The sequence below is a fragment of the Podarcis gaigeae genome (assembly GCF_964106915.1).
Source record: "Podarcis gaigeae genome assembly, chromosome: 12".
NCBI classification, from domain to species: domain Eukaryota; kingdom Metazoa; phylum Chordata; class Lepidosauria; order Squamata; family Lacertidae; genus Podarcis; species Podarcis gaigeae.
In genome coordinates, this window is record NC_139688.1 from 7,775,203 (window position 1) to 8,063,560 (window position 288,358).

Here is a 288,358-nt window from a genome sequence, read left to right on the forward strand (position 1 = left end):
GATGTATGATAACCATCTTCAAATATCTGAAGGGTTCTCTTGCTTGCTTGTTAAAATTTCCAGTTTCCCAGCACAGAGGGGGACATTTTTCATTTATTTTTTCCCAGCATCTCTAGAAATGAGGCTGAAATGCTATGTGTTGCCTCTGAAAAAATAAATAAAATCTCTCTCTCTCCAGGGCTTAAATGGAAATAATCCAAATCAATGTTGAGCTTGTTAACAAAACCAGTTTTGACCTTGCATAGTAGGTTCATATCTAGCTATAAGGCCTAGTGATTTGCTGCTGCTTGCGTCAAACCCATTTAGCTCAAGGTTACAATTGCAGTTCCAAATTTGAATGTACCTCTTCCCTGACTCTTGAAAAACAGCACAACCTTGCTCCGGCAAGCAATTACCAAAAATGTACTTTTCAGTCTGGACTAGGCACAGCAGCGCAATACGAACCCAATTAATTTCTGGAATTCAAGGGTCATTTTTAAAAAGTATGCAAAAACATCTGATTTCTTATTAGAATCAGGCAAACAGCCATACATTGTTATTTTCAATTATTGGAGACACAGGCAATTTTTGATATCTGGGTACTCAGGAAAGAAGGAGGCAAAAGAGGCCATCTGAGGTTACAATCTGAACATAGAAACTGCTGAAAGATGTAGCATTGAAAAGAAGCCTATTCAGAGCAGTTGCAAGAGAACCTGCCCTCACTCTGGGTACTCAGGAAATAAGGGTGCAGAAGAGGCCATCTGAGGTTATAATGTGTGACATTTTAATGTATTTTTAATCTTTGTTGGAAGCTGCCCAGAGTGGCTGGAGAAACCCAGCCAGATGGGCGGTGTACAAATAATAAATAGCAATAATAATAATAATAATAATAATAATAATCTGAACATGGAAACCAGTGGAAGATGTAGCATTGGAAGGAAGCCTATTCAGAGTAATTGCAAGAGAACCTGCCCTCAATCTGATTTGGCTTTACAACATAGACCACACACCCAACCCTGATTGTCTGTATGATGGTGTTGTTGTTGTTTAGTCGTTCAGTCATGTCTGACTCTTCCTGACTCCATGGACCAGAGCACGCCAGGCCCTCCTGTCTTCCACTGCCTCCTGCAGTTTGGTCAAACCCATGCTGGTAGCTTCGAGAACACTGTCCAACCATCTCGTCCTCTGTCGTCCCCTTCTCCTTGTGCCCTCCATCTTTCCCAGCATCAGGGTCTTTTCCCGGGAGTCTTCTCTTCTCATGAGGTAGCCAAAGTCTTGGAGCCTCAGCTTCATGATCTGTCCTTCCAGTGAGCACTCAGGGCTGATTTCCTTCAGAATGGATAGGTTTGATCTTCTTGCAGTCCATGGGACTGTCAAAAGTCTCCTCCAGCACCAGAATTCAAAAGCATCCATTCTTCAGCGATCAGCCTTCTTTATGGTCCAGCTCTCACTTCCATACATCACTACTGGGAAAACCATAGCTTTAACTATATGGACCTTTGTCGGCAAGGTGATGTCTCTGCTTTTTGAGATGCTGTCTAGGTTTGTCATTGCTTTTCTCCCAAGAAGCAGGCATCTTTTAATTTTGTGACTGCTGTCACCATCTGCCGTGATCATGGAGCCCAAGAAAGTAAAATCTCTCACTGCCACCATTTCTTCCCCTTCTATTTGCGAGGAGGTGATGGGCCCAGTGGCCATGATCTTAGTTTTTTTTTGATGTTGAGCTTCAGACCATATTTTGCGCTCTCCTCTTTCACCCTCATTAAAAGGTTATTTAATTCCTCCTCACTTTCTGCCATCAGGGTTGTGTCATCTGCATATCTGAGGTTGTTGATATTTCTTCTGACAATCTTTATTCCGGCTAGGGATTCGTCCAGCCCAGCCTTCCGCATGATGAATTCTGCATATAAGTTAAATAAGCAGGGAGACAATATACAGCCTTGTCGTACTACTATCCCAATTTTGAACCAATGGTGCATGGTGCCATCTCATCGCTTGCCATCCCTGACTTGGCTGTGATCATTACAGGAAGAAGCCCTTTGGAGGGATAGATGACAGAGAGTGATGCTCCCATTAACAGGTGGTGAACTGGGTGTAAAATGATGGGCAAAAGGAGTTGTGGAATGTTACACCCATCCTAAAGCTTTTCACCCTCACAATTTTCATGGACAATAATTCAGCTCAGTATTGATGAAAATTAGGCAGATTGAACTGGTGCAACACGGCAGCCTAATTATTTGCCCCTCTTGCTCTGTACTTTCCACTCAGACTGGCAGGAATTTTCCAGGGTCTCATCCTGAGACGTTCTCTCCCATCAACTCCTACCTGCTACCTTTAAAAAACAACCCTGTTTTGTTTTATTGAATCAGGTCATAGAATCATAGAATCATAGAGTTGGAAGAGACCACAAGGGCCATCGAGTCCAACCCCCTACCAAGCAGGAAAAAACCTTCAGAGCACTCCTGACATATGGTTGTCAAGCCTCTGCTTAAAGACCTCCAAAGAAGGAGACTCCACCACACTCCTTGGCAGCAAATTCCACTGTCGAACAGCTCTTACTGTCAGGAAGTTCTTCCTAATGTTTAGGTGGAATCTTCTAAATAGGTGGTTTTCTATTTTGCCTCTTGGTAATTGCTTATATTAATTACGCAGCATACTTCATAATACCAGCTCTGTGTTAATTTAGTCTGCATTATTTGCTAGTTGAGATCCCAATTGGTACTTAATCGTTTTTCTTGGTTTCTTGGGACTAGTCTCCTTTCTGCTTAAACAATACTTTACCTGCAATGTTCCCTCCAGGTTATGCATTCCATATATAGGCAGCATACAGAGAAGGTACTGAAAGTGAAGTGTTCCTTTGGCAGTTTTATTCTGCGCCAAACAGAGAAATCCAGCTTCCACTAATGGAGAGTGGTAGATCTATCTTGCTTGGGAAATGCAGCTTTCTGGAAAAGGCAGTTCACGAATCCCTTGGCCAATTTGCAAGTAGATAAATAGGTACTGCTCCAGCGGGAAGGTAAACGGTGTTTCCGTAAGCTGCTCTGGTTCGCCAGAAGTGGCTTAGTCATGCTGGCCACATGACCAGGAAGCTGTACACCAGCTCCTTCAGCCAGTAAAGTGAGATGAGCGCCGCAACCCCAGAGTCATCCACGACTGGACCTAACGGTCAGGGGTCCCTTTACCTTTACCTCTTCCCTTGCTAAGTGTCTACCAATTCTGCCGTTTCAAAAGCCAATGAACTCCCAGGCCACCTAGGTAGACTTCCTTATGAACCACCTGACCTCCGTTTGGGTTGTTGTTAACTTCCACATCCTCTGCCAGCAACTATGGGTGAAATGGAAACATTTCAAGTCAAGGGAAGTTATAGTCCCACTCTATTCTGCCTTGGTCGGACCACACTTAGAATACTGTGCTCAATTACGGGCACCGCAATTTAAGAAGGATGTCAACAAGCTGGAACGTTGACAGAGGAGGGCAACCAGGATGATCAGGGGTTCTGGAAACCAAGCCATATGAAGAACGGTTGAAGGAGCTGGGTACGTTTAGCCTGGAAAAGAGGAGACTGAGAGGAGATATGATAGCCATCTTCAAATATACCAACGGCTATCACATGGAAGAGGGAACAAGGTTATTTTCTCCTGCTCTGGAAGGTAGTACTTGGACCAATGGTTTCAAGTTACAAGAATGGAGATTCCAACTAAACATCAGGAAGAAGTTTCTGATGGCAAGAGCTGTTTGACAGTGGAACAGTCTCCCTCGGGAGGTTGTGGACCAGTGGTTCTCAACCTGTGGGTCCCCAGATGTTGTTGGACTACAACTCCCATCATCCCTGAGCTCTGGGCTTGCTAGCTAGGGGTGATGGGAGTTGTAGTTCAACAACATCTAGGGACCCACAGGTTGAGAAGGGCTGTTGTGGACCTTGGAGGTTTATAAGCAGAGACTGGATGGCCACCTGTCATGGGTGCTCTAGCTGAGATTTCTGAATTGCAAAGGGTTGGTCTAGATGCCCCTTGAGGTCCCTTATAATGCTACAGTTCTGTGATTCTATTTCCTGGGATACCATGGTGCAAGCTGGTGTTGAGGAGGCTGGTAAGAACATATGGAGAACCTGTTAGATTTCTGTTATGCCGCTGTGCAGTTTTTGTAGTCACAAGACTCTTTTTACATTCCAGACTGTTGGAAGTCTCAAAGGAGACAGGAAATGGATGTTGATGTTACTGGTTTCCTGCTTCTTTGTGCTAGTTGGTTGTTCACTGACTCTCACAGAGAACAGATGCATATTCTTTTCTGTCCTGAGTAGTTAGAAATAAACGTAGCGATGTAGCACATATTTCGTCTCCTTTTGCTGCTGTTTGGAAACTCTGCGTAATGAGGGAGCGTGGCTGAAGCCTTATTAAAGGCTTAGGTTGTTAATCACCATCGGAGGAGAGGTCGATGGATTCTGAAGATACGACGTGTCCAGAGGAGGGCAACCAAAATGGTCAAAGGCCTGGAAACGATGCCTTATGAGGAACGGCTAAGGGAGCTGGGCATGTTTAGCCTGGAGAAGAGGAGGTTAAGGGGTGATATGATAGCCATGTTCAAATATATAAAAGGATGTCACATAGAGGAGGGAGAAAGGTTGTTTTCTGCTGCTCCAGAGAAGCGGACACGGAGCAATGGATCCAAACTACAAGAAAGAAGATTCCACCTAAACATTAGGAAGAACTTCCTGACAGTAAGAGCTGTTTGACAGTGGAATTTGCTGCCAAGGAGTGTGGTGGAGTCTCCTTCTTTGGAGGTCTTTAAGCAGAGGCTTGACAACCATATGTCAGGAGTGCTCTGATGGTGTTTCCTGCTTGGCAGGGGGTTGGACTCGATGGCCCTTGTGGTCTCTTCCAACTCTATGATTCTATGATTCTATGACGGAAAAGGAGAGCCATTACAGCTCGGTCGTACGGAAACTCCAACAGAACCCTGCTGGATCTGGCCAAAGGGCCATCTAGTCTAGCATGCTGTTTTCACGGTGGTTGAACAGATGCCTATGGGAAACCCACGAGGCTGGACCTGAGTACAAGAGTTCTCTCCCAACTTGTGATTTCCACTTACTGGCATTCAGAGGCATATTGCCTCCAACAGTGGAGGTAGAACAGAGTCATCTTGACTAGTAGCCAGTGATAGCCTTATCTTCCACATGTTTTTAGAATTTTAATATATATATATATATATATATATATATATATATATATATATATGCAGGTTTTGGTGTCCTCGGGTGTCTTCCCGTGTAAAAGTTGGGGTGTCTAGGCGACGTTTCGACGAGGTCTCACTCGTCATCTTCATGACGACCTCGTCGAAACGTCGCCTAGACACCCCAACTTTTACACGGGAAGACACCCGAGGACACCAAAACCTGCATTCCTGTACCCGTGAAAATCTACGAAAGCAAATATATATATATATATATACATACACATTTATTAAAAAAAAAGGGAAAACATTATCAATGTTACAAATCATAGGAGTACAACAGATCTTCTATTTCACTAATAAACTGGGAGCAGATAATCTAGAGAAATAGAAGCAGAAATGGAAGGGAGCTCCAACCGAAGAAGAATGGATAAGTAAGATAATGGACTATGCAGAATTGGCAAAATTAAGAGAATCTAATGATGAGAATCCAATAGCCTTTTTCAGACTATTTAGAGAACTCACTAGCAGGATTTTGAGCTATGAGCAACAGAAGTAATTAGCTCATAATATTGTGGTGATGATTGGACAGGGTGCAGCAGAAAGGGAAGGAAAACAATTGCATGGAAAACGGGGCGGGGGAGTCGACAAAAATAAGAGAAAAGACAAAATTATGTTTTGGTTGTGTATCTTAAAAATGTTGGACATTAATTAAATATAATTGAGAAAGAAAAATGGAAGCAGCAAAACACATCATGAAAGCCAAATTTCACAATTTGCTGGGGATTTTTGTATAAATTAGTACCTTGGTTCTCAAACACCTTGGTACTCAAACCACTTGGAACCCAAACACTGCAAACTGGGAAGTAAGTGTTCCAGTTCACGACTTTTTTCGGAAACCGAATATGCTCCGTTTTGAGTGTTACACTTCCAATATGAGTGCCACACTTCCATTTCAAGTGTTATGTTTCTGTTTTGAGTGTTACGCTGAGGTCTGTCTGTTTTTGTTATTTATTTTGTGTTTTTGCGGCTCTTTTTTTGTGACTGTGTGGAACCCAGTTCAGCTACTGATTGATTGTGTGACTGCAGTACATTGTTGATTGCTTTCATTTTATGGATCAATGGTCTTGTTAAAGGTAAAGGTAAAGTTACCCCTGACCATTAGGTCCAGTCGTGGCCGACTCTGGGGTTGTGGCGCTCATCTCACTTTATTGGCTGAGGGAGCTTCCGGGTCATGTGGCCAGAATGACTAACCAGAGCAAACCAGAGCAGCGCACGAAAACGCCGTTTACCTTCCCGCCAGAGCGCTACCTATTTATCTACTTGCACTTTGACGTGCTTTTGAACTGCTAGGTTGGCAGGAGCAGGGACTGAGCAACAGAAGCTCACCCCGTCACGGGGATTTGAACTGCCAACCTTCTGATCGGCAAGTCCTAGGCTCTATGGTTTAACCCACAGTGCCATCCGTGTCCCAAAATTCACGTTAAATTGCTGTTTTAGGGATTGTTTTTAAAAGCCTGGAACAGATTAATCCATTTTGCATTATTTTCTATGGGAAAGTGCACCTTGGTTTGAGAACGCTTTGGTTTTAGAACGGACTTCCAGAACGGATTAAGTTTGAGAACCAAGGTACCACTGTATCCGAATCATTTAGGTGTCAAATTCTGAGATGTGTTAATTTCTAACGATGGGTGTGCTTCAATTTTCCTGTTGATTTGGAATGAACGAGTTTGGTAGGTCTGCCTTTAAAGGCGTAATTAATCAAATCCCTCTGAATCCGTATCTAACAACCATTCCAGCCACACAGATCTTGTGCATTTCTATTCTGATTGCTCACAGAGGTGGAAAAGAGACTGAAGAATGCATCCAAGAGCACACAACATTATTGTTTCTAAAACCTCTAGATTTAAAAACTAATCTCACCATGGCATTCTTGGAGGCTGAAATGTTCTTTCAACAGGGAGCCTGCTGGCATCTATTAACAAATTTGTTCAGCTGGTATTTGCTGGGATACAAACTCCTGCCCATTTATCAGAATTAGGTACCATTTCCAGCTGTGGCATTAATCAGGGATTTAAATTGCCTCTGTCCTCCTCCAAGTGCTCCCAATTGCAGGAGGACTCATCGAGATAAAGGAAGGGTGACATTCTCAAGCTTAGTTAGGTAAAGGTAAAGGAACCCTGACAGTTAAGTCCAGTCGCGGACGACTCTGGGGTTGTGAGCCTAGGGAGCCAGTGTTTATCCCCAGAAAACGTCCGAGTCATGTGGCCAGCATGACTAAGCTGCTTCTGGCAAACCAGAGCAGTGCACGGAAATGCCGTTTACCTTCCCGCTGGAGCGGTACCTATTTATCTACTTGCACTTGATGTGCTTTTGAACTGCTAGGTGGGCAGGAGCAGGGACCGAGCAATGGGAGCTCACCCTGTCACGGGGATTCGAACTGCTGACCTTCTGATCAGCAAGCCCTAGGCTCAGTGGTTTAGACCACAGCGCCACCTGCGCTTAGTTACCTTTGTTTAAATTTAGTTGTTTACTAAAGAAACCAAGAGCTACAGAAGTTCAGCAATAAGGTCCACAGAGTCCAGTACTTTGGAAAACTGCCTGATTCAGTCTGAACTGTTTCAGAGGCTTCCCAGATAGGTTCAGGTCCTAATCCTGATTTGGACAAAATGATGCTATTGGAGAAAAATGGCACCCAGCCACCGGTAACCACCAGGGATTTCCCAAAATCCCTTCTGAATGATGCTTGCATTATGTTGAGAGGGCATGCTGGTGCCAGAGACCAGGCTGAGGAGTACTACTCTGACGAGGAATGGTGGAAGCCTTCCCCCCACTCACACTCCTGACCAGGATCCTGAAGCTGGCTGGGAACAGTGGAGCAGTATAGATATGGAGCAGTGGTTTGCGGAGGGGCATAGTTCTGAAGGCAAAAGTTGGGATGAACAGCAAAATGAAGAAGAACTGGAAGAGAGAGGGCTAACAGACACTCTCTCTCGCTGGAAAGTGTCCAGCCTATCAGTCCAAGGTCATGTAGAGCAGATATGGTGGCTATACCAAAAGTACAGTGGTTGCGAGATCAGGTTGCAAGGCATGGAACTGACCAGGGGCGGGAGGAATGGGTGGAAACCTTAATTGGGAACACTTTCATTCTGAGAATGGCTGCTTTGTTCTTTTGCTGTGGTCATTGTGCTGGACCCGGGGGTATCCCATGAAACGTGGTCCAGGACTGGTCCAGAATCTGAGGGTTCCACAGGGAGTCAGTCTGACAGGGCCAAAGCAGGAAACCGGGCAAAGACAGGTACAGGATCTCAGACAGGATCTAGCATACAGCAATGTTGCTCCTGCAACCTGGGGCAGGGTCTGACAGCCTTTTATCGTTGTCGGGGTAGCAGCCGGTCCTGATCCCCCAGCGACTCACCTCCCTGTTTCACCCGAAGGCGAGCACTCCTCCTGCGAGTACTCAGGTCTCTCCTTCTCTCAGACCTTAGTCTCTGCAGCTCGGGAGATGTCGGTGGGTTACTAGACCCAGAGGCCACCTCAGCCTCCCCTGACCAAACCGGTAGTGGAGCAGCTGTAAGTGATGGCCCAGCTGGAGGCAACGAGGTCATCTCTGCATCTGGAGCCAGGGCAGGCTCAGGCCCCTGACTCGGCCCAGCTGGTGTTTGTTGCAGGGGAACCTGTGCAGACTGGGACTCTTCAGGATCAGGCCCCAGACTTGGTTCAGATGATGCCTGAGGCAAAGGATCTGGTGCAGACTGAGTCTTCAGTCCGAGCCCGAGTCCCAGACCATCACAGTCATTAAGGTCTCTTGAAATGGTAAGCGACTCTTTTCACTTTGTCCTGCTTATCAACGGCCAAAAGGGAGGAGGAAGCTGAGTCCCTGAAGCCTGACAGCTGGGAAATAAAAGAGCTACATGGACCAATTGCCTTCCTTGGCAGCTTCTTCTGTACCATCCCCTTTGCCCAAATTCTTCCCCTTCACCCCACCAGGCACTGTTATGGTTATGGAAAAGGCTGCAGCGTAGTTCATTCTGAGTGCCCAAGCAGAAAGTTAAGCCTGAAGGTAGCAACAGAAGACTGAATGGGTCACATACAAAGAGGGCATCAACTTTCCAGACGGAGTCTTCAGACTGATAAGCTGGCTGAATTTCAAGGGGTTCATTAGGTCCTGATGTGTCCCAATTGGCTTGGAGTCAGCTGATTCTCTTCAGGCTGAAGCTGAAGTTTGGAAGACACTCTTTCCATAAGGACTGGTCTTCCCTCAGAGGTGACAGCCTGCTGATGGGGCAAGAGAATAGCCACTGAAGACCTTGGTTTAATACCTCCATTTGGTATATTATAGCTCCACCCCACCTTGCCAACAAAGGTCCGTATAGTAAAAGCTATGGTTTTCCCAGTAGTGATGTATGGGAGTGAGAGCTGGACCATAAAGAAGGCTGATCGCCGAAGAATGGATGCTTTTGAATTATGGTGCCGGAGGAGACTCTTGAGAGTCCCATGGACTGCAAGAAGAACAAACCTATCCATTCTTAAGGAAATCAGCCCTGAGTGCTCATTGGAAGGACAGATCGTGAAGCTGAGGCTCCAATACTTTGGCCACCTCATGAGAAGAGAAGACTCCCTGGAAAAGACCCTGATGTTGGGAAAGATGGAGGGCACAAGGAGAAGGGGATGACAGAGGACGAGATGGTTGGACAGTGTTCTCGAAGCTACCAGCATGAGTTTGACCAAACTGCGGGAGGCAGTGGAAGACAGGAGTGCCTGGCGTGCTCTGGTCCATGGGGTCACAAAGAGTCGGACACGACTAAATGACAAACAACAACAGAATCCTTTGTGTGCACTTTTTCTCCGGAAGATGCAGGTACGTTACAAATTCAAGATGGCAACTTCCAGTTAGATGCTTCCAAACCTCTACACAGACTTTTATAAATATATAAAGTTCAGCTCCGTTCCTGAAGCCTTGGTGGATTTGTAACTAACAAACAAACAAATAACCCAACGGCTCCCAGAAGCACACATTTAATTAACTTTCTTTATTGCGTTCCCCACAAGGAGCTTGTATTTACTTATATACAGCAGCAGTGTCAAATGCGAGGTATCAGAACATATAGAGAACTCATATTTGTCGCTATCTGTTTGGGGTTAAAACTTTAGGCCCAGTATCCACTGAGGAGCCAAACCTTTATGCAGGCTGCACCCCTACAACCTGCAGGGCATCACAGCATACCCTCCAATGTTCCTCAGATGAAAACAGGGACATTTTTCATCTCCTCGCAACTGACCCTCCTCGACTCCCCATTTATTTATTTTTGTTCCACCACCACTGAGCATTTCCTATCAGAAGAATGGCAAGTGCTGCCACCACATCAGTGGGACACAGCACACATGCCCTCCACTGTCCTGAGAAAATCCCTTAATCCCTATTTTATTTTATTCTTTGGTAGATTTACAAAAAGGAAAACACACACCAAGAACCAGAAAGGGGTAAGATTAGACATGGACACACAAAGCATTTCTTTCTTTCTTTCTTTCTTTCTTTCTTTCTTTCTTTCTTTCTTTCTTTCTTTCTATCATCAAGACTCTTTGTGACCACTGGGATCCTGCCAGAGCCTCACACCTCCTTCCAAAAGCCCAATGCCTCGCTAAATTGGATTTGGGAAGACAGCTTTGGGCTATGCCCCCACCTCAAATTTTGGCCTCGCATAGGGTGCCATATTAGCAAGGTCCACCACTGTAGAATGATGATGGCGATATTTTATTATTTATATGCTGACCTTCTGACTGGGTTGCCCCAGCCACTCTGGGCAGCTTCAAATATTAAAAACATTAAACACCAAACATTAGAAACTTCCCTATACAGGGCTGCCTTCAGGTATGCAACAACTGCAGCAAGAATACTCATTGCAAAGTATTGGAAGACACAAGATTTGCCCACCCTGGAAGAATGGCAAATGCAAGTGATCGACTATATGGAACTGGCAGAAATGACTGGCAGAATCCGAGACCTGGGAGAAGAGTTGGTGGAAGAGGACTGGAAGAAGTTCAAAGAATATCTCCAAAAACACTGTAAAATGTTTGAATGTTAAAATGATGTTGGATATAAAGAGAATAGGGCATCAGTGACATGGTAAAAAGAAATATGTAAAAATGTTTGGAAGAAAAAAGGGGTAAGACCAGAGTATTATTATGTCGAGACTAAACAAATGATATAAAGGATTAAGTTATAAAGAACATGTGATAAATGGTTTTAAAAGGAAAGGAAACTAAAGGCATAATAGGTTGAAATGTATAATATTGAATAAGACTGGAAAGAGGGTAGGGAATTGCTGAATTGGATTGTGTAAAGGGGAACACAGAAAAGGGAGATGTGAGGAAGTCAGGAAAGAGGGTTATAAAGATAGTAAGTAAGAAATAATCCTTTCTTTGTTTTTTGTTTTTCCTTTTTTATTATCTTTCCTTTTTGACTTTATATTATTTTTAAACTGTGTTGTTTTTGACTGTCTTTCCTTTTTGTTTTTCCTGATTGTGATGTTTGTTTTGTTGTGCAAAACCAATATATATATATATATATATATATATATATATATATATATATATACACAGGGCTGCCTTCAGATGTCTTCTAAAAGCCAGAGAGTTGTTTATTTCCTTGACATCTGTATGCTTCCAACATATGCTGGAAACCACAGAAGGGGAGAGTGCTCATGTGATTGGGTCTCACTTGAGGGTTCTCCCAGGCACATAGCTGTCAACCTTTCCCTTTTCTTGTGAGGAATCCTATTTGGAATAAGGGAATTTCCCTTTAAAAAAGGGAAATGTTGACAGCTATGCCCAGGCATCTGGGTGGCCTCTGTGAGAACAGGACACTGGGCTAGGTGGCCTCATCCAATACACTGTTCTTATGTTCTTAAGCACCTTGTGTTTTCAATGTCCTTAAATGCTTAGCCTTGGAGCATACAGTGGCTAAAAAGCCCTTTTCCATGCTGATTGGATGGCTTTAGCACACTTGAGACAGGGACCCTGCTGTGGAAATAGCAATGGGTCTTCAACCCTCTGTGACCACTGTATGTGGCCCCAAGAAGTTTGCCTACCAGGGGCTGTGGCCCTCAAGCTGAAAAGGATTCCACATTCCATGGATAGACCCCTCACCAATTCCAAACAGGAAGTGAGTTGGGAGCCAGTGTGGTGTAGTGGTTAAGAGCAGTAGTCTCGTAATCTGGTAAACCGGGTTCGCGTCTCCGCTCCTCCACATGCAGCTGCTGCGTGACTTTGGGCTAGTAACACTTCTCTTGAGTCTCTCAGCCTCACTCACCTCACAGAGTGTGTGTTGTGGGGGAGGAAGGGAAAGGAGAATGTTAGCCACTTTGAGACTCCTTAAAGGTAAAGGTAAAGGTACCCCTGACGGTTAGGTGCAGTCGAGGAATGACTCTGGGGTTGCGGTGCTCATCTCGCTCTATAGGCCGAGGGAGTCAGCGTTTGTTTGCAGACAGCTTCCGGGTCATGTGGCCAGCATGAGTAAGCCACTTCTGACGAACCAGAGCAGCAGAAACACCATTTACCTTTCCGCCGGAGCGGTACCTATTTATCTACTTGCACTTGACGTGCATTCAAACTGCTAGGTGTGCAGGAGCTGGGACCGAACAACAGGCACTCACCCTGTTGTGATGATTCAAGCCACTGACCTTCTGATCGGCAAGCCAGTGTGGTGTAGTGGTTAAGAGTGGTAGACTCATAATCTGGTGAACCGGGTTCGCTTCCCCGCTCCTCCACATGCAGCTGCTGGGTGACCTTGGGCTAGTCACACTTCTCTGAAGTCTCTCAGCCTCACTCACCTCACATAGTGTTTGTTGTGGTGGAGGAAGGGAAAGGAGAATGTTAGCCGCTTTGAGACTCCTTCGCGTAGTGGTAAAGCAGGATATTAAATCCAAACACTTCTTCTTCTTCTTCTAGGCTCTGTGGTTTAGACCACAGTGCCACCCACATCCCTTAGGGTAGTGATAAAGTGTAGACTCCTTCGGGTAGTGATAAAGCGGGATATCAAATCCAAACTCTTCTTTTTCCCCCTGAGTTAAAAAAGAAGTGAGTGGGTAAGCTATCAAGCCCTCATTCCCCCCACTAAGGGGGTGGTTAGTTCATCCATCCTGAGACATTACGAGAGCGAGAAAACAAATCAAGTGTTAGCAATGATCTGGAAGGAGAATAGAAACAAACCAAGCATCGCTCTGTTTATAGAACACTCCAAATACATTATAATTCAATATCCCTTCTCATCCCTTTCCTTGGATACTGTTTACTTAATGGAGCCAAGCCGCACATTTTGAACAATTGCCCCACTCCTCGTGGGATGCTATTCTTAGGCTTTTCCTGATGTCACCAACGTGAGTCTTAGATGTCTGCTTACATCTGAGCAAACGGGAAGGAGCATCATGTTCCCCGATGACCTTTGCAAGCCCACGTAGGAAACATGTAATTTTGACAGTAACTGAAGCAATCCTTCAGAGAAATCCCCTCTGTTGTGAGAGCTACGGGGCTTACTAAGCAAGGCGATTTGTGAATTAGAGTAAATCAAGCCACAGGGGAGCAGAGGAGATTAGAGCTTTGCATACCTCTGAAGATGGCAGTTTCAACAGCAGGGGCTAAGTGTTTGTGCAAGAAAATGGTCACTAACGTAACAGGTGGGAGATATTACGTTTTACTGCTGTGTAATAAAAGTCTCTTTATGACTGATTTATAAAGAGGAAAACCTTCAAACCTCTCCTTTTGGAAAAGTCAAGGTTAGAGACTTGCTCATACATTTTCTTTTTTTGCTGTTCTGTATTTGTTCACAGCAAATACTGTGGTAAAGGTAAAGGACCCCTGACCATTAGGTCCAGTCGTGGCCGACTCTGGGGTTGCGGTGCTCATCTCGCTTTATTGGCAGAGGGAGGCGGCGTACAGCTTCTGGGTCATGTGGCCAGCATGACTAAGAGCAGCGAACCAGAGCAGCGCACGGAAACACTGTTTACCTTCCCGCTGGAGCGGTACCTATTTATCTACTTGCACTTTGGCGTGCTTTCGAACTGCTAGGTTGGCAGGAGCAGGGACTGAGCAACGGGGGCTCACCCCGCCGCGGGGGTTCAAACCGCCGACCTTCTCATCGGCAAGTCCTAGGCTCTGTGGTTTAACCCACAGCACCACCCACATCCCACCAATACTGTGGTAACTATTAGCAAAATAGTTCCCAAGACTGCTTGTTTTATCTTGGCACACCCCACGTGTCACTTTTTTCAGGATGACGAGGAACCATTAATGAGCACTTTGGGGGCTCAGTCGACCAGCTACAAATCCCCCTAACAGTTACCTTGCCCAACCCTCATTTTATCACCTTCTTTTGTCAGAAGGTGAAATCAAGATGCACAACTTCCATAGCAGTTCCCTGATCCACCAAGCTTATAACTCTATCAAATAAAGAAATGAGATTCATGTGGCATGACTTGTTTTCGAAAAGCCCATGCTTAGTGATCACAGCATCCTTTTCTATGGGCGCACAAACTGACCATTTAATTATCTTTTCTAGGACCTGATGTTTGCAAATTGGACTACCTGTTTAATTCCACGCAGGCCATGCTGAATGCCTGTGCTAATTGTGGAAAAGTTTGCTCTGAAAGGCAAGAACAGAAAGGACAATGGAATAAATTCCAGATAATGAAGATGCAAATTGGCTACGAAGCTCCACGGAACTGACCCTGCCGCCAATACACACACACACACACACACAGAGACACAACTGACCTTTTGGCTTGGAAATAAAAATCACCCCCCACCAATGGCCACCCACACCAAGGATATAATTAGATGGATAAAGAGCAAATATGGGTGAAGCCAAACATACTGTAATAGGTAGCAATTATATCTATTAATGGACCGTGGGCTGATCCAGCAAAGGCAGGTAAAAGTGGGTGCTTGCCAAGAACAAAAGTATTATCATGACTTACAGAGGAGAGAGGGATTTGATTGGACAGCTTTTTGCAACAGACCTGATCCAGTGCTCTTAATCTGCTCGCTGACCAGAACATAACTCCCAGATGGATTACACATTTCTTCAGATTTTGTGTATTTTAAGTAGAACAGAGCAGGGGAACCTGTAGCCTCCTAGATGTCACTGAACTCCAATTCCTATCATTCCCCACTCCCACTCTTTAGTCAGTATGGGCAGTGGGCAGGGATGATGATGATGATGATGATGATTTATTGAATTTATATGCCGCTCTATGGGACGCGGGTGGCACTGTGGGTTAAACCACAGAGCCTAGGACTTGCCGATCAGAAAGTCGGCAGTTCGAATCCCCACGACGGGATGAGCTCCCATTGCTCGGTCCCAGCTCCTGCCCACCTAGCAGTTCGAAAGCACCTCAAAGTGCAAGTAGATAAATAGGTACCACTCCGGCGGGGAGCAAGATGAGCACCGCAATCCCAGAGTCGGGGTCCTTTACCTTTACCTTTATGCCGCTCTATAACTGGAGGTCTCAGGGCAGTTCACAGAAATTTGCACCACCGGGCGGGGGAGGGGCAACCCCCACCCTGGGTGTCAAAGATGTGTAGAAAATGAATGCAATGTAAAGCCTAGCGAGCCCCCTCTTAAGTTTGAAAAGTGCGTTCAGCTGTTTGGCCACTTCCAAAGCTTTTGGTGCTAGAAGCTGCTTTGAATCAATAGCTATTTCATTCATTTCTCTCATTTCATTCATGTGTTCTGTCATTCACTTGGGCCACAGAAAACATGAATGGGAGCTGCATAAGAACTCTCTCCCCACTAGTTTTGGAAACTTAGCTGAGCACCCTCTGCAGCTTCTGCCTGGCATCTCAAGCCAGTCTTGACCTTAGCAGCTTGTGTCTTTAAAATGATCCTTGGAGTATAAGAAGATGTTTTGAGAAATGTGGACTGAACACACCCCACGCTGCTCCCTGAAAACTGTGGACATCATCCTGTTTTCTCACTCTATGTTTGCTTTTTTGATGAATAGTGGATGGCTTTTCCTCGGGCTGCCCACAGCTGTGTCCCATTCAGCAGTCAGCTCAGAACGACCAGAGGCTCAGAAGAGAGAGTGCATTGCATGATGCCTTAATGTATTTAAACTAGACGTTCGAAGAAGAGACACTAAGGACTAGCAACTTCTCTCATCTTTGCTCAAGTAGCATTCCATTGCCTGAGGTATAGGTGCCAGGAATCAGACCCAGAGTCAAGGAGCCAGGGACAAAGAAGAAGATACCCAAAACTACCACAACATTACTACTAACTACAGTATATGCGGGTGGTGCTGTGGGTTAAACCACAGAGCCTAGGACTTGCTAATCAGAAGGTTGGTGGTTCGAATCCCCGTGACGGGGTGAGCTCCCGTTGCTCGGTCCCTGCTCCTGCCAACCTAGCATTTGAAAAGCACCTCAAAGTGCAAGTAGATAAATAGGTACCGCTCTGGCGGGAAGGTAAACGGCGTTTCCATGCGCTACTCTGGTTCGCCAGAAGCGGCTTAGTCATGCTGGCCGCATGGGAAGCTGTACGCCGGCTCCCTCGGCCAGTAAAGCGAGATGAGTGCCGCAACCCCAGAGTCGGCCATGACTGGACCTAATGGTCAGGGGTCCCTTTACCTTTTACACTATACTAGTTTTCCAGAAGAGCTGGCAATAGATAACTGGGGTAAGTAGAGCCAGCCCTGAGCCTGCGAATTCTTCATCCCACCCCCCACCCCCAGAACAAGAATGGTGGAGACCGCCTTCCTATCCTGACCCCTCCAGGGAGGAGGAAGAAGTATAGATTTACAACAGGGGAGGTTGCAGCTCACAGGCAGATGAGGGGGAAAGCTGGGAAATAATGGGAGAGGAGGCAGTACTGGAATGGCAGCTGGCTGACACAGTGTCTTTAGAAAGCATTCCAGATGCCCCATCTCCCAGGACCTGGCAAGCCTTGAAAGCAGGAGAGCAAAGAGCTCAAAGACAGAGGGCAGGTAGCAGCACCTGTAGAAGTGATGAATGAAGAAGTGGGAGAGACAGGGTGTGTGTGTGGAGATTCACTCGGGACAATGCCATTATCTAAGAGGCTGGGTTTTATAGCCTCTCTCTGTAATATTGAAATAAAAAAGGACAGTAAGAAACTTTTACTTGTTTTTATACGTTCCTGGGCAACCAGCTGGGAGCCGCTGACAGTATCCTAGCAGATGGGGATGCTAATCAGGCTTGAGGGTTGCATTCTGTCATAGGAAACCCTTGGGGGAGGGCATGTGCTCATAGGGGGTGGGGCCAGAGGCAGGAGAGGCAGGGTGGAGTAATGGATGTAACTCATTCTGAAGCACGTGAACGTAAGCAGGTACTTGCTTGGTGTTAAATAAGGATCAGGCAGACTCAGCAATAGAGAATAAGAAGGTGAAGTTTATTGCCAGGCAATAAGGACCCAGTTTGGAATCTCTTCCAAAAGGAACTGGGACCCCGATTGACAGAAATCCAGAGGTCTTTATACCTGAGCAGATCACAGGAAATCATAGATCATGAGACAACCATGAGGCAGTCACGACATTGCCAGCAAAAATTAGCCAATTAGCAAGCTTCTTGCCATGCTACCAGCTCCTGGTCAAGCACTGGTCAAGCACGGAGTTCTAGTTCTGCTTTCTGATGCTTGCAGTGACGCTCTGTCTAACCTCTCCCCTAGTTATGACAGGACAGAGAGTTTGGAGATTTTGTGGTTTTGCTCTTCCTGTTCTGTGGATTAATTTAGCCTGTATCTGAGGGGATTTTGTACCAGAATCTCTGATTCACGTCTTCCCCTTGTCCAGGGTACACGGATGTTTGTAGGGGAAAGGTCGGCTCCTAATTTTGCTGTTTCAAGCAGTATGCAATTAGCTAAGGCACAGCTTCCCTTTGATTCAAAATGGATTATGAAATACTGTAAGCCCTGATTATGTGTGAGCATATATGAATATATTGATTACTGATAACTGATTATATGGATAGCATAGGGGTAGCCCTTCTTCTTTGCCTCAATTCTTCTGTATGACAGGTTACATTCAATGAGTCCTTTTTTGGGGTGGGAACGCAGGGGTACGTATACCCCTAGGCATTTTGTGAATCTATGTTTGGCCTCGTTGAGGGGCAGTATTTCAACATGAATAGGAAAATGAGAGTACCCCTAAACATTTTTTTTAAAGCATTGCATTCAACCATGCAAAATCCAGAGTTTTCTGCACACACCTCCATCTAGGCAAGCAAGAGACATAATCCCAGATCAAGGACACAATCTGGCCAGACAAAAGTGTTAGAATTCCTGCTCCATGATTGCAGTCATGGGGTTTTTGTCTTTCACATGGCGGTGTATGTTTTGACTCCACAGAGTGGGAAGTGAAGGAGACAGGATGTTTGTGTTCCTGTGTTCCGTGAAGTGGGACTATTGTCCTTTGTTATTTTTCTCTTTGCTGTCTGATGCTAGAGAGAGAGGGAGCCATGTTGCAGTGCTCCGTGTGTGTTAATATGTAAATAAAGTGGATTAGCCCCAATGCTGAGTTGCTGAGGTCTGTCACACAAGCTGCAAAGACTCTGCAGATCCCTAATTGTGCCGGTGTCTGTTGGTATCGGTCGCTGTGATGTTCGGGCTGAAGAAAGCTTATGAAGCTCCCAAACGATTGACCAGGAGGAAGAAAACATGCCAGTTGGTCATGTGTCTCTACCAGGGTCCTACTCGAGTGTAGGCTGAACTCCTGACAAAAAGAAGGGCATAAGATGGCGAGTGTGTGGTGTGTGGCCTATAAGAATCCTGATGGCTCGATAGAGAATGCAAGAAGGCTGCTTTCTGCTCACGGACCTGGGGTTCCTCACCCCTGTTCCGGAGATCTTCTGCCTTTCAGTAGAGGCAACACTGAACAAGATAAACCAATGGTCTGACGTGGTATGAGACAGGTTCCTGTGTTCCTCTAGCTCCTGGCACTCATGGTAGCTAAACACAGAGCAAAAGGCTCCCGGTTTTTCTCCAGGATGACCGTTTTTTCACCTGGCATCAAGTTTTGTGTTTGCATCTTCTACAACAGCAGCAAGAGTCTTGATAGCACAAGGATGGAAGAACGAGGAAATCCCAACGAAAAAACAGTGGCAAGAAAAATGGATGAGCTACGCAGAGCTGGCTAAATTGACATACAAATTGCGGGACAAGGACAACTGTGACTTTAAGGAAGAATAGGAGATTTTTTACAAATTATCTAAAAAGACAACAAAATGAACTGGATTGCTTGGCAGGTTTTGAAGAAACATACACAAATTTATTGGTTGATAACATGGTAGATAGATAATGTAAGGATATGTATAATTTTATAACATGCAGAGAATAATATGTGCTGAGAAATTAGAGACAGATGCTGAGGGAAGGTATCGGGAGGGGAGGGTTTGATGTGGGTGGGAAAAAAGGGGGAAATAATGAATGTGATATGTTTTGATATTTTGTTATGTTGAAATTGCTAATAAAAACACTTTAAAAAAGTTTTGTGTTTGCATCTTGCATTTACAGAATTGCAGACCGCCCTGACTCTAGCTACCCTTGTCTTTTAATCTCAGCCAAAGCATCTGTTGTGGTCAGTTGATTGTGCTCTATTAGAGCCCTGGTTCCTTTTATAGGAATGGAGCTGCCGAAAAAGATGCAGCCAGTGGCCAGCTTGTGCCATGATCACCGTGTGAATAATGCCACCCTCATGGTAAATCAGCCTTCTAACCTGAAAAAAACAAACAAACAAACAAACAAACAAGAAACAATTACAGGCCCAGCTGGCATCCTTTCTGCATGATGTCTACATAATTGGTCTACTGAAGATGTGAATTTTTCTCCTTCACTCATCTTCCCAGCTTCAATTCCTTTCACTCACACAAAATACAGAAATCTGCTTCCTGCCCAGGAGGGCTCTATTAAATAGTGGGTGGACATAGCAGATGACACAGAGATTTCTCCAAGTAGTTCTTTATAAGTAAGCTGGAACTGAACTGAACAGCAAACAGCTCAGCCGGCCTGTTTTTATAGGCAGCCGACTGTCAACTTTGTAACAATAACTACCCAGGGTTTCCCACCTAAATTAACTGACGTAGACCTGAGTGAAAACTATATACATGATACTCCTGGTGGCCAGGGTGAGAACTTCAATACATAACAGGCTCCATGTTCAGATCCCAGAGACCACAGGCGTGGCAAATATTCATTACAGCACCGCGAACTTTGTTTTCAACACATTTCTTATCCTCGAAGAAGGGGAATCATGAATTAAGTACTAAAGCAAACGAACTTTTCCTTCCCACTGGCTGTCAAATGAAAGAGCAGTGAAAAAGTTGTGACTCACGGTAATCTCCTCTGTGGGCAGAGGGCAATTTTGTTTTGGGGAGGAAACATACATTATGCTGCATGCTTCGCAGGGGAGGCAGCCAATGCTTCTGCTGTCAGATTTTAACAGGATTATGATCCCCCCCACTGCATCACATCCATTGGTCAGCGGGTTCACAGACCTCTGAGTTTTGTACATGTATATGTGAGTTTTGTGCAATAAACTATGTTGTTGTTTCAATTAATTTGCACAAGGGTGTACAATTCCATGATTCTATTTTATGATGGGGGTCTTTTCTAGCCCTGGGAATAGAACCAGGGAACATGCTGCCACTAAGCAGGGGCTCTTCTCTAACATAGAATCATAGAGTTGGAAGAGACCACAAGGGCCATCGAGTCCAACCCCCTGCCAAGCAGGAAACATAGGAAGCTGCCTCATAGCGAGTTTGACCATTGGTCCTTAAAGCTCAGTATTGTCTACACAAACTGGCAGCAGCTCTCCAGGATTCTTTTCCTGACCTATCTGGAGAGGCCGAGGATTGGACCTGGGACTTTCTGCATGAAAATTACCATTTTTTTTTTGCTCTATAAGACACACTTTCCCCCTCCTAAAAAGTAAGGGGAAATGTGTGTGTGTCTCATGGAGCGAATGCAGGCGGGAGGCTCTGTCAGCGCTCCCTTTAAAGAGCTGTGTGGAGTGTGTGTGCGGTTCTTTGGGGCTTTCCCCCAAGGGAAAAGCCCCCAAGAGCTGCACACACACACTGCGTGCTCTTTAAAGGGAGCACGGCTCTTGGGGGAGCCTTAGCTGCGTGCAGCCTCTCCCGGGCAGGGGATGAAGGCTCCACTTGCCCGGGAGAGGCTACGCGTGGCTAAAGAAGAAGCTAGGACAGTGAGCAGGATCCTGCTGGCTGTTCTAGCTTCTGGCTTAGCCACACGAAGCCTCCGCAGGGGAGTGGGGAGCCTTCATCCCGCTCCCCTGTGGAGGCTTTGTGCGGCTATCCCTGGCTTTTGCGGGAGGTGGGGGAAGGGACAGAGCGCGCAGCTCTGTCCCTTCCCCCACCTCTCAGAAAAGCCCCCAAGAGCTGCGCTCCCTTTAAAGAGCGTGCAGCTCTTGCGGGAGGAAAGCCAATAGGCTTGCTTTCGCTGAAGCCAGGAGGGCAAGAGGGATCGGTGCACACTAAGCCTCCTGAGCGAAGATGGTCTTAGCTAAGGATGCTTTGTGTTCCTTTCTTATTTCTTGTTTTCCTCCCCTAAAAACTAGGTGTGTCCAATCGTCCGGTGTGTCTAATAGAGCAAAAAATACGGTAAGTGCTCTCCCCCTGAGCTATGGCTCTCCCTCAGGCTTACAAATAGATAGACACTACATCAGTCATCAGTCCCATTTAACATGAAGATTGAAATTGTGAGTGTGTGTGTGCAAGTTATGTTCTTCTATTTCCTCTCCAAAATATGAAACGGTGTTTTTTTCCACAGCCCAGTGCATTCAGTCAAATTGCGGAGAGGTGGCAATTTATTCTGAATGGCACCTCGCACAGGTTGTTAAAACAAACGCACACAAACCACATCATTTCCGAAATCAATTTCAGTTGATGGGTGACCATTATTTATCCCCCACCTTCTGAAATACTTTATACAGGGAATGCTCTCTTGGGTGCTTGGGGAACGCAAGCAATTTGTACCAGACTCTACAATTTCAACTTGAAAGCAATCATTTGTGAAGGGTTGCAAAATCATTTCTTTCTTTCTTTCTAAATCCAGGAGATATGTTTTCTGATGCTTGTCAGGTGGGAAGCATGCTTGAACTTAGCCGATCTGTTGTCTCACAATAACACCTCGGGGAGCATAGTGCTTGAGTGGGCTATGAAGCTTGGCTCTCAGAAATGAACTCTCCCAGTGGCCTCTTTAAGCCACAACATCTCAGCATCTTAATTTCACACCTGCATCTGTTTTATGATTGGTTGGTTGGTTGGTTTATGCCACTTACTACTCGAATTAGCTTCTAAGCAGTTTACAAAATAAAAGACTCAAAACCAATTTAAATCCATGAACAAAGTTCGCAATAAAACAGCAACCACAAAAACACAACAAAACAAAACAGGAGATCCATGTCCAGGTCAAGGGATCAGGAGAGTGCTTGTGTAAAGAGGTGTGTTTTCAAAAGCCGGCAGTACAGTGGTACCTCTGCTTAAGAACTTAATTCATTCTGGAGGTCCGTTCTTAACCTGAAACTGTTCTTAACATGAGGTACCACTTTAGCTTATAGGGCCTCCCCTGCACGATTTCTGTCCTCATCCTGAAGCAACTTTCTTAACCCAAGGTACTATTTCTGGGTTAGCGGAGTCTGTAACTTGAAGCGCCTGTAACCCGAGGTACCACTGTATGCCAATATAGATGGCGGTCTCTTGAATTTCAGCAGGGAGAGCATTCCATAGACCTGGTGCACTCTGTGAAAAGCTCTCCCATTGCGTTACTGTTAATCATCAGGTGACAGCAAGGCTAAATGGGTTTTCTTTGCTGAACTTAATGCCATTACAGGCATTAAGTGACACTGGGAGTCTTTTCGACTAAAGATAGTGTAAGAATATCTGAAATGAATTCATGAACGAATAAAGTGCAGAGTTAGAATTCTTAATAACACATATGCACACAAAAACATACCATATCCAATCTTTGATTTTATAATCAGTCAAGGCATAATTGAGAAATGAACACAGTTCTATGAGTAAGCATTTATTTTATTTTTTTTAAATAATATTTATTGAAAATTTCCAAATGTAACAAAAAAAAGAAAAAGAAAAAAAAGTAAAACATCCACTTTAAACCTTATTTTCATTAGCATCTTTCCAGGACTTCCCCACCCCACCCCCTTTTGTATTCCAGTTCCTTCAAATAGATTCAGCAAGTTCTTACCCCAAATTTTGGACTTATTATCATCAACCCAATGTTAAAGATATTTTCCCATCCCCTAAAATCGACCCCTGTTCCCTTCCACGGGTTCCCCTCTTTAATATGCAGAACAGAATAGGATAATAAGAATAAAAAATAAAGTATAGTTTTACACCCTTTGGATTCCAAATTTCCCTCCCCCCTTTCCCGGTTGCATTCCCCAATGTCCATCAATGTCTGCTGTCATCCTGGAGATCCCACATCTAGGCCGAAATCCTTCACAAATCCACTTTGCCGTCTTTTTAATAGTCTTTTGCCGTCTTTTGGTCGTCTTTAGTTTCGAACATCCAATCTTGGAAGGACTCTATCTCAAGAAGGTCCATTTTTTCCATCCAGATCTCTATATTTAAGAGTAAAAACTCCAATTTTATTTCTTTAGACCTTTCAAATCTGGATGTCCCAAATGTTCCCACTTCCAGCTTTGTCCAATTATTGTTGTTCTTGTTGTTCTTGTTGTTCTCTCTCCTCACTTTCCTCTGGTTTCTTTTCCTGCTCCACTGAAAAAATGTTCTAATTCCAAAAGCTTCTAATTCCTCTACAGAGGCTTTGTTATTCAGGAACAAAACCTTACGTCAAGTCCCTTCCATTCTTCAATAGATAAATCTATTGTCTCCTTTAGTGTAGAGACCTCTGTAGACAAAATAGTGTTCCATTTCTGCAGTTTTCCCAGGAGATAAAAAGTCCTATTCAAATTCCATGCCAACAATACTTGTAGTGTTCCACAGCCCCTCTAGAGGGATTATGGTAACTCAGTTTCCTTCCAGATCACACCCAACAGTCAAAGTAACTTGTTATCCCTTGTTTTCAACAATTTATATCAAATTGTAACAAATGTAACCGGCAAAGCGCTCGTAACAGAGTTCTCTTTTTATTCTTCAACTTTGACAGCTCCTTTGACAGCTGTCAAAGCTTCTATTTCTCCTCACCAGGCGCTCTCGCGGCTCGCTCCCGGTTCCCAGGGGGGGGGGTTGCATTTTTGCTCATACGTTCCACTTTTCTCCTCCAGCACAGTCTTATAATTTTCCATCGTGAAATTAATAACTTTATCAATATAAGGTGGCTCTCGATCTTAGTTGTCAAATCCTTTGCTTTAAATCCTCTACAACAGGGGGGAGACGGACTTCCTTTTTGCACCTCCCCCGCTCGCTTCGAATTTTTTCAAAAATTTTTTTCCCTTTTAAGTCCGATTTCCGATTACTCACGGGTTGTTCTTTTTAGTCCAGATTTTCAATGGAAGAAGTCAGCGCTCTCCGTCAAATGGCATGCGACTTCGCTTGGCAGGGGAAGCGGAGGACTCATAGCACCACACCACCCCCCGTCCCCCGCTCCGGAGCCTTTAGAAAGGCTCCTTTGCGGGTCGGGGGGGCGCAAACGGTGCCCGCCGCGTCACCATGTCCATGGGTTTCAGCGCCCATGGTTTTTGAGGGTCCCCGTGTCGCTGGCGCGGTAGGACCCAGCCCCTGCCGAGCAGGCTCCCTCCGGAGCTCGGAGGGAGTCCGCCATTCGGCGATGGCGCCAACCCGGAAGTCCCTATGAGTAAGCATTTATTTCCTGTTGATTGATCACACATTGGAGAGCAAAGTAAATAAATATGCAACAAAGAAACAGTAACATTGGGATTCTAACCATAAATACATGTATGAGAAAGTAACTTCCATTGCATCTGGGATAGGGAAGCGGACTTAGTTCTGAAGACTGAATGGTGACATTGTAATTCACAAAGACAAATTCTCAATGAGGGGAATATTCCTTTGTTAGTCATTTTGGACTCACAGCTGGCCATGATGGCGCAGGTCAGTTCTGTGTCCAGAGCAGCTGTCTATTTTGTCCAGGGCAGCTGTCTCTATTTTGGTTACGTTTTGGTTGCTGCTTTTGTGTACAGTAGAACCTTGGTTCCTGAATGGCTTAGTTGCTGAACAAATCAGCTCCTGAACGCTGCAAACCCGGAAGTAAGTGTTCCGGTTTGTGAACATTTTTCGCACCTGATGCAGTTTCTGCTTGAGAGCAGAATTGATTAAGTTTGAGAACCAAGGTACCACCGTACTTTCATGCTTCTTTCCCCCCCTTTTTTCCTTTTGTTTAGTCATTTAGTGGTGTCCGACTCTTCGTGACCCCATGGAGCATGCCAGGCACTCCTGTCTTCCACTGCCTCCCGCAGTTTGGTCAAACTCATGCTGGTAGCTTCGAGAACACTGTCCCACCATCTCGTCCTCTGTTGTCCCCTTCTCCTTGTGCCCTCAATCTTTCCCAACATTAGGGTCTTTTCCAGGGAGTCTTCTCTTCTCATGAGATGGCCAAAGGATTGGAGCCTCAGCTTCAGGATCTGTCCTTCCAGTGAGCTCTCAGGGCTGATTTCCCTCAGAATTGATAGGTTTGATCTTCTTGCAGTCCATGGGACTCTCAAGAGTCTCCTCCAGCACCAGAATTCAAAAGCATCAATTCTCTGGCGATCAGCCTTCTTTATAGTCCAGCTCTCACTTCCATACATCACTACTGGGAAAACCATAGCTTTAACTTTTGATTCAAATACATCTGTACAGTTTATTCCATTTTTGGTCTGGCTCCGGTTTCTTTCTCATTGCCACCGCTAACTCACTGGAGAAAGCTCACTAGAGTGAGATTTCAAACCTATTTTTGTATACGGACTCTTCAAGCTGCAGCCATCAGGGATTTTAAAATTGTAACAAAGTGTATTTCTAGGAACAAGTTTTCCCTTTGAGTATAATTCTCAGATCTAAGCAAAGAAATCAGCGATGCGTAAAACGTAGTAAGTGCACTGGGACGTGAAGGCTGCAGTCCTAAATGTACTTACCAGGAAGGTGAATTCTATTGAACACCAGGGGACTTAAAGTCAAAGGAAACCCATACCTGATTGTAAGTGTAATTTAAAAAAGAAGAAGTAAATGGGTAGTTAAGCAATGAGGTATAGCAGGACAATACAACGATGGAGCGATAAGCCAATCAGAGCAATAGGGTGTACAAATCTGTAAGGTTACAAAGTTCTCCTTTGGCATAATTGTCTGCTGTGCTATTTGGAAAGGTTTAATTTAGATTTCAGCTGGTTTTCATACAAAACAATCAATTTTTTTGGGGGGGGGATTCTAAGAGGGTATTCTAACCTCCAAAACAGTTCATTGAGGATGGAATAGGCCATTGAATGGGGAAAAGCGGGGGTCCAGGGATGGTTGTGTGTGTGTGAAGATTCTTGGAAAAGTGTACAGCTGGATGGCTGGCACTCTGAAAAGCAGCAGCTTATTTGTTGTTGTTTAGTCGTTTAGTCGTTTCCGACTCTTCGCGACCCCATGGACCAGAGCACACCAGGCACTCCTGTCTTCCACTGCCTCCCGTACTTTGGTCAAACTCATGTTGGTAGCTTCAAGAACTCTGTCCCACCATCTCGTCCTCTGTCATCCCCTTCTCCTTGTGCCCTCCATCTTTCCCAACATCAGGGTCTTTTCCAGGGAGTCATCTCTTTTCGTGGCCAAAGTATTGGAGCCTCAGCTTCATGATCTGTCCTTCCAGTGAGCACTCAGGCCTGATTTCCTTCAGAATTGATAGGTTTGATCTTCTTGCAGTCCATGGGACTCTCAAGAGTCTCCTCCAGCACCAGAATTCAAAAGCATCCATTCTTTGGCAATCAGCCTTCTTTATGGTCCAGCTCTCACTTCCATACATCACTACTGGGAAAAGCAGCTCATACTGCAGCATTTTATTGCAGATTCCATTTGCCTTCAGCACTGAGAGTACGAAAAAGGCAGTCACCCCTTCTTCTCTTTTGTTCCCAAGCCGAGTCCCTTTAAGATTTCTTTCAGGTGCTGGGAAGCAGCGTAGCACACCTGAGCGCGAAAGTCCAATTACACGTAGGACAATAGGACCCAGGGCTGTTCTTCCTCCTTGGACTCCTGTTTTATTCTGCTTCTCTGATACGTCTGTTGCAGAAGAGAGACGCTCCAATTAATTTATGCACGGCAAGGGAACAATCTCCGAGCCCAGAGTTATTTGTCAGCTTCACAATCAGGGCATGCGCTCAACAATGGGCGCCTGCCAAAGGAGAACTGTCTGCTTGCAAACAAATTGCAGGAACATGGGGTGTGCGTGGGGGGGGGGGGATTGCAGCAGTGGAATGCAGAGTTAAGAGACTGGGAAGCAAATTGGAGCAGTTCCTTGAGAGACAGCATCTCAAACACACAGAGACAACACTGGAGCTCTTCTCCTTTGATCAAGCAAAGCAGAGCATGCTGGGAAATGGCATTTTTGCTGGCTGGAGAGCACCAGCAAGAGCAGTACGGGCCCCTCTCATTCACTTTAATGATGTACTTCCATCTGCTCTACAGAGATAGCATCTCACCTGTAATTGGGATATTTAGAATGACTTTGGTGCACTTAACTGCAAATGTCAAGAAATAGTGGGGGGTCAGAAGCAGCCGATGAGGGGAACGGGCTTTGAACCGCCGTAACTTTTTTCAAATGATGACGTTCCAAAGTCCGCTCCTCAGATGAGGGGAGCAGGCTTTGAACCATCATAACTTGTTTATCGTTAAAATTTGTTTGCTATGTAAGCTTAGATAATAAAAACGCATCTGTTTTAAAACAGCTAATGAAAAGGAGTAATGAAAACAAATGTCAAGAAAGGAGGGTAAGAAGTCAAGAAGAAATTATGTATTTATTTAAAAAAACCTGTACAGTGGTACCTTGGGTTACAGATGCTTCAGGTTACAGACTCTGCTAACCCAGAAATAGTACCTTGGGTTAAGAACTTTGCTTCAGGATGAGAACAGAAATCGTGCGGCAGCAGTGGGAGGCCCTATTAGCTAAAGTGGTACCTCAGGTTAAGAACAGTTACAGGTTAAGAACGGACCTCCAGAATGAATTAAGTTCTTAACCCGACGTACCACTGTATATGATTACTGTCGTGGTCCAGTGCTGTTCAGCCATGGCAGAGCTCAGAGGCAGAAGCCAGTTAACCAGTCAAATCTGAGGGGCGTACTTGCCTGGAGGCAGAGTCTGTATACAAGGTCCAGTCCAGTCCTAAGGTCAGGGGTATCTCAGTTCACGTAGTCAAACTATCCAAGGGTGAAGAAAGCCGAGGGTTCAAGGTCACAAGAAGCAGCAAAGTCTTGTTTCCAGAAACTGACCGAGGCTGAAGACCTTCCTGAAGAAAGCTGGCCAGCTGGTTCTCCTCAGGAGCAAGAAGGCTGATCAGCAGCAGGTGGAGTTACTTCGTAGGAGAGCGAGAGCCATAGTTTAACCATATGCTGTCTAGATGCCGGGCGCCATTTTGAATCAATATGGTGGACCAAAATGTCATCATCATCATCATCATCATTTTATTGTATGCTGCCTTTCCATAGTTGAACCTGTGCCCAAGGTGGCTTACAACATGACAAGATTTACATAATTCCAAATATAACAGAAGTCAGAAGCAATAATGTTATGTACTGAGTTGAATAGGATCCAAAATGCAGCAGTCTGATTGGTCCTAGAACAATAGGACCCAGAATGCAGCAGTCTGATTGGTCCACAGGAGTCACCCAGTCCAGCTCCAGGTGGAAGATAATCCGCAACCTGATTGGCCTACAGGAGAATCCCAGAATTAGCCAATCATGTGGTGCCCATTGTGTAAATAATGTATATAAAGCAGACATTCTGGAGGAACTTCCATTCCTCCTCAACACTATGAGCTGAATAAAGAGCATGAAATCCATCCATATTTCAAATAAATAAAACAAATCAAAAGGTACACAACCAAATGGAAACAAATTCCACGTCAATCATAAGATCTAAAACTAAAGATATAACAATAAGATCAATAACAGCAACAGCTCTCTCAATCAACCTCCTTTAAACAATATTCCAGCCCAAGAATCTGTTCAACAGTCTCAGTTTTTGTAGCTGGAGTCAGTCCTCACTCCACTCTCCCAAGTCAGATGGGAAAGGGCCAGCAAGGCAGGGTGCAGGACTTCCAGGGCTCACAGCCAAGATAGTCTCATTTAAAACAACACCCCCCAAAATTAAAAACAAAACATGACTTTGGCGTGACCTCATCCCATTTTTAGGGATGCGAGTGGCGCTGTGGGTTAAACCACAGAGCCTAGGGCTTGCTGATCAGAAGGTTGGTGGTTTGAATCCCCGTGACGGGGTGAGCTCCTGTTGCTCGGTCCCTGCTCCTGCCAACCTAGCAGTTTGAAAGCACACTGGTGCAAGTAGATAAATAGGTACCACTCTGGCAGAAAGGTAAATGGCGTTACTGTGCTCTGCTCTGGTTCGCCAGAAGCGGCTTAGTCATGTTGGCCACATGACCCAGAAGCTGTATGCCAGCTCCCTCGGCCAATAAAGCTGAGTGCCACAACCCCAGAGTCGACCATGACTGGACCTAATGGTCAGGGGTCCCTTTATCTTTACCCATCCCCCCCTTTTTTTTTGCACAGCAAGCCCAAACTCACATATCACATGACCCTCTTTAAAAGCACCATCTTTATTGGTTTCTGCAAATACTTGGGCAGCGCTGCGCTGATTCCCTGAGGGTTTCTTTATGAAGCAGAGCAATGATCAATACAACCAGAAATGGAAGCCTTTCAACAGCAGGGACAGATAATACACCCAACCAGTTTTCTCTCTCCCCTGCCCTTTTTATGATCTTTGTTGCTATATAGCCTCAAGAACAGGGATGCAATAAACTCTGCATGTCACGAGAGTCCTGGAGAAAGAAGAATAATTAAAAGTTTCTGAGCGCCTCCAAGACTGTAAAGCAGCCGCGAGGGAGTGGGGACTTTGGTGCTTTATGAGGCTGATTTCCGAGGTCTCAACATGGACCAGGAAAGCAGAGGAGGGAATTTAACAGCTGTTGCAGATGCAGAGTGAGCTAATAAAGTTCTCCCTTAATGGCTGGAGTGGGTGGCTTAAAAATTCATAGTCCTCTGCACTAGGGGAAACTGCAAAAGCCGATAGCCTTAGTGTGCCATTGGGAACACAATGAAGCATCGTTTCTGACAATTGAGGATGAATCCTGACAAGACAGAAGTACTGTTTTGGGGGGACAGGGAGTGGGCAGGTGTGGGGGGATGCCCTGGTCCTGAATAGAGTAACTGTGCCCCTGAAGGACCAGGTGCACAGCCTGGCAGTCATTTTGGACTCATAGCTGTCCATGGAGGTGCAGGTCAATTCTGTGTCCAGGGCAGCTGTTTACCAGCTCTGTCTGGTACGCAGGCTGAGATCCTACATGCCCACAGATCGTTTCACCAGAGTGGTGCATGCTCTGGTTATCTCCTGCTTGGACTCCTGCAATGTGTTCTACGTGCGGCTACCTAGAAACTACAACTAATCCAGACTGGTGACTGGGAGCGGCCGCCGAGACCACATAACACTGGTCTTGAAATACCAAATTGGCTCCCAGTAAGTTTCCGAGCACTGACCTTTCAAGCCCTAAATGGCCTCGGCCCAGTATACCTGAAGGAGCGTCTCCACCCCCATCGTTCAGAGCCGAGGGCCTTCTGGCGGTTCCCTCACTATGAAAAGTGAAGTTACAGGGAGCCAGTCAGAGGGCTTTCTCAGTAGTGGTGTCTATCCTGTGGAACACCCTCCCAGCAGATGTCAAAGAAGTAATGTTTCGGTTTGTTTAGAAGACATCTGAAGGCAGCCTTGTATTGGGAAGTTTTTAATGACTGATGTTTTAATGTATTTTTAATCTTTTGTTCGAAGCAGCCCAGAGTGGCTGGGGAGGCCTGGCCAGAGGGGTGGGGTAGAAATGATAAATTTTTTATTATTGTTGTTGTTGTTGTTGTTGTTGTTGTTGTTGTTGTTGTTGTTATTATTATTATTATTATTATTATTATTATTATTATTATTATTATTATTATGTCTCTATGCTCATGAGCCCCAAACACAGTTGCTCTGCACAGAAATTGTCTAGCCCATCCCAATATACCTCCAGGGACATTGTCAGTGCCTGTGATTGTTTGTCCTGCTTTTGAAAACCATATATTCGAGATTCCAAAAGATCAGAAGATCTATGCTACAATGGCCGCCCGGATGCTCCTTGCCCAGAGATGGAAGGAAGAGACAGCCCCGGCCAAAGAAGAATGGCAGATCACATAGAGGAGGGAGAAAGGTTGTTTTCTGCTGCTCCAGAGAAGCGGACACGGAGCAATGGATCCAAACTACAAGAAAGAAGATTCCACCTAAACATTAGGAAGAACTTCCTGACAGTAAGAGCTGTTCGACAGTGGAATTTGCTGCCAAGGAGTGTGGTGGAGTCTCCTTCTTTGGAGGTCTTTAAGCAGAGGCTTGACAACCATATGTCAGGAGTGCTCTGATGGTGTTTCCTGCTTGGCAGGGGGTTGGACTCGATGGCCCTTGTGGTCTCTTCCAACTCTATGATTCTATGATTCTAAGTTGATGGACTATGACGAAATGGTGAAACTAACTGGGAAGCTCAGGAACCAAGAAGACAAGAAAATTAAGAATGAATGTTTATAACCTATAAGCAAAATCATTGCAAACAGGTTAAAACATTAACAGGATTTTAAATGCGCTTGTCTCTTTCTCTCCCCCTTTTCTTTATTTTTGAAAATCAAATTAAAAAATTATTTTAAAAAAGAGAAAACTGTACATATTCACTGTGGTGCAAATGGCCCTGTGAGGCAGCAGATCTGAGAAGAGGACTGCAGGAATGAATCCTGTGCCTCCCCCATATTCCCCCCCCCCCATTTTAAAAAATTATAATTTAATAATGACAAGTTACTGGGGGAAGGGAATAAAATGTTATTTACAGAGGGTAAGTTTTCACATTTTTTTTAAAAAATAATACATTTTATTAGTATTTTCCACACAACAACACCACAAAAAAATTTGAAAAAATACAATACACAAAACACAAAAACCAACATACAAAAAAAATAATCCATATCTTACAAGTTAATAATATAAACACTGAAAAGAAAAACAAACATTGACTTCCACCAATCCCACAACACCTCCTTTACCTCTCATTGTGTTTTCCTGTTTTCCTTATCATCTCTATCCTAGCATCTAGATATAAACCCCTCTTTCTTTACCTTTCACTTCACAAGGTTATTCCAGACTCAGCCAGATTTTGGTCCTTGAACCTTGGCTTTTAAGGTATTCATTTAGACACTCCCATTCCTTTTTCACTTCACTTTTTGGTTTTTGTCTTATTAGATCTGTCAATTTAGCTAATTCTAAGTTTTCACAATTGCCAGTAAAGAAATATAGGCTACAGCTATCCAATTTACTGGGTCAATAATAAAACAGAAGAAATTGTAGGTTATTCTGTTGCCCAAACCCATCATGGGAGAAACTTTGCATTCTCGCTTGTTTGGGGCTCATTTGGCTGCCGGCTCCGTCGCTGGAACCGTAGCGTGTGGAAATCTGAAAAATGTCCTGCATGGAAATAGTTCCATGAATAGAAATTGGGGATTATATCAGGAGTGGAATTTGACACCCTCTCCTCTATCAGTCACCAAGCAAACCAGGATGGTACCCCATGATCTATCAATGCCTGCTCTTGTCAGTAACATGAAAGTTCCATTAAAGCACAGTTTGAAAACACAACCTCTTGATAAGTCACTGTCGGCAGGACCGTTCATCGCCGTTCATATGGCAGGTTAAGAGTGGCTGGGGAAACTCAGCCAGATGGGCGGGGTATAAATAAGAAATTATTATATATTATTATTATTATTATTATTATTATTATTAAGAACTTAATTCGTTCCGGTGGTCCGTTCCTAACCTGAAACTGTTCTTAACCTGAGGTACCATTTTAGCTAATGAAGCCTCCCACTGCCGCTGCCGCACGATTTCTGTTCTCATCCTGAAGCAAAGTTCTTAACCTGAGGTGCTATTTATGGGTTAGCAGTGTCTGTAACCTGAAGTGTCTGTAACCTGAAGCATCTGTAACCCAAGGTACCACTGTATTGGCTATTTGCAAGAGATGAGATTTGAGGGGCAGGGGGTGTGAAACTCTTTCACGCCCCTCCATGGTATAAACCACCATTTAAAAACCATTCCGTGGTGTGAGGAGGGATTTTCAAATGTCATGATTCCCCCCCCCCCCCCAGCCCTTCTCTGAATTTTGTGATGTGGCCGTCCAACTTCTGTTCCCCAAAATGCAAATATTAGGGGAAAGTGTTCCTAAAGATGAATGTAATGCTGAAGATAACGTACAAAACTGCATTGTATTGTGGGGAAATGATTGCAGAAATGTACCCATTAATCAAAACTCCATGCAAAAGGAGGTGTTCATTTGGAGAAAATTTGCATAAAAATGCTGAAGAATTTCCATGAGGATAAAAATGGCAAATTGCTGCAGGAATGTGGGCAAAAATGAGAAATGGAGGGCACGGAAACTGATGGATCCTTCCTCTCTTATAATACTTGTCATTCGGCAACCATCTACCACAAGAAGCAATGGAGTGTGCCTCGGTGGGTGAAGTCAGACTGCTGTGTTAGCAGCACTGCAGTGAGATCTCCCCAGACAAGACCCTTCTCTCAGCCTGACTGATGTGGTCCAAATAAAGCAGAGCAAGATGTTGGGTACCAGCTTGGCTGCAGGAGTTGCTGGAAGGAGGCATGCCAGATGGACAGCCCCCCTGACTTGGCCCCAGACACACTGATCAGATGCTTGGAAGCTGTGGCTGGATGGCTGTGTGGGAGCCGGTTGAAGTTAAATCCTTCGAAGACAGAGGTCCTCTCGTTGGGTCAGGACGATATGGGGTTGGAGGGCCAACTCCCATCTCTTGCGGGGGCGCAATTAGTGCCAGCGCCTTCTGTCAAGATCTTGGGTGTAGCAGGTTGCAGCCACAGCAAAGGTGGCATTTTTCCATTTCTGCCATATTAAGCAGTTGGTCCCTTACCTTTCTCACCAGGATCTGGCCACAGTGATCCATGTGACGGTCACCTCCAGGCTTGATTATTGTAACTCGCTCTACGTGGGGCTGCCCTTGAAGCTGACCCAGAAACTCCAGCGGGTGCAGAATGCCGCAGCGAGGCTCCTTACGGGGTCCTTGTCATGGGATCACATTCATCCAGTGCTTTTCCAGCTGCACTGGCTCCCGGTGGAGTATAGGGTCAGGTTTAAGGTGCTGGTTTTGACCTTCAAAGCCCTATACGGCCTAGGACCCACGTACCTACGGGACCGCCTCTCCTGGTATGTCCCGCAGAGGACCTTAAGGTCCACAAATGACAACATTTGGGAGGTCTCAGGTCACAAGGTGGTTAGATTGGTCTCAACTAGGACCAGGGCCTTTTCAGTACTGGCCCCGACTTGGTGGAACGCTCCGTCACAAGAGACTAGGGCCCTGCCGGACTTGACATCTTTCCACAGGGCCTGCAAGACAGAGCTGTTCTGCCTGGCCTTTGGTTTGGACTTAGTTTGACCCTTATGCCCGCCCCCCATGGTTCTGATCTATGGGCTACTTTTAAAATGAGGCTGCATTTTAAATTGCATTTTAACCTGTATTTTAAATTAGTTTTCCCCCTATTATGTTTTTATTGTAATTTCACCAGTGTTAGGGCCGAGTATAAATAAAATTTATTATTATTAATAATAATATAAGGCGCCATTGAGCCATCTTAGGGTCTCCACTCCAGATTTGTGAAGAGTTTGCTCCTGAGACTTTTCTTCTCCCGAAGATGTACCCCAAAGGAGTGGAGGTTTAGGATCAGAGTTTTCCTTCTCCTAGATGGGCTGCCTGCATCTGAGGGGGGATGAGAGTTTAGGGGTTGGCCACACCCACTTCTGACCACGTCCACTATTGCCATGTGGTCCTCATAGGGCTGGCCAAGGGTGAACGTGGCCCTCAGAACAAAAGAAGAAGAAGCCAGACCCCCTGGAATTAGGCTGCCATAAGCCAGCGGTGGAGCAAGCTGATTGGGCGCCTGGGGCAGCGCACATGCCCTGCGCCCAGGGGCGGGGCCAGCCATCCAAGGGGGTGGGGCAAGCTGGGGCAGGATGCTCTGTGGGGCCTCAGAGGGGAAAAGGAGACAGAGAATTCCTCCTCCCATCAGGGATGGACTTGTTGGCATTTTGAGAGAAATGAGAGTGCCTCTTGCACCCGGGGCCCAAGGGCTGGGTCCTTTTGTCATGTCTGCTGTTGTGTGTGTCCCTGAATGTTACAGGGTGCCATGGCAGGAGGAAGCTGCCCCACCCCATGCCCCCCTCCCCCATGGGGCTTAGCAGTAAAGAATTTGTACATTTGCATTTTGACTTGTTACTAGAAGGAAATTGTAATTTGGAATTTTTACATGAGAGAAGAAACCCCCTCCTCCCGCTCAGCCTTCCTCTCTCCTGCTATATAAATACCTATATATACATATTCAAATATATCTATATAAAGTGGTACCTCAGGTTAAGTACTTAATTCGTTCCGGAGGTCTGTTCTTAACCTGAAATTGTTCTTAACCTGAAGCACCACTTTAGCTAATGGGGCCTCCCGCTGCTGCTGCTGCAAAGTTTTTAACCTGAAGCACTATTTCTGGGTTAGCGGAATCTGTAACCTGAAGTGTATGTAATCCGAGGTACCACTGTATATAGAAAAAAAGAGAGCCAGTGTGGCGTAGTGGTTAAGAGCGGTAGATTTGTAATCTGGTGAACCGGGTTCGCTTCCCTGCTCCTCCACATGCAGCTGCTGGGTGACCTTGGGCTAGTCACACTTCTCTGAAGTCTCTCAGCCCCACTCACCTCACAGAGTGTTTGTTGTGGGGGAGGAAGGGAAAGGAGAATGTTAGCCGCTTTGAGACTCCTTAGGGTATGGATAAAGCGGGATATCAAATCCAAACTCTTCTACCTGCCTCCTCCCACTCAGCCACCCTACAACTGAGGGGGAAGCGGTGTGCAGACCGTTTGGGGCAGCGCAGAGCCTGCGGGCACCCAAGCCACCGTGTCACTCCCAGGAGAGACTTGTGACCTGGGCACGCTGCAGGCCCCGCGGTGAGTGCCTCCCAGCATTTTGTCACCGCCTTACTGGTGACACCTGGGTTGGACCGCTCCCACCACACCCCCTTCCTCCGCCCCTGCCGAACGCTCAGCACCCAACTGCTGAGGTTTGTCGGCTCTAATGTGTTCACAGCGATCTCATCCTGATACCCAGAGTGTTATCAAGGCAATTATGTTCTCCCCCACCAATGTCATTCTTTAATTAGGCAGAGTGCTGCCGACAGCCTAGGGAAAGGCATACCCAGGAGGAAGGTGGCAGAAATATCTCTGCCGTGAATGAAAAAGCAGAAGGGTTAGTCACCTGCCTGCTTTGCTCTGCTTGTGTCTTTTGACAGGAACCTCATCATCTCCAAGGTGTGAGTTCACATGTTATTAAATCCTAGATGAGTTGCGTGGCGAGTTCCCTCCCCCCCAAAGGTGGAAATGATGACGCATGCCACAATTATTAAGGTTAATCGGCTAAAAAAGACCACAACTTTATTGGTTACAGGTGATGAGAGGTATTGGCTTAGGGGTTGGTTCTAACCGACTATATCTGGCTTCAGCCCGTCCGCTTGAAGTCCGGGAAGGGTTAACCACCAGTAGGGGGAGTCCTGCTGATGCGCATCAACTAGGAACTCCCCCGGGGTCACCGATAGGGGGCGTGCCTTAGGCCCTCACCTCCCTCGGCTTCGGACAGGGCCAGGCCCCCCAGAACGCTTTACCGGACTACCCTTCAATATGTGGGGCAGGTGATGATGCGACCTCCCCTCTTCCATCTACAGAACTATACCAATGCCTAACCGCCAATACCCAGATAGTTGTGACGATTTGCTACGAGGCAGGCGAAAACCAAGTGGCTGGTGCCAATTTGCCAAGTGGAAAAATCCCTACCAGGCCTCTTAACGGCGACCAACCGAGGTCCATAGCAAGGTCAAGGAAAGAAAACCTTAAAGGGTAGGAGGGTGGCAAAACAGAACAGCTGATGAGCAGCAAAGAGGGAGATCCCTGGCCACGTCCTGCCTTTATAGGGCAGGCCATGCCCCCCCCCCAGCCGGCCAATTGGCTGGCCAGGTGGTGACGCGGCCGGGAATCCCCCCAATTGCGTGGGGGCTGGCCTCCACCCACCGCACACGTGGAGGGGCCGTGAAGCCTGCAACCCCACTTCCTCCGAAGGGCGGAAGTGGCTTTCCTAAACCATGCTTGTGTGGTACAGGAGTGTTATGATTCCAGCCAGATATTATACAAACAAACAAACACAGATGCCATTCACACTGGTCAGATTTTTCAGAATAAAAAAGTTTATGTTATGTGAATTTCCCCCATAACCTCTGTTTGCAGCATGCAGCTAGTTCTGCAGAAGGGACAGACTACCCTCTGCTGGAAGGAAGCTAAAATTGCTTCCAGGTCTACACTGAGTAGTGATACAGCCCCATCTAGCGGAAAATCTAAGATGATGCTTCGCAGTGCCATAAAGGGCACAGAGTTAGGGCAGAAATTCAGAAATCACAAAGGTCCTCTTCAGGAGCTCCCTGCGAGTATGTCGAGAAGGTAGCAGGAGCGTGAGGGGGAACTTTCAGCATCTTATCTTTGCCAGAGAGACTCTCACGCAGTGCTGGGGTTGTTGGGTATATTTACCTTGGAAAGAGGAGACTGAGAGGTGAAGGGGACTGACGGCCATCTTCAAATATCTCAAGGGCTGCCACATGGAAGTGGGAACAAACTTCTTGCCTCCTGCTCTGGGAGGTAGGATTCGAAACCATGGCTCAAAGTTACAAGAAAGGAGGTTCTGACTAAACATCAGGAAGAACTTTCTGACAGTGAGAGCTCTTCAACAGTGGTTTAGTCTCCCCCAGGAAGTTGTGGATTCTCCTTCCTTGGAGGTTTTTAAGTAAAGGTTGGATGGCCATCTGTCATGGATGCTTTAGCTGAGATTCCTGCATTCCACTGTGGATAATAATAATAATAATAATAATAATAATAATAATAAATTATTTATACCCCACCAATCTGGCTGGGCTTCCCCAGCCACTCTGGGCGACTTCCAACAAAATATTAAAAGACCGTAATCCATCAAACATTAAAAGCTTCCCTAAACAGGGCTGCCTTCAGATGTCTTCTAAAAGTCTGGTAGTTGTTTTTCTCTTTGACATCGCTCACTGAAGGACAGATCGTGAAGCTGAGGCTCCGATATTTTGGCCACCTCATGAGAAGAGAAGACCCTGATGTTGGGAAAGAAGGAGGGCACAAGGAGAAGGGGATGACAGAGGACGAGATGGTGGGACAGTGTTCTCGAAGCTACCAGCATGAGTTTGACCATGTGGGAATGTTCTGGGGTGCAGGAGAGGATATATTGATTAATTATATCCTTATCCAACTTGTGCTAACAAGTTCCCAAAATATCAGCAGAGTTTATAAACATTCCCCTTTTAGTTCGCAACGGTAACGTGTGCACAGGTTTGCTAGAACCTCTATAATAATCACTCTGGTAATTTCCCCTTTGTTCCCTCTTAAAATACAAGACACAACACAGTCTTTATAAAAGTATAAAAGAGTTTACTCACGTTCTGTTCACAATATGATCCCAGAAGGCACACAGCTTAAAAAGGTAAAATACATTTAGAATCTATCTTGTAGCAAGATAGTCCTTATCTCCTCTCTTGGCTGGGAGCCAAGAGAGCATCCTTAGATGTTTCCTCATGGAAGGAAGATGGCAGAGAGAGATGGCAGAGAGAGAGAGAGAGATGGCTGCCTGCCCTGTGCTTTTATCATTTACCTGCACAGGTGAGGCCACACCCACCTATGGTCACATGCGGAGGAAGTCCGTCCCCAGGAAGTTTACCTGCTTGCTGGACAGACATCCCTCCCCATGTTCTAACATGTACACTCTAGGAATGTTGTCATTGACTGCTCCTGTGTTTACATCCCACAGACCAAACTGCAGGAGGGAGTGGAAGACAGGAGTGACTGGTGTGCTCTGGTCACTGGAGTCATGAAGAGTCGGACACGACTAAACAACTAAAGAACAACAACAAAGGAGGGCATTCCACAGGGTGCGTACCACTATCGAGAAGGCCCTCTGCCTGGTTCCCTGTAACTTGGCTTCTCGCAGTCACGGAACCGCCAGGAAGGTCCTCGGAGCTGGACCTCAGTGTCTGGGCAGAACGATGGGGGTGGAGACGCTCCTTCAGGTATACTGGGCTGAGGCCATTTAGGGCTTTCAAGGTCAGCACCAACACTTTGAATTGTGCTCGGAACGTACTGGGAGCCAGTGTAGGTCTTTCAAGACTGGTGCTATGTGGTCTATGCAGCTGCTCCCAGTCACCAGTCTAGCTGCTGCATTCTGAATTAGTTGCAGCTTCCGGGTCACCTTCAAAGGTAGCCCCACGTAGAGCACATTGCAGTAGTCCAAGCGAGAGATAACCAGAGCATGCACCACTCTGGTGAGGCAGTCTGCAGACAGGGAGGGTCTCAGCCTGAGTACCAGATGGAACTGATAAACAGCTCCCCTGGACACACAATTGACTCTGTGGAGGCAGAGAATAGCCGTCGTGGGCAATAACCATCCATAGCCCTCTTCCCCATGATTTGTCTAATCCTCTTTTAAAACCACCCAAACTGGTGGCTGTCCCTGCTTCTTGTGGCAGCGAGTTCCATAGTTTAACTTTGCACTGTGGAAAGAAGCATTTCCTCTGTCTTGCTTTCGTCTGTGTAAGCTGTCCAGGGAAAATAATAACTAAGTCTTTGCCTTCTACTTATTCACTTTCTCCAAAGTATGCACAATTTCGCACACTTCTATAATCCATACTTATAATCCATTACTAACAACTCTCTTAATCTCTCTCTCCTGTTTTACAATTTAGAATACTCATTTAAACATTCTTAAAAGATCAATGACTTCCCTTCTTCTCTTTCCATGGTTCATTTTTCATATCATAAATCCCTGCACATTTTCCATAAACTAAACCATTCAGTATTCCATTACTGCATCCATCAAAACTTATTTACACTGTTTTATCTTAATGCTGCCAATGTTTTCAAGTGTACACAATTTCCCCCCATATATTCAATAAATATTTTCCAATCTTTAAATGTATGTTCTTCTTGTTCTCTTATTCTATACATTAGGACCTCAAGTGACGCAAACTCCATCAGTTTAAGTTGTCATTCTTCTTTAGTTCAGAGTTTGCTCGTTTTCCATTTTTGGGCTAACAAAACATGGGCCGTTGTAGTGGCATACAATAAATAACCTTTTTTGACACCTGGGAATTTCCATCTGAATAATCCCCAATGAATTTTTTTGGGGGGGGATAGTACATTTAAACTTTTTTCAATTCATTATGAATAATTTCCCAATACTCTTTTACCCTTTTGCAGGTCCACCACATATGAAAGAACGTCCCCTCAACCTCACTGCACCTCCAGCACTTATCTGATTCAGTCTTATACATCTTAGCAAGCCTGCTCGGAGTTAAATACCATCTATAAATTATTTTCAAGTACTGTAGTTCTCCTGCAAAGAACAGCATGCTGCACACTTCAAATCGCTTTTCCAAAGTTTCCCCCAGAGATTAAAATCTATATTATCTCTTGCCCAGTGTGTCATAGATGCTTTGACAAGCACTTCTTATACATCTTAGCAAGCCTAAAGGTAAAGGGACCCCTGACCATTAGGTCCAGTCGTGGCCAACTCTGGGGTTGTGGCGCTCATCTCGCTTTACTGGCCAAGGGAGCCGGCGCACAGCTTCCAGGACATATGGCCAGCATGACTAAGGTGAACCAGAGCAGCGCACAGAAATGCCGTTTACCTTCCCGCCAGAGCGGTACCTATTTATCTACTTGCACTTTGACGTGCTTTCAAACTGCTAGATTGGCAGTAGCAGGGTCTGAGCAATGGGAGCTCACCCTGTTGCGGGGATTCAAACCGCCAACCTTCTGATTGGCAGGTCCTAGGCTCTGTGGTTTAACCCACAGTGCCACCTGCGTCCCTTAGCAAACCTACTTGGAGTTCAATACCACCTATAAATTATTTTCAAGTACTGTAGTTCTCCTGCAAAGAACATCATGCTGCACACTTCAAATCACTTTTCCAGTTTTCCCCAGAGATTAAAATCTATATTATGTCCTGCATCTCTTGCCGAGTGTGTCATAGATGCTTTGACAAGCTCGTCTTTTGTTTCCCAATCTAATAACAGATTGTGCATTTTAGATAAAAGTTTTTCTTTGTTTTGTAGACGTTCTTTTTCAAATTGTGAGCTTGGGTCCGAAAAACCATTTTTCCTGTCTTTTTTTTTTTACTTAAAAGAAGAAGAAGAAGAAAAGACAGAGAACCTTCTACATCTTATTTGCAGAAACAACAACAAAAATAGACTCACTGGCAGGATTTAAATAAACATTTACAATTTTATTTACAGAGAACAAGAAATTCACAGAGAACAAGAATATATAAACAGCAGAATGTAACATGGGGTGTAATAAACCAGAGACAGAAGTCGAAGGAGGTCAACAGGGAGGGGGGAAACTAGAAAATGAATGTTGAGAAACGATAATGTAAAATGCCCTCCCACCAGATGTCAAAGAGAAAAATAACTACCAACCTTTTAGAAGACATCTGAAGGCAGCTCTGTTTAAGGAAGCTTTTAATTTTTAAGAGGTTATTGTATTTTAATATTCTGTTGGAAGCAACCCAGAGTGGCTGGGGAAACCCAGCCAGATAGGCAGGGTATTAATAATAATAATAATAATAATAATAATAATAATAATAATAATGGATATTTGTTATGAGGAAGGAAAATCACTAAAAATTATTTTTTTAAAAAAAATAATTAATCATAGTAGTACAGTGGTACCTCTAGATGCAAATGGGATCTGTTCCAGAGCCCTGTTCACATCCTGAAGCGAACGCAACCCGTGTCTGTGAGTGGGTGGGTTGCGATTTGCCGCTTCCGTGCATGTGCGTGATGTCATTTTGAGCGTCTGCGCATGCACAAGTGATGAAACCCGGAAGTAAGGTGCCACTACCCAAAAGGCCCTCTGCCTGGTTCCCTGTAACTTCACTTCTCGCAGGGAGGAAACCACCAGAAGACCCTCAGAGCTGGATCTCACTGTCCGGGCTGAACGATGGGGGTGGAGATGCTCCTTCAGGTATACTGGACCGAGGCCATTTAGGACTTTAAAGGTCAGCACTAACACTAATCTTCCTTGAAATTCCCTTTGGAGAAGGACCACTGCCAATGAAAGTATGGAGGAAGAGTTTAACATAACATAAGTCAGCATCATGTCTCCAGAGGGTCATAATATTTAGTGCTTGCAGCGAAACAACATCACATTCAGCCTCTCGCCTTACTAACTGTGATGAGAGAGGGAGTGAGGAGAAAGGGAGGTTGATGCTTTCAATAGAGGTCCCATGGAGCTGGACCTCAGTGTCCACATAGAACGATGGGGGTGGAGATGCTCCTTCAGATATACTGGACCAAAGCCATTTAGGGCTTTAAAGGTCAGCACTAACACTTTGAATTGTGCTCAGAAACGTACTGGGAGCCAATGTAGCTGGTGACTTAAAGGTTATGGGCTAATTTTGTCTCTCTTCGCTTTCATCCTCCTGGTGCCCGTGACATGTGGGATGCCCTCCTTTGTTCATTCATCTGCCCAGCCGGTGCCGTTCCTAAAAGCCATAATTGAGACACCCTCCGCCGCCATCCGCAGACCCCTGGGGTGGCCTGCAATGGAAAAGGCACAAGCGGAAAAGGCTCCCATCCTGCGGCTGCTACAGACCTGCCGGAATGCCTTTTTTAATTATGGTAATTCTGTCTTGACACTGTAATAAACTCTCTGCTGTCGCAAGTCAAACAATGCAAAAGTGGCGGGGAGGGGGGGAATAGGGGTGAGTGTGGAATTAGGCCAGAATTAGAATCCTGATTTGAAAAGGGCCACTGAACTGAGCTGCTGCAGTCAGGTGCTCTGAGTGGGGCAAGGCTGAGAAGATGGATTGATAAGGAGAGGGTCGAAATTACAGGGCCAGATTAAGACCTTTGGAGGCCCCAAACTCTTAAAAGATTTGGGTGCCCCCCCATCTAGTTCAAATTCTAAGCAATCATAAGTCATAAAACCAGTGAGCTGCACTTATTTATTTATAATTTAATAACTTTTATACAATTTGCTTTTGTGACTATGTGGAACGCAGTTCAGCTACTGATTGATTGACTGATTGTGTGACTGCAGAAATCGTCAAAAGCCCCCCATCCAAACAATGACTATCATCAGTGCAGATAAGAAAATTTATTAATTTTAATTTTTATCATCTACAGTACTGTTTTATTTATTTTATAGTACAGTCCATTGATTATTGCTTTCGTTTTATGGATCAATGGTCTCGTTAGATAGTGAAATTCATGTTAAATTGCTGTTTTAGGGGTTGTTTATAAAAGTCTAGAATGGATTAATCCGTTTTGCATTACTTTTGATGGGAAAGCGTGCCTTGGTTTGGGAACGCTTCGGTTTTGGAACGGACTTCCAGAACGGATTAGGTTTGAGAACCAAGGGACCATTGTACTTGAAAAGTCAGAGTCACTCCAATTGCTCCACCCCTTTTGCCTCTGGCTCCACCCACTATTGATAGGCAGCTCCAATCAGGTTGCTGGTAGAAGAAGAAGAAGAAGAAGAAGAAGAAGAAGAAGAGGAGGAGGAGGAGGAGTTTGGATTTGATATCCCACCTTTCACTCCCTTTAAGGAGTCTCAAAGCAGCTAACAATCTCCTTTCCCTTCCTCCCCCACAACAAACACTCTGTGAGGTGAGTGGGGCTGAGAGACTTCAAAGAAGTGTGACTGGCCCAAGGTCACCCAGTAGCTGCATGTGGAGGAGCGGGGAAGCGAACCCGGTTCACCAGATTACGAGTCCTCCGCTCTTAACCACTACACCACACTGGCTCACTGGTGTAGCCTTTGGGCTGGAAAAGGTTCCCCAACCCCCCAAAGCTACTCCCTAGCTGCTCTTCAAGCACTGCCCCCTGGCCATTGCTGAGTGTGTCCAAACACACTTAGTGTTTGTCAGGGCAGAGTGGCCGGCAGCAGCCTGCAATGAGAGATGATTCAGGGGCTGGGAGCCACGGAGGAAACCAGTACACAGGGCCAAAGAATGAGCTCTGTTCTCACAAGAAGCTGTGGCAATCACACAGGGTCCCCGGACATTTCACCGTCTATTGATCCCTGTGCCACCACTTTATTTCTCGCTGCCACCACCCAGGCCCTACCTGGTACAATACTGAGTCCAGTCAGGGTCAAATTGGAAGATAAACTTCTGTTTATTTATTGCAATTTAACAAGCATGTGGTTTCATAAATGGTATTGGTCAATTACAATCATGGGGTCCCTATCCAGACCTAAAACTTTCGCTACCTGCTTTCTCTCACTAAACCACCTGTCAGATATTTACTTGTCTTCCTAGCTCCTGTTCCTGACTCAGCTTATTTCGCTACACTAACTCAACCTACCCACAGACCCAATCCCAATTCACTCCCACTCCAACCAACCACCCAACTCCCAATGAACTCCTCCCTTCACCCCTCCCAGAGCTGGTTCTATAGTCCCTGTGACTCCACCCCCTGAGTTCTGATTGGGTAACTTGTTTAACTATTTCACCTCCAGCACTCTCAGATGTTAATGTCACAGAAGCCTGCAAGCAAAACCTGAGTGTAACAACTCTTTCGCCAACAGCTGGTATTCTGGGGCATATAGCCTCTAATGGTGTAATGTTGGAAAATGTCAATCACTTCTCCTACCTGGGCAGCTATCTTTCCACAAGGGCCGACATTGATGCTGAAATCCAGCATCATCTCAGCTCTGCGAGTGCGGCTTTCTCCCAATTGAAGTGCAGTGTGTTTGAGGACCGGGACATTCACAGGGAAACCAAATTGTTTGCAAAGCTATTGTACTACCAACCTTTCTGTATGCTTGTGAAACATAGACCACTTATAAACGACATCTCCAACTCCTCGAAAGATTCCATCAATCGTGCCTCTGGAAATTTTTACACATCAGTTGGGAAGACAGGCAAACTGATACCACTGTACTGGAAGAAGCAAAGAACACCAGTGTGGAAGCAATGATTCTTCAACATCAACTTCGTTGGACTGGTCATCTTCCAAAGCAACTACTCTATTCCGAACTTAAAAATGGAAAGTGTAATGCTGATGGTCAACAAAAGAGGTTTAAAGACTGTCTCAAGGCAAATCTAAAAAAATGTAGTATAAACCCCAACAATTGGGAAACACAGGCCTGTCTGTGCTCCAGTTGGAGAACAGCCTTTACCAAAGGTGTCATGGGCTTTGAAGACAGTCGAACTCAGGACACAAGGGAGAAACGTGCTAAGAAGAGAAGAAGAAGAAGAGTTTGGATTTGATATCCCGCCTTTCACTCCCTTTAAGGAGTCTCAAAGCGGCTAACATTCTCCTTTCCCTTCCCCACAACAAACACTCTGTAAGGTGAGTGGGGCTGAGAGACTTCAAAGAAGTGTGACTAGCCCAAGGTCACCCAGCAGCTGCATGTGGAGGAGCGGGGAAGCGAACCCGGTTCACCAGATTACAAGACTACCGCTCTTAAGCACTACACCACACTGGCTCTCTTAGCCACACTGGCTAAGAGGAAGGCATGCTTGGCAAATCCACACCGTGATCAACTCCCACCCAGAAAGCAATGTCCCTACTGTGGAAGGATGTGTGGATCCAGAATTGGCCTCCACAGTCACTTCCAGACTCATTGTTAAAACCGTGTTTATGGGAGACAATCTTACTTGGCTACGAGGCATCACCAAAGAAGAAAGAAGAACGTCACCATTGCAGCTAGTAGCCTTCTCCTCCATGCAAAGCCCTCTTTGAAAGCCAACATAGCTGGGGGCCATCATTGCCTCCTGTGGGAGTGAGTGTCATTGCTGAATTCCATGGGCCAAGAATTCAACAGTTGAATTTAGGGGCAGGCGTCACACCATCAGAGGTCTATGCCTTCCAAGCTAGTTCCTCCTAGTTGGCCTCCTCTTGGGCTGATGTGGCAACCCATCAACCTGCCCTTGGAGAGTTTGGGCTTAGCCATTTCTCCATTTGGGGGGCTGGGTATGAATTTTTGCTGGAGCTCACTGAGTTTGGTTATTAACAAAGCTCTGACCCCTTAAGCCACGTCATTGTTTAGTATCTTCCTTCCTGGATGTGGGGCAATGCATTTTCCCCACCCCAAGCAGGCGGACTTATTTAGAAAACCTATCCCTCTGCTCTTCCAATGCATTTGCTATATATATATAGAGAGAGAGGGGGGGGGGGGATAGCTCAGGTTACATATGCTTCAGGTTACAGACTCCGCTAATCCAGAAATAGTGCTTCAGGATGAGAACAGAAATCATGCTCCGACGGCGTGGCGGCAGCAGGAGGCCACATTAGCTAAAGTGATGCTTCAGGTTAAGAACAGTTTCAGGTTAAGTACAGACCTCCGGAACGAATTAAGTACTTAACCTGAGGTACCACTGTATGTTTTTAACATAACATTTTCAACAGTAATTAAACATACTTTTACATCTTATTCAGTTTTTTTGACTTCCATCAGTCCTGTCTGAAAATTTTCCAGTCTAATCTCTTAGTATGCATTCCTTATTTTCCCTATTACATTTCAAACTCATAACCAATATATCTCTTTTTCTACTTTGTAACACTTTGTATATTTCTCCTTACAAAACCTCTTGTAGTCCTACTAGCATAATTTGTTGATTACAGTTGCTCTTCAAATAATTCATATACTTCTTCCAATCTTCTGTAAATCTCTGGTCCCGCAGGTTTTGAATCCTTCTGATTCATTTGCATTGTGCCAATTGCATTGCCAGGGGTATTTTTAGCCCATCGGACCGAGTTGCATAACCAGAGCATATGGGACCGCCTTTAAGTTTGATTACTCTTTAATAAAGCTATTCCGCGTTTAATTTTAGCTCTCGGAGAAGTGTGAGGTTGTTCTCCATCTGTCATGCTGGAAAGATTTCTTAAAACACACACACAAATGTTTTAATAACTAAGAAATGGAAAGGATTTGATTATCTGAAAGGTTGGAAGATGGTGCTCGATTTGTTGCTGCTGTTATTGCAGGGCTTGCTAGAAACTGCCTTAAAGGGGAATTGTGTCACACTGCCCCAATCAATGTGACGGAGAGTCGCTGCCACCGCAAAGTTGAATGCACCATCTGGTCCTGCTCTGCACTCTTCTTAAGTGAGCGAATATAGACTTCTTGTTGTGAGTGTGTTTTTAAACGGCTGGGTGATCATTATCTTTAACTCATCTTTCCTCGGGGAAACATTATTGAGTGAAACAGGTGGTGAGTGTCAGGCCTCAGGCCCAGGATGAAAATCAGTTGCTGGAAATCCATAGCCTTCAGCACTTCTCTGATGAAAATAAGGACGTCATATTCAATGATGCTGATGGTGCTGATGATGTGCCGGTATGGTGTAGTGGTTAAGAGCGGTGGACTTGTAATCTGGTGAACCGGGTTCGCATCCCCGCTCCTCCACATGCAGCTGCTGGGTGACCTTGGGCTAGTCACACTTCTTTGAAGATTCTCAGCCCTATTCACACCACAGAGTGTTTGCTGTGGGGGAAGAAGGGAAAGGAGATTGTTAGCCGCTTTGAGACTCCTTAGGGTAGTGATAAAGCAGGATATCAAATCCAAACTCTTCTCTTCTTATTTATACTCCACCCATCTCACTTGGTTACCCCAGTAACTCTGGGTAGATGATAGATGATAGATAGATAGATAGATAGATAGATGATAGATAGATGATTGATAGATAGATAGATAGATAGATAGATAGATAGATAGATAGAGATAGATAGATAGATAGATGATAGATAGATAGATGATAGATAGATATAGATAGATTAAGTCCAGTCGCAGATGACTCAGGGGTTGCAGTGCTCATCTCGTTTTACAGGCCGAGGGAGCCAGCATTTGTCCACAGACAGTTTTTCAGGGTCATGCGGCTAGAATGACTAAGCTGCTTCTGGCGCAACGGAACACTGAAACCAGAGCAACGCACAGAAACACTGTTTACCTTCCCGCTGGAGTGGTACCTATTTATCTACTTGAACCTCTTTTTTTGGCGTGCTTTCAAACTGCTAGGTTGGCAGGAAGTGGGACCGAGCAACGGGAGCTCACCTCGTCATGGGAATTTGAACCGCCGACCTTCTGATCGGCAAGCCCAAGAAGCTCAGTGGTTTAGACCATAGTGCCACCTGAGTCCCATATATATACACACAGCGGTACCTCGGGTTAGAAACTTAATTTGTTCCAGAGATCCGTTCTTAACCTGAAACCGTTCTTAACCTGAGGTACGCTTTCACTAATGGGGCATTCTGCTGCCGCCATGCCACTGGCGGGCGATTTCCGTTCTCACCCTGAGCCAAAGCTTGTAACCTGAGGTACTACTTCCTGTTTAGCAGAGTTTGAAACCTGAAGCGTTTGTAACCCAAGGTACCACACACACACAATCAGTGCTTTTTTCTGGGGGACGCATACCCCTAAACATTTTGTGAATGTAATGGGAGAAGAAACTATTTATTTATTTATTTATTTATTTATTTAGTTAGTTAGTTAGTTTCTGCTCTAGCATGGTGAATTGTCTTTTCCATTGCTACCACTGATGGCGACCTCAATTCCTGCCATGGTGTTTCCTGAGTCACAGATGGAATCGGGCGTTTAATGTGTGAAGCAGTGTGGAATGTGGATGTGTGATAAAATGAGGTAATGTGAGATAATGCATGTTCTTTGTACTTTCGTCCATTTACTGTATTTATTTTTCTGGATTTGAACTATAAAATGGTGATTTTCTTGAGTCAAAATGAGAGTACCCCTAAACATTTTTAAAGAAAAAAAAAGCACTGAACTTAATAAAACATTAAACATTAAAAAAACTACCCCACACAGAACTCCCTTCAGATGTTTTTTAAAGGTTGTCTAGTTACTTATCTCCTTGGCTCGGGGGTCACATAACTTCATACACTGTAACACTTCTCTGAAGAAAATAGGGATGTCCTAAGGAAAAGCGGGACATTCTGGGATCGAATCAGAAGCCCGAATGGCTTCTGTAAATCCAGGACTGTCTCTGGAAAATAGAGACATTTGGATGGTCTGGGAATGACAGCTGTGGAAAGGGGTTATTGAACTCAGGAGCTGGTTACAGGTTTTTCACAGCTGGCCACAGTGAGGATGAATTGCTCCAGGATAATGGAGTAGATGGTCCTTTGGCCTGATCCTGCAGGCGTCTTCTTAAGTGAGTTGCACTGCACTGAAACTCTGCTCTGGTCTTCCCAGGGCATCTGGTTGGCCACTCTGAGAACAGAATGTTGGACAAGATGGGCCTTTGGCCTGACCCAGCAACATCTTCAGATGTTCTTATGAGAGTCCTATTACATGATGTTCTTCTCTGAGTATCCTTTGGGGACCTGGTGTCACAGACTGCCTGAAGAGGAATGTTGGGAGGCACCAGCTGGTGGACCCCCAAGGGAACCCCCAGGGGAAGAAGGCCCAGGGCCAGGGAACTGATGGTGGAAAGATGACAAGTGGTTAGAGGGAGAAGACTGGGAGGAGGAGGTGTCAGAAGCTGTAGAGGCAACAGGGTTTAGTGAGCAGGAAGAGGCTGGGGCAGAGAGCAGTCCAGAATCAGACGTAGGAGAGGAGGGGGGCGTCAGGAAACAGAGATGGGGCAGGCTGCTGCAGAATCCAGGGAATCGCCCTCTCCTGCTGTGGTCGGCTCCCAGAACATGTAGCGGAATGAAGAGGGCGGAGCAACAAGAGACTAGACAAAGGAGCCAGAGATTTGGGAAGGACCCTGTGAAGAAGGAGTCTTAGGGAACAGTGGGAAGGCCCTCACAAGTGCCTTATTGGGGAAGACCTATTGGGAACAGTTGCTGTGATCACTAGTGAAATATACTCGGAGTCCTGTAGTGATTTCATGATCTTTATTGCAGCTTGTAAAACAGTGATTGAATTGCCCCCCCCAACCCTCAGGCTTTAATAATAATAATAATAATAATAATAATAATAATAATTTATTTATACCCCACCCATCTGGCTGGGTCCCCCCAGCCACCCTGGGCAGCTTCCAACAAAACACTAAAATATTATAACCTATTAAACATTAAAAGCTTCCCTAAACAGGGCTGCCTTTAGATGTCATCTGAAAGTTTGGTAGTGATTTTTCTCTTTGACATCTGGTGGGAGGGTGTTCCACAGGGTGGGTGCCACTACGGAAAAGGCCCTCTGCCTGGTTCCCTGTAATTTGGCTTGTCGCAGCGAGGGAACTGGCAGAAGGCCCTCGGCGCTGGACCTCAGTGTCTGGGCTGAACGATGGGGGTGGAGACGCTCCTTCAGGTATTTACACAATGAATCCCGTCTGATTGGCTGATTCTGCTTCCCTCCTGGAGCCTGATTGGTCTTTTCCTGCAGGCCCATCAGCATTCTAGGATCCTACCAGCCTAATAGGCTGATTAACGTCCTCCTGGAGCCTGAATGGTCTTTTCCTGCAAGCCAATCAGTTGTTGCATTCTAGGATCCTACTTGCCTATTGTTGTAGGATCCAAGCTTCGTACATAACAACCAGTTTTGGTTTCTTTGAATGAAGAATTAATTTCAACGACACGGGGTGTTTTATTGCTAACTTACTCCTGTCTCTGGCACCTGATATCTGCCTGGCCTCTATGAAAACAGGATGTTGGTCTACAGAGACCACGGGTTTGACGCAGCAGCCTCTTCTTATCTACATGGCACACTTCAAATATCCTCTACCTCTGCATCTCCTCTCTCCTGCCCTTCGTCAGGAGCCTCAGCAGGAGGTGATGTTTTTGTTCCTTTCCTCAATCTGCCAGTGACTTTTATAGAAAGAAACACGAGACCTTTTCCCTTTCTTTCTTTTTAATTGCAGCTGCAACATGTTGTGTGGTGGATTTCACATCCTGCCTGATGGAGATGCATTATGTACCTTCCAATCACCACACTTTCTAATTCCATCCTTTCAAATAACTTCTCTTAATTTCAATCCCATCAACGTGACAACAATTACGCCATTTGGTTCAGCTTTTCCTGGATTCGCTGGCTGTTTTAAGGCCTGGAAATAGTACAGCTTCGGCAGGCCTGATTGCATATAAATAGATTCATGTTGCTTATTTAAAGAGAAAAGGATGAATGAGAAAAGGGAGGGAGGGAGGAAGGAAGGAAGACAGACGGACTGAAAGAACTTGGCTCATGCTGGGATAGCTCAGTACAGAATGAGGCTCTGAATCTCAGTATAGTGGATTCAAGCCCTGCACAGAATCATAGAGTTGAAAGGGACCCTGAGAGTCATTTAGACCAACCCCCTACAATGTAGGAATCTCAGCTAAAGCATCCATGACAGATGGCCATCCAACATCTGCTTAAAAACCTCCGATGAAGGACAGTCAACTACCTTTCGAAGGAGTCTGTTCCACCATTGAAAAGCTCTTCCTGATAGAGTATCCTTTTTTGTAACTTGAATTCATTGGTTCGGGTCCTATCCACTGGAGCAGGACAGCATCTTCCATGTGACTGACAGTGCTTTAGATACTTGTAGATGACATATCTCCTCTTTCCCAGGCTCAACATACCCAACTTCCTCAACTGTTCCTCATAAGTCTTTTTTTATAATATTTTTTATTGATTTTCATCATGAAAAATACATATCACACCACATTACAACTTTAATAAATTTTCTCGTTTTTGGACTTCCTTCAGCCTCTCTGACAATCATCCAAATTAAACTTTTTGATTACACATTTCCTAAATTAGTTATTGCCTTCTAACAAACCCTTCCACACCTATTTTTCTTTTTTACAATATTTCTTAGGTTTTTACAGAGCTTCTTTAAATGCCACTAACGTTATTTCATTGTCACTTATGCATTCCCAATATTCCACTAACTTTCCCCAGTCCTCGATGAACTTTTGATCTCATAGATATCTGATCCTCCCTGTTAGTTTATCAAGTTCTGCATAGTCCATCAGCTTCATTCTCCACCCCTCCAATGTTGGTACTTGTTCTTGTTCCCAGTTCTGGGCCAGTAATATTCTTGCCGTTGTTACCGCATATTGGAAAAGTTTACAATCCTTTCTATTTATTTCATTTCCTATAATCCCTAAAAGAAAGGCCTCTGGTTTCTTAACAAATGTATATTTCAACATTTTTTTCAATTCATTATATATCAATTCCCAGAAGCTCTTCATTTTCTTACATTCCCACCACATATGGTAAAAAGTACCATCCTTTTCTTTGCATTTCCAACATGTTTTATACATTTTTGCAAGTTTTACCGGTGTAATATACCAACTGTAAATCATTTTCATAACATTTTTCTTTAATGCAGTACATGCGGTAAATTTGATATTTTCGTTCCATAATTTAATCCAATCATTAAATTGTATATTATATCCAAAATCTCTGGCCCAATGTATCATAATAGATTTAACTTCTTCAACCTTTGTATGCCATTCCAGCAATATCTTATACATATCTCCTCTTTCCCAAGCTCAACATACCCAACTCCCTCAAATGTTCCTCATCAGTCTTGGCTTCCAGACCCTCGATCATCTTGTTCGCCCTCGTCTGCACACATTCCAGCTTCTCAAGATCCTTTTTAAATTGCCATGCCCAGAACTGGACACAGGACTCCAGGTGTGGTCTGACCAAGGCAGAATAAATTGGTACTATTCCTTCCCTTGACCTGGACCTTCTATTGTTGCAGCCAATTAGCTTTTTTTTTTTTTTTTTTTTTTTTGCTACTGCATCACACTGTTGACTCATGTGAAGCTTGTAGTCTGCTAAGACCCCTAGATCCTTTTCACATGTACTACTGGCAAGCCAGGTGTCCCCCATCTTATACTGGTGCAGTTGGTGCAGCTCTTCTGGCCATGGAAGTCTGAATTCATTTAAAGTAGTTTGACATTGCTACCATGAGTTTGACCAAACTGCGGGAGGCAGTGGAAGACAGGTGTGCCTGGTGTGCTCTGGTCCATGGGGTCACAAAGAGTCGGACACGACTAAATGACTAAACAACAACAGACAGACATTGCCTTGCCACCTCCTTTTCTATATTGAGCTGAAATTCCCTCCTTACACCATTTATTCCATTATCACCAGGTTGGGCATCACTTTCCATTTGAGTGAAGACAGCAACAAGGTATATGTTCCAGTTACAGATAGGTAGCCGTGTTGGTCTGCCATAGTCAAAACAAAAAAAATTCCTTCCAGTAGCACCTTAAAGACCAGCTAAGTTAGTTCTTGGTATGAGCTTTCGTGTGCATGCACACTTCTTCAGATACACTGAAACAGAAGTTACCAGACCCTTCTATAAAGAAGTTACCAGACCCTTCTATATAGAAGGGTCTGGTAAAGTATATGTTGAGCAGTTCAACCTTCTCTCTGGGCAGTGAAGAGAGCTGATTGGCCAGAGAACAGAAGACTGGCAGAAAAGTCTCTCTGAGCCTCTGTAAATTCAAACGGATTAGGGAAGAATGTGGAGAGCAGGAAAGAGTGCAGATCTGAGATTTTGGGGAAAACCCTTTTTTAAAAAATCTCTTGACATTCCGTTTGGGAGCCAGCCAGAGGGACTGGGAAAACCCAATCAGATGGGCAGGGTATAAATAAATTATTATTATTATTATTATTATTATTATTATTATTATTATTATTAGTGCTGGTTGACTGAATGGACCAGCCTCCACTGATTTTAATTGGGGAAGAGGAAGCAATACAATGAGCACAAACACTAGAATCCCATGACAATTAATTGTCTATATTAATTAACTTGTGGAGCCCTCAACCCCACAGGATCCCAAATCTGTGCATACCACACATTCTTATAAGTCCCCCATTGAAAGGACGTGTTTGATGCTCCACCCAACTTTTCACCTCTGGCCATACCCACCCATCTGACCCCTGAAAGGTTGTCTATGAGGGAATGTGGCCCTTGAGCTACAGAAAGCTTCGCCATCCCAGCTGTACAGTGTGTTGTGCATTTTTTAATAGAAAATTGCTGGAGGTTCCAACAAAGGAAGGATGGCTTTTCAAAACGACGGAGTACGTGAACTGGTGAGATGAACAGCAAAGATTAGCGACCGAAATGACGGGGAATTCCTTGAGGACTGGAAATGTTTCATTGAGTATTATTGTGAGATGAAAACGTGAGCAGGATTTGAAATATGAGCAGCAGTGTTAATATACAGTGGTACCTCAGGTTACATACGCTTCAGGTTACATACGCTTCAGGTTACAGACTCCGCTAATCCAGAAATCGTGCTTCAGGATGAGAACAGAAATCGGGCTCCGGCAGCGGGAGGCCCCATTAGCTAAAGTGGTGCTTCAGGTTAAGAACAGTTTCAGGTTAAGAACGGACCTCTGGAACGAATTAAATACTTAACCCAAGGTACCACTGTATTAAGATAAATACATTAGAGAGGATGTATTGAATATTATATTATATGTAAAATGTGGAAGGGAAGTCAATGGAGAAAGCAATTTACTGTCTGTACAGTTTTTTCTTTCTTGAGAAATCAATAAAAAAGATTTCTTTTTATTTATTTATTTAAAAGAACATTACAGTGATAGCAATAGCAATAATAGTCATTATTCCTGTCTTTCTACTACTGCTGGTAAGATGCTAATGAAGATGGTGCTTTTGCTCACCTGTGAGGACTGGAGCCTGCAGGGAGAATTGCTCCTTGAAAGCTGAGCTGAGAAGGTGTATCTTAGAGGCGGGGCTTGATTGGTGTGGATTGTCAGCCGTGTGCCGGCAGGGACAGAATCTCCTGCCGCGACTGAAGATGCTTCTAACTTTCTGCTCGCTGTTCTTCCCCTTGGTAAGTGAATCCATTGTTTGCCTTTCCAGAGAATGAAATCCTTAGACAGCCTGCTCCTCTTTGGGAGAAACTGGTTTGTGCCTTTGCAAAGTGTCAGCTTATTCCTTCCTAAGGGTCCACGAGGAGCCCTTAAAAGCCTCTGGGCGTCCTGCAGTGCTCCATTGAGGTGGTTTAAGAAGAGTTAAATAGGCAGATTACTGTTCTTTCATTGCAGTTTTGAGAGGGGAACAGACAGAAGTAGGTTGAGGTCAGCGGTTAGTGAGGACCGCAGAGGTGTGATCTTAGGAATCGGGAGTGTGGCATGTTGTTGTTGTTTAGTCATTTAGTCGTGTCCGACTCTTTGTGACCCCATGGACCAGAGCACGCCAAGCACTCCTGTCTTCCGCTGCCTCCCGCAGTTTGGTCAAACTCATGCTGGTAGCTTTGAGAACACTGTCCAACCATCTCGTCCTCTGTCGCCCCCTTCTCCTTGCGCCCTCCATCTTTCCCAACATCAGGGTCTTTTCCAGGGAGTCTTCTCTTCTCATGAGGTGGCCAAAGTACTGGAGCCTCAGCTTCAGGATCTGTCCTTCCAGTGAGCACTCAGGGCTGATTTCCTTCAGAATGGAGAGGTTTGTTCTTCTTGCAGTCCATGGGACTCTCAAGAGTCTCCTCCAGCACCAGAATTCAAAAGTATCCATTCTTTGGCAATCAGCCTTCTTTATGGTCCAGCTCTCACTTCCATACATCGCTACTGGGAAAACCATAGCTTTAACTATACGGACCTTTGTTGGCAAGGTGATGTCTCTGCTTTTTTGATGTCTGATGTCTCTGGCATGAGAAGCTGGCAATTATTCTCAGGTGAATTCATACAGGGAGCAAGGACACAACAGGGCATGTCTATGTGTGTTGTGCCAGCAGCTGAGGTTATCGGATGCTTAGCCACTTCCACTCTCAATTATGGCTTAAATAATTGTTGCTGCTGCTGAACTTCTGCTGTGGAGACAGCGTTTGTCTTCGTCTGATGGCTCAAGGAGCACTAGGCAGGCCAAACCCCAATGATGGGGGTCACCACCACGGACGTTTCTTTTTACTGGGAATTTTAACAGAAGGAGAAATGGGGGAGAGAAGAGAATGGAGAAAGCAGAAGGGAGAGAAGAGAGAGGCAGAAATGCAGAGAAGACAAATATTGGTAATAGAGTCTCATCTTTCAGGATGGGTTTAAAAATGGATATTCAGAACTCTTATTATTATTATTTATACCCCGCCCATCTGGCTGGGTCTCCGTAGTCACCCTGGGCGGCTTCCAACAAAGTATTAAAATACAGTGGTCTGTTAAACATTAAAAGCTTCCCTAAACAGGGCTACCTTCATATGTCTTCTAAAAGTCTGGTAGTTGTTCTTCTCTTTGATATCTGGTGGGAGGGTGTTCCACAGGGTGGGCGCCACTACCGAGAAGGCCCTCTGCCTGGTTCCCTGTAATTTGGCTTCTCACAATGAGGGAACCGCCAGAAGGCCCTCGGCACTGGACCTCAGTGTCCGGGCTGAACAATGGGGGTTGACACACTCCTTCAGGTATACTGGACCGAGGCTGTTTAGGGCTTTAAAGGTCAGCATCAACACTTTGAATTGTGCTTGGAAACTATCTGAATATCTAATGTAAGAATAGCAGAATTGTAGAATTGGGCGGGACCCCGGGATTCATCTAGCCTAGTGTTTCTAAACCTGGGTCTCCAGCTGTTTTTGGACTACAATTCCCATTATCCCTGACCACTGGTCTTACTAGCTAGGGATGATGGGAGCTGTAGTCCAGAAACAATCGCAGACCCAAGTTTGTGAAACACTGGTCAAGTCCCAACCCCCGTCAATGAAGGAATCTCAACTAAAGCATCCATGATGGGTGGCCATCCAACCTCTGCTTAAAACCCTCCAAGGAAGGATGGTCCACAACCTCCTGAGGGCTCAGACCAATGGGATCAGACCAACACTCTGTTTCTCACAGTGGCCAGCCAAATGCCTGTGGGAAACCTGCGGTCAGGATTTGAATGCAAGAGCTGTCTCCCTTCCTGCTGTTTACAGCAACTGGGATTCAGGAGGAAAGCGTGGATGCAGAGCATAGTCATCATGGCTAGCAGCCATCGATAATTGCCCTTTCTTCCTTTGTGAATTTGTCCAATCCTCTTTCGAAGGCACCCAACTTGGTGGCCTTCGCTGCCTCCTTTAGGAGTGAGTTCCAGTGTTTAAAGTAAATTACTAAAGGCAGATCTGGTTCACTCACTGGAAACCCAGCCAGATGGGTGGGCTATGATTAATAAATTATTATTATTATTATTATTATTATTATTATTATTATTAGATGCGGGTGGCGCTGTGGGTTAAACCACAGAGCCTAGAACTTGCCGATCAGAAGGTTGGTGGTTCGAATCCCCGCGATGGGGTGAGTTCCCGTTGCTCAGTCACTGCTCCTGCCAACCTAGCAGTTCGAAAGGACGTCAAAGTGCAAGTAGATAAATAGGTACCACTCTGGCGGGAAGGGGAACGACGTTTCCGTGTGCTGCTCTGGTTCGCCAGAAGTGGCTTAGTCTTGCTGGCCACATTACCTGGAAGCTGTACGCCGTCTCCCTCGGCCAATAAAGCGAGATGAGTGCCGCAACCCTAGAGTCGGCCATGACTGGACCTAATGGTCAGGGGTCCCTTTACCCCTTTACCCTTTACCTATTATTATTATTATTATTATTATTATTATTATTATTAATTTATTTTTCTTGTTCCCTGAGATCCACAGGCTCTTTTGTACTTAGGGAACTTGCTTGAATGCAGGAAACTTCCACATCACAATTGCTTTCTGTACTCACATTCCTTTAGGGATCAATGGCGACCTCATTCCTATTTTTCTCTCTTCTGATAACAGTAGAGCCAAATTCATCCTTCTTCTTCTTTTAAGCTTTCTTGAGTCCAAGTAGTGGTTTCCTTGGATGCATGGCAAAAATGAGAGAGAGTTTTAAATCAAAATATTGTTTCAGTTATGGCTAGATAAGCAAGGGGAGTGGGGCGTTTGTACCCACGCTAGCAATGATGACAGGTTTTTGTTTTTTCACTTCGGCCTCCTTAAGAAGGAGTTTGAACAGATTTCTTGGGCTCACTTGGGTGTTTGTAAGCGGAACGTTGTGACATTTGCGTTTCGGGGAAAACAGGTTTTTGGCTCAAATTCAATTCCCGTCTTCTCAGAAAAGGGTGAGTCGTTTCTGAACACACACACACACACGATACCATAAATTAATACAAGGAAGGAGAGTTAAAGTAAGAAATCTAGACATGAAAATCTGGAAAAGGGCATTGATTGCCCAAGCCCTGACTGAGGTAAAAAATCGACAGCACTTGCATCTCAGTTTGGCAGCCAGTCAGAATCCATTTCTGAAGGCCCTGTATTTTTTAAGGCCTGGAAGTACATCTGGAAACCTAAAGTAAACTGTCAGGGAGACAAAGGCATACCCATTTCTCAACAGAAAAATGGGCGCTGCCCCCAATCTCCTCCCCAAAATAGGCAAAGCACATACACCCTCCCCAAAGCAAATAAAGTATAGGCAACGAAAGGGGAAGGGTAGTTCCCCAGAATAGGCAACCCTCCAATCTACCCCCATACAAATACTTACATATAGTGGTACCTTGGTTCTCAAACTTAACCCGTTCCAGAAGTCCGTTCCAAAACCAAAGCGTTCCCAAATCAAGAAGCGCTTTCCCATGGAAAGTCATGCAAAACGGATTAATCCATTCCAGACTTTTAAAAACAACCACTAAAACAGCAATTTAACATGAATTTTGCTATCTAACGAGACCATTGATCCATGAAATGAAAGCAATCAACAATGTGCTGCAGTCACACAATCAATCAATCAATCAATCAATCAGTAGCTGAACTGGGTTCCACACAGTCACACAAAAAAGAGCTGCAAAAACAAAAACTCAAAATAAATAGCAAAAACAGACGGACCTCTGCGTAATACTCAAAACAGAAGTGTTGTACTCAAATTGGAAGTGTAACACTCAAAATGGAGCATGTTCGGCTTCCGAAAAATGTTTGCAAACCAGAATACTTACTTCCGGGTTTGCAGTGTTTGGGTTCCCAGTTGTTTGAGTACCAAGGCGTTTGAGAACCAAGGTATCACCGTACATCAAAGCATGTGACTTTCGCCAAATCAACAATAATTCAGCCTAACCCACCTAACAGCAGGGCTGTTGTGGGAATAAATTAAAAGCCGACGCATGGACACTCCCATGTGGAACCAATCATTCAGCCTTCCCTACTTTGCAGGGTTGGTCTGAGCCTCAGTTTATAGGACTGTGCAAAGACACAGACATCCTGATCTGATTTGTGGGACTGATCCTTCAGCCTAGCCAATTTGTAGGTCCAGATTGATCCCTGCATGCTGCCAAACCCATGAAACCCACTCCTCTCGCTGGCACCCCCAGCCATTGCCTCTCTCTCTCTCTCTCTCTCTCTCTCTCTCTCTCTCAGTTTCCTTTGTCTGCCTGAGCAATTTCTGCCTGCATGGGTGGTTGCATCTGAATGCCTGACGAGCGCACCTAGTAATTATCATTAATCTTAATGCCTTTGAACACGTGAAGCACTTTTGACAGCTATTAACTTTTAATTGGGATGACAAAAAGAGTCACGGAACATGTCAGAAACCTGACGTGGAAGCGTTAGGTACAAAAGTGAAGTTTCCTCTCTTCTCCACCCAGCCAGGGGGCGGTTGGGGGTGGCGAGAGGAGATCGACAAAGCATCATGACTAGCGTGGGAGAAAATGAGAAGAGCATCTCAGGGTTACCTCCACAGCGTGAGAGGGCCAGGGGCCCATGTCCTCTTGGGAAGCAATAGAGATATTGATCAGAGTGAGGGGGCAGGGTGCAGATTTATTGATTGACTGCAATGTTGTCACAGGATGATGCGCATCAGAATAAATTAATTAACACCTCATCATAGAATTTAGGGACGTGGGTGGTGCTGTAGGTTAAACCACAGAGCCTAGGACTTGCCGATCAGAAGGTCGGCGGTTCGAATACCCACAATGGGGTGAGCTCCGGTTGCTCGGTCCCTGCTCCTGCCAACCTAGCAGTTCGAAAGCACGTCAACGTGCAAGTAGATAAACAGGTACCACTCTGGCGGGAAGGTGAATGACGTTTCCGTGCGCTGCTCTGGTTCGCCAGAAGCGGCTTAGTCATGCTGGCCACATGACCTGGAAGCTGTACGCCGGCTCCCTCGGCAAATAAAGCGAGATGAGCACCACAACCCCAGAGTTGGCCAAAACTGGACCTCATGGTCAGGGGTCCCTTTATCTTTACCATCATAGAACTGGGCCCAGGGGTAACCCGTGAAACGCGGTCCAGGATTGGTCCAGAATCCGAAGGTTCCGCTAGGAGTCAATCCGACAGTGCCAAGGCAGGACCCGAGGCAGGAAACCCGGCACGGACAGGTACAGGATCTCAGGCAGGATCTGGCATACAGCAATGTTGCTCCCACAACCTGGGACAGGGTCCAACAGCCTTTTATCTCTGATGGGGTAATGGCTGGTCCTGATCCCCCGGCGACTCACCTCCCTGTCTCGCCCGAAGGCAAGCACTCCTCCTGCGAGTACTCAGGTCTCTCCTTCTCTCAGACCTGAGTCTCTGCAGCTTGGGAGATGTCGGTGGGTTACTAGACCCAGAGGCCGCCTCAGCCTCCCCTGACCCAACTGGTAGTAGAGCAGCTGTAAGTGATGGCCCAGCTGGAGGCAACAAGGTCATACCAGCATCTGGAGCCAGGGAAGGCTCAGGCCCCTGACTCAGCCCAGCTGGTGTTTGTTGCAGGGGAACCTGTGCAGACTGGGACTCTTCAGGATCAGGCCCCAGACTTGGTTCAGGTAATGCCTGAGGCAAAGTATCTGGTGCAGACTGCGTCTCCTCTTGTTCCGAGTCTGAGCCTGAGTCCTAGGCCATTGCCTAGTCGCAGCAATGCAGGAATAACAAACACAGACATTGAAACAATTCTCATAATTAGCAGAGTTAAAACATGGAAAGGATTTCATCGCTGTCAACTTTTAAAAGTCTGATTTTTTTTTAAATGGTTTTTTTACTTGGCATCAGAAGGAACATAAAGCGAGGGGCAAGACTCAGAGGGAGAGTCCACAACCTCCCCGAGTGAGACCGTTCCACTGTTGAACAGCTCTTACTGTCAAAAAGTTATTCTGCATGTTTAGTTGGAATCTCCTTTCTTGCAACTTGGAGCAGTTGGTTTGGGTCCTTCCCTCTGGAACAGGAGAAAACAAGCTTGCTCCATCTTCCATTGGACAGATCTTTAGCTATTTGAAGACAGTTATCATATCTCCTCTTGGTTTCCTCTTTTTCAAACTAAACATATCCAACTCCTTCAACCGTTCCTCATCAAGCTTGGTTTCCATGTACACAAATAAAAAAATGCAGTTCGCCTTCAGAATCTGCACTCCTCTGACTTTTATGATGCAGTCCTCCAGCATGTTTGCACATATTCCTTCAGTGGAGATCTGCATTACAAAATTCAGGAAAGTGTGAATTTTGTAGGATGGCTGTGTCTCTCTGTAAAGTGCAAACTAGGTAGGATCGCTTTGAAATGAGAACTGCGTGAAATTTCTCCCCATCCCTAGCCACAGTTTACTGTCATGCCTGAACCCTAAACTTTGATTAATCTTAACCATGGTTTGTTAAAACAAGCTAGCTTCATAAACCTGGAGAAATTCACAAACATCTCTTTCAAAATTCCGCTGGTATTTATTGTAGTCTTGCTGGGCAATATACAATATGAGAGTATGTGGCATCTTCTTGCCATGTCCAACTAAATTTATCAAAATTCCTTTTGCTACCCTTGACATCGATCAGTTGTCTCACATGAGCACCAGACTTAAATCAACCACAGAATTCTACTTAAAATACCTAAGAACCTTCCTGGATCAAACCAAATGCCTATCTAGGTAATCGTCTGTGGCCCACAGTGGTGAGGTGAACCAGAAAAGCCCACAAAAGCCAACTCTTGGCTACTGTTTCTCCAAGGTTCGTGGACCTGTTGCCTGTTATCATCCTCCACGAATTTGCCTTACCTCCTTTTCAAGCTCTCCATGTTAGCGGCTATCACTTGTGTTAGTGAGTTCCATGGTTTATTTTTTACTTTTTTATTTATACTTTTCACATTTATACATTTCATTAGTTTCACAATCAATTCAACATTTCCAAATTTGACTTCCTTCCCCCTCTTTCTGTGGCTCCTTAACTTATTTTTAAAAATATCTTCTGCCTATCCAAATTCATTTAATTTGCTCATTTAATTATCTGCTGCAAATATATACTCTTCTGAAACTGCAGGTTATTACAATAATCCTGCTAATGTTTTTATCTGCTTATAATTTGTCTGTAAATATTCAATAAACCATTCCCATTCTTTTATTTAAAAAGTTTGTTATCTTGATTTCTTATTCTTCCGGTAGGTTTTGCCATTTCTGCATATTCCATAATTTTTTGTATCCATTCTTCCTTTTCTGGGACTTCTGCTCCTTTCCATTTTGGGGCAAGTAACATTCTTGCTGCTGTAGCAGCATACATAAATAAATTTCTATACAATTTAAGTAGTTCTGTCCCTATAATTCCCAAAAGAAAAGCTTCTGGGTTTTTTAAAAAATATATAAAAGTTATTTTGAACATCCTTTTCAATTCATTATATATCATTTCCCAGTAAGCTTTAAGCTGTGAGTTTATTTTTTTATTTTTTAAAAAATACTTTTTATTGATTTTAACATATAAATTATAAAATGTACCACAAAACTTATCACTTATACAATCTTTTTAGACTTCCATCAGCACCTCTGATGATCCACCGTTTTAACCACTTCTTATGCATTTCTTAACTTTATATTGCCTTTACATCTCTTAACAAATCATCCTCCCCCTTATCCATTTTTGCAATACTTCCAATAATACTCCTCACAAAACTTCTTGCAAACCTACAAACATCATCTGATCTTCACAAATACTTTTCAAATAGTCCGTAAATTTACTCCAGTAAATTTCTGGTCCCGTCAGTTTTGAATCCTTCCTGTTAGTTTATCTAGTTCTGCATAGTCCATTAACTTCATCCTCCATTCTTCAATCGTCGGTAATTCTTCTTGCTTCCATTTTTGGGCCAATAATATTCTTGCTGCTGTTATTGCATTAACCTGTGAGTTTCATGGTTTAGCGATGCGCTAGGTGAAGAAGCATCAAACATCAGTTGGAGGTGCAAGACATACCCAAACACCCACAAATTTCTTTTTCACCCCTTTTCTTATTTTGCTTGCCTTCCTAAACCATCTCAACATTTTGCTTTGGGTGAAATTCAGGGCCAATGCTCTTGTGCAGAACACATTTACATATTGATATGAGCCGTCGTCTATTATTAAAGCTCAGCTTTAAGAAGTGGGATATATTTAACAGTCAGGACTTTGATCTCCGACTCCAGTAATTCAGCCCTCATGGATCTCGGAGCAAGGTTGATATTTTCGGCATTGGTGTTAATTAGATGTTCTACTTTATTTTAATTCCTGGTTATTTAAAACTGATTTGCCAGGCGCAATTAACGTAATGATGAAAGATCAAGGCAATGAATACTGAATATGTATATTATAGTCCTGTAAGAAGAATCTCTCTCATCCAGCAGGGGAGACCCAGGTGAAGTAACCGTTTCAGTGTGAGATTTCCCTTGATGAATGCAGAACCACAGAATAGAACATGAATTTGGAACCAAATCAAATCTAGGCATAGCTAGGACCACAAATCGAGGAGTGACGGCAATAGAATAAGAGGTGAAATGAGATAGCAGTTTGGGCAAAAACTTGGTCCCCCAATTTCAAGATAAAAGTTCTTTAAAGCTAACATTCTGGTCAGCCTTAGAACAATCCCCAATAGTTATTTCTTACATTTATATTTCACCTTTTATTCCAAGGAACTCAAGGTTCTACTCTCTCCACTTTATTTTCACAACAACCCTGTGAGGTAGGTTAGGCTGAGAGACAGTGAGTGGCCCAAGCTCACTCAGTGAGCTTCATATCAGAGTGGGGATTTGAACCCTTCTTCTTATTGTAATTGGGGAGCTGAGAGGAATGAACCCAGTCAGTTACAGCATCTCCCTTTCTCAAACTCGGTTTAGCATTTCCCCGCATTAATTTGTGGGATTACCTAAGGGCAGGGCCAGATTTAGGTTTGATGAGACCCTAAGCTACTGAAGGTAATGGGGCCCTTTCTATGTCCAGCTGTCCTTTGTCAACAACAAATTGTCATTGTTTTGTGTTGAATATATGCTATATAAGAGGGACATGGGTGGCATTGTGGTCTAAGCCACAGAACCTAGGGCTTGCCGATTAGAAGGTTGGCAGTTTGAATCCATGTGACGGGGTGAGCTCCTGTTGCTCGGTCCTTGCTTCTGCCCACCTAGCAGTTCGAAAGCACGTCAAAGTGCAAGTAGATAAATAGGTACCGCTCCGGCGGGAAGGCAAATGGCGTTTCTGTGCTCTGCTCTGGTTCTCCAGAAGTGGTTCAGTCATGCTGGCCACATGACCCGGAAGCTGTCTGCGGACAAATGCCGGCTCCCTTGGCCTATAGAGCGAGATGAGCGCACAACCCCAGAGTCATCTGTGCCTGGACGTAACAGTCAGGGGTCCCTTTACCTATATGCTATATAGTAATTTATGGATCTAATAGGTATCTAAAGCCATTTGCACGTTGCCATGCAACCAGTCCATGCAGAATGTAGGCATCCTATATATAGAAATGAGCAAACCAGTGATATTTTAGGGAGCAGCCTAGCAGGCGGGGCCCATGACTTACATCATAGGAGCCTACACAACACAAAACACAGTTGCTGGATGTAGGTTTTATTTTATTGGTTTTTTATCTTATATTTTGGAAATGTACATCTAGGTTTTTTATCCTTTTAATTTTTTGGGACCCCCGAAGAGAGTGGGGCCCTAAACTATAGCTTGTTCAGTTTATATGTAAATCCGGCACTGCCTAGGGGGCAGCAGGGACCCTCCAAATATCCCAATTTCCCCAGAATTACAGAAGCAATCCTGGTTTCTGATTTGATCCCTGAATGTCCTGTTTTTCCTTTTTCCTCCCTGCCACACCTCAGAGAACAACTAAAAGCGGTGTGGATGGAAAAACCGACTCCTGTTTATACTGAAAATAAAACATACCAAATGAATGGCATGCGAAGCCCTTCTTACAATGTTGAAGAAAAAATATAAAGCAATCCACTTTATTTTCTTTAACTGCAGTGCTTCCGCAGCCAGCTATTTTATTTTTTTTAGGAAATGCGTGGAGTGTTTATTCCTTTATTGTAAATGGATCCTTACACTGAAAACCTTTTCATGTCTACTCAGAAGTAAGTCCCATTGTATTCAATAGAGCTTACTCTCAGGTAACTGGGCAAAAACTGGGCAGGCTTACACTGCAATCGTAAGCAATTTTACCCAGAACTAAGTTCCATTGAATTCAGTAGGATTTACTCTCAGGTATGTTCCTGATCATTCTCACTGTCTTTCGCTGACAGGGACTCAAGGCAGCTTGCAGCTCAAATTTTATATCCTTCCGTTTATCTGTTGAAGGTGTTCACGATCATTCCCTTGCGTTTTTTTTTATATTTACAACAACCTTGTGAGGTAGGTGAGGTGGAGAGGTTGCAGTTGGCTCAAGGTGACCGATGGAATTGTGTATATGGCATTTATGTGTGTGGGAGATCAAACAAGGAAAGAAACTTCCTGATGTAGAATAGAATATCCCTATATTCATCTGAGAAATATTGGACGGTATGCACTGGAGGTGTAAATGACGGCCAGATTTTGGGGAAAAAAATGTTATCACTGCATCACGTTCATCAGTTTGGTTGAATTAATCAAACTGAATAGTTTTAATTGAGTTCTGAATAAATGTGCCATTATTTGTGGCTGTTTTGAATTTCATTGTGGCATTATCTTCTGTTCTGCTATTCTGAATAGTGCTTTTAATAAGGTAGGGGGCACTGGGGCTGAGTTTCTGCAACCAAGTAGCCCCCCCCCAAAAAAAAATTGGGGACCCTTGATTAAGGTCAGGCCAAAGATACGACAACCTCATTTCCCATTCATTTCTCCTTTGAATTTAAGAAGTTGCTTGTGATCTCAGAAAGAGGATTCTATATTAAAAACCGGGGGGGGGGGGTGTGTGCAGGGGGAATGGAACTGTTGCATCTTAATTCTATCTCTGGCTCCTTCGAAACGCCAGCATAAAAGTATCCCAACAGCAAACAATTTCACATGATTACAGTTCTTGAAAAGCATCTGAAACAGTCAAAGGAGAAGGTGGGGGAGAATACAATTAGATTCCAGCCCAAGCTCTGAATAGGTTCTTTTGAAATGCAAATTGCATTGCCCTTCTAAGAGTCATAATTTTTTTGCTACCGTTGTTGGAAGTCGGTATTCATTTGGCCTGCCGCCGTGCGAAAACCCTGCGCTGTCTGGTTTTATTTTATTTATTTATTTTCAGGCGCTTCCATTGACAGCATGACGATGGCCATTTACAAGTGCTTCTTTTTTTTTTCCAATAAAGAGAGGTGCTATTTTCTGGGGGGGGGGGGGTGTAACATAATATCCCTCCCCCTCCACACACATACTAAGGGAAAGAAGAAAATTATCTGCTCCTGGTCTAAAATGGAATAAAAACAAATCTATTTTGGTCTGGGTAGCTCCTCACATTTTTCTTTTTTGTGTTAGGGTTAAGGTTAGATGCTCTGCAATTCTTCACTATCTCAAATTTGATGGTCCCAACCCCCATACAGAAGCCCTCCTCCCTGGGGGGTGGAATTTACTGATGTTATCCTAGAGAGTGAAGTCAAATGGGCATTAGAAAGCACTGCTAATAACAAGGCCATTGGAAGTGATGGTATTCCAGCTGAATTATTTAAAATTTTAAAAGATGATGTTGTTAAGGTGCTACATTCAATAGGCCAGCAAGTTTGGAAAACTCAGCAGTGGCCAAAGGACTGGAGAAGATCAGTCTACATCCCAATCCCAAAGAAGGGCAGTGCCAAAGAATGCTCCAACTACCGCACAATTGCACTCATTTCACACGCTAGCAAGGTTATGCTTAAAATTCTGAAAGGCAGGCTTAAGCAGTATGTGGACCAAGAACTCCCAGAAGTGCAAGCTGGATTTCGAAGGGGCGGAGGAACCACAGACCAAATCGCAAACATGAACTGGATTATGGAGAAAGCTAGAGAGTTCCAGAAAGACATCTACTTCTGCTTCATTGACTATGCAAAAGCCTTTGACTGTGTCGACCACAGCAAACTATGGCAAGTTCTTACAGAAATGGGAGTGCCTGATCACCTCATCTTTCTCCTGAGAAATCTCTATGTGGGAAAAGAAGCTACAGTTAGAACTGGATATGGAACAACTGATTGGTTCAAAATTGGGAAAGGAGTATGACAAGGCTGTATATTGTTGCCCTGCTTATTTAACTTATATGCAGAATTCATCATGCAAAAGGCTGGGCTGAATGAATCCCAATTAAAATTGCTGGAAGAAATATCAACAACCTCAGATATGCAGATGACACAACCTTGATGGCAGAAAGTGAGGAGGAATTAAAGAACCTTTTAATGAGGGTGAAAGAGGAGAGCGCAAAATATGGTCTGAAGCTCAACATAAAAAAACCCCAAGACCATGGCCACTGGTCCCATCACCTCCTGGCAAATAGAAGGGGAAGAAATGGAGGCAGTGAGAGATTTTACTTTCTTGGGCTACGTGATCACGACAGATGGTGACAGCAGTCACGAAATAAAAAGACGCCTGTTTCTTCAAAGAAAAGCGATGACAAACCTAGACAATATCTCAAAAAGCAGAGACATCACCTTGCCAACAAAGGTCCGTATAGTTAAAGCTATGTTTTCCCCAGTAGTGATATATGGAAGTGAGAGCTGGACCATAAAGAAGGCTGATAGCCGAAGAATTGATGCTTTTAAATTATGGTGCTGGAGGAGACTCTTGAGAGTCCCATGGACTGCCAGAAGATAAAACCTATCCATTCTTAAGGAAATCAGCCCTGAGTGCTCACTGGAAGGACCGAATGTAAAGCTGAGGCTCCAATACTTTGGCCACCTCATGAGAAGAGAAGACTCCCTGGAAAAGATGCTGGGAAAGATGGAGGGCACAAGGAGAAGGGGACGGCAGAGGATGAGATGGTTGGACAGTGTTGTCGAAGCTATCAGGATGAGTTTGACCAAACTGCGGGAGGCAGTGGAAGACAGGAGTGCCTGGCGTGTTCTGGTCCATGGGCTCACGAAGAGTCAGACATGACTAATCAACTAAACAACAACAACAGCAGCTCCTCCCACTTTTTTCTTTGGCCACACCCACCTTTGAGTCTGGACCTGCCCCTTGCCACCACATGACCCTTGGGAAGATTGTGCAAGAAGAAGCTTAGTCCTTTTGTTGGAAAGAGCCCTCAGCCACTGGTTTAGTAACACTAGCATACCCTTTGGAACTCCCTGCCTCTTGAGACCAGGTAGGAAACTTTGCTGTATTCTTTTCTGCACTGGCCTAAAACAGTTTTGCTAAGGCAGGTCTATCGAGACACACAGACATTGTGTGTGTTTTCTCTCTTTTCAGACGCTTTGATTTCAATCATTTTTTAAAAATAAATAAATAAATAAAGCGGTATATAAATTTTGTTCAATGAAAATAAGAAATAAAACAACAAAATTTATATACCGCTTGGTTTCCCCCCCAAGGAACTAAAAACTACTTAGCAGTTTATGATATAAAGCATTAACATTATCAATAAAAGCAGGTTGTTCAATGAAAATAAGAAATACATTCAGGCGACAAGGTAAATGAGATTGCTTTAAAAACTGCCTGGCAAAATATGGTTCCAAAAACAATACTTGGTTGTGTTTCAATTAATCTCACAGATATAATGAAAAAAACTGATTTTAATAAACGAATATAGAATATTTGTCACTTAAGAGAAATGTTGAAGCTGCAAAGAGATAGAGGGAAGTCAACTAATAAAGCAGGGATTCAAACTAGTTTTCTGGAACAGAAAGAAAGTGACTGCAAAGAAAGAAAGAAAAGAAGGATTACGAATGTATTTTTTTCTGAGAACCTGGCATATAGAATATTCAAATTACTGTTGGTATCCTTTGAACAAACTTGTGTACTTGACTAATTATTTTTCATTTTTTTATTATTCATCGTTTTTCTTTCTTTTCCCTTTCCTTTCCTTTTTATATTTTTCCTTTTTTGTCTTTTGTCTTTTTAAATACCGTATTTTTCGCTCTATAACACGCACCTGACCATAACACGCACATTGTTTTTAGAGGAGGAAAACAAGGGAAAAAACATTCTGAATGAAACAGTGGATGTATCATTTTTGGGCTTCATGCTGTGGCCACAGACATGTGATCTGATGGTGAATTTGGGATGACCCAATGCAAAGATCCTGAGAATCCCTGTGGATCCATGCTCTGTAACCACGTTTTTGCACCATTGCAGCCCCAGGCAACAGTGGGTGCGTGATTTTTTTGGTGCAGGCTGTAGCCATGGACATGCTATGTGATCTGATGTTGAATTTGGGGTGACCCAATGCAAAGATCCTGAGAATCCCTGTGGATCTATGCTTTTTAACCACGTTTTTGCACCATTGCAGCCCCATGCAACAGTGGGTGCGTGATTTTGGGGGGGCAGGCTGTAGCCATGGACATGCTATGTGATCTGATGGTGAATTTGGGGTGACCCAATGCAAGGATCCTGAGAATCCCTGTGGATCCATGCTTTTTAACCACATTTTTGCACCATTGCAGCCCCAGGCAACAGTGGGTGCGTGATTTTTTGGTGCAGGCTGTAGCCATGGACATGCTATGTGATCTGATGGTGAATTTGGGGTGACCCAATGCAAAGATCCTGAGAATCCCTGTGGATCTATGCTTTTTAACCACGTTTTTGCACCATTGCAGCCCCATGCAACAGTGGGTGCGTGATTTTGGGGGGGCAGGCTGTAGCCATGGACATGCTATGTGATCTGATGGTGAATTTGGGGTGACCCAATGCAAGGATCCTGAGAATCCCTGTGGATCCATGCTTTTTAACCACATTTTTGCACCATTGCAGCCCCAGGCAACAGTGGGTGCGTGATTTTTTGGTGCAGGCTGTAGCCATGGACATGCTATGTGATCTGATGGTGAATTTGGGGTGACCCAATGCAAAGATCCTGAGAATCCCTGTGGATCTATGCTTTTTAACCACGTTTTTGCACCATTGCAGCCCCATGCAACAGTGGGTGCGTGGTTTTGGGGGGGCAGGCTGTAGCCATGGACATGCTATGTGATCTGATGGTGAATTTGGGGTGACCCAATGCAAGGATCCTGAGAATCCCTGTGGATCCATGCTTTTTAACCACATTTTTGCACCATTGCAGCCCCAGGCAACAGTGGGTGCGTGATTTTTTGGTGCAGGCTGTAGCCATGGACATGCTATGTGATCTGATGGTGAATTTGGGGTGACCCAATGCAAAGATCCTGAGAATCCCTGTGGATCTATGCTTTTTAACCACGTTTTTGCACCATTGCAGCCCCATGCAACAGTGGGTGCGTGATTTTGGGGGGCAGGCTGTAGCCATGGACATGCTATGTGATCTGATGGTGAATTTGGGGTGACCCAATGCAAGGATCCTGAGAATCCCTGTGGATCCATGCTTTTTAACCACGTTTTTGCACCATTGCAGCCCCAGGCAACAGTGGGTGCGTGATTTTTTTGGTGCAGGCTGTAGCCATGGACATGCTATGTGATCTGATGGTGAATTTGGGGTGACCCAATGCAAAGATCCTGAGGATCCATGTGGATCCATGCTTTTTAACCACATTTTTGCACCATTGCAGCCCCAGGCAACAGTGGGTGCGTGATTTTGGGGGGGCAGGCTGTAGCCATGGACATGCTATGTGATCTGATGGTGAATTTGGGGTGACCCAATGCAAAGATCCTGAGGATCTATGCTTTGTAACCACATTTTAAGTGGGGAGGGAAGGAAAAACACAGAAGGGACAAGGAGCAGGAGAGGGGTGTGCAGAGAAGCAGCTGGCTAAGAATGCAGGAGAGGGGTAGGGAGGAAAGGAAGGCAAAAGTTTTCCCCCACCCAAGCCAGCCAGCCAGCCATCTCTCTCTCTCTCTCTCTCTCTCTCTCTCTCTCTCTCTCTCCCTCCCTCCCCCCTCTCTCTCTCCCTTCCCCCCCCTCTCTCCCTCTCCCCCAGCACCGGAGCTTGCCTGGAGGGGAGGGGCTTTCCCTGCTCTTTGTTCCGTTTCAGCAAACACAGCAAGGAAACAGAGAAGGGTGGGCAGTAAGACCCTGAGGCAGAATGCAGGAAAGCAGCCGCTTTCTCTTTTCAAGTTTCGCTTCTCTGTGCAGCGTGCAGCCCCGCGATTTGATTTTTGCTTGATTTTTCGGCTCCAGGGACCACACATTCGCTCTATAACACGCACAGACATTTCCCCTTCCTTTTTAGGAGAAAAAATCTGCGTGTTATAGAGCGAAATTTACGGTATTTGGATGTAATGTTTAACTTATGCTTCCTCTGTAATTTTTAAAAATGCAATAAAGATAATAAAAAGGGGAGGAGGCAAGAAAATAAGAAATATAATTTCTCTCTTTCTCTCTCCTACTCCTCCTTTTCATTGCAGGTGGCTTCCATCCATCCAGAATGCAGAATATTCCAACAGCTTATGAAAGATGAGAGTCGATGCCTGGGGGGAAACGAAACTCTCTTACCAGATTTTAAAGGTAACAGGCGTGAGCCCAATCCTATGTAAATATTCCCCAAGATGCAGCAGTAACTTGGGTGGCCCCTGCTGGAACAGATCAGCCGTTGACTTGGTCCAGCGGGCTTTCATTCTGCTGGACCTTTTAAAGCCATTATTCATCATTCTGGATAGTAGGAGTCTTCAATCTGACACTGAGTTTTCTCCTTAGGGTGTTCAGGCGTTTGGGACGGATTAAGTTGCTGGCCCAAAGCTGCTTTTGGAGAGACGGTGACGCTTGCCTGCCCCGGATTTTTTGAAGAAATCACCAGCATACATGGCAAGACCCTTAAAAAAAAAAAAAAAATCTCCCTCCTTTGTATCTCTCTGTCACAGCTCTTGTGGGTCAGAGAGGGAAATGGTGTGGTTTATTTTTTTTTAAAAAAACTCATTTTTATTTGGTTTTTCCAGTATAGATTTATAACAAAACCAAATACATTTCTGTACACAGAGATTTCCCAGAATCTTGAGACCTCCCCCCTAATGTCAATGTTTTCAACTGCATATTATATCATAATCTGTATTTTACATCTATCCATATTGTCCGTAGTATTTGTTACATTACAAGTGAGATTAGAATCCTGCTGATGCTTTCATCTGCTTACAGTGGTCTCCTAAATAAATTATAAATTTCCCCCGTTCTTCCTTAGAGTTTTTATCCAAGAGGGAAATGGTGTAGTTTAAATACAGTGGCGGTGAAGACTGGAGACAAATTCAGTTTGGTTCCCACCTTCAAGGGAACCTAGCTAATTTGCAAATCCCAATGTGATCTGAAATCCAGCTATCCTGTGACGTTTGCACTTCCTCAAATTTTATGATGTGTTTCTCCATATCTAGGTGGTGTTTTCAGGTTCCAGAGCAGATGGACAAGGATACTAGGAACTAGAGCAGGCATCCCCAACCTTCGGCCCTCCAGATGTTTTGGACTACAATTCCCATCATCCCTGACTACTGATCCTGTCAGCTAGGGATCATGGGAGTTGTAGGCCAAAACATCTGGAGGGCTGCAGGTTGGAGATGCCTGAACTAGAGGTTGAGGAGGTGGCCTCAGAAAAGATGGCTGTCAAGTTTCAAAACAGGCAGGTGAGGGGTGCTTGCTGAGCATCTTCTCTCACAGATGAGTAGCTCAGACTAGGGAGTCAAGCCTAGGGCTTATTATATAAGGCTAGGTAAAGGTAAAGGTACCCCTGCCCATACGGGCCAGTCGTGTCCGACTCTAGGGTTGTGCGCCCATCTCACTTAAGAGGCCGGGGGCCAGCGCTGTCCGAAGACACTTCCGGGTCACGTGGCCAGCGTGACAAGCTGCATCTGGCGAGCCAGCGCAGCACACGGAAACACCGTTTACCTTCCCGCTAGTAAGCGGTCCCTATTTATCTACTTGCACCCAGGGGTGCTTTCGAACTGCTAGGTTGGCAGGCGCTGGGACTGAACGACTGGAGCACACCCCGCCACAGGGATTCGAACCGCCGACCATGCAATCGGCAAGTCCTAGGCGCTGAGGTTTTACTCACAGCGCCACCCGTGTCCCTTTATATAAGGCTAACAAGCCCCCTATTGGCTGCCCAGGTCACCTGATACCTTATGGGCTGACCGTTTGCAGTTCCCGTTCCCACCATGCCAGGGGGTGCTGAGGAGCAGCAAGGCTCAGGCCAGCTAGTCTCTCCCCTAGTAAGCTGGTATCACCAAGAGTGTCCTTTGAGTTTTGCTTTGCTTTTTTACAATCAAGTAGTTGTATAAATTTTATGAAATAAAGTGCCTGCCTCTCTTTTCAGCTACCAGCTATCATGCCCATTAGTGTTTTAGGTTCTCCAGATACTACCACCTCAATTTACTGGTGACATTGTACTAGGATATGATGTGTTAACATTAGAGCTTCACTGTGATATTTTTTCGCAGGGTTCCTGCACAGAAATTGCACTCCAGGCCTTTACTGGTCAGAGCCATTCCCCCCATATCCAGTCGCCTGCGGGTTTGAAGAGAGTTTTACAAAGGGGCCAGAAGATCAGGTCAGTCAAGCTTCTAAAACTGCACCTAATATTCTCCCGTTTGGACACCTCAACCAAAACTAGACATGCTGGTGTCTTTCCTGCCAGCACATTTGCACCGCGCCTGCCCTCTCCATCACTTTGCCCTTGCCCTGTTCGCCTAGAAAGCAGAGCAACGTGGCTGGCAGGTGGCCAAGAGCGTGTGGCCATTGTTCCCCATTAAGTGCCCTGAATCTTCCCCCGTTCAGCTTCCTATGATGACTTTGGGAGAGTGAGGTGAAGTAAGTGACTGGTGGGGACAAGAAGAAGGAGCATCGCTAGGGTGCTGCAGTTCTGAAGGTGGCATCAGCTGGTGGTCCAAAGCATCATTGGGATCAGATTAGCAATGGGTCTTTTTGGCCCTTGGTCAAATGCCCACGCCGAAGCTAGCCTTGAACAGAAGAGAAACTACTGAATGCAGACGTTGGTCATCCTTAGCCTAGATACATGAAAACAAGCAAATGTGCATCAAACGTGGAAGGGAAAGTCTTCTGGTCATAGTCCTGTGCTGCTCAGTCACAACAGAGCTCAATGGTGGGAGAAGCCAGCTAAATCTCAAGGGGGCATTGCCTGGAGGCAGAGTCTGTATACAAGGTTCAGTCCAGTCCTAAGGTCAGGAGTATCTCAGTTCATGTAGTCAGATGATCTAGTGGTCAAGAAAGCTGAGGGTCTAAGGTCACAAGAAGCAGCAAGGTCTGGTTAGGAACGACAAATATTGTTTCCAGCAACAGGCTGAGGTTGGAAACCCTGCTTAAGAAAGCTGGAGCCAGCTGGTTCTCCTCAGGAGCAAGAAGGCTGATCACCAGCAGGTGGAGTCACTCTGCAGAAGGTTCCTTCTGCAGGTGAAGCCAACTCCTGGCCCATGTCACTTCTTCTTCTTCTGTCTTCTACACTATGTCCTCCTCCGTGGTTGCCAAGGGAAACGGGGTTTTAACTCTGAAAGACGTGTCCTCCTCATGTCCCTTCATTTCTTAATGTTCTCTTTCCCTCCACAGAAATCATACTATTCAACATTCTGGCACATCTACACGGCAGGCTATGCAACTTCCCTGGCTTCGCTCATTACAGCTCTACTCATCTTCACCTTCTTCCGGTAAATGCTGAACGTGCCTTTCAGAGGCAGCACCCAGCTCTACACTTATCTCATCCTCCCCTGGGATTTGAACTAAACTGCTTTGCCTCTTCTTCTTAACATATATATATCCCATGATACGTTTGAGTTTTCCTCAAGCCATGTGCTTCTAGGGCCTATAGCTTAGCTGCATCATGTAGGCTTTGCCAGACTTTGATGGGGAGCAGAACAGCTCCATTGGACTCCAGCACAACCCTCCAGACTGCCACAATTTTGCAGGTGGAATTCAAACGTGTACTGGAAAATTAGTATTTCACATTTAAAGTGGATTAAAGAGCTCAGTCACCCTTGTGCAACAAAACCACTTTAAAAATAGAAATTCCTTTGAGGTTAGGGAAGTGATGGTACGCAGGATGAGACCCTACCTGCCCGCAGACTGTCTTGCCAGAGTGGTGCATGCTCTAGTTATCTCCTGCTGCGACTACTGCAATGCGCTCTACGTGGGGCTACCTTTGAAGGTGACTCGGAAACTACAACTAATCTAGAATGCAGCAGCTAGACTGGTGACTGGTACTGGCTGCTGAGACCATATAACACCGGTCTTGAAAGACCTACACTGGCTCCCAGTACGTTTCCAAGCACAATTCAAAGTGTTGGTGCTGACCTTTAAAGCCCTAAACAGCCTCGGTCCTGTATACCTGAAGGAGCGTCTCCACCTCCATCATTCTGCCCAGACACTGAGGTCCAGTGCCAAGGGCCTTCTGGCGGTTCCCTCGCTACGAGAAACCAAGTTACAGGGAACCAGGCAGAGGGCCTTTTCGGTAGTGGCACCTGCCCTGTGGAACGCCCTCTCACCAGATGTCAAAGAGAAAAATAACTACCAAACGTTTAGAAGACACCTGAAGGCAGCCCTGTTTAGGGAAGCTTTTAATGTTTAATAGGTTATTGTATTTTAGTGTACTGTTGGAAGCTGCCCAGAGTGGCTGGGGAAACCCAGCCAGATGGGTGGAGGTTACAGACTCCACTAACCCAGAAATAGTGCTTCAGGTTAAGAACTTTGCTTCAGGATGAGAACAGAAATCGTGCTCCGGTGGGGCGGTGGCAGTGGGAGGCCCCATTAGCTAAAGTGGTGCTTCAGGTTAAGAACAGTTTCAGGTTAAGTATGGACCTCCGGAATGAATTAAGTACTTAACCTGAGGTACCACTGTACATTATTTATGAATTTCAATAAAGTTATGTTAAAAAAGAATAGAAAAGAAATTGACATAATCTCCCACCCCTAACTCTTTTAGAAATACCCAAGTTGGTGGCCCTTCCTATCATTCCTGCAGCCAAAGCCACCATTAGGTGCCCTGAAAGCAGAATTCAGCTCAATATAGTGAGGTTATGTCAGCCTGCAAAACTGACAATCTGCTTTCCTGCCCTCCTTCCAGGAAATTCCACTGCACACGGAATTATATCCACATGCATCTCTTTGTCTCCTTCGTCCTGAGGGCAGCTGCCGTTTTCACCAAAGACACCATTTTGTTCTCCGATGACAGCATGGACCACTGCCTGATGTCAACGGTATGCATCTGACCCACTTTTGAAAATAATATTTTACACTAAAGCTTTGTGTGTGTGTGTGTGTGTATGTCATGTTGTTGTTGTTTAGTCATGTCCGACTCTTCATGGCCCCCTGGACCAGAGCACGCCAGGCACTCCTGTCTTCCACTGCTTTCCACAGTTTGGTCAAACTCATGCTGGTAGCTTCGAGAACACTGTCCCACCATCTCGTCCTCTGTCGCCCCCTTCTCCTTGTGCCCTCCATCTTTCCCAACATCAGGGTCTTCTCCAGGGAGTCTTCTCTTCTCATGAGGTGACCAAAGTATTGGAGCCTCAGCTTCAGGATCTGTTTGTTCCTGGTGTAAGCTTTCATGTGCATGCACACTTCTTCAGATACCATAAGCACACGAAAGCTTATACCAAGAACAAACTTAGTTGGTCTCTAAGGTGCTCCTGGACAATTTTTTTAAAATATATTTCAACTGTGTCAGACCAACACAGTTACTTACTTACCTGAAACAAAAGCTTAGTGTTTGCAGAAGTACTGGGCTACGAGGTTTCTCAGACATGGCTTTTGTTTTGCTTTCGTGAGAGGGAAAGGATGGCTTTGACCTTATTCAACATGGCCATTTCATGCTTCCTGATTTCCCTAGTGGGTAAGAAGTCTTGGGGGCAAACTCAGTTTGCTTTGTGAGAGTACCATGGAGACTCCACTGCCCTTTCTGAAAAAAAGGAGGGGGGGAATGTATACTAGTCCCAAGCAAAACCAGTCCACCACTTTCTCAAGAGCGGAAAAGTTCTTTCCGTCAGCCAAAAGCTTCACTTATCAACCTTTCCCAGCTGTGGCTGAGATGCTCTCCCCAGGGAAGTCCACCTGGTGCCATCACCGACAGCCTGTGGCCATTTTTCAGCTGCTGAGGTTTTGCTGAGTCTATTTAAGACCCATTGCAATGGTTTGAATGCAATGTGTTTTTGCCCTGCCTTTGTGCTCTTAATTTTTTTGGTGAGTTGTTTAGAGACTCTTTTGTGAGTGATTAACTAGGAAAGTCCTCACCACCCCCAATCCATCATCAACTTTTGCCCGAGTATTAGGAAGAAATTTCCCATTGTATGAGCTGTTGGACAGTGGAAGGTGGTCGATTCTCCTTCCTTGAAGGTTTTCAAACAGAGATTGGATGGTCAACCACTGGGGATTCTTTAGCTGTGATTCAGTTGACGAGGGCCGGATTTAGGTTTGATGAGGCCCTAAGCTACTGAAGGTAATGGGGCCCTTTATATATCCAGCTGTCCTTTGTCAACAACAAATTGTCACTGTTTTTTTGTGTTGAATATATGCTATATGGTAATTTATGGACCTAACAGGTATCTCAAGCCATTTGCACTTGTTGCCATGCAACCAGTCCATGCAGAATGTAGGCACCCTATATATAGAAAGGAGCAAACCAGTGATATTTTAGGGAGCAGGCTAGCAGGCAGGGCCCATGACTTACATCATAGGAGCCTACACAACACAAAACACTGTTGCTGTATGTAGGTTTCATTTTATTTATTTTTTATCTCATATTTTGGAAATGTGCATCCAGGTTTTTTTCCTTTTAATTTTTTTGGGGCCCCCAAAAGAGTGGGGCGCTAAGCTATAGCTTGTTTAGCTTATACGTAAATCCAGCACTGCGGATGACCCTTGGGATCCCTTCCAACCCTCCAATTCTATTATTTTATAATGATCATCATCCCTGCCAGGAAAAGGAAAAGGTCACAGACCTCAGCTGAATGTTGTTCTGAGGAAAACCTTACCTGGTGAAAGAATGGTCAAAGGCCTGGAAACGATGCCTTATGAGGAACGGCTAAGGGAGCTGGGCATGTTTAGCCTGGAGAAGAGGAGGTTAAGGGGTGATATGATAGTCATGTTCAAATATATAAAAGGATGTCACATAGAGGAGGGAGAAAGGTTGTTTTCTGCTGCTCCAGAGAAGCGGACGCAGAGCAATGGTTCCAAACTACAAGAAAAAAGATTCTACCTAAACATTAGGAAGAACTTCCTGACAGTAAGAGCTGTTTGACAGTGGAATTTGCTGCCAAGGAGTGTGGTGGAGTCTCCTTCTTTGGAGGTCTTTAAGCAGAGGCTTGACAACCATATGTCAGGAGTGCTCTGATGGTGTTTCCTGCTTGGCAGGGGGTTGGACTCGATGGCCCTTGTGGTCTCTTCCAACTCTATGATTCTATGATTCTATGATTCTAACCTCCTTGTCTGAAATGAACCTTGTTTTGTCCTGTAGGTGGCATGCAAGTCTGCGGTGGCTTTCTTCCAGTTCAGCATCCTAGCCAACTTCTTCTGGTTGCTGGTCGAGGGCATGTATCTGCAAACCCTACTGATGCTGACCTTTGTGTCGGACAAACAGTACGCATGGAGTTTCATCCTGATTGGCTGGGGTTAGTAGACGGCTTGGCCTTCTGTGTCCAGGGCAGCTGTCTCCCAGCTTTGTCTGGTATGCAGGCTGAGACCCTACCTGCCCGCGGACTGTCTCACCAGAGTGGTGCCTGCTCTGGTTATCTCCCGCTTGGACTACTGCAATGCGCTCTACGTGGGGCTACCTTTGAAGGTGACCCAGAAACTACAACTAATCCAGAATGTGGCAGCTAGACTGGTCACTGGGAGTGGCCGCTGAAACCATGTAACACCATGTTGGCTCCCAGTATGTTTCCAAGCACAGTTCAAAGTGTTGGTGCTGACCTTTAAAGTCCTAAACAGCCTCGGCCCAGTATACCTGAAGGAACATCTCTACCCCCATGGTTCTGCCCAGACGCTGAGGTCCAGCCCTCCCATCAGATGTCAAGGAAATAAATAACTATCTGACTTTCAGATGACATCTGAAGGCTGCCCTGTTTAAGGAAGTTTTTAATGTTTGATGTTTTATCATGTTTTTAATATTCTGTTGGGAGCTGCCCAGAGTGGCTGGGGAAACCCAGCCGGATGGGCAGGATATAAATTATTATTATTATTATTATTATTATTATTATTATTATTATTATTATTGACATTCCCTCTCACCCAACCAAACTGGATTCCAAATTCTTCCTTCCACCCCCTGCTAAGATCTGCAAGCACACTTGGTGTTTTTGCATCAAGCCAAGGGTGATGAACTCCAGATTTTGTTGGACTATGATTTCCATCATCCTCCATTGGCCATGCAGGGAGAACTATATTGCATGCCACTGCGTTAAGCAAACAAACACCTTATCCTTGCCTACGGGTTTGGGACATTTGTTTGAATTGCTTGGAGATGTCTTCTCTGCATCCAGTTGCGTGGTGTGTCTCAGAATTTTCAGAAACAAATCAACTTCAGTAATTATTTCCCCTAGCAATTTGACTTCTCACCCTTACCTCTAGGTTGTTTTTATTCCAACCCTTTTTTTCTACCGCGTTAGATAGCATACTTTATTCTGATACATATTTCCTCTTTTACAATCATAATCCTTTCCCTTCTACAGCCCATATTTTGACTCCTGTCCGCGATTTCATTTACCAGGTGTGTATTAGGGCTGTCACCCACTTAATCAAAGCATAGTTGATTCATTGGATGAGTTTTAGTGGGTTTGCTGATCCAGCCCTGTGATTAAGGTGTGCATTCATTTCTTGACAAATCAAAATGGAATCAAACAGATCCTCTTTTCATTTTTTTGTGAAATAAATGGCAAGGGTATGATGGATTGATTACAGTGGTACCTCAGGTCTCATACGCTTCAGGTTACAGACTCCTCTAACCCAGAAATATTACCTTGGGTTAAGAACTTTGCTTCAGGATGAGAACAGAAATCGTGCAGCGGCGGCGCAGCAGCAGCAGGAGGCCCCATTAGCTAAAATGCTGCTTCAGGTTAAGAACAGTTTCAGGTTAAGAACGGACCTCCGGAACGAATTAAGTGCTTAACCTGAGGTGCCACTGTATAGTATGGTCCACCTTTTACTCCAGGGAGTTCAAGTTGGAGTGCAGGGAACTCCCTCTCCTCATTTAAATGGCTCAGGACCGCAGTACCTCAGGGACCACCTCTTTCCATATAAACCTACCTGGACCCTGAGTTCATCCTCTGAGGTCCGTCTTCATGTGCCTCCTCCACGAGAGATCCAGAGGGTGGCAACACGAGAAGGGGCCTTTTTTGCAGTGGCTCCCCATTTGTGGAATGCTGTCCCCAGGGAAATTTGCCTTGCGCCTTCATTATACACCTTTAGGCGCCAGGCAAAAACGTTCCTTTTCAACCAGCCCTTTGCCTGAATTGAGCTACATCCTATGCCCTTTTAAAATGTGTTTTTTGGGGGGAGGGTCTATTGGCTTGTTGTTTATCTTTTTATCATGGTTTTATATATTTTATGTGGTTTTATATCTTGATTTTATTCTATTTTATCTTATTTTAACCTATGACTGTTATTTAATCTGCTTTCCCCCCTTTGTTTCAGGAGCACCAGTGATCATAACAATGATATGGATCTTGAGCAGGATTTACAGACAGAATACTGGGTGATTTATTTATTTTTTTACTGCTAGATTTTCACAAAATGATTACAGGGAGACGTTTCAAGTTTTCATTCAGTCTCAGAAATTTAAATGCTGAAATTTTAAAATGGGGGGAACCAGGGTCCCCGGAGGCTAAATTAATGGAAGTGATAAGGGGAGGTGTTATTCAGGTTTGCTTGCAATTTAAAGATAAGTTCATCCAACCAAGACACAGCTATTCTTCAAAATCTGCACTTCTCTGAATTTTGCAATGCAGTTTTGTGCACAAACCAAGTATACAAAAATGGACATATTAGGGAAGGTGCATTTGACCACAAACTTGACATGAGCCAACAGTGTGACGTGGCAGCTAAAAAAGCCAATGCAATTCTGGGCTGCATCAATAGGAGTATAGCATCTAGATCAAGGGAAGTAATAGTGCGACTGTATTCTGCTCTGGTCAGACCTCACCTGGAGTACTGTGTCCAGTTCTGGGCATCACAGTTCAAGAAGGACACTGACAAACTGGAACGTGTCCAGAGGAGGGCAACCAAAATGGTCCAAGGCCTGGAAACGATGCCTTATGAGGAACGGCTAAGGGAGCTGGGCATGTTTAGCCTGGAGAAGAGGAGGTTGAGGGGTGATATGATAGCCATCTTCAAATATATAAAAGGATGTCCCATAGAGGAGGGAGAAAGGTTGTTTTCTGCTGCTCCAGAGAAGCGGACACGGAGCAATGGATCCAAACTACAAGAAAGAAGATTCCACCTAAACATTAGGAAGAACTTCCTGACAGTAAGAGCTGTTCGACAGTGGAATTTGCTGCCAAGGAGTGTGGTGGAGTCTCCTTCTTTGGAGGTCTTTAAGCAGAGGCTTGACAACCATATGTCAGGAGTGCTCTGATGGTGTTTCCTGCTTGGCAGGGGGTTGGACTCAATGGCCCTTGTGGTCCCTTCCAACTCTATGATTCTATGATTCATTTAATATGTGCATTAAAATACATATATTATAAAAATAACATAAAATGCATTTTCTTATGAAACATTGCCTGCAGGAATTGGTACATCAGCCAAAAACGCATACAAAAAATGTGATACTAAGGAGAAATTTGCACTATGAGTCTGACAAATTTTCACAAGAATTTTTTTTAGTGCAACAATTACCGGAGAAATGCAGAGGAATGAATTCAAGATTTATGTAAAAAGAGAAACGAAGACAAAGTGAAATGGGCCAATTTATCCATCCCTAATTTAGGGCACTACGACAACTGTGAATTGAAAATGAGGAATGGACATAGCTCAGCACTGAGCACCTCATTTGTGAGAAGGTTCCTGGCTTGATCTCCAACATTTTGACATAGGGAGGTCCCATTTCTGAAACTCTTGAGAGGTGCTAACAATGAGCTAGATGGATCAGCTTGTGGGGATGATTAGGGAGGCAGGAGAGGATATGTTATTTAATGATATCCTTCCTAACTTGTGCTAACAAGTTCCATATTCTAGCAGAGTTCCAAACATCCCCCTTTTTGAATTACGCAGCAATCAGCTTGTTGCTGACTCATCTGAGTCTTACTATTAAAGATTCCTTCCTTGTAAAATCCCTTCTAATCCCTCTTAAAAAGAATAAACACAAGAATCTGATTAATGTTAATACAGTCATACCTCGGGTTGAAGTAGCTTCCTTCGGGATAAGCATTTTCAGGTTGCGTGCAGCGGCGACCCAGAAGTAACAGAGCGTGTTACTTCCGGGTTTCGCCACTCACGCATGCGCAGACGTTCAAAATGACGTCACGCACATGTGCAGAAGCGGAGAATCGCGACCCGCACACATGCAGACGTGCGGGCATGGGTTGCGTTCACTTCTGGATGCGAACAGGGCTCCGGAACGGATCCCGTTCGCATCCAGAGGTACCACTGTATAAAAGTAGTTTACTCACAGATTCATTCAGGGTCACAGACATATCCCTGAATAACAGACATAACAACTAGAACTATTCCATAAAGAAGTTAGTCCCAAATGACTGCGACTAAGCAGTCACTTCTCCAAACACACAGCAACGCACAAAATGGAGAAGACACACTGATCCGAACATGGAGGTTGTGTGCTCCTCCATGCTAGTACAACAGACCACACCCTCTTCAAATCCCATGTAATGGAAGTCACATGTCCCAGCTCAGGAGGAAACAGGAAGTCTTCTCCTGAGTGGTAGAAAACATCCCTTAATATGTCCACTGTAGGAATGTTGTACTTGACTTCAGTTTTACATCTCACACACAGCCGGTCATCTAAACCTCTTACCTCTCTCTGGTACTGATTCTTGTGTTAAAGGAAGCAGAAATATTAAGAGGGACTGATAGCTGGGGCAAGAAGGAAGGGTTTTTACATTGGTATATATTGGTAACTTGGTTCTCAAACTAAATCCGTTCCGGGAGTCCGTTCCAAAACCAAAGCGTTCCCAAACCAAGGCATGCTTTCCCATAGAAAGTAATGCAAAAGGGATTAATCCGTTCCAGACTTTTAAAAACAACCCCTAAAACAGCAATTTAACCTGAATTTTACCATCTAACGAGACCTCTGATCCATAAAATGAAAGCAATAAACAATGTACTGCAGTCACACAATCAATCAATCAGTAGCTGAACTGGGTTCCGCACAGTCACAAAAACGATCAAAAAGAGCCACAAAAACAAAAACACAAAATAAATAGCAAAAACAGACAGGCCTCAGCGTAACACTCAAAAAGGAAGCCAACATGTTTGGCTTCCGAAAAAAGTTCACAAACAGGAACACCAAGGCGTTTGAGAACCAAAGTACCACTTTGTACCAAAGTACAAAGCACAACATAGTCATCAGATCGCCAAAGAGGTGGAGGAAGTCTCTTCTTTCAAGGTAATAGACATAATTTGTTTCTTTTTTGTTGGCTGTTTCAGATGCTGGGATGATGATGAGGAGAGCTCTGCAGTCCTCTGGATCATCAAAGGACCCATCCTATTAACTGTTATAGTGAGTTTTCCTTTTGATCAAATGAACGCTTTGAAAAACAGAAAGCCCAGCAATTGTCATCAGTCATTGGGGGGACACTGGGCTGTGTGCCACCCTTGTGCCCTTTGAGATGTTAAGAACCTAAGAAGACCCTGCTGGATCAGCCCCCCTCCTTCTCTATGAAGTGGGACATTGCTCAGTCAGGGTGAAGAATTCCCCCAATTTTTGTCTGTTTGATTTGGCTGAGGAAGTACACAGCTTCCTGATTACCGTGGATGGAGGTGTTTGTTTTTTTGGCTGAATGTACAGATTATGGTGCTGGGACGCGGGTGGCGCTGTGGGTTAAACTACAGAGCCTAGGACTTGCCGATCAGAAGGTCAGCGGTTCGAATCCCCGCAGCGGGGTGAGCTTCCGTTGCTCGGTCCCTGCTCCTGCCAACCTAGCAGTTCGAAAGCACGTCAAAGTGCAAGTAGATAAATAGGTACCGCTCCGGCGGGAAGTTAAACGGCGTTTCCGTGCACTGCTCTGGTTCGGCTTAGTCCTGCTGGCCACATGACCCGGAAGCTGTACACCGGCTCCCTCGGCCAATAAAGCGAGATGAGCGCCGCAACCCCAGAGTCGGTCACAACTGGACCTAATGGTTAGGGGTCTTTTTACCTTTACCTTTACAAATTATGGTTGCTTAGCCAGATGTTTGGGTACACAGCTTTGAAGCACAGAAAACCTAGATTCCACATTCATGCAGAATGTCCTTGACAACCCCTTGCAACAGAACCATTTGTGTTACTTAATCAAGGCCTTGCGGGTTTGCAGGGAACTTGTCCGTCATCTAAAGGGACACGGGTGGTGCTGTGGGTTAAACCACAGAGCCTAGGACTTGCCGATCAGAAGGTCAGAGGTTCAAATCCCTGCAACGGGGTGAGCTCTCATTGCTCGGTCCCTGCTTCTGCCAACCTAGCAGTTCGAAAGCACAGCAAAGTGCAAGTAGATAAATAGGTACCGCTCCGGCGGGAAGGTAAACGGCGTTTCCATGTGCTGCTCTGGTTCGCCAGAAGCGGCTTAGTCATGCTGGCCACGTGACCCAGAAGCTGTACACCGGCTCCCTCGGCCAATAAAGCGAGATGAGCGCTGCAACCCCAGAGTCAGTCGGTCACAACTGGACCTAATGGTCAGGGGTCCCTTTAGCTTTACCTGTCGGTCATCTATCCCACATGAACTGTTCAGTAAAGGAGATCTAGAGAAAAACCAACCCCAATTACTTGTTTTCCAGCTTCTGGCTGAAGACCTTGAGTGGAAGAAAGCTGATACCACCCCTCTAGGTACTTGGTTGTCTTCTTGCCATCAGAAATCTTCTCCAAATCTACCCTTTTGTTTTAGATTTCATAGAGAGGAAGGGCTGTATCTTACACTTGTTTCTCTCATTTGGATACAATCCGAGGTTATTTCTCAATAAAGTAGTGTGACCTGGAAATGTATTCACTAAGCTTTGGTGGATGCTGAGATTCCCTCTTGTCTCTCTAGATGAACTTTGCTATCTTTCTCAACGTCATCCGGATTTTGGTGCAGAAATTAAAATCTTCAAAGACTGGAGGACGGCACACAAGGCATTTTGTGTAAGTGGCAAAACCTTTCATCCTCACGAGCTGGAGAGGTTAGACCCCGACTGTCCAGCATACACCAAGGGTGAGCAATCTGTGGACCTCCAGATGTTGATGAGCTTCAGCTCCCATTAGCCAATACATGGCCAAAGATCAGGGATGGTGGACATTGCAATCTAACAGCATCTGGAGGGCCACAGGTTCTCTGTCCCTGCTGTACACAGATTTCTGTCAAAGTTGTGGCTTATGTGCTAGTTGGGCAGATTCATGAAGCAGGAGGAAGGCTGAATTGTCCCTGTACCACTCTGTGCATGGGTGGGACACCAAAGGCAGCTCACTACCACCACCAGTCCTGAACCTTGAATATCAACAGGGCTTGCTGCTGAGGAAACATGCCTAAGTGTCAGGGACCGTGCTGAGGAGGAATGCTGGGAGTCTCCCCCTGCTCCTGATTCGGATCCTGAATCTTCCCAGGAGCAGGAGGACAGTATAGATTGGGTATAGTGGTTTGCAGAGGGACATAGTTCAGAAGGCAGAAGCTAGGAATTATTGAATGGGGAACAGCTAGGACAGGGGTTGGCAAGGTTTACCGGCCATAGGCCGGATCACTCCCATGGAAATTGTCCGTGGGTCGGACTGGCACAGCGCAATGCCAGAAATTGCATCTGCGCATGTCCGCGGTGCTGGAAATCACTTCTGTGCATGCCAAAAATTGCGCCTGCGCAGAAGCGATTTTCAGCGTCTGGACATGCACAGACACGGTTTCTGGTATCTGCGCATTCTCAGCGAGTCCCCATGCCACGCTGCGCTGGTTTAGCGCACTGCATGGGGAGCTTGCCGAGCGTGTGGCTCGGTTTGCGGGTGGCTCATGGGCCGGTAAAACGGACCTCATGGGCCGCACGTTGCTGACCCCTGAGCTAGGAGAAGAAACACAGGAAAAGAGAGGGTTAACAGATTCACAGTCTCTGGACAGCATTCATCCCCCTTCTCCAAAGTCTCAGAGAGCTCAGAAAGTGGCAGAACAGAAAGCACAGAGGGTACAAACTCAGATTACAAGAGCGACAAAGGAGCGACAAAGTTTAATAGGGACAGAAGAGGGTGGAATCCTTAATTGGGAGCACCGCCATTCTAGGAGATGTGTTCTTTGTTCTCTCGCTGTGATTATTAAAGTTTATAAGAAAACTCCTTTTACTTTGTTCTGCTTATCTACTGCCACGGGGGAGGAAGCCAATTCTACACTAATTCTGACACTAAGATTGCAGTTTCAGTGTCAGGAGTCCAGGTTCCCAGCTTGGTAACCCAGTAAGCGTAGGTAATTAAAAAGGAGGATTTATTGCAAAAACAGATAGCACCGGACAGCTGTAATGCAGCCGCCAGCATTATCACTGAAATGACCCTTCTGAAGACTGCTTCCGGTATCTACAGAATATATTGAACTTTCACACCTTACGTCTCTTGTTTTGCTTCCTAACAGCCCTCCCATTCACTGACTCCTCAGATCATCTCTCTCCTCTTCCTTTTCAGAGAGACTCTCTGTGTGTCTATTCGTGCCTATTTGAGCTTCCGGAGAGCTTTGGCTGCGTTCTAGCCCGCTCTCCGCTACTGCCTTATCAGCCACCCCTTGGAGGTCAGGAAGAGTCAGAGTCTGCAGCTGCCGGCTCTCCCCTGCCTGACTAACATCAAAGCCTCCCTGTTCCTGGCTGTTCTCTGCAGTTGGCTGCAAACCTTCACTTGGAGCTGGCTCATTCCTGACACACAGGGGTTGTGCGGAAACCACATTCAGGAGCAGTGCACCAGAAGCAGAAAGACTCTTCTGGTGTATTTTCTGTTCTGCCACCTCAATGGAGGGCGACGCCCTGATCCACAAGCTACGCATACCTTCCCCGTGAATGAGAACCCCTGCCATCATTTTTTAATCCACCACTACCTCCCCAGTGTTCTGTAGAAGTCTTTTCCACATTGGAAGCACCTTCCCTGCCTGAGAAACCTTGTATGCCCCTGCAGAGCCCTGTCAGCAAACTGCCACCTGAGTCATCTCTGGCTGCCCCCCCCCCCCGGTCATTTCACAGGAAACACCTGCGTGGCCTTTTCTGAACTTATATCCCATCCACATTCTCTTTTTCAGGAGACTAGCAAAATCGACATTGCTGCTCATCCCTCTCTTTGGGGCTCACTACATCATCTTTGCCTTCTTTCCAGAGAGCATTGGGATGGTTGCCAGGCTGTACATTGAGCTAGGCTTGGGTTCCTTTCAGGTAAGAGTTGGGGAAGGGCTGTAGCTCAGTGGTAGAGCATCTGCCATTGCCTGCAGAAGGTCGCAGGTTCAATCCCCAATAGCATCTCCTGGCAGGGATGCAATAAGACTCTGTCCCTGGACCCCTGGAGAGATGCTGCCCATCGGTGTGGACAATACTAAGCAAGATTAGTCAATTATTTGATGGTATAAGACAGCTCCCAGTGTTCCTATAGTATACAGTAAGCACACCCCACTCCCAAGAGACTGTGATCTACGCCCAGTATAAATAAATCTGGCAGTGATCTACTCATTGTCAATGAAGGGAGGAGGAGCGTGTGTGGTGTGTGTGTGTGGAAGGGGAGGATTGCCCATAGTTGTTGAGCTTTCTCTGGGGAGGAATGACCAGGGTTGTGGATAAGGATCCCCCGGGGATGTCTGGTATACAGGAAGTCTGCAGCACAATGGGAGAGCATCTGCTGTCCATGCAGAAAGTTCAAGCTCCAAATTGTTAGAATTCCTGCTCCATGGTTGCAGTCATGGGATTTTTGTCTATCGCATGACGGTGTATGTTTTGACTCCATAGAATGCGAAGTGATGGAGACAGGATGTTTGTGTTACTGTGTTCCGTGAAGTGGGACTATTCTCCTTTGTTCTTTTTCCCTTTGCTGTCTGATGCTAGAGAGAGAGGGAGCCATGTTGCAGTGCTCTGTGTGTGTTTATATGTAAATAAAGTAGATTAGCCAAAATGCTGAGTTGCTGAGGTCTGTTACGCAAGTTGCGCAAACTCTGTGGATCCCTAAGTGTGCCAGTGTCTGTTGGCATTGGTCTCTGTGATGTTTGGTCTGAAGAAAGCCTTTTAAGCTCCCGAATGAATGACCAGGAGGGAGAGAGCATGCCAGTCGGGTATGTGTCTCTACCAGGGTCGTACTAGAGTGTAGGATGAGCTCCTAACACAACAACAACAACAACAACAACAACAACAACAACAACAACAACAATAATAATAATAATAATAATAATAATAATAATAATAATTTATTATTTGTACCCCGCCCATCTGGTTGGGTTTCCCCAGCCACTCTGGGCGGCTTCCAACAAAGATGAAAGATACACTAAAATGTCACATATTTAAAACTTCCCTGAACAGGGCTGCCTTCAGATGTCTTCTGAATGTCAGGTAGATGTTTATCGCTTTGACATCTGATGGGAGGGCATTCCACAGGGCGGGCGCCACTACCAAGAAGGCCCTCTGCCTGGTTCCCTGTAACTTGGCCTTTCGCAGTGAGAGAACCGCCAGAAGGCCCTCAGAGCTGGACCTCAGTGTCCGGGCAGAACGATGGGGGAGGAGACGCTCCTTCAGATATACTGGACTGAGGCCGTTTAGGGCTTTAAAGGTCAGCACCAACACTTTGAATTGTGCTCGGAAACGTACTGGGAGCCAATGTAGGTCTTTCAAGACCGGTGTTATATGGTCTCGGCGGCCGCTCCCAGTCACCAGTCTAGCTGCCGCATTCTGGATTAGTTGTAGTTTCCGGGTCACCTTCAAAGGTATCTCTAGGCAGGGCTGGGAATGTACCCTGCCTGCAATCCCAGGAAGACTATGCCAGACAGCTGGACCTACAATTGGCTGGACCAATGATCTGGCTCAGTATAAGACAAATTCCTACGCTCCTGAGAACTGGAAGCAGGAGAGGCTTGCTCCTGTTGGAAGCTATCAAAAAGGAAGCTCCTAGAGAAATAAGCATTTTCTGATGCTTTCCACTTTCTGGCTCAAAATGGGAGCATTTCCCTCTTTCAGTATGTGTTTGTGTGTAGCCAAGAAGAGCCCGGCTGGATCAGACCAAAGTTCACTTAGTCCAGCATCCTCTTTTCTGACATAGACCAACCAGATGTCTCTAGAAAGGTGACAAGCAGGGGCAAGAAAACAACAGTCCTTGTGCGCAGGTGCCTTGCCCATTTTCATATCAAGCCACATTTGTTTGGTAGGTGTGTGCTTATCCCACAATTCTCTACTCTCTCTTTCTCTTTCATAGGGCTTTGTTGTTGCTCTCCTGTACTGTTTCTTAAACGGAGAGGTAAGTGGAAATGAGAAAGTGCTGGTTTTTTGACCTATAAAGCCTTATGCAGCTCAGGACCCCAGTACCAGGGGCGTAGGAAGGGGTGTGTGGTCAGGGCGGTCAGCCCCGGGTGTCATCCCAGAGGGGGGTGACAAAATCCCGCTGGGCAGATCATGTCGCTGTGCCACGATCAGACACCTGCTGGGAGGATCACACCACTGTGCCGATTGCCCCACCCCTTTGGTGGATCATTGCCACCCCTGGGTGCATGGCATGTGCACCGCTCTGGGTACCCGAGCAGCTAGCTCCACCACTGCCCAGTACCTGAAGGACCATCTCCCCCCCCCCAGTGAATGTACCAGACCTGGCAATCATCACCTGATGCCCTTCTCCTTGTGCCCCCTGTTCAGAAGGTCCAGAAGGTGGCAACATGAGGAATGAGAACAGGGCCTCTTCAGTGGTGACTCCTCGCTTGCCACATGCTCTTTCTGGCGAGACTTACCTGGCACCGTCATTACCTAGCTTTAGGTGCCAGGCGCTTGCATGTTTCTCTCTCCCCCCCCCCCCCCGGCCTTTGGCTCTTAACTGCCTCCCTGAGTGGTTGGGATGGTTTAACTCAGGTTCTTAGAAGTAAAAATAGGTTTAGGTTTTTATTTATTCTCTTTAATGCTGGTTTTAATGCATGTGTTTGTTTGTGTATTGTAAGTCAGTTTAAGTTACCTTGGTCAGAAAGTGGCCAACACATGGAATAAGTAAACAAATAAATCAGATAGAACAGAACCCTCTTTATGTATGCAACCACAATGGCGAGGGTTTTAATAGCAAAAAAAAAAAAAAAAACAACTGGAAAGGTGATGTAATCCCCACAAAAACAGATTGGCAAGCAGAGATGATAGAATATTCAAAACTTGCAAGGATGACTGGGAGCATAAGAGGAGATTCTAACCAGAAATTTAGTAAAGATTGGACAATGTTCAAAGAATATCTTAAAAAGTACTGTAATAACACAAATCTCTCGGCAGCTTTGGATTGAATCTTGAAGTTTAAGGAAATTATAAGGTTAAAACGTTTTCCTGATAATAAACTGAAAAGAATAATTAAAATGAAGTGTGTATAGACTAGTAAGGTATAAAAAGCAGAATGAGGTGAATTGGAAGTTAAGGGGTAATGAGCGACACGGATGGTGCTGTGGTGAAAACCACTGAGCCTAGGGCTTGCCAATCAGAAGGTTGGCGGTTTGAATCCCTGCGACGGAGTGAGCTCCCGTTGCTCGGTCCCAGCTCCTGCCAACCTAGCAGTTTGAAAGCACATCAAAGTGCAAGTCGGATAACTCCATACTCTCCAACATTTCTCCAATGAAAATAATAATAATAATAATAATAATAATAATAATAATAATAATAATTTTTTTATTTATACCCCACCCTCCCCGGCCAAGACTGGGCTCAGGGTGGCTAACACCGAATATAAATATAGTAAAACAAAACAAAACAAAAAACCCCCAAAACAGTTGATTACAATATAAGTTAGAGTACAGTTTAAAATGCAGCTTAAGTAGGGACATCCTTAGGAAAAGTGGGACATTCCAATATCAAATCTGAAACCAAGATGGCTTCTCTTAATCAGGGGTGTCCCTGGAAAATAGGGACACTTCGAGGGTCTGAAGTTAGGAGCTGTGTTTTGACTCTGCCCCAGCTGTAAGCCTCCATTTCCTTTCCTGCTGTTGCTTCCTCCATCTTAGGTCCAGGCCGAGTTCAAGAAATGCCTCCGGAAGTGGCACTACCGACATTACCTCAGCTTTGCCCGGGTGCATCGGAGCCTCTCCAGAGATAACAGCCCTGTTAATTACGTCACACAGTTATCTATGCTGGACAGAATCAGTCCCAAGAGGAGCGCCTGTCAGAATGGCCTGTCCTCTGTCTGAAGAGGTTCCTCACTTTCATGACCTCCAGGGTTTGAGGGGAGGGACCCAGCCCTCTTGTTCCAGCAGAAGTGGCAGCTGTATCAGAAGACTTCCACCCTACAAGTACCCTATGGGACCTACAAGGCTTCAGACAGAAATTGCTAAGTCAGGGTCAGGTTGGTTGGCTGTTGTGATGTGGGTACCTCAGACCACCCATCTTTTGCAGGAGGGTTTGTGCAATTAAAGTATATTGAAGGGCTCTCTGCTGTTTGAGTACAACAAAGCCACTAAAATAAAAATAAAAATGGATGTTTTGCAGTTAGGAAAGTGACAGGGAATGTTGCAGTTAGGAAAGTGACAGGGAACTCCATGACTAATTCATGGGAATGTGGAGGGATTAGGGGGTTGTGGGAATGTGGGTGAAGACGAAAGCAGGGGCCTGCAAGTACCTGCAGAATAAGAGAAGATGTTTTCATAATTCTCCAGAAGGTGAAAAGGGTGCTTAGCAGCAATGTGTTAGAGGAGGAAGGGGCAGGAGATTCTCACAGGGGGTGGTCTGTGTGCAAGGAAGCTTTCACAAAAGGATGAGGGTGGATTTGAGGTTGGAGGTGAAGACAGGGGTGAAGTGGGGCTACAGAGTAGAAAAGAGAAGTGGCTTCAGAAATTCCGTTGGGGAGGTGAAAAGCAAGCTTCATTGTTTCCACGGGGTGGGAAGGGGAAGCTCTAGGTGAAGGGGAAAGTAGGAGAAATGGCAAGCAGGGGCACAACCCCCTAGTATCAAATAAATATGCTGATATCAGAAATGCAGTCTGGCCATGTGTTTGTGTGTGTGTGTTGCTTTAAATAAAAAACCCAGAAACATGGCAGATGAAGATGATGGATTTTTCAGAGCTAGCCGACCTGACTGGAAGAATCGGCGACCAGAAGGAGGAGGACTATCAGGAGGAATGAATGAAATTTAAAGACTATTTAGTTAAATATGTTTAGTTAATTTAATTGGAAAAGCTTGTAAATACCAGATAGGCTGAGGATTTTAATATGTAATGTGACGAATTAATATGCTGTAATGCTGAACTGAAAAGAAAGAAAGATGTTAAGTGAATAAGTTAACTTTATAAAAATATTGGTTTTGGAAAACCGTTAAAATGATATACATTGAAATACAACCAGGGGGATACGAGGAAGTCACTTAACAATGTTACTAACTTTGGTTTAAATATAGTGGAGATTTATGTCTGTTTGTTCATTTGTTTGTTTGAATTATTTTTGGAAAAACCAATAATTTTTTTGGGGAAACAACAACAACAACAACCCAGAAACAAGTCACAACAAATCTTTTATTGTTATTATTACATTTTGCTTTTAATAACATATATTCTCAAACTCCAAAATATATTTCACAGTGGGGGCAAGGGGCAGGGCATAGCACTGTTGAAATGCAAAAGAGATCTTGTTTATTTACATCGCCTTGAGAAGCAGTTCTGCCTACGGGTTTCTACTGCTCCGAAGGTTTACAAAGGGAAACGGTCACCTCAAACAGTGCCCTGCCCGCCCATTCGCCATGTTCATTTTTAAAATTATTGATATTATTATTATTTTTACATTCAGCATAAGGAGAACGCTTGAGCAGAGGCCCCATTAGAAACAATGACATTGCTGGCATAGCTCTTGGCTCTGGGTACACCTTCAGCATGCGCACCCCAAAAATGGTTCATGGGATTCCCAAAGGTATCAGAGGGCCCAATCCTGAGCACTTCAGAAGTAGCAGGTGAGGCTTAACCTCAAGCAAGTGTGCACAGGGTCACAAAACGAATCAGCTCTTCCATTGTAGGAAGTGGGGGATTGTAGCACAGGGGAGGAATTTAATATACACATAGAGAACCAGTTCTTGAAGAACTTTTGGCACTGGTGAAAGGCATTAAATGAATGGCACTAGAAACTGAAGTTTTAAGTTTGGTGATAAGTTGTAATTCAGCAGCTTCTCTTTCCAGTCTATTTCTGAAATTCCTTTGTAGTAAAAAAGCTACTTTGAGATCTTGTATAGAATGTCCTGGGAGATTGAAGTGTTCTCCTACTGGTTTCTCTGTCTTGTGATTCCTGATGTCCGATTTATGTCCGTTTAAATCGGACATAAACTTAAAACCATGGAGAAACCTGGCCTGAACAAAGACCTTGGATTCTTATCTCATTATACATGACAAAGCCATTTTTCACCTTTTCACCCCTTGCTTTTTCCTGTAAGACCTATTGCAGTCGTTAAGAGTCGTCAACAGGCTCATCATAGCTATCTGCCAATCACCCATTCCCACCACCCTTCTGAGTAATACCCCTCCCCACCTTCTCACTATAAAGAAGGGTCTGGAAACTTCTGTTTCAGTGTATCTGAAGAAGTGTGCATGCACACAAAAGCTCATACCAAGAACTGACTTAGTTGGTCTTTAAGGTGCTACTGGAAGGAATTTTTTTTGTTTTTTCCTTGGTGTAGTTCAGCTTGACAATCAAGAGCGTTTTCCACTAGGGCATCAAAGCAGCTTTGCCTGTTTGGTGCTGGTAAGGGTTTTGTTTTGGCAATTTGCTTCGGTGATGCCAAGGGAGTCTTTACAATGTCCTCCTGCCAGCCTGGCTACTAGTTACTGCTGCTGTTGACACAGATGTTTGGAATCCAGTAGAACTCCTTCCAACAACTGAGAAAGCTAGAGGATTTGAATTTGATACCCCGCTTTATCACTACCCTAAGGAGTCTCAAAGCGGCTAACATTCTCTTTTCCCTTCCTCCCCCACAACAAACACTCTGTGAGGTGAGTGGGGCTGAGAGACTTCAGAAAAGTGTGACTAGCCCAAGGTCACTCAGCAGCTGCATGTGGAGGAGCGGAGACACGAACCCGGTTCACCAGATTACGAGTCTGCCTCTCTTAACTACTACACCACACTGGATGGATGTGTAGGTCCCCCCATTAGCTCCTCCTATGAAGGAGACAGACCAAACTTGCCAAGCAGTAGCCCCTTGTCGCAGGCAGGGCTAAGGTCCACTGCAAGTATCCCTAGGCAGCTGCTGGGCCCCAGTAGCCAGAGATGGTGCTTCACGGATATGCCTCCCCTGTTTCTATAGTATTTTAAGAAGACAAGAAGAGCCTGCTAAAGGGTAAAGGTAAAGGGACCCCTGACCATTAGGTCCAGTCGTAGCCGACTTTAGGGTTGCGGCACTCATCTCGCTTTATTGGCCGAGGGAGCCGGCGTACAGCTTCCGGGTCATGTGGCCAGCATGACTAAGCTGCTTCTGGCGAACCAGAGCAGCGCACGGAAACGCCGTTTACCTTCCCGCCAGAGTGGTACCTATTTATCTACTTGCACTTTGACATGCTTTTGAACTGCTAGGTTGGCAGGAGCTGGGACCGAGCAATAGGAGCTCACCCCGTTGCGAGGATTCGAACCGCCGACCTTCTGATCGGCAAGTCCTAGGCTCTGTGGTTTAACCCACAACACCACCCGCGTCCCGAAGAGCCTGCTAGATCAGGCCAAAGGTCCATCTAGCCAAGCATCTTGTTCTCACAGTGGCTGGCTAGGTGCCTGTGGGAAACCCGCAAGCAGGATTCAAGCACAAGAGCGCTTTCTTGTCTCCTGTGGCTCCCAGCAAGCTGGGTTTAAATTTCCCACAATGCCACCAACATAGTGTCACACTCAGACATCGTGGGGAATTTCACTGGCGGCTAGATCCAGCCACCCAGTGCAGCTCAGAGCATCCAAATGGCTGTGACCCACTTCTGCCACCAAGTGCATCCACTCAGGCATGCCACTGATGGAAAAGGCCTAGTGGAGGGGATATTCTCTTGGGCACCTTCAATCATGGTGCCAGCTTGGGCTGGAGGGGAAATCAGATCATCACTACTGCTGCCTGGGACTGAATTTGTCTCCTGCTGTCAACTCTTCAGCTGCCCATCTTCTCTAGTTGCCCCTAGGGATGGATGGTAAATTTCATTTCCTACCAGTTCCTCATTTTTCTAATCTTAAATTCAGTTTGCTCCATTTCCATATCAGAATATGAAAATTCATAAACACTTTTTTTTGCACCCATTTCTCCTCAAGTACAGATAGTTATAGAAATTTCAGCCTATTACATGAACTGCAGTTTTCCATGAGCTGAATGTATTTTCGTGTGCTGTTGTCGCTATCATAGTTTTGCATGTTCTTTTGACTGATATGCACCCAATTGTGCACACTGGTCGCAACACAAAATTGAGAGAAGTGATCATTTTGAAAGTGTCTTTGTTCATGCCCTGGCGTGGGAAAAGCAAACTGGTAAGTTTGCATTCAAAGATATAGAAAAATGAGTCTCGGGTGTCAAAAGTCAGGGCAAAGAGATGTATCTGACATCTTAATTATACAGCTTTTGATGAATGCTGAAGGTGCACCTAACTTTTGACACCTGAGATGCATATTTTTAGGACCCCCTTTTTTGCGAATTTAAGTTTTTCACAAATGCAGTGTTGGTGACATGGTGTTTTCATTGTTGCAGCTTACCCTGGGACCTTAGAGTGAAGGGGTGGGCAATAAATTTAAATAGTATTCATATCCATAACATGCAGACAAAGACATTTCTCCCTAAACCTTCCCTTTCAGTTGATAAGAAAGATTGCCAGCTTAAGAGTCAACACCAGAAGATAACCAGCTTACATTCAGAACCAGCAGTGACCATGACATCACTCCTTCCTTTTGCCAAATTCCACCTGTGCTTTGAGTTTGACCAGGGGTGTGTGTGTGGTCTGGCCTGGAAATACAAGGGGTCTGAGCAAGCCAGCCACCTCTCGCCTCCCATTTAGAGGAGGGAGCCTTTCAAGATTCCAGACATGCAGAGTTACCTGCCTGTTGTCCTACGCAGCCACAAGGTCCTTGCAGTCTCTCTGAGATACAATCTGGGCCACGTTCTCCATGGGTGCCAATAGAACTCGAACTCTTTTCTCCGCTGGTGCCTATGCTACACAGACCACCATTCAACCCTGGCAACATTTTCTTTTGGCACTCAATGAGTGCCTATTGCTTCCATCGACGCCTTCAAAAGCTTGGCCATTCTTCTCAATGGACCCCTGGCAATTTGCTGCACCGGTCCCTGTGGAATCTCAGCAAAATAATCCCTTGATACCAGTGCAATTGACTGGTCATTGATGGGCAAACATCCAGTCCATTGAATCTTGGGAGATCCTATGGAACGGTTGAAATTTGCTCCGTTGCCAGTTCTGGAATCTTGGCAATTTCAGTTGTTTGGCACAGACCTCCTGCACACAAGGGCTTCTCGTTTTACCTCGATGGAAAGGACAGATCCATCTGTGCAAAACCAGGGGTGGACTCTCAGAACTACCCCCTCTATTGAAGCAAATGGGCAAGTCTCTATGCATGCATCATAGTGAGCAAGAAGCTCTGGATTATATAAATTGTGTTTTTTACTTATAGGGTGGTTTTGTTTTGTTTTTTGGTCCCATGCACCATCACAACTGGGAACAGATCTGAGATCCTCCTGAAAAAAATAACTGTTGTTTTCATTCACAGTTCAGAATGAACTGCCAATTTTGCAGTGATTTAAAACTTCTTTGTGGCTTGGTGGAACGTGAACCCAATCCAGATAGGAACATAGGAAGCCGCCTTTATTCCATTTCCATGAGGTTTCCCTAACTTAATTTTCACATTACGTTTGAGCTTCAAAAACCGCTTCCAGGAATAGAACACATGGCAGTCTATTCCATTTTCCTGATGTTTCCCTAACTGTTAATTTCTTCATTCCGCATTGAGCTGCCATACAGTATGAGATTTCAATTTCAGAAATATCGTGGAGTATAGTGTGACTTTGGTGCTCATTCCCTGTTACTTCCAGGGGGGAAAAAATCTATTTGCAAATAACATGGAGGTGAGCATTAAACTTATTCTATATTCCTGGAAGCGGCTTTCACATCATGTGAAAGCTCAAATATAATTAACAGTTAGGGAAACATAATGAAAGCAGAATAAACCGTCGTGTGAATACAGTCTTAATCAGGGGTAGGCAACCTAAGGCCCGGGGGCCGGATCTGGCCCAATCGCCTTCTCAATCTGGTCCACGGACAGTCCGGGAACCAGAGTGTTTTTAAATGAGTAGAATGTGTCTTTTTATTTAAAATGCATCTCTGGGTTATTTGTGGGGCATAGGAATTTGTTCATTTTTTTCTTCAAAATATAGTCCAGCCCCCCACATGGTCTGGGGGATGGTGGACCGGCCCATGGCTGCAAAAGGTTGCTGACCCCTGGTCTAAATGGACACATCCATTTGCTCATTTCTTTAAAAAACAAACAAACGATTTATAGATATATATTAAAAAAATACATTTCACACAACATCACGACGTGAGCGAACAAAATCCAGAAAGAAGGAAAAGGAGCTTTTGTACACAGTGGCCATGATCCAGTCATTGGAAGGGGAAGAGCCCCTGGTGCCTTTGCTTCTCTCACCCCCAGGGCTGGTCAAATGGATCCCAGTCAGTTTTGTTTCACCCCATGGTTGCTCTGCTAAGATGTGATGGCTACAATTACCATGAGGTAGTATCCAACCCACCTCCTAAGCCGGCAGCTGGAGGTATCTGGTAGGTGCTATGAAAGGATCTGCAAGCAGGTAACTTTCAGCCTGTGACAACCATCCCATTTGTAGTGGTGGGTTGGAGGTGGCAGCGAGGAGACTTTGCAGTCAAGGCTCCTAAGCGGTGACTACCCTTTCCAGAAACCCAGAGAGCTCAATGCTAATTGGGACCTCCCTTTTCCCTTTGATGCTATTAGAAGAATGCATGGGGGCATGGAGTGTTTATGCCCAGCTCTCTCTGATACCGAAGGGAACTCATGCATTGTTCTCAACACAACTGGTGACCCACTGAGCCAAATGGGACTTGATAAACCACCTGGCCAAACAAGGGAGGGACAAGGTTGTGGAGGACTTGATGGGCCACCATACGTGGCCTAGCCCAGAGGTAGCAGCTAACCTGGTGCCCTTCAAGGATGGTTGGACTACATTGCCCAGTGGGCACAGCCAGCATAGCCAATGACAAAGGATGTTGGTCAATGGAGTCCATTAACACCCAGAGGGCACCACTGCGGCTGTTCCTTGCTTAGCCAAAGGGCTGTGCTGGATATCCTGACGCACAAGGTGTGCAAAGCTGTTTCTTCTGGAGCTTCTTCTCCATGCACACTGGAGCCAAGATGGCAGCTAACGTACATGTTGAAGCTGACAAACTGGTCCATGCATGGCATGAGATTAGGAACACAGGAAAACAGGATGCTGCCTTGAACTGAGTCAGACCATTGCTCCATCTTGCCCAGTGCTGTCTACACTGGGTGGCAGCTACTCTCCAGGATTTGAGGCAAGGTGTCCCTGCCAGCCCTACCTGGAGACGCTGGGGATCGAACCCAGGACGTTCTGCTTTCAAGGCAGATGCTCTACCACTGAGCTATGGCCTTTCCCCGATGTATGATGAAGGAGCAGATTGTGCTGCTCAACATGTACGGACCAAGCTCTAGCTCAGGGATGGGGAGCCTATGGTCCTCTATATCTTCTAGATCAGGGATGTCCAACAGGTTGATCATGATCTACTGGTAGATCCCCGCGAGGTTTTGGTAGACCGTGGGTTGATCTCTGGCTCCCTTTCCTCAGTGTCGTTTAAACTGACTCCTGTCCCATCCCCTTTCCCCACCTTCCATTGCTGTCTGATCAGTGGAAGGGAAGATGGAGCTTTCTCTCTGTGGCTGTTTTCATTCAAAGAGATATTATTGTGAGTGACTTTTCCCCCTTTGACGCTTGCTTTTAACTCCCCCTCCCCCCAAAAACGGAACTTCCCTCCTAAGAAGGTATAAAAATGGGGCTTTCCTTCTCCCTAAAAGAAGCTCAACAACTTAGACCTGAACCCCCCAAAAGCAGGGGTAGACCATTGCCAGATTTTAATTCTGAAAGTAGATTGCTGTCTCTCGGGAGTTGGTCAACCCTGTTCTAGATGATCATCTGTATGTGGTTGGATTCCATCTCCCATCAACCTCAGGCAGGTTGGGAACGATGGGAATTGTAGTCCATCAACATCTGCAGAGTCAGATTCCCCATCCCTCCCTGCTCCTATGGTCCACTTCTTCTTCTCCCCCCCCCCCACTGAAACACTTTATTTATTTTATTATTTTAAAACCCCATTCATTTAAACAAAGGAGAAAGAACCAGCCCTTTCCTTGCAACTTTCTTGGCCTCAGCTTGCATTCATTAACAAAATAGCAACACTCCCCCCCCCCTCTAATGTACACACACAGGCAAGCTCACACACTCACATTAAAAGATTAGAGAGGATTTGGAACATCTAAGACAGGCTCATACAATCCATGGAGGAACGATAAAAAGTCCAGAGGCCTTCATGCAATGCACAAAGTCTCCTGAGAATTGACATCATTGTTTTAATTCGGCTGAAGTAGCTATGTTTCGGTTGTGGCTCTGATTAGAAGGCGGGAGTGAGGAAGAAATTCCCCACTTCACTCGAACCTATATTGAAGGCATTAATGATTTCCTAAACAAACTAAACTCTCCCCTGGGGGTTTGTGGGAAGTGCCTCAGTCTAAAGACAAGTTTCCCCACTTCCAAAGTCTATATTATTTCTTGGCCACAGCTTTGGGTCTTGGACCTTCTGTGACCCACCCAAATGGACCCCCCTGTTTTAGCTATGTAGAACCCACAAAAATTGCCTAGCCCTTTCGACGTGAACCCTGGTGCAGCAAAACCCCCACACTTTGTGGGGCACACAACCAACTTGTGCCGTCAGGGGTCACAACTACCAGTTACATCCTTATTTCTGTGGAAATGTATCAGTGGAGAAGGTTTTGCATGTAGTCCGGAGGAATTGACCTTCAAGGAATTCATGTAGACTTAATGTGGGGGGGTATATAGATAGATATTTTCCACTTTTTTTAAAAAAAGAAGAAGCCCCCCCCATCAACCTCAAAAATATAGTTCTATCTTAACTTGGACGACCCTTTTAGAAAATTCACAGCATAACAGAAGCTTTCTAATACATTCCTGGAGGACGGAATACACCGGTTGGCTCCATTTTCGCTGGGCATGGCTTTTCCATCCATCGAGTGGCTGCTGTCCACATGGCGCAGTTCTGCACAACCTCACTGGATGCCTCATATTTGGGCAGCCTCTGGTGGGATCCACCACGACCATCATCTCATCAAGACTGGTTGTGCATCCACTGAAGAATTTAGGCTACATTCTATGTCATGAAAGAGGATGCAGAGACTAGCCCAAGACAGAAGGAGATGCATTGGAGATGAATATACATGGTTCATTCACAGGCATCAGCTTGGCACTCAAAATTCACAATGGGACAGAGGACAATCACCAAAAATGGCAGGCCAACAATGGAATTATTTGCAGCGTGCTGAGATGGTGGATGAGTTGAATGCCTTCTTTTTTTTTTTTTTTTTTGGTCCGGATGATCTCAGTTGCATATTTACAATCCTCTCCAATGCCTTATCTTCCACCCCTCAGGGATGATGTCTCTTGCTTCCAGAACAACTTTGTTTCTCTGCCTCTCTGTTTTTTTTTTAATAAAAGGGAGGTGGGTTTTTTTTTCTTTTAAAACAAAACACAGAGACAGACACAACCACCCCACACCACCAAAATTAATTATGACCTTTTTGTTGTTGTTGTTGATGTTGTTTTGTTTCCAAAGGGAGCTTTTCTCTCTCCCCTCCCCCCCTTTGGGGCGGGGAAGGAAGATGGCTTATGGGCTCATGTCGCCAGGTTCTCCGCATTTATGCTCGACATTCGAATCTGTGAGCTGCTCTTGCTCAGAATGGACAACTGGGTCCCCCCGTTCACACCGCTGCTTGCTAGGGAGGGGTGGCGATGTTTGAAATCCACAGCAAAGTACCGGTTGACTTTCCAGCTCCTCCATTTCCTCTTTATTTCTGACTGCACCTTTAGGGAGAAACTTTAAAAGGTCATTTTTTAATGTACTTAGCCGCTTGGGTACATGCTGACAGAAGTTTCTATATTTTTAATTTTATTTCAACAAAACACAGAAGTGGTAAGAATGCAAGAAGAGCTCTGCGGCTGGATCAGGCCAAAGGTCCACCGATTCCATAATAATAATAATAATAATAATAATAATAATAATAATTTATTATTTGTACCCCACCCATCTGGTTGAGTTCCCCCAGCCACTCTTTGCGGCTTCCAACAAAGATTAAAAATACATTAAAATGTCACACATTAAAAACTTCCCTGAACTGGGCTGCCTTCAGAGGTCTTCTAAATGTCAGGTAGTTGTTTATCTCTTTGACATCTGATGGGAGGGCGTTCCACAGGGCGGGCGCCACTACCGATTCCAGCATCTTATGCTCACAGTGGGAAACCATATTTTCTTAAAATCAATTTTTATCATCATTGATCTATTACTTGCCTTCTAAACCACCATCTCAAGGCGATTTATGTGTAACATAATTTAACACAAAATCAGCATATATGTGAAAAGCAAGTCTTAAACTCTAACAAGTAGACACTTATGGTAAAGCCTCATTTAGTGTCTTGGAACGTGCATGTCTTCCATCATTTCTGGAAAGTGCAGATAGAGGGCACCAGTCTTATCTCAAAAGGAACATTATTCCACAGAACTGGGGCAGCCATATTAAAGGCCCTACTCAGAGTTACTGCGGAATGAGCTTCTGAGATCTTCAGACCTTACAAGAAAAGCTCTCCTGCAGGCTACAGTGATCTACTGAATGGATAAGGGATAAGACAGTCTCCCAGGTGCTTACTGTTAGGATTTTTATCTATCCGAGCTGCTCCAGTGAGTGGTACTATGATTGTATACATCATGTGAGTGTCGTGAGAAAGGAAGTCTGTATTATCGCTTCCTTCTGAGTACTATTGGAAGTTTAGTTTCACATCTGCGTGTGTCGCTGGTTTTCTGTACTGGTGTTCAGAGAGCACAGACGTACTGATGGAGTCTCTGTATATAAGACTGTAAATAAAGTAGTTTTAGAACTGTGATTGAGTCTTTCTTATGCTATGATATGCCAGAAGACTGGCGTGCTCTTTTCAGGAGAGAAGGGTCGCCTATTACCGGTCTCTCCGGACTGAGGAAGATTTATAGCCAGAGAGGACCACTGGAGAGATGCCCCCAAAACTTGGGAAGTTGGCAGCCATTCCCAGGCATTTTCCCAACACTTACAAGGAGCCCAAAATCAGGATCTGAGTGCAACTGTGCTCTCTCTACTTTGATTCCAAGAGACCTACAGCCTCCAAGAAAAGCATCAGAAGGTGCTAAACGATGGTCAGGTCCCAATGAGTCCCATGCAACTTGCTACACACACTGTGGGTTTTGGGTGATCTCTCGTTTATTATTATTGCTTCGTACATTGCAATGGATGATGCCTCTCCAGACGGCCACTCAAGCAGAGAGAAGAGAGGTCAGAGCCCACCGGGGGTAGATTAGGCAGTGAATGGTTGTAGAGACCCAGAATGGAAGGGGAAGATACAAGCTGGAACCAGGCTATGCATTTGGAGAAGGAAGGAGGAAAAAGTTTGTAGACATCTGTCATGGATGCTTCAGGCAAGATTATTGCATTTCCGGGGGGTAGGGTAGGGGTTGACTTAGATGACACTCAGTGTGATGGCCTGGGACTCGGAACCGGAGGAGTCTCAGTTCACACCAAATCCTCTGCCCAGGCGGCACCTGAACCAAGTCTGGGGCTTGATCCTGAAGAGTCCCAGTCTGCACAGGTTCCCCTGCAATAAGCACCAGCTGGGCCGAGTCAGGGGCCTGAGCCTGCCCTGGCTCCAGATGTGGGGATTACCTCATTGCTATCAGCTGGGCAATCACTTACAGCTGCTCCACTACCGGTTGGGTCAGGGGAGGCTGAGGTGGCCCCTGGGTCTAGTAACCCACCAACATCTCCCGAGCTGCAGAGACTCAGGTCTGAGAGAAGGAGAGACCTGAGTACTTGCAGGAAGAGTGCTCGCCTCCGGGTGAGACAGGGAGGTTAGTCACTGGGGGATCAGGACCGACCATTACCCTGACATGGATAAAAGGCTGTTGGACCCTGCCCCAGGTTGCAGGAGCAACATTGCTGTTTGCTAGAACCTGCCTGTTACCCTGTGCCTGACCTAGCTTGGTTTCCTGCCTTGGCCCTGTCGGGCTGACTCCTCACGAAACCCTTAGATTCGGGACCGGACCTGGACTGTGTTGCTCGTGTTTACCCCCAGGTCCAGCACACTCAGGATCCTTTCCAACTCTACAATTCTATGATTCTATGAAAAGTCTTACCTCCCCATTCAAGAAGCAGTAGAGTACAGCGACCACGAAGCCCTGTGGGGAAGAGTAGAGGAACAGGCAGCTGTTCAGATTGTGGGATGTGATACATAAGTAGCAGTCAAGTACAACATTCCTTGTTTTCCTAGAGTGGACATGCAAGGGGATGTTTGGACCAGCCAGTCTGTTTCCTCCTGGGCTGGGACATACTTCCTCTTGCATGCAACCAGAGGTGGGCATGACCTTACCTGTCCAGGTAACAAAAGCACAAGGCACGTAGCCCTCCTCCCTTCTTCTCCATTTTCCTTTCGTCGTGTGAACTGCAGTGACTGCCAGTCTGCAGTCACTGGGATTAACCCCCCATATGGGGTAGATCCACATGTATATACATCTCTAACTAAGTCTGCCTTCAGGGATCCAACTGTGAACTGATGTGAGTAAACTACTTTTATATATCTTAAATAAGATTGTGGCGTGTTTATTCTTTTAAGAGGGAAATAAGGGGTCTTTCCAGGAATCTATATTGAGAAGCTCAAACAAGATTGCTACCAGATATCCACTGTGCCTTTAAAGGGGAATGTTAAAACTCTGCTAAGTTAAAGAACTTGCTAGTGCAAGTTAGGAAGGATATTGATAAAAAATATATATTCTCTTGCTTCCCTGAACATTCCCACACAGATGCACTGAAAATTACCGGTTCTTGCTCTGCACAAACTACTGGGTTGTGGGGGGTTTTTGGGGAGGGGAGGGGCGTATTCTGCAATGTTCCATTGATGCAATAGTAGAACATCACTGATGGATTTGCACACCATTCCATTTCATTAGTTGTTCTGCGATGCTTCAATGTCACAACACTATTGCCACCCAGTGGGCCGTTCTTTATTTTATTTCGACAATTTATATGCCGCTTGGTTACTGGGACCTCCTAGGCAGTGTACCTTTAACTCAACACAATAAAGGTTAAAAAAAATCAGCTAAAACTATAACATCAGAATTCGGTTGAAATGTCTGCTGTGGAGCAGCAAAAGCAGGAATACACCCTGCCCTGCCATTCTGAGAACATTTGTGGTATAAAAAAGTTGCAGAGACCAATAATAATAATAATAATAATAATAATAATAATAATAATAATAATTTATTTCTACCCCGCCCATCTGGCTGGGTTTCCCCAGCCACTCTGGGCAGCTTTCAACAGAATATTAAAATACAATAGTCTATTAAACATTAAACATAATTATTCTCCCAGCGCTATGATTCTCAGAGCGGTTTAACAATCAACCCCTCTTCCAAGGGAACTCTGGGAATTGTAGCTCTGGGGGGGGGGGGATAGAGGTCTCCCCTAATGACCCTCTGCATCCTTAAGAAACTACAGCTCCCAGAATCCTTTGGGGCAGCCACAAGTGCTCAAAGTGGTATCATAGTGCTTTGAATGTGTGGTATGAACGTAGCCTAGGTGGAAGAGAACAGGGAGCCACAAGGTAGTGGAGTGGCTGTGCGCAGACCAATGGCTGCTGTGGTTTGCTTCTTGACGGAAGGAGCCAGCCACAGAAAAAGCAATTGAAGGTACACTCACAGGGGGAAAATTGCACACACAGCAGAAACCCCCTGTTGCCGCCCATTTTCTTCTTTGCGGGAGAATAAGAGCCAACTAAAGCAAACCTACTGAAACTCATAAGCCCAAGTTAGCCGTGTCCATTCATTTCAATGGGTCTACTCTTACATACCTGCTAACATTTCTCTAAGGAAAATAGGGACATCCTGTTCCATAATAATAATGATTTTATTATTTATACCCCACCCATTTGAATGGGTTACTCCAGCCACACTGGGCAACTTCCAACTTCCAACGAAACATAATAAAAAAATATTATTTTTTTAAAAAATACTTCCCTATACAGAGCTGCCTTCAGATGTCTTCTAAAGGTTGTATAGTTACTTATCTCCAACACTACGAATTGAATCTGGGGCCTTCTGCATTCAAAGCAGACACACTGTGGACTAAACCGCCGAGCCTCTTGGGCTTGCCAACTGTAAGGTTGGCAGTTCGAATCCACGCTATGGGGTTAGGTCTCGTTGCTTTGTCCCACCTACTGCCAACCTAGCAGTGCAAGTAGTGCAAAGCATATCAGTGCAAGTAGATAAATAGATACCGTTGCGTAGGGAAGGTAAATTGTGTTTCTGTGTGCTCTGGCTTCCACCACGGCGGTCTGTATGCCAGAAGCAGTTTAGTCATGCTGGCCACATGAACTGGAAAAGCTGCCTGTGGACAAACAATGGCTCTTTTGGCCTGAAAGTGGAGATGAGCGCTGCACCCCATAGTCAAATGTGACTGGGCTTAACCAACCAGGGGTCCTTTACATTTACCATAACCCTAACACTGAGATATGTCCTTCCCCTATGTCCTTATTTGGGGTGGTTGAGAGGGAGGCAGATGGACACAGGCTATTTTGATGCATAAAAGGTAAAGGTGAAGGGACTCCTGACTACTAGGTCCAGTCGTGGCCGACTCTGGGGTTGCAGTGCTCATCTCACTTTATTGGCCTAGAGAGCCGGCATACAGCTTCTGGGTCATATGGCCAGCATGACTAAGCCGCATCTGGCGAACGAGAGCAGTGCATGGAAATGCCGTTTATCTTCCCGCTGGAGCAGTACCTATTTATCTACTTGCACTTTGACGTGCTTTCGAACTGCTAGGTTGGCAGGAGCTGGGACCAAGCAACAGGAGCTCATCCCGTCACGGGGATTTGAACCGCCGACCTTCTGATCGGCAAGTCCTAGGCTCTGTGGTTTAACCCACAGCGCCACCCGTGTCCCCATTTTAATGCATACTCACCTGGAAAGATCCCAGTCCCAGTTCGAAGACCAGCCTCTCCCTCTTGCTGACATTCTCTGGATAGAAGGCAAACACCGTGTAATGAATCCCAAACAGTGGAATAAGTAGCAAGGTGGAGCGAGCCAGTCTCCTGTTGAGATAAAGAGAAAGTGCCCTTCGTGAAACAATGCGGGTGCCCCACTTGTTTGCGTCTGTTCCAGTTTGGCAAGGAAGCAAAAAGCCCAATGAGGACAGAGAGACCTAATATTTAGCATCCACATTTGATCCCACTGCTCTTTATTAAACAGGCACAAAGAAACCCAGAAAACACGGGTCACCGATCTTTTGGGACCCATTGGAACATCTGAAACTTTGAGCAACTTCCATGGGTGCCACCTGCTCTGGTTCACCCGCCTCTTCTGCCCCCACACCCCACAAGAGAGAGAAAGATGGAAGGCTAACACACACAAGCTTCACTTTTTCAACCTGGGGCTTGGACAGAGCCATAGAGCTGAAAGAGGAAGTGGGTAAGGGTCCGTTTTCCAACTTCCTGTTTCATCTTGATGTAGGGAGGAAAGGGTGACCTCAGCCCCTCATGGCCAAGGGGGCAGTGAGTGGAAAAGCTCAGGCACTTTGGGGATAATAATAATAATAATAATAATAATAATAATAATAATAATAATAATTTGTACCCCATCCATCTGGCTGGGTTTCCCCAGCCACTCTGGGCGGCTTCCAACAAAGATTAAAAATACATTAAAATGTCATACATTAAAAGCTTCCCTGAACAGGGCTGCCTTCAGATGTCTTCTAAATGTTAGGTAGTTGTTTATCTCTTTGACATCTGGTGGGAGGGCGTTCCACAGGGCGGGTGCCACTACCGAGAAGACCCTCTGCCTGGTTCCCTGTAACTTGGCTTCTCGCTGTGAGGGAACTGCCAGAAGGCCCTCAGTGCTGGACCTCAGTGTCCGGGCAGAATGATGGGGGTGGAGATGCTCCTTCAGGTATACTGGGCCGAGGCCGCTTAGGGCTTTAAAGGTCAGCACCAACACTTTGAATCTCAGCAGTGGAACCACATTCATTGGCGACCTCTGCTATAAAACATATGAAACTAGTTTCTGCGGAGTCCCTTTAGGGCAGCCCTCACCAAGTGCTCTCCAGATGTTCTGGACTACAACTCCTATCAGCCCCAGCCAGCATGGTTTCAACTTAGGGAAGGCTCTCTGAAGGTTGTAGGACTACAACTCCCATCATCCTTGAGCCTTGATCATACTGGATGGGGCTGGTAGAAGTTGTAGTCCAAGATACTAAGGCAGGGAATACTGTTCTATGCCAATATTGTTTCATCTGAATAGCAGGGTCTTCCTCAGCCCTGATCCTTTAGATTCTTTTAACAGGAGATGCCTGGGACAGGACCTACAACATTCTGCATCCATCGCTTAGGATCTACCAGTGAGTTATGGATTCTCCTCAAGGACTGTGTACTTCTGTGCGCAACCGCTAATGATTCTGTCCTGAAATTCTACCCATGTTGTTCTTGAGACAGAGTTGCAATAAATGCATGAAATGCTTTTCAAAACCCAGCTGTTCTCCTGGGGAATATTCATTCTCATCGACCTCCTTGTTGGTATTTTGTTTTCTCGGTAGCGTGGAGAAAGCGAAATGATTCAGCACAGGAAAACAAGCCACGGAACAATACAACCCAAACATAAGCAGTGCTCCTAACTGCACTTCAGAGCAGATTTCTCATGAGCCAGGAATGCAGGCAGATCCAGTAAACCATCAATGATGCCTTGGTGCAATTTACCAGGAGATCTCTCTTGTGCAATCTCCTCAAGTGACAGCAGAGCAGGGTTGGGGGAACCTTGGGGCCTGAGGGGTGAATGTGGCTCCCTGGCACTTGTATCTGGCCCTTGGGACTCTCACCAGGAACCCTGCTCCACACCCACCTCAAGTGCTTTGGACTGGCCGGAATGTGCCCTTGAGCTGTGATAATGTTTGGATCAAGACTGGTGGTGGTGGGGTGAGCAGAAAACTCTGGATTTTGCTCTGTTGGTTACAGTGTGGTGCTGACAATGGCAAGGTTGCAGGTTCGATCCCCGTAAAGGGGCAGCTGAATATCCCTGCATTGCAGGCAGTTGGACTAGATGATCCTCAAAGTCCCTTCCAACTGTGATTCTATGAGATTCTATGAGATATCTATGCAAAGGAAAGAATCGCATCTGTTGCTCTGTTTGCTGCAGCTCCTGGCCCCACCCACATTTGCTCTGGGCCCTGCCCCCCACTGGCAGGTGGCCCCTGGAGGAATGGGGTCCCTGAAGGCAAGGGACCTTCAGGTTGCAAATAACAGCTTGGCAAATCAAATTACAGGAATTTGTGGAGATGGCTCAATTGACTAGCAAACTCAGAGGAAACTCAAAGCAATTTTTTTTTTTTTTTTGAAAAATGGGATGGTTATAGAAGATACGTTCAAAAATACAATAATAGTTTTGACTCTGTGCTAGCATTCGAGTGACAAAGGAAGTAAAAGGAGGTGGATAACAATTAAGGATTTATTCTGTTTTCTGAATCTATTGGAAAATATATATAGAAAGGTTTATTGTTTTGGGTACATCCAACTGTAAGATAAAACATATGCAAAGTGACTTGACAGGAAGTCAAAACTGAAGAAAAGATTTTGTAAGATAAAAGGGAAAAAATAATTATTTTTCATTATTTTCACCATTCCCCCCCTTTTTGTGTGTGTCTCTTTGTGTGTGTGTGTGTGTGTTTTGTATGGAATGTTTGGGAGGAAATAAGACGGTAAATAACATAACAAACAAAATATTGATGTATGCAATTTTTATTTCTCAATTATATTTTGTGGTAGTATGGTTGTAATGTTTTTTTGTAAAATAAAATCATTCAATAAAAATTATTTTTGAAAAAAGAAAAAAAGTTTCTTAGCCTTGCAGCAGGACCTCCTGGCAGGGGTGGAGGAAGGGGGGGGCAGTGGGGGGAAGGCTGCCCTGGGTGTCACCACTGGGGGGTGACAAAATGCCAGGTGGACCTCACCGCGGGGCCTGCTGGGAGTGACTCAGTGGCTTGGTTGCCCTCAGGCTCCGCTCTGCCCCAAATGGTCCGCCTGCTGCCTCCCCCTCAGCTGTAGGGCGGCTGAGTGGGAGGAGGCAGGCAGACTCCTCGGAGGCCCCGCTGAGCGTCCCTGCCCCCATGCATGGCTGGCCCCGACCCCGGGTGCACAGCATGCGTGCGCCCTAGGCGCCTGATTGGCTTGCTCCGCCACTGCCTCCTGGACGAAGAAATTTGCATTTGTGTGTGTGTTCTTGGTTTTTAGGATGGGTTGGAAAGACACCCCTGTTTGCGAAAGAGTTCTTATTTGTAGGTTTGCATGACCACTGCCCTTTGAATTAATAATAATAATACTCTGGGAGCTCCCAACAAAAATACAGTGGTACCTCTAGTTGCAGACACGATCTGTTCGGAGGTGCCATTCACACCCTGAAAAGTGTGCAACTAGAGTGCCGCTTCTGTGGAAGCGCGGAGCACGATAGAGCACTTCTGTGCATGTGCAAAGCACGCAGAACGCTTCTGCGCATGCGTGGCAAAACCTGGAAGTATACACTTCTGGGTTTGCCGCGTTCGCAACCCGGAAAGCCGCAACATGAAGCAAATGCAACAAGAGGTATGACTGTACTAAAACAGTAAAAACACAATACGACATCACACACTGAAAACTTTGGAGATGAGCATCTGCAAGCTGTGGCAAATGAGCATTTTGGGAGAGTTGATGGAGAGAGGTGCTGATGAGCCACGAAATCCCAGTTCGAATCCAGCTTCAGACAGGACCTTAAGTAAGACCTTAAGTAAGCCACTCTGTCTTGCCCTCAGTGCTCCTGTCTGCAATATGGGGATCTGCCTTAAAGTGTTGTTCTTGATAAAAGGATAACTGAGGTTTGCACTGAGGTCTATGGAGGAGTTAGGAAACACGCTGTAGAAATATGTAGCATTACAAGAGAATTTTACCGCTGACCATTAAAGTCTTTTCAGTGACAGACAGCTGTGGCAGAAGCACAAAAATACTTCTGGAAAATTAGCAGAAAGCTCAAAACATGCTAGTATGAGTGACACGGCTTTATAAATAAATGAAAAGGAAGTTGCAAGCTGAAGTCAGGCAAACAGACACTATTCCTACAATGCACCCGTTTAAAAGCAAAACAGATCCATTTCAATTGCAATTCCTAAACCTCACGATGCTAGGAAATTTCTAGTGGATGTATCAAGAGAGCGAACCATAAGCAGATGGAGATTCCTGTGCTATCTTGTTCATATTAATTTCTCCTGCTGAAGAGGCAAGCCGCAGAGTGGCTTTTCTCTTCAGCAGCAAGATCAACCAGGGAGAAAAAAAGCAAGTGGCGGTGGATGGAGGGGTGGCATTGGTGCTTAGCAGACATCCTGGCACAGGTGGGTCGCTGCTGTGTACCAAGAGGTATGGTAGGAGAGGCAAGGTGAGGAGGTTGGTGCTGGGCAAAAGCTGTGGCTCTACTGGTGCCTTTGTACGGTGCTGACTTCCTTGTCTCCTTGTTTTCTTCCTCTGGTGCAGATCTACACTCATGGTTTATAACGTTATCATAACGTATTTGGACATATGATGTCTTGCCTGCAACGTTAAAGGTAAAGGTAAAGGGACCCCTGACCATTAGGTCCAGTCGTGGCCGACTCTGGGGTTGCGGCGCTCATCTCGCTTTATTGGCCGATGGAGCCGACGTACAGGTCATGTGGCCAGCATGACAAAGCCACTTCTGGCAAACCAGAGCAGCGCACAGAAATGCCGTTTACCTTCCTGCTGGAGCGCTACTTATTTATCTACTTGCACTTTTACGTGCTTTTGAACTGCTAGGTGGGCAGGAGCAAGGACCGAGCAATGGGAGCTCACCCCGTGGCGGGGATTCGAACCGCCAACCTTCTGATCGACAAGTCCTAGGCTCTGTAATGTTAGTAATGCGCTATTAAAAAGTAACACCTGAGGAGCTGCAGAGCAGGCAGGAACCAAGAATAGGGGAACTACTGCATTGTTATGGAGGAAACAGGTAAGGAACCTTTTTATTTTACCAGTATACCCTGTGGCTTTTTAGAACAATATATCTAATATCATTCTACTACCATTAAAAAGGTCAGTGTAGATCCAGCCTAGGAATGGGCAAATCTGTGAGAGTCAGTTTCCTTTATTTTTCTATGCGAGATTGGGATCTTTAATTTTAAGCCCTCCTGAAAACATATCAGTGAATTTCCCCTCCTAGGAACATGTTTGCAAGGGAAATTCCCTAACACAATGCATTTCTGTATCTTATACTCACTAACATGTTCATTTGTACGCACACTTTGTGTAGTTTTGTACCCTCTACTTGGCTGGAGAAGTGCAAAAGTTGGAGCAGCGCAAATTCTAAAGAATGGCAATGTTTTGGTATGTATGTAATTCCCCCAAAAGGTGAATTATACAGGATCAAATTCCCGTCTCCCACACTTGCAAGGTGTGCTTTTATATTCATAAACTGCTCTGAGCATCTCCTTTGTGGAGGAGATAAGGGCAGACTACATATTAAATAAAGAAATATCTATATCTATCTATCATCTATCTATCTATATCTATCTATCTATCTATCTGTCTGTCTGTCTGTCTATCTATCTATCTATCTATATCTATCTATCTATCTATCTATCTATCTATCTATCTATCTATATCTATCTATCTATCATCTATATCTATCTATCTATCTATCATCTATCATCTATCTATTATCTATCTATCTATCTATCTAATCTATCATCTATCATCTATCTATCATCTATATATCTATCTATATCTATATCTATCTATCTATCTATCTATCTAATCTATCATCTATCATCTATCATCTATCATCTATCAATCTCTATCTATCATCTATCTATCATCTATCTATCTATCTATCTATCTATCTATCTATCTATCTATCATCTATATCTATCATCTATCTATCTATATCTATCTATCTATCTATCTATCTATCTATCTATCTATCTATCTCTATCATCTATCTATCATCTATCATCTATCTATCATCTATCTATCTATCTATCTATATCTATCTATCTATCTATCTATCTATCTATCTATCATCTATCTATCTATCTATCTATCTATCATCTATCATCTATCTATCTATCTATCTATCTATCTATCTATCTATCTATCTATCCATCTATCATCTATCATCTATCTATCTATCTATCTATCTATCTATCTATCTATCTATCTATCTATCTCTATCTCTATCTATCTATCATCTATCTATCTATATCTATATCTATATCTATCTATCTATCTATCTATCATCTATCTATCTATCTATCTATCTATCTATCTAATCTATCATCTATCTATCTATCTATCTATCATCTATCTATCTATCTATCTATCTATCTATCATCTATCTATCTATATCTATCTATCTATCTATCTATCTATCTATCTATCTATCTATCTATCATCTATCTATCATCATCTATCTATCATCTATCTATCTATCTATCTATCTATCTATCTATCTATCTATCTATCTATCTATCATCTATCTATCATCATCTATCTATCTATCATTCATTCATCCATCATCTATCTATCTAGCAACTGGTTTTTTTTAATCTTTTACCTGAGGACTTATGATTCTTCTGTTTAATTTTTTTTAAAATGTAGTTTATTATTCTGACGTTAGGCACCTTGAACAGTACAGTGGAACCTCCACTCATGCACGGAATCCATTCCAGAGGTCCGTTCGTGAGTCGATCCGGGTTGCTGGGAGAAGCGCTGTTCTGCGCCTGCACATTCGGCAGCAGCGCCGTTCTGTGCATGTGCAGGTCGCAGCAGCCGCTTCTGCGCATGTGCAGTCGGCAGAAGCCGCTTCTGCGCGTGCGCATATCACGGCAAACCCGGTGTTTACTTCCGGGTTTGCCGTGGATGTGAGTCGAATTGTTCGTAAGTAGGGGCGGTGGTAAGTCGAGGTTCTACTGTATAAGGAAAGGAAGGGCAGTAATGTTCTAAATAATGAAATCAACTCCTATGTTAACCTAGGAAAATCTCCAAGCTTTCTGCTGAAACTGGAGTATAGGCATTTTTGTCATGCCACCCTTTTCTCTCCCCAACCTCTGTTCGTTTACATCCCCTCCTCCAGCTCTATATTAATGCTGCCATGCATGTAAAATACTGCAAAAGCAATCTGAATGTGCTTGATTGCACCCAAGTTCTTCTTTTGTGTAACGATTTAGCAAGACAAACATGTGCTCCTGAACAATAGTATGTATACCAATGACCCAAAACTTGCAGAACCATAAAATTATAGAGTTGGAAGGGGTCCCCCAAAGGCCATCTAGTTCAACCCCCTCCAATGTAGGAATGACAGCTAATAAAAAAAAACCCAACAGATGGTCATCCAACCTCTAATGATTTCATTTTACTTTTGGCAGTGTTCTATCAGCGCGCACAACCTCATACAGTGGTGCCCCGCAAGACGAATGCCTCGCAAGACGGAAAACTCGCTAGACGAAAGAGTTTTCCGTTTTGGAGGTGATTCGCAAAACGAATTTCCTATGGGCTTGCTTCGCAAGACGAAAATGTCTTGCGAGTTCCCGCGAGTTTTTTCCCCTCCCCCTCTTTTTCTAAGCCGCTAAGCTGCTTATCTGCTTATCCGCTTATCCGCTTATCCGCTTATCCGCTAAGCCGATAAGCCGCTAAACCGCTAATAGCGCTAATCCGCTTAGCCGTCAATGGGCTTGCTTCAGAAGACGAAAAAACCGCTAGACGAAGAGACTCGCGGAACGGATTCTTTTCGTCTTGTGAGGCACCACTGTATGTGTGTTGGCAAAACGCTACACCAAAAAACGTGTGATGCAATCATGTGCTATGATCACATCAATACAGTCGTACCTTGGAAGTCAAATGGAACCCATTCTGGAAGTCCTTCCAAAACGTTCGGAAACCAAAGCACGGCTTCTGTTTGGCTGCAGGAAGCTCCCAGTGCCAGATTTACGTATAAGCTAAACAAGCTATAGCTTAGGGTCCCGCTCTCTTGGGGGCCTCCAAAAATGTTAAAGGGAAAAAAAACCTGGATGTACATTTCCAAAATATAAGATAAAAAAGAAATAAAATAAAACCTGCATACAACAACAGTGTTTTGTGTTGTGTCGGCTCCTATGATGTAACCCACGGGCCCCGCCTGCTAGCCTGCTCCCTAAAATATCACTGGTTTGCTCCTTTCTATATATAGGGTGCGTAGATTCTGCATGGACTGGTTGCATGGCAACATGCGCAAATGGCTTTAGATACCCGTTAGGTCCATAAATTACCATATAGCATACAGTGGTACCTTGGGTTACATACGCTTCAGGTTACATACGCTTCAGGTTACAGACTCTGCTAACCCAGAAATAGTACCTCGGGTTAAGAACTTTGCTTCAGGATGAGAACAGAAATCGTGCTCTGGCGGTGCGGCAGCAGCAGGAGGCCCCATTAGCTAAAATGGTGCTTCAGGTTAAGAACAGTTTCAGGTTAAGAACGGACATCTGGAACGAATTAAGTACTTAACCCGAGGTACCACTGTATATTCAACATAAAAAAACAGTGACAATTTGTTGTTGACAAAGGACAGCTGGACAAATAAAGGGCTCCATTGTCTTCAGTAGCTTAAGGTAAAGGTAAAGGTACCCCTGCCCGTACGGGCCAGTCTTGACAGACTCTGGGGTTGTGCGCCCATCTCACTTAAGAGGCCAGGGGCCAGCGCTGTCCGGAGACACTTCCGGGTCACGTGGCCAGCGTGACATCGCTGCTCTGGCGAGCCAGAGCCGCACACGGAAACGCCGTTTACCTTCCCGCTGGTAAGCGGTCCCTATTTATCTACTTGCACCCGGAGGTGCTTTCGAACTGCTAGGTTGGCAGGCGCTGGGACCGAGCAGCGGGAGCGCACCCCGCCGCAGGGATTCGAACCGCCGACCTTTTGATCGGCAAGTCCTAGGCGCTGAGGCTTTAACCCACAGCGCCACCTGCGTCCCCCCCTTCAGTAGCTTAGGGCCTCATTAAACCTAAATCCAGCCCTGGAAACTCCTGCAGCGGATTGGAAGTCACAGAAGTCACGCAGGGACGATCGGGTTCCAAAGAAAGTTCGCAAACCGGAAAACTCACTTCTGGGTTTGCAGCGTTCACGAGCCAAAACGTCCGAGTACCAAAGCATTTGGGATCCAAGGTATGACTGTGAAGGTTTTTGTGCACACACTTTATTCCTGGATACATGGACACTGATGATGCACTGAAGGAACTGAAAGCTGTGATAAGCTGAGCAGGTGCTGACCTCTGTGCCGAATTTGGAAATTCAAGCAAAGGTGAGTTCCAAGGTTGCACCCATTGCTAGTCTGAACAGATGCCAACCCTCTGCAACAAATGCATGTTACTAACTTAAGTCTATTAATTTCATTGGACTTTCTCTGAGTAGAACTTGGTTGGAGCCAAACCATGGTGTTTACTATTTTGTAAGAAAAACACTTCTAAGAATGTGTGTTCTCACAGAAGCCAACCAAATGGCTGCAAGCAGGATTTGACCACAAGAATAACTACCGTATTTTTTGCTACATAAGACTCACCTGACCATAAGACGCACCTAGTTTTTAGCGGGGGGAAGCAAGAAAAGAAATATTCTGCACAGAGCATGTAAGTGGCTTCGCTGAGAAGCCAGCAGAGCAAGCTATGCAACTCTCGCTGAAGCCAGCAGAGCAAGATTGAGAGCTGCTCAGCGCCTCTTCTGCTGGCTTCCCAGCAAAGTGGGATGAGGGACAAAAGGGTGCCATTACAAGGGAGCGTTGAACAGAGCCTGGCAGTTGCTCTTGCTGGCTTTTCCGGGAGGTGTGGGAAGAGACAGAGGGCAGCCCGTCACCCCCTTCTCCCACCTCGCAGAAAAGCCCCCAAGAGCCGCACACACACTCCACGTGGCTCTTTAAAGGTAGCGCTGAGCAGAACCTCCCCCCTGCATGCGCTCCATAAGACGCACACACATTTCCCCTTAGTTTTTAGGAGGGGAAAAGTGCATCTTATGGAGCAAAAAATACGGTATTTCCTGCTGCCGTTTCCAGCAGCTGTGGAGGCAGATAATGTCTAGTAGCCATCAGTAGCTACTATCTCTTCTCCATGAATCGGTCTAATCCTCTTTTAAAGCCTTCCAGGTTGGTTCCATAGTTGCATGAAGAAATGCTTTCTTTTTATCCATCCTGAATCTTCCAACATTCAACTTCATTGATGTCCGCGAGTTCTATTCTTAAGCGAAGGGGAGGAAAATGTTTCCTCTGTCCACTTCCTCCATGCCGCACCATGGAGAAAGAGCATTGCTTGAAAGAAGAAGCAAGGGAGTAGAAACCAGAAGGGCAAAACCAGAAGCACACGTCGGTTCGACTTCAGGAAGAAGAGTAGATCATTTCGAAATCCAAAATCTGCAGAGAAATTTGTAGGGAAACACCAGGAGCCTCCCTAGGCGACCATTCACCCAAGCAAACTTGCCATATGAGTTATTCAGCCAAGCAGCGAGGGGGAATTTCTAAACTCTGCTTCTTGCCACATGGGAGCAGGATAGAAGCAAGCCCATTCAGACAACCAAGCTACAATGACCAGCTTGTTGAGTGGTTATAGGCAACAGAGGGTTAGTGGAGATAGCTGAATGCTCCCCGCCCCAAACACCTCTCTCATTTCCCATCCACCTTCACCACCCACCCTTTCAATGAATGGCAAGAAGGGCAGTAGCAATGGAGAGGAAGGTTATATACTTTTCCCTTCTGTCTCTCCTTCGTCCTGATGAGGGCTGTGCCTATGTCAGAATTTGCCCTCTGATTCTTTGAAAGTCCCCCCACCCCCCTACAAGAGGCCTCATTTTCTCTCTCTCTTATTTTCAGAGTACAGTGGTACCTCGGGTTAAGAACTTAATTTGTTCTGGAGGTCCGTTCTTAACCTGAAACTGTTCTTAACCTGAAGCACCACTTCAGCTAATGGGGCCTCCCACTGCCACCCCACCACCGCCACGCAATTTCTGTTCTCATCCTGAAGCAAAGTTCTTAACCCAAGGTACTATTTCTGGGTTAGTGGAGTCTGTAACCTGAAGCGTATCTAACCTGAAGCGTATGTAACCTGAGGTACCACTGTACTTCTGAGTGTCTGTGAATGTGGGGTTTTGCACCTACTGTATCACTGTGAGAGGGTGAAGGGTGGTGTGTATTTCTTCCTTCTTTCCCTGTCAACATTTCTCCAGGACCCTGCAGCCTCCCTGGGTGCCCACACATTTCTCGATCTGAGAAATGTCCCACTGAAGGAGCTGCTTTATGACGTCTTCCCCTGGGCTTTAAGCTGAAGTGTGGACACCCTGGAGGGCTGCAGAGAGTGGAAAGCTGGTGAGATGGTTTGTAGAATGAAAGAAAAGAAACTCACAAATACCCCTCGGCTGCGGAGGAGAGGACTACTGATGGCTACTAGCCATGCCCTGCCTCCACTGTGGAGGCAGCAACAGTTGTGGAGGAAGCTGCTGGGGCACCCGGAGTGGCAAACATGATGTGCACCCGGGGGCCAGGTGATCTGCCCATAGAGGCGGGGCAATCCACCCATGGGGGGGTGTCGATCCTCCTGGGGGTGCCATCGGCAGCACCTGATCCTCCCAGGAGTGCCATTGGCAAAGCGCCAATTGTCCTGGGGGTGTCAGCACCGCCCGCTGATTGCGCAAATATGCCTAGCATGTGGCGCTGGGGATGCGAGTGCCGCCTGCTGGGGGTGCGCCCGCCGCCTGCCAGGGGTTGCCAGCGGGTGGCGCTTGGATCCCTGGCACCCAGCGCCGCACGCCGGGCATATTTGCATGATCAGCAGGCAAATTTTCATGATGGCAATCCCGCCAATAGCAAATTTCCTCCTGCTGGGGGTGCAAGTGCCACCACGCTGATCCGCCCAGGGGGGATTTTGTCACCCCCCCTAGGCATGACACCCGGGGCAACCTGGACCTCCTGAACCCCCCTTGTGATGCCCCTGGGCAGCAATGCTTCTGAATAGCAATTGTGGGAAACCCCCCAGGAAGTGAGAGTGCTCCTGTGCTTGAATCCTGCTTATGAGTGTCCCACAGACACCTGGCTGGCCATGTGAACAGGGTAGTGTATGGGGGTGTTCCCCCCTTCTTTGTTAAACATTTACCTGGCACCCTGAAGCTTCATCAGCTGGCTGCACTTCCTGATAGGGAAACACAGCCATGAGAGGAATTATCTATTTTAGAGTAGGGTACAAAATCCATAAGAGACCCTAAGGAGTCTCAAAGCGGCTAATGTTCTCCTTTCCATTCCTCCCCCACAACAAACACTCTGAGAGGTGAGTGGGGCTGAGAGACTTCAAAGAAGTGTGACTGGCCCAAGGTCCCCCAGCAGCTGCACATGGAGGAGCGGGGAAGCGAACCTGGTTCACCAGATTACGAGTCCACCGCTGTTAACCACTACACCACGCTGGCTCTCTTAAGAACTTTAAGAAGAGCCTGCTGGGTCAAGCCAATGGCCCATCCAGTCCAGAATCCTTTCCTCACTGTTGCCAGCCAGATTCCTTTAGGGAACCCACCAGCAGGATCCAAGCTTGAGAGCAACTCTCCCCTACTGTGGCTTCTAGGAATCGGTATTCGGAAGCATCAGAAAGGTACAAGTCAAAGGTAAAGGACTCCTGGACAGTTAAGTCCAGTCAAAGGTGACTATGGGGTTGCGGTGCTCATCTTGCTTCAGGCCGAGGGAGCCGGCGTTCGTCCACAGACAGCTTTCCAGGTCATGTGGCCAGCAGCACTAAAGCTCTTCTGGTGCAAGGGAACACCGTGATGGAAACCTGAGCACACGGAAATGTCGTTTACCTTCCTTCAACAGTGGTACCTATTTATCTACTTGCACTGGTGTGCTTTCAGACTGCTAGCTTGGCAGGAACTGGGGCAGAGCAACGGGAGCTCGCTCTGTCGCAGGGATTCGAACCGCTGACCTTCTGATCAGCAAGCCCAAGAGGCTCAGTGGTTTAGACCACAGCGCCACCCGCGTCCCACAAGCATCATTGCCATCATGGCTAGTAGCCATTTATAGCCTTCTCCTCCATGAATTTCTCTAATCCTTTTACAAAGCCATCTAGATCGTTGGCCCTCACTGCCTCATGTCGGAGTGAGTTCCATAGTTTAACTACGTACTGTGTAAATGAATCTACAGCCTGCATATTTTGGGTTGTTGTTGTTGTTTTGCCCCAACGGAACAGCACCATTCAGACATGGACGTTCCTCTCATTGGGACGCTATCAGCAAAAAGCACACAGAAAGTAACAGACAAAGCCAGCATGCAGCGGACGAGAAACACAGACGCTACCCTCAGCGGCGGCTACAGCTATGACCACGTCTTAGCAAACATGCATCAAAAACACACACACACAGAGATATTGCCACAGGATCGCGTACAACTTACAAGGTAATGGTGGACAGTTCTGACATCCTGCAAGCGTGTTGATTAGCCCTGCTGGACTTACAGTAGCATTTCTGAACGCAGCTGCTGAATGTGACAAGATCAGCAAACAAAGAAAATAAATAATAAAAAAGGAAAATAGATCTCTCTCTCTTTTTTTTCTTTTCAGCTTATCACAACAAGGCCAAGAAGCATGTCAAACCCCAGAACACATTTTGGATAGGTTAAGATGTCAAAAAAAGGAAGAAGCGTCATGGCAGGCACATGGAAATGGAAGGTTTTGGGGGGTTTTTTTGCAAGGATACTGGATTGATGCAGGAGGACACACAGGAGAAGAGGCTTTTTTTTTGCATTCAGCCACAGAACCAGCAGAGGCTTGCAAAGGAGGAGATGGTGTATCCATTCGATAAATGGTGGCAAATTAACTGCACAAAACACATCTTAGATGCAGCTTGTGATTTTGATGGGTTCTGCTACAAAGCTAGCAAAAGGGGTCCCCTTGCAAATTGAGACTATACTATAAGGAGATCTGCTCAGCTGTTTAGATTTTCAGAATATTCACGTGGCAGATTCAAATGACAGAGGCACAGAGGAACAATGAGCACAAATGTTTAAAATACTTGTGGCAGAAAATCTGTTTGAGGTTTCGCCCAAGGGAGCCATTTTAGATTTTGTCGGACGTTCTCGTCACCATTTAAAGGCCTGCTGTTGATTATGTGGAACTAAGAAAATACATTAGATGAAAGAGATCCTTTGGAAGTCCGAGGATAGTTCCACAGAAGAGGCACGAACACATCAGCTGCTAACGATTTGATTGCTATTTTTTCCTGTCGTTCTCAGTGCAGAAGAGCCAAGCCTTTTTTAAACCAAACTCATCAACAGAGATAATAACTTTAGCAACGTTAAAGCCATCTAAATTGGTCGCAATCTCTGCCTCCTGTGGCAGGCGGTTCCACAGTCTGTGCGCTTCATGAACAAGTCCTTTCTTTAATTTGTCCCGAGTCTTCCAACGTTTCAGCTTCATAGGATTTCCATGAGTGTTAGGATAGAGGGCAAATCCTCCCACCCGATATAATTTTTCCATACCATGTCCTTGAAACTTTGAAATCTTTCAGACTGTTAGATCTTCAAAAGGTCAAAACCCCTCTTTTGTTCAGTGCAGTCCCAGGACTGTCAAAGATGTTGTGCAACCCTGGTGTGTGTGTGTGTGTGTGTGTGTGTGTGTGTGTGTGTATTCAGTGAGTCATAATGTTAAATACATACAGTACGTTTGGTTTATACAGTGGTACCTTGGTTCTCAAATGCCTTGCTACTCAAACGCCTTGGTTCCCAAACACTGAAAACCCGGAAGTAATTATTCCGGTTTCTGAATGTTTTTTGGAAGCCAAACATCCGACACGGCTGTCAGCTATTGTTTCCGGGGCTCCTGCACCAATCAGAAGCCATGCCTTGGTTTCCGAACATTTCGGATGTCAAACGGACTTCTGGAATGGTTTAAGTTCGAGAACCAAGGTACCACTGTATTTGGCACTTTTGTTTTTGCTATTTATTTTGTGTGAGGTTTTTTTCTTTTTAGGCTTTTTTGGTTAATTTGTTTTTGTGACTGTGTGGAACCCAGTTCAGCTGATTGATTGTGTGACTGCAGAAATGGATAAAAGCCCCCCATCCAAACAATGACTATCATCAGTGCAAGTAAGAAAAAAAAATATTAAATATTTATCATCTACAATATTGTCTTATTTATTTTATAGTACAGTACATTGTTTATTGCTTTCATTCTATGGATCAATGGTCTCGTTAGATAGCAAAATTCATGTTAAGTTGCTGTTTTAGGGGTGGTTTTTAAAAGTCTGGAACGGATTAATCCATTTTGCATTACTTTCTATGGGAAAGCATGCCTTGGTTTTGGAACGCTTTGGTTTTGGAATGGACTTCCGGAATGGATTAAGTTTGAGAACCAAGGTACTACTGTACATTATTTGTTGCATGTTTTCTTCATTGGGTTGGCTAACTAGGGCAAGCTATGGATGGGAGGTCCGCTGCCCAAATTAGATTGAACCTGTCTACTCTTGGAGAATGGAGTTCCCACACACAGCCATTGATAATGTATTATTCTTGGTATTTCTCTACATTTCTGCAACATACTCCCGTTACACCTGTGGGGGTCTGCGATATGCGACCACCAGAGAGATGCTCTCAGAGGTTCATTTTGCATGTTTCTGTATCCCACAATGGAACCTGGAAATGGAATGCGGGTTCTAGTTCTGAACACCTGAGACTACAAGTCTAAGCCCACTCTCCTGGAGCAAACAACACTGGACTCAATAGGACTTCCTTCTTTGAAGGCAGGTAAAGAATTGCACAACAGGGACTTTTGCTTTCACATTCCTCCTTTGTAATAATGGGGGGCAGGGAGGGGAGAAATGGGTTTCTAGCTGTCACTGTCAGCGGCAAAGTTGAGAGCAATTGCTGCCGCTGTTGCAATTTCTGTGGAAGCAACAGGTGAAGATTGGAAAGCAGATACTCTATCTTTCCCTTTTGCATAAAGCTACATCGGATAAATCAACGGGGAATTCGCAGGTCATTTTAATGGATTAAAAAAGCCCTGGTGGATATAAGTATCGCATTTCAACCGCTTTTCCCCCAAATGAATGTTGGCAAAAGATTCTGTTCCTAAGTGTTTGTTCTCCCAGCTCTCAAAATCACCCAATCCTCTGTTTCTCTGAATCCAAACATATAAATATGGAAGAGCAAAGCTAAACCTGAACCACAACCAAACAGTGACATGAGAACATCAGGCTTGGGAAGATCACAGGCTGTGATGGAGGTATTGGGTCTCACATCTGGAACTGGAGGTCTAGGGCCTGTGGAGGTAGAGGCTGTAGTCTTAGCTATGGTTGCTAAAAGCTATTAGCAGGTCCACCCTCTAGATCAGGGATGGGAACATCTGGCCTTCCAGATTTTGCTGGATTCCAGCTCCCATCAACATGAGTGGCAGTGGTCAGGGATAAAGGAGATGGAGTCCAGCAACATCTGGAGGCTCCCCAGCTCTGCTCTACATAAGGGATGACTACCTTGTAAGCCCACAACCTGGCCCTCCTAAGCAATTCTATTTGGTTCCTTGTAGCTCTACCAAGTGTTTAAGAAGGTATGGCAAACATTTGCACACAATTGCACTCATAAACAGGGCTGGATTAAACCTGCTGAAGCCCTGGCTAGGGGTGGGGAACCTCTGGTTTGTGGGCCAATCTTGGCTGAATGGGACACTGGTATAATTTGGCCCATGGGGTCATTTCCCCACCACCACTATGGGACTGACAAAATAGGAATTCCATTTTGTACATACAGTCATATCTCAGATTACAGAAACTTCAGGTTGCATTTTTTTGGGTTACGGACAGCCGAAACCCGGAAGTACCGGAACGGGTTACTTCCAGGTTTTGGTGGTCACACATGTGCAGAAGCGCTAAATCGCTGTAACCTTACTTCTCACAGGGAGGGAACCACCAGAAGGCCCACAGAGGTGGACCTCAGTGTCTGGGCTGAACAATGGGGGTGGAGATGCTCCTTCAGGTCTACTGTGCCGAGGCCGTTTAGGGCTTTAAAGGTCAACAACGACACTTTGAATTGTGCTCGGAAACATACTGGGAGCCAATGTAGGCCTTTCAGGACTGGTGTTATATGGTCTCGGTGGCCACTCCCAGTCACCAGTCTGGCTGCCGCATTCTGGATTACTTGTAGTTTCCAGGTCACCTTCAAAGGTAGCCCCATGCAATAGTCCAAGCGGGAGATAACCAGAGCATGCACCACTTTTAAGGCTTGCTGGGTTCTGGGTGATGGTGGGTCTGGAATGCTTTCTAATGACAATACATCAGCCAGCTCCTCCTCTTCCTCTCCCATTATTTCCCAACTTTCCCCTCATCTTCTCTGTGACCTCCCTCCCTTGTGACCTCCCTCAAACCCCTGTTGTAATTCTGAACTGTCTTTTTCTCCTTCTCTGGAAGGGTCAGGTTGGGGAGGTGGTCTCCATCATTTCTCCTCTGCCCAGTCTCTGACAGGAACCCTTATGGTCCCAAGTATAAACGGAGGACTTGAGAAGATGTGTGAGTGATTTTGGCAGGTTGGCAGCCTCACATGCCTGTCAAGTTTGGCCCAAAAGGCGAATCCTGATAAGCTTCTGGCCCATGCAGCCAAAAGGGTTCTTTATCTAAACATTGTCACGTTTAAGAGGCATTACAGGACAAAAAGAAGAAGTGCAGTATTCTTACAGAAAAAATACAGAACAGAAAATAGAAATAATAGTTGTTTATGTATCAATAAGTAGGTCATGGAGCAAATGAAAAGTAACAATTCATAGAATCATTGGCTTCTAAAGTTGGAATGGGACCCAACGGTCATGAAGTCTGTTATCTACTAAGCTTGGATCCTAGAACAATAGGCAGGTAGGATCCTAAAATGCAACAACCTGATTGGCTTGCAGGAGCAGCCCAATCAGACCCTAGGAGGAAGTTAATCAGCCTATTGGGCCTGTAGGATGCTAGGTTGCAACAACTGATTGGCCTGCAGCAGCAGCCCAATCAGGCTCCAGGAGGGAAACATAATCAACCAATCAGACGGTACTCATTGTGTAAATAATGTATACAAAAGCCTGAGGTTGGGGGGGGGGGATTCAATCACTGTTCCTATGAGCTGAAATAAAGAGCATGAAATTACTACTCGACTCTGAGTATATTTCAAAGTCCCTGCAATGCATTCAACTAAAGCATAGGTCTTGCAATAAGCCTAGCTGCGTACAAAATACCTTTGAATGAAAATGCCTTCTGACTTCTTATTAAGCATTCCTGAAAATGTTTTGATGTACAGCAACAGACAAACAGCTCTGTGGTTTAGCAATTTCTAAACGGAAGGGGTAAGGTAACCGTGTGCCCAGTGCGCTTTCTGCCCCTAACATAAAACGTAAAACACTTTCTTTCATGATTTTTTAAAGGGATCATGTTTGTTTGTTCTTAAAAGGCCTCTCATAAGCTGAGGCTCCATGTTGTAGCTTAAATTTGGTGCTACTCAGGAGGAAAAGGAAATGCACTCAAATACCTCAGGAGATATTCCACTCAATGTTTGTTGGAGTGTATTTAAATATTATCCTCGCACAGCAAGTCAGTTCCAAACACAAACTCAAGCACTTCTCTCTATCCTCTGCCCAGACAAACCTGAGACACTATCAGAATTGAAGGGCATATTCCAGCCAGGCAAAAGCACTCAGGGATGTGAAACAGGGCCAGTGTGTGTGTGTGTGTGTGTGGCTGGGAAGATGAAGACCAGCCAGAGAAAGCAGCCTAGAAAAATACACCCATTTCTCAGGTTCCTCACCCTGGTTTGGGCTTTAAATCCAAATTTAGATTTGGGCCCAAAGTAGGGTTGTCATACGTCTGGGAAATCCCAGACATGTCTTCTTTTGAGGGTCCCAGTGCCGGGTTTACGTATAAGCTAAACAGGCTGTAGCTTAGGGGCCCCACTCTCGTGGGGACCCCCCAAAAAATTAAAAGGAAAAAAACTGGATGTACATTTCCAAAATATAAGATAAAAAACTAATAAAATAAAACCTACATACAGCAACAATGTTTTGTGTTGTGTAGGCTCCTGTGATGTAAGTAATGGGCCCCTCCTGCTAGCCTGCTCCCTAAAATATCACTGCTTTACTCATTTCTATATCAATTACTTTGATAAAATACACATTTTGTTATGTGCAAATGGCTTTAGATACCTATGAGGTCCATAAATTACTGCATAGCATATATTCAACAAACACAAAACAAGTGACAATTTGTTGTTGACAAAGGACAACTGGACATATAAAGGGACCCATTGCCTTCAGTAGCTTAGGGCCTCATCAAATCTAAATCCTGCCCTAAGAGGGTCCTACACATGACCTTCTTCTGATGGGTAGGATTTTACATTATAAAGCAAATGTCCTTGATTTTGGATTTTATTTTATTTTTAAAAAAAGGAAGTGTGTTGCCAGCTCTGGTTCTGGCGCTCGGGCTTGACAGCAGCGGAGGGGGGCTATCAGGCGATCACCCTCAAAAAAAAGCTTGACAACTTTTTGTGTCCAGATTTCTACCTCTTGAAATATGGCAACTCTAGCCCAGAGGTGCACTGGCAATCAGAACAAGTACAGCAACAAAGGTGTTGCATCGTTTAACAGCCTGGCCTCTATTGAGATCTGGGGAGCTGTATGATGAAGCTACTGAAGTGTCTTCAAACAACACATCCAGAGCTTTTAGCTCCTGTTCCCTTTGTGGAGGAACAGCCATATACAGTGGTACCTCAGGTTGCATACGTTTCAGGTTACAGACTCCGCTAACGCAGAAATAGTGCTTCAGGTTAAGAACTTTGCTTCAGGATGAGAACAGAAATCGTGCTCCGGTGGCGTGGCAGCAGCAGGAGGCCCCATTAGCTAAAGTGGTGCTTCAGGTTAAGAACAGTTCCAGGTTAAGTATGGACCTCCGGAAAAAATTAAGTACTTAACCTGAGGTACCACTGAATAAGCAAAGTCTGGCGAATTGGGAACCTACTAGGCACTCCAAAAACAGGGACATGACATGGTTCAAAAAATAGCTGGAATATCAAAGCTTCATCTTCAAAGTGGGGCGTTTTTAATTGCCTATGTTTTGGGGCTATCGGCCACAGGTAGAACGGATCCTCTCCATGCAGAAGGTTTTGGGTTCAGCCTCCAGCATCTCCAGTTAAAAAGTAGCAGGTGATGGAAAAGACCTGGCTGAGCAGCTGGAGGGCCGCTGCCAGTCAGAGTTGACCAAACTTGGGTAGTAGCCTGATCTGGTGTAAGGCAGCTTTCTATACTCTTAAGAGAAGTGTGTGCACAGCTGGATCCTTGCTTGGCTATTTTCTTCAAGGCAGTTTTGGATGCTGAAGAGACAAGCCTCTTTTGAAACCGAACGATGGCTTGTCTTTTCAGCAGCGAAGAAAAGCAAAGGACCCTTCGTGTGAACTTCTGGGCTCTTTGGACATACGTCTCTTTGCCTGCTCTAAAGGTCTCTGTCCTTTCCCATGGCTTTGCAAAAGTGGAATAAATTATGCAAGGTAGACACTTTAAGGTGCTGGTTTTAACCTTTAAAGCCCTATACAGCCTAGGACCCTCGTACCTATGGGACCGCCTCTCCTGGTATGTCCCACAGAGAAATTTACGGTCTGCAAATAAAAACATCCTAAAGATCCCAGGCCACAGAGAGGTTAGGCTGGCCTCAACTAGAGCCAGGGCTTTCTCGGCCGCGGCTCCAATCTGGTGGAATGCTCTGTCACAAGAGACTAGGGCCCTGTGGGACCTGACATCTTTCTGCAGGGCCTGCAAGACAGAGCTGTTCCACCAGGCCTTTGGTCAGGGCGCAGCCTGACCCCCTCCTCTGGCAATCTGCACAGAATTTTGCTTGATGGTTGCCATTAATTTGATTTTAATTTGATTTTAATTAATTTTATAATGAATGTTTTTAGAATGTTGGACTATTTTGATTGTTGTTAGCCGCCCTGAGCCCAGCTTCGGCTGGGGAGGGCGGGATATAAATAAAATTTATTATTATTTATTATTGTGAAATGACTTTATCTGCATAATTTATACACATTTTGCCTTTTAAAGAAGAAGTGTTTCTCCACACACCCACACCCAGAAAACTTTAGAACATTGGGATCCTTTAATCTAAGTCTTATTCATTTTCCCCCTAGAGGTAAAATTATACCTACCGATGGGATATGCCATGTTTCTCCACTCTTTCCACCATGAAGCTAGTTGGAGGAATGATGTACACCTGCATTAGCTAAATATATATGCATGCTTTCAACATGCATGATGACAAAAGGTGCTATTAAGGTGACAAGGTAAAGAAAGAAATGGAGGGTGCAAGCCAGAATAAAACCAAGATGATAGTCAGGGACGTTGGCTTACTGCACAGCTGTCAAAATAATGACAGGTGGCAACGAGATTTTGTGCATTGAACCAAATCTAATTATAGTGATAATAAATGGACAGGTGGCCAACATGGTGCTCTCCACTTGGTCTTGGACTCCACCTCCCATCATCCCACGGTTAGGGATGATGATGGGAGTTGTAGTCCAACAATTCCTGGAAGGCACTTAACATGGTGCAGCCCCAGGACTCTAAGACAAAGGGCAGATCTGCCTCCTGGTGCCATAGACAGAAGACTGGAGCCTATCGGCTGGAGACTTTTGAATAAGGTTTGAAGCTGGATATGAGCAAGACCCAAATCGTTCCACTTGGGTGAGGTACTATGTGGCCATGGGCGCATCTGTAAACAGTGAAACATTGTCATTCTGGCTGCACGTGGTACTGACTGCATGGAATCCTGCCCACATGGAAGCAGTGACCATCAAATGCCACATCTGAATCAGACCTGACTGGCTACAAAAATCAGATGGTCTTTTTTTTTTACATCCTATCATACTGGACTTCAGGCTAAAGATATGTAGGACTTATGTGGGGTATTCTGAAGGGCTGTAAGCCTGCTATTTGAAAGTGACCTCTACCTGAGTCCAAGTCTGGTTTAAAGAGAAGGAAGCAGGAAATGAAGTCTTGAGGTTGCTCATACTTGTCACTTGGGGTCTTCTCCACTAAGGTGAGATGTGCTGCAATTCCTATTTAAATGATAGTCATTATTTCCAAATTTGCACCTATGCATATGGATTAGGTAAAGGTAAAGGGACCCCTGTCTGTTAGGTCCAGCCACGGACGACTCTGGGGTTGCGGTGCTCATCTCGCTTTATTGGCCGAGGGAGCCGGCGTACAGCTTCCGGGTCATGTGGCCAGCATGACTAAGCCGCTTCTGTCAAACCAGAGCAGCGCATGGAAATGCCGTTTATCTTCCCGCTGGAGCGGTACCTATTTATCTACTTGCACTTTGACGTGCTTTCGAACTGCTAGGTTGGCAGGAGCAGGGACCGAGCAATGGGAGCTCACCCCATCGCGGGGATTCGAACTGCCGACCTTCCGATCAGCAAGCCCTAGGCTCAGTGGTTTACACCACAGTGCCACCCGCGTCCATGCATATGGATTAGCATATACAAATCTGGTGATGTCATAAACTCTCTTCTTTCTTTCTGGTGATGTGTAAGTAAGTGCCCTACATGAAAGTGGTGAGAGGTTTTTGTTCAGCTTGATTTGTAGCATCTGCAGCTGATTAACAGAGTTGCTCTGATGTAGCAACTTTCCATTTGCAAATCCCTCTCTGGACTGAGAACTGAATGTGTAGTTGTTGTTGTTCTTATTATTTTTAATTATATTTATTAATCACATTTTTTTTAAAAAAAGAAAAGACCTCAAAGCGACTTACGGAATCAGAAGTTGACATATACCACGATACCCTGAATTTTTATACACCTGATCATATAGATGCACATCATCCCATTGGTGAGCAAGAAATATATTTAGGTAACAAAATGAATGTACCACACAATAAAGCCCAATAGCAGTGCATTGTGCAACCCTATTGCTACATACGATTGGAGCTGGTGTGTATCAATAAATGGAGATGAAATGAAAATTTTCACTTAAAAAAATGCAAACATTTCATAATTCTTTAAAAAAAAAAAAGTCGTATGAAGTCTTTGAAGGCTGCTTTTGGAAAATTAAGTCTTAAGATTGGCAGGCAATTGTGCTAAGGATCGATCGTTTCCATTGTTTCTAATACCTCTAAATACAACAGCATTTATGATCTGGAAATGTTGTCCAAACAGTCCATGCCATGGAGTCAAATATTGCCAAGATGAATTATAAGTTACAAGAATGCACGCAACCATCTTTAGCAAGTCCCAGTTTCAGGTCCAGTTTCAGTGCCTCAAACTAACAAGCCAAGCTCTGCCTGTCTTAAACTTCAAGCTTTTGCCTTGTGCTAACTGAACCATTGGGTGGGCTTGATTTGCAGTAAGCGAAAGTCCCCTTTTTGCATTCATGGGTTGGCAAGCAAATAAACATCCACATGGGCAATGCACAAGCGAAAAAAGGCTGGATGGAAAAACAATGGACTGCTGTTACTTCTCTTTATTATGCTTTGACTTGCAAACGACAGTATCTTAACATCCCCTGCTATTTAACCTGATGGACAGATTGGTCACGTACACTAGACATTTGCAGCACATGGCTTCCCCCCAAACAATCCTGGTAAATGTAGTTTCCTAAGAGTGCAGGGAACTGCACCTCTGTGAGTGGGTAAACTACAGTTCCCAGGATTCACCAGGGGGGAATTGCGTGCTTTAAATGTATGGTGGGTACGCAGCCATAGAACTCTCCAATTCCTGCTCACCTGCTGCTAATACCAACAGTTGTGGGTGGGCCAGAGTTCATATCTTAGCCCCAGAATATTTGCATTAGTACAGTGGTACCTCGGTTTATGAACTTAATCCATTCCGGAAGTCCGTTCTTAAACCGAAACCATTCTTAAACCGAGGCGTGCTTTCCCTAATGAGGCCTCCCACCACCACTGCCTTTCCACCATTCAGATTCTGTTCTTAGACCGAGGTAAAGTTCACAAACTGGGACACTACGTCCGGTTTTGCAGAGGTCATAAACCAAATAGTTCGTAAACAGGACTGTTCTGAAACTGAGGTACCACTGTATCTCCATAATCGAAAATTCTGTAGACCTGAGATGACTTAGCAGAATGCCGCAGAAAATCTGCTTCCAGGAATTGTTTTCAGAAGGAATGTCTTGTTTTTGTGGGATACCTGCAGGTGAAATGGAAAGTGATCCCCTTCTACATATGGGAACACTTTTAATCGCTCAGTTTTTGCTAATAATTCGCTATTGGTCAATATGTAGTCAATTGTACTAGTTTTTGACCCTGACAGGAATGTATATTCCCCAGGGATATCACCCCATTTAGAATGTGTAAATTTAGCTGCCTCAAAAATTTGAAAAGGCAGGCGCCGGAGTAGTTTGAATATTGGTCCTTAGATAGCCTTGGGGTCTGGCGGGCTTCTGGGCTAGACCTCTTGGGAAACCCGACTTTGCACCTGTGTTTGGTTGCTAAGCTGGAGTCATCTGGCCCTAGCCTTGCGTTGATATCACCCACCAGCAGGACCTTTGCCCCCGGATAATCCAAAATCAGCAACTTAACAAAGGTTTCTAATCTTTTCCACTTGCTATCGATGTCAATGCTTAAGCTAGTTGGAGGAATATAAACATTTATAAATAACACTTTACATCTTCCCCATGATACAGTATAAATAAGGCCATTGCTAGTTGGTTTAAGGAGGGCAGCTCTTTACAGGTGGCATTTAGACACTGAGAAATCAAGATGCAAAACCCCCCTTTTAGCCTCACCGGGCTTCTGCCCAGAACAGCCTTAATTGCATAAGCATAGAAACCTTCCAGAGCTGGAGTTTCCACCGCCCATGTCGAAACCATCGGTTAATTTGCTGAGTTGCGGCAAGCAGCCATGCTAACTGCGCTTAGCAGCTCTCTGTAATGGAGCCTTCTAAGAGAAGAAGAGGTTCGTGTCTGCTGCTAAGCAGAGAGGTAGAAAGGGATAGAAGTGTTGGTTGCACAATACAGCTGGGTTCAAATGACCCTGCCCAGGAGGCTCTCCGGGATCTCTGCTTTAAAAAAAGCATTTCCCAGCATCTGTTCCCCAAAGTCCTGTAACTGGTGATGCCAGAAGTTGAGCCGCAGGGTCTTCTGTGTGGTAGAATTCTGGTATCTTCCTTAGTGACGTATCGTTCCCACCCTCCTGTGGCAAATGTTGTCCCCATCTTCAAAAGGGGGAAAGGGAATATTACTGGCGATGGAATCCAGTTTCTGCAGTGCCAAATCAAGCAGCAAAATGTAAACTGAGATTCTAGTCCTTAGAAATGTGTTGCTAGAAAATGTGGAAAAGCTCTGTAAAATATTTTAGATTGGAATTGATAGTGGGTCTCTTATTCTTCTGATGTTGTGGCTTCTCTGACCCTTCAGGATTCTGTGTTCCTTCTCATATATTGAATAATATATAATATTCTTTCCCCCATTCCTCATTCCCATCCGCTCTCCACTTTCTTCAAAAGTCAACATTTATGGCAGAAATAAGCAACAATATACGATCTATCCAATATATTTTTTAGTCTTTGGATGTTCTCACAGCGCTGAAATAGCCTCAGTGTTTCCCCACCTCGCCTCCTTACCTCCAATGCAGAGAAGTTTGTGGGATGTGATATATAAGTAGCAGTCAAGTACAACATTCCTTGTTTGCCTAGAGTAGACATGCGGGGGAATGTTTGGTGCAGCCAGTTGAAAACTTCCTGTTTCCTCCTGGCTGGGACATACTTCCTCTTGCATGCAACCAGAGGTGGGCATGACCTTACCTGTCCAGGTAACAAAAGGACAAGGCACGCAGCACACTCTCTCTTTTTGATTTCCTCCATCGTTGGAGCAGCTTTTTAGCTAAAAATGCTTTTTGCCAACAGAGGACACTGGGATTATCCCCATATGGGACAGATCCACAGCTATATATCTGTAACTAAGTCTGCCTCCAGGGATCCAACTGTGAACTGATGATGTGAGTAAACTTCTTTTATTGACTTTAAATAGGATTCTTGTGTGTTTATTCTTTTTAAGAGGGATATAAGGGAACTTACCAGGAATCTAATACTGAGAGGCTTACACAAGCCTGCAACCAGCTACCTGCTGTGTGTTTAAAAGGGGAACGTAAAACTCTGTTAAGTAAAGGAACTTGCTAACACAAGTTAGGAAGGATATTAATAAAAAATATATCCTCTCCTGCCTCCCTGAACATTCCCACAAAGCTCTGATCCTATACCCCTTTGTGAACACAACCTTTCCTTGCTATACAGAAGGAAGCCCTTGTTCAGAGATGAGCTCTGTACATGCCCTGGATCTCACATGACCAAAAAGAACACCTTGATTGGAGCAGACAGCTGCAAACCAACACTTATGCATGTCCCTCGTTGTGTGCATGGGGTGTCCCTTTACCCTGATGTTAGAGGAATAGGGCAGTGTGTACCCCCCTGGAACTCTGCACATGCACTGGAGCTCTGGGTTCAAGACACGCACACATTATTATATTGTCAGTACAATCCGTATGCAGGATCTCTGCATGACCACAGGTTACATACATTGACAACCATGCACATTTTGAAGGCGCCGTGAATATTTTGCAAGAGTAGTCAGCTTAAGGTCACTAAGTAGCACCGAGATCGACAATTCTTTGCAACACAGACATCAACGTTGGACATTTCTGCGGGACTCCGGACAGGAAGCAGCAAACCAACATGAACAGAAATTAAAAAATGGCAGCAAATGAAAACGGGAAAATGACGTCGCCTGTCTCTGTTTTGCTGTTGCTAACCATACACATAGGAAAAAAATCAACAGCAGATGTGCTTGCCATGTGGGCTCTAGGCTGTGCAATCTTGGAAGCTGATGGGAGTATTAGAACATTTGATATGTGGTGCTTGGGGACAGAGGAAGTTTCCTTATACAGTCATACCTTGGATGTTGAACAGCTTAGTTCCCAAACATTTTGGTCTCGAACGCCACAAACCTGAAAGTGATTGTTCTGGTTTGCAAACTATTTTTGGAAGCCGAACATCCGACGGGGCTTCTGCGGCTTCCGATTGGCTGCAGAAGCTTTCTGCAGCCAATCAGAAGCCATGCTTTGGTTTTTGAACGTTTTGGAAGTTGAACCGGCTTCCGGAATGGATTCTGTTTGACTTCCAAGGTACAACTGTACTGAGATAGGCCTTTCCTCAATCTAGTACAGTATTCTGAACAAAGACTGGCAGCAGGTCTCCATGGTTTCAGGTCAGGAGAATTCCCAGCTCTATCTGGGCGTGTCGGGAATTGAACCTGAAACCTTATACATGCAAAGCAGACACACAAACCACTGAGCTATGGTCCCCCTTCCCCCGAATCACCCCCTGTGAGCTGTTTTAAAGACAAATCTCTTGACAGAAAATGCTCTCCTGTGAGCTCTATGGTGAACATGCAGCAAATGGTCATTTTTTGGGGGGAATGGCAGTTCTTTCATTTTCCATAGCAGCACAGCCTCAAGCAGAAATACGCCATGCCAGGTTGGAAGGAGCACCACAAAATGCTCTTGTGTATGAATGCTGCAACCCCAGGCTGGATAAAATTCCCAACAGGGGTTAGACAAGCATGTTCCTTGCATGGCAAAGACTGTCTCATTCTAGCGGGCTTTCTAAGGTAATAAAAAGCACTCAGTGGTGTGAGTTATGGCTGGTGAGAGCTGTGACCTTGGAAGAAGGCATGAGAGATAGTATAGCAAGGCCCATCCCGAATTACAGCACCAATAATTTTCCTACTGGAATGCTGACCTGATATTTGGGGTACCAGCCAGCAACACAGAAGCGGAGGTGTCAGATAAATTGATTCAATGCACAGAACACTGGGGAAACTCTCTGTCCAGAAGTCTTTTTAGATGAATGGTATCCAGACTGGAAAATGTATTTCCTCCTTTACAAGCCCACCCAGCGGAGGTGAAACTGTCACCCAATGAGTGCAATGCCACAAAACAGGGGTAGCCAATGGGATATTCTCCAAATTTGGGGGGCGGAGCTCTGAACCCCCAGTCCCAGCTTATGTGGCCAATGGTCAGGGGTGATAGGAGCTATAAAGGTAAAGGTAAAAGGTAAAGGAACCCTGGACGGTTAAGTCCAGTCAAAGGTGACTATGGGGTTGTGGTGCTCATCTCGCTTTCAGGCCGAGCGAGCTGGCGTTTGTCCACAGACAGCTTTCTGGGTCATGTGGCCAGCAGGACTAAATTGCTTCTGGCACAATGGAACACCATGAAGGAAACCAGAGTGCATGGAAACACTGTTTACCTTCCCGCCGCAGTGGTACCTATTTATCTACTTGCACTGGTGTGCTTTCGAACTGCTAGGTTGGCAGGAGCTGGGACAGAGCAACAGGAGCTCACCCCATTGCGGGGATTTGAACCGCCAACCTTTCGATCAGTGAGCCCAAGAGGCTCAGTGGTTTAGACCACAGCGCCACCTGCTATAGTCCTGTAACAATTACAGAGTTGGCTGAAGTTAGAGAAATCTGCATTCTCCTGCAATCGGTGATGATAGCCACGAATGACAAGAGGCTTCCCAAATGCTTATTTCCCCCTTGCTCCTGTTCCTTGTGCCTCCTGTTAAAATGGGTTTTCCTCCGGAAAAAAAGGGCATTCTAGCTTTGAAATAAATTTAGAAACATCACCTATATGAGCAGAAGATTTCCGCCATGGCTGTTTGCAAGAGGTGGTGCTTTGGATCAGCTTTTGTGTTTGTTAACAAAATAAAAACAGAAATTTAGGAACAATGGTGGCTATGTTGTCCTTAAATGGAATACGCACACACATTCCAAGAAAACCCCAAGGTTTCAAATACATATGTGGAAACTTTGCTTTCCTCCTTTCATCTTCATCTCAATTCTTCCTTAGCCTGATATTCCAAGCAAAGGAAAATGTACTGTTTAGAAAGCTGCCTTAAACTGAGTCAGTCCATTGACCTCTCTGGCTCAGTATTGTCTACACAAGTGTTCTTCAGCCTTCAATCCCTCAGATGAAGGTGGACTACAACAACCATAATCCATGACTATTGTGGATGATGGGTGTTGTAGTCCACCCAAATCGTGGGACCCAAAGGTTGAAGAAGACTGGTGTAAGCTGACCGGGGGTGGCTATCCAAGTTAGAGAGAGGCATTTCTTCCGGTCCGGCCTTCCCAAATTGAAACCTCCCCAAGCCACATTTTCACTTTTTCCTATGTGTATGTCAGAGCTGAAAACCTACTACGGCTCCTAGGACAGTTTTGCCCTGTACTTACAAGTAAATGCTGGATTCGTTGCCCCCGATATCAGGCGACTGGAGTTTCTGGACCAGGATGATGATGATGCCCACGAAAAGCAAGAAGTTGATCTGGGAGAGAGGAAAAGACGAAAAGGGATCCATGAATCACCAAAGAACACGAGCAGGAAGCTTCAGTTAACCAGATCTGTGGCTGACTCTCCTCCAGTTAAACCGCCCCCACCAAATATTTAATATAGTTATTTATTCAATTTATATACCATCCTTTTATCAAAAGATCCCAGCGCATTGTACAACATTAAGAACACATTTTATGGAGCATAATAATAATAATAGCACAATAACAGACAGCATAATAATAAAATAATGAGATATACAGGCGTTCTCCCACTTCCACCAGGCTTATGTTTCGGGTGCCTGTGCACATACGTGAAATCACATATAGTGGGGAGCCCCCTCTGAACATTTCCAAGCAAAGAGAGTCCTTTTATTTTTATAAACACTTTTTTTTTTAATAAATCTTTAGTTTTTGTAAAAGGAATATTTGTATGAGTTAATACAGGACTATCCCTTCGGCGCTGCAATGTATCTTTGTATTTTGTTCTTCTGTGCTGTGATACTTTGTGGTTAAAATTTCCAATTCTTTGTTTTTCTTTTATAAAAAAAATATTTATGAATACAGACGTACCTTGGAAGTCAAACGGAATCCCTTCTGGAAGTCTGTTCAACTTCCAAAGCATTCGCAAAGCAAAGCACAGCTTCTGATTGGCTGCAGGAGCTTTCCCCATCGGATGTTCAGCTTCCAAAAATAGTTTGCAAACCAGAACAGTCACTTCCGGGTTTGCGACGTTCGGGAGCCAAAACTAAGCTGTTCAAAAACCAAGGTACGACTGTATCTTGGAGGTTTTAAAGCAGAGGTCGAATGGCCATCTGTCATGGATGCTTTAGCTGAGATTCCTGCATTGCAGAGGGTTGGACTAGATGACTAGATAACCTTCGGGACTCCTTCCAATTCTACAATTCAGTGATTTTACTATTCTCCATCTTTAAGTTCCATTATTATTGAGAACAAAGGTTAGTTTCAACTGAGCCAGACATTTGCATACACTAATGGCACTGAGGACTCTTCTATAGTTCGGCTTGTGCCATGCCTAGAAAGCTAGGATCCAAGCAGTTTTCCCCTTGCCCTTCTCTTTTCCAAGCGAAAACCTGCTCTTTAGTGTTAGATTGGAACAAATGGCAATCTGGGGAAACCCCAAATTGCCCTTTGTTCCAACTCAGTGCTACAGAGCTGTTTTCCCCAGGGGAAAGTCCTGGGAGAAGAGAAAGTATGGATAAGCCCCGAGTGACCATGTGCCTCAATATCTGTATAAGAAATAAAATCATGGCATGCATTTTAAAAATGGTCATGAATGTGCTTCCCTTTAGATGCTTTTCAGCTACGATATAACTTTTCAAGAATAGCAATTCTCGAGGTCACTTTGCTAATTTCTTGTAGCCATTAATTGATAACATTTTGGGGTCCAAACATGTTTGGAAGCCTTTTATTGCATGCCCCCCCAATTTATCCGAGGAAAATAGGGCTGTCCTATTCAATAATAATAATAATAATAATAATAATAATTTTATTATTTATACCCCACCCATCCTACTGGATTGCCCCAGCCACTCGGGGGGGGGGGGGCTTCCAACATATAAAAACACAATAAAACATTAAACATTGAAAAAAAAACTTCCCTATATAGGACTGCCTTCAGCTGTCTTCTAAAGGTTGTCTAGTTACTTATCTCCTTGGCTGGGGGTGGGGGTGGGGGTCACATAGCTCCATACCCTCCAACATTTCTCCAATGAAAATAGGGACGTCCTAAGGAAAAGCGGGCATTCCGGAATCAAATCCGAAACCGGGACAACTTTCTTAATTCTGGGACTGTCCCTGGAAAATAGGGACATTACTGAAGACCCGCCCATTTACCAGTCTGGCTCATTCCTGAGCCATCCTTTGTCCTCTCCAACTTACCATTATTGATGCAATCACAGGGCCTTTGATCACCCACCACAAAGCTGTGTTGTCGTTCATGTCCCAGCAGCTGTGACCCAGACGGAAGGCGAGCGGAAATCATAGAGATAAAGGAGAAAGGTTAAGAGGCCAGATGAAACACTTCCGCTCCTGGTGTGACCTGGACCTAGGCCACAGACCCACTTGACATGAGTTCAGCCATGATGCACCCCCACTTAACCTCTGCTCAACCTTAGTAGCAGGCAACACCAACCAACCACTTTGACTTCCTTAGCTAGAAGCTGTCAATTCTTAGAAAAGCCAATTCTGCAACCGAGCAGAAGGCGGTTGTGACTTTCTTGTTGATGTCAAAATTAAGGTAAAGGACCCCTGGATGGTTAAGTCCAGTCAAAGGCGACTATGGGGTTGTAGCACTCATCTCGCTTCCAGGCCAAGGGAGCTGGTATTTCTCCATAGACAGCTTTCTGAGCCATGTGGCCAGCAGGACTAAACTGCTTCTGGTGCAACAGGACACCGTGATGGAAACCAGAAATGCCGTTTACCTTCCCGCCACAGTGGTACCTATTTATCTACTTGCACTGGCATGGTTTCGAACTGCTAGGTTGGCAGGAGCTGGGACAGAGCAACGGGAGCTCATTCCGTCATGGGGATTCGAACCGCCGACCTTCCGACCGGCAAGCCCAAGAAGCTCAGTAGTTTAGACCACAACAGTGACACCTACCCAACGTCATCAAAGTGAAGTCTAAGGACAGCCCAGATGGTGACGCAAATGGTAGGAGTTCCTGCAGAGAAGAAGAAGAAGAAGTTGTTGGGTACGTGACCGTTGCCCTTTACAAGCAGGGTGTGTGTAAGATGGAAGCGTTCCTAAAGGAAGTGACTGAAGGAGACACATACCCCAGCCAATGATGGTGTACCAGTAGAAGTATCTCCTCTCCGGAAAGAAAGTCTCCACCAGCAAGGTGAAAAGGTACAGCCCCTCGATGAAGAGCCAGAAATAGTTGGACATGACGCAGTAGTGGAAAAAGACCATCACGGCCTTGCATTCCACCTGTGGAAGAGAAAAGAACTTCAGTCTGTTGCTCCACCTCCCGGCTGAGCTCTCAGAACTCTGCCAAAGCTGCAGCTTTCCCTGCCCCGGCTTCACACATCCAAGTGGGGTTGCTACCTGTACTGTATAATACAGGATTGTCCCCTATTTCAATGTAAAATGCTACGTCCTATATTAATATAGTTTTGTCTTGTATTTTAGGTCCTCTCTCTCTCTCTCTCTCTCTCTCTCTCTCTCCCTCCCCACTCCCTCCGCCACTTAGAAAACCTCTCCAAATGCAGGCATTTGAAAAGGCATGTGAAAGATCATGTATTTAAGCTCTGGGTAGCAAAGCACAGACAGATATACAAATTCATGCCTATGTTTGTGTACGAGTGTGGCAGTTCCAGAGGGATCATCCTGTTATGCTGCAAATGGCCTCAGCCCAGTATACCTGAAGGAGCCTCTCCACCCCCATCATTCACTGTGGGCCTTCTGGCGGTTCCCTCACTGCGAAAAGTGAGATTACAGGGAACCAGGCAGAGGGCCTTCTCGGTAGTGGCGCCCACCCTGTGGAACACCCTCCCATCAGATGTCAAGGAAATAAACAACTATATGACTTTTAGAAGACATCTGAAGGCAACCCCGTATCAGGAAATTTTTAATGCCTAATAATGTTTTACAATTTTTCTGCTGTAAGCCACTCAGAGTGGTTGGGGAAACCCAGCCAGATGGGCAGAGTATAAATATTATTATTAGCAATGAATTGCTCTGAAGTCACTTCAGCACCAAAAAATTCACACCTGCCCCATTTTGTCCTGTCCTGTATGTTGCCAAAACAAAGGATGCAACCCTACTTCCAAATGTTTTCACCTGCCTGAAAAGCATCCTTAAACTCTGATCATGCATCTTCCCTGCCTGAAGGATAGAAGGTGTGTGTGTTAAAACTAGCCCAGCGTGCAGAAAATAAAATCTGTGTTTGTCTCTCTACCCAATTTTGCTTCTGGCTCCTCCCGCAGTGAGCTTGCGGCCCCCAGAAGGCTGCCCCGATTGAAAAGCGGCCCTCTGGAAAAGCTTTTACACTGCTGCTCTAGAAAGCTGGTCTTTAAAGTGTACTCAAAGTCTGCCATGGCATTTTTTAAGTTCTTAGGAAAAAACATGGATTATTATTATTATTTTTTAACCCAACGACCTGTACTTTAAAATATGACTAAAAGCATTTGCGGGGAGTGAGGGGGGAGGAATATAAACACTGCCACCTAGATGCTGCCACTCTCAAAGCAGAGAAAAAGCAATTCCAGGCGTCAGGAGGTGTTTGATGAAAGGTTGCAGGGAGCTTGTGGATTTCTGGTGCAGGCCGGGAGAGAGACAACAATGGCTGCTAATTGGCAGACTGAAGTCCTTCAGGCCGTTCCTGAATGCAAGAAAAGAACCCAACTGTGTGTATAATGCATGTGCGTGTGTGGAGTAATTCAAGGAAGACGTGGGGATAAGAATGGAGGAGAAAATGTGGACAAATTGCTAAGGAGCTTATAAAAGGATGCACCCCACTGGGTGACCCAGCGAAACGCCTGTCCTCGCAGCCTGCAGAACCTGCCACTCACAACAAAAGTGAGAAGTGGTGCCAGCTAGTTGGAGGATGGATGGTGGCTAACAGGTTGAATCCTGACAAGACAGAAGTACTGTTTTGGGGGGACAGGGGGTGGGCTGGGTTGGAGGACTCTCTGGTCCTGAATGGGGTAACTGTGCCCCTGAAGGACCAGGTATGCAGCCTGGGGGTCATTCTGGACTCACAGCTGTCCATAGAGGCGCAGGTCAATTCTGTGTCCAGGGCAGCTGTCTACCAACTCCATCTGGTACGCAGTCTGAGACCCTACCTGCCTGCGGACTGTCTCGCCAGAGTGGTGCATGCTCTGGTTATCTCCCGCTTGGACTACTGCAATGCACTCTACGTGGGGCTACCTTTGAAGGTAACCCGGAAACTACAACTAATCCAGAATGCGGCCACTAGACTGGTGACTGGGAGTGGCTGCTGAGACCACATAACACCGGTCCTGAAAGACCTACATTGGCTCCCAGTAAGTTTCCGAGCACAATTCAAAGTGTTGGTGCTGACCTTTAAAATCATAAATGGCCTGGGCCCAGTATACCTGAAGGAGTGTCTCCACTCCCATCGTGCATACCGGACACTTAGGTCCAGCTCTGACGGCTTTCTGGTGGTTCCTTCCCTGCGAGAAGCGAGGTTACAGGGAACCAGGCAGAGGGCCTTCTCGGTAGTGGTGCCCGCCCTGTGGAAATCTCCCCCATCAGATGTCAAGGAAATAAACAACTATCTGACCTTTACAAGACATCTGAAGGCAACCCTGTACAGGGAAGTTTTTAATGTTTGATGTTTTATTGTGTTTTAGATATTTTGGTGGGAGTTGTCCAGAATGGCCGGGGAAACCCAGCCAGATAGGCAGGGTATAAATAATAAATAATAACAATCATTATTATATTATAGCTAGTGGCACAGAGGTAGACATTCACTCAAAGACGAATACAGATCTGAATCTCTGGCTGCGTTTGGCTCCGAAGCCTGAGGTTCTCTGCCCCTGGTGTAAACATACGTACTACATCAATGATTTATATTTCTGTATCTATTCTTATTCCTCTTTTCTCTTCCTGGAAAATGCTAGACTTGGACTTCTAGCCCACTTTACCGTTGAGATGAAGCAATGGTTGCTGTCCTGTTCGGCGTACAGAACTCCATCCTTGATGAAGACCGAAATGGCTCGCAGGATGAAGGAGACAAAGAGATTCATGTGGATGAAGTTCCGTGTGCAGTGCAGTTTCCTGGGGGCGAGAGGGAAGGAAAGGTCACCAAGGAGGAAAGGCCATATCTAATCTGCAACCTATTTATTCTATATACAGTGGAACCTTGGTTCTCGAACGTCATCCGTTCCGGAAGTCTGCTTGACTCCCAAAACGTTCAAAAACCAAGGTGTGGCTTCCGATTGGTGCAGGAGCCCCGGAAAAAAGAGCCGACAACAGCATTGGATGTTTGGCTTCCAAAAAACATTCGAAAACCGGAACACACACTTCCGGGTTTTTGACATTCAGGAGCCGATTTGTTCGTCAACTAAGCCGTCCGAGAACCAAGGTTCCACTGTATATTGTAGGCGAATTCAATGTTGCACTTGTCAGGTAGAACAAATCCCCTCAATATTCTGGGTGTTCGCCAAATCCCTTCTCCCCACAGGAGCCAATTTCGGGGGTACAAAGGGCGGAGGCATCAGGGGAAGCCCCACTCAAGAAGAGGAAGTCCTTGCACAGGGCTTCCACTGAGAGGGTATGCAAGTGGATCACTCTCAGAAATTCTTTGGAGGGGTTTCTTGTCTACAGTGTTACCTTTGGTTGTGAGAGGGATCCATTCAGGAGGCCCGTTTGCAACATGAAAAGAGCACAACTCGCAGCGGTGCGTCTGCGCACACGTGGGTTGTGATTCACCGCTTCTGCGCATGCGTGTGACGTCATTTTGCGCTTCTGTGCATGCGCGAGAGGCGAAACACGGAAGTAACCCTTTCCGGTACTTCTGGGTCGCCGCGGGACATAACCTGAAAGAACATAACTTGAAGCGGACATAACATGAGGTGTTGTTGTTTAGTCGTTTAGCATGTCCGACTCTTTGTGACCCCATGGACCAGAGAACGTCAGGCACTCCTGTCTTTCACTGCCTCCCGCAATTTGGTCAAACTCATGCTGGTAGCTTTGAGAACACTGTCCAACCATCTCGTCCTCTGTCATCCCCTTCTCCTTGTGCCCTCCATCTTTCACAACATTAGGGTCTTTTCCAGGGAGTCTTCTCTTCTCATGAGGTGGCCTAAGTCTGTCCTTCCAGTGAGCACTCAGGGCTGATTTCCTTCAGAATGGAGAGGTTTGATCTTGCAGTCCATGGGACTCTCAAGAGTCTCCTCCAGCACCATAATTCAAAAGCATCAATTCTTCAGCGATCAGCCTTCTTTATGTTCCAGCTCTCACTTCCATTCATCACTACTGGGAAAACCATAGCTTTTACTATACGGACCTTTGTTGGCAAGGTGATGTCTCTACTTTTTAAGATGCTGTCTAGGTTTGTCATTGCTTTTCTCCCAAGAAGCAGGCGTCTTTTAATTTCATGCCTGCTGTCACCATCTGCAGTGATCATGGAGTCCAAGAAAGTAAAATCTCTCACTGCCTCCATTTCTTCCCCTTTGATTTGCCAGGAGGTGATGGGACCAGTGCCCATGATCTTCCTTTTTTTGATGTTGAGCTTCAGACCGTATTTGGCGCTCTCCTCTTTCACCCCCAATAAAAGGTTCTTTATTTCCTCATCACTTGCTGCCATCAAGGTTGTGTCATCTGCATATCTGAGGTTGCTGATATTTCTTCCGGTATGAGGTATGACTGTATTAAATATGGTCCGTTCTCTATGCATTTGGAGCCCTCTTCAGGCATCGTAACCAAATCTCGCCTGATGGTCCCTGGAATGAAGGAGCAGGCTTCTGTTGATGTTTAGATACAAAGCCTCAAATCATTTTGACGGAACCTTTCAAATCTGCATCTGGTTTGTTTGTTTTGTTTCTTAGCTGTCAGGGAACTGCCATCAGAGTCAGAGGCGGAGGGAAGGCTCCGGAGGGATGCCGGAGAGGGTCCCGGTAGGGAGAGAGGCAGCCCATCTGCTGGGGAAGGAAATCAGCGTAACACCAGTGGAGAAGGGGGGCAGATGGGGGAATCGGAGAGGAGGCTCCAGGAATCATCGCCGGAGACCAGCGGGGAGAGCACGGGTCCTCCGCTGCCCACACCCTCTCTGCGCAGAAGACTTCCGCGCAGGGAGAGTAGGAGGAGACTTGGCGTCAAAGAACTTCTTTGCTGGAAGAAGTTCAAGAAATGCCCACTGACGGATTCTGCCAGCGATTGAGACAGCCACGAAGTGAAGGGCTGTCCAGACAGAAAGGGTTCAACCAGGCAACCTAGCCAGGAGTGGCGGCAACTTACGCACAAGCAACCCCTAGAACCATTACATTAGCATTCCCAAGCACCGCTGCGTATGAGGCTCCTGGTATCTCAAGACTGCAGTGGCTGAGTTAAGGAGGGGTTTGCTTGCTCTGGTTCCCAACAACACAAGCCCCATTCCCCCCCCCCCAGTCTTCACAGACGCAAAACCTCTCTCGCTCTTGCCAAACTCACCTGAAACGGCACAGGATCACCATCGCAGTGGTGAGCGACACAAGGGAAGTGCTGTAGCCCACTGTGTACAGAGCCTTTACCGAGAGGTAGTAGTAATCCTGAGAAAGCAAACCACAATATGCTCATTACTACAAATCATGGGATGCAAAAACAATGGTCAGATTTTTTGCTTTGGGAAGAGTACCACAATTTTCTGTCTATAAGACGCCCCCATGTATAAGACTCCCCCTATTTTTGGGATGTGGGTGGCACTGTGAGTTAAACCACAGAGCCTAGGACTTGCCGATCAGAAGGCCGGCAGTTCGAATCCCCCTACAGGGTGAGCTCCCGTTGCTCAGTCCCTGCTCCTGCCAACCTGGCAGTTCGAAAGCACGTCAAAGTCCCTTTACCTTATTTTTGGGGACTCAAATTTAAGAAAATGGGGGGAGATGGCACAGGGCTGTTGAGTTTTTTTTTAGGGGGGATTGCCAAAAATCACTCACCCAAATGCATCGCAAAATCTGCTTTCTGTCTGTCCCAACTCTGGCAGAAGCTGCCAATTGCCTGCCCAACTGCTGGAGCGTCAGCCAATCAAAACGACCCATTGATGCAGCAACCGATAACACGCACAATGGCTGTTGACAGCCACGGCAGCAACCAATCAAATGTCCACACTATGCACTACCCATGTTATCAGACGACCCCCACTTTTTAGCATGATTTTTAAAGAAAAGAACACAGTCTTATACATGGAAAAGTACAATATTCATCTTCAACTGCTTCCACCAAGGTATAGATGGATCAGCCTATATCTGGTTCATATCAATTTTGCATGTGTTTATTAATAACTCTGCCCCATCCTGTTTACTAATATATATATTTTTTAAAAAAAACACCCATCAGATTCATATTTAAATATGCCTATTATCAAAAGCAGTATTTAATTTGACGTTTTATCAAGGTATGTGTTCCTAAGTGCACATTATCAATAAATACACATTTCCTTTTTGCAGGGTGCATTCTGAGATAATAAGTTAATCGCAAAATTTGGAGAACTACAAAACCAGAAGGATTCCAATCTACAGATTTTTCCAGAGGAGATGGATCAGGATAGCTCATGTCAGAATTCCCAGAAATCCTTAAGCATCTCTAAATTCCAACCTACCTGGTTATAATCTCCCATGGTGTCATTCTCATCGAACCCGCAGGCATCGTAGTAATGGGGGAAAGATTCTGACCAGCCGTCCTCAGTGCAGTTCCTACCAACAACCTTTAAATCTGCAGATCCACCTAATAATTAAAAGTAACGTGGTACATTTTTGGTAAACGTTCTGCCACTGGAGCACACTCTCTAATGCAAAGGAATCACTACTGCCTTCTCTTTTATTGTGAGCTAACATCTTAGTAGGGGTAGGAAAATCTCTCAATATCAGTTTCTCATTTTTCCCACTCTAACGCTTCTCCATATGGCCAGCTTGCTTCTTTTTATTTTAAATTCCTTCGGAAATTCTGCCAGCATTTTAATGTGAATTGCTCCTTTGCAATCGATTTCACAAAATGCATACATTTTTGCAAACACAATATTCCCTAATATGATGCATTTGCCTGCTTTTTTTTACTAACGCATGTTGTTCTATGCAAAATTTACAGGCTGCTAGGCTGGAGAACGGCACTGCAAAATACAGAGAAGTGCAAATTGCGAGGGATGGTTGGGGTTCGGTTCATAAATTATTTTGGAAATTACAAATTAGGTGGGTTTACCTTTAAATGAAAATTGTATTGAGTTTGGACCCTATTCCTACATCTATTATGGCAAGAGAGAAGGTATTGGTACTGTTGATACTATTGCTATGGTGAAACCTGTCCTTTAAGTTCTCTAAAGATTTAACTTCCTGTGAAAGAGGATTTATTTATTCTCAGAGTGCTTTAGAATTTATTTCAGATTTCTTTAGGATTTCGGTGACTGTGGGATTGAACTTGCTTTATTGTAGCTGGGGGTGGTGGGTATTTATGTATGCAACAACTGCTGCGCGAATGTTGATAGCTAGAAGGTGGAAGGGAGAGACTTTGCCAACAAAAGAAGAATGGAGGTGAAAATGTTTGAATATGTAGAATTGGCAAAGATGACAGGGAAAATTAGGAATCAGACAATCCAAAAGTTCAATAAAGAACAGGATAACTATAGATTATATTTAAAAGAACATTGTTCCCATATGAAACCTTTAGCACATTTTGACTAATCCGCGCAATATAATATGTTGTAAAGAGTGTAGAGTTAATTGTTATAATATAATGCAATTAATGAGGAAACAAAGGACCCATGCTGAAAGAGACGGAAGTCTTAAAGTATGGAAGAACTTTATTTTAGCAATTATAAAACTTATAGAGAAGAAAATTAAAAATGACTTCCAATTAATCTCACTGTACTTTATCTATTACTTTATACCGCAGTGTCACCTATTTCTTATATAATTTCTTTTTACCTCCCTACAAGCTTTATATTTATACAGCACAATAATTGTATATATGATGATAGTTATATTAATTTTGATTAATTTTTGATTTCCGCGCTTGGTATGTCTTTCCAGATATATGGAAATAATATACTGTAATCACAGCACGTGAGAGACCTGCAATTGTTTTGTTTTTTATTGTTGTTGTTCTTTATTGTAATGTGATTTCCAAATTCAGCAAACAAACCGTCCATCATTCTTAGTAGCCTTGGGTTTTGCCAGTAGAGAAAGGGCAATGAAATAATGGTAAAAAACAGAGGTGGGGAAGAACCGCAGCTCCAGTGGCTGAATTTGGCCCTTCAAGCCCTCTTTATGTGGCCCTTGGGACTCTCCCTAGGCAGCACACCATTCCCAGCCACACATCCTCCTCCTTGAGCATTGTAGCCTGGATGGAATGTGTCCTTGAACTATGATAATTCCTCTTGTTTCCCTGGGTGAAGGACAGAGAGGAGTTTGTGAATGTGTATAGAAACTAGCTTGCTGTACAAAGGTAGGGTCTACATTCATTGCTCTGACCACTATTGCCTCTTCCATTATTTGTAAGCAGCCCTGGAAGTTTGTTCTTGGGCTGAGAATGATCACTCCCCACTTAAAATGGGGGGCGCCCTTTGCGAGGACGCGTGCAGCCCCTAGATCTGGAGCAGCTCCAACAGCATAGGCTTGGCTTTGCCTTCCCTCAGGTGGGATACCTGGAGGTCTCCGCCTACCTCAGTCAGTTGTCCAATCCCACCTGGGGGAAGCGTTGCCAAGGACACCAGGCCAGGTAGGGGAGGGATTACCTGCCCACACAATAGAGGGAGGATCTGGGAATTCTCACTTGGCTCCAGAGCTTCTCCCACCCTACCCACCCTCAGTTAATGTCTTATTTTGCAGGTTAATTTTTCCTCACAGGTTTTGCAGGTTAATTTTTCCTTCACAGGTATGCGGGCGCTGCTACGTTAAGGTCGCTGTTAAAGGGCCGGAAAGGAATTTCCCTGCATTGGCAGGTTTCGCCTTTCCCGTAGCAAAACGTCACAACTTTGGCGGTATCAGGCCTTGGGTGGAATCCTTTAGTCCATCTTCCTCTTAGCGGTGGCGATACCAGGGTTCCCCGTTAAAGGGGTTTTCTGAAGGGAGGCTTTGACCGTACGCCGAAAGGTCGTCATTGCTCTCCCCTGCGGCGGCGGTGGCGTAACAGGGGCGGCTATCTCTGCTTGAACATATGTTCTCCAGAGCCGGCCCATCCCCCCCCCACACACTGGATAACCCTGATGCTCCCTAGGTCCCCGGCTGGGGACTGGGGAGGGAGAACGCCCAATGCCTGAGCCAAGGTCTGCCCACATTTGAAATTTAATAAAGTTGTGGCCAATTTAATCCCATAGCACGTTGTCTTGAGTCGTTATTCCACATGACGTGGGGACCGCGCGGGATCTGGGGACTCCGCCTGTCCACGCAATGTCTTTCCCTAAACTTTAATTGAAGGTCTGATGGAAGCCAGGGAGACTGTGTAAGGAGCACCTGAGACCTGTGTTTTTGCTGAATTTGCTGGTTAATTTTCATTTTTTTTAAAAAAAAAAAAAAGTTGGGGAAAAAATCATGACATGTAATTTGGCTTTGAATGCCCTTGCAAACAGGGATGCTAATTAATGTTGGGCAAGTTACCCCCTCTTCTGGCAGGATTGCGGTGTGGTCTGAATTCAATGAACTTTCAGTCCTCTGTTGCCATATGTGAGTAATGCTTCAGCATTTATTTTCATTATCTGAGAGACAGATGAGGAAACTCTGCAGGCAGGGCCGGATTTAGGATTGATGAGGCCCTAAGCTACTGAAGGTAACGGGGCCCTTTATATGTCCAGCTGTCCTTTGTCAACAACAAATTGACACTTTTTTTTTGGCGTTGAATATATGGTGTATGGTAATTTATGGACATCACCTTGCCGACAAAGGTCCGTATACTTAAAGCTATGATTTTCCCAGTAGTGATGTATGGAAGTGAGAGCTGGATCATAAAGAAGGAAGAATTGATGCTTTTGAATTATGGTGCTGGAGGAGACTCTTGAGAGTCCCATGGACTGCAAGAATATCAAACCTATCCATTCTGAAGGAAATCAGCCCTGAGTGCTCACTGGAAGGACAGATTCTGAAGCTGAGGCTCCAAGACTTTGGCCACCTCATGAGAAGAGAAGACTCTCTGGAAAAGACCCTGATGTTGGGAAAGATGGAGGGCACAAGGAGAAGGGGGCGACAGAGGACGAGATGGTTGGACAGTGTTCTCAAAGCTACCAGCTTGAGTTTGACCAAACTGTGGGAGGCAGTGGAAGACAGGAGTGCCTGGTGTGCTCTGGTCCAGGGGGTCACGAAGAGTCGAACCCGACTAAACAACAACAACAACAACAAATTTATGGACCTAATAGGTATCTAAAGCCATTTGCACATAACAAATAGGAACCTACACAACACAAAACACTGTTGCTGAATGTAGGTTTTATTTTATTTGTTTTTTATATTTTGGAAATGTACATCCAGTTTTTTCCCTTTAAGTTTTTTTGGGGGGCCCAAGAGAGTGGGGCCCTAAGCTATAGCTTGTTTAGCTTATACGTAAATCTGACACTGCTCTGCAGAACCCATTATTACATATTAGCATCAATTATTCGCTTTGTGTACACAAGGCCTGGCCACAAAACTGGCAAGAACCAGTTTAGGAGGAACCTAACTGGACGTCCGAGTGAAAAACAGCTCCAGATGAGGTTCAAAGAGGGTTCTGCAGGTACAGTGGTACCTCGGGTTACAGAAGCTTCAGATTACAGACGATTCAGGTTACAGACTCCGCTAACCCAGAAATATTACCTTGGGTTAAGAACTTTGCTTCAGGATGAGAACAGAAATCGAACAACGGCGGCAGCTGGAGGCCCCATTAGGTAAGTGGTATCTCAGGTGAAGAACAGTTTCAGGTTAAGAACAGACCTCCAGAATGAATTAAGTTCTTAACCCGAGGTACCACTGTATAGCAAAAAACTTTGGTTGAGTAAGTGCTTTCAAGGACTGGTGTTGGATGGGAGATGGTGAGGGAATGAGGTACCCCTTAAGGAGGAGCCCCTTAAAATTCTGCAGAGGCCATGCTTATGTTATGTGAGCCTGCCCCCTCAATCGTGGGGACAAGGTGGCCTGTTTGGGTGGGGGAGAAAAGGGGCAAAAGGGATTCTCTGAAATCACTTCCATGTCCTATTGCAATATGGCCTCGTGTGGAGCACATTGTGGTCTGAATGATGCAAGACGCAGAGTATTTGGACCGACACCACCCTTGCCTTTCCACAGCGATCTGGGTGCCACTGTTTCCTGAGCTCTCTGAGCGCCAGAGGAGTGTGCAGTGCTCAGGGTCCTTCCAGAAGCTTCGTTGGCGCAATGCGCAACTCCCTGCCATGCGCTGGCTTCCCACTCCAGACGTCGCTGCGAATGGCAGCGTTGCGGGCTGGAATGGGGGAGTCTGCGTCTGTTCTTTGACGTCGCTCAGTAATTGTTGTTACGGCAATAAGTATAATGTATAATTATGTCCCTGCTAGATGGTAGCACTTGAGAATACATTTTCATAATACCATGCACAGTAATAGGCTGCCACGCGTACCACTATAATTAGAATTGATTAGGAAATTAATATCCATTTAGCTTCAGCTTCAAATCCCTTTCTCTCCGTCTCCCAGTTCAGAGAGTGCCAAAGCACTGTCGCCCAGTCTCTTTTCCCTTACCTAGAATTTCGTCTGCATTGTCCAGGAGTTCGAGATCTCCTGCGAAAGAAGAGTGGCTACCATGAGAATGTCATCTTGAGAGAACAGAGAGAGCAACTTTGTTTGGGGAAAACCTTTAAGGAACGTCAAGAGGGTCTGTTCCTCCGTTGCAGCCAAAATGACAGAGTCTCATGGCATCTTCACAGACCGGCAAATTTATTACGGCATAAGCTCTTGGAAATATATTCTGCATATATTTAAGCTTTAATGCCATTGTCACAGGGCTGTTTTGCATTTCTTTGCCATGTGTATTCCCTACCAACACCCACATGTAGACCCAGTTGCCACGGTGAGGCTCGTGTATCTGATGAAGTGGGCTCCAGTTCAAGGGTGGGGGGCCTTTTTAAGCCTGGGGGCTGCATTACTCCATGGGCAACTATCCAAGGGCTGCATGCCAATATTGGACAGTGCCAGAGGGAAGAAGTGAACAAATCAACCTGTGGAACTCTTCTTATCGACGATAGACTACCGTATTTTTCGCTCTATAAGTAAGGGAAAATGTGTATGCATCTTATGGAGCAATTGCAGGCTACACAACTTTCCCTCTTGCTCTCCTGGCTTCAGGGATAGCCGCCCAAAGCCTCCTGAGAGCAGCGGGAGTGCTCCACCAACTGCGCTCCAGAGGCTTCGCGTTGCTTTTGCTTCGCTGGAGATCTGCTGCACAGCTTTTCCTCTCTGCGCAGCACCCCTTCAGTGAAGCAGGAGGAGAAATGGAGCCCCTTAGCTGGGCTAAGAGGGAGAGAACATTTTTTATCTTGTTCTCCTCTAGGTGCATCTTATGGTTGGGTGCGTCTTATGGGGCGAAAACTATGGTATATTTCAGCCACAGAAAGGTCAGAGGTGCCACTTAGGGAATGCCAATTTAGGGGGTGAAACTTAATGTTTACAAATTTCTTCAATGAAAGGTCTTCAAAATGTGGCTTTTCTGAGGTGTGAGGAATTCAAACCTGCCATTATTTTTGTACCAAGTTTAGGAGACCCTCCCTCCTCGTTGATGTCCCCATGGACCATTTATTTGCCCTCTCCCTCCGGGCCCCATTGCAGAGGGGCTGCCCAGGAGGTGACCCCAAGGCACGAGGGAGATATCTAGTCCCTCTCTCTTAGCATGCTCAGGGAGGGCATGCAAACATATCATGGCACCTAGGAGGCCCTGGAGGGGGTCGAGAGTGCCCCCCTTGCAGGGTTATAGACCCCGGAAGGTGCCTGAAGAGTCCAGCCACCAGCACCGGACCCCAAAGAGCAGATCCATGGAATTTGAAAAATCTGAGTAGGCCAATGACTCTTTCAGCCCCTGCAATACCAGAATATGGTCTTACCTGGTTGTGCGTAGGCCAAGCTATTCACATCCCAGCCTGTACGGGGGGGGGGGGGGGAGGGGGAGGGAGGGAGGGAGGGAGGGGGAGAGAGAGAGAGAGAGAGAGAGAGAGAGAGAGAGAGAGAAGAAATCCCACATGGTTAAATCGTAATGGCCAAGAATCCCCATGCCTTACTTTAAGAAATACTTCATTACTTCAATAAATAATAATACTGTGTGTGTGTGGCAGGCTCCCGGTAAACAGTTTGTGACTTTCCAATATTAGAATCAGAGAATTGCAGAGTTGGAAGGGACCCCGAGGGTCATCTAGCCCAACCCCCTGCAATGCAGGAATCTCAGCTAAAGCATCCATGACAGGTGGCCACCCAACCTCTGCTTAAAAACCTCCAAGGAAGGAGAGTCTACCACCTCTCGTGGGAGCCCGTTCCACTGCCGAACAGCTCTTACTGTAGGAAACTTCTTCCTGGTATTTAATTGAAATCTCCTTTCTTGAAGCCGTGGGTTCGAGTCCTGCCCTCCAGAGCAGTAGAAAACAAGCTTGCTCCATCCTCAGATACTTGAAGACTCCAACTGTGAGTGTTTGGAGACAGTTGTAGGATGGAAGGCAGCTAACGGATTGAGGTCGAATCCTGACAAGACAGAAGTACTGTTCTTGGGGGGCAGGGGACGGGCTGGTGTGGAGGACTCCCTGGTACTGAATGGGGTAACTGTGCCCCTGAAGGACCAGGTGCGCAGCCTAGGAGTCATTTTGGATTCACAGATGTCCATGGAGGCTCAAGTTAATTCTGTGTCCAGGGCAGCTGTCTATCTGCTCCATCTGGTACGCAGGCTGAGACCCTATCTGCCTGCAGACTGTCTCGCCAGAGTGGTGCACGCTCTAGTTATCTCCCGCTTGGACTACTGCAATGCGCTCTAAGTGGGGCTACCTTTGAAGGTGACCCAGAAACTGCAACTAATCCAGAATACGGCAGCTAGACTGGTGACTGGGAGCGGCCGCCGAGACCACATAACACCAGTCCCGAAAGACCTACATTGGCTTCCAGTACATTTCCAAGCACAATTCAAAGTGTTGGTGCTAACCTTTAAAGCCCTAAATGGCCTCAGCCCAATATACCTGAAGGAGCATTTCCACCTCCATCGTTCAGCCCGGACACTGAGGTCCAGCACCGAGGGCTTTCTGGCGGTTCCTTCCCTGCAAGAAGCGAGGTTACAGGGAACCAGGCAGAGGGCCTTCTTGGTAGTGGCACCCACCCTGTGGAACGCCCTCCTAGCAGATGTCAGGCAATAAACAACTATTTTACTTTTAAAAGATAACTGAAGGCTGTCCTGTTTAAGGAAGTTTTTAATGTCTGATGCTGGATTGTTTTTAATATTTGGTTGGAAGCCGCCCAGAGTGACTGGGGAAACCCAGCCAGATGGGCGGGGTATAAATAAAAAATTATTATATATTATTATAACTCCCACCAGCCCCAATGGTCAAGGATGATGGAGGGCGTAGTCTAATGATTTGTGCAAGGCTACAGACGATGGATGCAACCATTCCCTACCCCCCAAATTCACATCTGGATTTTGTTCTCAGGATGTGAGCATGTAATGGGAGACAGATGAGGTGGCGGTGGCATATGGAATAGGCCCAGCTTTCATCATGAGAGACTTTAAAGGGAGCGCAATCCCATTGAAACTGCATTGCACCGTACAAGATCCTAATGATGAACATATTTCTTTGTTGTGCTTAATTCGGCAGCTAGATGGCCCTGTGGACTTTTCAGATTTTCCGATGATATGTCTTGTGTTGCAGGGAGCTGGTAAATAGCCAGTGTTTGGTCTGGACTTCAAAGTGCCCTGAATTCCCAACCCCACACAGTACTCTTCCACTCGAAGTAGATTCAGATCCTCATTCATTTTCACCTCCAAATCATGATGAATTTTTAAAAAACTTTGTTGGCTCAGCCATAAGGTGGCGGTTCTTAAAATGCTGCTCCAAAAGCACTCAGTTTTATTTGCTTCACCTTAGTGAAAATATTAGCAATGGTGGGTCACCTTTCCTGCAGACAGCTCGCCCTCCATACTGCAACTTCTCCAGCAACATGCATCTAAAGCAGAGGATGTTTTTGGCCTTGTTTGCAAGTCTGCATAGGATACCGAACGACGGAGACCACCAGGCAATGAACAGCATTCCATTTCAATTCTCCACATTTTCCAGAACAGAGATAGGGAAAATTCACGCACAGAGGCCTAATGTATCCCCTTCAAGTTTCCCAATTTTCCAGAGACAGCCCCTGAATTACAGAAGTCATCATGGTTTCTGATTTGATCCTGGAATATCCGGCTTTTCCTTTTTCCTCCCCTCCACGTTTCGCTGAACAATTGAAAATGTGTGTGTGTGTGTGTAGGTGCAAAAATGGAGTCCTGTTTCTCCTTAAAAATAAATATCTGCACCAACTGGAAGAAAAAGTGAAGCTGCAATATGAAGCCCTTCCATAGCTGTCAACTTTCCCCTTTTCTTGCGAGGAATCCTATTAGGAAAAAGGGAATTTCCCTCAAAAAAAGGAAAATGTTGACAGCTATGAGCCCTTCCTATAATTTTGAAGGGAAATATTTATTCTTTTACAGTCGTACCTTGGTTGTCGAACGCCTTGGTACTCGCACGTTTTGGCTCCCGAACGCCGCAAACCCGGAAGTGAGTGTTCCGCTTTGCAAACGTACTTTGGAACCCGAACATCTGACGTGGCTTCCAATTGAGTGCAAGAAGGTCCTGCAGCCAATCAGAAGTCACACCTTGGTTTCCGAATGTTTCCGGAAGCTGAACAGACTTCCGGAACGGATTTCATTTGAGAACCAAGATACGACTGTATTGTAAATGGAGCCTTACACTGAAAGCCTTTATATATATACTCAGAATACAAAGTAAGCTGTATTCAATGGAGCTTACTCCCAGGTAACTGGGTAAAGACTCTACAGCTTTAGACTGCAATCCTAATTAATTTTACTCAGAAGTAAATCCCATTGAGTTCAATAGAATTTACTCTCTGGTATGTTCCTGATCATTGTCACAGTTTCCATTATTATTATTATTATTATTATTATTATTATTATTATTATTACCAGCCTTTTCCCCTGATGGAGACTCAAAGGGAGCTTACAGCTAAAATTCCATTTCATTCCATTTACCTGCTGAAGGTGTGATACACGATCCTTTCCCTCACACATTTTTATTTATTTATAACAGTTCTGTGAGGTAGGTTCAGCAGAGAGGTTCCAGCTGATGGGAGTTGTAGTTCAAAAACATTGGGGGGCACTAGGTTGGTGAAGGCTTGTCTAGAACATCACCCCAGAAAAACTGTAGCTTGACGGCAAGGGTTCAGTCCCCGGCACCCCCACATAGGAGATGGAATATGGCTTCCTTCCTAAAACCCTGGTGAGTGGAGAGCTAGGTGGACCAAATCTCTCGGTTTGAGGCTGCTGCCTATGTTCTCTTCAGTGTGTGGTAGGCAGGAGCAGAGCAAGGTGGGTGCAGACCACCCCGGTGTCATCTCTGAGGGGGGTGGCATTCGGCACACCGCATGCCCACAACTACCACCTACTGTGAGCCGTTGGGGGAAGGGGGGTTAGTTTCACCGCTTTTCGCCACTTCATTTTGACAGCCGCGCAATCCTGGGCTGCTGGAGGAGTCATGCAAAACAACGACAACAAACCTATGGTTACGTGAAACATACTCAATGAACACACAAGACATAACCGGCTGTACTTTTGAATAAATAAGGTATACTATTCATGGTATCGAATTGTAGATTACAACGGAAGTCTTATAAAGTTCAACGAAAAAAGCAGAAGACCCAGTGGATGAGTTCATTCTCTAGTCAGTTCATGCATAAGGTCCGTACATGTATAAGTATCTATTCCACCTGTCTGTTCGAAGAGTCCAATAATCCACATGAAGTCTTCAAGTGTAGAACAGGCTCTACTGTGCTATAAGCTCCACTATCCTGTAATATTACATATGAGCCTGTTCTACAGATGAAGCCTAGGATGGTGAAACAAGGCTAATATCCCGAAAATCCTTGCCTTAGACTCTGTGTAAGGATTCTGTGGAACTGTAACAACCCTTCATGCGGAATGAACTGATCCACTGGGTCTTCTGCATTTTTCGTTGAACTTTATGAAAATTCCGATGTAATCTACAATTTGATACAATGAATTGTTGTTGTTTAGTTGTTTGGCCATGTCCAACTCTTCGTGACCCCATGGACCAGAGCACGCCAGGCACTCCTGTCTTCCACTGCCTCCCGCAGTTTGGTCAAACACGTGCTGGTAACTTCGAGAACACTGTTCAGCCATCTCATCCTCTGTTGTCCCCTTCTCCTTGTGCCCTCCATCTTTCCCAACATCAGGGCCTTTTCCAGGGAGTCTTCTCTTCTCATGAGGTGGCCAAAGTATTGGAGCCTCAGCTTCAGGATCTGTCCTTCCAGTGAGCACTCAGGGCTGATTTCCTTCAGTATGGATAGGCTTGATCTTCTTGCAGTCCATGGGACTCTCAAGAGTCTCCTCCAGACTATAATTCAAAAGCATCCCTTCTTTGGCAATCAGCCTTCTTTACGGTCCAGCTCTCACTTCCATACATCACTACTGGGAAAACCAGAGCTTTAACTATATGGACCTTTGTCGGCAAGGTGATGTCTCTGCTTTGATACAATGAATAGTATACCTTATTTATTCAAAAGTACAGCCCGTTACGTCTTGTGTGTTTATGGAGGAGTCATGCAGGCAGGGAAGGGATGGGAAGGAGGCAGGAGAGCAAACAAGTAGAGGGTGGAGGAAAGGAGAGAAGCAGAAGCTCTCTCCACTCAGGACACAAACCCTACAACCCTAAAAAAAAAAGCCTTCCTCCTTGCAATGACAATGGGTAGATCACGGCCAATCTTTTTATGCTGTGAGTAGATCACAGTCTCTTGAGAGTCCAACTAGATTTCAATGTTTGTGGGGGGGGGGGACAAGAAATTTTCCGCACCGGGTACCACCTGACCTTGCTACACCACTGGTGGTAGGACTCCCTGGGAGACAGGTGACTGTGGAAAAAATACCCTGAAAGAAGGAAGTTCAAAAACCCCCAAGTGAATGAATCTCTATGTCTCAATCATGTTCATCCCCCTTCTACCGTATTGCCCCAAATATAAGCCGCACCCGCAAATAAGCTGCACCTTTAAAATTCAAAGGGGAGGGGAGAGACAATACCCGAATATAAGCTGCTTCCTTAAAATTCTGCAGGCACTCACACCTGTAAATGGCAAATGTAGAAGAAAATCTTATGGGTACTAGAGAGGACCCGCAAATGGGTTAAACACCTGTTCGTAGCACCGTAAATGCAAATAAAAAATCAACACTGCACTGTAAAATACAGGGAAAGTGATGAATGACATTAGAATTGATTGCACAACAGTCTCAAGCTCACAAATCGGCAATAAAACATTTTTTGGGTCCTTATGTCTGTTTCAGCAGTGTTATCGTAAAAGCCAATTTTTGTAAGTTCGCAAATTTAAGCCTCACTTTAACTTTTCACGGTTGTAATTTTTTTTTTTGGGGGGGGGGGAGTGCGGCTTATATTCGGGCCAATACGCTACTCAGGTAACAATGCATTGGTCTGTTCCTTCACGTCACTCAGATTTCAGTTCCCAGAGAAGGGAAGTGCTCCGAAAGATGCTGCTTATGTATCTGGAGCTTTTAGTATTTCTCCATCAGCCTGATTTGGGTTGATACATTAAGCCTCTGGACGTTTAATTGGATTCACCCTACTCTTCATTGACCATCAACGTCAATACCAATTGCCTGAAGTCTCTTGGTAGACGTAATTGTTGGGCAGTTGCTCACCGCATGCTGACTTCGCAGCTTCGAACAACAAACTCACGTCTCTCATGCGGCTTACAGAAGATCACACCCGGAGGCCATGTTATTCATCCACAATACCCCACACCATGCAAAGCAGTTACAGTCAAGGATCAGAACCTGCACTTTACCCAAGAAACCAGTGGATAAGAGAGAAAATCCTCAGTGGGGGTCAAGCACCATCAAGTGACAACTATCTGATACAGATGGGCAATGGAAGTGTAGGGGTTAAGAGTTTTGGGTCGGGTCCTGTGAGACAGGGTTCAAATCTCCCCATTTGGCCATGGAGCTTGGGCCAGTCACTGTCTCTTAGCTGAACCTACCTCGCAAGGTTGTTGAGAGGATAAAAAGGGAAGGAGGAGAACCATTGACACCAAGCTCCTGGGACAAAAGGTAAGTAAGTAAGTAAGTAATTTTATTTACGGCCATAGGCCCATACAGGTAAAAACGACACATAAATAACAACTTGTGCACGTGGGGAAAACAGCCGCTAAAACACCACTATAACAATAAAATACTATAAGATAGAATGGCATACTACGCCTTAGTTAGCTTGTAGTGCTCCTTGGCGTCGCTTTTGGGTAAGGACAGCGACCAGGAACCTTGCCACTTTCAGGGTCGTATGAGTATCCTTATTCTGCAAGATTTGGGCAAGGTGGGATTTTGGTGGGGTACCCTCTAGTTTCTGTATGATTGATCCCAACAAATTTGCCCATGGCACATTGAACAGGGGGCAAGTGAACATAATGTGCTGGAGCGACTCCGGTGTCTCCTTATCACATTCGCACATGGCGGGGGCTTGGCCCTTTGAGAATCTATGTCTCAGGACGTTGGAGGGAAAAACGTTGAACCTCGCTTTGGTGAAGGCTAGTCTATGGGCAACAGTCGAAAGGGAGGAGAGGTATGATGGAACGCAGTAGGTTAAAGTGATACCAATGTTCTGAGGCGAACAAACACCTCCCCCCAGCATATAATTTCGCTGTAGATCGATATCATCCAGTCTTTGGCGGATCAGTCTTTGAGCAGTAATTTGGTCTAGTTTTAGGGAATCTGAAGGAGAGATTCCATAACTCAGGAGTTTGGCATGAATTCTACTAGTCCAAAGGCTAGAGAATTCATCTCGCCATAAGCATTGGACAAGGTAGTGGTTTGGTAATCTATGCCACAATGATAGCCAATAATTGAAGACTTGCTTCCACAGGCAAGTTTCTAAGGGACAAAAGGTGGGATATAAATATAATAATCTTTCTTTAAAAACTCATAATTATCATATGACTTAGCCATGATTCCTGCATTTCAGGGGGCTGGACTAGATGACCCCTGGGTCCCTTCCAACGCTTGATTTTGTGAATCAGAGGTGCACAAAGGTGCCCACCATAATGACAATGTAATAATAATTTATATGCTGCCCATCTGACTGGGTGGTCCCAGCCACTCTGGGCACCTTTCAACAAATGAAAGCATCAAACACAGGAAGGAGGAGGAGAAGAAGAAGAGTTTGGATTTGATATTCCACTTTATTACTACCCGAAGGAGTCTCAAAGCGGCTAACATTTTCCTTTCCCTTCCTCCCCCACAACAAACACTCTGTGAGGTGAGTGGGGCTGAGAGACTTCAGAGAAGTGTGACTGGCCCAAGGTCACCCAGCAGCTACGTGTGGAGGAGCGGGGAAGCGAACCCGGTTCAATGGTTCAATGGTTACGAGTCCATTGCTCCTAACCACTACACCACACTGGCTACATCCATAGCAAGCATCCCTACCACCTCCACCAAGCGCGTTCACCCCTAGCTGTCCTCCTTAACTTGGAACTGGGCTGCATCAATAGGAGTATAGCATCTAGATCAAGGGAAGTAATAGTGCCACTGTATTCTGCTCTGGTCAGATCTCACCTGGAGTACTGTGTCCAGTTCTGGGCACCACAGTTCAAGAAGGACACTGACAAACTGGAACGTGTCCAGAGGAGGGCAACCAAAATGGTCAAAGGCCTGGAAACGATGCCTTATGAGGAACGGCTAAGGGAGCTGGGCATGTTTAGCCTGGAGAAGAGGAGGTTAAGGGGTGATATGATAGCCATGTTCAAATATATAAAAGGATGTCACATAGAGGAGGGAGAAAGGTTGTTTTCTGCTGCTCCAGAGAAGTGGACACGGAGCAATGGATCCAAACTACAAGAAAGAAGATTCCACCTAAACATTAGGAAGAACTTCCTGACAGTAAGAGCTGTTCGACAGTGGAATTTGCTGCCAAGGAGTGTGGTGGAGTCTCCTTCTTTGGAGGTCTTTAAGCAGAGGCTTGACAACCATATGCCAGGAGTGCTCTGATGGTGTTCCCTGCTTGGCAAGGGGTTGGACTCGATGGCCCTTGTGGTCTCTTCCAACTCTATGATTCTATGATTCTAGGAACTGGGGGAGAAAGCCAGGGGAACATCCTCTGGGTCGTCTTCTACTCTGGAGGTGATCTGAGTGCCTCGGAAGCCCAACGTGATAGTGGGGACAATTCTCCATCCCCTTCCCCAGCTCAGAGCTTGGGAGAGCTGTAGCCCTTTCATGTACTGCTGAACTTCAGAGGAACTCAGTGCACTCTGAATTCAGAGCAACCCGTCTTGAGAACCATCAGGGGGGAAGGCTGGGTATAAATAAAAATAAACCCAACCACTGGATTGGTTCCCAGGCTCCTCTCCAAGTTCCATCCTTGGAAGGAGGACTGGACCAGAGCAGATCCCTCTTATGCTGTGCTTCCGAGGTGACGCAAAGCACATTTGAAACCCAGCAGAGCATTCTGTGTTCTTACATGGCAAGGAACATAGCTCAGTCCTGAAGATTCAGCTTCGCCTGCCAAAGGTCTGAGGTTCGAAACCCAGCGTCGCCAACTCCTGCCTGAAACCTTGTAGAGTTTCTGCCAATCAGGCTAGACACTACTGAACCAGTTGGACCAGTGGTTCGACTCAATAGAAGATAACTTTCTGTGCCCTGTGCTATGACTACAAGAGTAATTTCCCCGCTTGCTCTGTCTTGCCCCAAATATCAGACTGAGGAGGTGTTGGTGTGAAGGAAAGCAATGGCCTGCGGTGGATTTTGGGCTCTCAAATTTCAGCAGTGTCCTGCGTGATGCTAAAATTCAGTGCCACCCACCTTTCGCGCTCCATTACAAAGCATTGTTGTGGCACCCCCTGCAGTACGATGCCCGGTGGCACCGCCCTGGTTGAGCGACCCTAAAACCGCCTCTGCAAAGGCGCTACACGTAAATGTTTGAAACCACTCAACTGTGAGGCCTTGGGGAGCAATTATGAGTGGAGAAGTGGAGAGCAAAGAAAGGGTTAAGCCTTCTCTCTCCCAAGATGTCTCATGCTCTGAAAGACCCCTCCCGAAGCAGTTTTAATGAGGATAAGGATGCCAGGGTACTGTCAGGCTTGCTCAAGACAGAGAGAGTGAGAGCCAGGGACTGCCATCTCCTGTTAAAAGGAACCAGTGACAGTGCGTTATTCTGGTGACAAGTCCTGTGTCATGAGCTACAGATGTGCCTTCATCCCTTTTTGACAAGAAGAACTTGTTTTCGCAAATCTTTCTTAACTCTCAAGGGGTGGGAGGGAGAGAAGAGCGACTTCCCTGAAAATAGATAGGCCTGAAGGTCACACGCAGCAATATTTCATTGGGTTTGGAACGTCTGAACCTCAAATGGAATGTTCTAGGAAGATGGCCAATATGGGTGGTTGCTGCTGCTGCTGTTTTCAACAGAGCTGGCCGACTTGTGGGCCCCAAGACATTCCTGGACTACAATGAGCAGCAGAAAATCACACAGAGTGAGTTTCTCTTTATTACCAAACAGGATCCACAAAGGAGCGTCAGCCCTAATGAGCACAGCAACTCATCTTTGTCAGGTCTTGCTCCCATGAAACAGTTGCAGAGACTAAAGGTCCCCACCTCCCCAGATTTACCTGTGTCTCCTCCTCTTCAGGGTTTCCCCCCAAGCAATCTGAGACTATGCCTATGTGAAGTTGACTTCTCCTCCGCCATCTTCATGCCTCTCCTGGTTCTGGGAGACCAGGGAGGAGGGGAGCTATCCTGTTTCTGTTTCTGATTTTGGACTTCTCTCTGTCACAGACTCTCCCTGCTCACTAAGCCCCATTACCTCATCAGTGTGATGGCCTGGGATTCGGACTCAGAGGCTGAACCTGAAGAATCCCAGCCTGCACAAGAGTTCCCGCCTCCAGAACCAGCTGAGCCGGGGCTGGGGCCTGAGCCTGAAGGGTCCTCACCTGTGCTGGATCCTTAGGTACAGGCATCAGCTGAGTCTGCTCTGGCTCCTGAGGTGATGGAGGACCCATTGCCTGCAGGTGCTCCACTCTCAGCCCCGTCAGGGAAGAGGAGGTTGCCTCTGGGTCCGGTAACCCTCCAGCCTCTCCTGAGCTGCAGAGGCTCAGGGCAAAGAGGCAGAGGGAACTAAGTTCCTGCAGGAGGAGTGCTTGCCTCCAGGCCAGGAGAGGCGAGTCACCTGTGGATCGGGGCCACCCTATGCCTTGGGGCAGATAAAACCCAGTCAGCCCTAGTCCCAGGTTGCGGAAGCAACATTGTTGGTAGCCTGTTCCTGCCTGCACCCTGTCCTGCTCTTCTGCCAGAGTTCCTGACCTTGCCCAACTCCCTGCCTTGGACCCCGCCTCACCTTTGACAGACAGCCCCCATACTGGACCCTTGACCTTGGACTGGACTCAGACCTCACCATACGGTTGACCGTCGGGACCAGCACAGTCAGCTTCTGCTGCCTTCTATTCCCAGTCTTCTCCCTCTGATCACTCACTGTTGTCCCACCCCCAGTCCCTGGACTCTGAGCCTTCTCCCCTTGGGGGTTCCCTGGCTAATTCTTCCCACCATTCCTCTGCGTCCAACCAGTCCATAACACACAACTCCCATCATCCCTCACCATGTGCCATGCTCTAGCTGGGACTTATGGGAATTGTAGTTCAGCCAAAGTGGGATGGCCACAGGTTAGCCACCCCTGGTTTTAAAAATAGACAAAGCCACCAAATAATGTAGTGCCTTAGTTCTGGACCAAATTCCTCTTCTGCGTCAAGTTCCTCTTGTTCCTTGGACTAGTTTCTATATATTTTGCTTCTTTTTCGTTCCAAGGCTTTGATTGATGTTAGCGGAGCCGCCGGCCTCATGGGTAACAAGCCTGCTCATCGCTTTCAAAAGATCCCAGCCGTTGCCATGGAGACTCCAGGCCTGCTGTTGGTTATCGGGGAGGAACTGATAAGAAAAAAAATGTAACACATGTTGGTGATTGTATCTGCGGATCAGTCCCACCTCACCAGCTGTCGGTCGGGATAGAAAATATTACTTTCTTTCATGATTTGCCCTCATCAAAGAAAAGGGGGAAAAAAGGCAATTGATTCTGGCCTTGTCCTTCCAAAACTGAATTTCGGCCTGATGTGAATGAACAGCCAAAGGGCAGGGACTGTCGTAATATTGATTTCTGCAAGCCACTCTGAGACCCATTTTTGGCTGAAGGGTGGGGTATAAATGCTGTACATAAGTACATCCATAAAGCAGCTGATGGGGTGGTTTCTTCTTCTTCGGCGATCCCTCGTAGCTGAGTAAGATTGTCTTCCATAAACACGGCTTTAACAATGAGTCCGTAAGTGACTGTGGAGGCCAATTCTGGATCCACATGTCCTTCCACAGTGGGAACATTGGTTCCCGGGCAGAGGTTGATCACGGTGTGGATTTGCCAAGCGTGCCTTCCTCTTAGCACGTTTCTCCCTTGCATCCTGAGTTCGAGCATCTTCAAAGCCCATGACACCTTTGGTGAAGGCTGTTCTACAATTTGAGCACTCTCAGGCCAGTGTTTCCCAGTTGTCAGTGTTTATACTACATTTTTTAAGATTTGCCTTGAGACAGTCTTTAAACCTCTTTTGTTGACCACCAGCATTACGCTTTCCATTTTTAAGTTTGGAATAGAGTAGTTGCTTTGGAAGACGACAGCCAGACATCCGCACAACATGACCAGTCCAACAAAGTGGATGTTGAAGAATCATTGCTGGTGATATTTGCTTCTTCCAGTACACTGGTATTAGTTTGCCTGTCTTCCCAAGTGATGTGTACTATTTTTTGGAGACACCGTTGATGGAATTTTTCGAGCAGTTGGAGATGGCGTTTATAAGTGGTCCACGTTTCACAAGCATACAGTCAGGTTAATAGTACCATAGCTTTGTAATCCCACCACCACCAGCAGCAAAAGTATCATAGAATTGTAGTTGGAAGGGACTTCAAGGGTCATCTAATCCAACCACCTGCAACACAGGAATCTCAACTAAAGCATCCATGACAGATGTATCACAGAAGTATCACAGTGGTCCATGTTTTGGTAAGCTCCTGATCAGGAACAAAGGAACCTGCTTTATACTGAGTCAGACCATTGCTCCATCTAGCTTAGTGTTGTCTACACAGACTGGAAGTGATTCTCCAGGGTTTCAGGAAGAGTCTTCCCCAGTTCTACCTGGAGATCCCGGCAATTGAATTCAAGACCTGTGGGCAAATCGAAAGCTCTACCCCTGAGCTATGGCCCTTTCCCAGGACACGTTCTGTGAATACTGGCCTTGGATTACTCCTAGGTCTTAGTGCAGTGTTTCTCAAACTTGGTTCCCCAGCTGTTGCTGGACTACAACTCCCATCATCCCTAGCTAGCAGGACCAGTGGTCAGGGATAATGGGAGTTGTAGTCCAACAACAACTGTTTGAGAACCATTGTCTTAGTGTTTCAGGTAATGTCAGGATGCTGTCAGCAGCTCCCGGCTGGTTGCTCAGGAAAGTATAAAGACAAGGACAAGTTTTTTTTTTATTATTTCCATCTTCGCAGAGAGAGGCTATAGAACTCAGCCTCTTGGATAATGGTGTTGTCCTAAGTGAATCTCCACCCCCGTTTCTCCCACTTCCTCAGTCGTCACTTCTACGGATGCTGCTACATGCCCTCTGTCTTTGAGCTCTTTGCTCTTCTACTTTCAAGGCTCACCGGGTTCTGGGAGATGGAGGGTCTGGAATGCTTTCTAATGACAATGTATCAGCCGGGTGATTTTCCAGCTCTCCTGTGATTTCCCAGCTTTCCCCCTCTTCTGCCTCTGAGCTGTGACCTCCCTCAAACCCCTGTTGTAAATCTATACTGTCATCCTCTTTCGCCTCCCTGGAAGAGTCAGGATAGGGAGGTGGTCTCCACCATTCCTCCTCTGCCCAGTCCCTGACAGGTGTGTTATTGCCTGTGCGCAGTTGCGTCTTGCTTGGTTTGAGCATTCCAGGCCACCATACAAGGAGCAAAGCTCTCATTTAATAATAATAATAATAATAATTTTTATTTATACACCGCCATCCCCAGCCAAGGCCGGGCTCAAGGTGGCTAACAAACAATAATAAAAACAAATTGAATGAATACAACTTAAAAACAAAATTAAAATACAACATTAAAATATTGAAACCTCATTGCAGGAGGAGAAAGGAAAAGAAAAAAGAAAGAGGGGAGGGAATCAAATTGGCTCCAAGCCAAAGGCCAGGCGGAACAACTCTGTCTTACAGGCCCTGCAGAAATAAATCAGATCCTGCAGGGCCCTGGTCTCATGAGGCAGACCGTTCCAACAGGCCGGAGCCGGAGTTGAAAAGGCCCTGGCTCTGCTTGAGGCTAATCTAACTTCCTTAGGGCCCAGGACCACTAGGGTGTTGCTATTTATGGACCTTGAGGCTCTCTGTGGGGCATACCGGGAGAGGGGGTCCTGTAGGTACGAGGGTCCTAGGCTGTGAAGGGCTTTAAAGGTAAAAAGCAGCACCTTAAATCTGACCCTGTACTCCACCGGGAGCCAGTGCAGCTTGAAAAGCACTGGGTGAATACGCTCCCATGGCAGAGACCCCGTGAGGAGCCTCGCTGCAGCATTCTGCACCCGCTGAAGTTTCTGGGACAGCTTCAAGGGCAGCCCCGTACAGAGCGAATTACAGTAGTCAAGCCTGGAGGTGACCGTCGCATGGATCACTGTGGCCAGGTCGGGGCGGGAAAGGTAAGGCAAATCTACGGCACAAGAACAACGAAGATTCAGGCAACGTTACCGTCATCGAAGTTGACCATTGTGAAGAGTGCCGGGCATTTGACGAAGACGACCTCACCCACAAAGGCAGGCTTCCAACAGGTAATGTTATCCCACATCCCTGGGCATCCTGTGAAAGGGGAAAAAAGGTCAAGTGATTAAAAGCATTGCAGGTTGAGTCAAGCCGCCCCATTTGCTCTCCATATATGTCAGAGGTGAAGAACCATTGCGTGGACAGGCGGAGTCCCCAGATCCCGCACGGTCCCCCCATCATGTGGAATAACGACTCAAGACAACGTGCTATGGGATTAAATTGGCCACAACTTTATTACATTTCAAATGTGGGTAGACCTTGGCTCAGGCATTGGGTGTTCTCCCTCCCCAGTCCCCAGCCGGGGACCTAGGGAGCATCAGGGTTATCCAGTGTGTGTGTGTGGGGGGGGGATGGGCCAGCTCTGGAGAACATATGTTCAAGCAGAGATAGCCGACCCGTAACGCCACCGCCGCAGGGGAGAGCAATGACGACCTTTCGGCGTACGGTCAAAGCCTCCCTTCAGAAAACCCCTTTAACGGGGAACCCTGGTATCGCCGCCGCAAAGAGTAAGATGGACAAAAGGATTCTGCCCAAGGCCTGATCCCGCCAAAGTTGTGACGTTTTGCTACGGGAAAGGCGAAACCTGCCAATGCAGGGAAATTCCTTTCCAGCCCTTTAACAGCGACCTTAACGTAGCAGCACCCGCATACCTGTGAAGAAAAGTTAACCTGCAAAACCTGTGAAGAAAAGTTAACCTGCAAAATAAGACATTAACTGAGGGTGGGTAGGGTGGGAGAAGCTCTGGAGCCAAGTGAGGATTCCCAGGTAAGATCCTCCCTCTATTGTGTGGGCAGGTAATCCCTCCCCTACCTGGCCTGGTCTCCTTGGCAACGCTTCCCCCAGGTGGGATTGGACAACTGACTGAGGTAGGAGGAGACCTCCACGTATCCCACCTGAGGGAAGGCAAAGCCAAGCCTATGCTGTTGGAGCCGCTCCAGATCTAGGGGCTGCACGCGTCCACGCAAAGGGCGCCCCCCGTTTTAAGTGGGGAGCGATCATTCTCAGCCCAAGAACAAACTTCCAGGGCTGCTTACAAATAATGGAAGAGGCAATAGTGGTCAGAGCAATGAATGTAGACCCCACCTTTGTACAGCAAGCTAGTTTCTATACACATTCACAAACTCCTCTCTGTCCTTCACCCAGGGAAACAAGAGGAATTATCATAGTTCAAGGACACATTCCATCCAGGCTACAATGCTCAAGGAGGAGGATGTGTGGCTGGGAATGGTGTGCTGCCTAGGGAGAGTCCCAAGGGCCACATAAAGAGGGCTTGAAGGGCCAAATTCAGCCACTGGAGCTGCGGTTCTTCCCCACCTCTGTTTTTTACCATTATTTCATTGCCCTTTCTCTACTGGCAAAACCCAAGGCTCCTAAGAATGATGGACGGTTTGTTTGCTGAATTTGGAAATCACATTACAATAAAGAACAACAACAATAAAAAAAAACAATTGCAGGTCTCTCACGTGCTGTGATTACAGTATATTATTTCCATATATCTGGAAAGACGTATCAAGCGCGGAAATCAGAGAAGCAATGAGTAAAACAGCTATATAGCTTCTCCAAAGCTCAGGATGGGTCATGGGAGGTCACAAACCCTCGGGAGAAGCATTTAGGAACGTCAGGAATGGAAACTGTACCATGTCAAATTGATTAGATGTTGTTTAGCCCCTCGCTTTCTGGGTATCGTGCATTAATCTTTCAATGAGAGTCAGCCACCCAATGCGCCCATACCAATTTGCAGTTGGAAAAAACAGGGGTTTTTCCCCAGCTTCCAGCTATTGTTGATATGGCTGCAACCAAGAGGTAGTGAATAAGGTATTTATGAAGGAGCCAGTGAAAACAGAAATAAGAGTTACACAGGCTGTGTTGGGACCATCTGGTTTGCCATCTCAGATTTACAATCGAATCCCAAATGCCACAACCGCTCCATGTGGAGGTGGGAAGTCTGTTCTGAGCATCCCCTCCAGCACTCAGATGATAGGGATGGATTAACATGATTTAATTTTACCAGAGTGAGCTACCGGCAAGTGAATTAGATGCAAGCAGGCAGCCTCGTGGGCAGCAGTACTGAGAAACCCGGGTTTCCTAGCAGCAAGACACTTGACCCTCAGGACACAGTCAGGTAGCTGTCAGTACACGTAGAAGAAAGTCCTTCACACAGCACATAATTAAAGCTTAGAACTATGGAAGAAGTGAGGGCCACCAACCTACAGGTAGGTGACTTTAAAAGAGGATTAGAGAAATTCATGGAGGAAAGGGCTATCAAAGGCGACTAGCCTTTATGGCTACGCTCTGCTTCCACAGACAGCAATGCTTCTGAATACCAGTTGATGTAAACCACAAGAGGCCACAAGTTGATGTTCCTAGCTGCAGCCAATCCTGGACCCCTGAGATCCAGTACGTTTCTGAGCACAATTCAAAGTGTGCCGCCTTGGTCCAGTATACCTGAAGGAGCTTCTTCACCCCCATCGTTCTGCCCGGACACTGAGGTCCTGCACCAAGGGCCTTCTGGTGGTTTCCTCCCTGCGAGAAGTCAAGCTACAGGGAACCAGGCAGAGGGCCTTCTCAATAGTGGCACCCGCCCTGTGGAACGCCCTCCCACCAGATGTCAAAGAGGAAAACAACTCCCAGATTTTTAGAAGACATCTGAAGGCTTCCCTGTTTAGGGAAGCTTTTAATGTTTAATAGGTTATTGTATTTTGATGTTGCATTGGAAGCCGCCTAGAGTGACTGGGGAATATTATTATTATTATTATTATTATTATTATTAGTGACAATATGCTGAAACTTTCCACTGGGGACTGTGAATGTCCATCTATCCCCTCCAGTCTGGTGCAACGGAATGGCCCTGATCTGACATGGATCCAGGCCCTGAACTGAATCATGGGCCTTGCACAGTTTTTACTTAGGTATTTGAAACCCAATTAAAAATGCAGAGAGGAGAAGCTGTCTGTCTGCAAAGGGTACTCTTGATGACTCTTCGTAAGCTCATGTATTGCCATGGGTTCTGTGAATAAGCTTCTCTATAGGTAAAGGGACTCCTGACCATTAGGTCCTGTCATGGCCGACTCTGGGGTTGCGGCGCTCATCTCGCTTTACTGTCCGAGGGAGCCGGCGTACAGCTTCCGGGTCATGTGGCCAGCATGACTAAGCCGCTTCTGGCAAACCAGAGAAGCACGGAAACACTGTTTACCTTCCCATCGGAGTGGTACCTATTTATCTACTTGCACTTTGATGTGCTTTCGAACTGCCAGGTTGGCAGGAGCAGGGACTGAGCAATGGGAGCTCACCCCGTCGCGGGGATTCAAACCGCCAACCTTCTGATCGGCAAGTCCTAGGCTCTGTGGTTTAACCCACAGCGCCACTCTTGTCCTTAAGCTTCTCTATACAGGAGTCTAATTTCATGCAGAAGAAACTGGTATGAAAGGAGGTTATCCTTATCATTACAGATGTTACACAAATGACAAATGCACAGATGGCGAAGAACCATAATGGAAAAGTGCATAATTGCAAACAAAAACTGTAAAAACAGGTTTCAAGATTGTTCTGGTCTGGGAGTTCTTTGAAGCGTGTAAGGCATTTAAAAAAACACATTGCTATAATATCCATTCCCTGGGCGCCTCTTATTCAGTGCATGAGTTTTCCATCAGGGCTATAACATAAAAGACAAGCTTTTGGTGCTACTATTAGAGGGGGGCAGGAATCCCCAGCCTTATTCCTTTAATTGGGATATGTGCACTACATGGGGCTACCTTTGAAGGTGACCAGGAAGCTACAACTAATCCAGAATGCGGCAGCTAGACATGTGACTAGGAGCGGCCACTGAGACCATATAACACCGGTCTTTAAAGACCTATATTGGCTCCCAGTACGTTTCCGAGCACAATTCAAAGTGTTGGTGCTGACCTTTAAAGCCCTAAATGGCCTCGGTCCAGTATACCTTCATCGTTCAGCCTGGACACTGAGGTCCAGCGCCGAGGGCTTTCTGGCGGTTCCCTCATTGCAAGAAGTGAGGTTACAGGGAACCAGGCAGAGGGCCTTCTCGGTGGTGGCGCCCGCCCTGTGGAATGCCCTCCCACCAGATGTCAAAGAGAAAAATAACTACCAAACTTTTAGAAGACATCTGAAGGCAGCCCTGTTTAGGGAAGCTTTTAATGTTTAATAGGTTATTGTATTTTAGTGTTTTGTTGGAAGCCGCCCAGAGTGGCTGGGGGGACCCAGCCAGATGGGCGGGGTATAAATAATAAATTATTATTATTATATTATTATTGCATTCTACCTGCCACCTTCATCAATAATGGGTCCTTGTGTATTGGTGAAACATGTCTGAATAGCAGGAGATTTTCCAGGAGATGCCGGGAATCAAACATGGGACCTTCTGCCTGGAAAGCAGACGTTCTACCACTGAGCTGTGGCCACTTTCCTTATGACCTAAATTTCCTTCTTGGCCCACTGGTAATGGGCATGCAATGGCTCGTCAATACATCCCCACTGACATCCCTGGAACTGACTTCCAGATCGTGCGCACAGAATCAGGTTGTGAGCATGCGTCCCTGTGAGTCAATGGTGCATTGAACACATGGGGAAAGCGAAGAGGTAGCCAGCGCATTGCGTTTGCACCACATTTCTCTGCCAGCTTTAGGAACAGCGCTTTCTTCTCCCAGGCTCTTATTCATAAAGCTAACCCTTCACAACAGAAGTGTGAAAAAAGGCTCCTCTTTCAAGTCCTCTCAATAGCGTCTCAAAAGGTAACGCCGGCGCCAAGTCATTTACATAGCAAAATATTTCACACATGGGAAAATGGGTTTTTGAAAGGATGGGATCTCTTATCTGCAACTGGGAAAGGAGAAACCTTTTATTCCGTCCAAGTTGCTCGCATTATTCCCGGCTGTTGGATAGTTTATTCTGAGCTCATGCTCTCGCTTTTAACAACAACCAAAATAGGTAAAGGTTTTAAAAGAACAACAACAACAAGACACAACCATGCAGAAGTTTTAATGGCTTCCAGTGCACCAGAGCTAGTTGATCAGGACAGAGCGCTTAAAAGGGAAGTCGCAGAACTGGATAAAATACTGGGGTGAGGTTCACTGAATACTAACCTGATTTCCATAATGTAGGCTCCTTGGCAAACGTAAGGCCATAAGAAGAGCCTTTCAGATCAGGCCATGATGAAGTAAGGGTAGCGAAAATGCAGCTAAGGAGCTCAAATCATATACAATATGACTGACACCCTTCTTTGGAAATTAAAGCAATGTCCAGACTTCAGCATTCAAAAACTTTACTTGCAGAAGCTTATAATTGTAGATGAATTAAAACATAATATTTACAGTCACATACTTATTCAAACACGGGCTTACAGTCTGTTCTTTTAACTTCCAAACAACTGTATTTTTCTCTTTCCAGAGCTCAGCACTCACCCTTCTGTATCTCAGTGATGCCATGCTTTGCAGCTTCTATGAGAGATTTCCACATTTAGAAATCTTCTTCAAGTCCTAGGCTCTGTGGTTTAACCCACAGTGCCGCCCACATCCCATGGAGTATTTAGCCACTTGCCAAATGTGGCCACTTGCCTTGGTTTCTCCAAGGCCTGACATGAAAAATCCTGGTTGAGTCATGGCTGAGGGAAAAAGTCAGAGATGATCAAGCTTCATGCCAACAGGTATGGCAGCTTTCCATGTGTGGTTCTGACACGGCCTGGGTCTCTCACGCAGGAAGGGGGCAGACAGAGAGCTGAGAAGATGCATGGAGAGAAGGTAACATTGAGAAAGGAAAGGTGTTGCTTTCAGGCAAGACCACAAACAGAGCCAGAAACACTGAAAACAAACGACACAGGATATATTGGAGACGGCTTTAACTGCAAAGCTTGGCTAATTAAATCGGGGGCTTGGGAAGGGTGGTGCAGAGAGGCAGGCAGGGCTCTTTTTGGCTCACACAAACTGTTCTCATCTCATCAAGAGTCTGCTCTTGGAACAACATTTACTATTCTCTTTGTGAGTCAGAGCGACTGCTCAGCTGAGTTTCCCAGAGCTGCGGCTTGTGTGCTGCCGTTATACAACACAGGCTTTCCAGAGGTGTTCGTCTGTGTATGAATGAATAAATAAAACGCATCCATGTTCTGGACTGGGGAAAGATATGTCATGCAAATAATTTTTCAAAGGCTGTCATATTTCATATCCAGCCAGAGGGTGGGAGGAAATGCAATTTAGGATTCCACTGGCTCAGCGCTGCCACTGATCAAGACCCTTCTGAAATTCCAAGATCAAAATAAGATACCGTTTAATGAATTCCTCTACAAATACAGGCATATTCTTTCTTGCTTTTTTAAAAAAGTTGGGTAAATCATTGCAGATTTATTTATTGCACTTATAGTCCACCTTTTCTCCAAGAGCTCATGGTGGTGTACTTGGACCCCCTCTTCTCATTTAATCGCCACAACAACCTTGTGAGGTAGGCCATTGTGGTGTAGTGGTTAAGAGCGGTAGTCTCGTAATCTGGGGAACCAGGTTCGCATCTCCGCTCCTCCACCTGCAGCTGCTGGCTGACCTTGGGCCAGTGACACTTCTCTGAAGTCTCTCAGCCCCACTCACCTCACAGAGTGTTTGTTGTGGGGGAGGAAGGGAAAGGAGAATGTTAGCCACTTTGAGACTCCTTAGGGTAGTGATAAAGCGGGATATCAAATCCAAGCTCTTCTTCTTCTTTAATATTTGGTTAATCATTGTATTTTAATATTCTGTTGGAAGCCGCCCTTAAGGGGAGTGAAAGGCGGGATATCAAATCCAAACTCTTCTTCTTCTTCTTCTTCAGAGCTGCATGGGGATTTGAACCCAGGTCCAAGTCTGACACTCTAACCACTACACCACACCACACTGGCTTGTATATGTTGAGGTGGTGCCCTTAGTATAGCAGTAGAGCACATGCTTTGTAGGAAGAATGTCCCAGGTTTACTCCCAGGCATTTCCAATTAAAAAAGTCTCAGGTAGCAGGACAGGGAATGTCTCCTGCCAAGCATAGCCAAGGCATAAAGGTAAAGGGTAAAGGGACCCCTGACCGTCAGGTCCAGTCGTGGCCGACTCTGGGGTTGTGGCACTCATCTCGCTTTATTGGCTGAGGGAGCCGGCGTACAACTTCCGGGTCATGTGGCCAGCATGACTAAGCCACTTCTGGCGAACCAGAGCAGCGCACGGAAACGCCGTTTAACTTCCCACCGGAGCGGTACCTATTTATCTACTTGCACTTTGATGTGCTTTTGAACTGCTAGGTTGGCAGGAGCAGGGACCTCGTCACAGGGATTTGAACCGCTGACCTTCTGATCGGCAAGTCCTAGGCTCTGTGGTTTAACCCACAGCGCCACCCGCGCCCCTACTCGTATGCATGGTAGGCACCATAAGAACCACCCCTAATTTCCTTCCCATATGGGAAGAAAGGTTTCTCCTAAGCTGGCGGCTGCTGCGATGCATTCATCCATCACCGAAAAGCACTGTGCTTTGTATTTTTTACCAGTATGCAGATTTAATTGACTGTGGAATCGATTCCAGCTCATACAATTAATTGGTTTAAGTGGTTGAGTTTTAAGCTCTTCAGAAGCCAAAGAGGGTAAGCGGCCGGATGGTGGTGGTTGGTGAGAATAATGGCATCTCCCCTGTGTGCTACGCATTTATATTTTTCGGCAACAACCAAAAAAGGAGCCCGAGGAGAAGGATAGCACCAGAGCAGTTTGCAACTGGGCACAGTCTCCATTGGACAGAAGGGCATTTCAGAAGCACATTCACTGAGCCAGTGTGGCATAGTGGTTAGAGTGTCAGACTAGGACCTGAGAGATCAGGGTTCAAATCCCCGCTTGGCCATGAATCTGACTGTGTGACCTTGGACCAGTCACTGCCTTTCAGCCTCACCTACCTCACAGGTAGGGTTGTGGGGGTGAAATGAGGAGGGGGAGAACCTTGTGAACCACCTCAAGCTCTTGAAAGGTGGGATATAAATGCAATAGGTAAATGAGCAGAGAGCAGTCCCCATGGCAATGTGATTACCGACTCCACCCCCTGACCTCCACATGTTCACTAGGAGCTGTGGATTGAGACCCTGAAAATGCAGATGTTCACATAAAACTCCTCAGCGCAGACAGGAACCCAAATTACACAGGGTTCCAGATTGTGTGTAGAAGCTGTTGTGCACAGAGAAGCTCTCCATCTTGGCCACATGGAGGGCAAATATGGTGGGGTTGGTGGGCACAAAACCCTGTCTGTTTAATGAGCAACTGGAGGTGACTTCTGAAAGTGGTCAGAGACTGTGCCTCTGGGTCCTTGTCTGCTTCTACGACTGCTTGAAATCCATAGGAGAAGCTGGTACCACCACATCACAATTCAAAGTCAAGCAGAGAACATTCAGGACCCTGGAGAGCTCCAGTGCCTCCTGCAGAAATGGCTTAGAGAGACATTCTCTCCGCTGGGAGCAAGTCCCACCTGATGTCTACATGGGGCTACCTTTGAAGGTGACCCAGAAACTACAACTAATCCAGAATGCGGCAGCCAGATTGGTGACTAGGGGCGGCTGCCAAGACCACATAACACCGGTCTTGAAAGCCCTACATTGGCTCCCAGTACGTTTCCGAGCACAATTCAAAGTGTTGGTGTTGACCTTTAAAGCCCTAAACAGCCTCGGCCCAGTATACCTGAAGGAGTGTCTCCACCCCCATCGTTCTGCCCGGACGCTGAGGTCCAGCTCCGAGCGCCTTCTGACGGTTTCCTCATTGCGAGAAGCAAAGCTACAGGGAATCAGGCAGAGGGCCTTCTCGGTAGTGGCACCCGCCCTGTGGAATGCCCTCCCATCAGATGTCAAAGAGATAAAAAACTACCTGAAATTCAGAAGACATCTGAAGGCAGCCCTGTTCAGGGAAGTTTTTAATGTGCGACATTTGAGTGTATTTTTGGTCTTTGTTGGAAGCCGCCAAGAGTGGCTAGGGAAACCCAGCCAGATGGGCGGGTTACAAATAAATAATAATAATAATAATAATAATAATAATAATAATAATAATTGGCATCAACTGTCTCAAAGTATGAGCTTGTTGGCTCTCATTGGCTTCTGCAATGCTGGGGAGACGAGAGGATAGTGACACAAGAATGTAAGAAGAGTCGGCTGGAGCAGCCCAATGGCTCATCTAGTCCAGTGTTTCCCAACCTTTTTTGGGCAAAGGCACACTTGTTTCATGAAAAAAATCTCGAGGCACACCACCATTAGAAAATGTTTAAAAAATTAACTCTGTGCCTATATTGACTATATGCCGCTTGGGGCGGCAGCCTGTTGCCCGAAGCACAGGGAGCCCTACGGAGGGCTCCCCGTGCTTCGGGCGAGTGTCTGCAACCCTGCGCGCCCGGCAGGAGCTCCCGCTGGGCGCGCGAGGCTTGGGGCGGCAGCCTGTTGCCCGAAGCACGCGGAGCCCTCCGGAGGGTGCCCCGTGCTTCGGGCGAGTGTCTACAAGCCTTGCGCACCCGGCAGGAGCTCCCGTCGGGCGCGCGAGGCTTGGGGCGGCAGCCTGTTGCTCTAAGCACATGGAGCCCGCCTCCCTCCCACGGCACACCAGGCAAAGTCTCGCGGCACACTAGTGTGCCGCGGAACACCGGTTGGGAAACACTGATTCTAGATTCTAGTCCAGCACCTTGCTCTCATAAGAAGAGTTTGGATTTGATATCCCACCTTTCACTCCCTTTAAGGAGTCTCAAAGCGGCTAACATTCTCCTTTCCCTTCCTCCCCCACAACAAACACTCTGTGAGGTGAGTGGGGCTGAGAGACTTCAAAGAAGTGTGACTGGCCCAAGGTCACCCAGCAGCTGCATGTGGAGGAGCGGAGACTCGAACCCGGTTCCCCAGATTACAAGACTACCACTCTTAACCACTACACCACACTGGCTCTCTAGGGGATGATCAGATGCTTCAATGGCAAAACAGCAAGGAGGACCCAGACACAAGAGCGGCTTCTCTTCCTGTGGTTTCCAAAAGCACGGAAGATGTCTCAGAAACGTCAGTTGGTCCAAGATGCAGCGGACGTATTTTGTTGGCTGGGGTTCCCTTCAGATCTTCCCAAACCCCTGTTTTAACATAGCTGCCTTGGTTTCCAGTCCATTTCCAGGCCCAGTTGAAGGTACTCGTGTTGGTCTAAGTGCCCCCAAATGCCTCTGGCCTCAGATCCCTGTTGGATCACCCTCTTTCCTGCAGACCTTCTTGGCTGCTAAGATCAGTCTAGAACAGGGGTAGGCAAACTAAGTCCCGGGGGTCGAATCCAGCCCAATCGCCTTCTCAATCCGGCCCGCAGACGGTCCAGGAATCAGCATGTTTTTACATGAGTAGAATGTGTCCTTTTATTTAAAATGCATCTCTGGGTTATTTGTGGGGCCTGCCTGGTGTTTTTACATGAGTAGAATGTGTGCTTTTATTTAAAATGCATCTCTGGGTTTTTTGTGGGGCATAGGAATTCGTTCTTCTTTTTCAAAATATAATCCAGCCCACCACATGGTCTGAGGGACGGTGGACCGGTCCCCTGCTGGAAAAGGTTGCTGACCGCTGGTGTAGAATGACCTCTTGTTCACCCTGGCTTTTGACACGTGAGGTGTGTATTTTAAAGACCCACGTAATTTTTGCAATTTAAGCTGTTTTAAATTGTTTTCTTTTTGTGTGAAATCATTTTTATTTGACTTTACAGATATAAACTTGTAACATTCCAAATGCATATCCATACATAGAGATTACTCTGGCTCTCAAGACGTCCCCGCATCCCTTCCGTGGGTCCTATTGTCAACATTTTACAACTGCGTATCAATCCAAATTATCCATAGTATTTATTACATTGCAAGTTGGTTTCAAATCCTGCTAATGTTCCCACCTGCCTGCAGTGGTTTCCTAGATAAATTATACCCCCCCATTCTTTTTTTAAAGTTTTTGTCCTCTTGGTTCCTGAGTTTTCCAGTCAGCTTTGCCATTTCAGAGTAGTCCATAAGCTTAGCTTGCCATTCCTCTCTGTTTTTTAATTGTTTTCAATATTGTGAGTTATAGCGTTGTAACCCATCCTGGGACCTTAGGGTGAAGGTGGGTAACAATAACAACAACAACATTCTTAGTCCAGGTACAAAACAAAGCAAACAAGCACTCCTTTAGCTGCCCCAGTTTGGAAGAAGGTGAGTTATGAGCTCTTCAGAACTCCATCATATCCTTCTTAGTCTCTGGCTGATTAATTGTCTGCCTTAAAGGTAAAGGGAACCCTGACCATTAGGTCCAGTTGTGACCGACTCTGGGGTTGCGGCGCTCATCTCGCTTTATTGGCCGAGGGAGCAGGCGTACAGCTTCCGGGTCATGTGGCCAGCATGACTAAGCCGCTTCTGGCGAACCAGAGCAGTGCACGGAAACACCGTTTACCTTCCCGCCAGAGCGGTACCTATTTATCTACTTGCACTTTGACATGCTTTCGAACTGCTAGGTTGGCAGGAGCAGGGACTGAGCAATGGGAGCTCACCTCCTTGCGGGGATTAGAACCACAGATCTTCCATTCAGCAAGTCCTAGGCTCTGTGGTTTAGCTCACAGCGCCACCTGCGTCCCAATTGTCTGCCTTATAACTGATCAAATAAAAGCAACTGTCGGCCCAAAACAACAACTTCCACAGTTTGTGGCTGCAAATCCCTTATGTTTGTTGTGTGGATCAATCTGCTGCTTGATTTCTCCTGAACTGATGCCTGCCCCCATCAATTTCACAGTTTCCCCTTGGATTCTAGCATGTTGGAGAAAAAGTTCTCTCCATCCCCCTTCCCCACACAAAGGATCGCATCAATTATCATGTGCAGACATGCGCATGCTAAACTGCCTCTGGAAGATGAGACGTCTGGCAACCTGCAAAGCAGAGGAGGTGGGGTGATGCCTCTTCTGATGACAATCAAGGCAAACGAGCTTTGTTGTTGTTCTAACATGAAGGTGAATAATAAACTCAGCAAAGGATGGGAGTATGCGTGTTTGGGGCAGTTGGTGAGAGAGATGGCTGGCGATTGGGTTTTGCATTGCCAGGCGCTGTGGGAGAGACAATTTCACAGATGCGCGCTTTGGAAGGGAAAAAAAAATAAAACTCTTTTGTGATCAGCAGCAAGATGGTGCCTCCCGGCTGCACCACAGTGGCGAGGGAATGCTCCTCGCTTGGCCCTTTCATTGCAATGCCTCATCAATCTCCTGCCTTTCCAAAGCTTTCTTCAGCAAGCTGTATTCATTCCCCCTGGCCCTGCTTGGAGTGTGGGGTGGAATGATTCACTCTGCGTCCACAACCCTGGCCCTTGCAGCTGGGTACAGACAGCAGCGGAGCAAGCTGATCGGGCGCTGGTAGGGGGAACCGAGGCAGAACGCTCCGTGGGGCCTTGGAGGAGTCTGCCTGCCTCCTCGCACTCAGCCACCCTACAGCTGAAGGGAGGCAATGGGCGGACTGTTTGGGGCAGAGCGGAGCCTGCGGGACCTAGGAGAGACGCCTGCCATAATCAGAAATGAGAGTCCTAGCTAGGCTTCTTCTATGGGCAGTTACCAGACCATAAGACGCACCTTCTGCCTGTTACCAGACCATAAGACGCACCTAGTTTTTGGAGGAGGAAAACAAGAAAAATATATATACTGAATCTCAGAAGCCAGAACACCAAGAGGGATCGCTGCGCAGTGAAAGCAGCAATCCCTCTTGCTGCTCTGGCTTCTGGGATAGCTGTACAGCCTGCATTCGCTCCATAAGATGCACATACATTTTCCCTTACTTTTTAGGAGGGAAAAAGTGAGTCTTATAGAGTGAAAAATGCGGTACTTTCTGCTTGGGAAAGAATGAGAGGAATGGGGCTTCTCCCTTTTGGGTTTTCAAGCATGCAGATGCTAAAAAAAAAACAACCCAAGATGCTTTCCTACTAATTTTAACTTTGGATCTCATGATAGGAGTAGGGAAGGGAGGGGGAGAGAAATGCAATTCATTTCGCTTTTATAAGTGAGCCTACCCATTTCTCCCTTTCCAGACCAGTAGGTAAAGCGAAACACAGCTGTCCACACTTCTCTGAATTTTGCAATGCAATTCCTCCAGCCAAGTAATGCACACAAGAACACAGACACCGGGGTAAAAGTGTGTGTGAAAATGCAAAGACGAGTGACGGCACCTTCCAAAACAATGCATTAGGCAAGGAGAAATTGCATTGCAATATTGTATGACTTCAATGTCTAAAATCCCTGGTAGAGGACAAGGATCCTGAGATCACGTTAAGGGTAGCCAAATTCTATGTGATTGCCATAAAACTCAGGGAACAAGCTCTGCTATCATAATGATTAAGGTTTTAAATGGTAATTTTAGGTTATATGTTAGTGACTAAGTTATATATATATATATACTGTTGCTATATCTGAATTGTTCCTGTTATACCTAATTGCAAATTCAAATGTATCCCTATCGTGTTTTATGACTTCCTTGATATTGTATGTGGGCTGGAATTGGTCTGTGACCGAAATAATAAAATCCATTCATTCAATGTTGTGCGTGTTGGCACAGAGACATTCAATGTGCGTATGAGTTGAAAGCCTTGTGAACAGCTCTTAAAAATAAATATGTAACCTGATGTGACAATGTGGAGACAGAAAGAATGGAAAAATGAGAATCTGGGAGGAATGCTCATCATTGTGAAGCAAGGAAGTCACACTATATATGGAGGGGAGGGCCAGACTCACAACTGACCACCTTCCTGCCAAACACCAGATCTCATAGGTCATCGGGGGGGGGGGGGGTTTGTCATGTCAATCGGTGCCTGTAAAGACGTCTGCTTCTTGGGAGAAAAGCAATGACAAACCTAGACAGCATCTTAAAAAGCAGAGACATCACCTTGCCAAGAATTGTTAAAGCTATGGTTTTCCCAGTAGTGATGTATGGAAGTGAGACCTGGACCATAAAGAAGGCTGATCGCCGAAGAATTGATGCTTTTGAATTCTGGTGCTGGAGGAGACTCTTGAGAGTCCCATGGTCTGCAAGAAGATCAATCCTATCCATTCTTAAGGAAATCAGCCCTGAGTGCTCACTGGAAGGACAGATCCTGAAGCTGAGGCTCCAATACTTTGGCCACCTCATGAGAAGAGAAGACTCCCTGGAAAAGACCCTGATGTTGGGAAAGATGGAGGGCACAAGGAGAAGGGGACGACAGAGGACGAGATGGTTGGACAGTGTTCTCGAAGCTACCAGCATGAGTTTGACCAAACTGCGGGAGGCAGTGGAATACAGGGGTGCCTGATGTGCTCTGGTCCATGGGGTCACGAAGAGTCGGTCATGACTATACGACTAAACAACAACAGCAAACTCTTAAGAAGAGTTTTGGATTGGATTTGATATCCCGCTTTATCACTACCCTAAGGAGTCTCAAAGCGGCTAACAATCTCCTTTCCCTTCCTCCCTCACAACAAACTGTGAGGTGAGTGAGGCTGAGAGACTTCAGAGAAATGTGACTAGCCCAAGGTCACCCAGCAGCTGCATGTGGAGGAGCGGGGAATCGAACCTGGTTCACCAGATTGCAAGACTACTGCTCTTAACCACTACACCACACTGGCCCTCTTACACTGCAGGGGCAATCCAATGGGTCTTTTCCTTGCTTTTTGTCACTCTGCAGCCTTCGTCCCCATGCAGGGGGACAAGGAAAGGTGCTGCTTTTAAAAGCGGCAGGATTTTTCCTACAAAAAAGCGCTTACATGTGTTCTTTCCCGCTGCGACTGGAATTTTGCTGCACCTGATGCCATATGTGATGTCAGGTGTCAGAAAGGTGTGTGTGGCGCCTAGGAAGTAGTTTGACAGGCCAATTTCCAAGACCTGGTGGGCCAGATTAAGCCCATGGTCCAGACATTCCCCGCCTCTGGTGTATGCTGTGTGAATAATACTTCGCTGTGAGATTATTATGCAAAAATATTTGATTGGCAGAGTTTGCACTGAGCAGAGAATTCAAGTATCTTGGAAATGGCTTCTCTTCCTTTAAATAATAATAATAATAATAATAATAATAATAATAATAATAATAATAATAATAATTTATTTATACCCCGCCCATCTGGCTGGGTATCCCCAGCCACTCTGGGAAGCTTCCAACAAAATATTAAAATACAATACTCTATTAAACATTAAAAGCTTCCCTAAACAGGGCTGCCTTCAGATGTCTTCTAAAAGTCTGGTAGTTATTTTTCTCTTTGACATCTGGTGGGAGGGTGTTCCACAGGGCAGGCGCCACTACCGAGAATGCCCTCTGCCAGGTTCCCTGTAACCTCACTTCTCGCAATGAGGGAACCGCCAGAAGGCTCTCAGAGCTGGACCTCGGTGTCTGGGCTGGACGATGGGGGTGGAGACGCTCCTTCAGGTATACTGGGCCGAGGCCATTTAGGGATTTAAAGGTCAGCACCAACGCTTTGAATTGTGCTCTGAAACGTACTGGGATCCAGTGTAGGTCTTTCAAGACCGGTGTTATATGGTCTCGGTGGCCGCTCCCAGTCACCAGTCTAGTTGCCGCAATCTCTTTCACTCTTTCCCTGGAGTAGGAAAAGGTCCTATTGAGAGGTTCCCCTGCAATGACAAGGGAGGGTAGCATTTGCATTCTGACAGTGTTTCTCCCTTCTCTGCCTTTGCCATTGACTCAAATGTTTTTTTTATGCTTCGTTTTCTGCCAAAGACAAAACAAGCGAGCATTACCTTTCCCTCCTCTACCAGCTGTCTCATTTAATCTGCCTTATTTCTTTGAGCTGCCAACAAGAAACCGATTACGAGGGTCCCAATCCAATAAGGACCTTCAGTCTGTATTGGATCTGAAACTGCTTTTACACATGAGATTGTGCTTTAATTCTTTCTTATATATAAACCAAAGGTTTTTAATTGCTTTTTAAAGTGTTTGCACCCATGAAATTGCAAAATTGTTTTCACCGCTCATGTCTTTTTCTTGTGAAATTGCTTCATGATATTTTGCGGAAAGTGATTCATAAATGGAACTAAAGAAAGGAAATATTTAAAGCGCGGGGGGGAGCCTCCCCAAGGTGATCTACAATTAAAATACAATATAGCATAGGTATGACAATAAGACCACGAGAAGCCAGTCAAAATGAACCACAAATGTCCAGCACAAAGAAAACCAAAGTACAGGACATAGTTGCAACAAAAGCCTTCTGCGGAACATAGTGAAAAGTGAAAGTGTGTACATTTAGGACGTCTGCTACGTCTTTGTATTGCCAGTTTCACTCTGAACTTTGTAAGTCAAACCCCAACTCTTGAAGAATAAATAAATAAATAAATAATAAATAAACAAACAAATTTAAAACACTTAACTGATGCAACAAAAAACCAGCATAAAATACAGTATAAAATGTGAATAACAAAAAAATCAGAATTAAAAAATCAATTAAGGGGGAAATATATCCAATAAACATTAGATGATCACCAGGGCTAGCTGGCTAAATGAGTCCTATTTGGGCCAGCGAGGAGACCAGGGGATCCCAGAAAGGGTAATCTTCATAAAAAGGGGAGGGAGGGGGAAGGAAGGGGAATAAAAGATCAGGCTAAGTTCAAATTGAAAGCCAGGTGGAATAGCTCTGTCTTACAGGCCCTGCGGAAGGAAGTTAAATCCTGCAGGGCCCTGGTCTCATGAGACAGAGCATTCCACCAGGTCGGAGCCATCACTGAGAAGGCCCTGGCCGTGGTGGAGGTTAATCTGACTTCCTTAGGGCCCGGGACCTCTAAACTATGATTATTCATGGACCTTAAGGTCCTCTCTGGGGCATACCAGGAGAGGCGGCCCTGTAAATACAAAGGCCCTAAGCCACAAAGGGCTTTAAAGGTCAAAACCAGCACCTTGAACTTGACCCGATACTCCACCAGGGGCCAGTGCAAGAAGAGATTTATAAAGGACAGGGGCATTAACCAACAAGTCCCCACCTACCTTCTGATGTTTCCCAGTGATTCCTTCCTTTCCCAGCTCTGGAAAAACTGCAAGGGTGCATGCTGAGTTGGGGTATGCCCTAAAAACGTACCTGGAGCCGATTCGTTTAGTGGCATTAAGGCATTCAGCTTCCGGATAGTCTCCAAGCAGGCCTCTTGCTCCTTCCTGATGAAACAGTCTGAATGCATCGGAGTAGCCTGAAAACAAAGAGGAAAAAGGCTCGTCTTAACAAATAGACGGATGGTCTATTTTCACTCTCCTGGAGGAAGCCTAAACTACAGTATTGGGGTGGGGGGGTGGGGAGGGGAGAGAGGCAAAGACACCTGTATTTAGAGAACAACATTATGCCAAGGGGAGTGGGTTGTAGCTCAGCTGGTGTCAGGGATTGTGCTGAGGAGGGCTGCACTGAGTAGGAATGGTGGGAGTCTTCCCCTCTCCCTCCCCTCCTCCTGCTCCAGATCCTGAATATTCCCAGGAGCCGGAGGGCAGTATAGATTTGGAATAGTGGTTTAAAGAGGGACGTAGTTCAGAAGGCAGAAGCTGGGAAATACTGGATGAGGAACAGCTAGGAGAAAAAGCACTGGGAGGGAGAGAGTTAACAGATTCACTGTCACTGGAAATCATTCATCGGCTTAGCCCTGAGAGCTGATAAGGTGGCAGCACAGAAAGCACAGTGGTTGTGAGATCAGGTTACAAGATGCAGTAGTGACATGGGTGACTAGGGAGGAAGTGGGTGGAACCCTTAATTGGGAGCACCTCCCAGAAATGGAAACAGGAGGAGCTACCTACGATAGAAGAATGGAGAACAAAAATGATGGACTATGCAGAACTGGATAGAATGACAGGAAGGATCCGAAATCGACGAGATCAAAGATTTACAGAAGATTGGGAAAAATTTATTGAATATTTGCAAAAACTAAGTGATAATCAGATAACGTTTGTAAGTTTTAATGAAGCTCTGTGATGGGAAAATGTCAAAATAAGTATTAAAAAACAGGATGGAATTTACAGTAATAATATAAACAATAAGGCAGAAATGTGCAAAAAGTAAAAATATGAAGGCTTTGCAGACAAATTGAGGGAAGTCAAAAAAGAGAAATAAGATGTAATTAAGATGTATGGAGTGTATAATTTTGTTTTGTATTTGAAAACTAATAAAAATATATATTTTTTAAAAATAATAATAATAATTGGGAGCACCTCCATTCCTTGGAATGGATTATTTGTTCTATCGCTGTGATCATTAAAGTTTCTAACTGGGAAGAAGACTCCTTTTCCTTTGTTCTGCTTATCTACTGCCAAAAGGAGTGAGGAAGCCGATTCGTTGAAGCCTGACAGTTGGTAGTGTTGGCTCAGGGAAAAATTGTACAGAAAGGAGAACTCAGGGCTGCCAAGATCCAAGTTTGGGGCTCTCTTTGGTGATAGAACCCCAGCGGAGATTTAAAATCACAAAAAATTGCAGCCAAGCAAAGCATGGCTCAGACCTGTAAAATATGCCCTTCCAAGTTCCTTCCAAAGTTTCCCTCTTCCCTTAGCATAGGAAAAGACCACACATTTGTTAAGTTTAAAATGGCTTACTTACAAACTCTCCAAAGGTCAGGTTCATGTGCTATTCGATACAGCATTCAGAAAAAGTTGCACCGGCAATGAAATTGGGCTTACTTACAAAGTAGTTGTGAAAGTTCCTAAATTATTGGTACAGGAACTAGAGTGGCTTGTGAGAGCCATGTGCTCTGAGCTGGAGCAACATCTCCACCTTTTGAGTTTCTCATGCAGACTGGGAATGAACAGTAGGCTTGATTACTTGTTTCCTCCCAAGTTAAGGGAAGTGACCTAGGCTAAGTCTGGCAGGACTTTATGGGATTAATGCCTTCTTGCATTAATTAAACCTAAGCACATTGGTTATATGAGGATGGCTATCCCAGGGGTGAAACATCTGTCTTGCATGCTGCTGCCTCCACTGCCTCTTTCTTCCTGCTCTTTCACGGTCAAGAGCTTTTGTTCATCCTGGTTGTGTTTTACAAGTTTCCCTTTCCTATACTGTATGCAGCTTTGAATGCTGTTCCATGGGGAAAGCGATTCTCTAAATTTATATACCGTATTTTTCGCTCCATAAGACGCACTTTTCCCCTCCTAAAAAGTAAGGGGAAATGTGTGTGTGTCTTATGGAGTGAATGCAGGTGGGAAGCAGGCAGGAAAAGCCCCCAAGAGCTGCACACATGTTCCGCGCGGCTCTTGCGGGAGGTGAGGGAAGGGGCAGAGGGCAGCACCTCAGTCCCTTACCCCACCTCCCAGAAAAGCCTGCAAGTGCCGCATACAGGCTCTGCTCAGCGCTCCCTTTTAAAAAAAAAAATTCCCTTGCATTCCCCCTCTAAAAACTAGGTGCGTCTTATGGTCAGGTGTGTCTTATGGAGCGAAAAATACGGTGATTACAATCATTGGAAAGCTGGCTCCAAGGTTCGTTCTTTGTTTCCCCAGCGCAATATGCCGGCTTGGGGTTCCTGAGTACAACCACTTAGCGCCGTGTGATATAAAATGATGCTACGAGCGTGAATTTCTTCAGGCCTGAGCCTCCCGGTCCGGCTCCTTTCGCCTTGAAGATGCTGTTTACAGCTTTCTGCATCCAATTGAGATGAATCGGTTTCAATTTCCCCGGGAGAAAACACCAGCGATCTGTGCAGAACATGGCGCGATGTGATGGATGAGGCAGGATGGTGCAATGAAGACAGAAGCTGAGCAAATGCCCACTCTCAAACTCCCCCCCTCCCAAATCTCCCAAGGAGGCTGAGAAAGGTTTGACTGGCAGCACGCTTGGCTACTGGTGGTGGGAGACACGAGGATCTGATAGGAGGAAGCGCAACGACCGAGCATGAATTAATCGAAGGGAGAAGAGGCCTGAGCATGCCAGCACATTCAGAGTTCTGTTGCACACAGAGCAATGGCTTGCTTGAAAAACAGCCCGGCAAATTCTATCAAGAAGGCAATAAAACCTGGGGAGGAAGGACAGATTCAAGCAGAGGCTGTGAAGATATATATGCAACATAACAGACCTTATGACAGGCCTGAGTTCGAGTGATGCGTGATCACGCATTTATGGGTGACGTTCAACCAAGTTTTAATCAGGATAGACCCTTGGAGATTAATGAGTAATTAAGTTGAATCCAGTAAGTTCAATGGTACTACTCTGAGGTTTTTAAACAGAGGTTGGGTGCCAGGGATTAATGAGCTGTGATTGCTGCAGTGCTGAGGGTTCGACTAGATGATCCTTAGAGGTTCTTCCAACTCAACTATTCTATGATGAATTACCGCTAATAATATTCTTTTTCCAACTAGCTGTTCTTCCAGCCCAATCTTTTGCACACTTCTTTGGAAATACAGTGGTACCTTGGTTAAAAATGCTTCAGGTTACAGACGCTTCGGGTTACAGACGCTTCAGATTACAGACTCCACTAACCCAGAAATAGAACTTTGCTTCAGGATGAGAACAGAAATCGCGCAGCGGCGGTAGCGGGAGGCCCCATTAGCTAAAGTGGTGCTTCAGGTTAAGAACAGTTTCAGGTTAAGAACAGACCTCCAGAGTATAACTGTGACTTTAAAGATGAATGGGAACCCTTTACAAAGTATTTGAAGATGCAACAAAGCGAACTGGACTCCTTGGCTGGCTTTGAATAAACATTCACAAACTTTTGTATTGATGATAATCAGCTAAATAGTTTGAGGATGTATACAACTGTGTAACATGCAGAAAACAGAATTCTTAGATAAATCAAAGACTGGAACAGAGGGAAGCCAGGAGGTGGGTTTTGTGGGGGAGGGTGGGGGGGAGAGAAAATGGGGAAAAAATAAGGATGATATGTTTTTGGATAATATGTTTTGTTTAAATTTTGAATAAACAAGCAAAACAAAAAAAAGAACAGACCTCTGGAATGAATTAAGTTCTTAACCTGAGGTACCACTGAGTCCCAATGACTAAATAAATAAATAAATAAATAAATAAGCAAGCCTAGGCCTTACCGCATAACCCTAAGCATTGCCTAGGATTGTAGTCCTAGTTTATCAACCGCCTGCGATTTTTCCATGCCGTTGCTTAGAGATTTTCATTTGTTTGTTTGTTTGTTTGTAGCCAGCCAGCTTCCTTTTATAGCATTTTTGGGAAACCATTCAATCAAACATCTCAAAAGAAATGCACAAGTGTAACATCTCTCGGCATCCGACAGGGTACTTGTTTTGAAATACCTTTGCTCTGTGACTGTAACCATCTCAGATGCCTTTTGAGAAAGGCAGAGCAGCGATAACACTTCAAAGGCCTTGGAGGAAACGAATAGCACAGCCCTCAAGGATTCTACAAGGGTGGCACCAAATCAAAACGCACCTGTGGTGGTCTTTGTCAATCAATCAGGGCTCCTTCTTCCTTCCTTTCCTTTTAAAGGGTTTTTCTTTGCTCGGTTGATTCTTCCAAAGAAAGGAGAAATCATGGAGTCCCATAACTGTGAGATTACCTTACACCATATATATGCCCCCTCAACCTCTTCAATCTGTGGAACTCCAAACAGAAATCTCTGTCGAAACATTTCCTGATCACCGTCTGGCTCGGAGCTGAACAAGGAACACTGCTGAAACCCACCCAAGGAGAAAGCTTTAATTGGATCGGTAATTAAATTAAAACTATCCTGCCCTCGGCTTTTAAAAGCGCTCCATCCTGGCACCGACAGTCCGTCCTATGAAGAGCTCTTCCTAATTGTGTCCCCAGAGGCCTTTTTGAAAGTGAGAAGATTTTGATCAAAATTAGCAGAATGACTGGGCAGTCTGAAAGCGGGTTTGGAGAGAGCGGGTGATCAAGATCTCCAAAAAAACAAAAAACAACGAACTTCTTATTCTTGCCATTAAAAGAAAGAAAAGCAAAATTAAAATGGAAGCCAAGATACTGCAGTCCTGGTGTTTTCTGTCAAAGAGGGAAATGGCAAAGCTGAAAAAAATCTCTTCATCCAGAGTAATTATTCTAAGGATAGAGCCCAGAATCCAATTGTAGACTGAACACTAGGGTCCTTCTCAATGAACTCTCTCAATACATGTGTTCCTAAGGCGGCTTGAGATCAGTTGAAAGCTAACCTTTGCAGAAAGGACTGGAATTTGAACCTATGAAAACAGAATGGGCTGAAAATTCCAACCCACGTGAATTAAACTCAGTACCAAAAAACACCCCCCAAAAAATGTGTCTCACACACTAATCTATGGGAGCAAACACGCTGGGTTCTAGAGTGATCCAATACCGTTGAGAAAGACAAAATTCAAATAGCTGTACAGAACTATTGTATGACTCTACATGTGTTTGCATGTTATAAATTGCCACTGCATTCAAATTTGGGAAACAATGGTTTGCAGAACAAACCAGAGCTGAGATACAAAACCAGAGCTGGAAGCCATAGCTTGTGCAAAACATAGCTTGCTCACCTATGGTAAACTATGGTTTGCTATGATCTTGGAAGTCAGCGCAGATATCAGAATGTTCAGTGGGAGGAAGAAGGAGCATCTGTGCAAAACCAGGCTATCATGAAAGATTCCCAAACCATAGTTCTTGCCATTGCTAGTGCATGGTTTAGGAGTTCCATGTGGATGTTGGATGTTCACCGGCCATTGAGTTTTGTTTGAAAATGTTGAGCTTGTTTCTTTCCAAACTACTACTGGGCTAACGGCTAGGGACGTGGGTGGCACTGTGGGTTAAACCACAAAGCCTAGGACTTACCGATCAGAAGGTCGGCGGTTCAAATCCCTGCTACAGGGTGAGCTCCCGTTGCTCAGTCCCTGCTCCTGCCAACCTAGCAGTTTGAAAGCACATCAAATTGCAAGAAGATAAATAGGTACCACTCCAGCGGGAAGGTAAAAGGCGTTTCCTGCTCTGGTTCGCCAGAAGCAGCTTAGCCATGCTGGCCACATGACCTGGAAGCTGTATGCCAGCTCCCTCGGCCAATAAAGCGAGATGAGCACCGCAACCCCAGAGTCGGCTACGACTGGACCTAATGGTCAGGGATCCCTTTACCTTTACTGGGCTAACAGAGTCAACCATTCTGGGTTGCTGACTGTGTTTCCTTGCAGGCGCTGATGTGCTCAAAGCTTCAGCGACTCCTAGCCAAAGTCCTGTGTCTCTATATTTAACCTTGGCAGTTGCTGCCACAGTGCTGGACAATGTATGGCACACAGCATCAGGAACGAGGGCGTCCTTTGCATGCCAACTAGGAATGAATGTGCAGTAATGCTTTTAGCCTCTGAAGCCAATTCCCATAATTCTCTGGATCAGATCCACTAAAGTGAGATGAGACTATTCCCACGCTCCTGGAAGGCCTCTTGAATAGCACCCTTGCTGCTCAACCCTTGGAGCAAAACAGGGTGGTAAAATCCTGAGGGAGTAAAGGAGACCGTACCACATTGAGCTGTGGGTGGGAGGTAGAGACCAGTTCTGAATGCTTCCTCTCCTCTGTACCACAAAAAATAATACTGTATTTACTCGCATCTAATGCTCACCCCTTTTTCGGCCAAATCACGTTGCGAAAATTAAGGTGCGCATTAGATTCAATGGCACATTTACATTCGCCAGCAAATACTTTTCTTGGTTTCAAGGTTCTGAAAAATTGAGGTGCGCTTTAATTGAAAACGGTAATTGAAAACGGAAAACCAATACACATGGGAGAGAGATTCGGCCTCGGTCCAGTATACCTGAAGGAGCGTCTCCACCCCCATCGTTCGGCCCAGACACTAAGGTCCAGAGCCGAGGGCCTTCTGGCGGTTCCTTCCCTGCAAGAAGTGAGGTTACAGGGAACCAGGCAGAGGGCCTTCTTGGTAGTGGCGCCTGCCCTGTGGAACGCCCTCCCTTCAGAAGTCAAGGAAATAAACAACTATCTGACTTTTAGAAGACATCCCTGTTTAGGGAAGTTTTTAACATTTGTTGTTTTATCATATTTTGTTGGAAGCTGCCCAGAGTTGCTGAGGAAAGCCAGCCAGATTGGTGGAGTATGAATAAATTATCATCATCATCATCATCATCATCATCCTAAATGCAGTGAATGTTTTATGCTGAGGAGCACCACCATTTTGAAGTGAAACAATCAGTTTGATCACTACCAATTCATTTTATCGGATGGATAAGTCTTAAGGTATTTCAATGATCATCAACTACAGTCATACCTCATGTTATGTCCGCTTCATGTTACGTTCTTTCAGGTTACATCCCACGGTGACCTGGAAGTACCAGAAAGGGTTACTTCCAGGTTTCGCCGCTCACGCATGCGCAGTAGCGCAAAATGACATCACACGCATGCGGAGTAGCGGCGAATTGCAACCCGCACGTGGACATGTTGCAAACAGGCCCCCGGAACAGATCCCGTTTGCAACCAGAGGTACCACTGTATTTTTAAGGCCTGTGGGCACATCTGTAATTCTGTTATCTCATCAGGGCACTTCTCTCCCCCTGAATCAGCCCATCCTATTCACAGAGAGCTGGGAAGAGAAAAAGCGCACACATACCTCCTCTTCAACATTTCTCTGATGCAAACAGGGATGTCCTATTCCTAATAATAATAATAATAAATTATAACCAGCCCATCTGACTGGGCTGCCCCAGCCAAGGAAAAAGACTTGCCAAATCAAGTGAGATTAAGACACAATCTGGGAATTCAAGATAAGAGGAGCCAAGAGTAGGTCAACAATACCAATGAAATCTCTTAGGATCTCACATGTCCCTGTGACATAACAGACATTGCATACACTGATGCAAGCGAGCATGGGGGCCCAGGAGATGAAGAAAGCTCGGAGAAAGCTCGGAGCCACACACACGCACATGATGAATGCGATCTCACAAAGCCGTTTCAACAAAATCAGCTCGTCGCGTAGCGGAGGCTGTATGCAAAAAATTGAAGTTGATTCTTAAATGGAAGAATGAGGCAGCCTCTATCAAAGCTGCCATTTACAACCTAATGAGCTCCGCACTTAAATTTTGATTTTATTCTTTAGAAGGGGTCCAGCCTTTTTTTTGGGCAGCCGGGCACTTCCCAGCTCAGTTTCTGATTTCGCTGCTCTGTTTTTGTAAGAGAAATGGAACACAGGAAGATGCGTTATGCTGAGATAGAGCATTGTCTGCCCTGGTTGGCAATGCCTCTTTAGTGTTTTGGATATGTCTAACTCTACCTGAAGATGCCAAGGGAGGCAGGTGGTGCTGTGGGTTAAACCACGGAACCTAGGACTTGCTGATCAGAAGGTCGGCGGTTCAAATCCCTGTGACGGGGTGAGCTCCCATTGCTCGGTCCCTGCTCCTGCCAACCTAGCTGTTCAAAAGCACATCAAAGTGCAAGTAGATAAATAGTTACCGCTCCGGCGGGAAGGTAAAGGCGTTTTCGTGCGCTGCTTTGGTTTGCCAGAAGCGGCTTAGTCATGCTGGCCACATCACAAGGAAGCTGTACGTCTGCTCCCTCGGCCAATAAAGCAAGATGAGCGCCACAACCCCAGAGTCGGCCACGACTGGACCTAATGGTCAGGGGTCCCTTTACCTTTTTTACCTGAAGATGCCAGGGACTGAACCTGTATAAAAGGGATGCAGGTGGCGCTGTGGTCTAAACCACCAAGCCTTTTGGACTTGCCATCAGAAGGTCAACGGTTCAAATCCCCGCAACGGAGTGAGCTCCCGTTGCTCTGTCCCAGCTCCTGCCAACCTAGCAGTTCGAAAGCAAACCAGTGCAAGTAGATAAATAGGTACCACTGTGGTGGGAAGGTAAGCGGCATTTCCGTGCACTCTGGCACTCATCACGGTGTCCTGTTGTGCCAGAAGTGGTTAAGTCATGCTGGCCACATGACCCGGAAAGCTGTCTGCAGACAAACGCCAGCTCCCTCGGCCTGAAAGCGAGATGAGCGCCGCAACCCCATAGTCACCTTTGACTGGACTTAACTGTCCAGGGGTCCTTTACCTTATTACCTTATTTGTACCCTACTCATCTGCCTAGGTTCCCCCAGTCACTCTGATCTGCTGCCAATCTCCATATGATGCATACCAACATTTCACTCTTGTGCCTTAAAGGAATGTTAGATGCAGGAAGTGGGCCTGATCAAAGCTGATCCATCTAGCTTGTTATTGCTAATTGATCTCCAGAGTCTCTGCAAAGCCTTTAGATGGGAATGCGAAGAACTGAAGAAGCACAGGCAATAAATGTGGTCTATTCACCACATTCCCCTCCCCAGAGCAACTGAAGGCACTTATTTATCCAAAACAATCACTTTATGGCTACGTCAAGACTAACGTGTTTAAAGGCATTATGCACTCATAGAAGGCAAGCAATCTGGGGCCAAATGCAGTTATTTCAGAGAAGGGGAATCACGACTCGCAGCAAATCCTCCCACACTTGTGAATCACACATCTGTGAATGCTGGCATCATGACGTCTGCAGGTGACATCACCAGCCCAAGCGAGATGCCCTCTTGCCTGTCGCATCCATATTGCTATGGAATCTGTGCCCTGCTAGGCAGTGTGCCCCATGGGGATATGACATCACTGCCCAAAGTTGTCCAAAGAGCCTTTCCTCAGATTCTGTTGTGTGGAAAATAATCCTATGTCTCCAGTGGCATGTCTCTTGCTGAAGTGTGCAACTTTGGTTGCAGGTGGACAATCGAATCCAGGGAATGCTCTCTCTCTCATCGAGATGCTCTCAGTGAGACAGGTACAGTGGTACCTCAGGTTAAGAACTTAATTCATTCTGGAGGTCCATTCTTAACCTGAAACTGTTCTTAACCTGAGGTATCACTTTAGCTAATGGGGCCTTCCACTGCTGCCACACCGCTAGAGCACGATTTCTGTTCTCATCCTGAAGCAAAGTTCTTAACCCAAGGTACTATTTCTGGGTTAGCGGAGTCTGGAACCTGAAGCGTCTGTAACCTGAAGCGTCTGTAACTCGAGGTACCACTGTATAGTCATGCTACGTGGTTATAATATTGGACCAAATTGCCACTTGGGGGGGGGGGGCAGAAGCATGGGAAGGAGAGTTCCATTCCTGATGGATTCTTAATCTATGTCTCTGTCTGCTCCCTCCGGGGTCTCTGACAGGGCACCCACAGGTACTAAGGTTCCCAACTCCTATGGCCCCTGAAAAGGATCTCAGTACTCAGTAAACATCCATGATCCATAACAGAATGTATCTATTTCCTGCTCAGTTTCTGTCTACAATAATTCAGCATCACCTACTTTGAAGAAGCATCTCCATCTCCATTGTTCAGCCCAGACACTGAGGTCCAGCTCCGAGGGCCTTCTGGCGGTTCCCTCATTGTGAGAAGTGAGGTTTCAGGGAACCAGGCAGAGGGCCTTCTCGGTGGTGGCGCCTGACCTGTGGAACGCCCTCCCATCAGATGTCAAAGAAATAAACAACTATCAGACTTTTAGAAGACCTCTGAAGGCAGCCCTGTTTAGGGAAGCCAGTGTGGTATTGTGGTTAAGAGTGGTGGACTCGTAATCTGCTGAACTGGGTTCGCTTCCCTGCTCCTCCACATGCAGCTGCTGGGTGACCTTGAGCTAGTCACACTTCTCTGAAGTCTCTCAGCCCCACTCACCTCACAGAGTGTTTGTTGTGGGGGAGGAAGGGAAAGGAGATTGCTAGCTGCTTTGAGACTCTTTAGGGTAGTTATAAAGCAGGATATCAAATCCAAGCTCTTCTTCTTCTTTAATATTTGATTAATCATTGTATTTTAATATTCTGCTGGAAGCCACCCAGAGTGGCTAGGGAAACCCAGCCAGATGGGCAGGATATAAATATTATTACAGTGGTACCTCGGGTTAAGAACTTAATTTGTTCTGGAAGTCCGTTCTTAACGTGAAACTGGTCTTAACATGAGGTACCACTTTAGCTAATGGGGCCTCCCACTGCCGCTATGCCACTGCCAAGCGATTTCTGTTCTCATCCTGAAGCAAAGTTCTTAACCTGATGTACTATTCCTGGGCTAGCAGAGTCTGTAACGTGAAGCGTCTGTAACCTGAAGTGTTGGTAACCCGAGGTACCACTGTATTATTACTACTACTACTACTACTACTACTACTACTACTACTACTACACTGAACAAACCCCCTTAGACAGACCTCAGTTTCAATGGATGCCAGGATCAGAAACCTACTCGCCCATCCATTCTAAACAGAGAAGACTCTTTTTCTACTCTTCTACTCTTTTCCCTACAGCTCTTCTGTGTTATGCCAGAGCTCAAAGCAGCCCCTTTGTGTGACACCATCCCCCATGGCAGCCATTTTCTGACTAGTACCCACAATGGTTTCTCGATGCCCCAAAGCGCCCACTGCCCCAAAACATTTGGTGACCCCCAGGCTTACACACTGACAACTTCTGTTGCATGCAAAAGTCTTGGGTTCAAGCCCCAGAATCTCCAGGGTGCCCTCTGACTGAAACCACTGCCAGTTAGTGTAGACGATATTAGTAAAGGTAAAGGGACCCCTGACCAGTTGTGGCCGACTCTGGGGTTGTGGCGCTCATCTCCCTTTATTGGCCGAGGGAACTGGCATACAGCTTCCAGGTCATGTGGCCAGCATGACGAAGCTGCTTCTGGCGAACCAGAGCAGTGCATGGAAATGCTGTTTACCTTCCCACCAGAGCAGTACCTATTTATCTACTTGCACTCTGTGCTTTCAAACTGCTAGGTTGGCAGGAGCAGGGACCAAGCAACGGGAGCTCACCCCATTGCGGGGATTCGAAGCGCCGACCTTCTGATTGGCAAGCCCTAGGTTCTGTGGTTTAACCCACAGCGCCACCTGTGTCCCCAAATCACACACCAGACAAAATCAACGGACCCTGGAAACAGAAGGGAGAGGCAGGTAATACAATAGTTTCTGCGTCCCGTTGACTTGGTCAGTGTTCTTCACACGAGAAGCAAATAGCATTTGGGGAGAGTTGTTGATATCGGCTTCCCCATCTTTGGCAGGTTTTTGTAAAAGCTCAGCTCATTGAGGGGCGGGGGGTGCGGGGAAGTAGAAAAAGGAAATGCTGGAAAGAAATTGCAAGGAAATAGACTTGCCTCGAGCCACTTCAGATTCGGCTATTAATAACCAGGATGAGGAAGGAGACTATTCAAGGCTTTAATAAGCGTGTTGCTGAATTTCTGCTGCTGAATCAGCAGCTGGCTTAACTGTGTTGTCAGCTTACTTAGGCCCTGGCAGGGAAGTCTACAGGGTGCATTAAAAGCTGGAGGGGAGCTGATGATATACAAATAGGAATATTGATAAAAATTGGACAGGCATCCCTTTTCTGCTGCACTCCTTGAACATACCTTCCCTCATGGACAGATCACACTGCTCTGCCATTTCTCTGCCAGCTGTTTTGGACAGTCTCGTGAGTCTACGACAGGGGTCAGCAAACTTTTTCAGCAGGGGGGCTGGTCCACTGTCCCTCAGACATTGTGGGGGGCCTGACTATATTTTTTGGGGGGGGGAATACAAATGAACGAATTCCTATGCCCCACAAATAACCCAGAGATGAAGTTTAAATAAAAGCACACATTCTACTCATGAAAATATACAATAATTCCCTCACCGTCCGCGGGCCAGATTTAGAAGGCGATAGGGCCGGATCTGGCCCCCGGGCCTTAGTTTGCCTACCCATGGTCTATGAGATTTTGGAGAGGGCACTCCATGTATTCCTGTGTCTGTGTCACTGTCTGAGCTGACAAGCTGCGTTCTTTCACTCTGGCTCTCTCTTTAGTTTCCCCTGTGTCCAGAGATCAGGTTATGGCTGCTCCCTGCTGTTTCTCCCTCCTCTCTGCATTCCCCTCTTATCTGCTCTCTCTGTGTGCCTGTGTTCTCATTCCCTGTCAGTGAAGGAACAGAACTGACAGCTTGTAAGCTTTTGCAGATGTAGATATCTACCAATACACACAAAGTACTGCCGTTGCTCCAAATAAAGGTAAAGGTAAAGGTACCCCTGCCCGTACGGGCCAGTCTTGCCAGACTCTGGGGTTGTGCGGCCATCTCACTCAAGAGGCCAGGGGCCAGCGCTCTCCGAAGACACTTCCGGGTCACGTGGCCAGCGTGACATCGCTGCTCTGGCGAGCCAGAGCTGCACACGGAAACACTGTTTACCTTCCCGCTAGAAAGCAGTCCCTATTTATCTACTTGCACCCGAGGGTGCTTTCGAACTGCTAGGTTGGCAGGCGCTGGGACCGAGCAGCTGGAGCGCACCCCGCCGCGGGGATTCGAACCGCCGACCTTTCGATCGGCAAGCCCTAGGCGCTGAGGCTTTTACCCACAGCGCCACCCGCGTCCCGATTTCTCCAAATAAACTCCAGCAATTCAAGACGTAACACTGGACAAGTAACACTGACTAACAGACAGGCTGACTTCAGACTCACAGAATGAGACTACCGAGTTGACTGCATTAACCACAGATATAGTTGGGGCACTGGGCCCTTACCAGAGCAACGGACCTGGCTGAACAATAAGAAAATAAGGAGAGCCTTGTGGATCAGGACAAAGGGGCTCCAGAATCCTGTTCCCACAGTGGCCAACCAGATGCCAATGGGAAACCAGCAAGAAGCATTTGAGCACAGGAACAACTTTCCTCTCTTGTGGTTTCCAGAAACTGATATTCAGAAGCAGCTGTTTCCAGCTGGGGAGGCAGACCATAGCCATCCTGGCTAGTAGCCATTGATAGCCTCATTCTACGGTGACTGTTAGAATTTCTGCTCCATGATTGCAGTCATGGGATTGTCTATCACATAACGGTGTATGTTTTGACAACACAGAGTGGGAAGTGACGGAGACAGGATATTTGTGTTACTGTGTTCTGTGAAGTGGGACTATTGTCCTTTGTTCTTTTTCCCTTTGCTGTCTGATGCTAGAGAGAGAGGGAGCCATGTTGCAGTGCTCCGTGTGTGTTTATATGTAAATAAAGTAGATTAGCCAAAATGCTGAGTTGCTGAGGTCTGTTACGCAAGTTGCGCAAACTCTGTGGATCCCTAAGTGTGCCAGTGTCTGTTGGCATTGGTCTCTGTGATGTTCGGGCTGAAGAAAGCTTTTGAAGCTCCCAAACTGTCAATCAGGAGGGAAGGAACATGCCAGTCGGGCATGTGTCTCTGCCAGGGTCTTACTCAAGTGTAGGACGAGCTCCTGACAGTGACTGGTATAGGTGCCATTTTTCCAGTTTGTTGTCCTATCTCTTCCACTTCCGCTTCCTCTTCCTTTTCTCCTTTATCTCTCTTATTTTTCTCTGTTAGATATGGCAGACATTTTGTGCTATTCCATGCCCAATGCAGCCACAGCCAGCCACCCTGGCAGTCATTTTGCGACTGGTGCCCACAGCACTTTTCTTAAAACTCAAAACTCTGGCCCCCCCAAAGTTGGCACTCCCATTACCTATCAAGTGTTGTGCCGGGGCTGAGCTCCTGACATCTTAGTGTACCTTCACGAGATATGCACTTGATTTAAAGGCCATTGGTTTAAACTCAAGAAAATTAAACCACTGGCAACTATCCCAAATGTCTGGCTTTTGCGTGCAGAAATTGGCTTGGAGACTTTAAAAAATGGACATTTTTTCTCTCTATTATTCTTTGCCATTCAACTGGCAAATTTACTCGAGTCTGAGGGACAATGTTTAGCCAAGGTCACCCTTGTCTCAGTGGTAAATTTAAACCTCTCCAGCCTTCTATCAGTCATGGCTCTCTGTCCCCTTCTGCCCTTTTTAATCAACTCACCTGACTTCTTATTTGGAAGAGCAGATGTCTCTCAGTCCTTCGGGCATCTCAGCGCCTGGGCTCTTTTGCCATCTGCTGAAAACTATAACCACCTCTTTTGCTTGCAGGGCATAACTTTCTCCTGCCCTTGGAAAGGCAAGGAACGTAGGCAGTTGCTGTATGCCAACTCAGTAGAGGCCCAAGCTGGTGTAGCTATAACTTAATGTCGTCTATGGGACACGGGTGGCACTGTGGGTTAAACCACAGAGCCTAGGACTGTTGTGGTCTAAACTACTGAGCCTCTTGGGCTTGACGATCAGAAAGTTGGTGTCTCGAATCCCCGTGACAGGGTGAGCTCCCGTTGCTCAGTCCCTGCTCCTGCCAACCTAGCATTTCGAAAGCACATGAAAGTGCAAGTAGATAAATAGATACTGCTCCGGTGGGAAGGTAAACAGCATTTCCGTGCACTGCTCTGGTTCACTAGAAGCGGCTTCGTCATGCTGGCCACATGACCCGGAAGCTGTACACCAGCTCCCTCGGCCAATAAAGGGAGATGAGCGCTGCAACTAATATTATCTACACTAACTGGCAGTGGTTTCAGTCAGAGGGCACCCTGGAGATTCTGAGACTTGAACCTGGGACTTTTGCATGCAACAGAAGTTGTCAGTGTGTAAGCCTGGGGGTCACCAACTCTTTTCGGACAGTGGGCGCTTTGGGAGTAAAGCGAGATGAGCGCTGCAACCCCAGAGTCAGCCACGACTGGACCTAATGGTCAGGGGTCCCTTTACCTTTACCTCCTTTGCATTTGGGAAGGGAGCGGCGATGGTATGATCTATGAAAACTTGGGCAGGTAGAAATACAGGACAAAACACCCTCAATTTCTGGGTCAACTGGGAAGCAATTGACATGGAAATGAGCACCAAACTCCTGCTAGATTCCGCTAGATTTTCAGAGGTGTCTTTTATATTGTGTGAAAGGTCACATCAAATGTGAAAGGGAAGGAAATGTCAGGAAGATGGAAGACAGTGCTGCCTAAATCTGCAAGGTCTCCGACGGACAGTCCTGCTATTCTTGAGATATTTCGTAACTGGAGATGTCTAGGATTGAACTCAGGACCTTGCAGATGCAATGACTGAGCTCCACTACTGAGCATTCCTCCCTCCTCTTCCCGATATTCTCCCGGGCTTGTATTTACCTCCCTGCCATTCACAGTGTTCCTTCACACCCTGTCATTAGCTCAGCAGAGTGCCGCTCGCGCCTTCCCTTAAAAACCAGCCTTATCATACTAATCGCAGCCTAAGGCAGGAACCATTTATTATCTGCGCACTCCAACCTTGAAGCGCTACAAAGGCATCTGGAGGAAGTGCCAGTCCTTAGCGCCAAAAATCCACCTGATTGAATCATTACTGGCAATTCAAACACCTGCATTGCAGTTGCCTTTAAAATTCAGCTCCAAACCCTCAAGGCAACGTTTGTGACTCACAAATCAAATTGTTTCCCGCGCATCTTTTGTAGCCAGCTTAAAGGGGACATGTGCGCTGTAGGTTTCACCCCTGCGTTTCCTCAGTGGCGGCTTCACTTGGTCTCCCTGGCAAAAACACTTTGACAACAGCCATAATCTAAGTGCTCGGCTGCTGGATCAGACCAAAGGCCCACGCAGTCCAGGATCCTGTTCTCATGTTGGCCAGCCAGATTTCCATGGGAAGCCCACAAACCAGGATCGGGTGCAACACACTAATAATAATAATAATAATTAATTTTATTTATACCCGCTCTCCCCGGCCAGAGCTGGGCTCAGGGTGGCTAACACCAATAAAATCATAGTAAAAACATAATAGGTGAAAAAGAGAGCGGGGAAAAGGGGGGAAAACCAATTTAAAATGCAGGTTAAAATGCAATTTAAAATGCAGCCTCATTTTAAAGTACAGTGGTACCTCGGGTTAAGTACATAATTCGTTCTGGAGGTCCGTTCTTAACCCAAAACTGTTCTTAACCTGAAGCACCACTTTAGCTAATGGGGCCTCCTGCTGCTGTGCCACTGGAGCATGATTTTGGTTCTCATCCTGAAGCAAAGTTCTTAACCTGAAGCACTATTTCTGGGTTAGTGGAGTCTGTAACCTGAAGCGTATGTAACCTGAGGTACCACTGTAACTGATAAATCAAGACCATAAGGGGAGGGAAACATAAGGGTCAGACTGAGTCAAAGGCCAGGTGAAACAGCTCTGTCTTGCAGGCCCTGTGGAAAGATGTCAAGTCCCGCAGGGCCCTAGTCTCTTGTGACAGAGCGTTCCACCATGTCGGGGCCAGTGCTGAAAAGGCCCTGGCCCTAGTTGAAACCAATCTAACCTCCTTGAGGCCCGGGACCTCCAAAGTGTTGTTATTTGTGGGCCTTAAGGTCCTCTGCGGGGCATACCAGGAGAGGCAGTCCCATAGGTACGTGGGTCCTAGGCCGCACTTTATGGTGGTTGGTTAGAGCATGGTGCTGAAAATACCAAATCTCCATATGGAACAGCTGCATATTCCTGCATTGCAAGGGGTTGTGCTAGATGATCCCCAAGGTCCCTTCCAACTCTATGATTCCATTAGATGAAGCTTCCATGAGAAGCCATTGAGATTCCATGAGATCCCCAGCAAATGATATTCAGGGGCAAACTGACTCTGACAGTGGAGGGAGAATGTAGCCATCATGACAAGAACCTGCAGGTGGACCTATCCTCCTTGAATCCATCCAATCATCTTTTAAAGAAAGGTATGTTAAACAGAGGGACGTGGGTGGCGCTGTGGGTTAAACCACAGAGCCTAGGACTTGCCTATCAGAAGGTCGGTGGTTCGAATCCCCACGACGGGGTGAGTCCTGTTTCTTGGTCCCAGCTCCTGCCCACCTAGCAGTTCGAAAGCACGTCAAAGTGCAAGTAGATAAATAGGTACTGCACCAGCGGGAAGGTAAACGGTATCTCCATGTGCTGCTCTGGTTTGCCAGAAGTGGCTTAGTCATGCTGGCCACATGACATGGAAGCTGTACGCCGGCTCCCTCGGCCAATAAAGCGAGATGACACCACAACCCCAGTGTCTTCCGCAACTGGACCTAATGGTCAGGGGTCCCTTTACCTTTACCTTTTTATGTTAAACAGGGATGCGGGTGGTGCTGTGGTCTAAACCAATGAGCCTAGGGCTTGCCGATCGGAAGGTCAGCAGTTCAAATCCCCACAACGGGGTGAGCTCCCATTGCTCGGTCCCAGCTCCTGCCAACCTAGCAGTTCAAAAGCACATCAAAGTGCAAGTAGATAAATAGGTACCGCTCCGGCGGGAAGGTAAATGGCATTTCTGTGCACTGCTTTGGTTTGCCAGAAGTGGCTTAGTCATGCTGGCCACATGACCCGGAAGCTGTACGCCTGCTCCCTCAGCCAATAAAGCGAGATGAGTGCCGCAACCCCAGAGTCGTTCGAGACTGAACTTAACTGTCAGGGGTCCATTACCTTTTTATCTTAAACTGAAGACTGAACAGCGCTACAGCTGTCAAGCGGCTTCCAGCGATCAGCTGTTAAGCGGCTTATCAGCGGAACAGCTGATAAGCGGCTTAGCGGCTTAAGAAAAGGGCAAAAAAAGCAAAAAAAAAAACCCGCGGGGGGGGGGGGATGCAAGATATTTTTCGTCTTGCGAAGCAACCCCATAGGGTAATTCGTTTTGCGAAGCGCCTCCAAAACGGAAAACCCTTTCGTCTAGCGGGTTTTTCGTCTTGTGAGGCGTTCGTCTTGCGGGGCACCACTGTAACCTACTACCACTAAGACTTTGCAGCAACAGTGCCCCAAGAATCAAAAGTTTAACTCCCTGTTTATCTGATTTTTATTTGTTTGTTTGTTGGCCAAGCCAAGGGAGTCCTCTGGTCCCCACCCCGCCCCCAAGGACAATATCTCACTTGAATATCTTTATACCAATTTGGTCAACGAGTTCAGGACACAATTCTACATGTCAAGAGACTTTCCACTCAAATCTCTTCACCATGGGGTCAAACAATGGAGGGATCTGGGCATAAAGATCTGCAGCGAGGAAGAAATACAGTAGGGACATGGGTGGCACTGTGGTCTAAACCACTGAACCTCTTGGGATTGCTTATCAGAAGGTTGGCGGTTCGAATCCCCAAGATGAAGTGAGCTCCTGTTGCTCTGTCCCAGCTCCTGCCAACCTAGCAGTTTGAAAGCACACCAGTGCAAGTAGATAAATAGGTACCACTGCAGTGAGAAGGTAAACAGCGTTTCCGTGCACTTCGGTTTCCATCACGGTGCCCTGTTGCACCAGAAGTGGTTTAGTCATGCTGGCAACCCAGAAAGCTATCTGTGGACAAATGCCGGCTCCCTGGGCCTGAAAGCGAGATGAGTGCCGCAACCCCATAATAATAATAATAATAATAATAATAATAATAATAATAATAATAATAATTTATTATTTATACCCCGCCCATCTGGCTGAGTTTTCCCCAGCCACTCTGGGCGGCTCCCAATCAGTGTTAAAAACCGTACAGCATTACATATTAAAAACTTCCCTGAACAGGGCTGCCTTAAGATGTCTTCTGAACGTCAGGTAATTCTTTATCTCTTTGACATCTGATGGGAGGGCGTTCCACAGGGCGGGCGCCGCTACCGAGAAGGCCCATAGTCCCCTTTGACTGGACTTGACCATCCAGAGGTCCTTTACCTTTTACCTTTTTTACAGTTGCACTCCTCAGCCCTGCCATGAAAAACAATCTCCACATTCCTTTTAAAAAAAGGCTTTTAGAATTTGTAAAACCTTATATATGAAAGAAAATGTGCAGGCATTATTCCATATTTTGGTGACACACTGGTCTGAACCCCTGCCTTTCAGTGTTTAAAGTTGCCCCCCATCCTGGAAAAATTTTTGTGGACACCCATGAGTCTGGCTAGATTCACATGAGGCTCCCTTCACCTAAGCACAGCTTCCTCACTCCTGAAAACTGAAAGGTTAAATGTCTCCCTCACAGCTGAAAATACCATGAATGTGTGCTCAGGAACTGGTCTTTTCTTTTCTCCTTTCCACACTTGAACAACCTCTGGGTTGTGGGAATGGAGAGTTGCATATGCAACCAGGGTATCTACCCTAAAAGAATGCAGGTTGTAGGAAGGTAACTTGATGTGATGGCAACACTCCTAGGGTTACTTACCACAGGTAGAAGTATGGCTGCCAAGACACAGGTTTTCCAGCAGGCGATCATCTTGACAATCAACCAAACTGCAGTCTTCATGAAACAGATTTAGATCTTTTCCTGTGACTGAAGTGTGAGGAGCTCAGAAGATTTTGCCTCAAGCTCTTCAAATCTCTGCAAAAGAAAAGAAAGAGAAAATGTTGTATAAAGGAGGCAAGAGAGAGGAAAGGTTCTGGTACAATGGAATCAAAGATGCGAGCGACGGAACATTGATAAACTGTCGAGTTTCCGTGAGAGAAACGAAAGGTCATTTTGGCCATATAAACAAATTGCATTCAGAGTCTAGAAACATATTGTTGGAAGGGCGGAGGTGTGGAAGCAAGGATGCCGGTGTCAAGATTTTGTCTCATAAGTGCAGTGATCAAAAGAAGAAGAGGAGATGTGGGGCTCATGGCTTCTTCCAGATCTTGCACCCACAACTTCCTTCCTTCAAGAAGCTCAAGATGTCATACATCAGGCATGTCCAACACGTCAATCACAATCAACTCGTAGATCATGGACTGATTTTTGTCGGTCGCAGGCTGCACGAAGTCAACTGTGACTTAAAGCAACAGTAGGGGAAAGACTGGGACACGGGTGGTGCTGGGGGTTAAACCAGAGCCTAGGACTTGCCGATCAGAAGGTCGGCGGTTCGAATCCCCGCGACGGGGCGAGCTACCGTGGCTCCGTCCCTGCTCCTGCCAACCTAGCAGTTTGAAAGCACATCAAAGTGCAAGTAGATAAATAGGTACCACTCCGGTGGGAAGGTAAACGGCGTTTCCGTGCGCTGCTCTGGTTCGCCAGAAGCGGTTTAGTCATGCTGGCCACATGATCCGGAAGCTGTACGCCAGCTCCCTCGGCCAATAAAGCGAGATGAGCGCTGCAACCCCAGAGTCGGCCACGACTGGACCTAATGGTCAGGGGTCCCTTTACCTTTTTAGGGGAAAGACTGAGGTGGAGAGAGGGAATGGAAATGCCGAGAGAGAGAGAGAGAGAGAGAGAGAGAGAGAGAGAGAGAGAGAGAGATATCCTGGTGTGCTCTGACTGGCTCCTCACAACTGTGTAAACTAATACAAATATACATAGTTTGACTTTTTTCCCTTGTTTAGTTACTTGTCCATCTAATATCTATTTGGATTTGTCATGAAGATATCCAAACATAACTACTGTATCTGTGAAATAAAGACTGATTGATTGAACTTCAATTACTTCGGAGGGTGGTAGATCACTGCCATTTTTTTTTATACTGGATAGTAGATCACAGCCCACTTGACGTTTGGCATGCCTGTCATACATGATTTCCTCCCCTCACCTCCACAAGAGACTGGTAAGCAGAAAGACAGCAGCAAAGCAAAAAGGCCATTAATGGTCCAAGATCATTCAATGACCTCCAATCACATTTCTTGGAAGACCAGCTTGAGGAGGGGTTAGAAGGTGGGGTGCTGGGGCAATGAAGCCTTGGAAGAACCCATCTGCCGGCTCTGAGCTTGAGTAAGAGGAGAAGGGGCACACAATCTTTCTCAACTCCTGTTTTATTGATCGAAGGAAACAATGAAGAAGCTCAAGTCCGTGGGCCTAATAAGGCACAAGAGGCCTCCTCATTTCACCTGTGACGCCATTTTGCTCAAGCTACACCCACCTGCCCTTACAACTGACAGCGGTTTATGTAGAAACCTCTGCCCTTTGTGTGGCTGGGCTGCGGCCTACTTTTCAGTGGAAAAACTCACAGCCAACGCTCTTCCCAATTTACCTCTGGTCCTGCCCACCACTGGTGTGTGGCCCTCTAGAAGGGCATGTGGCCCTTGGTTTCCCCACTTCTGTCCTGTTTTATGGATTTGGCCAAGGTTAAGTTCAAAGCAGGCTGGTTTTCACTGGATAAGTGTGAGCACATTTGACGTTACAGTGTGCCTCGGTCTCTGGAGACGAAGCAGGAACAGGAGCCGAGAGAGATAAAGAAATGAACGACTAAAAGAGAATGTTGAAGTAAAAAAAATGAGAGAGAAAATAAATAAATAAGTGGAAATAATAGTGGAAGCTGCTCTCAATTCAAGTGTTGTTCAGTATTCCCTCCTACTTCAACCTTGGCTGCAGCTTTCTGGCAAAACAGCAATGCTTGGGAACCAGAATGATTTGTATTAATGAAAAATAAAATCACTGCATTACTCATCTCCTCAATGAATGGAGGAAGGGAAGTGATTCAGAAAACCTCTGAGTGCACTCTCTTCTCCAGTCCTCTCTTGGAGAGGCTGTATTTAGGCATCACAATAAGCCACAGTTTATCGTGACCTGAATGAGACATCGGAAGGTTCGAGGAAGCATTTGGAAACTCTCTGCTTCCGATTAACCATTGCTGGTCCATTTGTCCAAATCCAACAAGCCATGCTTAATCTTAACAACCCAAACTGCGGGTTACGCAAGTTGGCCACTCTCCACAAACTGTAGCTAAGATCAACCACGGTTTAGGGCTTGAAGGGCACAGTAAACTGTGGTTTTAAAAAATGGAAACAATGCTTTGAAGTCACCTCCTCACAGCCATGCCAGAGGAAAAGGAGCGTGACAGCTCAAAGCCACCGACAGCACATTTCTATCACAATAAGCCACTGTGTATTGTGACATCCAAATGTAGCCAATATCCCACACTTTTCCCTGTCCCTTCCACCTCTGCCTTCTATGACACTGGACCCTCGTCTCTTGGCCCCACCATTTCTCTAAGCCTGGTTGACTGCAGGAAAGGACCCAAATAATGCATAGCAGCTCAAGCTCAAATTAACTCCTGGCCAACAGCAGAGGGTGCTAATACAATGCCCCTTTGACCTTTGCACTTTTATGGAATGCATGCAGGCACAACTCAGTTATATGAAGAGAGCCATCTTTGGGATTAATATAATTGTTTTAAAGCAGGCATAGGCAAACTCCAGCCCTCCAGATGTTTGGGACTACAATTCCCATCATCCCCGACCACTGGGCCTGTTAGCTAGGGATGATGGGAATTGTAGTCCCAAACATCTGGAGGGCCAGAGTTTGCCTATGCCTGTTTTCAAGGGATGCTGTTGAGATGCCCGCAATTTTACACAAGGGGACCCTGAATTCCAGCCCTAATGCAGATTCAACTCTCCCCCAAGCTTAATTTTTGCAAGATTCAAGTAGGTAGCCGTGTTGGTCTGCCGTAGTCAAAAGAAATTGAAACAATTCCTTAAAAAGATAGTTAAATAGACTCTTCTTAAAACCTAAAAATTCCCATAAAAGAGTCAAGTCTTCAAAAAAAGTTATATGATCTAAGAAAGTCTTTGAAAGAAACCTTCCAAAAGAATTTAAAAATTATAATGCAGCACCTTAGAGACCAGCTGAGTAGTTTTAGGTTTAAGCTTTCGTGTGCTTATACAAGTGTATCTGAAGAAGTGTGCATGCACATGAAAGCTTACACCTAAAACTGTTTTAATTAATTTTTGCAATATTTGTTACCATTAACTAGCAGGCAAAGAAGAGAAGCATTTTTTCATTCCTGGCATGTCTGATCTATTCTGACGTAAAGATAAACTGTCAGAGATGCTTGAGAAGAAAGCAAAAGCAAATTTGTATGTGGGTGGTGCCTTTGCTTATTCTGCTCAGGGGGTGTTTAGTTTTTAATGAGAGATTTTGATTTAAAAACCTGATTGCGTCACACCTGAAAATGCCTGCAGACAAAGTTTTCATTTTATATATTTACGAGCCCTGCCAACCTGAAACCAATGATCTCCATCAGACAGTTCTTAAGTTAAAATTCAGTGTCAGCTAGTGGTTTCTTCTTAGATTTGAACAGTCAGTCCGAGACAGGATGCATATATCCTGGCGCTTCCTAATTCTAGACAGCGCAAACATAAAAACACCCTCCCTCTGACCATTCTAATAGAAACCAGATTTCTGCATGCTTAAGGATTGGCATCATCAATCCCGCACAAAGATTAATTTACAGCTGGCTTCGGTTCTAAGCCGCACCAAATTTCTTGCGAAATATTTGTATTTACGCAATATCCTATTCAAGTTGCTGAATTGTGAAACATGTTTGATGGGAAGTTCCTGTTGCATGGTCAGTTGAAACTATTGCCCCAGCATCCCTGAAGGAGGAAGTCAGATAAAACAACACATAAACTATTGTTATAAATTGGGGGAGAGATCCCCCTAAACCCTAGGAATGAATAAATATTAGGATTGTGATTAATTGGGATATGTGCACTACATGGGGCTACCTTTGAAGGTGACCTGGAAACTACAACTAATCCAGAATGTGGCAGGCAGCTAGACTGGTGACTGGGAGCGGCCGCTGAGACCACATAACACCGGTTCTGAAAGACCTACATTGGCTCCCAGTACGTTTCCGAGCACAATTCAAAGTGTTGGTGCTCACTTTTAAAGCCCTAAACGACCTTGGTCCAGTATACCTGAAGGAGTGTGTCCACCACCATCATTCAGCCCAGACACTGAGGTCCAGCTCTGAGGGCCTTTTGGCGGTTCCCTCACTGCGAGAAGTGAAGCTACAGGGAACCAGGCAGAGGGCCTTCTTGGTGGTGGCGCCTGCCCCGTGGAACGCCCTCCCACCAGATGTTAAGGAAATAAAGAACTACACAACTTTTAGAAGACATCTGAAGGCTGCCCTGTATTGGGAAGTTTTTTATGTTTGACTTTTGTGTGTGTTTTTATATGCGCTGGAAGCCACCCCGTGTGGCTGAGGAAACCCAGCCCGATGGGTGGGGTATAAATAATAAAGTTGTTGTTGTTGTTGTTGTTGTTGTTGTTGTTGTCACTCTGTGATCAAATCCTCCTTGTGGGTTCCCCAAGGACATGTGGTTAACCACTCTGAGAACAGATGCTGGTCTGTAATTCATTGGCTTGATCCAGAAAGTTCTTCTTATGTTCTTAAAAGCAGGCACTCAAGATTACATCTGGAAATCATAAACACTTAGGAAAAAGGGATTTTCTTAAAAGCCGTTAAACAGGGCAGCTTTAAGCAAACAACCAGTTGACCGATTGCCAGAACGCAATTCTACAAATTCCCATCCCAACTGTATAACAAGGAGCAGCAAACCTGACCCGCTTTCTTGTACAATTTTCCAGACAAACTGCTCAGTCTTTTGGACACTAATTGCTGTACTTCAGTGGGATCTCTGACAGAGCGAGCCGACATGATCGGCGTCTCCAGAGGATGCCTGTCAATCTTTCCTGCAAAAGCACACAGCAAAACACGCCAGTTCCATCGAGCCAAAGGTCATGAGATGTGTGCTTTCCCCCAGTTTCTTTCAAAACCGGATGCTTCGAATTCTGGGGGAAGCCAGCCAGCGCTGGAATCAGATTAAGCGGTTGATGACTCCTAAAGATGGGATGCAGATGACCCAACCTTGATGGAAGAAGGTGAGGAGGAATTAAAGAACCTTTTAATGAGGGTGAAAGAGGAGAGTGCAAAATATGGTCTGAAGCTCAACATCAAAAAAATGAAAATCATGGCAACTGGTCCCATCACCTCCTGGCAAATAGAAGGGGAAGAAATGGAGGCAGTGAGAGATATTACTTTCTGGGGCTCCATGATCACTGCAGATGGTGACAGCAGCCACGAAATTAAAAGACGCCTGCCTCTTGGGAGAAAAGCAAAGACAAACCTAGACAGCATCTTAAAAAGTAGAGACATCACCTTGCCAACAAAGGTCCGTATAGTTAAAGCTATGGTTTTCCCAGTAGTGATGTATGGAAGTGAGAGCTGGACCATAAAGAAGGCTGATCACCGAAGAATGGATGCTTTTGAATTCTGGTGCTGGAGGAGACTCTTGAGGGTCCCATGGACTGAAAAAAGATCAAACCTCTCCATTCTGAAGGAAATCAGCCCTGAGTGCTCACTGGAAGGACAGATCCTGAAGCTGAGGCTCCAATACTTTGGCCACCTCATGAGAAGAGAAGACTCCCTGTAAAAGACCCTGATGTTGGGAAAGATGGAGGGCACAAGGAGAAGGGGACGACAGCGGATGAGATGGTTGGACAGTGTTATTGAAGCTACGAACATGAGTTTGACCAAACTGCGGGAGGCAGTGGAAGACAGAAGTGCCTGGCATGTTCTGGTCCATGGGGTCACGAAGAGTCGGACACGACTAAACAACAAAACAACAACAACAAAGATGGGAAGAACCGCACAGTAAAATTTTTTTTAAAAAAATCAAATCAAATTATCTAACTAATTGGCAGGGACCAGAAGACGGCGGATGAAGTCGAGGGCTCAGGATAAAAAGGGAAATGGAAATGTGTAGGGTCAAATTCAAGAAGGAATATTCCTCTGTGTGTTCAGTGTCCTGCTCTGGCCAGAAGCAGAATGCTGGAAGATTCATCACAGATCAAAGAGAGCACTTATTCTCATAGTTAAACTATGGAACTCACTGCCACTGGAGATATTGATGGCCGACTTGGGTGGCTTCCAAAGAAGATCAGGCAAATTCATGGTGGAGAAGGCTATCGATTGCCACTAACCATGACGGCTATGCTCTGGCCTCCACTATCTGGAGGCAGCGATGCTACTGAATGCCAGTTTTTGGAAGCCACAGGAGGTGAAAGGGCTCTTGTGCTCAGGTTATACTTTCCAGTTTCCCACAGGCATTGGGGTAACCAGACCTGAGGGTGATTTGCAGGTAATAAATATGTAAATAACTAAATAAATACCAGAAAGCCTGTGCGGTGTAGTGTGTTGGACTAGGACCTGGGACACCAGCGTTCAAATCTTCACTCGGTCATGAAACTCAATGGGTGCCCTTGGAGTCAGTTGCTGCCTCTCAGCCTGGCCTACCTCACAGGGTTGTTGTGGGGGATAAATAGAAGAACCACGTATGCCACATTGAGTTCTGTGGAATATAAATGCAAGACCTACATAGATACATAATTTGTTGTGTCTGTGACCATTCACTACTTCCGCTTTGGGTGGGGTGATGTGGATTTGTCCATAATAATGATCTGTAATTATCAGATGAGCATTTCAGGTTCTGGTTTTATTGTATCTTTATCTTAATACAGTGGTACCTCGGGTTACATATGCTTCAGGTTACAGACGCTTCAGGTTACGGACTCCGCTAACCCAGAAATAGTACCTCAGGTTAAGAATTTTGCTTCAGGATGAGAACAGAAATCGTGTTGCAGCAGCACGGCGGCAGCTGGAGGCCCCATTAGCTAAAGTGGTGCTTCAGGTTAAGAACAGTTTCAGGTTAAGAACGGGCCTCCGGAACGGATTAAGTTGTTAACCCAAGAATTGGAACCTTGGAAGCCAAATGCCTTTGAACTTGAACATTTTAGCTCCCAAACAATCGGAAATCCGGAAGGGAGGTGTTCCGGTTTCCAAACGTTCTTCGGAACCCAAACGTCTGACGTCACCTCCGTGGCTTCCGATTGGCTGCAGGAGCTTCCTGCAGCCAGTCGGAAGCCAAGGTTTGGTTTCCGAATGTTTTGGAAGTCGAACGGACCTCTGGAATGGATTCCTTTCAACTCCCGAGGTATGGCTGTATTTGGTATCAACGTTTCTTACCCTTTCTGCGCTCGCTTTGCAAGTCACTTTGAGGCGCTTCTGCATAAAAAACAACAAGTAAGCATAGTAAATAAATAAATAAATAACTCTTCAGGATTTATTTCAAATTCCCACAGACGTTCCGCTTCTCTGGAAGCCTGAAAAAGCCCCGCTCGGGTGCTTCTCCTCTGGAAAGCCTGATGTTCAGCGAGACAATTGGGGACGCATCCACTTAACACAGCAGAAATGAACAAGGAGCTGAGAGACGGAGTCAGAATGTGGGTGCATTTCGAAATGGGGATAAATGAAAAAGGGGGGCCCTTTCTCTTCTCTCCCTCTCTCCATGAGGGTGCTGTGGTTGACATAACAACGAGAATCTAGCGAGCCACCCCCTCCTCGGGGGAAGACAAGCATCGACAACGCTTCCCGCCCCATAACGCCCTCGCTCTCGACTGGAATGCTAAAAAATAGAAAAGGTTCTTTAATTACACCCCAAGGACACTGCGGCATGCAAGTGTGTTGCTCTATCAGCTCAGCACCAGCCGTCCAAAATCGTTACCAATTATTATCTCACTCACTCTTTCTCTCCCCCTCTCTCTCTCCAGAGCACCATCCAAGCTCATAATGCGTGAGGCAGATGTACACACTCCATCGCTTCGCGTCAACAGACATGCAAGACACCCCCGTACAAAATTCCACGAATCCCATCCACGGCCTCGTTCCGTTTCCTCAAAATTCCTCATCCTGACGCGAGCTTAATGGCGCACGCTGCTGGCCGTTTCAAAACATGGAGCACGTCTCAAAGTGGCGCAGGGGTTAGAGGCCTCTGCCCGGTAAAACAAAACAAACTAGATTCCGTCCATACGCAGATCAAATACCAGTCAATTAATGATCAAGTCATTTTAAAAGCATTAGCCTAATGAGAGCACCGTAGATGATAATAATCAGCACATTTATGCTACTTGCAAACAAAAAACAAAAAAAAACAAATTAGGTCGCTTTTGTGAAACAATGGCGTTAGCATTGAAAAAACGGTAAGGAATCCTTTACTTTAATATATTTTATTCAATGGTGGTGTTTTATCTGCCTTTCAACCTAAGGGAAGCAGTTTAAAACAACTTACAAACACAGAAATCAGGTCCTAAAAATATACATGAGAGTACAGAGATGTGTGGGACGCGGGTGGCGCTATGGGTTAAACCACAGAGTCTAGGGCTTGCCGATCAGAAGGTTGGTGGTTCGAATCCCCGCGACGGGGTGAGCTCCCATTGCTCAGTCCCTGCTTCTGCTAACCTAGCAGTTTGAAAGCACATCAAAGTGCAAGTAGATAAATAGGTACCACTCCAGCGGGAAGGTAAACAGCGTTTCCATCCACTGCTCTGGTTCGCCAGAAGCAGCTTAGTCATGCTGGCCACATGACCCGGAAGCTGTACGCTGGCTCCCTTGGCCAATAAAGTGGGATGAGCGCCGCAACCCCAGAGTCGGTCACGACTGGATCAAATGGTCAGGGGTCCTTTTACCTTTACCTTTACAGACATGTGTTAAGGAGATCCCACTAAATTTAATGTGAAGGTAGGATAGCCAGAAAGCATATGGCCAACTTAGATGGGTTTAAAATACAAATTTACAGAGGAGGGGACTATCTTTGGTTACCAGCCATCATGGCCATACTACGTGGTGGCATGTGGTCAGTGGACTATGGCAGGGGTCAGCAACCTTTTTCAGCCATGGGCCAGTCCACTGTCCCTCAGACCATGTGGTGGGCCGGTCTATATTTTGGGGAAAATAAATAAATGAATGAATTTCTATGCCTCAGAGATGCATTTTAAATAAAAGCACACATTCTACTCATGTAAAAACCCGCTGATTCCCAGACCGTCCGTGGGCCGGATTGAGAAGGCGATTGGGCTGGATCCGGCCCATGGGCCTTAGGTTGCCTACCCCTGGACTATGGGGACTAGGCTAGATGTTCCCAGAAATTGCTGGGTGACCTGAGTCCACTAACATCTGAAAAGTGCCCCAGTCGTAAGACGTAGAATTGCACCACAGCATACGACAAGACACAGTCTTAACCTTGGTCTACCCTCCTCATGGTCTTCCCTCCTCTCCAAGGGTGCCATCTTGAATAAAATATTGGGGGGCAGGTAAGCCACACCCTGCATAATCGATCACATGACATGGCGTACGCATACCATTTGAATGGCAACGTCCATCAACTTTGGTGGTGTCCCGGCCCCCTCAAATATTTTATTGGTGGGGGGCTAAAGACCAATTGGCCCCTAGGAGTTGGCTCCTATACTCCACGTGAGCCGAAGACACCCAGGGAGGGAGACCCACCAGGGGGGGTGGCAAAGCTGCCCTCCACCAAGTCAAATCATTGGTCCATTAGGCTCAGTATCATCTCCACCAAAGATGTAGTGGCTCTTAAGCATTTGGGACAGAAGCCTTTCCTGGTCCTACCTGCAGAAGGTAAAAGGTAAAGGACCCCTGGACAAGTCCAGTCAAAGGCAACTATAGGGTTGTGGCACTCAAGGGAGGGAGCCGGCGTTTGTCCACAGACGGCTTTCTGGGTCATGTGGCCAGTGGGACTAAACCTCTTCTGGCACAATGAAACACCATGACAGAAACCAGAGTGCATGGAAACGCCGTTTACCTTCCTGCCGCAGCGGTACCTATTTATCTACTTGCACTGGTGTGCTTTTGAACTGCTAGGTTGGCAGGAGCTGGGACTGAGCAACGGGAACTCACCACGTCACTGGGATTCGAACCGCCGACCTTGTGATCGGCAAGCCCAAGAGGCTCAGCAGTTTAGATCACAGCGCCACCTACCACGCACCTACCTGAAGAAGCCAGGAAACTTCTGCCTACGAAACAGACAATCTGTCACTGAGCTATGGCCCCTTCTTTATCTGGTCAAATGACAGGCGGTCACAGGCATTGAGTTGTGTGCCACGTGGGGGAGGGGGCTAATGTCATGCACATCATGTTGCGTGTGTGATGATTGTCACATCAGGAAGGGCTGAACAGGCCCCCATCCCAATGTGACATTTGCACACCAGGCCCTGCTGCTCCGCACAGCATCTCCCAACACTGTAGAGCCCGGGGCCACATCCCACTAGGCCTCCTCTGCCCCCCTCAGGATTGGAGGGGGGCTTAGCCCTGTGCCAGCAGAAATTGGTCCATCTGGATCAATAGTGCCCACACTGACTGGCAGCAGCTCTATAAGAGGCGAAAAAGCAGGGGAATGAGGCCTTTGCCAGCCTGCCCACAACCGCTGCTCACAAACCACACTCAAATTCGCAGCACACTTACTCGTTCATTTAGGAAAGGCAGAAGATTTGCATTCGGGTCTTTAAGCTGACAAAATGTATCCTGAAGACTGACAGAGAATCTGCTTACGCACCCGATCCCCCCCCCAAAAAAACCCCTGAGCGCTATCATTACGATGCTCAATAGCATGTATAGCGACGACGCTTCCTCGCACTCGGCTCTCTGACTCAGCTGGTGAACCGATGGGCGGCTCGCACAAGAGGCGCACTTGGCCGTATCCATTGCGGCAGGTCAAGCCCACCGAGATGACAGTGACAGCTCCCCCCCAACGCCTTCGTCTCAGCAGGAAGCCTTTTCACACAGCCTGGGGGTCTGGCTCCGTCTGGAGTGGCCAGATGGAACAAATGAGGCGTAAGGTTTGTTTTTACAAAATGTCACTCAAGGGAGGAAAGGCTTTTCCGAGGTTCCTAGCCCACTCCGAAGGAACCGTTAAGGCAAGGCTCTTCGCGAGGAAGATAGTGAAGAGGATGGGTTGTATTCGACATGGCATCCTGTCAGCGCAAGCAATTAAACTTGTCCATCATGACTTTCCTCTCCTCTGTGCTCCTTAAATATGTTCTAGGGTAGGGGCTACCAAACTTCAATATGATTATTAAAGTTTTTTGCTCCATGATCACTGCAGATGGTGACAGCAGCCACGAAATTAAAAGGTGCCTGCTTCTTGGTAGAAAAGCAATGGCAAACCTACACAGCATTTTAAACAGTAGAGACATCACCTTGCCAACAAAGGTCCATATAGTTCAAGCTATGGTTTTCCCAGTAGTGATGTATGGAAGTGAAAGCTGTACCATTAAGAAGGCTGATCACCGAAGAATGGATGCTTTTGAATTATGGTGCTGGAGGAGACTCTTGAGAGTCCCATGGACTGCAAGAAGATCAAACCTCTCCATTTTGAAGGAAATCAGCCCTGAGTGCTCACTGGAAGGACAGATCCTGAAGCTGAGGCTCCAGTACTTTGGCCACCTCAGGAGAAGAGAAGACTCAAGTCTACCACTCTTAACCACTACACCACACTGGCTCTCATCTATTCTGAAGGAAATCAGCCCTGAGTGCTCACTGGAAGGACAGATCCTGCAGCTGAGGCTCCAATATTTTGGCCACTTCATGAGAAGAGAAGACTCCCTGGAAAAGACCCTGATGCTGGGAAAGATGGAGGGCACAAGGAGAAGGGAACGACAGAGGACGAGATGGTTGAACAGTGTTCTCGAAGCTACCAGCATGAGTTTGACCAAACTGCGGGAGGCAGTGGAAGACAGGAGTGTCTGGCATGCTCTGATCCATGGGGTCACGAAGAGTCGGACACGACTAAACAACAACAACAAAATTATACGCATGGCTGCCTCTGAGGATGATTCAGAAACTTCAGCTGGTGCAGAATTTGGTAGTCAGGTTTCTCACTGGGGCAAGATGGTTTGAACATACACTGGTACCTCAGTTCTAGAACGTAATCCGTTCTGGAAGACTATTCAACTTCCAAGGCGCGTTCAAAAATGGAAGCATTTACTTCTGGGTTTTTGGCGTTCAAAAACCGAAACACTCGGCTTCCAAGATGCTCAAAAACCAAGGTACCGCTGTATAACACCAATCCTGGCCTGAGTGCACTGGCTGCCAATGAGTTTCTGGGTCCAATTCAAATTGCTGGGAGAACCCCAGTAGAGCCAAGGACATGGGGAAACCCTCAATAATCCCAAGGGAGCCCACCTCTCCAATAATAATAATAATAATAATAATAATAATTTATTTGTACCCCACCCATCTGGCTGAGTTTCCCCAGCCACTCTGGGCGGCTTCCAACAAAGATTAAAAATACATCAAAATGTCACACGTTAAAAACTTCCCTGAACAGGGCTGCCTTCAGAAGTTTTCTAAATGTCAGGTTGTTGTTTATCTCTTTGACATCTGATGGGAGGGCGTTCCACAGGACGGGCGCCACTACCGAGAAGGCACTGGCCCAGCCTCAAAATGCAATGCCTTATATGTAGGGCTGCCTCTGAAGATGGTTCGGAAACTTCAGCTGGTGAAGAATTCAGAGGCCAGGTTGTTTGTTTGTTTTTTTATTAATTTTTAAAAGAGATTTTTCTTTTACAAATTGTTTAAACACAATCATATTCAACAAATTACAATTTTTTGACTTCCACCAGCTCCCCCCACAATCCTCATGCTTTTATATTTGTTCCGCATTTCCTTTATAATATATTGCCAGTTTATAAATCCTTACAACTCCTTTTCCCTTTACAATACCCTTTCTCATCACAAAGCCTCTTTAAATCCAACTAGCGTTGTCTGTTCATCACAAATATTTTCCAGATAGGTCGTAAACTTTCTCCAGTCCTGAGTGAACTTGTGATCTTTCTGGTATCTAATTTTTCCAGTCATTTTATCTAGTTCTGCAAAGTCCATAAGTTTCTGCCTCCACTCTTCCAATGTCGGTAATTCCTCTTGTTTCCATTTTTGGGCCATTAAAATTCTTGCCGCAGTCACTGCATATTGAAAAAGTTTATAATCACTTCTCAGAGGCCAGGTTGTTCACTGGAGCAAGAAGGTTTGAGCATATTACACTGATTCTGTTCTGACTGCACTGGCTACCAATTAGTTTCCAGGCACAATTCAAAGTGCTGGTTTTGACCTATGAAGCCTTAAGCGGTTTAGGACTGCAATACCTCAAGGATCACCTCTTCCCATATGAACTGACCCGGACCCTGAAATCATCATCTGAGGCTCTTCTTTGCATGAATCCTCCACCAGAGTTCTGGAGGGTGGCAACACGAGAATGGGCCTTTTCTGTGGTGCAGACTGCTCTCTGCAGCAAGCCTCAGCTGGTGCCTTTCTTACGTATCTTCAAAGGTAAAGGGACCCCTGACCATTAGGTCCAGTCACGGACAACTCTGGGGTTGCGGCGCTCATCTCACTTTACTGGCCGAGGGAGCCGGCCTACAGCTTCCGGGTCATGTGGCCAGCATGACTAAGCCGCTTCTGGCGAACCAGAGCAGCGCACAGAAACACCTTCCCGCTGGAATGGTACCTATTTATCTACTTGCACTTTTGACATGCTTTTGAACTGCTAGGGTGGCAGGAGCAGGGACCGTGCAACGGGAATCCCCGTTGCGGGGATTCGAACCGCCAACCTTCTGATCGGCAAGCCCTAGGCTCTGTGGTTTAACCCACAGCGCCACCCGCGTCCCTACGTTTTTGGTGCCACCAAAAAGTAAGGGTTGCCATATGTCCTCTTTTTCCAAGACGCGTCCTCTTTTTCATAGGTACGTACTGTAAAATGAGCATCATCATAGTTAAAAGCAGAAGTTGGCAAATGTGTCCTCTTTTTTGCTCTTCAAAATATGGCCTTTTTTCTTTTTTTTTGTGCATAATTTTTATTGGTTTACAAAATCAAAATATAAACAAACATAACAATTCTCTACATATTCTATAAGAAGATGACTTCCTTCAGTCTTACCACGAATCGTCCATACTACTAATAAACATTATTTCTGCGTTTCTTTGTTTGTAATGCCATAAGTCATTTCCATTTGTACATTTCCTTTTGGACATTACCCTTTACCACTTACAGAGCATCTTTGAAACCCACCAGAGTTATCTGATCATCAATTAGATTTTCCAGATATTTTGTGAAACTTTCCCAGTCTTTGACAAACCTCTGATCCTTTATGTATCTGATTTTTCCTGTCAACCTGTCCATCTCCGCATATTCTAATAATTTCGATCTCCAATCCTCCAATGACGGTATACCCTCTAATTTCCAATTTTTGGCTATTAAGACCCTTGCTGCTGTTGTTGCATATTGGAATAGCTTATGATCTTTCTTCTTGATCTCCCTTCCCACCAGACCCAGCAGGAACGCCTCCGGTCTTTTAACAAAGGTATATTTTAACATTTTCTTCATTTCATTATATATACTCTCCCAAAACCCTTTAACCTTTTGGCATTCCCACCACATATGGTAGAAAGTTCCCTCCTTTTCCCTGCACTTCCAACATTTATTGCTAGATCTGTACATTCTTGCTAGTTTTGCAGGGGTCAGATACCAGCGATAGAACATTTTCATTAGGTTCTCTTTTAATAACACACAGGCCGTGAATTTAAGGTGTTGGTTCCAGAGTTTTTCCCACTCTTCGAAATAGATATTGCGACCCAGATCTCTAGCCCAATGTATCATTACATGATGATATGATGATGCCTTTTTTCTTTATTTATCTGTGACCTTTGAGAAGTAGGCAAGATATTTTTAAATTTTCTTTTTTCTTTTTCCTCTTAGTTTTAATGTATCCGTGTGGGTTTTTGCTTGGTTGGCTGGCTGAAAATGCTTTTGTTTGCTTTGAGCTAGATAACAAGCAATTAACAAATTTAATAAATAACAAACATATAAAATACTTCCTTATTAATTTAGGGTTGCCATATTTCAGGAAGCATGTATGGCGGCCCTCATTAATTTTTTTTTTAAAAAAGGTTATACAAAACTCTGAAAAATACAGCATTATCGAACAGCATTATCAAATATGTATGAAAGGTTTTTCAAAAATTTTATTCTCTTCTTTCTTTATGCTTCCATTGCCTCCCTTTTTAAATTCAATGGCCCTAATTGCACCCAAGACTACTACTGCCCCCCCCGAATCATTCCAGCAGCCCCCAGGGGGCAGTAGATGATGCATATTCTCTACCCTATATAGCAGGGACATCCAACTCCCAAGAGACTGCGATCTACTCCCGGGGGGGGGAGGCGGACTTCAATGATCTACCCATTTTGGGGGGAGGGATGAACCCAAAGTTTTTGAGCTTTTTAAAGGGGGGCAAGCCCAAAATGTTGAGCTTTTTTGGGGGGTGCCATAGTTTTGTTGATTTGGGGGAGGACACAGTAAACCACTAACAAGGTAGTGAGCCAGCCAGTGATTTCTCCATCTCCCATGGTTCCAATCGTGCACAGAGGAAAAAGAGCCCATGATCTGTTGCTAGCAGCTGGGGATCTACCTGTCGATCGCGGTCGACCGATTGGACATCCCTGCTATATAGCATGTATCTTAATGGGAAACTCTTTGGACTCTGTCCTGTAATTCATGTACTGAATAAAAGATCTGCCCAATTGGGCAGATACAGAGTTGTTGTGACCCTCTGTATTGAAACCCCTAAAGCAGCGGTTCTCAACTTGTGGGTCCCCAGATGTTGTTGGACTACAACACCCATCATTCCTAGCTAGCAAGGTCAGAGCTCAGGGATGGTGGGAGTTGTAGTCCAACAACATCTGGGGACCCACAGGTTGAGAACCACTGCCCTAAAGGGAATTTTCTCTGACACTCCACGTCGGACAGCAAGGCAAATAACCTAGTTTTGGGTGGAACACAAAGTGCAGCAAAATGGAAGCAGCGCTGCATGCAACAAACCCAGGGTGGGACTGAAAATGATGCTCTCTTACGTCCCTGGCTGTACTCTAGTTTCTCTGCTGAACTCTCTGAGATGGGTTTTTTTGCCAAGCTGGTGCCATTCAGCTGCTTTCGGTGACAACTCCTTTCAGCCCCAGATATCTGAAGAGGAGCAGGTTGGCAAATTGTGCCCTGGAAGAAGAGCCCCAGCCATTCATGCTCAAACGTTCAGCATTCCATGACTCTGATTTAGCACCACTAAGCTTTTAATTCCCAATTCGTTATTCAACCCTGGCATGTTTGTGGAGAGAGAAAAATGACTTTCATTTTCTCCCTGACACTGACAAGTGGCTTCACATGGAAATGTTGGCTGCCGAAAACCTGCGAGCTGGTTCCAGAGGTGAGTAAATTCAGAGGAGGCGGGGAATCGTCAAACAAACTGTCTTAATTAAAATTTGCATTGCAAAGAGGCAGTGGCGCATTGTCTCAGTTCAAACTTTCTTCGGCATTCTCGGCTATCGATACTGTTGATCAGGGGTCATCTGTTGTTGTGGGGGTTTTTTGTTTATAAGTACAGTGGTACCGCTGGTTATGAACTTAATTCATTCTGGAGGTCCGTTCTTAACCTAAAATCGTTCCTAACCTGAGGCACCACTTTAGCTAATGGGGCCTCCTGCTGCCACTGTGCCGCCACTGTGCGATTTCTGTTCTCACCCTGAAGCAAAGTTCTTAACCCAAGGTACTACTTCCAGGTTAGCAGAGTCTGTAACCCGAAGTGTTCGTAACCCGAGGTGTTTGTAAGCCGAGGTATCACTGTACAGGATTTGGGCCGGGTAGCATCCTTGAATTTTAGCTGATTTACAATATCTCCAAATTAAATCTGAAACTGCCAATGGAAAATCCAAAGAGAGAGAAGAGAGAGAGAGAGAGAGAGAGAGAGAGAGAGAGAGAGAGAGAGAGAGAAGTCATAGAATTGTAGAGCAGGATGGGACCTAAAGGGTCATTCATTTCCAGCAATATGGGAATAACAGCAAAAAAGTCCCTGGCAATGGCCATCCAACCTCTGCTTAAAAACTTCCAATGAAGGAGAGTCCACACCTTATACTGGAAGAAGCAAAGATCACCAGTGTTGAAGCAATGATTCTTCAACATCAACTTCGTTGGACTGGTCATGTTGTGCAGATGCCTGGTGATCATCTTCCAAAGCAACTACTCTATTCTGAACTTAAATATGGAAAGCGCAATGCTGGTGGTCAGCAAAAGAGGTTTAAGGACTCTTTCAAGGCAAATCTTTAAAAATGTAGTATAAACACCGCCAACTGGGAAACACTGGCCTGCGAGCGCTCCAGTTGGAGAACAGCCTTTACCAAAAGTGTCATGGGCTTTGAAGACACTCGAACTCAGGATGCAAGGGAGAAACGTGCTAAGAGGAAGGCATGCTTGGCAAATCCACACCATTATCAACTCCCACCCGGAAACCAATGTCACCACTGTGGAAGGACGTGTGGATCCAGAATTGGCCTCCGCAGTCACTTACGGACTCATTGTTAAAACCGTGCTTATGGAAGACAATCTTACTCGGCTGCGAGGGATCGCCAAAGAAGAAGGTAGTCTTTTCCACTTTTGGACAGCTTTTACATTCACCTCTGCTTTTGAAATCTTTTGATAAATTCCTGCAATTAAAATTCTTGTAATGCTGAATTTCAGTTGGCTCATCAGTGGGGAGATTATGTTGTCTTCTTGCTTTTTATGAAGATTATGGTTCAATCTTTAGGTGTTTTTCTTAGGAGTTCTTCCCTGGAGTCTGTGCATGCACCCATCCACTGTGGTGCGTAGAGTGCCAGACGAGGACATGGGAGACCAAGGTTAAAGTCTCCACTTCTCCACAGAGCTCACCGGGTGACCTTGGGCTAGTCTGCCTCTCAGGCTAGCCAACCTCACCAGGCTGTTGTGGGGATTAAATGTGGCGGGGAGGGGGGAACTATGTATGCCAACTCGAGATCCATAAAGGAAAAAAATGTGGGATATAAACATGATATTTAAGATGAAACATTGTGCCATCCTATGCTGGCTAAGGCCAATGGGACATCTGGAGGGCACCATGTTGGGGAAGGGTGCCTTAAAAAACAGTAGACCCTCCCCTCCACATGTCCCTATTTTTCAGGTACAGTCCTGGATTTTCAGAAGCCATCCCGGTCCCTATTTTCATTGGCAAAACGTTGGAGGATATGGAGTTATGTGACCCTCAAGCCAAGGAAAAGTACCTATCCCACCTTTAGACATCTGAAAGCAGGGCTGTATAGGGAAGTTTTTAAATGTTTAATTATTATTTTTTATATATGTCGGAAGCTGTCCAGATTGGCTGGGGCTGGGTATAAATATTATTATTATTATTATTATTATTATTATTATTATTATTATTATTGAATATGACGTCCCTGTTTTCATCGGGGAAATGTTAGAGGGTATGAAATAGGCTTTCTTCAGCTCTTCAGATATGGCCTCATTGCAGCGGGATACATTTTCACAGGAGAAAATCAAATGCCAAACTGAAACATATTCAGTCAATATGGAAAACTAGAAGCTAGATCAAGAGATACTAAAAAAAGGAAATTCCCTTTTTATTCATATTTGTGCATAAAATGTCATCTTAATTCTCCTTCTCTGTGGGCTACTCAAAAGTGCATTTAAGCAGGTAAAAGTCCAATCCTGAGGAGGAACAAAATGGAGAAAAGATGGCTCAGAGTAGCAGACGCCATCGAATTTTAAGCCATTATATGATAATTATATAATGAAAGAGTCACCAGAGAAGAGGCATAGATAATTACCCAACTCATTACAGAACGGAAACCGACAAGTCGTCAGAGGATAAACTTTTAAAACACTTAATACTTAGGCGGTTCCTCGACGTCGCAGAGTGTGGAACTAATAAATTATCTCACTGAAGAGATTTTTAAAAATAAAATGCTGTGATTTATGGGCTAAAAATGGCCTAGCTCCTTCGAGGTGGCATGAAGGTTTGTGAAGGCTGGTGCAAGGATAACAGCAGGTTTACAGGAGACCAGGGCAGCAATAGCTCAAGGCTAGCTCAACATGGCGCCCTCCAGACACTGTTGGACTACAACTCCCAGCATCCCTTGCCATTGGCCATGGTGGCAGGGGCTATTGGGAGTTGAAGTCTAGCAACATCGGAAAGGCACCATGTTGGCTGATTCTGCCACAGAATGCTTTTTCCCATGAAGTATGGTGACCTGCAAGGACCATGCCTTCTCGAGGGCCATTCCTGAATTATTATTTTTTAATAAATAAAAAAATTCTTGGTCTTTGAAGGGATTTACATTAGGAATCACTCAATCTGGCTGCATATGGAAGAGTTTCACACTACCTCAGCGAAACGGTGTTTGTCTTTAATACAGGGGGATTAGGCAAAGCTTGAACCAGGAGGGAAGCATTTGACCATCTTCCGACCCCTTTGTTTTTTCTCTACAAAATTTACTAGTGTTCATTGTTAGCCTGTATATTGTTATATCTTGAGTGGGATCAGCGTTATTTTTCTGGGAAAAGAGGTGCCAGAACACCACAGCAATTGCGCTCACCTGAGAAGTGCCAGAACTGAGTTCTGGTGAGTTGCAGCTGGACAAAAGTTCTGGAGGGACCCCCTCTAAAACACTATAAATTAATAAATGGTAGGATTTTGATTATTTGGAGTACTGAAGGGGAGGTTGGAGGCCAGTGGAAAAATAAAGGCTAAGCTTCTTTCCTATCCATTCTGAAGGAAATCCGTGCTCACAGATCGTTAAGCTGAGGCTCCAATACTCTGGCCACCTCATGAGAAGAGAAGACTCCCTGGGAAAGACCCTGATGTTGGGAAAGATGGAGGGCAGAAGGAGAAGGGGACGACAGAGGACAAGATGGTTGGACAGTGTTCTCGAAGCTACCAGCAAGACCAAATTCAGTGGGTGGGTGGGGGAAAAGTAACTGGATCCCTTGACTCTTTGAGGATTTGGTGTCGTGAAAATGTCTGTTGTCCATTCCCCAATTCTTAACCCGGCCTGTCCTTTATGTTGCCTGACGTGTCGCACATTTTGCCCGACCAAAGGTGGCAACCCTAGTCTGACAAGATGACTTTTCCAACCCTACAAGCCTATGATCCAGTTCCCCACCAACAATTCATACCAACAGCATAATCTGCATTTACAAAAACACATTCGAAGGAGCAGATTTTATTATACTTTTCAGCCTCTTTCCTTTTCAACAGGTAAGGTGCCACCCTAATGATCACCTGCAGCAGAAAGCTCCCAATTTCACCTGTGCTAAGACTCAGTGGAGGAGCTTGCATTCCTCCGATTTCCTTGTGGCCAAACTGGGCCGATTCCAACCACTCTTCACCCACCGTTGAGCTTTAGAGCAACTCGGGAGAATGAATACAAATTTACAGAGGACCGGAGCACTTCTGACAGCTGTGATGGAGCTCAAGGCCTTAGTCATTACCAGCCTGTCTCCCTAGCTCTCTGCAGTTTAGGCATCTACATTATTTTTGTACTTTCTCTCTCTCTTGCTCTGTCTCTTTCTGCCGATTGCCAGTTTGGGGGGAAATGAGAGGGTTTTTAAAAAACCGGGTTCTCCTCCCACCTGCAGCCTCCCTCCCCTCCTCCCACTGCAAGAGCAAATGAGTAACTTCCACCGATTTGAAAGCGAGCTACTCAAATCCAGCGATGGGGAAATTAAGCTTTGCAGAGAGTACAGTAAACCCGCAGCTTCTGTTCCCCAGGAGTGCGTCTAAAGCCAAAATCATGTATAGACAGTGCTTTTCTTCTGGGGGAATGCAGGGGTACGCATACACCCTAAACATTTTGTGAATCTAACAGGAGAAGAAACTAAAAAAAATAAAAAAAGTTTATTTTCTAGCACGGTGAATCGTCCGTTCTGTTGCTACCCCCGATGGCGGCTTCCTTTCCTTTCCTGGTGTTTCCTGAGTATCAGATGGAAGAGGGTTTTAATGTGTGAAGCAGTGTGGAATGTGGATGAAAGTTTGGCCACATTGAGGGGCAATATTTCAATATGAGTAGGAAAATTACTATTTTTCATCAGAGGAATCTGGAAGATGTTAGTGCATACAACCTCATGCCAATGTGCTGTGTAATATGAGGCAATGCATGCTCTTTGTACTTTTGCCCATTTACTGTATTTATTCCCCCCCCCCCCAATTTGAACTATAAAATGGTGGTTTTCTTGAGACAAAATACGAGTACCCCTAATCATTTTTTAAGACAAAAAAAAAAGTACTGCGTATAGACAAAACACATTGGGTGCAATGGCAGATGAGAGGATTGCCAAAGTCTTTCCCCCCAGATGTCCACATCCTATTTATTTATTTAGCCAAGTATGTAAAGCTGAATGCGCACAAGTTAAATGTGTGTAAGTTGTGGGCTTACTGTACTTCAAGGTGCATTTGGGTATTTGCTCATACCTGTGTGGGTCTCGGCTGCCACTCCCCACTCCAGGGTGGTAGAGAGAAACCAGTCTTCTCAGATAGCATACAAAAAAGGAGGGAACTCTGAAAAGAGGGTGTCATGGACTGGCTGGGTACAGAGGAATGGTGGGAGGCACCAGCTGGTGGGCCCCCAAGGGAACCCCCAGGGGAAGAAGGCCCAGGGCCAGGGAACTGATGGTGGGACAATGACAAGTGGTCAGAGGGAGAGGACTGGGAGGAGGAGGTGACAGAAGTTTAAGAGAAAACAGGGTTTAGTGCGCAGGAAGGGGCTGTGGCAGAGACCAGTCCAGGATCAGAGGAAGAAGCGGAGGTTGGTGAAGAAGAAGAAGAAGAAGAGGAAGAGGAAGAAGAGTTTAGATTTGATATCCCACTTTATCACTACCCTAAGGAGTCTCAAAGTGGCTTTCCCTTCCTCCCTCATAACAAACTGTGGGGTGAGTGAGGCTGAGAGACTTCAGAGAAGAGTGACTAGCTCAAGGTCACCCAGCAGCTGCATGCAGAGGAGCGGGGACGCGAACCTGGTTCACCAGATTACGAGTCCACCACTCTTAACCACTACACCACACTGGTGAGGGAAAGGGCCAAGAGGCAGAGTCGAGGCAGGCTGCTGAAGAAGCCAGGGAGGTCTTTCCCTCCTGTTGTGACCAGCTCCCCTCCTCCCTGGTCTCACAGAACATACAGAGGAATGAAGAGGGTGGAGCAAAGAGAGACTAGATGAAGGAGTATTAGGCTGCTGGGGAAGGAACTGGGAAGTGGGAAGGTGAGGACCTTTAGTCCTCACAACTGCATCCTTGGGGCAAGACCAAAATGGGAAGAGTTGTTTTGATCACTAGGCCTGTGTTCTTTGGTTTCTTTGAATAAGAAGTTAACTTCACTGACATCAGGCTATTTATTCCCGAACGATGCATGACTCTGACTTCTGACAGAGGGGGTTTCTTTCAACTTTCTCCCCAGGTGTCAGCACTCCTGGTCTTCCTTTTGAAGTGGAACTGACTCTCTTGGACTCTTCAAAGCTGTATTATACTATTTGAGAACAGGCAATACTTTCCCCCAGAGGATTCTGGGAAGCATCGTTTGTTAAGGGTGCAGAGAGCAGCTGTGATCCACACCACATGATTCTCTGGGGAGACTGGTGACCCACAAACACACACACACAGTGGTACCTCGGGTTAAGTACTTAATTCGTTCCGGAGGTCCGTTCTTAACCTGAAACTGTTCTTAACCTGAAGCACCACTTTAGCTAATGGGGCCGCACCGCCGGAGCACGATTTCTGTTCTCATCCTGAAGCAAAGTTCTTAACCTGAAGCACTATTTCTGGGTTAGTGGAGTCTGTAACCTGAAGCATATGTAACCCGAGGTACCACTGTATGTATTTATCACACACACACACATACACACACACACACACACACACACACACACACAGAGTATATATATATTTATACCCCACCCATCTGGCTGGGTTTCCCCAGCCACTCTGCGCAGCTCCTAACAGAATATTAAAAACTCGATAAAATATCAAACATTAAAAAACTTCCCTGAACAGGGCTGCCTTCAGGTGTCTTCTAAAAGTCAGATAGTTGTTTATTTCCTTGACATCTGATGGGAGGGCGTTCCACAGGGCGGGGGCCACTACCGAGAAGGCTCCCTTTGCATTATACTGGGGTAAAGTGCAGACAAAATACATTTCTTACTACAAATGACACACATTCTTTGCAAGGATGTGTATGTTAGGCAAAATGACATAAACCATGTGTGTCTTGGGAGAAATTTGCGCAAAAATGCTGATGAATTTTCATTAGCTTTCTCCCTCCCCCCCCCCACAAAAAAACCCACAACTGATGTGGAAATAGGAAGAATGAGAAAATAGGAACTAAGAGAGATCAGCCTTGACAGATCAGCCCATCCCTAACTCTGAGCAACTTCCTTTTTTTCCGCTTTAATGAAAAAGGAGCAATTGGGAGTTGTACACACTCCAAGCTCCACCATTCAAGCCCGATTCAGGGTGCTCTATTTTTAAATACGCTGATCATGTCAGCTGCTGCAAACAGATGTTCCTGGCTTCTGTAGAAACACGGGGTTGAAGAGGACGCACACCCAGTTATCAGCACACTTGTCTTATCTCATTTTGGATTCACAAGGTGCACCCTGAAAAAGAGACATTTGCAGGACAACAGCGGGTGGCAGGGAAGTGACTTCCTGACATCTACTGTAGAGAGCACCGAGGAATGACTGCTCCCCACATTAAATGGGGGATGCCCTTTCCGTGCTCGCACGCAGCCCCTTGAACCCTATACAGCACCATTAGCACAGGCTTGGCTTCACCTTCCCCAGGTGGGATACCTGGAGGTCTCTGCCTACCTCAGCCGGAAAGGAATTCTCCTGCATTGGCAGGTTTTGCCTTTCCTGTAGCAAAATGTCACAACTTTGGTGGAATCAGGCCTTGGGCGGAATCCTTTAGTCTATCTTCCCTAAATGGGGGAGGGTGTGCAGCAGTGACCCATGCCCCTCCTCTTTGCGGTGGCGATGCCAGGGTTCCCATTAAAAGGGTTGTTTAAGGGGAGGCTCTGGCCATCGTCATTGCTCTCCCCTGCGACGGCGGCATAATGGGGGAGGGCTCTCTCTGCTTGAACATATGTTCTCCAGAGCCAGCCAATCCCCCCCCCCCACTGGATAACCCTGATGTTTCCCCAGATTCCCGGTGGGGGACTGGGAGGGAGAACGCCCAATGCCTGAGCCAAGGTCTACCCACATCTGAAACATAATAAAGTTGTGGCCAATTTAATCCCATAGCACATTGTCTTGAGTCGTTATTCCACATGGGGGCTGACCAGGGTTTGGGGGACTCTGTCTGTCCATGCAAATGACCAGGACTGCTAAGTTGGTGTGCAAAGCATGAGAGCATCTGCTTGGCATACAGAAGGTCTCGGGTTCAAAACCCCAGCATTTCAAGGTAGGGCTGGGAAAGACTCCTGTCTGAAACCTCGAAGAGCCGCTGCCAAACTGTGTTGACAGCTCTGGGCTGGATGGATCAAAGATTGGGCTTGGTATAAGGCCGTTTCTTACAGTCCTATGAGCTAAAAAGAGATGGAAGATTTGCTCTAAAGGAGGGAACGGGAACCCGGTTTTCCTCCCATATCTTTTTGTTCTAATAGCCAACGTCAGCTGCAAGCGAATTTGACCTTGTCCACCTTGATAGGGATTTGGAGAACTGAAACATACACTCCAACATTTCTCCAGTGAAAATAGGGATGTCCTATTCAGCAACAACAATCCAAAGGCATAGAAGACATTTGAAGGCAGCCCTGTTTAGGGAAGTTTTAATGTTTGATGTTTTATCGTGTTTTAAATATTCTGTTGGGAGCCACCCAGAGTGAAAAGAGGGGGAAAGAGATGGGTGGGGTATAAATAATAAATTATTATTATACTATTATAATAACAATAATATCATCCCACCCAGCCACTCTGGGCAGCTTCCAACATATATAAAAACATATTAAATATTTTTTAAAAAAATTCCCTATACAGGCCTGCCTTCAGATGTCTTCTGAAGGTTGTATACTTACTTATCTCCTTGACGTAGGGGTCACAAAACTCCTTCCCCTCCAACATTTATCCGATGAAAACGTTGTTTAGCCTTTTAGTCATGTCCATTTAGTCTTCGTGACCCCAGGCACTCCTGTCTTCCACTGCCTCCCACAGTTTGGTTAAACACATTTTAGTAGCTTCGAGAACACTGTCCAACCATCTTGTCCTCTGTCGTCTCCTTCTCCTTGTGCCCTCCATCTTTCCCAACATCAGGGTCTTTTCCAGGGAGTCTTCGCTTCTCATGAGGTGGTCAAAGTATTGGAGCCTCAGCTTCAGGATCTGTCCTTCCAGTGAGCACTCAGGGCTGATTTCCTTAAGAATGGATAGGTGTGATCTTCTTGCAGTCCATGGGACTCTCAAGAGTCTCCTCCAGCACCATAATCCAAAAGCATCCATTCTTTGGCGATCAGCCTTCTTTATGGTCCAGCTCTCTTCCATACATCACTACTGGGAAAACCATAGCTGAGTAGAGTCCTCTTAGGTGTTGTGGAGGTGAGTGGGGAGAGGGAACATGCAGGATGCGTGTTTCAAGCATTGGAATACACATCCTGTATGTTCTGCTTATACCTCTTTTCATTATTGTTAGCATGTGGTGGGCAATGGGGGTTTGGAGAGAAGGCTTGTATACTGAGTGCCAGTCACAGGGAATTGCAAGTAGGGAGAGCGCTGTTGAGCTCAGGACCTGCTTACAGACTTCTTTATGGTCCAGCTCTCATTACCATACATCACTACTGGGGAAACCATAGCTTTAACTATATAGACCTTTGTTGGCAAGGTGATGTCTCTGCTTTTTAAGATGCTGTCTAGGTTTGTCATTGCTTTTCTCCCAAGAAGCAGGCCAATGAAAATAGGGACGTCCTAAGGAAAAGCTGGGCATTAGGGAATCAAATCAGAAAACAGGATGTCTTCTGTTAATCCAGGACTGTCCCTGGAACACAGAGACACTTGGAGGGTTTTTCTGTAATATTGGAGAGGATATCTGAAAATCAGTCATTTCATTTTACAGTGGAAGAGCCATAGCCCCTTAGAATAGAATCCACCAAACCAGTGGAAGGTTCAATCCCTGGCATTTCCATGTCTGAAACCCCAGAAAAGCGCTGCCAGTCAGTGTAGGCATCATTGAGCCAGATGGACCAATGAACTGACCTAGTAGTAGGCAGTGGTACCTTGGTTCTCAAACTTAAACCGTTCCGGAAGTCCGTTCCAAAACCAAAGCGTTCCAAAACCAAGGCACGCTTTCCCATTGAAAGTAATGCAAAATGGATTAATCCGTTCCAGACTTTTAAAAACAACCCCTTAAACAGCAATTTAACACGAATTTTACTATCTAATGAGACCATTGATCCATAAAATGAAAGCAATAATCAAAGGACTGTACTATGAAATAAATAAAATTCTTACCTGCACTGGTGATAGTCATTGTTTTGGGGGGGCTTTTATTCATTTTCGCAGTCACACAATCAATCAGTAGCTGAACTGGGTTCCACACAGTCACAAAAACAAATTAACTGAAAAAGCCTCAAAAACAAAAATGCAAAATAAATAGCAAAAACAAAAGCGCCAAACTTAATCCGTTCCAGAAGTCTGACTTCCAAAATGTTCGAAAACCAAAGTATGGCTTCTGATTGGTGCAGGTGCTCCGGAAACAATAGCCGACAGCCGCATCGAATGTTCAGCTTCCGAAAAACATTCGAAAACTGAAACACTTCATTCTGAGTTTTTGGCAATTGAGAACCAAGGCGTTTGAGAACCAAGGTACCACTGTATTCAACTCTGTTCTTCTCACTCCGTACATATCATTCACTATTATTTATTGCAATTGCATCCCACATTTTTCTCCAAGGGGCTGATGGTCCCCCCCCTCCTTAGCTAATCGCCACAACAACCCCCTGAGATGGGTCAGGCTGAGAGGCAGCGACTGGCCCAAGGTCACCCAATGACCTTGGATTTCAAACCAATGTGCCATGAATTGCTACTGAGGTTTTCTGTATTATTATTATCTTCCTCAGTGGGTCGTAGAAACTGTTCTGAATAATGCTTTTAATAGGGTAGGGGGCACTGGGTAGCAGCCCCCAATGTTTGGGAACCACAGCACTAATCCCCACTGACACTCAGAGAAGAAATAGGCTTATTCTACTAAAAGCTTTGGAGAGTCGCCGTATCTTTCATTTCCCCTGCCTTTGTGTTTCTGTTAGAAATGAGATCTTTGCATCTCATGGCTCCTGTTCTCAGACCCTCTACACTGGGAACTGTCTCATCGAGATCGAGAGGAGCTCTCCAAGACAGGCAGCAAACAAATCAGGCTCTGCGATTCCCCTTTACTCTGAAGCAACCCCACTTAAACCTGCGCAGAAAGGGTTCACGGACTCAGAGATGTCTGGCAGATGCTCTCTGTACGGTGACAGAGGAGGCAGGCAGACAAGCTGTGAAGGGTGTATCAAAATTCAAAAGAGGCCTCCAATAAATTGAAAGAATTTTGGAAGGGCTAGGGGTTTTTTAATCCAAGGATAACTAGCTGAGAGACAGACAGAGATAGACATTAAGCAGTTACTCTGAGGGTCATCAAAGGCTGCCTGATTGGACTCTGTCATCTGTCTTGAAAACACTTCACTGGGTGGCAGTGAGCTATCTAGTCCTATTCAGAATCTTACTATTAGCATATAATGCCTAAAATTGGTGGAGGTTTCCAGTCCTTAAAAGAACACCTTCATCAATATCAACTATCTGAGACTTTACGATTAGCAGGTCAGGCTTCCTGATGGTGCTATTACTAGGGGCTGACTTGATTGATTGATTGATTGATTGATTGATTGCCTTTTCCCTGGACTGGGACTGAAGGTGGCCTACACAAATTAAGACAAGACCAAAAAAATGCAAAAAGCTTAAAGCAAACAGAAGATTTTTTTTAAAAAAAAATACAGTGGTACCTCAGGTTACAAACACCTCAGATTACAAACACTTCGGGTTTCAGGTTCTGCTAACCCGGAAGTAGTACCTCAGGTTAAGAACTTTACCTCAGGGTGAGAACAGAAATTGCGCGCCAGCAGCAGCGGGAGGCCCCATTAGGTAAAATGGTACCTCAGGTTAAGAATGGTCTCAGATTAAGAACGGAGAAGAAAAAAGAAAGAATAAGAACGGACCTCTGGAACGAATTAAGTTTTTAACCAGAGGTCCCACTGTAATAATTAAAATGTAATAGAGTTTAAGAAAAATTTAAAAATACAGATAATAAAAACAATAAAATAGCACAGCACTATAAAAAGCCCTTTCCTTAAACAAACAAACAAACAAAATCAGTCCCAAAAGTCCTGTCAGAATAAAACAGTCTTCACCTGCCGCTGGAAGAACACAAGAAGGAAGCCAGTCTAGCTTCTCTGGGGAGAGAGTTCTATGGTGTGGGAACAGCCACAAATCAGGGTCCTTTCTCTGATCCCCACCAAGCATGTCTGTGAGGGTGGCAGGATTGAAAGAAGGCCCCCCTCACTGAAGATCCCAGATCCCAGGCAAATTCATATAGGAGGGTCTTCTTGACAGGGTCTTCTTGGTGGTGTTTCCCCTTTTGTGGAATGCCCTCCCCAGAGAGGTGCATTTGTCCCCTTCGTTCAGGAGGAAGGTAAAAGCATCCCTGTATACCCAGGCATTTGGCTCTAGCGCCACCTACTGCTGGTCTCCCCGCCTTCTACCCTACCAGTCCCAAGGGACACCACTCAGTTCAGCGCTGAATATTCTAAGTGAGAGATCCTTTAGGAAGGGGCCATCAGTCACGCTAACACCCTGCTCTCTAGTAACAATGGGGTTGGAGTCACATGAAAGACTTGTGATACAATCCCCATCGACGGAACAACCAAAATAAGGCAGGCTGAGGTCTCCAGCTGACCCACAAAGGTGGTCAAGTTGGTTTTGTGGCAGGAGTGAACCGTTGCTTATTATCTCTCTTTATATAAAAAAGTAAAGGAGCCCTGGGTGGTTAAGTCCAGTCAAAGGTGACTATGGGGTTGCAGCACTCATCTCACTTTCAGGCAAAGGGAGCTGGCGTTTGTCCAGAGACAACTTTCCGGGTCATGTGGCCAGAATCTTGTGAGGCTTTTCAGGGCTGCAGCAGAGAGGATGGAATGGGGAACTTTCCTTCTGTGAACTTTGGGGAGATCCACAGCACACAACTGAAGCTCATTCAGCACCACACGTGTAAATTGTGAAAAGTCTTGGGAACTGTAGTTCGCTATGGTTGCTAGGAGTTGTAGCTCTGTGAGGGCGAAGCCACAGTCCCCAGAATTCTTTGGGGGAACAAATGTGATAATATGGTATGGATCTGCCCTTACTTGAGTTAAGCCATGCTGGGGTCCATAATGCTTAGGATATAATACCCAGATAATTTAAATCAGGCTGGGGAACCTTAGACTGGGGGCTGGCTGTGGCCCTCTAGGTCTTTCTATGTGGCCCCTGAGACTGCCCAGTTCACACACCTCACCCTACTGGAACATGACCTTGATCAGTGATGATGCTTCTTGTTTTGAGGAGTATTGAAATTAAAGGGCACGGCCGACTTAGGTTCCTCCATTTCAATAGGTCTACTCTGAGTACAATTTAATCGGTGCTTGCTTATCCTCGATAACCCCCTTTTTATATTATAAATAAATAAATTTATTGCATTTCAATTTGCTACTTTGCACAATATGTTTTTGCCGACCTTGAATTTACAGAATGGCATAAATGTTTACGGCGATTATCTGAACCTGGTGCATAGACCTCGCATTTGCTTTGTGGGTGAGCATTCAGCAGGTTTAATAATATTATTGTTAGTTCCATTTTATAAAAAAAAAATGTTCTGGCTGGATGTTGCCCACTTAAACCAGTGTGTGGTTAAGACAAATGCAAATCTGTTCTGCAAAAAAACCACAATTGGGGTATTTGCTTTTTTAGAGCGCTTGCTCTTCAGTCAAAAAAGCAGTTTTGCATCCCAGCAATTAAAACAAGACAGCCTTTCAATCGAAAAGTCATGGCACAAAAGGAAAAAAGATTCAGGGAGGGAAGAGGTTGGGGAAAGCAAAACCCAGCATCAATCTTGAAAGTTATAGTAGTAGCTCTTATATTGGCAAAATGCGTTACGGCTAAAGGAGCGATGTCTGGACTTGGCAAATGAAGGCATTTTCAGATAATAGGATGACTTGGGTTTGCTGAAAACTGGGAGAAACACTCTCTCTCTCTCTCTCTCTCTCTCTCTCACACACACACACACACACACACACACACACACCATTCAGGTGGATGGGTGGAAGTTTTGTACTTAATGATACGAAATATCTGATCCGATAAGGACTGGAATGGGACCATCACATTTCATTTCTTGGTTTTGCCTCTCTGATATGTTTTATGCTTTATTTCATTAAAATAGCAACCCTGCGCCTTGTGGCTTTTCTCATTTTATCCTATCCTTGCTGTGTGAAAACCAGATATCTGTGTTTGAACACAAAAGCACCCTGGAACAGGGCGTCCTGTTCCCCAATTGGTCACCTTGGCTTCTAAAAGCCCCTTTTGCAAATGTCCATAGGTTTGGCATGTGCGTTTGTGTCTGTGGGGAACGGTGCCAGAACGATGGATGAAAACCGTGTGTTGTGTTCCAGACACACAGACAACACAGCTCCAATCAAACACACCACAAGGGAGCCTGCCCTCCAGGGGAACCACTGAAACCTATGATCCAGCCATGCCCTATAGCGGTCGCATTGTGGACAGAAGCCGTTGCCCGTGTTAACTTAGTCCTGGGAATAGCCCTTAAATTATTGGATGTTCGGTTATATTCCCACGCCATGGGCCTTGGCACAGGGGCAATGTCTGCATGGTAGCCAAAAGGCTGTTGTTGCTACTCTGGAAGGAACGAAAGCACATGCACGTGCAGGATCACTTAGCGATCAGGAGACTTATCTATTTTTGCAGCATTTGGAAAAAGCTACTTTTAGCAGGTATCACAAAGAGAATAAACACTTGGGTATTTCAGAATTGTTTGCATGAACTACATGCCCAGCAAGCTCTACCGGAGCCTATCTCCCCTCCATCCTTTAACCCCTTGCTCTGTTTTTACCTGACGGCCAAAGTGAGCAGGGATGTTTACATGGCAAAAGGTACCCTGATTTTGCCAATAAGCCCAAATGAAATTAGCAAATGCAAGCAACTCACACGCGATGCTTGTTCTACGAAAGGACAAACTGGTGATACAAATTCTAACATTCCATCCGTGGGTCTCACCTTCTGACCCAGAATCCCATTTCTCCCTTAACCCTTGCTGCGGTTAATTGATGAGGAGGGAAATGCACTCTTAGCATGCTCAGAAGCTATTCCACATGCTGCAGGGTTTAACAATGACCATGGGGGGGGGGGGGATAGCTTCAGAAGAACAGTCATAGTTGGGACTGAATCCTGGATTTACCGGTACATATTTAGAAAGTGGAAAGTAGAATGATGCAGAGAATCAAAACCTGAGAAATCTGGTGGAGGAAAACAAGTCGCATATTCCACAGAATAATCCCCTTTACTATAAGACAGTTACAGGGAACCCTTATTTCAGATATTTATTCTGAACGTATACTACTCCTCTAAATTTACAATGTTGATGATTTTCATACCCGAGACCCACCTATGACCCCCAAACTACAAAACGGGCAGGAGCACTTTTAATATTTTGTTTATTTAATTTGAAGTATGCACATGCCATATTTCCATATAAATATTCCCAGGGTGTCTTACATAGGAAGAATAAAACACAACCACAAAAGTGTTATGTTTGAGTTCCTCTGTCTGACAGTGAATACCCCCTTCTTCACCTTTCATAAATTCTTTTTATCCTAATAAACATAAACAGAGGGAAACAGCCATCACAACCCATGAGTGGTCCTCAGTAGAGTGGGGCATGATCCAGTTACTGGGTGCAGCCGGCTGGTTGAAAGTCAATGCTCTGAAGCTGCCCTGGTTTTCCCCTCAAAAAAAAAATATATATATACAACCTAAGACACAACACACCTCACAAACTGCTTAGCTAACATATTCCACAAATACCTAAAGCAATTGGGGAATATCTATATCCGAGTGGGGATGCTGACCATCTCAGGTAAATTCTGGGAATGTCAAAAACTCATAAATATGCATCTGGATCTCGCTCAGTTATATGTGACTGCAAATAACCAGAAGACATGCAATTCCCACTACGAGTGACAGGCTAGCATATAAATGCTAGGAAGATGTTGATTATCCCCTAGATAGTGCAAGTGGGTCGTATATTGTATACATATGGATTCCAGATAGAGGTATCACAGAGCCACTTTTAAAGAACAATTCCCCTGCAAAGGATTGTGGGGCTGTTATTTACCACCCTACGCACAGTTCAGCACCCTTAAAAATCACATATCCCAAGATGGAGCAAATGTATTTTAAATGTATGTATGCAGGGATGGAACAAATGTATTTTAAATGTATGCTGTACACACTGCCCAGCGACACCAGTTGTATTCCATGAGTTTTGGGTCCTTCTTCCTGCATATCCTATCCATACATGTGCACACAATGGACATATATACCTGATCGTAAACTCTAGTCCACAACCACGTTGGCCACCGCTGACCTGTTTGCCTTTCTGTCTCATTCAGATGTTTGGACATGAATATGAACACCGATCAAACTTGAGGCATTCGCCTTGACAAATGCATGTAAAACTTAAAACCCGCAAATTGTGCTTACTTCTACAACACACCCGCCAACGAGAAAGTCCAGTTGTAGCAATGGTTCCTCAGGACTAAGTCCCATCGGTCCCAATAGGACTTACTTCCAAGTAAGGATGCTTAGCCTTGTGGCCAAGAAGGATGACACAAATATGCTTCGCTTCAGTTTAACAGCCTTGTGCCCATTTTCATAGCCACCGTCAGATCAATCAAAGGACCAGAACATGGAAATCTGCCTTGTATTGAAAGCAGGGAAACATTTTTTTGCCCTATCTGGAGATGCCAGAAATTTAACCTGGGACCTTCTGAGCTCATATACTGATATCAGAACCGAGGAACAACTTTGATGGAGTGACTCCAGATTGCTTCACAGGAATGATAACATATTTTCAAAGCACACCTAATATTCTTCTCTCCCACTGTTTCTCATCACAAATATTCAGCAAGTATTGTTTAAATGAGCAGCGATATTTGTGTAACGTCGGGGACCAAATGGTAATCTTAGAAGCACATGTAGACTCTCTCCAAAGAGTAATATACGACTGGCACATCCACGATTGTCTAGCCAGTTGAGATGGCTTGTAAGGAGAATCTAGACCCACCAGGCATTTTTTTTTTCATACGCGATGAGCGCAGCCCCACTGAGGTCAACGAGTGGGGTTTACTCCAAGTAAGTGTGCATAAAACAGCAGTCTAAAATCAGCTGGTGCTTCAGTGAGATTGAAAGCAAGTGCAAAACACCGATTGCCCGACAATCTCAGCACCGGAGAAAGGGTCTAACGCGCGTGCAGCTATCTCACGTTAAGAATGTTTATTGAGTCCATCGGGATTCAAATGCCCAACCTGAACGTGGAAGCAAGCTGTTTTTGAGCTCAGCGGTTGCTAACCTGTGCTGCATTTTAGACTGGGGTTGCACAGATTATGTGGATCAGGGTTTCCATTGGCTTCACATCCCCAAAACCCTGGAGAGCAGCTGCCAAGGCAGTGCAGGTGATACTGAAACGCATGGACCATTAGTCTGACTCAGTAGAACACAGCTTGCTCCAGCACCCATATATGTGTGTGTGTGAATATGAATATAAATACTCACCCACACACACACAAACAAACAAACAAACAAACAAGTTATGTATATTTGACTATGTCCCTTCTTGGAAGATGGAAAGGTGCTCACAATATTATTACACAAACAATGACTACTGATCTGAAGAGCTAAATATTCCATTCAGTATCAGAGGCAGCGTGACATGGTGAATGCCCTTTGCTTTGGAGGAAAAGCAAAAAAGAGGGCTTCTTGCACTTATTTAAAAAATCATTAATTTTATTTGTATGCCACTTTTGCACACACACACACACACACACACACACACATGAGCAAACAAATCACACTCCAAGTGGCTTACAGAAAAGAAACAGGGATGCACTTCAAACGAGCACTACTATAACCATTTCATTATAACATAGGGAAACAATAGCAAATAGAATAGCATACCCCCCCCAAAAAAAAACACATTCCAATACTATAAATATAACAACAAGCAGCAACTAATAGCAAAATTAACAAGGGAGCTTCATAGTTTCACCTTAGTCCTAGAAACACTCACAGTTCTTCAGACCTGGTTTGTTTTCCGGATAAGTCTGGCTGGCCAGTGTGAGAATTGGGATTGTAAACTAGCTGGGCCTGAACCAGCAAGCCACTCCTTATACGGTGTACCTGGGGAAACCAGGGTTCAAATCCTGGCTCAGCCATGTAATGCACTGGGTGACCTTGGGCCAGTCACAGTCTTTTGGCCTAACCTACCTCACAGGGTTGGTGTGACTGGGGGGGGGGGGAAATGGGAAGAGACCTGCATGCACCTCCTTGAGCTCCTTAAAGGAAAGGAAATGTAATAAGGAAATAACCACACTTTTCAACGAGCTCACATTAAATCCCAGCATAAAAATAAAGCAAAACTTGTGTTTCCTACTGTTGGACTTAGGTGAGAGTTTTTGTGAGCTCCCATACCTAATTATATAGAGAGAGGCTTCCCAAAGCCATAGTCTGAGCATTTACTGGGGGATAATAATTTTGTTCTGTGTTCCTTACCATGCATGCTGTGGTCCTGCACACAGAGTTCCAGTTCAAGATGACAAAGAAAGAGATAAATATTAGAATCGTTCTACTAAGGAGAGCATTAGTCGCAAGTGGAGTTTCAGACCTAAGCACCACACATCCACCTTCTTAAGCAAAGAACTAGGACATCTTTGCAAAAGGGTTCCCTTACTCCCTTACTTATTTAAACTGCAGCTGCACAATATGGTTAGTTGCATTTATTCATTGCTTTTCCCCCAAGGAAAAATGCCTGGAAGCGCCTTACAAATCCACAAAAGGCCAAACCAGCCTTGACCATCATTTTCACACCAAAAGCGCTGGAAACATCGGAACCAGCTGCCCAAACAGCGATGTGGGGAAGCGCATGAAACACGCACACACGGATCCATTTCGGAGGAAGTTTTAACCCTTTCCTCCTCAGAGGGATTCCTTCTCCTCCTCCTCCAAATTATTTTTAGAAAATAAACCTACTCGCCTCAAGGAGAATCGCTGCGTTTAATTCCCAGCCCCCAGTAAATCTCGCTGGATCCACAACAAGCCCTTTCAGCAACGTCCATTTGTTTTCAAAAGCAATGGAATTACTTAATCGGAAGAGGTTTGAATGCAATCTTCATCTCATGCCGAAGTCAATGTCATAACTCCCATTTCCTTTGACTGGCTGTGCCTTCCCCGCAGCCCCTTCTAAACACCCAACCCTGGGGCGGTCTAAAATCCCTAGAAACCAACGGCTTAACCGGTTTGTGAATCGGGTTATTTGTTACCTATCAGTCTGGGGTGTTTGTTTTGTTTTATTTGCAAATTACCAGCCATGTTGCATCGAAAGGAGACGTGAGCTACATACCAACACGCTGTCCTGGGAGCCTGGCTCGGCTTGATCTCCTCCCCTCCCCCCCCCCACTAAAATCCATATATTTAGACACACTCCACTTTCATCACCCCAGTTATTATTTTTTTAAAAAGCCAAGCACATATCACCTCTCCATCCCGGCATGGTTCTTGCGGAGGTCGCCAAAGAGCGCGCCCGCGCGTTTGCGCATCTCCGTCTGCCCGTTGCATTCGTCCTCCAGCTGTGTGTTTGTGTCTCGTTGTGTGTGATCCCTATGCAAGAATTTAATTCCCAGGCTGAAGTGGAAGCCCGAGCACGCCGCCGTCCTGCAGTATCGCCGCCCGCGCCGGCTCGTCGCTCGCTCGTCTCCCTCCCCCGTTTTAATTCTTGCAAACCTTTCCAGATTTTTTTCCCCCTTCAAAGCATCGACTTTGCAAGAAAAGCGATTTGTGCAAGCAACTCTCTCTCATCTTCCCTGATTCCTTAGCCTCCAAAACACACACACATACACACGCTCCAATCTCCTGTAGCCCAACGGGAATGGGGTGAATTATCTATGGATGGGGTGACCCGTAGCTTCGAGGGCGCAGGGTTGTCTTACCATTGCAGTCCCGAGGTGGAGATCCCACGATCGGCAGCTGGACGCCCTTGGATCTCCAGCCGAAGAAGGCGAACTGCAGTCTTGTCTGGAGCAGTCCTCGGCGGCTGGGGCTCCTTTAGCGAAACGAGAGAGATTTCAAAGGGGTCTTTCTTCCCCACGGCTTGGCGAACAGCTGCTGCAATGGCATCAGTGCATTGCAGTGCAAAAAACAAAACAAAACAAAACAAAAAACCGTCCAGACAAGCAGAGAAAGAGATGTGTGTGTGTGCTCGCTATTATTATTTTTTAAATAAATAAATCAGAAATCAACTTGGCTACCAAGGAATTAACATTCACTCCCAGTCCTCAGCGCTGCCTAGCGCCTTGAAACGAGGGACCAGGAGTTGCCACGCCGTTGGGACGTGCCCGCGAAGGCATTTGCCTCGAGAAAAAAAAAAATATTTATACTGAGGGTGGTGCGCTTTGTGGGTTTTTAAAACTTATTTCCTTTGAAAAGGAGTGGTTTTTTGAAAATTATATCATTTGCTTGCTTCGCGCTATTTATTTATTATTATTTTTAAAGAGAGGGTTTGATCCCGATCAAGCAAGATGCGAAGCCGAATCCGGATCTAACAAGACATCGCTTGGAAGGTCTCTGTGCGCAAACCTGCCCAAGCAGGACTGCCCGGCTCTCGCGCGTCCTGCAGAAAAATTGCCAAGCTTTTCCTCGCCCTGCAAAGAGAGGGGAGGGGGAGAGAAGGGGGGCAGGCGATGGGAAGAGGCCTGAGCCAATGGCTTGAGAGGGGTAGAGAGGGGAAAGCCAATGGGCTGGAGGGAGAGGCGTGGCCTATTCAAACCAGCTGTTTAAGTCAAACTCTTGATATCCAAAACTGCGTCCAGATTCTTTCTCTCTGAGTTAAAGGCTGCGCGGAGCTGGAAAGTGGATGATAGCTTCATGAGGACTGCTGGCATGAAAGTCTTCTTAGACTTTGAGAAAGAGAGAGAGAATATCAATCCATCAGTTTACTGTACTAGCCAAGGTAAAGGTAAAGGGACCCCTAACCATTAGGTCCAGTCGTGACCAACTCTGGGGTTGCAGCGCTCATCTTGTTTTATTGGCTGACGGAGCCGGCGTACAGCTTCCGGGTCATGTGGCCAGCATGACTAAGCCGCTTCTGGCGAACCAGAGCAGTGCACGGAAACGCCGTTTACCTTCCCGCCGGAGCGGTACCTATTTATCTACTTGCACTTTGACGTGCTTTTGAACTGCTAGGTTTGCAGGAGCAGGGACTGAGCAACGGGAGCTCAGCCCATTGCGGGGATTTGAACCGCCGACCTTCTGATTGGCAAGCCCTAGGCTCTGTGGTTTAACCCACAGCGCCACCCGTGTCTCATGTACTAGCCAAAGGCCATGACAAATCAGTACCATGCCATCAGTTTAAAATTTAACTCAAACAGCTGCAAATAAAAACAGCAGCCAAGACAACTGATAACAGCAATACCAACACAGTTACACTAATTAAATTTCAGTTTAGACCTTGGAAAACCCCTTACAATTCACAGCAATTTTATTCGGTTCCTAATTTTTCTATTGTTGTTGTTGTTGTTGTTGTTGTTGTTGTTGTTGTTGTTGTTGTTGTTATTTTGCCACTGGAGAAAAAGAGCTACTTTAGGTGTCACTAGGGCATTGTTGTCACACAACAACCCCTGATCCCTTTCTATCAGGGAGAGCCTGTTTTAGAAAGTGCCTCTTTGGATCATTGCGTAAAGGACAAGTGGACATATAATGAGGAATATCTTCCACCTGAGGCTGAAAAAGAGATTGTATATAACTATATATAGATACAATGGGAAGAGGAGGAGTCACCCAGTGTGGTTTATTCTCAGTGAAAATCATCAGTGCCCTTTACTCTGACGGGTCATTAGGTTTTGACTTCAGATTTCCACTCAGTCTGTGGAATTCAAGTACTGCTCTTGAACATTCAAGAGATTACTGATCTCTATAGTTCCTTTTCTGTGCCCTAAGAGTATGACTCCAACCCAATCATCCTTTTATAGGACTATACTTGAAATTTATAGCATTCTAGAGGTTTGCTGTGTTTTCCAAATGATAATTAAGATCAGAAGAACCCCAGAGAGCTAGTGTGGTGCAGCGATTATAAGACCCAGGTTCAAATCTCCACTAGGCCCCGAATCTCACTGGGAAATCATAAGATACCTACTCTTCCTCTGTTTAACCTTCCCCAGGGACGCGGGTGGCGCTGTGGGTTAAACCACAGAGCTTAGGACTTGCTGATCAGAAGGTTGGCTGTTCTAATCCCTGCGACGGGGTGAGCTCCCGTTGCTCAGTCCCTGCTCCTGCCAACCTAGCAGTTTGAAAGCACGTCAAAGTGCAAGTAGATAAATAGGTACCGCTCCGGTGGGGAGGTAAATGGCGTTTGCTCTGGTTCGCCAGAAGCGGCTTAGTCATGCTGGCCACATGACCCGGAAGCTGAACACTGGTTCCCTCGGCCAATAAAGCGAGATGAGCGCCGCAACCCCAGAGTCGGCCATGACTGGACCTAATGGTCAGGGATCCCTTTACCTTTACGTTTTTACAGGGTTGTTGTGAGGATAAATTAAGGGGCAGGGAGAGAACCGTCCATGTACAGTGGTACCTCGGGTTACAGATGCTTCAGGTTACAGACTCTGCTAACCCAGAAATAGTACCTCAGGTTAAGAACTTTGCTTCAGGATAAGAACAGAAATCATGTGGCGGCAGCAGGAGGCCCCTTTAGCTAAAGTGGTGCTTCAGGTTAAGAACAGTTTCAGGTTAAGAACGGACCTCTGGAATGAATTAAGTACTTAACCCGAGGTACCACTATACTGTATGCCACTTTGAGCTCCTTGGAGGATACATATGAGTAAATATTTGACGTATAATTGTTTTTCTTTTCGGATGGCAGTAGTTCCGACCTTCACAGACTTGATATCGATAAGCAGCACAGAAAGCAGGAAATATATGTGAGCACCATCGTTTGTGTGGGGATCTCAAGGAAGACTTCTTATCTGCAGAGAAGCAGGGAGGTGATTTGTACAGGAGAAGGAAGGTTGTAGCTTAGAGCGTAAGAACATAAAAGAAGTCTGCAGAATCAGGCCAATGGCCCACCAGAGCAGCCACTTTGAAAAAAGGATGCTGGACTTAGATGGGCCATTGGTCGGATCCTGTGGGGCTCTCCTCATGTTCTTTTCTCCAAGAGTGTTAGCAGTGGTGGTGTCTCCCTTGCCTATATTTATGTTCTTAACCTGCTTCAGAGGTTAAGTTGTGGGTGAACATATCAGTTGCCACAGCTCTTGTTTATTCACAGGCCAGAACAGAACTGAACTGAAGGGTTCAGCCAGCCTGCTTATATAGAGCTCAGCTACAAAGCAACAGTAACAACTTTCTGTAAATATCCAATCACTGAACATCACTTTCAATTCCTTATTTGCATACGCGGATCTGAGTGAAAACTATCTACAGTATCCCCCTGCTGGCCCAGGGTGAGAACTTCAGTACATAACAACTTAAAAAAGACAACAAAATGATTTGGACTCCTTGGCAGGTTTTGAATAAACACCCACAAATATATTAGTAGAATATATGATAGATAAGGCAATGATATGTACAATTTTATAACATGTAGAGAATAATATGTTGAAATAAATCAGAGAGGGAGCTGAGGGAAGTCCTTAGTGGGTGGGAGCGGGTGGGATGGGGGAAGTAAAAAGGGGGGGATGTAATTAGATATATGGATTGATAATTTGTTCTGCTAAAATTGTTTAATAAAAATATTATTATTTTTTAAAAAGAAACTAAAACTATCTGGCTCTGCTTGCCATAGGCTCTGGGTCAATCTGCCTTTGGGTTCCCTGTCTCCCACCCCATTCGTTGCAATGGGCAACCAATGATTCTTCGCTATATTTGCAAGGAACAATGTTATTCAAAGGCACTATCTGGACCAGTACTGTAATTGCTGGGTAGCAATCTTAAATCTTGTCTTTGTCCATGGAATTTTCTTGGCAGGGATACTGGAGTGGCTTGCTGGTTCCTGCTCCAGGTGGATCACGTTTGGTCAAAACTCTCCACTATGACCTGTCCATCTTGGGTGGCCCTGCACGGCATAGCTCATAGCTTCTCTAAGTTATTCAAGCCCCTTTGCCACGGCAAGGCAGTGATCCATGAAGAGTCCAGGAGACTCTTGAGAGTCCCATGGACTGCAAGAAGATCAAACATCTCCATTCTGAAGGAAATCAGCCCTGAGTGCTCACTGGAAGGACAGATCGTGAAGCTGAGGCTGCAGTACTTTGGCCACCTCATGAGAAGAGAAGACTCCCTGGAAAAGACCCTGATGTTGGGAAAGATGGAGGGCCCAAGGAGAAGGGGACGACAGAGGATGAGATGGTTGGACAGTGTTCTCGAAGCAACCAGCATGAGTTTGACCAAACTGTGGGAGGCAGTGGAAGACAGGAGTGCCTGGCATTCTCTGGTCCATGGGGTCACGAAGAGTCGGACACGACTAAACGACAACAACAATCTTAAATCTGTCTAATCAAAATTGATATTGCTTCAGTGCATTACGGTAATGTGTAGCACTAGAAGCCTGTCTCCCCAGCCCTCCCCCCCCCCCAGGTTAAGCTGCCTTCAAATGAATAAAAGACAATGAGCAGCTCAACCTTCGGGTTTTCTGTCCATCTAGCCAGAAATCAATATTAGGAACATGATAAAAAAGGTGACAGCCAGAGGGGTTCATGGGGAATGATGTGAAAGGGGGGGGGGAGATGACCTTTCGGCAAAGACACAGGGGGATGCAGGGGAAATAGATCGTGCCGGGGGGGGGGAATGGTTTCTTTTTAGAAGATAGGTGGGTTGCAGCTTTTGCCAACCTGGTGCCCTCCAGATGTTAAAGGATGCCATCTCTGGTCAGCCCCAGCCAGTGAGGTTGTTGGTCAAGGATGAGAGGTAGCCAAGCAACTTCTGGAGGGTCGCTGGTTCCCATCTCTACTGCGTATCTTCCTATATGCATAAAAATGTATCCAGCAGCCTCCATTGGGGGATTTGTAGTGTAGCATCACAATTCTGGATCTGCACGAAGTCTATTGACTTCAATTGTTTAGGCCAGCAACATAGGTGTTAATGTGTTTTAATTTATTTTCCTGTTAACTATAATCATCTTCAAATGCCTTTAGCTGTTTGTAACCTTCTAAAAGAGATTATTTTCACGCCGAGGGCCTTCTGGAAGTTTTCTCCCTGTGAGAAGCTAAGCTACAGGGAACCAGGCAGAGGACCTTCTCGGTAGTGGCACCCACCCTGTGGAATGCCCTCCCACCAGATGTCAAGGAAATAAACAACTATCCGACTTTTAGAAGACATCTGAAGGTAACCCTGTTTAGGGCAGTTTTTAATGTTTGAAGTTTTATTCTGTTTTTAAGGTTCTGTTGAAAGCTGCCCAGAGTGGCTTTGGAAATCCAGCTAAGTGGGCAGGATAGAAATATATTATTATTATTATTATTATTATTATTATTATTATTATTATTATTATTAACATTCCTAGTAAACTGCTTAGCGGTTTACTGCAGTCAAGTGGCACCGTATTTTTCGCTCTATAAGACGCACCAGACCACAAGACGCACCTAGTTTTTGGAGGAGGAAAACAAAAAAAAAAAAATTCTGAATCTCAGAAGCCAAAATAGCAGTGAAAGCAGTGAAAGTGAAAGCAGCAATCCCTCTTGCTGTTCTGGCTTCTGGGATAGCTGTGCAGCCTGCATTCGCTCCATAAGACGCACACACATTTCCCCTTACTTTTTAGGAGGGAAAAAGTGAGTCTTATAGAGCAAAAATACGGTATATACATTTTGTTAGATAAAAAAATAAACTTGGGAGGAAATTATAGAAGAGCCTTCTGGGATTCCTAGCATGTCCATGCATAACAGGGGGGCTCAATGGTCTCTAGAAAGCAACCCATTTCCCCCCCCCCCATTTAACTATCTTTAAATTGATTTTGCCCATCCCAATATCTACCAACCTCTTATGATTTCAGATGGTATTCTTATGTAGACATTTGTCTGACAAGTACACGATTCTTTTACGGGCCCACACACTTTTCGTGTGTGTAGCTTTCATTTGCAGTTAGACTGCACTATGGGCTTTATAGTCTTAGGCAGGGCTCAGCAAAAGATTTCAGCAGGGGGCAGGTCCACTGTCCCTCAGACCTTGTGGGGAGAGGGCGGATTATATTTTTTTTGGGGAAATGAATTATTTTCGCCCACCTCTTTTGCAAAGAGGCCTGAAGATGCTTCACTTTAGCTGTCCCAGTTTTCATCCCAATAGCTGCAGCTGGGCTTCTCCAGCCAGCCAGGCACCATGGCGGAGTAGGAGACTGCATTGACCAGCAAAGACAGAAGCAGCAGCCCCGGCGGAGGAGAAGAACAGAGGCAGGGGAACTGGGGCGTCATCGAAGCTTTTACCCACTGCTTGCTGCTACTGCTTCCTGAGAGGCACCGCGGAGAAGAAGAAGAAGAAGAAGAAGAAGAAGAGGAGGAGGAGGAGGAGGAGGAGGAGGAGGAGGAGTTTGGATTTGATATCCTGCTTTATCACTACCCAAAGGAGTCTCAAAGCGGCTAACATTCTCCTTCCCTTCCTCCCCCACAACAAACACTCTGTGAGGTGAGTGGGGCTGAGAGACTTCAGAGAAGTGTGACTAGCCCAAGGTCACCCAGCAGCTGCATGTGGAGGAGCGGAGACCTGAACCCGGTTCACCAGATTACGAGTCTACCGCTCTGAACCACTACACCACACTGGCTCTCCAGTGACAACCCACAAGTGGTGGCTATGGCCACTGCACCATGGGAGGAATGAAGGAGGCAGGCAGGCAGGCAGTGATGAAGAAAGCGTGTCAGGAAGTGGCGCGGAAAAGGAGTGCGGAGAAGGAAGGAAGGCCGGACTTAGGGAGAGAGAAGAGGAGCAGAAGGAAAACACAGCAGCAGCCGACAGCTGGCGTTACATGCCCCCTTCACAGTGCCGCCCTGCTGAGGTGAGCAGATAGGCGAGCAGACTCCCGCCATCGACGGGGCCTGGCATGGGACAAGATTGCTCCATCCCTGAGGAGAAAAGCGCCACTGCGTGAGGGAGAGGAAGGGAGAGAGAAAGAAAGAACACCATCCACGGGCCAGATCTAGAAGGCAATTGGGCCTGATCCGGCCTGCGGGCCTTAGTTTGGCCAACCCATGGTCTTAGGGCTGCATAAATGGCTGCTCTCGCTGAAACATGGGTTCTGTGATCTCGAGGCTGCATCTGCAATGATGCATAAGCATACAGAGAACTTGTTGGCTTGGTGCTTAATTGATTCTATGAAAGCAAGACAGGCTCTGCAAAATGCCAGAACATCATTCCACAATAGCCGGACGTCAGATCGTGACCACCAATAATATTTGAAGCAGAATTGGCCCTTTTAGAACCAAAAAAACTCCCACCATTGATCAATTCATCCTTTGCTTCCAGCCATCTCTGACACCGAGGTTTCTTCGTCGCATCTTTGCCAGCGTGTTGTTTAATCTGCTGCCTGCATTATGCTCTGCCCAGACAGACCTTTCCAGATTTATTAATGACTGGCTTGTGGCTAAAAGCAGAGGTCTCTCTTCCACTCTGATCCTGGCTTCATGCCTCAGCAGGCATTTTCTACCACGGACCGCTCACCTTTCCTCATCGTTTTGACGGTGACAGATGTCTTTCTGATTAGGCTTTCCACCCAACAACGTCCATCCCTTTTCTCCGACACATCTGTCAATGGCGCCGGGTCAAAATCACTCTTAATCTCTTGACCTCTTCGTGTGATGACCTCTCTGCCTCAGGAAGCCAAGCCATTTTCAAATGGCTTTTCAGCATCTAGTAAAGACTTTTCGCTGTCACACCAAGCCTTGGTGTTACTTTAAGATTTATTATTAGTATTCAAACCCTTCATTCATTCCATCACTTCAGTCATGCTACATGTATCATTAGAATAATAGAGTTGCAGAGTTGTGAGGGACTCCAAGAGTCATCTAGACCAACCTCCTGCAATGCAGGTATCAACAGCTGAAGAATCCTTGACGGATGGCCATTCAACCTGTGTTGGAAAACGTCCAATGAAAGAGAGACAACCACTTTCCAAGGTGGCCTGTTCCACTTTCAAACAGCTCTAAAGTTAAATCTGTGGGATGTGAAACACAAGAGAAGTCAAGTACAACATTCCTAGAGTGAACATGTTTACACATGGGGAGGAATGTTTGTCCAGCCAGCAGGTAAACTTCCTGTTTCTTTCTGGGCTGGGACAGACTTCCTCTGCATGTGACTAGAGGTGGGCATGGCCTCACCTGTGCAGGTAACGACAAAAGCACAGGGCAGGGCAGCCATCTCTCTCTCTCTCTCTGACTACATGCATCAAAGAAGCAACATCTGCTTAGCCAAAGATGCTCTCTTGGCCTCCAACCAAGAGAGGACAAAGGGACTGTCTCCTTATGAGATAGTCTCCAGGTGTATGTTAATTTTCTAATCTAAGTCTGCCTTCTGGGATCCGATTGTGAACAGAATGTGAGTGAGTAAACTCTTTTTATATTTTAATAGAAGACGGTATCGTGTCTTATCTTTTATGAGGGAATAAGGGGAAAATACCAGAACAGTTATTATAGAGGCTTTAGCGAGCCTGAGCAAACGCATCCGCTGCAAGTTTTAAAAAAGGGCAATGTTACTCTGCTAAACTGTGAACTTGTTTACACAAGTTGGAAAGGCTATAATCAAACAATATATCCTCTCCTGCATCCCTGAACATTCCCACAAAATCATAACCTCCATAAAAACTCCTCTAAGCACCCCATTTGCACGTTTGTTTGTTTTTGTATACTTCCCTCCAATGCATATTTTTTCCATTGCTTTTTTTCTTGTTGAAAATGTGCACCTTACATGCATTTTAATTGTAAAGCACAAACCCGAATGCGCCTTTTTCGTTCTGGGGAAACTGCTTCGCTAAATCTGCCAATGAGTAGAATCCATGCAGCAGTTGTACTCTGACCGACAAGTGAGTTTGAGGCCATCAGACTGAGATTCAGATTGGACCTAATGTAAGGTTTCCGGAATTTTTCCAATGAATCCGGGGACACTTTTCAACTTCAGTAGGAATGATAGGATTTTGTGTGGGGACTGATTTGTAAATCCGGGGACTGTCCCCGGGAAACGGGGACATCTGGCTACCTTAACCTAATCCATCCACCCCTCATCTCAACAGGTTGATTACCCTCCCCTCCCCATGGATGAGATACTGCTGTGGAGCGATACCTGATGTGATGATGCAACTCTATGGAGACGGCCACGCAGGAAATATCAGGAGTTACAGGTGCCCCAAAGAATGACTGAAAATACAGGTAATTTTGCTACAAGGGAAAACAGTATCACAACATAATTTCACTCAGCCCAGCTTTAAAGAGGGATGGTGGAAAATAGCCTGCCAAAGAGCTGCATTTTAACCTCATTTTGTCTGTGGTAACCGTTATTTCCCTCTCTGACAGAAAATGGGGTAGAAGGTTTCTTCTAGCCTTTAACTCTGTCACGAAAGACAATCTTGTTGCTCAATTTTCCAGCAAGGAGCTCAAACCGTCAACAGTCGCTGCGGCGTTAACAGCGGGTTTCTGTGATCAACAATCTGTTTTCTGAGCCAGCAGGCTCCTATGGCTACGTCTGTGTTTTATTTTATTTTGCCCTGTAAAACAAGCCGTTCCATTAATAGCTCTGCCATTAAGAGCTATATGTGTGCGTGTGTGCAGTTGTGTGTCTAAATGGGCATAATGGTCTGGAAATCCCAAAAGAGAGATTCAAAAATGAGCTGGTGCAATAGGATGTCACTGATTGTCAAAGATATTCCCAGTTTGTGTGTGCCTGTGTGTGAATTTGCACAAGCCCCTGGTTAGATTCACAGAACTGGATGGGACCTCAGGGCTGCTCAGCCTCTCCAGTTAGCCTTCATAGCTAAATTCAATTTGCTTATCAAAAAGCTTGAGAGCAACATTTGTGTTGCTCCCAGGCATGTTCCTCTCCAAGCGTCAACCAGACTGAGACCTGCTCAGCTTTACCAATAAAAGAGTGCTCTGATGGGATCAATATCAGGCTACCTCAGGAAGTTGTCAGTGTACCAACAACTGCCCTGGAAAAAGCCAGCTTCAGACACCTGCTCTGCCCCCTTCCCCCAATTCCAGGCAGCAGGATCTGTAAGAGACTGCCATCTTGATTTCGCATTTGAGACCTGCAGCATAGGGCGTGTCATGAATGAGCCAGCCCCCAGAGACGGTTTGCAGCCAGCTCCCAGGGAAGGGTTGCTGCCAATTGAAGGAAGCAGTCAGGAACAGAGAGGGTTAACTGCCAGGCAGGATGAGTGTCAGCTAGTGCCAACTCCCCCGCCCCTGGGAATTCCAGCTGATAAGGGAACGGAGGAGAGGAGAGCGAGCTGGAACGCAGTCAAAGCTCGCTGGAAGCACAAATAGGCAGGGAAGAGTTAAGAGACAACCTCTCAGAGAATGGGGAAGAAGAGGTAGCTGATTCCTCCCAGTCCAAGGTATCGACGAATGGGAGGGCTGCAAGATAGGAAGCAAAACAAAAGACGTATGAAGCAAAAGTTCAGTTGCTTCTGGTCACGCCGGAAGCAGTCTTCAGAAGGGTCACCATGACTGATGATGGCGGAGGCTGTGTTAGAGCCGCCTCTTCTGATGTTCTTGCTCAGTGCTGGATTTATGTATAAGCTAAACAAGCTAGAGCTTAGGGCCCTACTCTCTTGGGGCCCCCAAAAAAATTTAGAGGAAAAAAAATCTGGATGTACATTTCCAAAATATAAGTTAAAAAACAAATAAAATAAAACCTACATACAGCAACAGTTGTTGTGTAGGCTTCTATGATGCAAGTAATGGGCCCCGCCTGCTAGCCTGCTCCCTAAAATATCACTGGTTTGTTCATTTCTATATATAGAGTGCCTACGTTCTGCTAATTATAATTATTAGTAGTTTGCATTATATATTTACACCTATTGTTGTTTTATGCTATAGCAAGTTTCTAGAGACTAGATTATGAGTCTTTGTAAACTGTGTTTCTAAAGGAACTTTTATTATTGCCAAATGCCAATGTGTTTGCATTATTAAGTTTGTTATGAATAAAAAAATCATTTTAAGTTAGAGCTTAATAATTATTTCACTATTATTGAGACTCCTGAAGGGGAGTGAAAGGCGGGATATCAAATCCAAACTCTTCTTCTTCTTATTAATATACTCCTTCTTAATTGTATTTCACTATTAATATACTTCTTCCTCATTGTATTTCAGTTCAACAATTACTTTGATAAAATACATATCTTCTTATGTGCAAATGGCTTTAGATACCTATTAGGTCCATAAATCAACATATAACATATATTCAACACAGAAAACAGTGACAATTTGTTGTTGACAAAGGACAGCTGGACATATAAAGGGCCCCATTACCTTCAGTCGCTTAGGGCCTCATCAAACCTAAATGCGGCCGTGTTCTTGCTCCTAATCTACAAGGTATTTTGGAAAGGCATCTTCTCATAACTTTTCCCCTCTAGCATAGGCTGTTCTCGGCCTGGTAATCTGAAAAAGGAAGCTTCATACAGTGACAGCCTATTCTTCAGATATATTCCAGAAGTTTATTCCTTTTGACTGTGAATTGCTGCCTCATCATTTATTGATAGCCACTGGAGCTCTGCTGCCGTCCAAACGCAGGTTTTTAATTATGGCATGAATTTTTCACAAGGGGGATGAAGCGGGGGGGGGGGGGTGAAGTTTGCAGAGCTCTGCGCAATGCTTAACTTAAGTTGTCAGAGAGATCGGCTTGTCAATGCTGATCCAGCTCACAGTTACATTTCATTTTCTATTATTATTATTATTATTATTATTATTATTATTATTATTATTATTATTACTACAAAGCAACCAGCCAACAGTGACCCCACAAAGAATTTGATACCTCTGGTATCCTTTGATGATGATGATGATAATTTATCTGTACCCTGCCCATCTGGTTTCCCCAGCCACTCTGGGCGGCTTCCAACAAAGATTAAAAATACATTAAAATATCACACATCAAAAACTTCCCTGAACAGGGCTGCCTTCAGATGTCTTCTAAATGTCAGGTAGTTGTTTATTTCTTTGACATCAGATGGGAGGGCGTTCCACAAGGCGGGTGCCGCTACCGAGAAGGCCCTCTGCCTGGTTCCCTGTAGCTTGGCTTCTCGCAATAAGGGAACTGCCAGAAGGCCCTCAGAGCTGGACCTCGGTGTCCGGGCTGGATGATGGGGGTGGAGATGTTCCTTCAGGTATACTGGGCCGAGGCCATTTAGGGCTTTAAATGTCAGCACCAACACTTTGAATTGTGCTCGGAAATGTACTGGGAACCAGTGTAGGTCTTTCAAGACCGGTGTTATGTCGCCTGTAGCTGCAACGGAGGGATCCCGACACTGGCGGCAAACAGCTATACAGCGCATGTGCAGCATCGCTATGTACAGTGCATGCGCCATACGTAGCGACGCCGCACATGTGCCCTACGTCATGACGCCAGCCCCGGGTGTCACAATGCCTTCCTTCGCCCCTGCATAGAGGAGGGTCAAAACTGGGCCCAGACCGAAGGACAGGCAGAACAGCTCCATCTTGCAGGCCCTGCAGAAGGATGTCAAGTCCCGCAGGGCCCTGGTCTCCTGTGATAGAGCATTCCACCAGGCTGGGGCCAACGCCAAAAAGGATCAGCTCCACATATACCTTGAATTATGGGACAAATTGAGGAGACAGATGAAAGGTTCTCATATTTCCAAGATGGATCACAGCATTAGCAAGTGTCTCAAGTCATTTCCAAGCCAGACCGCCTCTCCCAATATGCCCCATGGAGGACCTTAAGGTCCATAATTGCAACACTCTAGAGGTCCCGGGCCCTAAGGAAGTCAGATTAGCTTCAACCAGAGCCAAGGCCTTTTCAACACTGGCTCCGGCCTGGTGGAACGCTCTGGCTCATGAGACCAGCGCCCTGCAGGATCTGATTTCTTTCTGCAGGGCCTGTAAGACAGAGTTGTTCTGCCTGGCCTTTGGCTTGGAATCAGTTTGATTCCCTCCCCCTCTTTCTTTTTTCCTTTCTCCTTGTGTTGGAACTCCTATTTGGGGACTTCCCTGGCTTTTTTCTGGCCCATGTAGAACCAGTCTGGATAGTCAGCCTTGGTGAAGACTTGACGTTTTTATCCTCAAAAAAGTATTGATTGAGTTTCCACTGAAATGAGACTGCATTTTAATGTTTCAATGTTGTATTTTAATCTTGTTTTTAAAGCTGTATTTCAATCAATTGTTTTTATATTTGGTGTTAGCCGCCCTGAGCCCTATTTGGCTGGGCAAGGTGGGGTATAAATAAGATTTATTATTATTATTACTAGTTGTCCAAAAACTGTTGGGGATCAGCAACCTTGCATGCCTCCGGTCACCAGAGGGCAGGGTTGAGGCTATCGGTTAGTCAGGGAAAATACGCTTTGTGGTTTTCCACTGAGCTCTGCCCTTTTCTTCTGCGCTCTCTCTCTCTCTTCTCCCTCTTTCTTCTGTGAGAATGCCACAAAGGTGGCTCCAGTTGTGCAGTAAAAATCCGAAGCCATCCTTAAGACCATGAAGCAACTGTAAATAAAGACTCCAGTGTGTTCCCTCCCCCTTTAAGTAATGCTAGTGATGTCTGAATGAGACAGAATGGGTGGTAGGACTGAACAAATCCTGGCAGCTCCAGCTCCCAAGCTTCTCAAACTCTCATGTGCCAACCATTTTTATTTTTAGAACCTAACAAACACATCACTGTCGATATTTCCCCTCAGCAAATCCAGGTTGCCTGGAGAAACACGAGGAGCCCAACAAGCAACAAAAGGGAATATTTTAGTTTGATAGAGTTTAGCTTTTCACCCCAGCGAGTTTTCTCAGGAGGCTCCAATCACATTGATTGGGGGGAGGGATGAAAAAACGATTCTTTTTCATTGGATCTATGCCTTTGCCTGTGCAAATCCATGGTGAGGTCTCAAGTGGGTTGCAGAAAGATCAAGTGGGTTGCAGAAAGAAACCCACCACCTCAAAAACTCTTGGGGAAACAGAGTCCTTGCCGGAGGGATGACACTATCTTCTTTAATTTCTTTTATTTTCAATGCAAAATTACAACAAAAATTACAAACATTGAATCCAAAATAAAGCTGTACAAACAAGCAAAAAGAAAAAAAATACAAGAAAAAACAAACGCAACAAACACACAACAAACAAAAACACACATCTACAAACAAAACCATAGCATCATTCCAATCGTTGCATATGTATACACATAACTGACTTCCTTCCTTTGTTCTAAGACCTTGAAATTTTTAAAAAGGTAAAGGGACCCCTGACCATTAGGTCCAGTCATGGCCAACTCTGGGGTTGTGGCGCTCATCTCGCTTTATTGGCTGAGGGAGCCGGAGTACAGCTTTCGGGTCATGTGGCCAGCATGACTAAGCCGCTTCTGGTGAACCAGAGCAGCGCATGGAAATGCCGTTTACAATTTAATCTGCCATTCTTTCATTGATAGAATTTTTCTCCCCTTCCAGTTTTGTGCTATGAGCATCCTGGCAGCTGTTGTTGCATAGAGGAATACTTTCCTTTGATTGTCATAAATATCATTTGTGATTATACCTTCAAGGAATGCCTCTGGTTTTTTTACTAAAATATATTTTAAACATCTTTTTGATTTCTTCATACATTTCATTCCAAAATTGTTTAATAGGTCGGCATTCGCTGGGGGGATGACAGTATCATAACCTCTGACTTTCCATGGGATCGGTGCTGTTTTCCCATTGCTCCTTCCTCCATGCAAGTCAAAGGAGGTAACTCTCTCCCACAGGGAGAAGAGGTTGCATCCCCAAAAATTAGGGCCAGGGTGAGAAGTCTGCTAGGCATAAAGCAATTTCCTTCATTTCTCATCCTTCCTCTAATGAACTCAGGCTGACTTTCTCAAGATGATGTCATTTTATCCTCATGACAACTCTTAGAGGTCAATGAGGCTCATAGAGAGGTCCAACGTGCTATCTTACTCCCTCCTGTTCTCCCAGAGAGGAGACTCACTTTTTTATCTGTGTTTCTGGTAATTGACTGTCCCCATTTTGACATTGGGATCCGGGTGGCGCTGTGGGTTAAACCACAGAGCCTAGGACCTGCCGATCAGAAGGTTGGCGGTTCAAATCCCCGCAACGGGGTGAGCTCCCGTTGCTCAGTCCCTGCTCCTGCCAACCTAGCAGTTCAAAAGCACGTCCAAGTGCAGTAGATAAATAGGTACCACTCCGGCGGGAAGGTAAACGGCGTTTCTGTGCGCTGTTCTGGTTCGCCAGAACCGGCTTAGTCATGCTGGCCACATGACCTGGAAGCTGTACACCGGCTCCCTCAGCCAATAAAGTGAGATGAGCACCGCAACCCAAGAGTCGTTCATGACTGGACCTAATGGTCAGGGGTCCCTTTACCTTTATTTTGACATTGGGGGACATTGACCTTACTGCTTGGAGCGTTGGTTTGTTCCCACAGCTCCCTGATCACAGCAGAGATTTGCCCACATGTGAACGTGTGGCTGTGTGAGGAAGCCTATCACCCTAATGACTTAGGGCAACAGGATCCTTTGAAGGAAACCAAGCCTTATGTGGAACAGTTTGGAGGTCCTGAGCCTCAAAGAGGTTAGATTGGTCTCAACTAGGGCCAGGGCCTTTTCAGTACTGGCCCCAACTTGGTGGAACGCTCTGTCACAAGAGACTAGGGCCCTGTGGGACTTGACATCTTTCTGCAGGGCCTGCAGGATGGAGCTGTTCCGCCTGGCCGTTGGCATGGACTCATTCACATCCCTTACATGGGATTTAGTATATAAATTTTCCTCTGTTTTTTTTTTTTTTTGCTGGCCCATGTAGGACCAGCATGGATAGCTGGCTCGGGTGACTATCTGATGTTTTCTCCCTTTATGGTCTTGATTTATGGGCTACAACTAAAATGAGGCTGCATTTTAAGCTGTATTTTAATTAACTGTTTTTTTCCTATAACGTTTTATTGTAATTTATAGCTCAGGGCGGCTAACAATAATCAAATAATCAAACAATCAAATAGTCACACATTCAAAATATTTCATTATAAAAATTAGTTAAAATCAAATTAATGGCAACCGATTAAGCAAGATTCTGTACAGGTTGCCAGAGGAGGGAGTCAGGCTGCGCCCTGACCAAAGGCCTGGTGGAACAACTCTGTCTTGCAGGCCCTGCGGAAAGATGTCAGGTCCCGCAGGGCCCTAGTCTCTTGTGGCAGAGCGTTCCACCAGATTGGAGCCGCAGCCGAGAAGGCCCTGGCTCTAGTTGAGGCCAGCCTAACCTCTCTGAGGCCTGAGACCTTGAGGGTGTTATTATTTGCAGACCGTAGGTTTCTCTGTGGGGCATACCAGGAGAGGCGGTCCCGTAGGTACGAGGGTCCTAGGCCGTATAGGGCTTTAAAGGTTAAAACCAGCACCTTAAACCTGATCCTGTACTCCACCGGGAGCCAGTGCAGCTGGTATAGTACTGGATGAATGTGATCTCGCAGCGAAGACCCCATAAGGAGTCTCGCCGCGGCATTCTGCACCCGCTGGAGTTTCTGGGTCAGTCTCATGGGTAGCCCCACGTAGAGCGAGTTACAATAGTCCAGTCTGGAGGTGACCGTCGCATGGATCACAGTGGCTAGGTCAGGGTGAGAGAGATAAGGGGCCAACTGCTTAGCTTGGTGGAGATGAAAAAATGCCGCCTTTGTTATAGCTGTAATCTGCGCCTCCATGGAGAGGGAGGTATCGAAGATTACACCCAAACTCTTAACGGACGGTGCTGGCACTAATTGCACCCCCGCAAGAGATGGGAGTTGCCCCCTCAGTCCCATATCGTCCCGATATATTTGGTGTTTGCTGCCCTGAGCCTGGCACTGGCCAGGGAGGGCAGGATATAAATAAAAAAATATTATTAAATTATTATTATTATTATTATTATTATTATTATTATTAGTTGAGGGATCACTACAGCATAACAATTTGGAAGGGAGAATTGGTTGGAGGGCTTCCAGGAGAGAGAGTGGTACAGCTTATTCCAGATGGACTCCTCCCAAAACAACCTCACAGGGCTATCTACCACATTTTAAGGGAGATATTGACAAGTTGGAACATGTGCAGAGGAGGGGGACCAAGATGATCAAAGGTCTGGAAACCAAGCCTGATGAGGAACGGTTGAAGGAGCTGGGTATGTTTAGCCTGGAGAAGAGAAGATTGAGAGACACTAGGATAGCAGCCTTCAGATATCTGAAGGGCAGTCACATGAAAGATGGAGCAAGCTTGTTTTCTGCTGCTCCAGAGAGGAGGACTCAAACCAAGGCATTCAGATAATAAGGAATGAGATTCCTATAAAACAGTAGGAAGAACCTTCTGACACTAAGAGCTGTTTGGCAATGTAATGGGCTCCCTAGGAAAGTGGTGAACTCTCCACCATTGGGTTTTGTCTGGGAGCTGTGGAGTCTGAATGGGGGTGGAGGGTCGATTAAATGATCCTTGTGTCCCCTTGCAACTCCATGATGCCGTGTCTGAATTGCTGTTGTTTTCTAAAACAATGGCCAGCCGAAAGAACCGTGAAATCAGACAAAGATAACCCGAAGTTTTATTAGGGATCTTTGAACAATCTCTGTGCCAGAAACATTGAACATCAGTGTCTTGTAAACAATCTGTGAATTGCAGTCTCTGTTCTTGCTGCAAAATATTGGAATGAAACATATTTGCCTCGCTGTGAATGATTGGCCTCATGGTACTTGGCAGATCTTGGTGGCTATAAAAATTAGCTATTACAAAAGACCCTGGGAAGATGCACAATAAACACTCGTGGATAGTTGAAGACCCTTCTTGATGTACTGGAACAGAATTAAATCACTTGAAGGAGTTTGCCAAGAAATACTACATATTGTACAAGTGCGGCAGAGTTCCCAGCTGCAGTTTCAAGGATGACAACCTTCGTTCTGCAACCATGTTATCTGCATCTTCCCCCCATTTTATTCCGATGAATATAGACTTGTTTTTCTGAACCAGAAATTCAGTGTGAGATTATATTAAATACACTGGAGGAGTAAGCTGCTACAGTCAAATTGATGGTTATTATTATTGAAAGTTATTAGTTGCTTGATGCCTTACAGCTCTCCAAGCGACATGTGACATGACATGTTTGGGGAAGTTTTCAATGCTTAATGCTATATCATGATTTTAATATTCGGTTAGGAGCCGCCCAGAGCGGCTGGGGAACCCCAGCCAGAGGGGCGGAGGATAAATAATAAATTGTTGTTCTTGTTGTTGTTCATTTAAAAAGATAAACATAAATACATTACAGTGGTACCTCGGGTTAAGAACTTAATTCGATCTGGAGGTCCGTTCTTAACCGGAAACTGTTCTTAACCTGAGGTACTACTTTAGCTAATGGGGCCTCCTGCTGCTGCCGCACCGCCAGAGCACAATTTCTGTTCTCATCCTGAAGCAAAGTTCTTAACCCGAGGTACTATTTCTGGGTTAGTGGAGTCTGTAACCTGAAGTGTATGTAACCCAAGGTACCACTGTACATGATAGGATATATATATATATATATATATGCTTTCGTAGATTTTCACGGGTACAGGAATGCAGGTTTTGGTGTCCTCGGGTGTCTTCCCGTGTAAAAGTTGGGGTGTCTAGGCGACGTTTCGACGAGGTCTCACTCGTCATCTTCAGGCTGGTGCTTTCGGCTTCTTGTTACTGGAACAGAGCGGGATCTCAATGTTTGAGTTCCTATAAATACTGTAGAGGGGGTGTGGTGTCTAGCCTCCAATGTTCTGGGCAGAGAGGAAGTTCCCAGGCTAGTGTGCCTTTTCTTCTTTTGTTCCTTAATTACTTGAGAGATACCTTGAGTGATTTCTTGAGTGATATCCTGAGTACCACTTAGGTGGGTCATTAGGTGTGGATTAGTTGCTAAAGTCTTTGTGTCTTGACCTCTTGAACTTTGTGAAGAGTTTTCCTGAGAAGATGGCTGTATTGCACTTAGTTGTGCTTTGGCTTGGCTTCGTGTATAGGGGCGAGCTGTGGTTTTGTGGCTTGTGTCAGCCAGATCTGTGTAGGGATTGCAGGGGGGTGCAGCATCCGGAGGTGCCACCATGGATTGGCTACTGGATGGTGTCAGTAATTCATCTGTGGAGAGGGTCTGGGTTTGGGTCTGGTGTGGTTGATTGGTGTTGGCGTTCTGTGTGCCTCTGGATCTGGTGTCAAATCCTCCATAAACACAATATCAAAACAGCCTTTTGCACCAACCAAAAAATAGCCAATATCCTCAGAAACCCCAAGGATAAAATCCAGTTGGAAAACCAAGGGATCTATGAAATACCCTGCAAAGTCTGCCCAGCCACGTACATTGGACAAACAAACAGACGAATAAATGCACGTATCGCAGAACACAAGAATGCCGTCAAAACAGAAGAAAAAACTTCCTCTCTTTTCCAACACATGAAAGAAACAGGACACGAAATTAATTTTGCAGATTCCAAATTGCTCTTTAACACGGAACATCACCACAAGAGAATAATCATGGAAGCCATCGAGATAGAGAAACACCCTCACAACATGAACAAGCGTGACGACACATCCCGCTTGCCAGACATCTGGAAATTAGCCCTCCCCACAAAAACTGACACCAGATCCAGAGGCACACAGAACGCCAACACCAATCAACCACACCAGACCCAAACCCAGACCCTCTCCACAGATGAATTACTGACACCATCCAGTAGCCAATCCATGGTGGCACCTCCGGATGCTGCACCCCCCTGCAATCCCTACACAGATCTGGCTGACACAAGCCACAAAACCACAGCTCGCCCCTATACACGAAGCCAAGCCAAAGCACAACTAAGTGCAATACAGCCATCTTCTCAGGAAAACTCTTCACAAAGTTCAAGAGGTCAAGACACAAAGACTTTAGCAACTAATCCACACCTAATGACCCACCTAAGTGGTACTCAGGATATCACTCAAGAAATCACTCAAGGTATCTCTCAAGTAATTAAGGAACAAAAGAAGAAAAGGCACACTAGCCTGGGAACTTCCTCTCTGCCCAGAACATTGGAGGCTAGACACCACACCCCCTCTACAGTATTTATAGGAACTCAAACATTGAGATCCCGCTCTGTTCCAGTAACAAGAAGCCGAAAGCACCAGCCTGAAGATGACGAGTGAGACCTCGTCGAAACGTCGCCTAGACACCCCAACTTTTACACGGGAAGACACCCGAGGACACCAAAACCTGCATATATATATATATATATATATAATTTTCCTACAACTTACAAAAAACAGCCCCTGTCCCCCAACTACAGCTAAAGGAAGCTTGGGCAGCACTCTAAGTATAAAAGAGAATCAGCTCAGTTAATCGAAGGCCTGTGGGGGAAAGGTAGGCTTTTGCTTGCAACTAAAATAATATCAATGAAGGCACCAGGAGGACCTCACTGGGGAGAGCATTCCACAGATAGGGAGCCACCGCTGAAAAGACCCTCTCTCTGAGCACACATTTAGAATCAGAACTCAGAGTATGAAAGTAACAATAGCCATAAACTAGGGGTGGGCTTTGGCTCTGTTTGGGCATCTAAAAGCAAGACGAACTGAGGTGATTTGGATGCTTTTGCCCAGTTGAACCACGCCTTCACAACATCCAATGTCACTCCTGAGAATAGTTCAGCCATTCTGCACATTGTAGCTCTGTGAGCAGAACTGGGGTCTCGCGACAACTCCCAGCACCCTTCACAAACTACACGTTCCAGGATTTCTTATTTTTTATTGGCGGGGAAGCCATGACTGTTTAGAATGGCATGATATTGCTTTGAACAAGCAGAACAGATTGACCCCCCTTTGAGCTCTCCATGGTCCTGATCTTTGCTTAGTACCTGCTGAACTCTCCCGGCCCTGCCTGAGAATTCTGCTTGGAACCAGTGTTTAGGTTCTAGGGGTGGTGGGAGACCTCAGTCCTGGTGGCTGAATGTGGCCCTTCATGCTTGCCTTGCCCTTGGGCCTCATCTCAGGATGCGTCCCTTCCCCAGGCCGCAAACCACCCCAGCGCTGCTCCACACCTGATGTAAGTGTTTTTGCCTGGCTGGAATGTTTCCTTGAACCGTGACAATGCCTCTTGTTTCCTTGGATAAAGAGAGGCATGTGTAGAAACCTAAGACTTTTGCATAGCTGGAACATCCACTTCTTGTCATTTTAATGTTTTAATGCTTTAATGTTGTATTTTAATCTTGTTTTTAAGCTGTATTCATTCAACTTATTTTTATTATTACTTGTTAGCTGCCCTGAGCCCAGCCCTGGCTGGGGAGGGTGGGGTAAAAATAAAATTTATTATTATTTTTTATTATTATTATTGTCTCAGCTGGTAGAACATGAGGCCCTTAATCCCAGGGTCATGGGTTCAAGGCTCACAGCTGGGCAAAACATTCCTGCATTGCAGGGAGTTGGACTAGATCAGGGGGCAGTAAACTTCTTCAGCAGGGGACCGGTCCACTGTCCCTCAAACCTTGCGGGGGGCCAGACTATATTTTTTGGGGGGGGGGAATGAACGAATTCCTATGCCCCACAAATAACCCAGAGATGCATTTTAAATAAAAGGACACATTCTACTCATGTAAAAACACCAGGCAGGCCCCACAAATAACCCAGAGATGCATTTTAAATAAAAGGACACATTCTACTCATGTAAACACGCTGATTCCTGGACCGTCCGCAGGCTGGATTGAGAAGGTGATTGGGCCGGATCCAGCCCCTGGGCCTTAGTTTGCCTACCCATGGGTTAGTGCAGGCATGGGCAAACTCGACCCTCCAGATGTTTTGGGACTACAACTTCCACCATCCCTAGCTAACATGACCAGTGGTCAGGGAAGATGGGAATTGTATTCTCAAAACATCTGGAAGGCCAAGTTTGCCTATGCCTGGGATAGTGTCAGACTAGGATCTAGGAGACCAGGGTTCGAATCCCCAGCTGGCCATGAATCTCACTGGGTGACCTTGGGCTAGTCACTGACTCTCAGCCTAACTGGACTAGATGATCCCCGTGGTCCCCTTCAACTCTATGATTCTGCGATTCTGCGATCATATCCATTGCCCTGCCCCTTTTTGCTTCTGGCCCCACCCCCTGGTAGCATGCAGCCCCCAGAAGGACGTCCTTGTAAGGGGAAAGGGCTCCCCACCCCCAGTTTAGACAAAGTGGAAGGAGCTCAAGCGAGCAGCATAAAATGGCCCTGAGATTTTAATGGAGGCAGGGAGGGTCGAGGCGAGGCTGCTTGCTTGCAGGCAGAATGCTGCGCCACTTATTAAATCACACAAGATTCGACCAATTAGAAGTATATGAGCATATAATCATTTTAAAGCATCAGCTGCTTGCCAGCCTTTCCCAGCGCACATCGTCCGGCAGGAACGAAAACACAAAGCAGTCACAACATCATTAAAAAGCTCCATTACAGAAGCCAAAAGGAAACTTTGAAAACAGACGATGAATCGTACAACAACCCGCTGCCTGCCCCCCCAGTCAACCTCCCACTAGCCCATGTGCTGGCCATTTGTTTCAACATATGTTTTGAAGGCTCGGATGCCTCCCTGTGAGATTTCTCCCCCGAAAACACAACATGGCCCTAGCTTTGATTGCACAAAGCCCTCTCCGGCTGCCAAGACTCGCTTTGTTCTGTGCAGAATAAAGAGCAACAGTGGTCAGGCTGGGAATCAGAGTCAGGTGCGTTTGGAAGGGAGCTCTGCCCACAGACTCCCGTATGAGCCAAGGATAATCTCCATTTCCCCCATTCACAGAGGAAAGGGGGAAAGTGCTGTGTGCTTTCCAAGCTGGACCCTTGCAATCAGTGGTCAATAATACTGAGTTTTGCTGCAGCTTACTCCCAGGTAGGGATGTGGGTGGCGCTGTGGGTTAAGCCACCTAGGGCTTGCCGATCAGAAGGTTGGCGGTTCGAATCCTCGTGACGGGGTGAGCTCCCGTTGCTCGGTCCCTGCTCCTGCCAACCTAGCAGTTCCAAAGCACGTCAAAGTGCAAGTAGATAAATAGGTACCGCTCTGGCGGGAAGGTAAACGGCGTTTCCATGCGCTGCTCTGGTTCGCCAGAAGTGGCTTAGTCATGCTGGCCACATGACCCGGAAGCTGTATGCCGGCTCCCTTGGCCAATAAAGCGAGATGAGCGCCCTAGAGTCGGTCACGACTGAACCTAATGGTCAGGGGTCCCTTTACCTTTACCTTACTCCCAGGTAACTATGCAGAAGATGACAGTCAGACCACATGTCTGATCAGGGTTGATGACCCAGGTCAATGCAACCAAATTCCAACCACCTTTCACCAGCTCACGATTCTGGTTCTAATAAATGAGGCACGGTGCTATATACCATTGCTGCTTTGGTGCATATATTTAAAGCTCCATGTGTTCACAAGGTTATGAGCTTGCGAGAGATCTATGCCAAAACAGGGCCTGACATCATAATTCCCATCCGATTAAATTCTTGGAGCTCAGTTGTAGAGACTCTGCCATGCACCCAGAAGGTACTCAGCAAACACTGTAATCTTCACTGTTCCCCGTTCCCTCAAAGGGGTGTAAACGGGAGGGGAATCCTTTGCATAAACCTGGAGAGCAGCTGCCAGTCAGTGCAGACAATACTGAACTAAATGGGCCTATGGTCTGACTCAGTATAAGGCAACTTCCTATGTTCCTATTTAAACAACTCTTAATATTTAGGACGGTGAAGGCGAGAATTTTTCTTCCAGGGAATAGACCACAGCTCAGTGGTAGAACATCTGCATTTTATGAAGAAGTTCCCAGGTCCAATCCTGACATCTCCAGGTAGGGCTGCGAGAGAACTCTGCCTGCGATCCTGGAGATGCAACTGCCAGTCATCATAGACCATTCTAAGCTAGAGAGACTAAATGTAGAAGACCTCTTTGTATGTCCCCCAAACTGTGCCTTGCCCCAAGGCTTTTGACTGCCTCCTCCCCTCCAACCATGGCAGTACATGATAGGCAGCTTAAATGGTAAAAAAAAAGGTACTGTGGTACCTTGGGTTAAGTACTTAATTTGTTTCGGTGGTCCGTTCTTAACCTGAAACTGTTCTTAACTTGAAGCACCACTTTAACTAATGGGACCTCCTCCTGCCACCACGCTGCCGGAGCACGATTTCTGTTCTCATCCTGAAGCAAAGTTCTTAACCTGAAGCACTATTTCTGGGTTAGGGGAGTCTGTAACCTGAAGCGTATGTAACCCAAGGTACCACTGTATGGGTCATAAATAACTCTTCTCACACCCATACGAACAGAGTTACTTTTTTATTATGAAAGGTAGGAGAAATTATTTTGCCAGCATTCGTGATGGTTTTAAATAGCGTATTCATCTATATTTTAATACCTCCGCTTGGGTGTCAACAGAAATAAAAATGAAGAAGATAGACTAGCATAGCTTTGCTTCCAGTTGTATTTGTCCTTTTCTAATTCAGGGTTTGCCAGGGTCCTGACCAACTGTGCTCTGCCATAACTTTTGTGATCTAATATTGCCGATCTTGACTCTGCACCATTGGTTGTGACTCTGCCCTTCCAGTAAGGTAAAAGGTAAAGGACCCCTGGATGGTTAAGTCCAGTCAAAGGTGACTATGGGGTTGTGGCACTCATTTCATTTTCAGGCCAAGGGAGCCGGCGTTTGTCCATAGACAGCTCTCCAGGTCATGTGGCCAGCAGAACTAAACCGCTACTGGCACAATGGGACACCGTGACGGAAACCAGAGTGCACAGAAATGTTGTTTACCTTCCCGCTGCAGCGGTACCTATTTATCTACTTGCACTGGCGTGCTTTCAAACTGCTTGGTTGGCAGGAGCTGGGACAGAGCAATGGGAGCTCACCCCCATTGTGGGGATTTGAACCGCCAACCTTCTGATCAGCAAGCCCAAGAGGCTCAGTGGTTTAGACTACAGTGCCATCCGTGTCCTTTAAATGACAACTGGTGGGTGTGAAACCATTTGAATAGCCTGAGAACCTTTCATCCAAAAACACTACAAATGATGCTTGCCCCATAAGGGACGGCATTTATGTCCAAGGACATGGAGCACTGCTTTTCTCCCTCCCCCACGGAGTGGGCGTATTCCCCAGTCATGTCCTTTGTTGCTGTTTGCAAAACTTGCCTGATTTTTGGAGCAGGGTGGTCCTGCAAATTGCATACAAATGGAGCGAATTAAAATGCACGCCAAGTCATCCTTTTTAATCCCCTTGTTGGCAACGGGTCAGATGCGCAGAAGTGGGGGAAAGGAGCATTATGTTCCAGAATGGATGAAGATCCTTTTTTTCCTTTTCTTTTCTGGTTGGTTTGTTGTTTTTATCTCGCGACCGTGAGAAAGCACTTTGCTAGGACACTTGCCGCAGAAGGCGAGGGAGGGACGCACGTTTCTGATCAAAGGGAGGATAGCAGAATACAAGGAAATGGGAGGTTCAACGCAGACTTCCAAGTGTCAGCGGTGCTGAACCGGAATTGGCAGTCTCAACCCATCAGTGGTCAGCGACCATTGAACCAAGTGCAAAATACAGTGGAACCTTGACTTACGTACGGTTCTACTTATGTACAATTCCAGTTATAACCTTCAGTAGGTGCTTCGACTTATGAACTTTCCTCAAGGTATGAACAGAGGCCTTGCCAGCAGCCCAGCGCTCGCCTGGCTGTCTGTGGGGCAGCGCTGGGGCCTCCGCTGCTAGGAAGAGGCCTCCACTTTGCCAGAGCTCACCCCACCGGCTGCAGAGCAGCACTGAGGCCTCTGCTGCCAGGGAGAGGGCCCCCATCCCAGCCCCGAAGCTGTATCATAGAATCATAGAGTTGGAAGAGACCACAAGGGCCATCGAGTCCAACCCCCTGCCAAGCAGGAAACACCATCAGAGCACTCCTGACATATGGTTGTCAAGCCTCTGCTTAAAGACCTCCAAAGAAGGAGACTCCACCACACTCCTTGGCAGCAAATTCCAAGTACAACATTCAAGTACAACATTCCTAGAGTGAACATGTTTACACATGGGGAGGAATGTTTGTTCAGCCAGCAGGTAAACTTCCTGTTTCTTTCTGGGCTGGGACAGACTTCCTCTGCATGTGACTAGAGGTGGACGTGGCCTCACCTGTGCAGGTAACGACAAAAGCACAGGGCAGGGCAGCCATCTCTCTCTCTCTCTGACTACATTCATCAAAGAAGCAACATCTGCTTAGCCAAAGATGCTCTCTTGGCCTCCAGCCAAGAGAGGACAAAGGGACTGTCTCCTTATGATCTACTTTCCAGGTGTATGTTACTTTTCTAAGCTAAGTCAGCCTTCTGGGATCCGATTGTGAACAGAATGTGAGTGAGTAAACTCTTTATACTTTTATAGAAGACTGTGTCATGTCTTATCTTTTATGAGGGAATAAGGGGAAAATACCAGAACAGTTATTATAGAGGCTTTAGCGAGCCTGAGCAAACGTTTCCGCTGAGCTTAAAAAGGGGAATGTTACTCTGCTAAAATTGTGAACTTGTTGACACAAGTTGGAAAGGCTGTAATCAGACAATCAATCCTCTCCAGCATCCCTGAACATTCCCACATAGGGAATCCTCTTCCTCCCACGGTAGCAGCAAAGAAGCAGATTTTTTTAAAAAGACTTCTTACCAATTAGTTTATTCAATAATCAGAGCAAGAGACAAAGAAATGCGACCTCTCTCTAGATAATGGCGGTTGCTCCGAGTAAAGCCAAACCCCTTCCGTCTTCCTTATCCTGTGTCATCCCTCACTGGCTGATCTGAGCTTTCTGCTTCTGAACTTTTTGTTCTACACTGTGGGTTAAACCACAGAGCCTAGGACTTGCCAATCAGAAGGTTGGCGGTTCGAATCCCCGCAACGGGGTGAGCTCCTGTTGCTCGGTTCCTGCTCCTGTCAACCTAGCAGTTCGAAAGCGTGTCAAAGTGCAAGTAGATAAAAAGGTACCGCTCTGGCGGGAAGGTAAACGGCGTTTCTGTGCACTGCTCTGGTTCGCCAGAAGAGGCTTAGTCATGCTGGCCACATGACCTGGAAGCTGTACGCCGGCTCCCTTGGCCAATAAAGCAAGATGAGCACCGCAACCCCAGAGTCAGCCACAACTGGACCTAATGGTCAGGGGTCCCTTTACCTTTACCTCTCCTGGTATGTCCCGCAGAGGATCCTAAGGTCCATGAATAATAATAGTTTGAAGGTCCCGGGGCCTAAGGAAGCCAGACTATCCTCCACCAGGGCCAGGGCCTTCTCAGTGATGGCTCCGACCTGGTGGAATGCTCTGTCCCATGAGACCAGGGCCCTGCAGGACTTGATCTCCTTCCGCAGGGCCTGTAAGATAGAGCTATTCCGCCTGACCTTCAATTTGAATTAGCCTGATCCTGTATTGCCTTTTCCCTTTCCTCTTCTATGAAGAAACCCTTTCTGGGACTCCACATTTAAATTATTATTGACACACCTCCTTGCTGGCCCTAGTAGGACCAACTTGGCCAGTTAGCCAAGCTAAAAGTATATAAGCTAAAAGTATATAAGCTAAAAGTTGATATATAAATTGAATTAAAGATAACAACAAATTAAGGTTAAAAATTTAGGGATAAGAACTTGTTGAACAAACTTTTGGACATGGAATACAAGAAGGGGAGGCGAGGGGAAGTTGTGGAAAAAAGGTATTGAAAATATGGATTGCAAATGTTGAATTTTTCTTTTTTTCTTTTTTTTCTTGTTTTATGTACTATTTGAAATTCTAATAAATATCATTAAAAAAAAAAATAGAAGCAGACCAAGTCAGGCCTGGAGATCATGGTTTACATGGTCCATTAGCTACCATATGTAGTTCTTAGACATCTGTATCTTTTACTGTTCAACAATTGATTTGACTTGCACTCAGTCCAAAGGCGTTTTTGAAATTGGAACAGCACCATCTGCATATAATGAGATTTAAATTATAGTGGAGTTTCATTGGGGGTGGTGATATAATGAGGAGGATACCCCAAATTTGTGGGAAGATCGCCAAAGTATAAATTAAATAAGGTGGGAGTAAGGACATATCCTTGCCTTACTCCATAGGTGGGGGAAACTACTTAAGAGAGATTTAAATCCAATTTACGCTTTCCAAACCAATATATGTGAATAGATACACAGCCATCTTCAGAAATTTGCACTTTCTCTGAATTTTGCAATGCAGTTCTCTAGGCAGGTAATGTGTGCAAAGATGTATATACTCAAGTAAAGTCTGTGTAAAAATGCATATACAGTGGTAGCTTGGGTTAAGTACTTAATTCATTCCGGAGGTCCGTCCTTAACCTGAAACTGTTCTTAACCTGAAGCACCACTTTAGCTAATGGGGCCTCCTGCTGCTGCCGTGCCGCCAGAGCACGATTTCCGTTCTCATCCTGAAGCAAAGTTCTTAGCCTGAGGCACTATTTCTGGGTTAGTGGAGTCTGTAACCTGAAGCGTCTGTAACCTGAAGTGCATGCAACCCAAGGTACCATTGTATTAGTAAACATAATATAAATAATATTATAATATAAATAATATTTATAACTATATAAATAAAAGGACACATTCTACTCATGTAAAAATACGCTGATTCCTGGACTGTCTGCGGGCCACATTTGGAAGGCAATTGGGTTGGATCCGGCCCCTAGGTCTTAGTTTGCCTACCCATGATATAGATGATAGATAGATAGATGATAGATAGATAGATAGATGATAGATAGATGATAGATAGATGATAGATAGATAGATAGATAAGATAGATATAGATAGATGATAGATGATAGATAGATAGATAGATAGATAGACAGATAGATAGATAGATAGATAGATAGATAGATAGATAGATAGATGATAGATAGATGATAGATAGATGATACATAGATAGATAGATAGATATAGAAAAGGGCAACATTGCATTCAGAAATGTGTCGATTAGGAGAAATTCACTTGAAAAGACTGGTAAATTTTCACCAGGATTCAATATCACCAAATTAACTCCATGTGGACGGAAGATAAAAAGATTGGGATAAATGAGAAGAAATCTAGATTTCAGATTGAAATAATAGAAGGAAGAACAAAATTACTATCAAAAATGTATAACCAGTTACTTGAGTGGGACACCAAAGATGAGGAAGTGAAGGAGGTGATGGTGAAGTGGGCAGTGGACTTGGGTTATAATGGAAGGCTTTATGGTGTAAAGGTATGAACTTCACGGCATGTACAACACTCAAGGAGAACATGTATAAGATGATGTACAGATGGTACATGACGCCAGGAAAATTGGATAAAATTTATAAAACAGGTGATAAAATGTGTTGGAAATGCAAGAGTAAGGAGGGCGACTTTATACATATGTGGTGGTCATGTGAGACACTTAAAAATTTTTGGGAATCTATCTATAATGAATTAAAAAAAGTCCTCAAATACACCTTTAGCAAAAAACCTGAAGCTTTCCTCCTGGGGATAATTGGTGAAGAAATCAAAAAGGAAGATAAAACATTTTTTCAATACGCAACAGTGGCTGCCAGAACCCTCTTAGCACAGTATTGGAAAACGTCTAAAATCCCAACGATAATAGAGTGGCAATCTAAACTATTTGACTATTTAGAACTGGCAAAATTGACACAGAAAATAAGAAATCAAAAAAGTACAAAATTTAATAATGAATGGGATAAATTTAAGTTATATATGGAAACAGAAATAAAAGGAAAACAAAAATGTTGATAAAAAACAAATATATATTTGAAAAATCACAGTAGGTATGAGATAACGCTTACTACGTAAAAATTGCTTGAAAAATGAGACACTGCGGATAAAAAATATGATAACTTTATTCCGAAATCGAGATAAAGGGAAGTCGATGAGTGTTTGTCAATGTAAGTTGAGTTGTCTATGTTTTTATGTATTACATGTTTCGTTTTTCTTTTCTTTTTTCTTTTTTCCTTTTTTCTTGGCTGTGTAAGTATGTTTGTGAAATGTATGATATGTATGTATGTCAAAAAGCAATAAAAAATATTTTTAAAAAAAATTTCACCAGGAGCTTTTTTAAAAATGCAGATTGATGTGCAAATGTCGAGAACTGAATTTAAGATTAGAAAAACAGAGTAACCAACACTGACAGATTCACCCCTCCCTAACTGGTGATGAGCTTTGATATAAAACATTGGTTCAGGAGTAGCAGGCTCTTGCCCATAGCAGTCTGAGTCAGCCTGCTCTCACGAGAAATAAGATCAAAGGACGATTTTAAATCAATAAAGGCTGTGAACTTCTTGCCTTCCTTTTTGTTTTGTGCATTTCTCTGCCAAGTGTGGCTGTACTGAACTGTGATCTCATGTGGAGTGTCGAGATTTAAACTCATTTTGCTCTTCCCCATGCATATGAGGACCACTAATCCGGACTTTAGGTTTCTTGCATTGAAAGCTGGCACAGACTTTTCCTGTTGTTGCAGGAATTTATGTATAGGTTGTGGGGTGGGTAGCCCCTCCAGCAGATATCATTCACATGCAGCCCCCACAAAACACTTCATCACAGTTTTTTCCTGTCTATTCAAACGGCCTTTGCTGCACGATACCAAATGTAAGAATACACTGATAAATGTATCTATGTGCTGGCTCACTGGGAAAACCTCAGAAATTCATATAGACATGTGAGCTCAGCTAATCAGCAGCCCCTCTGCCTGAGTGATAATTCATGGCCTCCTGGTACCTGAGTGCAAGACAGGTAGCCATTCAAGAAATAACAAACCCAGATGAAGACAAAAGGGTGTGATTGACTTGGCTGGGAAACGGGAAATGTAAATATTTCTTTTGTTACGCTTGATGGGTGTTTGGTGGAGGGCAAGGAGAACCATGGGACAGGGTCCAGGGTGCTTAGATTACTGCCACCAGACCTCCCCTTTCATGATATAACCATGATGTATTAGTGATGTAGTTTAGGGGGGAATGTAACATGGGGATTAGCAGCTAATAAAAGTTTGGAGGCTCTTTTGTTTGGGGCTTCCATATTGTTCCACTTTGTGGCAGGTGGGAGTCCTGTCGTGATGGTCTTCAATAAAGACCAAGCCTACTGGCTGCTGTTTTGCTCTGGTATTCCAGGCTGGTGTCCTTGTTTTTTGTCTAAGGGAGCCCTCAGATTTCTCCGTTAACACTGTAAAAGAAAATAAGCCTGCAGAGGAGTTGTTGTTGTTGTTTAGTCATTTAGTCGTGTCTAACTCTTCGTGACCCCATGGACCAGAGCATGCCAGGCACACCTGTCTTCCACTGCCTCCCACAGTTTGGTCAAACTCATGCTGGTAGCTTTGAGAACACTGTCCACCCATCTTGTATTGGAGTATTGGTTTGTGATGTTGGAGCCTCAGCTTCAGGATCTGTCCTTCCAGTGAGCACTCAGGGCTGATTTCCTTCAGAATGGAGAGGTTTGATCTGCTTGCAGTCCATGGGACTCTCAAGAGTCTCCTCCAGCACCATAATTCAAAAGCATCCATTCTTTGGCGATCAGCCTTCTTTATGGTCCAGCTCTCACTTCCATACATCACTACAGGAAAAACCATAGCTGAGTAGAGTCCTCTTAGGTGTTGTGGAGGTGAGTGGGGAGAGGGAACATACAGGATGCAGGTTACAAGCATTGTAACATGCATCCTGTATGCTCTGCTTCTGCCTCTTTTCATTATTGTTAGCATGTGGTGGGCAATGGGGGTTTGGAGAGAAGGCTTGTATATTGAGTGCCAGTCACAGGGAATTGCAAGTACGGAGAGCGCTGTTGCGCTCAGGACCTGCTTATAGGCTTCTCAGAGGCATACGCATATGTGTTTTCATTTGATGGGATATAATCTTACCAAGTCAGCATAATCAGCCCTGCCCATTGCTCCCCAGCCTGAGGGTCCCAGAAACCCCATATCTTCTTATGATAAGCTGCATAAAAACATGCTCCTGCTGTACAACAGGGTTGTCAGACCCACAGGCCTGATCGGAAGTCTCCAGCTTCCCCTGGCAGTGGCGTAGCGTGGGTTGTCAGCACCCGGGGCAAGGCAAGTAATTTGCACCCCCTAACCCGTGGATTTGCGCCCCCTAACCCTAACCCCCAGATGTTGCGCCCGGTGCGGCCGGGCCCCCCCCTGCACCCCTACGCTACGCCACTGTCCCCTGGCCCTCTCCAGGTGGCACATGGAGGGCTTGAATCTCCAGGTGGGCGACAGTGTCTTTAATAAATAAAAAGGACAACTAGAAGAAGACGCCTTCACCCTGGTGTGGCTCCCCTTTATCACACACACAGCCCAACAAGACAACAACAGAAATCCACCAACAGCATACAAATCAATATGGCTAACCTGATCCAAAACACCAACCCACCCCACTCACACATGAAAGCAAAGACCACCACAGCCAACCACAAATGAACAACCACATCCTAGGCCAACCCCAACCTCTGTCACCACCAAAGGAACACAAGTGAACAGCAGAGAACCTGTACAAGCAGCGCTGACACCAACCCCTACATATAGTAAGTAAAATAGAAACATCGCCACCCGACCCCACCCTCGCCCCCACCCATCTCCCCCACCCCTCCATCTCTTTCCCCCATTTCTTCCTAATGTCTCAACAAATGAAACTGATATGTAAAAATGTTACATGGGGGGGGGGGGGAATAATACAAGTGAGAGACATTGCATAAAAAGGTAAAGGTAAAGGGATCCCTGACCATTAGGTCCAGTCACAGACGACTCTGGGGTTGCGGCTCTCATCTCGCTTTATTGGCCAAGGGAGCCAGCGTACAGCTTCCGGGTCATGTGGCCAGCAGGACTAAGCCACTTCTGGCGAACCAGAGCAGCGCACGGAAATGCCATTTACCTTCCCACCTATTTATCTACTTACACTTTGAGGTGTTTTTGAACTGCTAGGTTGGCAGGAGCAGGGAGTGAACAATGGGAGCTCACCCTGTCGTGGGGATTTGAACCGCCAACCTTATGATCGGTGTTACGGAAGGGGGGGGGCATGTCTTCTTCACCTTCTTCTTCACTACAATATATCAATTTATTTCCAATTGTCAATGTCAAAAGGGACTAAAATCTATAAAATTCATAGAAAATCAGCGTGCCAGTTTGCTCAATTACTCTAGGACTCCATCACACCTCCCCTGTCCAGCATAATCCCTCAAGCAAGGTGTCAAGACCCTAATCCTTTCAAATTGCTCTGATCAGCCTTTCCTCCAGACAATGTCAGGTGGCAGACTATGCATATTTGGGACCATTGTTTTCTCATCCCCAGGAAGTGTTTATCTGTGCATATCTCCAGCTCTGCATATTCCCCCTCCCTCCTCCATATGTTAATCTGTGTAACCCCACCTTCCTGAAGTGCTGATCTGTGTAACCCCCCCACCTTCCTGAAGTGCTGATCTGTGTAACCCCACCTTTCTGTGATGTATTCATGACGTGTTTTGCACTGTATTCTGGGACATGGAGGGAGTTTCAAAAACTCATGTCACCCCTTTCTCACTGTTCAATCTCGCCTTGAACCTGTTGCACAATAAACTTGGATCTTCTGCAGTTTGCTCCTGTCTCCGGCTGAGCTCATTTTCCTCCGCAGGGACCCACGGACTTAGTCCGATGAGCTGGGTGGCAGAGCAGCCTCGCACCCAGATTTTTGCCGTAACAATCGGCAAGTCCTAGGCTCTGTGGTTTAACCCACAGCGCCACATTGCACACACTTTTGTAAATCAAGAAAATCTGTAATAAAAAAGAAAAAAAGAAAAAGGAAAGAAAAATAATTGTTATGAAGACCGTGCATGCAGTTTGCAAGCTCCAGCACAGCAGAAGCTCCGATACTCTGGGGCCATCTGCCCTTCTCCCCCCTCTTCTCCCAATTAACCTCTGTCTCCAGGAGCTGCTCCTAGGTCTCAGGTTTGGACCCTGAAATTCTCAGGGTTCGGGATGCTCCTGACCTGGCAACTCTAGATACACAGCTGAGCCAATGACACAGGGTCACTGCATCCTGCACTCCTCGAGAGGGCAGTTCTCCACCGGAGGCCAGCCACCTCTCCACGAGATTTTATTTAATTACTAGATCTCACTGCCAAGCTAGGGATGTACCAGACAGCCAGCATCCAGGAATAGCTGTTCCTGGCAAATTAAGGCAATCCATATCTCTTTCACCGTCACCCCCCTCCTTGCCTCTTTCTTCTTTGTCCTCTGCTCTCATTTCTTCAGCATCTCCAAGGGAATCAGAGCAAACTCCTTGCTGCTTGCTCAGCTTTGTTGCATCAGCCTAAATTCTGTGGCCAGTGCAAGGATCACAGCTCTCCACAGGCAGGGCTGGTCTTCTAACTTGACAGGGGTGCAGCATTGATCAATGAGATGCATGGTTCACGCACCTATTATCAGCATGCTAAATATCAGAAGCGATACATGAAACATCTGCTCATTTCAGCAATCCATGCTGTTATTCCAGTCATAGGTGTTAGAGTTGCTGCAAGCAGAATCCCTGATTTGCACCTTGTGCAGGCTAGGAATGAATGCTGTCTACCGGAAGAAAGAGCTTCAAAACTTTGCCGGAAACAGTCTTAAAATAGTTATAATTAAATGTTGCAAAATACAAAAGGACACATTGCTCTTAAGCAAGCAAGCAAGCAGTGCGGCCCCATCTTCTTCAAGTCCTTAATACAGTTCAGCAACTTTCCTCTCGCTGCTCCCAAAGAGAGATCCTGTGCATGCATCTTCGCTGTGCAGGATCGCTGAGCTGAGCTTCTACAGTTGCTGATTCCAACAGCTAATTCAGAGGCTGTGTTCTCAGGTTTCATCTCCTGCTGTGAGAGATCTCTGCTCGGGTTTCCGGAATGAGTCACCCATTAGTCTCAAACAGTCTCCTTGTCATATTTGCTGTAGTGAAACCTCCTGCCTAATGCGAACTTCTCTTTGCAAAATGTTTTCAAACACAGCGCATACAGACATTACATTTTATGCATATTAAACTTACATCTTAAACCACAGGCAGGTAAGAAATTTCTCTCTTACTCACTCACTCTTTGCCCCTACCCAGTGGCGTAGCATGGGTTGTCAGCACCCGGGGCAACGCAAGTAATTTGCGCCCCTTAACCCGTGGATTTGCGTCCCCTAACCCTAACCCCCAGATGTTGCGCCCGGTGCGGCCGGCCCCCCCTGCACCCCCCATGCTACGCCACTGCCCCTACCCCTGGATTATGCTCTACCTGGTTTCTGGGGCGTGTCCTGTTCACCACCACCACGAATCTGGGTCCATACTATCGTGATCTTCCTCCTCTTGGGGGTGCCTCTTGGGGTCTCCACGGCTCCTCCCCATCTGCCAGTCCTAGAAAGATGGGAACAGGTTGAGATTGGTTGGGCAGCACCCCATTCACCACAATGGACTGCAAAGTGCTTAGCGCTGATGGAGTGACATTGCTGAGTTAGCAAAAGCATCTCTGTTTTGAAGAATGTGACTTTCTCTCATCTGGTTGAGGAGGATTAATGGGCCGGAAGCTGCTCAGATCCTTTGACAAGCTGATACAAGCACAGGGGAACAGGTGCAATTGCTTATTGAGATGTGTCTGGAATCGTCTGTGAGTCCCTCGGGTGCTCGTGCCTCGATGCGTGAATGCTGACATCTGTTACATATTAAACCTACCACAAATATGCCAGGCTAAATATTGTCACCACAAAGCGTGACTTTTCCCAGTGCAGGAATGCATCGAGGGAGCTGAGCGGTGGAGATTTAGGCCTCCGCTGGACTGATATTGATGGGCGCTCTTGAAATCCTTCTTGGGAGAAATACATGCATATTTTAAAGATTTTATTGAAGTAAGTCAAACCGATACAATAAAAAACAGTGGAAGTACAAGAAAGGCAGTGCAGTATATTCAAAAGTGACTTAATATTAGGTTGGTAGAGAACTTATGAGAATTATGAGAATTAGGACAGTTAGGACAATTTCCATGTTTTGTGGCAGATTGGAAGTCCTGTGTGTCTATTTGTTGTATCTAAGTAAAAAGCCCATCATGAAGGGTGGCATGGAAATAATTTGCTATATACATGTTGACACAAATACTAATAATATTGCTACTACTAATAGGAGAAGGAGGAGGAGTCTGGATTTGATATCCCGCTTTATCACTACCCAAAGGAGTCTCAAAGCGGGTCACATTCTCCTTTCCCTTCCTCCCCACAACAAACACTCTGTGAGGTGAGTGTGGCTGAGAGACTTCAAAGAAGTGTGACTAGCCCAAGGTCACCCAGCAGCTGCATGTGGAGGAGCAGAGACGCGAACCCGGTTCACCAGATTACGAGTCTACCGCTCTTAACCACTACACCACACTGGCTCTCTAATAATTGTACCCTAGCCATCTGACTGGGTTGCCCAAGCAACTCTGGGCAGCTCCCAACAAATATAAAACCATAATAAAACATCAAAAACTTCCCTATACAGGGCTGCCTTCAGATGTCTTCTAAAAGTCAGATAGTTGTTTATTTCTTTGACATCTGATGGGAGGGTGTTCCACAGGGTGGGTGCCACTACCAAGAAGTCCCTCTGCCTGGTTCCCTGTAACCTCACTTCTCGCAATAAGGGAACCGCCAGAAGACCCTCGGAGCTAGACCTCATAGAATCATAGAATTGTAGAGTTGGAAAATGATCCTTAGGCTCAACTAGTCCAACCCCCGGCAATACAGGGATAGAACCTGCAAGCTTGGCGTTATTGGCACTACGTTCTCACCAAGTATTCAGAAGCATTCATCTGAGTGTTTATTGTTGCTTTATTTTAATTTTCGATTTTATTTCACTGGGGCATGCCACACACTCTAATATGAACAAAGATCTCTCTCTGTGCAACCATGCCAAACAATTTAAAGATGAAGATGAATAAAAGCTACATTGTTGTTGTTTAGTCATGTCTGACTCTTCATGACCCCATGGACAAGAGCACACCAGGCACTCCTGTCTTCCACTGCCTCCCGCAGTTTGGTCAAACTCATGCTGGTAGCTTCAAGAACACTGTCCAACCATCTCATCCTCTGTCGTCCACTTCTCCTTGTGCCCTCTATCTTTCCCAACATCAGGGTCTTTTCCAGGGAGTCTTCTCTTCTCATGAGGTGGCCAAAGTATTGGAGCCTCAGCTTCAGGATCTGTCCTTCCAGTGAGCACTCAGGGCTGATTTCCTTAAGAATGGAGAGGTTTGATCTTCTTGCAGTCCATGGGACTCTCAAGAGTCTCCTCCAGCACCATAATTCAAAAGCATCCATTCTTCGGCGATCAGCCTTCTTTATGGTCCAGCTCTCACTTCCATACATCACTACTGGGAAAACCATAGCTTTAACTATACGGACCTTTGTTGGCAAGGTGATGTCTCTGCTTTTTTAAAGCTACATTACAGAAAGCAGAAAATAAGGTAAGATTGACAGGGGAAAAGACTCTCTCCAGAGGCAATGGACTTTTCTTAGTGCATGCTTCAGAGCAGAGACTGGGATGTCCATCTCTCAGGGATGGAGTGTTTGCAGACTCCTCCACTGGGCAGGGGAGCTGGACTAGGAGATCTCCCAGAGAGCTTTGCTGTCCCTCTTCCCTGCTGTGACTCTTCATCCATCCCACAGCTCCTGCCCATTGAAGTTTCCACATGGCAGTTCTGCTTCTGCTTTTGAGCAACTGAAATCTGTGCAATCTGGCAGCTCAGTTGGACTTTTGATCCGCAGCCAGCTTTAAATCAGTAAGAGCTGCCCCTCCTTTTTTCAATCAATGGGCACTGGAGGGTCTCAGCTCCTCGGAAAACCCAACCTAACCGATCTTCTTGTTGCTTCCAGCAAACAATCCTCTCCCGCTGGTTAGTCTCCATCCAAAACAATCATCGTCTCTATTTTGTGAGTCTCTGTTAGTTGCTGGGGTGATAATTATGAGGCTGGAACAAATAGCAAACTGTGTTTACAGGTGAGGAGTGAGCAAAAGTGGGAAAATCCATCAAGGCACATTATGGCTCATTTATTTGTGAGATTATTGGGGGGGGGGGGTTGAAAAGAAAAACAACAACATCAGGCCAAAATGTTCTGTCCTTTCAGGGGCAAAACATGGCTTCATAAGACTATAAATTTCAGGATTTGCCATTCTTGTGCGTGTATCAGATTCCTGAGAAGCCAAGCTCTCCTGTTTTGTCATTGGGAAAGAATCCCCATAGCGCTCAGAACCATTTAAGAAAACAAGTTTCTAGTCCTTATGTTGGTGGAATGGTTGAAGGCAGTTGTCTCGGTCTGGTTTATGGGCGGTTAAAGTCCCGGCTGAGGACAACAGGACTGGAGGCAAGACGGCGGGGTGGGAGCAGGAGCGAGAGTCCAGAAGCCAGGAGTCCAGAAGCCAAGAGTCTGAGGGTCAGGGAACCAGGAGTCAAGGAGCCAAGGGTCCGAGGATCAGGAAGCAAGAAGCCAAACGCAGCAAGGCAGGGAACATGTTGCTGTGGCAAAGAGCCAAAGGGAAATGCTGCCCTTATATCCCTTCCCGGCTCTTGCCACCAGGTGCTGTGAGTTACCAGTCGGCCTCTCTAGAACAAACTAAGGAAAGCCCCAGTCCTGCAAGGCCCTACTGGTCACAGAGCCTGGCTCCTGCATGCACTCCTGACAGCAATGCCCGCCTTCTACTGACATTTGGGAGGTAGGGAGTTTGCCACACTGGCCTTTGGTAAGATTTTACAAAATATGTTTTATTATTTTGAAGCCAGTGTAGACAGATGGATCAGTGTTCTGGCTTTTCCAATAGATCTTCCAGGAGACCAGCTTTCTTTTCTGCTGCTGGTATGTTTCCTTCTTCTTCTTCATCAAACACATCATATATGGAATTCCCTACTGCAAGGTGTGGTGATGGCAAATGGTTATTTCTGAGTTTGGGCGCTTGCGCAGAATCACTAAATCACGCTTTGTGCATGCGCAGAAGTGCTGAATTGTGACCTGTGCGTGTGCCGCGGGTTGCAAACACTGTGGGTTGCGAACGTGCCTCCCACACGGATCACGTTTGCAACCCGGGCATCCCCTGTACTTGACTGCTACTTAGGTATCATATCCCACAGGACCGACCGATGGCTAAATGGAAAGTATTTTTTAAACTCAGATGCGTTTGCTCAGGATTGCTAAAGCCTCTATAATAACTGTTCTGGTATTTCCCCCTTATTCCCTCATAAAAGAAAAGACATGACACAGCCTTCTATAAAAGTATAAAAAGAGTTTACTCACATTCTGTTCACAATCAGATCCCAGAAGGCAGACTTAGCTTAGAAAAGTAACATACACCTGGAAACTATCTCATAAGGAGACAGTCCCTTTGTCCTCTCTTGGCTGGAGGCCAAGAGAGCATCTTTGGCTAAGCAGATGTTGCTTCTTCGATGAATGTAGTCAGAGAGAGAGAGATGGCTGCCCTGCCCTGTGCTTTTGTCGTTACCTGTACAGAGGTGAGGCCACGCCCACCTCTAGTCACATGAAGAGGAAGTCTGTCCCAGCCCAGAAGGAAACAGGAAATTTACCTGCTGGCTGGACAAACATTCCTCCCCATGTGTAAACATGTTCACTCTAGGAATGTTGTACCCGACTGCTCTTGTGTTTCACATCCCACATATGAGAGGCAGTTGTCAGGTAGCAGCTATCCAAGGTCCTGGAACTACAGCTGGTCACTACTCTCAGGTATCTGGCCATTTCACGATGAGCTCCCCCTAGAGGCCAGGGCAAATCAATATGCTGCAGGCACACAGGACTACTAAACTGTCTTCTCTCAGCTCAAGCCTCATATCTGGGTGGGAAGAAAGCCAGTAAATAGCTTGATTGCTTCTTGCTTATACCCAAGGCATCTCCCTTAAGCATTTTTGCTCATTAGAGTTTCTAGTAACTTCACAGCTGAAGCACGCGTATGCAATTACTGCTGGAGGCTGACATTTTCCTTTCACCTGAATAAATTCCCCAAAGAGCAGGCCATCAAACCTTCAGATCCTTACCATTATTTACATGCAGGGAACAAACATTTGCACAATCTGGAGCTGTGATGCCGGTTGGCATGCAGAATTCTTATTTATTTATTTCGTCCTCTCCAGCATCAAAAAACGGTGATCAGGGTCACCGTGTCCTCTTGTCAATCTGCCATGGAGATGAAGGGTCCTTTGATTGACATGAAGGAGCAACAAAACCTTTCATGCAGTCCTGGCTAAGCATGAGAGGACAGCTCTCTCTCTCTTGAGAAATCTAGCTTTGGTTTTCCAGCAGAGCAGAATGTTAGAAGATTCAGGACAGATACAAAGACGGACCTCCTTCATTCACCACATTCCAGCAATTAAACGATGGAACTCTCTTCTGCAGGAAGCACAGATGGTCACCAATCTAGGTGGCTTCAAAAGAGGATTAGATAAATTCATGGAGGAGAGGGCTATTGATGGCTACTAGCCATTATGATGGCTGAGCTCTGCATCCATGTTCAGCAACAGTAATGCCTCTGAGTAATAAGTTGGTGGAAACCACAGGATGAGGAAAGTCCTCAAGTCCTACTCAAATGTCCCCCACAGACATCTGCTTTCCCACTGTGAGAAAAGGAAGCTAGGTTAGATGGCCACTGGTGTGGTCCAGGAAGCTCTTATGTTCCTATGTTTCTGAGCTGGAGTGGCAAAATGAATAGCAAAGCCCTGTGGGACTTTGAGAGTGAAAATGAAGGGATTTAACAAGCTTGGTGGATCTCCTCCCATTGGCTGCAATTTATTTTCTCCTCAAAGTCTCCCCCACCAGGGATTCCATATAGAATCATAGAACTGTGGAGTTGAAGGGACCCCAAGAGTCACCCTCTGCAATGCAAGAATCTTGCCCATTGATGAGATCATGAAATTGTCCTGAGTCCAGGGGCACCAAACCTGCTTCAGAAGTCCCATCAGAGTGATTTCTTATAGCCAGTTCATAGAAGATAAGGCTTTCAATGGCTACTAACCTCTGTTGCCCCTGGTCATGAAATTCTACTCAGTATGGATCCAGAGCAGATTCCAACGTATAGTTAAAGGTAAAGGTAAAGGTACCCCTGACCGTTAGGTCCAGTCATGGATGACTCTGGGGTTGCACACTCATCTCGCCCTATAGGCCGAGGGAGCCGGTGTACAGCTTCCGGGTCAAGTGGCCAGCATGATTAAGCTGCTTCTGGCGAACCTGAGCAGTGCATGGAAACGCCGTTTACCTTCCTGCTGGAGTGGTACCTATTTATCTACTTGCACTTTGATGTGCTTTTGAACTGCTAGGTTGGCAGGAGCAGGGACCGAGCAACGGGAGCTCACCCCGTCACGGGGATTTGAACCGCTGACCTTCTGATCAGCAAGCCCTAGGCTCTGTGGTTTAGACCACAGTGCCACCCGCGTCCCTTAACGCATAGTTAGCAGAGTAAAAACTTAAACACGTCGCAGGATTCCTCCAAAATAGCACAGAGGAAATTATATTTCATCCAGCAGAGCTTTACTGCTACTGAAGGCAAATGAGAGTAATGGTCACAAATCCAATACATTCAGGATTGGCCCTGTCCATAAGAAATCCAGTTGCAGCAGACTTAACTTAAACTTACAATAACTTATAATAAACCTATAACTTAGCACTATATACAGAACACCACACCAGAAGGAAGAGAGATGGAAAGAGAAAGTGAAACCCAGGCTCCTTCTGGCCTTACTTTTATAGCCAGCATGACCTTGACCGAAAGAGATAAGAGAACCAGTTTACGCCAGCTATACTCAGCTTCTCTGAAGGAATAACCCAAACATCATGAACCTTCTGCTTGTTTCTTTCATGCGGAGAAGCTTCCAGAACCCTCTTGAATTGAGTAGAATAGGAAAGATCTCTACACATCAGATCAATACTTTCTGTACCAAGAAATGCAAACTGACCCTAATGTTAGTAGCCACCACAACATGTTACAGAAGCAAATCCCATAGTTTAGCTCTGCACTGGGTACTTTTCTCACTCTATCCTGAATCCTTAGAATTGTTCTAAGCTTGCCTACACTGATCCTAGAGGAACTTGCTGGTGACTACAGTGGTACCTCAGGTTACATTCGCTTCAGGTTACATACACTTCAGGTTACAGACTCCACTAACCCAGAAATAGTGCTTCAGGTTAAGAACGTTGCTTTAGGATGAGAACAGAAATCGTGCTGCGGTGGCAGCAGGAGGCCCCATTAGCTAAAGTGGTGCTTCAGGTTAAGAACAGTTTCAGATTAAGTACGGACCTCCGGAACGAATTAAGTACTTAACCTGAGGCACCACTGCATTCCAAAGCAGAGCTGGGGGAGAAATTCAGCTGAGTTTTCATTGGAATGCAAAGCAGCCTCATTCAAACTTCGCAAAGCAGCGCCAAAGCAAAACATAGTTGTCATTTGAAATCCAAACTTATCCAGATTTAGCTATGCAGTTCACCAATCAAATAATGTGCACAAAAATCTGTTTAGCAGGGGAATGGAAATCAAGGATGCATTCTGTTAGGGCAAATTGCTTGCAAAAATCTGTGCATTAGGCAAGAGTGTATTTAAAAAAATGTCAATGTGCTAAAACGGTGTTGAATGTTCATGAGGATTTGCAAAACGATGTAGAAATGTAGCTAACAAATTTCAGATGGGGGAAAATGTGCAAATAGGAGAACCTGAAATTGACAAATTTAGCCATCCCTAGTTCAAAGGGAACCTCTTACAAATAAACAATTGTGCTGATCACTCAGCAATGTAGGCGGCTGGGTTTAATCTGCAAAGTCTGCAATAGTTTGAAAAGGGCTCTCTCTCATGCCATATATTCATACCATAATTCCTTATAGCTTTGTGCTTTTATCAGACAAACACCTAAACAACTCATTTTCCCTTTCATGTATGTCTGAATAGGATTTGAATACTTAAAGTGAGTTGCTTCCAGCTAGAATTTGTTGCTGCATCAAGCTGTTTTGAAGGAGCAAATCACACCGAGAAGGTTGCTTAGAAACTGGAAGTGTCTTAGTAAGACCTGAGATCATCTCGTTACTCCCTCCCTCCGCATGCAAACTTAGATGTTTCCATGGGTTGGCAGAACTTTTCCAGGGATATACCGTATTTTTCGCCCCATAGGGCGCACCGGCCCATAGGACGCACCTAGTTTTCGGGGGGGGGGAGCCCTCCCACGGTTTGCAGAGCTGCGCTAAGCCCAAAGCCTGGGCGCGCTGAGCTCAGCGCGCCCCCAGGCTTCGGGGTGCAGGCAGCTCTCCCCAAGCCGTGGGAGAGCTTCCTGAAGCCTGGAGAGCGAGAGGGCTTCAGCTCTCCAGGCTTCACCGAAAGCCTGCATTCGCCCCATAGGATGCACACACATTTCCCCTTCATTTTTGGAGGGGGAAAAGTGTGCCCTATAGGGCAAAAAATACGGTACTTTGCTGAGTATATCTCAGTAGGTCATGAGCTTTAACAGTATTCAGTAAGTCAGAGGCAGAGAACTGTAGACCTCTACCAGGCTCACAGGGATGTCCATCCCCTATTCCTGACACACCACTTACGAAGGGGCGTACGAAGGGGGGGTGCGGTGGGGGTGGTCCACACCATCAGTTTTTCCCATGGACTTCTGCCCACTGCTGGAATGTGGAATCCACAAGTTTGCTTAGAAGGGAATGCGGCTCTTAGGCCATAATAGTTTCCCCTGCCCTGTAGCCCTATAGCCACTAAGTACGACCACCTTTCTACTAAAATAATAATAATAATAATAATAATAATAATAATAATAATAATGAAATAGACACTCCAGTTTTGCCCTCTGGTTATGCGGTGCAAAGCAAGGGCATGGGATTTAAGCAATAGATATTTCACCACCAGATTTCCAAATTCACTCCAGATTTTGCAGAGGCATTTTACTGGATCATTGTGGTTTAGTCGTTTAGTCGTGTCCAATTCTTTGTGACCCCATCGACCAGAGCATGCCAGGCACTCCTGTCTTCCACTGCCTCCCGCAGTTTGGTCAAACTCATGCTGGTAGCTTTGAGAACACTGTCCAACCATCTCATCCTCTGTCGTCCCCTTCTCCTTGTGCCCTCCATCTTTTCCAACATCAGGGTCTTTTCCAGGGAGTCTTCTCTTCTCATGAGGTGGCCAAAGTATTGGACCCTCAGCGTCAGGATCTGTCCTTCCAGTGAGCACTCAGGGCTAATTTCCTTCAGAATGGATAGGTTTGATCTTGTGGTCCATGGGACTCTCAAGAGTCTCCTCCAGCACCATAATTCAAAATTTGCTGGATCAGGTGGCTGCAAAATCTCTCATTTTACAGAGATGCTCATTGCATTCTTAGCCATGCTTCTTTTTGTGTATACATTAAAACAACAACAATAGCCAGGTGATGTTTAATTTTCTCCTCTAAGGTGGCTTTCTGGTCTTACAAAACAAAATACTGCCGACTAATTTCGATCTCCACCTGAGAAGGAGCGTCAGGATGTTAATGGCAAACCCTCACCTGGAATCAAGTTCAAAGGCAAAAGCCAGGCATAAGAGAGAGAAAAAGGAATTGCATAACAAAACACATTGGCAAGCGCTTTTCATGAGACCCTGCCAGCATTCCAAACGGGAATCAATTTGAGCTCTCAAAACACTGCCGAGGTCTGTAAAAATAATATGGCTCCTATTTTGGAGCGCGGTTAATTTTTTTAAAAAATAGCAAGCTGTTCTCTGCATCCTCCTCCAAAGCGAAACACCAAGACCCGAACAGGCAAACGTTGTGCTAAGAATAATTATGGAAATTAAGATATTTGCATAATATGAGGCATTTGCATAATCCTGCTTGAATTGACATGAGTTGGGGAAGTGGGAGAAAGGGCAGAGGGTTAAGACTTCAGGAATCAGTCCTGATGAAATACAGAGGACCAGATATAGCCAGGAAGAGAAGGAAAATCTTACTATCTAACGAGACCATTGATCCATAAAATGAAAGCAATAATCAATGTACTGTGCTATAAAATAAATAAGACAGTATTGTAGATGATTAAAATCTAAATTATATTTTGTTTCTTACATGCAGTGTGTTTGAATGGGGGGCTTTTATCCATTTCCGAAGTCACACGATCAATCAGTAGCTGAATTGGGTTCCACATAGTCACAAAAACAAATTAACTGAAAAAGCCTCAAAAACAAAAACGCAAAATAAATAGCAAAAACAAAAGTGCCAGACCTAATCTGTTCCAGAAGTCCGTTTGACTTCCGAAATGTTTGAAAACCAAGGTGCAGCTTCTGATAGGTGCAGATGCCTCAGAAACAATAGCCAACAGCCGCATCGGACGTTTGCCTTCCGAAAAACATTTGAAAACTGAAACACTTGATTCTGAGTTTTCGGTGTTTGGGAACCAAGGCATTTGAGTACCAAGGCGTTTGAGAACCAAGGTACTACTGTATTCCGAATTGCCCTTTCTGGGACAATGCCTCCATGTAAGAGGTGGACTGATAATAATGACATTTGCTTGACCCATCACTCTTTGTGACTAAAGTGACTTTCACTGATGATAATTTGCCATTAGGGGAAGGGGTGGGAATCAGACAAAGCCCCAGCCCCCAAAATATGTTAGTCATTTATATTCTTGCATTTACATCAGGGAAGGAGGGATGAAATGATATAAGCAAATAAATAGCCATAAATAAGTTAACTGTTGTCTCTGTTTTTCCTTCTACCGGCTCATCCCTCAACAGAGCCATTGATTTTTCTCTCTTTTTCAGAGAAGGATTGTGGGAAATTATTGCCTTGAGGGTGACTGTTAGATGTAGAATCCTGGTCCTCCAAGCCATTTGGAGTTCGACATCCCTGAGTCAGATGTAAGTGGCTTGCAAACACGGAAGATCCCACATCAAAGCAGAAAAAGTCTGGAAGTTCACCTCAGAGGGACTCAAATGGCCATTATAGCTAAAAGGCAATTAATCTCTATCCATCAGGCCTTTACTGCATGATCCTAAGGGGATCACAAAAAGGAGGCTGTGGTAATATAAATTTGCTGCCAGTTGTGTGTGTGTGTGTGTTTATGTTTTAAACCCAACCACCACCAAAGGAATAAAATACCAGATATTTCTCAGTGTCAATACTATGGTAGAAAAGAACAATTTCAGTGGGGAGAAATGTCCCCCTTCACAATATATAGATTGTGTCAACAATACTCAGCTTTTCCTGAACATGTTGCTGATCATTCAGAAGCAAGGTTTCTTTATTTTATTACTTTTTACTTTACTTTACTTTCTTCCTCCTTTGTGGCATATCCACATCAGTAAAAAGGTAAAGGTAAAGGACCTCTGGACAGTTAAGTCCAGTCACAGGCTACTCTGGGGTTGCGGCATTCATCTCACTTTCAGGCCGAGGGAGCCGGCGTTTGTCCACAGACAGCTTTCTAGGTCATGTGGCCAGCAGGACTAAACTTCTACTGGCGCATGGAGGACCGCGATGAGTGCCAGAGCGCACGGAAATGCTGTTTACCTTCCCGCCGCAGTGGTACCTATTTATCTACTTGCACTAGTGTGCTTTCTTCCTCCTTTCTAGGATATCCACATCAGTAAGCCAAGCCAATCAGGGATCATGCAATGAATGGGATGATGTCATTATGCTTCATAGCCAATCAGATCTGGCTAGAGGAGGAAATAAACTCAGGCTGACTTCAGTGGGATATACTTCTGTGTAAACTCCTCTTGGTTCACACCGCACAAGGTCTAATCCTGAACTGAAGACAGGAGTAAGGGGTTTTCTCTGAACTTTTTTATATGTAAAGGGAAGGCAGAAGGAATTAAAGTTGAATATTTTAAGTCTGTTGTTGTTGTTGTTGTTGTTGTTGTTGTTGTTGTTGTTGTTAAATACTCTGAGATCTCCTCTCTGATGATTTGGCACCCCAAGTTACTAGTCCCTGTGACATTCCCAGGGAAGGAGGGGAAGCTCCCTGCACATCCCAACAGTCTGGATGACAGCTAACGGAGATAAAAAAAATTGTCCAGTAACACCTCAGAGACCAATTAAGTTTGTTCTTGGTATGAGCTTTTGTGTGCATGCACACTTCTTCAGATACACTGAAACAGAAGTCACCAGACCTTTATATATAGTGAGAGGGTGGGGAGGGGTATTACTCAGAAGGGTGGTGGGAATGGGTGATTGGCTGATAGGTGTGGTAAACCTGTGGCCGACTGTTAACAACTGCAATTGGTCTTACAGGAAACAGCAAGGGATGAGATGGCCAAAAATAGCTTAATCATGTATAATGCGATAAGAATCCATCGTCTCTATTCAGACCAGGTCTCTCCATGGTGGCTACCCGCCACGGTAGGTTGCCAGGAATGGATAAGAGAAGGAATGTTCTTACTTTCTAAGAGGCTTAGAAATGCAGCTTCTTGAAACCCCACCCCTTCCATCTCTCCCATTATGCATCACCACTATGGGTGCTGAGCTGTGCCTTCTGCTTTTGAGCTCACTGCTCTCCTATTTTCAATGCCCCCCAGGTTCTGGGAGACGTGTGTGTGTCTGGAATGCTTTCTAAAGACACTGAGCCTGTCAGTGTCTATCCCCTTCTTCATCTTCTTCTTCTTTTTCTTCTTCTTCTTCCTCCTCCTCCTCCTCCCCCTCCTCCTCCTCCTCCTCCTCTCCCATTATTTTCCAACTTTCCCCTTCATCTGCCTCTGAGCTGTGACTTCCCTCAAACCCCTGCTGTAATTCTGAACTGTCTCCTTCTTCCCTGGAAGGGTCAGGCTGAAGAAGCGGTCTCCATCATTTAGGGGTACGCATACCCCTAAACATTTTGTGAATCTAAGTTTGGCCCCATTGAGGGGCAGTATTTCAATATGAGTAGGAAAATGAGAGTACCCCTAAACATTTTTTTTTAACAGGGTAACAGGGTTTAGTGAGCAGGGAGAGTCTGTGTCAGAGAGAAGTCTAGAGCAAGAGGCAGAAACTGAAGAATGAGAGGAGGCCAAGAGGCAGAGATGAGTCAGGCTGGTGAAGAGTCACTGGTGTCTCCCCCTCCTGCTGCAGCAAACTCCCCCCCCCCCAGTCTCCCAGAACCAGAAGAGGCATGAAAAGGGCAGAGGAGTGGTTGGCTGCACCTAGGTGCAGCATCTGGTTGCTTGGGGGAAAGCTCTGGAGAGGAGGGGACTTAGGTGGCTGTGGGGCGGTGATAATTTTTAGTCTCAGCAACTGATTTTCATGGAGTAAGACCAATAGGAATAAACTGCTCTGCCCGTTAGTCCTGACACTCAACCAAGTCTGTGGAGATTGTGTTTTTGCTAATGAAGAGTTAACTCTGACTTTTAACTGTGTGGATGACTGACCCGCACATTCCTGTGACAGGCACATACTCAACATGGGGCAGTGGCTGGTCTTGGTAGGCTTCATCACTGCATGAATCCTAACGTACCGCCCCAAACACAGGCAGTGTGATGGAGAAGGGACAGTTCTGAAGTATCTGCTTTGAACGCAGAAGGGATTTGGTTCAATCCTGGGAATGTCCATTGCCTGAAACTCTGGTGAGAGGCTGCCAGTCAGTGCGGACAGTATTGTACTAGACAGACCTACATTTATAGGCTGCCTACATTTCCGCGATGAGTGTTTGCACCCCTCAGGGGAACATCAGTTGTGGTGCGCAAGCTGTGTTTTGTTGTAAGACCCTCAAC

General features: G+C 45.6%; 2 protein-coding genes across 10 annotated transcripts; one reads left to right on the top strand and one right to left on the bottom strand.

Moving 5' to 3' along the window:
• Positions 1-55,109: 55,109 nt before the first annotated feature.
• On the top strand, positions 55,110-92,307 carry LOC310827800 (vasoactive intestinal polypeptide receptor 1-like). The gene is made up of 13 exons (XM_083704262.1): positions 55,110-55,231; positions 71,954-72,053; positions 72,243-72,350; positions 73,967-74,076; positions 75,090-75,187; positions 76,600-76,732; positions 78,988-79,141; positions 81,162-81,222; positions 84,129-84,201; positions 85,703-85,794; positions 87,905-88,034; positions 90,049-90,090; positions 91,814-92,307. The coding sequence occupies exons 1-13, from the start codon at positions 55,196-55,198 to the stop codon at positions 91,994-91,996; spliced, it is 1,320 nt and encodes a 439-aa protein (XP_083560388.1). The 5' UTR covers positions 55,110-55,195; the 3' UTR covers positions 91,997-92,307.
• A 9,337-nt stretch (positions 92,308-101,644) lies between these two features.
• Positions 101,645-240,311, bottom strand: ADCYAP1R1 (ADCYAP receptor type I). 9 transcript variants are annotated; one of them, XM_083704199.1, is made up of 18 exons: positions 239,632-240,311; positions 203,094-203,249; positions 183,315-183,420; positions 166,211-166,318; positions 152,251-152,286; positions 150,896-150,934; positions 145,826-145,950; positions 144,682-144,779; positions 142,176-142,308; positions 139,341-139,494; positions 139,168-139,228; positions 138,447-138,516; positions 136,449-136,540; positions 128,357-128,398; positions 120,608-120,691; positions 107,111-107,240; positions 104,293-104,334; positions 101,645-101,955 (listed from the first exon to the last, which is right to left on the bottom strand). In XM_083704199.1, exons 2-18 carry the CDS (start codon positions 203,172-203,174, stop codon positions 101,746-101,748), a joined length of 1,611 nt encoding a protein of 536 aa, XP_083560325.1. In that variant the 5' UTR covers positions 203,175-203,249; positions 239,632-240,311; the 3' UTR covers positions 101,645-101,745. The 9 variants fall into 9 exon arrangements, with proteins under 9 accessions (XP_083560325.1, XP_083560327.1, XP_083560326.1 ...); XM_083704201.1 differs by having other exon boundaries at positions 101,645-101,942; positions 239,632-240,310; XM_083704200.1 differs by lacking the exon at positions 239,632-240,311 and adding an exon at positions 239,180-239,405.
• Positions 240,312-288,358: the final 48,047 nt, after the last annotated feature.

Excerpts from the sequence above, each read along its gene's own strand:
- LOC310827800 (XM_083704262.1), top strand. The coding sequence starts at position 55,196 with ATGCTTCTAACTTTCTGCTCGCTGTTCTTCCCCTTG. Across the intron at positions 79,142-81,161 it reads TTTCATCCTGATTGGCTGGG|GAGCACCAGTGATCATAACA; the intron begins GTTAGTAGACGG and ends CCTTTGTTTCAG. Across the intron at positions 81,223-84,128 it reads ATTTACAGACAGAATACTGG|ATGCTGGGATGATGATGAGG; the intron begins GTGATTTATTTA and ends TGGCTGTTTCAG.
- ADCYAP1R1 (XM_083704199.1), bottom strand. The coding sequence starts at position 203,174 with ATGAAGACTGCAGTTTGGTTGATTGTCAAGATGATCGCCTGCTGGAAA. Across the intron at positions 152,287-166,210 it reads AATGGTCAACTTCGATGACG|GCTGGGATGTGAATAGCTTG; the intron begins GTAACGTTGCCT and ends CCCCCCGTACAG. Across the intron at positions 139,229-139,340 it reads GTACACCATCATTGGCTGGG|GAACTCCTACCATTTGCGTC; the intron begins GTATGTGTCTCC and ends TCTTCTCTGCAG.